This window comes from Lemur catta, chromosome 12, assembly GCF_020740605.2.
Source record: "Lemur catta isolate mLemCat1 chromosome 12, mLemCat1.pri, whole genome shotgun sequence".
Taxonomy (NCBI): Eukaryota; Metazoa; Chordata; class Mammalia; order Primates; family Lemuridae; genus Lemur; species Lemur catta.
The window spans coordinates 58340426-58584218 of NC_059139.1; the positions used below are offsets into that span (position 1 = coordinate 58340426).

Here is a 243793-nt window from a genome sequence, read left to right on the forward strand (position 1 = left end):
TGAAGACCTTTAGAAAATCACTCTAATACTTGCCCAAGCATGCTCAGTGGAAGGTTTGCCTGATTGAATCTATACTTTATCAGAATGACTTTTCAGAAGACACCCTGTTTAGAAAAAAAATCTTTGTTCCTCAGAAAGTAAAGTATATAATGGAAGGAAGAAGAGCCAAAGCTGGTGATTATCCCGTGCCTTTGTCCCTTTCTTTATCCTTTTTCCATTAAAACTCAAGCAAATAACATGGAGAGCGGAATGTGGTGCAGTGGAAAGAACTCTGGACTGGGCCATGGGGCCAGGGTGTGGGTTCAAGGTCTGTTACCTGGAAAAGTCTTTATCTCTCTGAATTTCAACATCTATTCATATGAGGAAGTCATAATATCTACCTTATAGAAGTGTTGTAAAGCTTAAATGAGACCTTTGTGTGTTGCTTTAATAATATTGGGCATTATTATTATTTTATAAACAGTAAATAATTTTGATGTTATGGATCTGAATAATCAAGGTCCCCAAACCTTGTTGTCTATCAAACTACATGGATGATTTCCTTGACTTTTTTTTTTTCCAGAAATTCGTAATCTCAATGTCTTCTGGGCTGCAGTGTGTGAAATGCAAAGAGCTCAAACATTGGAACATAAGAGATCTGAATTCAAACTCTGGCTAAGGCACTCTGGATTCACTTGCTAATTATGCTAGTCAAATCTCTGCCCCCTGGCTTTCCTTTCTGGACTATGGGACTAGCAACACTCACTTTTCAGTTGTGGAAAGGATTAGTGACAATGTATGAAGGTACTTTGCATAGTGAATAGTTCATAGTTAGAGGTCCTCAAGCATTGTGCTTAATGAGTAGTAAATGATGACAAGATTGCACCTTGAAAAGTATGCATTTGGATTGATAAAAATCATTAAAAAATTAAATGGCTCAAAAACTCTTTTCTGTTCACATATCCTATTTGGAAATTCTTTAGAAACTCAAGTTCTGTGAGGAATGTAAACATTTATAGGTCATGCAATGTAAACATTTATAAGTCATGGTTACTGCCTTCAGGAAACTAGTAGGAGGCATTGCTTTCACTAATATCTGCGTCCAACCAAATGATGTTTTTGTATAATGACTCGGCTGTGAAGTAAGAAAAGGAAAAATGCTTTCAGAGATTAGACATAATCTTTAAAGTCATTCTTCTGTCAAAGGGGATGAGTAGTGGGGAGTAAGGGGGTGGGCAGAGGGAATTAAAATCTGTCAACTGTATGTTACTTGTCAAACACAGTACTAGGCAATTCACAATCATTGTTTTAGTTAATTCTAAAAACAGTACTATTTTTAGGAGATGGATTGCAAAATGTTGACTTCATGGTTGAAAAACTATGGTAACTCAGAAATGTGAAACAAACTTGTCTAAGATCACACACTGAATAAACGTTGGAGTTGGGATTTTAATCATCAACAAGGGGAAGTTAGAAAGTGGGTTTTGTTAACCACAATGAGCTATCACTTATCTCCAGTGAGAATGGCCATTATCAAAAAGTCCCAAAACAATAAAGGTTGGCGTGGATGCGGAGAGATAGGAATACTCATACACTGCTGGTGGCACTGCAAACTAGTACAACCTCTATGGAAAGTAATATGGAGATACCTCAAAGAGATACAGGTAGAACTACCATTTGATCCAGCAATCCCATTACTGGGCATCTACCCAAAAGAACAGAAGACATTCTATAAAAAAGATATCTGTGCTCGAATGTTTACAGCAGCACAATTCACAATTGCAAAGTTGTGGAAACAACCCAAGTGCCCATCAATACATGAGTGGATTAATAAAATGTGGTATATGTATACCATGGAGTTCTCCTCAGCCACAAAAAACAATGGTGATCTAGCACCTCTTGGATTATTCTGGATAGAGCTGGAACCCATTCTACTAAGTGAAGTATCCCAAGAATGGAAAAACAAGCACCACATGTACTCACCATCAAATTGGTATTAACTAATCAACACTTAAGTGCACATATAGTAATAACATTCATCAGGTGTCAGGCAGATGGGAGTGGGGAGCACGGGGTGAGTATATTCACACCTAATGGGTGCAGTGTGCACCATCTGGGGGATGGACACCCTTGAAGCTCTGACTCGGGTGGAGCAAAGGCAATAAACATAACCTAAACCTTTGTACTCCTATAATATGCTGAAATAAGAAAATTTTTAAAAAGAAAGTGGGTTTTAGGCCGGGCGTGGTGGCTCAAGCCTGTAATCCTAGCACTCTGGGAGGCCGAGGCGGGTGGATCACTCGAGGTCAGGAGTTCAAGACTAGCCTGAGCAAGAGTGAGACCTCGTCTCTACTAAAAATAGAAAGAAATTATCTGGCCAACTAAAATATATATAAAAAAAATTAGCCGGGCATGGTGGTGCATGCCTGTAGTCCCAGCTACTTGGGAGGCTGAGGCAGTAGGATTGCTTGAACCCAGGAGTTTGAGGTTGCTGTGAGCTAGGCTGACGCCATGGCACTCACTCTAGCCAGGGCAACACAGCGAGACTCTGTCTCAAAAAAAAAAAAAAAAAAAAGAAAGTGGGTTTTGTTCAATTGAATTTAAAAATCTTAAAAATTTTGAGTATCTTACCTTCTCCAAAAATTTATTTTCTTCTTTTTTTCTAAATTCTTTAAACATGCATCTCAAGGAACAGTTGCTAAAAATTTCTTATTTTCTCTGCTGAATTTCCTCCTTCTCTTCTTTGTTGGACCCCTGGTGAGTTCAATTCTAGACTGTGGAACCCTCTGATCAGGGCAAGATATATAGACATTCTTTCTGTGCACATTAATCAGGGATCTTATCTTACGTATCTAACTTTTTCTCCTTTTAGCAAAGAGAAAAACTAATAGCTATTTCAGATGTGCTTGTGTTTAGTCTGGAAGGCAAGAAAATGCAAGAAAACTCATCCAGTATTAATTTAATTGTAAAAATGCTCCACAGAATATATAATTAAGATATGCAATTCAATCATTTATAATTTCATTTAATGATTATTAATGATCATTGCTCCCATCCCCTAATTAGTCACAAAACTTTATAAAGCAGTTTCAGATAATCTGTACAGTCAGCTGCAAGTAGCAGAAAACCAAATTAACATGGCCTGGCAGAAAAGAATTTTTTCATGTATCAAGTATTCTGAGGATGGATAATCCAGGATAGGTAAAGAGGAAGGGTTAAGAGATCATGAGTCTGTCTCTTTTAAAACACATTCTTGGAAGCCCTGATTAAAAACTTCAGCTTGTGTCTTTTGGGGCAGAACCCATCACATGGCCACTCCTAGGAGCAAGGATAGCTGTGTTTTGGTTTGGAAGGTAAATATTATAAGAAAAAGAAAAATATTGTCAGAAAGAAAGAGATATTTCTAGAATATCAAGAATTTTAGTTTTCCAGGCTCTATAAAGGCAACTCAATGCAAGAAAACAAATTACTTAATTTAAAAATGGGCAAATTAAAAAAATAGAAATTTTTCAAAAGAAAACATACAAATGGGCAACAGGTATACGAAAAAAATGCTCAATGTCCCTAATCATCAGGGAAATACAAATCAAAACCACATGAGATATCACCTCACACCTGTTAGGATGGCTATTATCAAAAAGACAAAAGGTAAGTGTTGGTGAGGATGTGGAGAAAAGGGAATGCTTGCACACTGTTGGTGGGAATGTAAATTAGTGCAGCCATTATGGAAATCAGCATGAAGGTTCTTCACAAATTTAAAAATAGATCTACCATATGATCCAGCAATCTCACGACTGAATGTATATCCAAAGGAAAATGAAATCAGTATATCAAAGAGATAGCTGCACTCTCATGTTTTTTACAGCACTGTTCACAATATCCAAGATATAGAATCTATCTTAGAGTCCATCAACAGATGAATGGATATATAAAATGAGGTATATACACACAATGGAATACCATTCAGCCATAAGAAGGAAATCCTGTCATTTCTGACAACATGGGTGAATCTGGAGGACATTAATTTAAGTGAAATAAGCCAAGAATAGGAAGACAAATACTATTATACCTGATTTCACTTATATGTGGAATCTAAAAAAAGTGATCTCATAGAAGCAGAGAGTAAAATGGTAGTTACCAGAGGCTGGGGTGGTTAGGGAGTTGGGAGACGGGTGTTGGGTGAGAAGTTAATTCAAGGATACAGATTTACAGTTAGATCAGAATAATAAGCTTAAGAGGTGCATGGTTCCTATAGTTAATGATGATATATTGTATTCTTGGAAAATGCTAAGAGAGTGGATGTTAGGTGTTCTCACCACCAAAATGATAACTATGTGAGGTAATGCACTTGTTAATTAGCTAGATTTAATCCTTCCACAAAGCATATATACTTCAAAACATCATGTTGTACATGGTAAATACATAAAATTATATGTCAATTAAAAGAAATTTGAAAAAAACAAAGAAGAAAAAGAGGCGAGGCAGAAAAGGTGTATGGATGGCTTTGAGGAAACTAAATTTGCTCATCACAACACTGGGGAAAGGAAGCTACTAGTCTTACCTGGGCTGTGTTTGATGAAACAATGGGTACTCTGCTTCTATCACTTATTCAAGTTTCTCAGCCTCTGGACACAGAAAATTGTGGTACTCATTTTAAAAGATTCTTGTGTCCGTTTTATGAGCTAGTGAATGTAAAGCGCTTAACACAATATTACCTGGCACATAGTAAACTTTAATAAATATAGGCAACTATAAAAATAAAAACAGTAATCATTGGTGTTATTAAGTAATATAACACTCATATTTCTCCTTAGTAGAGTGAGCATTATCTGCATATTGTCTTTGCATTTTAAAAATATTTTTTGTCCTAGGAATACCCACCTTGAGTTCTGGGTATGTTCTCTAAGAAGGTGCCCATGACACTGACTGCCTGGGAGGCCAATGCAGATGCCAGGGGAAGGTTCTATGGCACCTGAGTGTGGACATGCTCATCACTGAAGTGCCTTGATGCAGAGCCGCTAATCTCTTACCTAGAGCTGGCTGGAGGCCCATACTGTCTTGAAACACGGAGAGATGCCATGTCAATTCAAGGCAAGGTCTTTATTGTTAAAACTCTTGCATAATGACATCTTTATTCATGTGAAAATACAGGATGAATTTCAACTGTATGATATTGTTTATGTTCATCAGAAATGTTATTTGTCTTTACAAAGTCTGGTTTCAATAAACTGGCTATGTAATGGATATTAAATAAACATGGAATTTTACACATTCATAATATTTGGTTTCTTGTTGTGATTTTGATGAACTACACTTTCAAGCACTGTCAGTTCATCCTTATTTACAAAGAAACATTTGCTTGTAGCATAGTGATATAGTGACTTGCTTTACTTTAAGATAAGTCAACTTTTCTATTCAATCTTTAATGTGAAATTGACTCAAAATGTTCTTTTAGGCCACATTTACATTTCTCTCTGTATAACATGCATTATACTATTTTAACTTAATACTTTGAGCTATATAAATCAAAGACATTCTAATTTTGTTTTTAATGTATTTTTTGCAAGGTAAATAATTTATAATGCACTAATAAAATTAAGGAGCTCATATTAAAAGACTTATATGACCTATTGAAATTCATCTATGGAAATTGACTCTTGAAAGTAATTTTATAAAATTATCTTATATAAAATTGACTTTCTTGTATGAATTCTTGACTACAAATATAAAACAAAAAAGTTGAAACTCCTCCATCTTTCTACACATTGAAAAGAAGAAATTGAATACTTTCTAACTTTACGATTTTTGTGTTTCTTAGAAAAAGAAACCAGATGAATAGTAAACATTTTAGTTGCACATATCAGCTTTTGGCTACCTATTTAAATAAAAATCCTTTCAAAGTACACCTAGTCTTTTCACATCCTTAAAGTGATATAGTTTTATTTGTGCATATATTAATGAGATATTCATTTTGCCATCCAGGGAAAGATATACCATTGATTTTGGGGGCGGGGTGAAGGCTGAAAATAAGCAATTCTGAGCCCATGTTCCTTCATCCTGTAGCTTCTCGTCATAACACACACCCTGTAAGCACTCATATACATCTTATAAGATAAGAAAAGCTATGAAAGGGCAAATAAATATGCCAAGCATTAAGGTTCCTTTAACCTTAAAAGAGCTTATTTAAAATGGGCGCTCATGTCCAACTAATGTCACCATGTAGGCGTGTGTTTGACATGCTGCCTTTATAGGGAGGCACCAGGAAGATGTCGAGGAGGGGAAAGCCAACCGGCTAGTTCAGAGCAGGTTTTAAATAGCATGGTAGTGGTGTCTTCATACCTAGTGTCTGGTTTTCAGTTTTGAAGTTGTGACAGTGGAAAAAAGAGGAACAGAGAGGAGGAGGGAATTGAGAAACCTAAAAAGCAGAGATAAAGGAATAGAGGAAGTCCACAGGCATTTCAGTGACAAAATGCTGATTCCTGTGGCCACACTTCAGAGCATTCTAGGACTAGTTGGCAAGGGCCAGCAAGGTTATTTAACGGATAAGAACTTTGGATTCCAAAAAAAAAAAAATGCTTTTCTATACCGTCTCTTAGATTGAGGTTACTTTTGTGGGTGTGTAACTTCACCCATTCCTAAGATTCTTTCCTTTTGACTACTTTCATTTTTCAGGCAATGACCCCTCCCTGACCTCAGCCCCAAACTCCAGGTCACCTTGCTGTAGCCCTGGTGTAGCAGTGAATAGAGGGCTTACCAGATTGTTGGCACTGGATAAGTGGGACCGAGCACAATCGTCCTCTTTCATAAGTGGGAGGGAAGTTTCCTTTCCTAGGGTTTAGAGAGCTGGCTGACTTACACCCCCTTTTCATTTTGTTGCCCAGTAATTTTCCCTCTGGCCATATCTGCAAACTGGTTGCCTTGCAGGAAGGTGACATGCACCACTGATGCAAAAAGGAAAGAAAAATAAAAGGACTCTTTATTGACATCAGCACAACTTTCAATGGTACTTCAAAACAGATGCATTTTATAGTGAAATAGGTCAATTATTTGCCCCAAATAATTGAAAAGTTTAATTGCTTAAAACTAAATCTCTGTTATTTTAACATTTCTGTGCTGTTTTTTCAATTACACTCTTCTTCTGAATAAAATCATTATGTATACACCTAGCTAAGCCAGTTTTCCAATCCACCCCCCCAAATTAACCTAGGAAAGAACTCCTTTTACCTTAACATGAAAAAGCCTGTATCTCCCAAGTTTTCAAATAATGAAAGAAAAATTGTTTGATTATACCTCAGGGACCCTAAATAACCTTTATCATTTGGCCTCTGTGTTGCCACATAGTCAAGTGACCAGAGGACGGTCACTTCTGATGTTCTGGGCTGTCCTGCTTCTTTTCAGGGAAGAAACCTGTCTAATGGGTCCTAATGCTGAGATTCCAGGACTACGGTGTCTTAGTCCATTTGGGCTGCTATAAAAAACACCTTAGACTGGGCAATTTATAAACAGCAGGAATTTATTTCTCATGGTTCTGGAGGCTGGGGAGTCCAAGATCAAGGCACCAACACATTTGTGCCTGGTGAGGGCCTGCTTTCTGCTTCACAGTTGGTGCCTTCTAGTTGGGTCCTCACATGACTGGAGGGGCAAATAAGCTTCTTTGGGCTCCTTCTATAAGGACACTAATTCCATTCACTATGTCTCTGCCATCATGACCTAATCACCTCTTAAAGGTCCTAACTCTCAATGCTATTGCATTGGGGCTTAGGTTTCAACATAAGAATTTTGGGGGAATACAAACATTCATACCCCAACATACAATGAATGGCAAACTCTGACATGTCACATTGCAATGCAAGACCAGCATACCACCCTATCTCTTTTGAATAAATCAGTGTGGCAATATTGACAGCGTCCAAGGCCACTACCCTGTATTCCATATTTGCTCCCATTCTAAGGATGTCAGCCCTAAAGAGCAAAAAACAAGAAAAAAGAAAAAGAAGGAGGATCTCAATAGTTAATGGGAAGCATTAAGCTAATCCCTTATCTTGCCATCCAACTTTGTCAGTTTTTGGAAAAATAGTGCTTCAAATTATTTTTCAAATGAATAGACACATGTCTTATGTTTGGGCATTTAATTAGGCCCTAGGGGGAGAAAAAGAAGTGGAAGTTTTTAATACTATTTTTCTATGCAAAATACTCATGAATATTTCCACCGTATTAGGTAATTCTATATCAAACATACTTGTGATTCTAAGTGGCCTGGCTGTGGTTCGGCAGAACGCAACCATCAGTCAGTGTTAGCTCTGCGCAGATGCATTGTTCCCTGTGTGCTCTAAAGCAATCAAATGAGTCTGCAAATGTTCTTCAAAGAATACATCTAGAATGTTACTTCGTTAAACATCTCCTTGGCATTCATTCTATTTTCCACTTTGAATTGCTGCATTTAGTTTTGTAATGACCTTCTATAGCAAGGAGGTTTTATTAACTCTTTGATCTTCCAGCTTTGGGATGAAAACAAAGAAAATATAAATGAGCACTTTGTGCACTGTCTTGGAGAGGAGACCAGAAGAAAAAAGGAAATATGTTTACATCAAAAAGATTGGTTTGTGTGAAGACTCTCAGCCCTTCCCGTTCTTTTCTCCCTTTGAGCAAAATGCTTATCAATGTTGTACATGTGTTTGTTTTAATGTCTTCTGTATAACAAGGTCTTTGTTTCTCTTCTCTCTAACTCTGGTAGCTGAGGTTAGGGTCAGATATCTCTTTGTGGATTTTCTTTTTAAGGCCATTCTCCATCCTTGGTTTCCTGTAACTCTGAGTACAATTCTTGGGAAATCTGTCATCATATTTATGGGCTACTGGAAGCCCTGCTCTGTTTCCAAGTATTCCTTTGTGTGTATCTCATAAGTGGTGAAGGGGAGAGGATCTCTGAGCAGGTAGTCACCTAATACTATGCTGAGAAAAAGATTCAGAACTCTTTGTACCCAAATCCCAGTCCTGTTCTTCATTGTATCTGTGTCTATATATTCTGAGCATTTGGAATACAACCTCACCATTTAGTTATCTTACTTAAGTCCTGAAGTCATAGCATTATTACTCTATGGATGAGACACTGCCTTTCAAATTGACTGTATTTTTGGGTTTGCGTTCCCTTTCTGTTTGCTTCCTTTTACATGCACACTTTATCTTTTTTTGGTCTATCACAACTTTGGGAGCAAAACTTTAGGTAAAAGATTATAAAATATCAGCATTTTATGATAAAAATTAAATACAAAGGGTGGAAATAGTTACTAATCAGCACATACCTCTTCTTTTCTTCAATCTCGTAATCAGCAATTTATTATATCAAATGCACTTTCTTTAACACCTTGAAATCTGAAACTCTTATTTGTTGTTAAATCTAAAGCAATCTGACCTAAGAGCTTGGGGACTTTTTTGGATTCGCTTAATCCAGACTCTAGAACAACAGGTGAACTAGTTGTGTGCTGATAATGTTATCTGGTCATACTGCAGCGCCTTAGGCTTATCAGAAATGGAAAGCCATTATTCATCTCAAAATGGCTTTATTTCATTTTGGCTAAGTTTTCTTTTCGTTTGACTCACTTAACACTGACCACTGTGGTACTGATGTGTCATATAATTCCACCAACCTCACTTTAGAGATAAAAAAAAAAAAAAAAAAGCGAGTGATAGTTTACTTAAGTGCCTTGACCAAGTAAAGCCGACCTAACATTAGAAACCACACCTTTTAATTTCCATCAGCTTTAAATTGCTTTTCTGGATCAGACAAAGAATGAGGAAAAATAATTAACTACCGGTATGGGAGACATTTGGTTTTTCATCTTGAAGAAATTCAAGTGACATTTTCCTATGAAAGAGGAGTGGCAACTGGCTTGGCAAAGCCCTTCTCACATACTCACTTGATGCCTTTCCATTGCTTTCTTCTTCATATTAGCAATTCTTCATACTCTTTCATATTTGCTTGTCATACTTTAAATTATAATTTCCCTAAGCTGAAAAGTTGCTTATGTTCTAGAATATGTTCTAAAAATATTTGTAATGATATTAATACCCATAAATTCCTGAAAACTGTGAGAATGCTCCTTTTGGGAAATTTGAAATTATAGATAAATAACTTACTTTGAAAGCATGTTAGTCTGGCAGTTGTGATCAGAAAACAGTTTAAATGTACAAACACATTAGAAATGTTTCTAAATATTCTATTGAATACCTTTTTACAACAAAACAGGTAATAGAATAATCAATGTTTACATGTGTGCAATACTTTTAGCTTTAAGTACAAAACAAGATGACAAGCAAAGACAATAACTTAGAGTAATTACCAAATGAAAATTTGATATATACATGTGGAAGACATTCTGAAATTTGAGATCTTGAAATATTATTAAATAAGTGTTTTAAATGGCTCCAGAGAGGTTGGAAAATATTGAGAAGGAAAAAAATCAAGTTAATTATGAAATTCCTTTATATTTTTACATTTTGGTGGTCCAAATAGTTTGAAAAAATTATCTTTTACTTTTTTTTTAAGAGACAGTGTCCCACCCTGTCACCCAGGCTGGAGTGCAGGAGCATGATCATAAGTCACCACAGCCTTTAATTCCTAGGCTCAAGCGATTCACCTGCCTCAACCTCCCAAGTAGCTGGGACTACAGGCACGCACCACTATGCTTGGCTAATTTTTTAATTTTTTTGTAGAGACAAGGTCTCTCTAGGTTGCCCAAGCTGGTCTCAAATTCCTGGTTTCAAGTGATCTTCCTGCCTGGGGCTTTCAAAGTGCTGGAATTACAAATATGAGGCACCATGACTAGCCCCCAAATAGTTTTAAATGGTATAACATTTATTCAGAGGCTAACAGCATTTCAAATCTATTTGATAATAATCCACACTTCTTTCAAAAAATCTCAAATACCTAATCAGAAAATAATATAACAGAGCTTATACACAGTGACAGGGATATGTTCTGAGAAATGCATCATTAGGTGATTTCACCATTGTGCAAAAATTATAAATGTACCTACACAAATTTAGATAGCATAGCCTACTACACGCTAGGCTGTGTGGTATAGCCTATTGCTCCTAGGCTATAAACCTATACAGCATGTTACTGTGTTGAATACTGTAGGCAACTGTAACACAATGGTAAGTATTGGAGTATCTAAACACAAGTAAACATAGAAAAAGTACAGTAAAAATATAGTATAACAGATAAAAAATGGTATACCTATATTCATAGTACTTACCATGAATGGAGCTTGCAGGACTGGAAGTTGTTCTTGGTGAGGAAATGACTGAGTGGTGTCAATGTGAAGTCAATGTGAAGACCTAGGACATTGTTATACACTATTACAGACTTCATAGACACTATACATTTAGGCTTCACTAAATTTGTAAAAATATATTTTTCATTCTCCAATGATAAATTAACCTTAGCTTACTGTAACTTTTTACTTTATAAATTTTGAAATTATTAAAAAAATTTGACACTTTTATAACACAGCTTAAAACACATTGTACAGCTATGCAAAATTATTTTTTCTTTATATCCTTATTCTATAAGCTTTTCTATTTAAAAAAATATTCTTTACCTTTTAAACTTTTGTTAAAAACTAAAACACAAACACACACATTAAGCTAGGCCTACACATCATGAGATCATCAATATCACTCACTGTCTTCCACCTCCACATCTTGTCCCACTAGAAGGTCTTCAGGGGCAATAACATGCGTGGAGCTGTCCTCTCCTATGATAACAATGCCTTCTTCCAGAAATCCTCCTGAAGGACCAGTCTGAGGCTGTTTTATGGTAACATTTTTTTAATAAGTATAAGGACTACACTCTTAAATAACAATAAATAATATAGTAAATACATAAACCAGTAACCTAGTCATTTATTATGATTATCAAGTATTATGTACACATAATTGTATGGGCTATACTTCTATATGCCTGGCAGTGTGGTAGGTTTGTTTCCACCAACATCACAACCAACACATGAGTAATGAGTTGCACTAAGATATTACAATGGCTACCATGTCACTAGGTGATTGGAATTATTCAGCTCCATTATAATCTTATGACTTGACTGTTGTATGTGTGGTCCATTGTTGTTGACCAAAGTGTCGTTATGTGGCACATGACTATATTTATTTAGATTTTTCATCCACATTACTAAGTCAAAACAATACATTTGGTTTTTTTACTTTGTAAAATGTTGGAGAAAGAGAATTTAAGGATCAAGGGTTCTTATGAAAAGATCTGAATTTCCTTGATGCTAGTATGAAAAAAGGTAAGGAGCTTTTCATTAAAAATAGTGAATTAATTATGTGTGCTTATCTCTACTCCTTCCACTAAGTCTGCCAAAATGATAGCAAAAAATAAAATAAAATAACAAAGGTATTTTCCTATAAGAAAATAAAATGAGCAAGGAAACTATATTGAACATGGAATTTCAACAACTGTTTGGAAGACAGAAGCAGATGGAGACATGCAGGAAGATCAGAAGGGCATAGCCACTGAGGTGCCAGGAAGCCCTGAGAGATAGAATGAGGAAGGGAGGGTGAGGTGCAGGGCTGAAGACTAGATAAGTGTGGGAAGTTTGAATGCAGATCAGATGGACTACCAGATCAGCTTCCTCTCTCTACACACACACACAATGCACACACACATGCATACACATTGCACACACAAGTATTCACACACATACTACCCATCATCCTCTCCTCAGGGGAAAGAACATTGTTCTTCAAAGAAGTTGAACTACATTGGCTCCAGTTTCAAGCATCCCAGGCATAACAGAGGCTGAGGCGAAAACACAGACTGAGATAAATGAAATACTGAACTGTAAAACCTCCGTCCCTTTCTCTGGCTCAAAATGCTGGCAGCCAGGAACATGGCTTCCCAGGTGGGAGACTTCAAGATATTTCTCTGGAGAAATTGAATGGCTCCCAAGGAAAGACTTATACAAACTGAAATTTGGAGTTCCCCTGGGAAAATACTGCTCATCAGCAAATCCTCCCCTACAGTGATATTTATCCATCAGTAAGCTCTGATACATGCAGATCTTTCACACAGCTTTATAATGTCCTACTCTTAAATGTGGTTGAGTATGTAAAGCTTACCAGACACATAAGGAACATCTCCAATGTGGAAGACAGAGACAAAAATCTAAAGACAGAGGAAAGACAGTGACCCAATGATCAGAGGAAAAAAATCAAAATCATTTATAGTTGGTATCTTCATGTATATAAGAAAAGTAATGTCCAAGAAACAAAAAACAGATTATGTAAAAACAATAAAAGAAATAACTTTTGAATATGAAAAATCCATAGCCTTAATAAAAAACTCAACAAAAGATTTTTGAAAAGATAAAGTTAAGAAAATAATGCAGAAAGCATAGCAAGACAAAGAATTGGAAACCAAGAGAGAAAAAAATACAGCTAAATGTGATCATGTATCTCAATACAATTATTATGCAAAGAAAATACATTCTTCTTATAATCATGTTCATAAGTCAATGATAGATATCTCACATGGCTGGTGTTATGATCATAAATTTTATAATGGAAGAAAATGTCACAACTTATACACAGGACCTTCAAAGAACTGAAAATCTGCCAAACTCAATACGGTCCAGACTTGAATAAACACAATCTTGCAAGGGTGGAAGGTTTCCACACTGGCCCCAGTCAATCCTGGCACAGGTACTGAGTATTCCAAGGAGGGCAACCAGTTAATTAAAGGCTATTAGAGAAACTAAACTTGAGCAGTTAGACTCTGGAGCCCATCTCTTGTTAACCATGAGAAGACAGAATAGGTAGATAGTTATACACAGATAGGTAGATAGTTATACACATACACATCCATCATTTTACCAATACTAAAACTGAAAGCAGATGGAAATAAATCTGCACCTTTCTAATTTTTGAAGATTTAGCCACAGTGGGGAAAAACAAACAGAGCCTCAGATATCAGTAGTAATGTATGCAGCTCATCTCCATTTCAAGGAAAAAATTATAAATATTTTCCAAAAAATACTTTTTGAGGCAGTAGCTCTGGGTAGACAAGGAAAGAAACAAACACACTCTGACAGTGGATTCTGGGCTGGTTGTGGAAACCATAGCATTTTGTTGGAGAGAGCTGAAGGGAGCAACCCTTTCTTCTCTTCTCCCTTCACTGTGGAACCATCTGGTCCCCACAGATCTCACCCTGAACCAGCCCTCAACCAACACTGGAGAGAATGAAAAGAAGGCTTTGGAGTTCTGAGTTTGCCAGGTGGGAAGGTAGCCCAGCATAGGGATATACTTAAGCTTGTATTATTAAGGAGCAAAATAGAGGTTAGGAAGAGAGAAAAACACCAAGTAGCACATATTTGCTTCTGTCTTTTCTGTTCAAAAAAATACTTGAACAAATGTATAAAGTGAAATTTGTAGGTGTACTGTTTTACATGGAATTAAACACTGTGAAAATTCCTAAGTTATTCAATGCTAATGTTACTTCATTGCTGTAATCCATTGCTGATAGCTGGAAATAGAATCAAACATCACGGGCACCTCTTGAGCTAGTTATGAGTGACTTATGAGACTAACCTGTTCTTAGTCCCAGAAATTAGAAATCTGTCTCCAGTGTACATTCTTACATCCTTGCCAGGAAGAAGGATGCATTTTCCCAGTAGGAATTGAACAAGGTCACCTTGGCCCAGGTTGTCAGGAACTAAAACAGTAACAAACACTTGTCTACAGAAAGATGACAATATTCCTATTAAAGATTTCTAGCATTAGAAAGACACAGTAACTTGTAGAGATTTAAGGAATATTTAACAAATATGAAGTCACAATTTGGTTTATTAGTGCAGCTAAGTAATTTTGTTACTTAATGAATGAGTAAATAAATGATTAGTTCAACAAGACAAGTAGTCAGTTGACTTACTCTAGAGAGGCAGAAAAGCAGTAGTTGCAATAGGAAATAAAATCCAGATGGTAGCCATTGGGGAACATATAGGAACTGGGCATGCCTTCATAGAAGGAGGTGCTGACGTTAGCTACTGTGGGAGGAGCTAGACAGTTATGATGAAAGAAAAACTTCTGATACATTGAAAAACATTGTAGTGAGAGTCTGGAATTTGGAGATTCATTACTGATTCTGAAATGAAATGGTTTTGTGACCTTTGGAAAATTATTTTTCTTCTTCGTGTCTTGGTTTCCTCTATAAAATTCGGTAGTTGGAAAAAAATCAACATTCCCAAAGAATATGCTTCGGAACAGCAGCTCTTCGGCAGATAAATACACACAATTAATAAAGGCAGGGATCTCTAGTCAAATTATGTATTAGTCAGGGTTTCTTAAAGTTACCCGTGATAAAATACCTATCTCAAGTTGGTTTAACAAAAAATGGAGTTTAGCTGCTCACATAGCTGAAACATCCAAAGGTAGAGCTGGATAGTTTTCCCATCTCAAGATCCTTAATTGAATAAGATCTGCTAGATCCCTTTTGCCATGTAAGGAAACATAGTCACAGATTCCCAGGATTAGGGCACAGATGTCTATGGGACCCATTATTCTGTATGCCACACCAGACTTATTTGATGACATACAGCAGGGTTCAGTAAACTATGGCCCATGAGCCAGATTCAGACTGTTGTCTGTTTTTAATATAGTCCATGAGCTAACAATGACTTTTATATTTTAAAAGGGTTGTGCGAAAATAACTCAAAGAATATGCAACAAAGACCATATGTGGCTTGCAATGCCTAAAATATTTACTATTTGGCTCTTTACAGAACACATTTGCCTATTCCTGATATAAAGTATCTTATAAGATTAGTACTTTTTGGAACACAGATAAGGAAATAATAGACCAGAAGATTGTTTCTAGTTCTTTTCCCCCTCTATCATTTCTATTTATGTATTAAATGAACATTTACTTATTGAGCACTGTTTGTGTTAGGTGCTGTCCTATGCACTGGAGATATAAAAATTTAAGTCATAGCCTTTGTCTCAAGCTACTTACAGTCCATTAGAAAGACATCTATATCTATATCTACAAAGGTGAGTGCATTAGGTGGTATGATAACAGCCTGGGGAGGGCTCCTGGGAGTGTAGAAGACCCCTTTTGGTGTGAATACTTAGCCATGCCCTTTTCTCTGAGAACTGTCCACTGCAAGTACGGAGTTGTCTGTATGCAATAATTTCTGAAATGTGTGACCCTGCCCTGTGGTCACTGGTGATTGGGCCAGAATTCACACCTGTTCTAAGCCAGGTTTTTTTTCTCCCAGGAATTTAAATTAGCCATCACAGTTGCTAGTCAGTCTCTGCTGGTACTGGGAAGGAATAGGAAGTTGGGGTAGCTACATTTGCCCTCATGTGCTCAGAGATGCAGAAAAATCAGTGGGCAAAGAATAAAAAGTATAAGCAGATGATCAGAAACAAGAAGAGGTCAGAGACCATGTAACCCTGGATGAATGGAGTTTTTGTCATGCTCTAGTTCCTCCTAACCACTCTCCATGGTGCTGGAGTGGGTACTGGGACCCCTGGTATTTAGTTTCTGTTTGCACAGAGGGGTTCAGGGAGAGGAGCTGCAGTGGCTGAGTTGGCTGTTGTAGAAACTCAGGAAGTGGCTATTTACCAACTGTTATGGAAATATTTTAAGATTTTAGGCAATGCTCTGGATGTATCTGAGCATACCTATTTATATCCCTGTAATAAAGGCTCACTTTCACTGAAAATAGTTGAAATGAATTTCTGTTACATGCAAACAATCCCCAAGAAAGGCAAGGATCAGAAAGAAGAAAGCAATACATTATACCTGGGAGGTCAAGAAAAACTTATAGTGCAAGTAACACCTGACCTGAGTCAGGTAGGTTGAGAATATATGTGCCATTGGAAAGGTGTGGGATGCAGTTCAAACAGCAAGGACAGGGGACAGGGGTAGAGGTGTGAAATGGCCTGTGCCTGCCATTGTGTTAGGGGTTGTGGGTGAAGACAAGCAAGACAGATACAGTCTCTGCCTTCACAGAGCTTAAAGCCTAGTACTGGAGATTACAATACTTACAATGACAATACAATGTGATAAGCATCTGTGATAGAACAGTATTAATATCTATGACTGATTTCTGACAAAATACATAGGAAGGGAACTTTACCCAGACTTTGAGGGTCAGGGAAGTCTCTAGGATCAGATTATAACTAGAGTAGATACTTTAAGATTAGTAGCAATTAACTGAGCAAACATAGTAGGGGGGCAGGGGCTGAGGAATGGAGGAAGGACTTCAGGTAGAAAGAACAACATGTGCAGAGGCCCTAAATTATATTCCTTCTGCTTAAGACACTTAGACTGAGATGTCTTTCTCATGCATCAAACCTTAACTTTTACATGGGCCCACTCATCAAACCAGGAACACAACAGGAAGAGTAGCTGGGGAGGGGAAAGATGATGGGTTCAATTTTGAACATGTTGAGTTTAAACTGTCTGTGAACATTCAATTTTCTTTTCAAGAAGACATTTAAATATTTGGTTGTGAAACTCTAAAGAGTAGCCTGGACCGGAGAAAAGATTTGAGAATAAGATTTGAGAAAGATCTGAGATTAAGATTTGAGGATAACCAACATATAGACTGTGAGAATCCTTAGAGTACATGAGATTACTTAGGTGGTGAATGTAAAGTTAAAAAAAAAAAGCCAAGGACACAACCCCAAAGAAAAATTAATGCAGAAAAAAGACTCAGAGGGAATTTTTTTAAATGTGAAGGAAAATCAGGAGAGTAGAGTGTTACAAACACCAATCTAAGCAAACATTTCAGTAAGGAAGGATGGTCAACTGTGTCACATGCTAAGACGGTCCATAAAGAGACAGGGCTGCAAGTGTCTACTAGGTTTAGCAAAAAGGAAGTTGCAGTCATTTTCATAAGAACAGTACAGAGAATTTATGGGAATAAAAGCTAGTTCACAATCGTCAGCTGCATAGAGGTGAAAGCCAAAGCCATGAGCTCCTACATCCCTCAGGGACACCATTGAGGAGAAGTGGACACATTTTTCCACCTCGAACTACATTCAGGAAACAGAGAATTCATAACAGGTTATAATTTTTGATTCAAGGTGAAAGTAACTTAATTGAATTACATAGGAAAAAATATGAATTCCTACCATAGTAATATGGTATAGATTATCTATACCATTTTGATAATCTATTTTACTGAATCAAAAATTATCCATGAGAAAATTGAACTCTTTCTTTTAGTCATCCATTACTATCTAGGCACATTTGTTAAGAAACAAGACAAAGGCAACTTTCTAACCTTTTAACCTTCACATTTGCATAACACTTCAGAGTTCAAAAATATTTGCTCAGCCTCAAAATCACATCTCCAGGAAAGCATTGTTATTATTATTTTCTCCATTTTACAGATGGGGAATCTGAGCTCCACAGAGTTTAAAGTGACTTTTCTTAGGTCACTCGGCACCTCAAAGTGACATGGCTATAATCATTCATTCAATTCAATGAAACATTCCCCCAATACATATTGTGTACCAGGCCTTGTGACAAGTGTTAGTTATGGAGATGAATGAGATGCCCCTTGTCACCACCAGCTTTTCCTATACTATAGCTGTGGGACCTCCTCTAAGAAGTACTGGATGGAGTAGTGCACAGGAGGGTGGGCTGAACTGTGGCAATGGCGGGCACCAATATCTAGCTCCCAGAGCACTCGACCTCTGCTACCAAGGGCTGGGTTTGGGTGGTTCCTCACATCCAGAGATTTTGGTGTGCTATGGATCTTAGCCCAAACTCCATATAGTGTCATCTTATGGGTTGCTCATTATTGGTATGTAGTAAGAAAATGGAGGGTTCAACACAAATAGACCCTAGAAGCAGCTAGAGGAGGAAGAGCCTGTGAAGGGTACTAAGAGAAACTGTCAGAGCTTTAGGAAGAAAATAGGGAGACATTCTTATTAGCTTTACTGAGGAAGTGAGATTGGGTCTATGAGGGAATTTTCAGCATTATCAAATGTCACTAAAAACTTACATAAGATGAAGTTGAAAGTATCCATTGGATTTTGCCAGCAGGAGATCATTGATGATCTTGCCAAAGCAGTGTTCATTGGTCAAATATAGCTGTACAGGTTGTTGACTGAACAAAGACACCAACCTACATTTTACTGAACCATCTTTAGAGGAGGGGAGGCATTTTTCATAATGGGTCAAAGTCTAATTATAGAGAGTTGAGGATGAAACAGAAGGAGAGCAAGAGGGCAAGACTTCATTGGGCAACTTTAGACTGCCAGGAATAAGGATTTTCACTGTGGAGGGAAGATATGAATCTAAGGCGAGGGGTTACAGGAACAAAAGGGAAGCAAGAAAAGGGAAAAGGAACTGTGATAGAATCTGGGGTCTGGCTTTTCTTGCAAATAAAGCCTCACTGTTTATTCTCTTAATGCTTACATTTGTAGAGCTCCACATAGTTTTCAAAGTTGTTTCACATTGCATTTGATTCTTAGAAAACCTTTTCTAAGATAGGCAACAGATCTTTCTTATCTCCCTTCTACACTTGAGGAAACTAATGTGTAACAAGCTCAAGTTTAAGTGATGGAGCCCAAGAACATATGTTGTGATGCAGCAGTCCCCAACCTTTTGACACCAGAGATCGGTTTCATGGAACACAATTTTTCCACAGACCCGTGGCGGGGATGGTTTTGGGATGATTCAAGCACATTACATTTATTGTGCAGTCAAACCTCCCTGCTAATGATAATCTGTATTTGCAGCCATTCCCCGGTACTAGCATCACTGCCTCAGTTCCACCTTAGATCATCAGGCATTAGATTCTCATAAGGAGCGTGCAACCTAGATCCCTCGCGTGCGCCATTTACAGTAGGGTTTGTGCTCCCATGAGAATCTAATACTGCTGCTGATCTGACAGGAGGCGGAGCTTATGCAGTGATGCAAGTCATGAGAAGTGGCTGCAAATACTGATGAAGCTTCCCTCACTTGCCCTCTGCTCACCTCCTGCTGTGTTGCCCAGTTCCTAATAGGGCACAGATGGGTACCCAGTCCACGGCCTAGGGGTTGGGGATGGCAGTTGTACTGAATCAAGGATGGATCTTGCCTGCAAATTCAGGTGCCCATTCTAGCAGTTACTTAGGAGCAAGTTACATCAAACCACTGAGTCCCTGTTTGCACAACTGTTAAATGGAACACATAATACCTACCTCATGGAGATGTGAGGATAAACCATGATAGAGAGGTACAAACACGTAAGACAGGACTGAGCACAGACAATCAACATGTGTAAACTCCCTTTTCCCTCTTCTTCACCTAGAACTCATATGCAGGTTGTCTGACTCTAGGCTGATAGTTATAAACTACATGGCTACTATGGTCATTTACTCATTTATTTATTTTCAAATCTATATAAGTTTGGGTTTATAATGAGAATCCAAGAGAGTTACTTGTAGAAATTATGTTCCTTACTGTTTTTCATATAGAATCTCTCCAATTGTATCATTATAATTTTGGAATACTTCTAAAAATTACCTATCTTGCCTCCTGCAGATGTACTCAGAGGACTAATAGAGTTTTGTGGCTTTCAAGGAATGGAGAAGGAAGAATGCATTATTTTTGTGTTAAACTATGGTATTATTAAGATGTAAGAATTGTTTCAGATTTTATAGCTCATATTTTATTGTGCATTACATGCTATTCTACTTATATGATTAGAGAACATAAAAAGTGGGGGGAAATCACCATGCATATAATCTAAGAAATTGTCATGGTAATTTTAAAATTCTTTGCAAAATCAGTAAGTTTGAGTTTAACTTATACTACCACATACACACATACACACTGATCTGGTGCTTTTGTTCTTAAACACTGGCTGCTTGTGGAAATGTATTCTGTAACAAAGAACGTAGCATCTTAAAATTGATGCTAGCATTGTATCTTCAAATGGAGAGTAAATGTAACTGGAGTATTTTTCATATTTTTAATATTGTAGTGTTGCTGACATTGTTATGTGCTGGTCATGTTAATCTCAAAATGCACAATATATTTGTGTGATCTGTATAATGCAAAAAGTGTTCAAAGATGTGATAATATACAGCTTCATTTTGGCATTTATTATCAGATTATCATAATGTGCATCAGCTTTAAAGAATCTGATCTTGAGAACAATATGTACTTGTTCTCTAATATTGTACCACACAGTGTGCTGGATGTGGCTATGGAGAATTCTCTCGGCATTTCTGGGTCTATGTAAAAACCCACTTGCAGCTAACCAATAAAAAAAAAGAGACTTGTAAACAGCTGGTTTATATAGGTTTTTCAAAAGGCTTGTGTTCTGATCCATAATATGTGTGGAATTTGTATTAGGTTTGGGGAAAGAAAAATGGAAGTTACTACAGCTGTGAGTCAAGAAATTAATTCCAGGGAAAAGAAATAATATTTCATTTCCTAAAAGATAGGAACAAAATGTGTTCTTTGTTTGGATGCATTTCTTGATTTTGTGTTATTGGCTATGAAATATACCTGCCTGGAAGAGCAATAGCATCTAATATGAAATTATTAACCTATTTCATAACTCTAATATGGGAACATCCCTACTCATAATGTTCTAGTTTGTAAAGATAATTGACTACATTGGGACTCTTTAAAGTAGCAAAGAAAGGTTTTATAGATTTGCAGAAATATTGTGTGTGTATGTGTGTGTGTGTGTGTGTGTGTGTGTAGTTCATACGGTTTAATATCCATAGAAAATTGGGTAGTAATGTGACAAATCTTGTTTATCTGGTATAGAAAAATCACAGAACAAGTTTTACCTACAATAAACTCATTTAAAAAAAACCCATTTGCTAATAAATCCAGTTGTTCCCTGCTTAAAAATCAGTTCATCAGTGTTATCTCTGTATCTCAGAAAATGTGTTTACTTGGGTTCTATCCTTATTTGCCAAATCCACGTTTGAACAGTGTCCTACCACATTTTATGTTTAGCCACTGAAATAGCTCTTGTAGTTGGACAGTCTCTATTCCTTTTCCTGTTAACATTTTCTAAACATTTCCTGATAAGTCATGCTTTTTACTAAACATTTTAATACCATGTTTAAATATAAAAGTTGATATAAGAATGGCATCAAAATGTAGTTTCTATTAATTCCTTTTATTATTATGAGATCAAATGGGTCTATAACCCTGCCAATTTCACTTTAATCAAAGCCCAGCCTTAGTGCCTCTGGTATTTAATAGGTTGCTAAAGAAAATTCTGGAACAAACTTTAAAAATATCACTGAGAATAAAAACTTTCACAAAAAGAAATGTGCCACTTTTCTAACATTATGAGTACATGTAAGAATCATAACTCAGATTGTAAAACATAAATATATCAATTTCTTTTAGTAGGTTAGACATAATTTAATGATTAATTCCATATTATATCAAGCCATGCCAAACTGACAAAAGACACTTTTTATAACTTCTATAACCCTTTATTATAGTGAGTGTATGTATTTATAAAATAGAATAGATGCTACTTTCTTAATTATTCTTTCTTTACTTGGCATCCTTATTTGAAAAAAAGTTAGACTATCAAAGAATAAAAATTAATGTGCTGATATTATGAATAAGTGAAAAATAAAATAGTCTAGAGCCCTAATTATTGAAGACTGGTTAAGTAAATTATAGTACATTCCTATAACAGAATAGCATGTGGCCATACAAGGGATGTTGTAGAAGAATAACCATTGAAATGGGAAAAGCAGAATATATGGTAATGATATACCAAATTCTTAGTAGGAATTATATTTAGGTGGTCAGATTAGTGGTGGTTTTTTTCAAAACAATTATCTTTCCTTTGTGCTTCTCTGCATTTTTGAAGTTATCTGTATTGGCTGTTTATCATTTTTAAAATTAGGAGCATCTTATAAAGATACCCTTATTAAAGAGAAGAGGGAAATTATGAGTGCACAGGCACCTCTCACCCTGCTCTTGCCACTGGGCATCATGTCAGGTTCATGCCAATCCACATCCTCTGCCATTAAATTCTCTTGGTGGCAAGATAAGAGCAAGGAGGACTGGTATTAATGGTAACAGGCCCACAAAAAATGGAATGGATGACTTTGTTCTCAATCTCCTGTTCATGAATCTATACCTAAAACACTCTCAGGCTAGATTACCATTGCTTACCCTAGTCGAAGATTCATTATCTGATTATCATTATTTAGTTTTTCCCCAAATGTTGGGCTTAAATATCCCCTTTTACTATTAACCTTATACTGATCAAAATTGCTGTGTGGCTATCAGGTGCATAATAGCGTTTTTACACAACATATATAAAAACCACTATCTTTGTTTTAAAGTCATACTTTGTAAAGTATTTTGCAAAGGCAAAAAACACTTCTAACTTATTTTGCAAACCAAGAAGAAAAGATCGTTTCTGCTAACCTTTATTTTTACTTCATATTAAATCATCTGGCACATTTGTCGTTCACCTTATGTTTGGCATTTTCTGCACATTGTTAATTTTGATTCTATCTGGTCAGCTGCCAAAGGAAAATCAGGTGTCAACAGTCACTTCTGTGTTCTAGAGTTCCTACAGGAAATGAAAGACATATTCTTTTGGTTCAAAAAATTCACACAAAAAAATGGCAAACTTGGAGAGCATATTTAAGACATATTTCTTTAAGGATACTGAACATACAGTATAATTCTTTTACGAATACAAGTTCTTCCACAGTTATGTGAGCCAGAGAATAAAGATAGGTCTGGAACTCTGGAATACTTCCTTCAAATATTAGGGCTTTTATCAAACTATTGTGAATAGAGTGTTGGAAAAAATGGCCCAAACGTCTTGCTTTTTTCCTAACAGGTGATTTTAGAAGACAATGAAAAAGGAATTCAAATGCTACTAAAAATAAAAAACGATACTTAAAATAAAAATCACTTGATAGAAAAATACTCTATTCAAATAGTTCTAACTAACTAAATTGGTTTAAATTATCTAATGATAGAGACGGAGATGTAGTTTTCTTAGGGGACCATTACCCTAAGAGTCAAGAGCCATGTCAATTCTACCCTAAATCAACAGTGTGACCCAGGACCTCTCTGGGATAAGGTTCCTTAGTCACACTTTAACAGCAATTTTGATCAGTACATGTTTAATGTTAAAAGGGGATAGTTAAGCCCATAATAATGAAGGATTAGACTTGATAATCTACCAGGTGCATTCTAGCCTGAAATTCATTTGAATATATATATGCATATATATAACATTTATACATTTTAAAACATAAAGTTATACTAGAGATGAAAGCTTATATAAACTGCCCCACCTTTCTATTTGCAGCCAATTACTGCCCCAATCTAAGGTTTCACTTTATATAAATTCATTTATTCTTTCATTCATTTCAAATATGTGATGATATAACTATAAAATCAACATTTAGTTATTTTGACTAACCTAAAATAGCAAATAATTTAAAAATCACTTCCACTTGACTTTGGAATCTATTACATGCATTGTTTTTCCAGAAAATTTACCTCATAATTATGTTGTATGAGAGTGAAATGAGTTTCAATTCCGAATTCACACATTGAATTCTGACTGTCGGGTGATGAGGACAAACATCCCAGGGTTAACATTTGCCACATTGCCATGGGTAATTAGGATTGATTGCATGTGTCTTTAAATTTGGTATCACCTCTCATGAGTTCAGGTTACCATTTATGTTTCATATCCTTTTTTTTTTTTTTCAATATTGTCAGGATCTCACCTCTCCCTTTGCAATTCTTTCACACTGTGTGTATCCTTCCGGAGGCTTCGCTTTCCACACTCTCTCTGAGCATTATCTTCTCGGTTTCCGGGACAGACAAACTATTGTAATAAAAAGGTAGGAAATCCTTTACAGAGTGAACTCTCACTAAAGCTTACTATATTTATAAAATGTTACATGAGAATAATTCTTATTACCCGCCCCCTCTCCCTCACAAACCTTCATTGTAAACCAAAGTCAACTCAGTTCAGGTCAGCCTAGGTGAAGATTCTCTTAAAGGCTGCTCTTCCCACCTAGTGAATTTCCCGCTTCCCCAGTTATCATTCAGGGAATTTTGAACAATTCTCACTCTATTTGCTCTATATGTTTGTGCCCTTGTCAGCCTATTTTACCCCATCTTTGGATTTTTTTCTATTTTAAAGACTCTGTCTCAACCAACAACCTAAAAAGTTTCACTTTTGTGTACTGTAACATTTCAAAGACCCACTTTCCAGAGCTAATACGATGTATAATATTTTGAACACTAAAATACTATCACCTGGATTTATTGTTAGCTCCTCTGCAGTTGAAACAATAGTTGATTATGCCACAAAGACTCAGCCTAACATTGCATTTAGTATAGTGTTATTAATTGCTAAATTTCTAACTATGTTTATTCACAACACCTGAGGCTTCATTCATTTATGTATTCACTCAACAAATATTGATGATTGCTACAGGCGAACACTGTTCTAGCTGCTATGGATGCTGTGGTTAACACAGACGACTGAATGTTCTCATGGAGGATATTTTCTAGTTGAGAGAGCTGGACAACAAACAGAGAATATATCAGATTGTGTTAAGAGCTATGAAGAAAGAAAACCCAACAGGGTAATGGATAGAAAGTGTTCAGGTTAAGATTTAGATTGGGTGGTCATGGAAGACATCCAAATGATCAAAAATTGCAAAATGAACAAATCTCCAAATGTGAAGATGTGGGGCATTAGAGCAGGTGCAAGGGCTGTAAGGAGGGATGAGCTGGTGTGTTGATGGGCAGGCTGTCTGGTTGGAACGCAGCGAGTGAGGGAAAGAGGGAATTAAATGAGGTTGAGGAGGTGGGCAAGGTCCAAATCAAATAGGGAATTGTAGGCTGTGGAAAGACACAGCGGTGTGAAGCCATTAGGGAGTTTTATTTAGTGAGTGCACACTCTGATTCACATTTTTAAAAGATGAGGCCGGGCGTAGTGGCTCACGCCTATAATCCTAGCACTCTAGGAGGCCGAGGCGAGTGGATCGCCCAAGGTCAGGAGTTCTAGACCAGCCTGAGCAAGAGTGAGACCCCATCTCTACTAAAAAAATAGAAAGAAGTTAGCTGGCCAACTAAAATATATATAGAAAAAATTAGCTGGGCATGGTGGCGCATGCCTGTAGTCCCAGCTACTCGGGAGGCTGAGGCAGTAGGATTGCTTGAGTCCAGGAGTCTGAGGTTGCTGTGAGCTAGGCTGACGCCACGGCACTCACTCTAGCCTGGGCAACAAAGCGAAACTCTGTCTCAAAAAAAAAAAAAAAAAAGATGATTTGCTGGGCAGAGACTATAAAGTGGCAAAAATGGAAGCAGAGAGATCAGTGTTAGGAAGTCTTTGCCATCACTCAGGTGAGAGACAGTGGTGATTTGGGCCGAGGCAGTAACTGTGGAGGTGCTGAGGAATAAACACATCCAGGATGTGTTTTGAAAGTAACACTCATACAACTTGCCACAGGACTGATTAAATGTAAAGGAATTACAAAATTAGGGATGATTCCTAGATTTTTTTGCCTGGGCTGCCAGGCAGAGGATGGTGCAGTTTGCTGCAAGGGAGGTGGCCATGGAAAAGGAAGGTTGTTGGAAGAGACAGGGACCATAGTGGAGTTTGAGTACGTCAACTTTGAGATGACTTCAGTATTCAGTATTTAATACTGAAGTATTAAACTTCAGTAACGATCTCAAGCAGGCAGTTGAACTTAGAGTCTGGAAGTCAGGTGAGGTCAGGGCTAGACATATAAATATAGAACATAAATGAGATCAAATAAAAACAATACATTCAAATCTTCAATTTTTAAAATAGCAGTCAATATGGTCTCTTGTTTTCCCATTCATGGGTGGGGAAATCGGTAAGGGAGTCTAATCATTTCTCTCTGAAGGTGGAGGTGTGTACAGAAAGCCATCCCCTTGAGGTAGTCCTTTTCCAAACTTGCTTATTTTGACGATGGAAAATTCATCATGGCAACTTCATTTTGACGTGTTTTTATGATTGGGGGAAAAGGAAACTTCTCCTTACTCTCAGCTTCTAACTTGCAGTAGCAAATACTATTGACATCACCATATATCATCCAAGAACAAGGGTCAGAAATTCCACAAACAAACCTATTATTGTGAGACTTCCTGGCAGATGTTACAGATAGAAAAGTTCACTCAAAATTCCAATAAGCAGATAAATATTTGCATGGCTTTCTATAGAAGAAAGGCACATTTTATATTTTTTAACTTATTTCTTTGCTTATTATCACTAGAGGAGTGATATCAGGGCCTGGCTCCCAATAGATGTATGATGGCATAATAAATAAATGGATGACCACTGTCATCCCTTGACACTTTTTAGTAAAGTCTCTTAAATATTGCAGGACTGTACAACTTGTGATCCTACATAATCATGACAAAGATCATCATTCCATATTTTAAAATTCCACAAGAATTTTGGGGTGCATATTATCCAGATTTTGTTTTTCAATGTTAACCAAATGAATCTTGTCATATTAAAAGTTTTTAAAATATGGAAATAAGGTTTTATCTTTCCATGCACCGTTATGAATTGTAATTATATAAGAATCACTTTGAAAATTCTCATTGCCCCTTTCATCATCACTGCAAATAAAGTTGGGCAAATAAATAAATGTCCAACTCAGTGAATTTACCTAATGGTAGGTATGTGTGTTGTTCTTTGCTGTGGTTGCTATTTAAATCGTGTTTTGTTATGCTTTGAGTGTAGTAGGAACTCCTTCCTGAGTGGGTCCACTTGTGATTCCTGAGGAGCTAGGATGCTACAAAGACTGTAACTACTGCAACCAGAAAAAACTGTCCTTGTTCTCTCTTGTAAAATGTCAGATAACAATCTTTGAAGTTATGGAGTCTTCTATCAGTAGAACTGCTTCTACCAATTCACTGTTCTCTCTTTTCTTTTAATGCATATAACTATTAATCCATATCAGGCTCCCTTTTAGCCTAAAAAACTTCTAATGCCCTAACAATCTCACTCATTCAAATTCTAGGAAAGGCATTCTTGTTATTACTTGACATATGTGCAACATTTAATGTCTGTTATTTAACTGCTGTTTATTTGCTCTTTGCATTTCAAATGAATTGTGACATTTTCTTTTCCATTGTCTTATTAATAATGTTCCAAATGCATTATGGGAAAAATAGTCATCCTTAACTATAAGACAACAGAAAAATTTCAATACTTACTGCACGAATGGAAATTCAAAATGAGACTAACAGATATATTTGGGTAAATAATTAAAATTCATTCATTCATTCAATGTATTTATTAAGTCCCAGTTATTGTGCTGTTGATGGGGATGAATATGATACAGTTCCTCTCGGAAGAGGCTTCATAGGTGGCAGAGGGAAATGGACACATAAGAAAGCAAGCACACTGAAGTGTTCCCTGAACTACAAGAACAACATGTGGAGGCAGGGAAGGAGGCATTTTCAATTCTGCATTATAGACTTCACAGAAAAAGTGTTTGTTTTAAAGCTTTGTGTTATTAAGGAAAATAAACCACATTATCAACATAATCCTCATTTCTTTTTTTTCGTTTTATTTATTTGTTTTTCTTTTTTGTTTTTAATCCAGGATATTATGGGGGTATAAACATTTTGGTTACATGAAATGCATTTGTCTCGCTCAAGCCAGGGCTATAAGGGTGTCCTTCCCCCATACAGTGTGCCCTGTTTCCATTAGCTGCGGGTTTACACCCCCACCTGCTCCATTCCTACCCTCCACTCCCCCTACCTGACCAGCACCCAGTGAGTATTACTACCATGTGAGCACCTTAGTGTGGATCAATTAGTACCAATTTCATGACATCTGCACTGGAATGTTTACAGCAGCACAATTCACAATTGCAAAGATGTGGAAACAACCCAAATGCCCATCAATACATGAGTGGGTAAATAAAATGTGGGATATGTAGACCGTGGAACACTAATCCTCATTTCTTTTACTGAAGTTTTTTTAAAGTTATCTTTAACAATGTTTTTGCCTTGGTGATGCCAAAGCAATCTTTTGAAAAACAAAAATTTGAACAACTCATTCTTTGGTTACCAGGATGCTCTCCTCAAACCATTTGGTTGATAATTGCAATAAATAGTATGGACATGGTTTAGACGTAGCCCAGACTCTCACCTGGAAGCCTCAAACTCTTCGAAGGTACAGCTATTGTCCAGCCAGGGATTCTCTCAACATAATTGATTTCAATTCAACTCTTGTTTGAGGGCTAACTTGTAGCTATGAATATGTCTGTAAGTTTGTGTTTCAGGACCCAATGTAAATTCTACTGCTTTTGGTTTCTATGTAGGACTAATGATATTTATTTCAGATTTTTTTCTTCTGACTTTTCTTTTAGAGAAGAAACAGAATGTCACTAAATAATAAGAAGAAGTAAGCAGGGTTTCTAAGAAAAATGAAAGGAGAATAGGAACAAGTAAGGTTGAAAGTTGAGTTACCTATTTTGAAAAACACAAAATGTTAATAAATTCTGGTTATTAATCTTGGAATTAGCAAAAGGACAGGATTTTTTTATTTTAAAGTTCAGTGGTCCTCTCTCTCACCTCTCATTTACCCCTCAATGTAAAGATTTCTGTTCCAACCAGTTCATTTTAAATTGCTATTGACAAGGTCACAATAACCACCCAAAGTTAAATTCATTCTCCTCTTATTTTGTGCTTTTGGCAATATTTGACATTGGTGACAGTAGCAATATTTTTAAAACATTGTCACCCCTTGACTTATATGATTCTAGATTTCCTTTCACCTGTTTAGTCACCTATTTAGTCATCATTTGAAATCTCCTTTTAAGGTTACTCCTTAAATATCTACATGCTTCAGTGTTTGGTCCCAGGCCTTCTTCTCTTCTTTCTTTATACCAGTAGTTCTCTACTTTTTAATTTTTTTTTTTTTTGGAGTCATTGATGCCTTTGACACTCTGAAGAAACCTACATGCTCATTCCAGAAAAATGAATATAGATATGTACAAAAAAGTATTGTGCACTATTTAAGCTCATTCACAAGATACCTTTCTTTATTCTATATAATTTCATAATATAATCTTCTCCACTTACTATTGATATGCTAATCCCCAAATTTATACTTCCAGCCAAGATCTGTTTACCCTCTATGCCAAGCTCATATACCCAACTGCCCAGTGGATTTCTCTCATTTGTCCCCCAGATATCTAAAATTCAGCATGTCCAAAATGTAACTTCTCATCTTCTTCCCTAAACCTGTGGCTCCTCCCTTGTCCCCCATCTTAGCACACGGCACAACCATCAGTCCCCTCATGGTCAGACACCTCTCCTTTCATCCCCCTTGCCCAATCCACAACAAGAACTGTGAATACTGTCTTCAGAATGTCTTTTCAATACCTCCATTGATCTCCATCCCAATGTCTGCCAGCCTCACCCACATCCACCCTTCTCTCTCTCTTGTCCCACTGTAACCACCTACTAACTGGTTCTCCTACCTCCAGGTTTTTTTCTCCTACAATGTATTCTCTGTGTCCATGAAAATGAAAATTTGATCATCACTTCCCTCATAGCTTCCCATCATTCTTAGGAAAAAATTCCAATTCCTAGGCATTTATTCACCAGAAACTAGAATAGTCTTTGAAACATAGTAGGCACTCAGTGTGTGAGTTTCCTAGGCCCGCTATAACGAAGTACCACAAACTGGGTGGCATAAAACAACAGCAATTTGTTCTCTCATAGTTCTGGAGGCTAGAAGTCCAAGATCAAGGTGTTTTGCAGGACCGGGCTCCCTCTGCAGTCTCTAGGGGAGGATTTTTCTTTGCTTCGTCCAACCTCTCAGTCTCCGTAGGCATTCTTTAGCTTTGACAATATAACTGCACTCACTGCCTCCACCTTCACACGGCAGTCTTCCCTCTGCGTGTCCAAGTTTCCCTCTTCTTGTATTGGATTAGGGCCCATCCTAATGACCTCATTTTAACTTGAATACACATGTAAAGACTATTTGCAAATAATGTCCCATTCAAGGTACTGGGTTTAAAACTACAGTGTATCTTTTGGGGGATATAATTTAATCCATATCACTTAGTAAATAGGAATAAGAATGTGTTGATTTCTATTTATAAGTCGTATATTGTTCTAGGCACTTTACATGTCTTAACTCATTTAATGTTCACAGTAAATCTGTGAGTTAGATACTATTCATCTCATTTAACTCATGAAAAAACTGAGGTGGAGAGGGGTTCCGTGACTTGCCTAAGGTCACATAGTAAGTGACATAATAGGACTTCCAAGCCAGGGAGTAAATATTTGTTGAACAAATGAATTAAATAATGATGTAATTGCTTACATGGCCTTGTAATAAGTATATGTGGAATGAAAGAACAGATGCTTCACCAGGCCTTCCAGAAGCTACCTCGTGTACCTCCAGGCTTCCTGTTTCAATTACCTCGTCCCCTTCTTGTTCCTATCTTAATGCTATAGTCATATTGACCTTTTGTTTCCTTGACTGTTCTCAATCACTCCCTACCTTTTCCCACTTTCCCCACCTCTGGTGCTTAATAAAATCTGCAGCCCTAATCTCCAATATTCCAGTGGCCTTTTAATTTGTACTGTAAAATCAGTGTCCTTAGTACTTGATCTTGGCTCTCTAATGTGCTCTGCTTTGGCTTCCTGCCGACTCTTCTTCCTTAACTCTAACCTGGTGGCATCAAGCCCTCACCTGGCTCAGCTTCTCCATAAGGTGCTGGTGGAGTGGGGCAGGCCCATACTGAGCCAGACGAGCAGGCATTGGGTTTGGTCTATGATCTGGGAGGAGGCATGAAGAACTGTACAGAGGGATGGGACAGTAATTAGGGTTCTTAATGATGCCCGAAGAGCCATTCTGGGGATGCAAGACTCTGAAGAACAAGAACAAAGCAGAATCCTGAACTGTATACAGAGCCAAGAGCAGGTTACAAGAGAGAGGGTTAAATTACAGAGCAGCTCAGACACAATTCAAGGACTGCCTTTCTCCTCACTCAGCCTTAATTGGGTCACCTCCGTGTGCAAGGTTTTTTTCCTCTGGGCATTTTAAAGGTGCCACTTGGCCTCTGACATTTGTACACGGTAGGCAAAATTCTCCTTACAGCCTTAAAATGCTGATAAAACCAGTAAAATGCATTTTTAAGAGTTTGTGTTCACCAGAGACATATTATTTGAACTGAAATATTTGAGATGAAAAGCTTTGGTGGTGAGAGAGAGGAGGGCTTATGACCATGTATGTTTATGTATATAAATAATTTTTAAGAGGACAAAGGACAAGTTGGAGATAACTTGAAATGTTTCTGATAAATCATGAGAAATATCAAACTCTGAGTTTTGAATTATCAGTAATTTTTATTCAGATGTTCTTAATTGATTCTTTCTTTGCAAATCATTTTGAGTATGTTTGTTTTTATTGGTTCTCATTGCTTAGTAATTCTACACTGCACCAGTCAGTTACAATAAAAATTCTTTATTTTTAAATAAATTATTGTATTAAATTAATACATGCACATACTTTTAAAACGTCCGTTATTACTAGAAGATTTATAATGAAATGTAGTGGTTCCCTGCCTTATCACCTATTCCTTTCAGGCTTCTCTCGTAGACGCAACCACTTCCAACGCTTTTAGCTATTTCATCCAATGTTTGCACACCTACATATTTCTAAATAACATGTGTATACTGCTGTCTTTTCATTCATCATTTTTAGACATTATCTCTTGACTTCCTATTAATGTAGGTCATGATTTACAGCCTACACTGTCATATTCTGTTTCTCCTCCCTATCCCCCAAATAGTGCAATATTCGGTACTCATATTACAATGACTATTCAAATACTTTCACAGTCAAATGTTGGAAAGTATGGTACAATTATTGTGTTTCCTTTCTTATTTTTTATGTGTTCCTGAAGTTATCAATTGCCTTGTTTTTTTCACTTAATTATTTCTTTTTGTCCTTACTGCTAATTTCCCCCACCTTTTAATAACTTCTTAGTACAATTTTCCACAAGTTCGAGCATACCATAACATTTCTAGTAGTATATATTATTTCCTGGAGACATCAGTCTCGGAAACAACATTCTCCTTTCATCTGAGCTGGTTGCTGTTTGTGCCTGTGTCTTAGTGTCTTCCTGGCTGTCCCTTTTCTATCATTCACGGAATCCCCTTTTCCTTCTGGATTGTTTCCTGTTTCCTGTACCTAATGTCTTCTCTTTCTTGGTCTGCTCCTTTATTTCGATGGAAGATATTCTTGAGTAGTTTTTTCAGGTTGAAAAGAGGCAAAGATTATGGGGATGAGAGTCTTCAATGTGCCTATGTTATGAGTCACACTGCCTAACGTGGACCGGCCGGCCTCCCCACCTGGTGTGCAGTGTTTATGTTGGTATGTTAAAGGCAATGGACATCACCTGTGAGATTCTGTTCAAGTCTCTTTTGTGTGGATATCCTGTTTTTTGTAACTCATGTAACTCATATACCTCATATACATATATACATACACACACCCACATGTATAGAAAGAGAGATTTATTTTAAAGAATTGGCTCATTTCAATTGTGGAGACTGGCAGGTCTGAAATCCAGCAGGCTGGAAATTCTGGCAGGCATCAATGTTGCAGTGTCAAGTCCAAATTCTGGAATCTGGAGGCAGAATCTCTTCCTCTTCTAGGAAGCTCAGTCTTTTCTCTCTCTCTCTCTCTCTTTCTCTGTGTCTTTCTTTTAATTTATTTTTTAAATTAATAAGTAAAAATTATACATATTTATGGTGTACAACATGATGTTTTGATATATGTATACATTATGGGATGCTTAAATCAAGCTATTTATAAGTATGTGAGTGAGGTATGCATTACCTCACATACTTACTCTGTTTTATGTGGTGAAAACCTTAAAATTACTCTCAGTAATTTTCAAGTATACGATGCACTGTTATTAACTGTAGTTACTATGATGTACAACATACCTCTTAAACTTATTCCTCCTGCCTAATTGCAATTTTGTGTCCTTCGACCAACATCTCCACAATATCCCCACCTCCTAGCCTTGGGTAACCACCATTTTACTCTCTGTTTTTATGAGCTGACATTTTTAGATTCCACATATAAGTGAGATTATGCAGTATTTATCTTTCGTGCCTGGCTTGTTTCACTTAACATAATGTCCTCCAGGTTCATCCTCATGTTTTTCTATTTCTCAGTTTACTCCTTTCTTTTGGTGGAGAATATCATCCAGTAGCTTCCTGAGTAAAGATGCATAGAAGGTAAAAAGTTTGAGACTTTGTACACTTGCAAATATTTTTATACTGCCTTCACATTTGATTGAAGGTTAGGCTGAATATAGAATTTTAGATTAGAAAGACTGAGTTTTCCTTTAGAATTTTGAATACATTCTTACTGTTTTTTTGCTTCTAGTGTTACTGTTGAAAAGCCCAAACCTATGCTTGATCCTGATCGTTTCAGTGGTTTGTTTTCCTCTTTGGAGGCTATAAAAATCTTTTCTTTGTCCCTAATGTTCTCAAATTTCAGAGGCTTGGTGTTGGTCTGTTGTAATCCAGTTTGAGCACTGGGGCTTTTATCAGTTTAGAAAATCATCTTTTAATTCTTGAAAATTTTCTTAAAATATTCTTTGATGATTTCTTCCCATTCATTTTCTCTCTCTCTCTCTCTCTCTCTCTTATTTTTTTAGGGACTATAGTACTGTATTTTTAGAAGTTGTACCACCTGGACTGATATTCTAATTTTTAATCCTTTTCTTTAACATTTTCCATCTCTCTGTCATTTTAAACTTCTTTCCTGGATACTTCCTCATCATTGACTTTGAACCAACACTTCTACCAAGTTTTACATCGTGAAACAAGAATGGGAGACTTCATAAAAAAGAACATTCAGCATAACAAATATTAAAAACACAATATCTAGAATAGAAAACTCAGTAGAAGTGTTGGTTGAAAATTAGTTTTCATATTTTTCTTCTCTAAGAATATTAATAATAGACTTTCTAAAAAATTCCTTCTCCCTTTATGTACTTTCTTTTCTTAAACTGCTTTGTTGTTTCTCTACTCTCTGTTAGAGGATTTCCTTAGATGTCTGGTCATCCTTGGTTTTGTGTCCATGATTAAGAGTTGAAGACAGGAAAATTATAGCAGACTCTGAGTATGCAGGTGGGGTTTCTTTACTTTGGTCTTCCTTTTAAGGTGATACAGATTGGGTCATTTTGAGAGAATCTTTCAGCATCATTTTTAGGCCTCTGCTCAGGAGCTGGTCAGACTCCCCAAATAGTCCTCTTCCGATATCCTTCCAGGAGGTCCAATTTTTGACTTCCAGAGATTAGGGAATGGAGTGGTAGGAGAAAGCAAGAAGTTCCAGCATTTATTTTGCTTCTTAAAGAATGTAAGTACCATGTTATACCCATGCTTTTGATATGATACCTATGTCCCTAAATGTACCTGACATCTCCCACTCCAGAGACTCACTGCTCCACCTTCTATAGAGACATCTGGTGACATGGTTCTAGGGATATAGTATTTCTCAAACAACTTTCCATATATCTCAAAACACACTATTGTTTTCCCTCTAAGAAAGAAAGAATTCTGCTAGTTTCAGCTGTAAAATATCGTCAGTTGAAATGTACACATCCATTTCAAAGATACTAAAATGTGGGGGAAAAAAATGTACATCTTAGCATTGAATACAATACAGTGTTGGCATCCTACTCTCCTTCACATCCTATTCCATAGGTACTTGGTGCTGCTAATTCCTAAACCCTAGTTCTTAGTTTTTCCCACTAGTAGCTTAGGATTCCATTTTCTTATATCTGCTAAAGCTGTCATATTCATTTCCTGATTCCAAATTTTTCTTCCTATAATATAATCTCCTTTCCTGTTCTTTACCAATTTTTGTAGTTCAAATAAAATATTTTTAAAAATTATTCATAATACTTAGTGATGGTAAGGTTTTGAGAGGGCATAAAATTGTGTTGCAACAATAATTTAACAGGAGGATATATTCATAAATAAATCTAGCATCCAACCTGCTTTATAGTTGGAAGAGAGTTGATACCAAGAATATTTAACTGGTCCTTTAACCCCAAAGTCCTTCACTAAAAAGACAAAGAGCCAATATTTTCTGGTCTTGTCCTGACTTCTTGTGTTAACATTTGCCTTTCCAGGGATTTTATGAGGAAAAAAAAAAAAAGAGAGACCATGACAATCCTAGTAAGTTTCATTTGCATAGTGGTTTACAACTTTCATTTGCTTTCAATTTACCAGATGTTTTCCTCATATATATTTTTTTTTAATAAACTGAGAATACTTTGAAATACTGAAACTACAAGAAAAATAGAATACTTTTTTGCCATATAATATTTCGTATATGAAAGTCATTGAGAATCAAGGTGGTAGGACAAGAAAGAAGACTAATGTTTCTGAAGTTTGACCCTCAATAAGCTCTTTCCAAATGTCAGAGACTGCCCTATGGGCTGCTGGAGGTCTTCCTGGAGAGCCAAGGCTATCTCCCACTTGTAGATGGCTAGGCAATTTTAACATCTAGACTGTCTACACTGGCCCCTGAAAAGTCACATTTAGCAGAAATTTTAAAAAAGCATTCTCTTTGTTCAGAAACTATTCAATCTAGAATATGATCTCTCTGTGACTTCCCACTCCTTGTGGCAGTAATTTTATCTTTTAGTGGAAAGCTAGCAATAATAATGTTATATCGTTGAAGAAAAATGGAAAAAGGAAAACAATTCTATATCACAGTGAGTGATTCAAAATATACAAATAAATTAACACAACAAAACCCTTAGAAAAGGCATATAAATGTATGTACAAAACTAGTCTTTTCCTTTTTTAAAGAATTGTACTTGTCTTTTGTGGAAGATTTTGAAAAGACCGAGGAAAAAGTCTTTCTCTCTGCTTCTCTCTAAGCTACTTCAAGCTGGCTGTTTTGAGTGGGCTGACTTTCAGTGGGAAAATATGGGCCTGGAATAGTTTAATCCTCACCTCTCCCCACAAAGTCTGACCACAGCTTCCTACTTGACCTGACAGCATGAGCAGAGGACGAAGTGATGGGGCAGGAAGGCACAGAAAGTTCTTGAAGACAGTGTGTACCCATGTCTAAATGGAAAGACATTTATATTACCACCAAGAAAATCCACAGGGCGGTTTCACTAGAAACAGCAGTTGCAATTAAAGTCACTGGATGTCATAATACTGCAAGTGCAGGCTCCACTGAGGTCCAACCACTTCCATAAGGCTCATCCGGCCAGTTGTAGAGTCTTCATGGGGAGTCAGTAGAAGGTCCTTTTGACCTTGAACTCACAATAGCAGAGATCTCAGATTCAGACTTTGGACATTATTTCTAAATGAGATCACACATACAGCTGCAGAGCTATACTGACAGGATTGAAAGAGCTCATTGTGTCACTTTAAACTCATGCCATGCCATGAAGGCATCTCTGCTGACAGCCCAAATCAAACTCCCTGAATTTCCCACCTGAATTACTGCAGAAGCCTCTGAAATTGTCTCCCTGCTTCTACTCTTGCACCCTACCACCTATTCTCTAAAAAGTCAATGTCATAACTCTGATCACAACCTTCTGGTTCATTCCCATCAAACTTAGTGCAAATCCCAAGTCCTTAGCACAGCCTGTGCTGCCCTGCCTGATCTGAACTTTAGCTGCCTCCCGCCTTCATTTCAATCCATTTTACTGCATTCCAAGCAGACTGATATCCTTACTGTTTCTTGAGCATAATGAGGATGTTCCCATACCAGGGCCTTTGCACTCGCTGCTCCCTTTGCTTGGAAAGCTCTTCCCCACACCTCCACATATCAACATGACGTGCTTCCTCCTTTTATTTACATCTTTCTTCAAATGTAATTTCCCCAGAAAAGTTGTTCAGAAAATGCCTTATTTAAAAGAACACCTCTGTCACTCTCCCTTCTGGATGCCTTAATCTTCTTTACAGCACACACGTATACACATTTATTTTGCTTGATTTTTGTCTTCTTCATAAGAATATAAACCTCATGAAGGCAAGAACTTTGTTTTGCTCACTGTTGTATCTCTTGTGCCTCTAGTGTTGACTGCCTGGAATATAGTAGGTACTCAATAAATATTTGGTGAGTGAATGAATGGTCATTGGATTATTCCACGTATGGAGCATTAAGGATTTATTTATTTCTTGCTTATGTTTTGTAATACAATTTTAGATTTTAATTTTATTACTAACTTAGAACATGGCAGTTTAGGGAAAGTTGCACCCTTTCCTGTCTTATCTCCAGCTTCCTGTCCCATCCTCCTGCCCTTTAAGGGACCTCGTGCACGTACATGTATGGGACACTCCAGCTACATGTCTAAGCCCTGCTCACACTGCCTCTACCCACCACCCCCTGCAGCAAACCACCATTCCTTGGACACTTGTTTGGTATAGGATGTGCACACCAGCAGTGCAAGATCTGTCTTCAGAAGGATGGACTAGGTAAGAAGATCACATTAGCCTGGAAGTGAGCACAGACTGTTTGGGCAGGGAATTCTGGAGTTCTGGGTATCTGAAGCACGGTTTGTAGGGGGAGCCTGGGCTATAATGGACAGGTCCTCTGGCATGAGGAGGGGTGTGGCTGAAAGAGAATGAGAGAATGAGAGGAGGGCTCTCTAAAGCTATCTAGCTACTAATCACTGTGGCTATTTAATTAACATGTGAATTAATAAAAATTTAGTGAAATTAATAATTCAGTTTCTCAGTTGCACTAGGTACATTTCAAATGTTCAGTAGGCATGATGCAGATATAAAACCTTTTCATCATCACAGAAATTCCTGTTGTACAGCACTGCTCTAAAGCATGGGGCCCTTGACCCTCTGGCCTAGGTTTAAGTGCAGTACTCTCTAAGCTTTTAACAATCTACTTAATTCATTCAGAGAACATTTATTAAGCACCCCTTATGTTCCATGTGCCATAAGAGTCATTGGGAAATCAGAAATGAACAAGGCACGATTTCTGTCTCCAAAGAGCTAGCCACCTCGAGAGGAGTGCCGTGGCTGCACCGCTAGTGACATGAAGTAATGTAAGTGTGAGCGGAACACATTGACAAAATCTTTGCTGCAGTTGTAGTTAAGGAACCTCAAGCGAAATATATGTGTTCCACTCAGATAAATGAGATATGGGAAAAACAGAGATAAAGAAATACAAAAGTAAGCCAGCAATATGGAAGCCAACAAAGCACTTATTAGCTTAGAGATCGAGGACCTCTTATGTAACAGAAACTTTTGCCTCCTGAATTAGATTAGATGTTATTAGAAGAGCACAGAAATGAGGAGAAGTGGCTTATCTTACTTCATGAAGGTTTTTTTGTTTGTTGTTTTATTTTGTTTCAGAATAACTGAAGACAGAAAACATAATGGTTTTTTTAAAGTCACGTCTTTAGAGTTTTACCTCTCTGTAGTTTAACTTTTTTTTTTTTTTGGAAAAAAAGACCTATTTGTAATTCAAAATTTCTCCAAGTATATATTTTGCAAGATTTCTTCCTTCAATTTTTTTGTTCAGGTCAGAACACACAGAAAATTAGAATTCAACTAATCACGTGTTTTTCCGCTCAAACTGAGGAAATCTGTTTTAGAAAATTTACCTTACAAAGTTAAGCCTGGATTTATTTTTCTGAATTGGACTCATTTCATTCTTGTAATTTTGTTCCATTCTCACAAATATGCCAGACAGCTTTGTATAGATGCTGTGTGAGAATAAACACAGGGTTTTTATCAAATTGCTTACCTGAGTTCCAAAATGTTTCAAGTTTTCCCTCTGATTGACCATCATATCTAAAAGCTAAATGGAAAAAAATAAAAAAATAAAAGCTAAATGGCCTTTCCAGAAGCTTCTGAGAAACCGGAACTAAGGAAAAGATAAGTTTCTCAGCACCTTTGGGACTTTGGGACTTAGTCAGGTTTACTAGATCATTAGTTTTGCTTGTGCTTCTAATTAGGGTTAAATTGTTAACTTGATTCTTCATTTCACATAAACTTTTGATAATTGACAGCTGTCAGTCAGGCAAGTTAGAAACATGTTATTCTGAAAGTGTAAGGACACATGTTCAAATACACATTCTCCCTTGGGAATGAATGCCCAGGCCAAGAGAACACCATGCCAGTTGTTGTAAATCTTTCTTCATTATCATAAATGTGATCTTTCATCCAAAGATATTGTCTAAATAAACTAAATTGCCATCTGTAATCTATTAGAAATTCCACATGTGTTTCCCAGAATAGATTTTTATTGTTATTTGGCCTACATTCTGAAATTTCTACGTTTCATCGAGGTACATGTTGTATATTGTAGTGCTATATATCCGTATCACCTTATGTATTTGTACTAGATCAACTTGCACATTTTTCTATTATTGCAGAATATTTACTGAATCTCAAAATGTTTACTTTCATAAATTTTAAGTATATTTAATATGCACAGGCAATTAAATCCTTTAATATCATTTTCTAATGGGCTGACTGTAATGAGTTTATTCTGCAGGAAAACAAATGGAAACATTATAAACCAGTTTAAGTCTATTTATATGACCTATAAGGAAGAATTATTTGAGGTGAAGAGAAATTGCCTTTGGAGAATTGGTGAATGTGTTTCATTTTCAGTAGAATATTAGAAAGATAATAGTAATAGTTCTATGATGAGGTCTTTTTGGGGGGAAGATTGATATAATTCTCCAAGTGGATCCTTCTTCATAAGTGACACATTTTATTGAGTGCATATTTTAATTTCCTTTCAGTATAGCATCAGAAGTTGAATTGACAGCCAAAACTGTCAGTTATCTTGAGTAGCAATCTATGTGGTCAAAAAAAGTAGCTACGCACAAAGAAGAAATACTTTATGGTAACATTACCTCTTATAGAGTAAAAACAAAACTTAAAAGTTTTTTAAAAATAAGAGATTGAAATACCCTATTATCTTAGTCTGTAACTAGACATATTGGCTAGACCAGTTGCAGCATTTTGTTATTGATTGCCCAAATGTCAGCTTCTAAAAATTTAAGACATCTCTCTACATTTTTAAGAGGTGTTCAATATGTTGTTGAAAGAAAGTCCTTATGTCTTAGCAGAAAACATTGTACAATGTTTTTAAGAAATAAATTCTACCTTTGTCTACGTGGTTGAATCAATTGATCAATTTACTTATATTTAGAAGTCAGTTTTGTCATCTACAACTGCAGTCCCCAACCCCTGGGGCCAAGGACTGGTACCAGTCTGTGGCCTGTTAGGAGCCAGGCAGCACAGCAGGAGGTGAGTGGCAGGCAAGCAAGCGAAATTTCATCTGTATTTACAGCCACTCCCCATCGTTCACATAATCGCCTGAGCTCCACCACCTGTCATCAGCAGCAGCATTAGATTCTCTTAGGAGCATGAGCCATACTGTAAGCTGAGCATGTGAGGGATCTAGGTTGTGTGCTCCTTATGAGAATCTAATGTCCAATGATCTGAGATGGAGCTGAGGCAGTGACACTAGCTCTGGGGAGCAGCTGCAAATACAGATTATCATTAACATAAAGATTTGACTGAACAATAAATGTAATGTGCTTGAATCATCCCAAAACCATCCCCCCTGACCCCCTGATCTGTGGAAAAATCGTCTCCCATGAAACCTGTGCCTGGTGCCGAAAAGGTTGGGGACCACTGATCTATAATATTTTCTCTCTCAATGTGTTCACTGGTTCTATAATAGGATTCTAGGATTCTAACATGGCATATCAAGAACTTTGAATATTTAAGAAATCCATGTTCAAAAAGTACAATGCACTTGCTTTCCTATGAACATTACTCTGGTTAACAAGTCTACTAGAATCACCATTGGAAATGAAAGCAACAGGAATAGTTCCAACTGCCACTCTTTTCTCCACATTACAGAAATGATTGCTGAACTTTATCTTTCAGTACTCTAGAATTCCAGATATTACTGCTTGGTTTTGTTTTGGAAAGGTGGCTTGGAGGAAACAAGGTTCCAATAATTCTGGGAAAATATAAATGAAATAAAGGATTCCTTGGATGTTTTGCTCTAGTGGAACAGGGCCTGCCTGATACATAGAATATGCTTATTATAGCTCAAAGAAAGGAAATATAATATGCAGTGTTTCCAAAACTTACTTGACAACAGAACACATCTTTTGCGATGTCCCTATTAACGTCTCTCAGAATCAGTGCTTAGCACATAGTAGATTCTGAAGAAATTTTTGAATGAGTAAATAAATGAATGAAGAAACAAATTGAGTTTGAGAAATGCTGACAAGCATACAATGTTATGGAATTTCTCTAAGATCAGAAAGCATTTCTAGTTTAAGTTTTCAGATACCTGCAGCACCCAATAGTTTCATGTAACCTATGAATACAAAATAAATATTTGCTATTGTTACTGAAAAAAGAAATTAAGAGATTCAGTTTTTTAACAATAATATATTTTAAATTGCACATGAGGAGAGCCCCGTTGCCCTCTAAACCTATTCACACACAAACTAGTTTTCAAGGGAATAAACAGGCATCTTCACAGCACAGTTGGAAGTGAGTTTGGTTAATGGTATCAAAATGAAAGTGGTGATCGCACCTAGAGAGTGCATTATCTATGGCTAATATTTTAACTATCCAAAATATTATAGGAACACACTATCACAAATGGGCTAGGAAGGACAGGATATACTGAAAGATTCTCATTGAGGCCTTCTTTTGTGGGGAATAGGTAGAAAGCCCCTTGACTTCATGTTCACTTTCTCTCTTTGGTGGTAAACGTAAGTGCAAGCTTCAACACCACTGCTCTGAGAAGACCACAGAAAGGACCCAAGTGGATATTTTCTGGCCACCTTTATCTTTCCAGGAAAATGCCCTGGAGTGCACATGCTTCATTACAGCTTTGGCAAAACACCAGCATGCACCAGCTGCGTGTGGACTGCTCAGCCCCTGCCCAGTGGAGAGGAATAGAAGTCATCAGTCTTCCTCCGCAGGTTTTCATTAACTCTCTGCTAATCTAGAGCATTAATTCTTGGACTTCTGGGAAAACAGAGTTGTCTAATCCTAAAATCTTAAAGGCAAACATCTTTCTTTTCAAATCTACTTCTGGAATTTGTGGGCTTTTGAAAGTAACATTCACAGCAGATTTGAAATATCCACTATTTGTACAGGACAAGTCAATAATGGTATGAGTTCCAACTATTACCTGTTATTTGAATGCACCAAATTAGGAGGAAAACTAGGGGAGCCAGGATGGGGGCAGGGTGGGAACCTGCTACTTCAGTTAGATTTACAGGGAGTCCTTGTAAGCAGGGTGCTAAAAAGTGTGTTGGATTTTTTTTAACCTTTTGTGACACACAACAGAGCTGTGAAATCAGTGAATTAAATAGTTCCAGTCCCCTGGGCACACATGAGCAATAGCATAAAAATGGACAGCACCCATTATAACATTACTGTTATGGAGCAGATGGACAGCTTCGGTTTCAGCCTTTTGTCCTTACTTCAGAATGGGGCAGAACTGGGAAACGACTGTAAATTTTCTCAAAAGAGATGAATAGAAAAGCTGTTAACTTTTTTCTTATTAAAAAAAGAAACCTGGAAAAATTCCAAATTACACATTTTGCAGCTCTTTGACTGCAATTCTTTAGCTTTTGATGCAAAACATCTGTAGGTGGTTAAGCATTTCCCACCCTCATTCCCCAAAACGGAATATCTCATTCCTGGCAAGACATCCAATGCCTGCAAAGACATATGTTTACCAAACCAGTTCAGTGCCATATGCGTGCCACAGTTTCTCCAGAGCATGCTGCATATGAGTTGATTGGCTTAGCTTAAGAGACACAGAAAGGAGAAATAAGCAGGAAACAGAGGTTGTGGAAGAAGTAAGGATGGGAAGAGAGCAAGAGAGAAGGAGAAAAGAAAAGGGGAGGGAAAGAGAATTATTTTTCATTGTACTTTTAAAACTTAATCTCTTGTTTTTGCAGTAACTATTGAAAAGACATTTTCCAGTCATATCACAGTATTTTTTCCATCAGTAATTTCCAAAGATATTGAATGCCAAGATAATGAGAGTACCAAATAGCTGAGCCATAAGACTTGAGATATTTTGATATCTAGTTGTCTCCAAGTTTATGTCTATGATAAGTGACAGAATGATCTAATGAAACAAACATTAGTAACTATTTGAATTCAAAGTTTAATTTTCGATGTAGAAAAACTTAGCATATTTTGAAATATTCCAAAATTAGAACCTCAAATGTAATGTAATATTGCTAGACCCAATGAGTAACTCTAGTCATCAAAGAAAAAAAAATACTTATTTACATAATACCTAAATTCATTGACATAATTATACATTTTAAAATAATTCTGCAAAATAATAAAAACATGTTTTTAGCAAATAGAAATAAAAAAGGAAATTTTATATTTTATTTTTCAGACGTTTCTGTTCTATATAGTAATTAAAATATTCTAATTAAAAATATAAAATATTAACAAGGGACAATGTTGGTCATAAATATCTTCTAAATGTTAATTGACAAATATATTAATAATTCCCTGGAGCATATAACAGTTTTATTTAAAAGAGCTCACATAAGAAAAATAATTTGGGGCATTCAAAAAGGACAATAGTTTAAGTATTGCATATGAAACTGATATTGTTAATGATTCAATTTTGACACAAATTACATTATTTGTATCATGAGACAATCTGAGAATTTGCAAAGTTTTATCTATTCTAATTTTTTCTAACATTCAGAACTATTTATAGTCAATTGATAGACCTGGGTAAGGCTTTGAAATAGCAAAAATGTATCACCACATGCAACTTTTATGTGTTCCCATAAAGTTTATTTTTTATCTTTTGAAAAGCTTTTGCTATTTAATAAGATTTAGCTTCTTACTTTTAATCTCATATTACAGTCGCAAAAGAAAAAAAGAAAAAATTCTAGTGCTGCTCTGGCATGTTGTAGTGTTGTCATGGATACACAAGTATGGTACATCACTTCCACCAATAAGTAAACAAGAATCTCAAAGAGCACTTGGTAGGACATACTAACCTTGTAGTATTGTTGTCTGCAGAGAGCTTTAAATAAGCAAATGGTTTGTGGTTTTAACATAACACATATTATTAGAAGAAAAGAAAGTTAAGCTAATAGGCATTTATTTTATGTGTCCATTAAACAATTTTAAAGGAATTTAAAGTTGTATAACCTTTCTTTTCTACTTTGATATGTATATCAATTGTTACATCATCAACAGATATTGTCATTAGGATGATCAGTTCCTGTTTTCTATGGCTATAGTAGTGCTTCACAAGTAGTAATTACTTATAAAGAAAACAATAAAATGTTTTTTATGTTATATGATGGTATTTCAGTAAAGGTATTGGAAGATTACTTTTAACAACTCAGCTCTTAATGGTATTTCATATTTCTTGTACTTTTTGCTTTGTTTTATTTTTTTTTTATTGCCTTCAAAGCAAATTTTATTATGGATTCCAGACAAAAATGTTAGTTTGTTCACAACAATGAAAACAGATTTCTTTATGTATATGAGATGATAATTAAATCTTTTTTATTAATACAAATTACAATTAACAAATGCTATGAAATTGTATTACTGCTTGTACACAAAAGAATATTATGTTGTGATTTCAGTACATATAGATACTCATTTTAAGACATATGAAATAGCTTATAATAATATTAAATGATGATTGCTTGGGACTAGATTTTCTTGACTATAGCAAATAATATGTGTGTCTTATGATGAAGGAATAGTGATTAAAATCTCTTACTTATATTTCAAAAGAGAGGAAAAATATATGGATTATTCAGAACGGGCTACTTACTTCTGTGTATTAAACTTAGCAGAAATGAAAGTATGTCCCATAGTTAATTTTACTAATTCATGTGATGAAGAAAATTCTGATAATGGAGATAGCTTAAACTTTAAACATTTTTATAAGACACAGAGAATAATGTGCAATTATGTCTGTGTGCATCTTGTGAAAAAACATGCACGACATTCTCATTTGGAAACCTTCTCCTCGGCATAGTTACAGGAAGGTCCCAACACAAGTCAGTTTACACATATTGATCTCTGCCGAGTTGGTTGCTTTGCTTGTTTGTTTGAATGAATGTATCAGCAATTAGCAAAATTATCAAAAACTTTATTTAGTGAGTTGCATCAACTTTGTTGAAAATAATGCATAAAGCCCCACAGATTAGGAAAAAGTATTCTATTATGGCCAACTATTGAAATGACATTAAAATAGTATGAATTTTGTGCAACCTTATAAATTATCTTATTCTAAATCTCACAGCATGGGGGAGTAGGGAAAGGAATGACATTAGTACCCTGATGAAGGCAGAAACCTAACTGAAATACAGATTACCAGTGAAAAGATTTTGCAACAAATCTGGATCTACTACCAAAAATTGCATGGGAAAATACAGACTTATTTCCAGTCATTCCAAATGGATCTTTCTAAATTTAATCTATAAAAGGCTGTTTCACCACAGGTTTGCATGAGAACCACTGCAGTTCCTTGTGGGGACTATCTTATTTCCATTTTCCAGACACATATTTTCCCCTTTCTCAACTATTTTAAGAATTGTAAGTAAGCAGGACTCTAAAATTCAAGTTCAGTGTGCAGAGAGTTAATTTAAATTTGATAACAAATGGCTCTGCTTTTGAAATGAATGTAGCCTGGCAACTTCAACTGGGAACCCTTCGGAGGGCCTCAATTATGTATGCAGCTTCTTTGAGAAATAGTTTCACACATCTGACCCAAGGACCACTATGTTGTTGGCATGAAATAAAACTGTACATAGGCATTGTTTCATTTCTACACTCTCTACACACAGCCAGCTTCCAACCCCTTCCCCCGCCCTGCCCTTGCATGTACACACACACACACACACACACACACACCCTCTCTCTCTCTCTCTCTCTCTCTCTCTCTCTCTCTCTCTCTCTATCACACACACACAAACTCCTTTATTGTCATTCTGCTATTTTTCTAGTAGAGTGAATGTATCAATGTAATTATCATAAGCATAATGGCCCCTGATTACTTTTATTTGCTATAGAAATATTCTAATTCTTACTGCCACACTGTTCCGGTCAAAATCAGGAGTGGGAAACCTAAAAGATAAGTAAAGGGTTAAACCACCCACACCATTTCAATTTTTTTCAAAATGGCTGCTTTGTCTGTGTGCATACACCAATAGCAAATGTCCTTCTGTTATTGTACAGCCAATTTGATGTGTCAAGTATTCATATGCTAATAACGGTACAGTTTCTCACTTTTTCACAGATAAATGGTAAAGATTGTTACAGACAGTGAAACACAAGAATAAACAGCTTTTATTTCAGACGCGATAAATTACTTTCCATTCAAATAACATGCGACACACGCTGCTGACCATTTTGTTTCTATTCACTGTTAGTTTGCCTTCTGGGTGTGTTTTTTTAGAATAGTTTGAAAATATTTAACAGATATGGACAGAGTTGTTACTAATGACTTGATTGCATTAATTTGCTTTGTAGTCATTTCATCACTCGAAGTTCATTTTTATGCTCAGTTATTACAGTGGGAGAAAGTTTGATGTAAAATCTGACACTGTTTCCCTAACATGGTACAATCAAGTCTTTTTTAAAGCTTGGTAATGACAGTATTTGAAGAATGGATATCTTCCTTTCCAGGTTAGCTGAAATGTCATTTAGTAAATAAAATCCCTTGCTAAGAGTATCACCTAAAAAGAGACATTTGAATGAAATGTAAGTTGTTCTGTCAGAGCAAAGTGGAATCACTTTGGTTTTTTAAGACATAAATATGTCCTTTTTAAAAGGCTGAGTAGGTTAAATTAAATATATATGACTAAAGCATACACTTATTGTTACGGTAGACAAATAAGTGCAAAGATGAGGGCCAGGGGGAGTGGGATAGAGAGACAATTAACTAGTCCTTAAAGAAATATTTTAAAAAGAATGTACCCATGAACATGCATGCATTGATAACAGAGTTATAAATCAAAGGAAACATTTCTGATTTACTTTTCATCAATTTGACAAAATATGCTTGTATATTCTTGAGTTGTAATACTTTCCTTTAGGGGCAAAAACTAGAATACTAGGACTCTTCCAGCTACTTAGATTCACTTTATTGTGCCTCAATCTTTTATCAGAGCTTTACACATGACCATTTTTAATTTATATTTAGTCTTCTGTGATTTGTTACGTATGCTTGGTTTAATTGCTAGTTTTGATGGGAAAGCATACAAAATAAATAAATAAACATCAAGAAAAGTAACTCAATTCATTGCTAGGCTGAAAGAGTCATAGGAAAGTTTTTTTTTTCCCTAATTGCTCAAAATTAAGTACGAATATACACACAGAGAGATGCAGACAAAATCAAATTAGAGAATTTTTAGAAGCACAACCCTTGATTATGTGAAAGTTTGCCTTGAGACATTAAGGATTCCAAAGGTAACTGTGACATCAGGTCAATGAGGCTGCAGCTCCCTAATAGTGTAATCAGCAGATTGTAAATTTTTACATAATTTTAGTACAAAAGCTAGCTATTTAAAAGCAGTCTTATAATATCAAGCCTTTTCTCCAAACTCCAAAATACCAGAGTAGACTATTATATCAATGAGAAATAATGAATGCAAGTGACCAATTTTATATCAAACATGAACAATCAAGAGATTTTTATACTATAAGGCTACACAAGTAAGATAATAAAACTTGTTACCCCTTTATTCCTCTCTAATGCCATTGTTAAACTTATAAATTAATAGGTTCAACTTCAAATATCTATTTTCAATCCTGCTTTTTATATATGTTCTTTTTTCTTTTTTTTTTCTTTTTCTCTTTTTTTTTTTGCACTACAGGAAGAGTAGTTAATGGCAGATGAAATACCCATTTTTACTTTATGGGACACCCATCAAAAAGTGACTGTAAGCTAATTTATCAAAATTGAAATAAAGTGGGACACCAGTAACTATTTCAAGAATTAATTTAAAATGTGATATATGCCACACATGCTGCATTACTCAGATTGTGTTATTAATTTAAATGTTTCTTAACTAATTATAAAGACTAAATGGAGAAATTTTTACCCATTGTTTCCTTTCTTCCCCCATCTAGTCTCTCTTTATCTGTGTAAATACAATTAGGCCTCACTCAGAGCTCTGGATCTTTGTTTTCTCCCTTTTAATTCTTGTCCTTAGTATAATTAGCACCTTGGGCACAAACACAGCAATACCCACCGGGAGTTTACTTTCACTGCCTATTTTGATATTGCTTCTATCACTTCATTCTCAAACACCATTTTCATTTGCTTTGGGAGCTGCCTTTTTAAGTGCAGAGGTTTAAACCACTGACTCACATTTTATACAGTGGACACTCAGTTTTACAATGGAAATTTCGGATCTGTACAGAATGTGTCAACTGCACATGATATTTGGTCTTTCATCACATGTTGGTACCCATGAACTCCAGGCAAACTTATCTGGGTTAAGATAGTGGCATTCTACCTCCACTCACAATGTTTTAATTATAACTGAGGTTTCAATTAAAAATAAATAGAATGGAATGCCAAAACGCCAAGGGGCTGCTAGTGGGCTGAAGGAAAGGCTTAGAAACAAGGCTTTTTGTCTTCTTGCCTCAAAAGGCACAGATTTTAGGTGTATGTTATAAAACATCCTGCAGTTTACACTGACTGACTAATTTTGAGGTAAGAATTAAGGTTTTCTTTTTCAAGAAGTATAAAAATTTTAAGTTTTGAGTTTTCCAGTTACCTACACACTTTTCTAATTCATTTACATTCTCTGCCAAAAGTTTTCAGCCTGTTATTTAAAGGGAAGTGTCATATAGATGGGGTGAGCAAGAAATTAAGGGCTGGTCAAATATCACACAAAGTCACTGAACTCAGTTGCACAAGTAAAATTAAGTTCAAGAAGTGAATTTGCTCTCTGCCTTGAATTGCCTACGTCTGTTTGTGGCTACCAGCTGAATGAGATGTATGACACACTTACATCTTTTTCTTGTAATCAAATCAACCATGAGGTGTTTCATGATACTTTGGTATAAAGTGACACTCTACAAAAACAAATTATCCATTCTCACATGGTCTAAGATATATATTTCTTGGATCTTTGCAGATGTAGCAATGTTTCTGAGAATGGTGCCAATGTATAGTTTAGGCTATTACTATACATTCAAAGGAAAATGGAGACTCAAGGCAATGATCGACATAAATCATGTGGAAAAACCTTACATCTGGCTTAAAGTATCTGCTTATTTTAAGCAAGAATCTTATTTCACTTTTTTCTAGAAATTGATTTAATTTTGAATTTTATTTCTCTATAGGCTCCATTTACAAAAATATTGTAAAATTGTGGGTGCGCAATTATAAATGTCTCAAATAAATGAAATGCAGTGTGAATTTGAATCCCTGTATATTAGGATGAGAAAACATTACCATTAAGGCTGAATTTACATATGTTATGTGAAACAAAGAATAGAGGCATTATCTAAATTATGACAGCACAAAACGTTTACTCTTGAAATATGTGCTAGCGCCCAAGTGATCTGGATAAGAGCCTTAATTATTCACTTTTTATTTGTATGGATCCAACCTGATTGACTGTATCCAAATTGAATCAATTTGGATCACCAGTGATTTCAGGATCTCTAAACAAGGTGAAATTAACAAACAAGCCTACCCCTCAAGCTTTCAGATTGGTGTTTTCTACATCCATCCTTGAAGGAGAAAAATCCCTACCTCCATAGACATACATGCAAGAGATCAGGTTCCTATGTCTACTGTTCATACATTAAAAACTGACGGTTTTGGTGATTTGGGCCATAAAATGAAAGTCATGTTTTTTCTTCTATTCAGTCGAGGGAATGATGAGTACTGTGAGTCAACAACAAGCAAAGCTACAAAGGAGAGCAGGACTAATGAAAAGCCGGTACAGGACTCCTCTGATTGCGCCCACATTGATGCACCACCCTGGATAGCTCATTAGGGTACTCAGAAGAATACAAAGAGTCTTTTAAATAAAGCTTCCTTGTTCTAAGAGTGTATTCATCACCTCATGCCTATCTAGGATAGGAGGGCTTTCTCCTTGGAGTCTGAATGAAACAACCTGTAATCATTTGTATGGAGATGTCTTGAAACGTATTTGTAACCTCAATGAAGTCTTCATTCACTGGAACAGGGACAACCTCAGCAGAAATGGATTTTCCCAAGGGTACCACGTCTATTTAGCGTGTTAGTACCTTTGTAACCTATTGGACTGAGGACACTGTGGGAATAATCTAGAGAGACTTCCCCCTTTACAAAGAGAAAAGAAATCTAAAGGGGTAGGAGACTTGTGACAAAAAAGAAAAGAACAAAAGTGACTCATGTACATCAAATGGAGCAGGCACCTAACTAAGCAATAATTACAACTTTGCCCACAGTTCTCTCGGAGCAGGCAGTTGCAGGCTGGATTTTGGCATAGAGTGTTGATGTGTGAAAGTACTTCCAAATAGAAGGAAAGCCCAGGAATGTAAGGCAGAGCACTCATGACTATATTATAGTAAAGGCAACAGGGCCCTTTTAGTTAGATGAACTATCTTCATTTGTGTGTTGGTTGTTCTGCTTTCCTTTTTTAAGTTTAAGTTTTTAACAAAGCTTTTGAGTTAAAAAAACTATAGGACTAGCCTTTCCTGCTAGAAAGAAACAATGTGGCTAAAATGATGCAAGCCAAGACAGCTTTCCTGAATGAATGATACTGTGCTCAAATTACAATAGTTTGAAAGCAGTAATTATTAGAGGTGGAAAGGGAGACATTCTGTAGAATTGTGCCAAAAAGTTGTAGACTTTGAGATGTTAGCAAAAATTCCTGCAAAGATTTTCAAGTTAAAGTGAAAGTAAAGGACTAAATCATTAGAGTCGTCTCACACTTTTTCACATGGGTGAAATCTCAATGTAGTTTAAGAAAAGCATCCTATAGATTTAATTGGAGACTAAGTTTAGCAACTGCTTTTGGGGGCTGCCTGGCCCAATATACAGTGATACCCATATCGATTCTGGTTTCTTCACTGTTGATGCCCAGCTAATGAATAGTGGCTAGAGCACACAGCCAGTGAAAATGCTTGATGAGGATATGGAATGCAGGTATAGACTTTATAAACCATTGTTAGATTGAAGACGTCTTACAATATTATTGTTCCAAATAATCCTTTTGGTCAATGTCACTCAGTTGTTTTTATTTTCAGGTGAGCTTCAAAGTATGTCTAAAAGAAGAAAGAAAAATATGTCTATTTACAAGGAGGGTCTCTCTGCTCCCTGGGCTCTGTTGCTGCCCTGCCGCTGCAGAAATTCCATCTTGCCAGCTTAACAGCATGTTTGCTACCTCCAGGAAAGAGAGGTTTGCAACTGAGCAGATGCTTTACAGCAGCAATAGCATTAGTTATTGACTAAGCCTGGGTACTTATTTTATCACCATATACCAACTTATGCCAACTTCACACACACGCTCTCAAGGCAACGTGAAACATGACAGAATCAAATACTCAGTTGTTATTTTGCAACTTGCATTTTACCATAACTCAAAAAGACGCATCAATGTAGACTCTAGATATAACTCTTTCCAAATTTAAATGTCGGTTGAATTTTCAGTTTTCATATTAAGAAAACCATAATTAACTAATTTTTAAAATATGTTGCTGTGTGAACATTGGGAAAACTGGAAAAATAAATTCAATGCTGATAAATTAAACATAATGTACATGTATATATATATATAGTCATGGTTATGGTTATATGTACACACATGTATATGTATATATAGAGATGTAGAAAAATGTATGTAGATAGTAGATATAAATATGGACAGGTGAATATTTATATATGTATGTATGTATACAGATACATACATAAGCAAAGAGAGAAGCCCACACTCTATCTTCCATCCCACAAACATGCGGGCCCCAAGATCTTCACACATAACTTTCTAAAGTTGACATCATGAGAGAGAGACACACACAACAGGATCACAGCAGGGGGGAAAAGCCACAAACCTAGACCTCCGTTCTTGGGGAAAGGAGAAATTCTGATGCCCTACTAAACTGACAAAGCTGCTGGAAATTGCTGAATGTTAATACACAGAAATTGTCTCGTTATGTTTCCATTAAAATCAATTCTAAGGTTGGTGAAATGTATTTTAAATGCCTAAAAATCTCAAATTCTTTTTTGATGTATTCCCTTTTGAGGTGATTTTCCTAACTAATCATAAAGTTTTTAAAACTGAATTTAAAGCCACTGATTAGAATAGTGGAAATGTCTTTCTGAGGATCAATGCACATATAACTTTGGAAGTGACTTCTTATTAATAATACATTCAAATATAAGAAGCTTTATAACACGCAATGTCTTCCAACTAAAAGAGCTTTCCTGTAGGTATCTAATTTAGAGACAGCATTGTTAACAATGTTGACATTTAAGTGGCCATAGCTAAAGCTTTGCAAAGAACATTCTATTACAGTAAATGTGAAAATCTACAACTTTTCTTGGTGTTCAGCCTAACAGGATATAAGTCTGTTGGTTGACAGTGTGAAGGTTGAAATAACCTTCCTAACTAGAAAGTTTACCCAGTAATTTGAAACACAGAGCCTCTTAGAGAAAAGCCTTCAGTACAATGGGAATACAATAGGAATGGAAGAATTATGGCATACTGAGTCCACTTTTCTGACTCTGCATCTGAGACCAGAGTTAGTAATACAAGCCAACACTTTCTCCTTCATAGAACTAGTCCATTCTCAAGATTCCAGCCCTAGTCTGCTATAAGACTAGTCTAACTGGATAACCCATCAGATTAACACATTTCTATACCTGAGTTGGCCTTAACATCCACAATGTCCCTATTCCTATCCTCCTGTCTTTCTGATTTCCCTGTGTTCTGTTTTGATTAGTTGGCAAGTACAATTAGTTTTTAATTTTTCAGAAGAATTCACTTCCTGACCTTTTATGTATTACTGCTATTATACTCAGTCTAGCCCCCTAACAAGTCAGACCCAAACTATTGATATTCTTCTGCAAAGTTTTTCTTTGTCTCCACTCCATTTAGCTCTGAGCTCTACTGACAAGTGAATGTCCCGAAATTTCACTTTTAAGTTGATAACCCTTTTGCTAAAATCACTCAATGTCTGTCCACTCCCTCCTTAGCCTGGAAAACAATGACTTCCACAGCAACATATTTCCTATCTCATCTCATCACCAATGCCTGACTGAAACTCACGATGTCTGTTTTTCTCTGAAAGTGTCTGGTGATTCCCAGCTCTCCATTACTCAGGCTACTGTCCTCTAATTGCCCATCCTCTTGCCTTCAGTGCCTCACTTGAGTACCGATTCCTCCATGGATGTTTTACTGACAGTGTCAGTCTTGTCTGTCTTCAATCTTACTTCATACCTAAGCACCATCAGGGCAGGGACCTTGCAATTCAGAGGTTACCTGGCAGGGGGCTTCTTCCACAGGAATTAATCAATATTTCTAATTCGTTCATTTTAATTACAGGAAAACATTTTACACAGTGAGACTCTAAAAAGCAATGTAAAATGGAATTTTACTAATTTTACTAATCAAATTGCATATTTAACATAGAGTAGATCTTACTAATTAAAAGAAGCTTGTAACAGACCACTTTTAAAATTTCAAAAATTGTGATAATAATCATTACCAGATGTGTCTTGTCTGCCAGAAATTTATTCATAAATTAGTTTCTTAAAATATTGGGTCATGATTTATAATATTCAACAACTTCATGATTTGATTAAGTTTGGGAGTTAAGCAAATACTTTATAGTGTTTTTTTATAGAATAAATATAAAAGCTTACTGATCAGAAATTAATACAATGTTTCTAGAACTTTTAATGATAACAAAAAATAACATTTGCATAATACTTCGCATATTTTTTTAAAAATTTACTTTCAAATGCATTATCTAAATTGACCTTTGTAACATTTTAAGATACATAATGAATAAAAATCTCATGTCACTGATAACAAAACTAAAATTGAAGAACTTCATGTATTCATCAACACATTTGATTCTCAACACTGAAGCATAGTTCCTCTTTTTTTATTTTAGAGAAGAAACAACTGAAGTTGTGAGAGTTTGAATAACATGTCCATAGTTACTAAATTGGGGGTCTTTTCATACTTCTTCAGCGTGTATCATGACATATGACAAATAGCACACACCATGACCAGGAGTAAAAATATTTTTTACTGAGTGTCTACTTTATATGTCAAGCTTTGTCTGTTACCTTAATGACAATTCTTTAAAATAGTTTTTATTTAGAATAAGACTCTTTAATTACACTTAATATATGGCAGGTATTGCTTTAACAGATGGGGATAAAAGTTTGAAATGCTTTACAGATGACAAAACAGAGGACAATTAAATAAATTGTCCAATCATACTATAATAAGTGGAAGATGGCTTTTGAAACCAAGTCTTTAAGTTTCCAAAGAAATAATTCTTACAAAATCCTCCTTATAATTTTAATCACAGCCAAAGAAAATATAAGATTTATATCTATTTTATAACTTTGCTAAAACTTTTTTGTGTAGGATTACGATTTTCACAAGTATAAATTCTATAATTTTTTTTGCATGAAGCTATTATAAATTTTGGGCCTATGAAGCTTTGATTCCCCATTAAATAGTCTGTGGGGAAAGTAATAATTGGATTCTCTTTCCTCCCTTGACTATACAGGACCAGCTAGATATTCTGATGTTGAAATTATTCTTTGTTGGCTAAACTCTTTTACATGTAATTTCAGTTAGGTTATCATCCAAAATTATAATGATTTAACCACACTAGATTGTATATTACTGTATTAAATATGAAAAGGAACATCATCGGGCATGTGTTTTTGTATACAAAGTCTTTGAGTTACAAAGCACAATATATAAAGGAGAAAACACTTCTTTTTGAGCTACGTCAACTTTCTTGTCACACACTTTAAATATGACAAGGTCAGATTCTGTTGGAGTGCCTCTATCTCCAGTAAAATATATTTTATTGTAGCAATCTCAATGACTGGATCACACTGTATACATACATAACTCCTGAATAACTAGAGAATATTTGTGCTTATGTGAAAAGAAGTAACACATATAAGACAGAAAATATGTAGGATTATAAAAAAACTAGATGAGCTCATGATCTTAAACAAGAAAACTCTCTGAGCCTCAGTTTCTTTTTTTTATAAGATATAGTTGGTGTTAACCTCTACCTACATGAAAATGCAGGGTGTCCACCTTCAAAAGAAACCTTAATACTAAGAAATCTACAATGCCTTTTCAGAAAGAGCACTATATAACAATTTGGTTTATGTTTGTCTTCTGTACAAGATAGACACAGTTGAGTAGCTAAAGCAGCATCAAAGAGGCTGAGGCAGGAAATGTTCTTTCCAGATCTTTCTGTATATCTCATTAAATGACCATGGGCAGGTTAGATATTTTCTGTCTATATTTGTCCTTCTGTGGTGTCAGGGAGCTATCTGAATTTTTATTTTATTTTCAGAAATTCTAGGAAAGTGGAAGTCCCTTGAAAAGCTCTAGATAGTCTCATCAGTTATTTTACAACAATTAAAATTAGGTAATACAACATTTCTTTACATTTCAGTGGCCATAAAGCTTTAGGCTTGAGTAAACAAAATCTACTCAACTGATTGAGAAATCTTAAAATCAAATTAATTATTAATCAAATTAATTATTATTAATTGATTAATTTTCTGAATTGTATGGGGGGTTGCATTTATTTGTTTCCTCCTTCTCCCTGCTTTCCTAAAGCCATCCTTCCCACTCATGGCAGATGCCCCTGTGCCCTGTGCCCTTCAGACTTTACCATTTCAATGTATACTGGCCTGACTGACAACTGCCAGCGTCTCTTTACTTGAGGACTTTCTCTGACCAGTGAAGCCATTTGCTTGCAACTGGTTGAAAATGCCTGAGAATTAATCACCTACTCAGTGTAGCTCTCATCCAAAGCTATACACCTGAGCTCCCTCTGAGGCGCAGGTTCTACAGCAGCGTCAGAACTCCCTAGTGGAATTAAACTCATTACCCACACTCTTTATCGGATGTCGTACCTTCCTGGCCCCACTTTCCCACTTTCCTAGGGTGTTTCCTGGGCTCACCTACCAAATAAACTACTTAAACATGAATCTCTATATCAGGGCCTATTTCTAGGGGAACCCAAACTATACAGTGGCAGTTATATAAGGGCCTATGATGGGCTATGTTATGGTTTGATTTCTTTTCCCTTCCCTGCCCCTGAAACATATTGAGGTCCTAACCTCCAATACCTCAGAATGTGACCTTATTTGGAAATAGGGTTGTTGCCACCACCACCAGAAGCTAGAACGAGGCAAGGAAGGATTCTCTCTAGAGTCTCAGAAGAAGCACAGACCTGCTGGCACCTTGATTTCATACTTCTAGCCTCCAAAATTGAGAGAGAATACATTTCTGTTGTTTTGTGCCATCCAGTTTGTGGCATTAATATTTTATTATAGCAGCCCTAGGAAGCTAAAACAAGCTACAATACCTATTCCAGGTGTTTTCCAAAGACGGTATCAACTGCTTATTTTCTCAATTAGGGGCTCCTTTCTCTTACCTCTCCCTGGAACTCCAAATTCCTGGCTTTATGTTTTGGCTTTAATGTTTACTTCTATTTCTCCTCTACTTTGGTGACAGATTCATGACTATTCTCTGATTCACTGACCTTCATCTCCCATTTAATTTTTACCTCTGCACCATACTTTGCACTAGGATAACAGTTAACAAACTTTAGTGTATATCAGAATCTCCTGGAAAGCTAGTAAAAACATATTGTGGGACCTCCACTTCCAGAATTTTTGATTCGTTAGGTCTACGTAGGGCTGAGAATTTGCATTTCCATCAAGTTCAAGTTCCCAGATGCTGCTGGTGCATCCACATTTTGAGAAAACGATTTAGGAAGTTGTCAGAACTTCCCATTCTAAACCACCATCTCTGGCTCGACTCCACTCCTTGACACGGTGATTTCTTCTCCCACTCCCATTTTCCAACATCAGCAGAGGATGATTCCCATCAACAATGATGGATTCATATTCTTTTTAAATTCACATCACATAAAGATCTCATGGCTTTGGTGCCAGAGGTCCCCAGGAGCTCCTGGATACATCCCATTGCCCTAATAAACATCTTAAACACCACTGCCAGACTCATATTTCTAAAGCACAAACATGACTGGGAAATTTCTCTACTTAAATTATTTTTTTCAGATTGAAGTTCAAACTCCTTAGGGTGATGTATGAGATCCATGGTCATTTCACTTGCCTAATCCTCCACCCTCGTTCTCCATTTTTGTCCTATGATGGGAGTAGAGTAGACGCAGGAAAACAATACTGAGCACTGACCGTAGGCCACTGTTGTATTAATTGTAATGTGTGTGTTATCTCATTTGGTCATCACACAAACCTACAAGGAAGAAATTAATAATTTCAAGGAATTAGTTTCAATTTAAAGAAGGAAATTGAGGCATAATCAGCTACATAAATGACTGAACACGGTTACTCTGCCTCTGACCACCCAAGCCTGGATTCAAATTCAAGTTTAAGTGATTCCAAAACTCTTTCCATTCTGCAGCCTCCTAACTTGGGGTGACCAAACATCCTGGTTTACCTGAGACAGTTCCAGTTTATTCTTTTTGTCCCAGAGTAGTTATGAAAAGCACCCATTTTACTCTCAAAAGTATCATCCTGGTCTTATTGGTGAATTGTGCCTGTACTCCAAATCTACCATGCCATCATGTGTTTCTGGAAAGCATTATACTTGTTCATGATTCCATTTATTTCCATGTGCTGTTTCTTCTGCCTAGACTATCCTTTCTGGAAAAAAATTTGTCCATTTCTCAGGACTCTGATCTTCTTCACTGTCTTTGGGAAGTGTCCCCATAACTGTAACTTAAGCCAGGGTTTAGATACACTCCCCTGTACTCTCCATGCCCCATGCTTACTTCCATTTTTTAAGAATTTTTTAAGTACTTGGCTGTCTTCTCTACCAGCCCGTGAATTCCTTATTGTTTGGACTGTACCTTAATTATCTGTATATCCACAGGGCCAATAACTTCACATGGTTCACAGCAAGTGTTTATTAAATACTTGTTGAATGATGGGTTAAATGAAATAGTAAAATGTGAAAGTTCTAGCCATCTGCAACAATTATTACAAAAAGTAGAAGCAGTCTGTTTCAAAAGGAGCAGACTTATACCAGCTAGCTGTGATTTCCTTTACCTAGAGGCTGCTTAAATTCTGAACAATTGTTCCGAGAACCTCTGACCTTGCATCAGCAGTCATACTTAGGCTGTCCTATTTTGTGCAGTGATTCTCCCATTTGGGGTCTGAGATACTGTTCCCAGTTCTCTGCACTGCACTCTGTTTGTATCAGGTGCCCCATGCTGCATTTAAATATTTTTCTGTCCTCACTCAATCCTGTGGCTAGGAGTCAAACTGCCTGGGTTTGGATCTTTGCTCCATTATTTCCTAGCTGGGTGACTATGTGAAAACCTCTTAAGTTTCCTAAGCTTCAGTTTCCTTCATTAGAAAATTAGTAAAATTAACAGTATTAAGTTCAGGGGGTTATTATAATAAGTAAATAAGTTTTGTAAAGTGCTTAACCTAGGCGCTGTAGCATAGTAAGGATCAATAAATGTTAGTTATTATTTTTATTAATAGTATTAGTATCATAGCTTCTTTATGTCTATGCTTTCCTACCACACTGCGAACTTTATTTTCTCCAATGATCTATTTTTGTCATCTTTGTCCTTCAGGACTCATATTAATTTTAGATGTCTCAATATATGTTATATTCCCTAGATAAGCTCAACAGACTGTAAATTACTCTAGATATTCCACCCCTCCTCTGGGCTCCTAGTATCTCCTTGCCTAGCACTAATACTATTCCATAGACACTTTTTAAATAAACCTCTGTTTAACTGACTCATCGGATTAACTGACTGTCTTTGTACAGTTCCTCTAGAAGGCAGAGCCTGAGGCAGGGATTAAAGTGCTGACACAAGGGACATGTAAGCCCAGGGTAATAAAGATGAGGAGAAAGGGAGAAGTGAGGCAATAAAAGATATGGAGAAATGCAAATCATGATCATGGTGGTCACCACTTGACACAGATTTCAGAAGAGGTAACAACAGTTCATGGGGAAGACATGTTTACTCAGCACAAAGGACTTTCTCCTAAAAGGTTGCAAGGAAAGCTTATTGCTGTGCATGGAGGGAAGAAAGGAGAGATTCACCTGCTCGATCCCTCCCATGACCAATTTCCTATTGGTCATGATTTGCTGTACAAGGACACATCTTCCCAGCACTTCCAATTGACTCATAAGCTGCCTGGTAACCACTCAGAAAGCCGGAACCCATGCCTGCAACATGGCATTTCATTCATATCGCAAGTGAAAAGATGACTTGGTGTGAGAGAAGGAAGAATGTTATCTAAGTAATCTAAGAAGATACACAAGATTTGTGTCCAATATACTGATGTTCTAGGCCCTATGGAAAAGGCTCAAAACCCATGACCAGTAGGCTATTCTCTAGAATTCTCTAGTCTTCAGCTCTAACCTGATGAATTAACCTGATGCTTGCAATAATCAGTTATGTTTATTCCTAAATTGTTCCTGCCATTTGTACTTGTTATTTGAATTATATAATTTAATTAATTACCACATAAGCTAATAAAATACGAGTATGAAAAGAATAAGAGGTGTTTCTATGAAAAAGAAGGAGACTGCTTTGGAAAGACTCAATAAAGCTGAGTCTCTTGAAAAAGTGTTGTTAAAGTAGGCTTGGTGAGCAAGACAATGGTAAAACATTTGTGAGGGGCAATGTTAAAAAGGCAAAAGAATCTGCACTCATATAGTTTCACCCATGCCTTTGCATTCTTGCTCCACAGAAAAATCACATGTAAAGCACAATCTGTTTGGACATTTGTGAAAGACAATATGGAAATCCAGTCAACAAATTCATCACTAAAGAAAAGTCTTGGCTAACAACAAAAATATTAGTTATTTTATATTTTTTTCTTATTATAAATTTTAAAAAATTTGAGTTATCTATGTATCATGTTTTAAGATTCTTTGCTTTAACCAACTCTTTTGATTTACCAACTCTGGTAGCATGGTTTCAATTATGTTGTGGTAGCAAACAGCCCCCAGATTTCAACAAATAATACAACAAAGGGTTTTTGCTTCCTCATCCTAAATCTGAAGGCCCTGAAACCTGTCCTCCATGGGTGACCATCTGAAGTACTTACCATATGAAGCATGTGCTTCATAATAAGGTCAATAGGGAGGGAAAGAGAAAACATGAAGAATCCCACGTGGGCTCTATAATGCCACCTGGACTGATGCACTTCTTCTGCACATTACCCAAAGCAAACCATGTGACTACACCTAAATTCAAAGAGGTAGGGAAGCATAATCCTCCCAGGTGCCAGAAAAGGAGGAGAGCTGGACAAACCAGTGAGCAGCAGCAGGGTCCATAGCGCCAACCAACTGAGCCAAACATGTGGAATAAGGAGGGCTTCTGCTCAATCCAGTGAAGGAGGTTGAGGCAGAGAAATATACTGGCTTTCTTTAAATAATTGAAATAAATATTTAAAATTGATAACTTAGTGTCTATATTTTCAAGCTATTCTTTCTTTCTGGGAGCTAGTAGCCAATTAAAGTAATTTCAGAGATGACTTTTAAATGAGCCCTCAAAAGTCTAATGCAACCCACATAATTTATTCTTTCATCAAAATGTAAAATATATTCTCTTAATCATGCATTCTGCTTTTATATATGTGTATATGTGTGTGTATATATATAAAGAACACTAACACATTAAAATCCTCATACCAAAAAAAATTATCAATTAACTGTCAATATGGTATAGCCTTTAAATGACCTAAGGTTCAGAAAGTCCAATTTAAAAATATTTTAGATTTGAAAAATGATTCAAAAACTATCCAGTAATATTCCTTAACATTTTTCTCTTCATATTCTTCCTTTTTTACTAATTCCACAGTTTTCATCGTCCACTGTCAAACTCTTTTAAACTTGGTTTTTGAACACCAAAAGAAGTTTCTATTTAATCTAATTAATTATATTTGCAAGTTGTATTTAAACTTACATGTTACTGTTTTCTATATTGCTCTTCTTTTATTTGCTTATAAACTAGTTCTTTCATAAATGACATATTTACTGTATGTACATCTCATATCTCACCTTGGGGTCCATATATGTTCTGCAAATGAATAGAATTTTTTGTGTGTATCCATTCACCTATCTACTGCATATACCCTATCCCAGGTCCAATTTCATTGATTTGAGGCTATCTAAGATAAACAACAGCTCCAGTCCAAGCACTGGTTCGTGGAGAGGGCCAGGGAGTGAGAAGAGGGAGTGCTTTGTTGCCCAGAGTATTCTCAATATAATGCCTCGCTTACTTCATGGGTGGTTTCTTTATTAGAGGCAGTAATACCTCCAAATTATTATTTTGTCTTCAGAAAGCGTAATAAATTGTGTTTTTATTTAATTTTTAAAAATTTCCATGATGCATTGGTGTTCTTTTCAATCTCTTTATGATATGTTGTGAGTCATTACTGAAAAGTTAAATAAACCAACTATTATTGTATAAAAATGTTAAGTTGGGGAGGTGTAGAGATAAGGTCTATTTAGACTACTAAATATAAACCAACCACCTCTTCTTTTTCCTTTAGTGTAAGCAGCAGCCAAGTTAATATGGAGTTTGGAGGGCAACAGAGACACAATGTGTGGCTGGGAAGAGCTTCTCTAGTGATTCTGATTGGCCCCTCCCCAGCTGGGGGCCCAGCAGTGGAGGAAAAATTCACTGCACTTGGAGGGGACACTGGCCTGACTACTTACTAACCCTATCATGGCCTAGAGCAAACTGCCTAACTCTAAACCTCAGTTTCTTCTTCTGATAAACCACTTATCTCATAAAGTTATTATACGTTAAAGATTAAACATATTAACCATAAAGAGCCTTAATGCTGTGCTTATTCACAAACTGGTTTGAAACATCATAATGAATTCAGTCTAACAAGAATTTAGTTACCATCACAATCTTCAAAAAACAACCAGCCATTAAATTTAGTACTTAAGATAACAAGAACAAAAACACCTATTGTGTGTTTAGAATTTAGACCCACATGTCTGCTACTTAATTTCCATTAAGTCTGAATTTGTTTTTTTACTCTTTGTGCTTATTTTTCTCAGAATTCTAGAAAAGTAGTTTATAAACTGTGTGTCACTACCCATTTGTGGGTAATGAAGTAAGTGTAGTAGGTTATAACCAGCATTTTTTCAATGAAATAAATAGAAGTAATCAGAAAGCATCACGTGGTTTCTCAGCAAAAAAACATTGTAATAAATGGGTCATGAAGTAAAATGCATTTTTTATTGTACGTTTTTTTGAAAGTTTGTAAAATACTCCTCTAGAACAAGCCCAAATGAAATCTGGTATTTTTTTCTACCAAATAAATCTGATTTGATCTCATCACTTCTTTAACAAAGAATAATGTAAAATGTTTTAACCATCTGTACAGCCAAGTTTTTCCTTTAGTAACTCTGATATCATTATATATCTTTTAGAATGACTTTTACACAGCCAGTATCTCAAGAAAAGCAAAGGTACATGATATTGGGCAAGAAGTAATTACATAGTGCACGCAAGTCACCGCGCTTGGAGAAAGTTCGACGGTGTTAGGCAGTGCCCAGGCACTGAGGAGATGGTGGATCCAGCTGGATTTATACTCCTCACAGGAGGGACTTGTCCCACTTAGGCAGCTTTAAAATGTCTTTCTATGTCACCTATAGGACAGAATGCAACACCAGAGGAGAGAAAACAGCTCGTCACAAAGACCAGAGGCACAGAGGCCATGAGCAGCTAAGTGATCCTGAGGCAGCAAAACCTCCCTGGTTGTGCATGACCATCTGGGACAAGGTCACCAACTCAGGGTCCACATATTGGGCCAGTAGAGAGGCATGTCTCTGAAAGACATGAAAGCAGAGACTGATCACAGGATGCATGGTATAAACTTTATAGATCATTGTACATCATTGTTCAGAGTCAATCAACCATAGTTCTCATTCCAGCCGTTAGCCATTCTCAAGAAATCAAAAAATGCCATTCTTGTAATGTTCTGAATTAAAGAATCTCCCCACTTATGGGAAATGGGTTATCCATAGCAATTAAATCAGAATTTTGATGCCCTCTGTGGACTAAACCAGGTAAACAGTCTCCTCTCAAATCCTACTTCAGCGAGGCTCCTGTCTGCATGGTTGTGCTGCCCATTGAGCACAAATATAAAGGTGCCACCAGACAGGGAGTTTTTCTGGTTCATCATTGCACTGCAGGATGCCATGAAGGAAGTCACAGGCTGTGACTTCCACGAAGCCCGTGACAAATTTAATACCCTATTACTTGTGTCATCTGCTCTAGGACTTCATTTGGTGACATCACTGGATACAACTGAAGTTGCAATCTGTGTGACATTTTTTGCAGGTGTTGCTTTCCACCAAAGACCTTATTTTACATAGTTTAGCTACAGTGCGGTGCTTTAGGTTTAGAACTAAACCTCGGGAAATCTAATGAGGTTGAAAAGAAAAGTGAAAGTTAACGGCTGTGGCTTTAACAAAGGCTTATCCTCCCTCAGGCTCTAAAGAGTCAGTAACTGAGTTCAGTAACTGAAAATTAAATTAGAAGAAATGCCACCTCTGCAGCTACAGCTACCTTTAGCATTAACGGTAATATAGGATGGGGGGGAGGCGTTCTGCTCAATAGAGCCATCAAGAAACTTTCAGAGCCTGGAAACGGCATGGAAACCTGCTCTCACACCATTTTATAAGCTTCCCTTGGTTTTATATGCTGCCCTTTCTCTATCCTCCTTTTTCCCTCATAGCCATATCCTTGTCATATTTTTCCTGTTCTCTCCTTTCTTGCTGCTCTTTTCTCCATTATTCAGTCTGAATTTCCATTTTCCTCTCTTCCCCCACTGCCACAAGTCTTTCCTCAACTCTGTTTGTTTTCCTTCTTCTCCCATATTTACATCTTTACAAGAATAATTTAGCTGATGACAAGGATTTTGCAGTTTCTCCTGTTCAGAATCTGAAAGAAACAGCTAAGGATTCTCTGGGGCTAGGAAAGCATAAGGCTTTTGACTTTATCTGGTCATATCAAATATGAACAGGAACCACTTTCTCGGGCTTGTATTATCACAGTAAATGATAAGGATGAGCAGGAACAACTCATGGGCAGTGGCCCATATATTTTTTTTAAAAAAGGCTGGGGGAGGGGTGGCAAGAAAAGAAAACAAATTAGACTTTATCAGGCTCCTCCCCATTCTCCAAATAAGCATCTCTAAAAAACAATCAAGCAAGGTTGTCAATTTAGCCAAAAATCAGTGATGCTTTAATATAATAAGATAGAACTGCCACCCGTTTACTTCTAAACAAATTGCTAAAGAACCTAACTATATTATACAACTATAAAGAAATAAAGGCTATTTTATCATAATTTGATTATGCTACAAAGCACTATGCATAGCAATTCGTGGATCTAATTTTAGTTGTAATAATCTCTTGCCCTGTTATGTAAATGGGAAAAGACTTTCTACAGGCTTCAGATAGAGATAAGCTTAAGATCGAAAGCATGCCAAAGCCATGGTTCAATTACTCTAAAGTGATCTGCATCATATGTTACAGTACATCTTTCTGCCTTTGCACAAAAGCTCGTATCTGCTGCAAATTACCCATCCTTTTCCAAATGCTACAGATGCCCTCTGAGAGTTTACTGATTCAAATTAAAACAAAGTCCCACAACTACAAAATAATCAAGAGCATTTAGAAATTCCTCAAAATACTTTCTCCTTTCAAGACTTTTCCCCAATTTTTCCCCTTTCTTTTCAAAAAAAAAAAAAAAAAAAAGAGACATGTTGAAACTTTACAAGTACACAGTAGCTTTCACTTCCAGTTCTTGTGGCCCCACCTATTTTGCATAAGGATCAACCACCAGGATGGTCCCCTTCCATGTAAGCCTCTGCCCACAGATACGCAAGCTCAGACCAGACACCTCAGGTTCTGGCCTGGCCCCTGAGCAGACATAACTCTGATCCAACTTTGCAGCTTGGAATGCAGGTCTCTAGAAATAGAGCACTTCACCCATTCCTATTCCCCAAGGCTCTTTGGTTGCTCTTTGAAGTATACTTTATAGTAATCCAAAAATTAGCTACCCCCAGGAGGGGCAGAGCCTCAGGGACAGCTGGAGCCACCCACCAGACCTACCAGGCTTCCCTCCAGGCTGGCCCTTTGCCCTCTATACAATTTAGCTTTATTTGCTCCTACTGCAGACGGTCTTTTCCCACACTGTAGAAGACATGGCCGTGGGCCACCATCAGCTCTTCTCACATAGCTTCACCACATGGGAAGGCATGGCCCTCATCCGGATGCAGGTGTACAAGATCCTGGAGGAAGACACTCCTTGGCCCTGCTTAAGTCAGTTGTTCCCTCCACGTGGGCCCTCGTTCCCACACCACCCCTCTAAAGTCTGGGACATTGTTCTGTAATCAATCCGTGGTCCTCATTAGACTGGAGTAGGATTGCAATTCCCCAGCAGAAGAAGTGGGCTTTGCATGGAGGAGAAAGAAGGTTTAAAATAACATATTTCCATTCTACACGGGCTATGGGTTATGCCGATTATGTGAAGGCCAAAAGAGAAGAAAAACAATGAACAGATGTTGATGCTTGAGGCCAAGCACATCTTTTTCAACCTTTTCCCCTTCAATTTAAAAATTACTGTTATTTCCAAAATTGCCCTTTTATCCTATGATTCTATACCCATTGTTGTCCACAGGGGGAAAAATAGATAGATACATAGACAGATAGAGATAGATAAAAAAATCTTTTCAATACTGCCTTTTATTGATCAAGATACTAAACATCTCTAGAGAATGGCAAGGCTGGGCCTATGTCAATTAATTTAAATTAGAACTGTTATATCTAAACCATGCATGACAGAGTATAGAATGGCTATTGCACAGGTATGTTATTCTGTTCTTTGACTTTACATCTCTGTTACTCCTTTAAGATGTCGTCTCACCCAACCTTTCCTACCTACTCTACTCCTACCCCAGGAAGTATAATAATATAAAATATAAAACCCTTTGCTAAATTCTCTGAGTTTTTAAAAATTTCTCTATAAATATTAGAATTAATCACAAGCTTCAATGCCCCCAACATAGAATTCTATATAATTTTTAGGAATATAAAGAGAAGTTATCATTTCAAACCAAATTGCAGTATGTTTTTTCCTATACCACCCAAAAAGTTTTATTGTACTTTTATAAACTTTTTTCTACACAGCACTATGAACACATTAGCACTCCAAGTAATGTTGCATGGTTGAGGAGCTTGAGCTTCAATTCGAGTCTTGATTAGGTCACCTACTGGCTGTGTGGCATTGGTTAGGTCACTTAATGTTTCTGGACCCCTGTTTTTTCATCCATGACATAAAATAATAAAATATGCAGAAGTACTTAGGAAACACTAAAGTGATATACAAAAACGTGATAAAAATAGGTGTTGCAAAGCACTCAAGATTGAACCACAGAAGCAGAACCAGTATGGATATTTTATGTGTATTTTATATTTTTGTACATATTTTTATAAATACCTATACATACATATAAAGATAAATAAATATACATACATATTTATACGTGCATACACACATATCTGTGTATATGTATAAGTGTGTGTGTGTTTATTACAGAAAATTTCGGGCCAAGCAGTCTTTGCAAGGCTATCCCCATAGCACGTGCTAGAGCCCAAAGTGCACAGGCAGGTAACAGTGAACGTGACAAGCAGGCTGGACCCCGCAAAGATGGGCTTGAGTCCCACAAGCACAGACTGAAACACATGTCTATTCTTGCTGCCTCCGACCTTGGTACCAAGGCCATTCTGTAGAATCTGGGGCAACTTTGCCGTGGAACTGAATACACACACCTAGCCCAGGAGGCGGAGAAAAGGATGGAAGGTTGGGGAAAGAGAAAGCAGCTGTGGGCCCAGCTGCCACTTTCTTCCAGTGAGGGGATTGTACAGCTCTTTGACAGTCTTCCTTCCCCTGGGTTACCTGCAGTTTCCACCCCTCAGGGCTGGCCTAGTCCCCATTTGAAAGGCTTCCACCTGATTGAGTCAGGACTACCCAGGTCCTTCTTCCTCTTGATTAATGCAAAGTCAACTGACTTGGGACTTTAATTACATCTAGAAAACCACTTCACTGCAGCACTTAGATTAGTTTTTGACTGAATACCTGGAAGACAGTATGTCTACACTATACAGTTGCTGCTGCCTCCCTTCTGTCTTCTAATTGTTGTGAGAGAAACTCCTTTGAAGTCCACCCTATCAAGAAACATACTTGAAAGGGGATTCTAAGGAAAGTCGCTCAACCTAGCTAAGATGACACATCATAAAGCCATCCTGAATACCAATAAGAATGATTTCCATCCTAGAAGAAAAAGCAAGTAGTCTATTCTACAAATACCAGAGATGGCCCAGGGAGTCACTCTCCGTTCTTGTGCTTCTCTCTTGCCCGCACACATTCTAGCCCCTACACCATCCACTGTCCCAAACAGATGGGGTGCACACTGAGGGAGACTTGCTCGTCCCCTCCTACTCCCAGACCATCCTGACCTCTTCATCGTTAGAAACGCAGTCGCCTCGTTATGACCTAGTTATGAACATAAAACAGCATCACCACATGGCCATGATTTTGCTTTAGTTCTGGACAAAGGATGCTTTTCTGTCTCCTTCAGAAGTCATCCTGGGCCCTCCTCCCACTTTCTTTACAGTGCCTTTCTCCCCTTAGGCTTTGGCTTTGAGGAACAGGTTAAACGTGTATTTTTAAATACATCCTCTCCTCCACCGTTTCTTTCTTCACTCTTCTGAATTATAGGGGGTGTACGGGTCACAGCACAGTAAGGATGGGGCTATTTGAAGAATTTGTTTTCAATGCAGCCACAAAATAAATTCCCTAAATAGACCTTAGGGTATTCTTGGTAATTCACTAGCAAATTCTTACTAGTAGAAGAAATTTTTGACCCTATAGGTACACAGAATCCTGACTAAAATGAATTTTAATTTATTGTCCATTTTCTCTCTAGTACTGAGGGTCACTCTCACAAGTTACGGCTTCAAGCTTTTCCCAGTAGCTCCCAACACTGTATCTGAAGAGACAACAGAGGCCAAATAAAGTGCCTCAAGTCAACTTTCCTGCCAGCCCCACCATGATCTGGCTGCTGCTTTCCATAATCAAAGTCCTGGTCTTGTCCGCAGTGAGCGTGTCTGTGGCACACAGCCCTACCCTAACACCCTGGGTCTCCATCCCACTGTAGCAGTTTTCTGCTTGATTCTCTGCTTCAATCTGGACCCCTGCAATGCTAGAACTTCGACTTGCCCCTCACAGCAGGCCTCCCAAGTCTTGTCAGCTGCCTCTGAACACCAGTTGCTGTGACTGGGTATCCTCTACTTACGGCTGGCTCTCTGGGCAGAAGCTTTCATTCCAGCTGCTCGAATCACTCCTTTGGCACCACCAGTCACAAACCAGCCCTTGTCCTCTCCCTCCTCCAGTCAAAAACCAGCTCTGTTCCACTCACCTGCTGTGGGTCAGCCTCATGCTGATTGCTCAACTGTCCAAATGCCTCTGGGTGTCTACAGCCAGCACTTCCCATGGGAGCTTACACTAAGGATCTGTGTGGGTTCTCAGTTCTAGGCCTTACCAGACAGGTCCATTTTACCACCCATCAAACAGTTGTGTTTGATCATCAGGAACATTTGACTTTTTTCATAGAGATGCAAAAATTATGCAGAAGCTAAAGTATATCAAGAGTAAATTTCACAAACCTTAATATTTCTATGTTGACTAAATAATCAGATACAGAGCTCACGAAGACCTTAATGAAGGAATTATAGATGTTGATTAGAACACAGTTTATAGTTAGTATAGAAAATGATTTCTTTCTCCTTCCTTCCTTCCTTCCTTCCTTCCTTCCTTCCTTCCTTCCTTCCTTCCTTCCTTCCTTTCTTCCTTCCTTCCTACCTACCTTCCTTCTTTATCCTAGAGAGTAGAATGAGGGTTACAAGAGTGTGGGGAGCTTAAACATCCAGTTTTGAGCCAGAAATTGTGCTAAGCAAAAAGAATACATGATAATTTTATATATCTACAACATACATGCACAAACACATGAGTGGCCTTTTGAATTTTCACATGCTAGAGAATGAAACAAATGAAAAACAAATAATTACAGCTCATGATGAGCACCCACAGAAATGAAAGTGCTTGATTTTATCTAGAAATGTGTGTGGGAGTCAGTTCAAGGAAATGAACTTGAGTTGATTCTTGAGGAATGATTGAAATGAATTCAGCAGACATGTAAGGTGAGAGAAGGACTTTCCAGGTAAATAAAACAGTAGAGACACAAGGAAGAATGTGGTACATTTCAGGAACTGTAGGGAGTCCCACATTGCTGACACCTAGGAGTGGTCCACGAGCAATTGTAAGTAATGAGTCTGAAAAGGTAGACAGATCTGAACTCTTAAAGTTCCTTGTAAGTCATTTTATGAAATCAGGATATTATCCTGCAGGTAACGGGGAGTTATTGGAGATTTTAAGCAGAGGAATGACATGAATTTGTTTTAGATTGAAAGGGGTTATACAGAAGAAGGAAACAAGGAAAGGGGAATAGTTAAAAAATTTCTAGAGAAGTTTGACAAAAGGTTTTAAGAAACTTAGAAAAGGTGGCTGCAAAGGAAACAGGAGAGTATAACCCATATGGAGATGCACAGCCCAGACCCCCTCTGAACGCCCTGACATTTATGTCCAATATGGGACCACTCAGAAGCCATTTTAATTCTCAAGATCTTCTTGGGATTAGCTGAGGCTATTGAACCCGCATCACAGCTCAACTTTCCCCTTTTCCAATACTACCTCCTTCTCCTCCCTTCCATATATGTTGATGCAAAGCTGAATCTGTGCCCCAGAGCACCCAACCTGCAACAGAGAAGGAATCAGGAGGGAGGAATTAAGGGAGATTAAGGAAGTTGGGAGGACTCCAAAAGTTCAGGTTGGTGCTGGGGAATATGGTGCAGCCATTGCAATTGAGTCATATTCAAAGAGTATGTTTTGAGAATAAAACAATAGGTTCTGTTCAAAGTCCCTGTGAGACATTTTTATAAAAATATTCAGTATGTATTTGGCTAGAGGAGCACAGATAAGAGTCAGGCTAGAGAGAAAAACTTTGTGTCCATAGACTATAAGCAGTAGCCACAAGTTCAGATGAATATAGGAAGAAGAATCTATAGGGTAAGATAAGAAAATTAAGGAAGACAGATTTCTAAATGGTTCCAAAATCCTTCACTTATTTCAGTTGCATTCTCAGTCTCTAAGTTAGCATGTACTGCAGGCTGCTCATCTTCTTGGTAATATTCTTTTCTATTTGACATGACTGTCTTCACTGGAATATAAAGTCATTAAAAGAAGGACCTTATTTTGTTCATCTTTGTAGTCAAAAATGTCTTGAATTAAGTAGGGGCTCCATATTGAAGAAGACACAGTACAAAATTATTAATAAAATGGATCAAGTCAGTATGGCACATCCCAATCATGGATTGAAGTCTTCAATTCTCTTCCAGGTCTGTGCCACACCCATTTTGCTGCTTACTCTGTTTTAGCATGTCTTATATCAAAATAGCAGGTAATGGCAGAATTTTGTATCCAATTTCTGTTTGGTGGCCAGTGACTGCCTTTATTTTGTGCTGCCTTTTTAGAAAGTCTTTTCATTTTGTATGTGTCTTCCAGTTCAGAGTCATCAGCATACAGCAGTCCCAAATGACTCTCTCAACGACTTTTAAGGATCCTCACAGCCAGAAGAACCTCTCAGAGGATCAGAAGCACAGTCTAATACCAGCTTACGGATTCCTTATTACATCCTCACGCATGAATAAAACAAGCTAGACCTATTATGCAGCTATTTTCTCTTCATTGGTGACTGGGAACTGATCTAAAAATAAAAAAAGTCATGCAAAACCCAACACTCCACCTTATATAACATTCTCTCAGCTGCTGAATTAGTCAAGTCATAGCAATTATGCCATACTCTTGCCCAAAACACCCTTGCAATTCCAGGACTACACAGTGGGCAAAATTAGGATGTAGTCAATCCACAACGTCCCTGACAAGTACTGTGCCAGAGCAATTCAATGTCTAGACTAGCTGTTTCAGTCAGGAGATTAACTGGCTTATCTTAACCCCAAGGGCAACCTTTGGCTCACATCCAGGAGTCAGCAGTTTTCAGGTTAGTCCCTGACAGATCAAGCCATCAGCTGCTTGCCTAATCCCAGCATCATACACAGAATTATAGAACAGGACTTTTTCCACACAATTTGGGATTTTACTGATTTTTTTTAAGGTTTAATATATGATCTTAAAATGCATTTTTTTCAACTAAATATTGGTTAAATTTTTCATTAAAAAAATGATGTAGTCTTTGGTAACATCGTAGTTCTTTAGTCAGAAAGAAAATTTTCACGTATGTATTTATAAAATGTCTTCTGGATATAAACTTAGAAGCACTGCTTTGCAAAAAGTTAACTGATTCTAGAAAACTAAAATATGTTCTTTTTTCTTCATTATTTACAGCATTGTTCCTCAAGGTTCATTTCCTTTCTTAAATGGGCCACACTGATTTCGATGCCCCACACAAAATTTCGCACCTTTGAACTGATTTAGTTCAGGACGCCTGTGAGTTCTGTCTGCTCAGAAATTCTACTTTAATCATTTTGAAGAGTTTCTGTGGAGATGGAAGTTTTACTTTGCCACTGCATGATGGTTATAGGCAAGGCAACTTTAATATATTATATATTCTCAATGAGAAGTTTACTTATAACATTAGAATATAATAATTTTTAGAGTATAGTAATTAATGACACTTTTCAAATGCATACACTAGAGCAGCTGGAATAACTAACTGAGTTGCACTTTTTAAAAAAACTTCCTGAAAATATTTTCCAGAACTGAAGTTGGTGTTGACCTGAATTTGGTGCCATGATCGATACCGTACAAAGCACATGAATTGGCAATAACACATTCTCCATAAAACATACAGTACTCATTTGGTATGTTAGCAAATATCTCCCGAGTGCCTCTGTGCCAGGTACTGTTCCAGGCTCTGGACAACATTTGCATAGATATACGCAAGAATCCACAGATACATTATTTGAATAATAACTGAGTGCCTACTATATATTACGGTTTTGCTCTGTTATAAGTAAAATATTTGTATTATGTGTGTATATTTTACATGTATACCCCACGTTACATATACACAGAAAAAGCTTTAGCTGGCATTTGAAAGAAGATACTTATTGAAAACCTTCACTATGATTATATTTAGCAATTACTTGCCAGAACAGTGTTTCTCCAGTCCATTTTCCTCTGTATAAATGGACTACAATGATAGCTACAGTCTCTTAAACTTCTATAAAGCATATATAAAACATTTTAAAATCTTGTAAAACTAATGTTTGCAATGAAGTCAAAGCTTGTATTGGAACTTTAAGAATGAGCTGGGCATGGTGAGCCACATACGTAACCCTAACATTTTGGGAAACTGAGGCAGGAGGATCACTTGAGGCCAGGAGTTTGAGATCAGACTGGGAAACATAGCGAGACTTCACCTCTACAAAAAATTTAAAAATTATCCAGGCATGGTGGCGCACACCTGTAGTCCCAGCTACTAGGGGTGCTGAGGCAAGAGGATCATTTGAACACAGTTCAAGTTTATAGCGAGCTGTGATGATGCAACTGCACTCTAGCCTGTGCAACAGAAAGAAAAAAAAATCCAGGATCAACTAGAAAACAACTGCAAATCAGGTCCAGAAAATGTAATGGATAGAAATGCTGAGCCCTCAAAGTTTTGAGAACCAGTATGATGCAACGAAATGAGCATGGGAAGCAGAGTTTAAATTCTCTGTCAGTGGAACTTGTACAAACCACTTACCCCTTTTGGGCTTTAGTTTCTCCCTTATAAAAGGCAGAGTTGGTGGAGATGTCCCAGAATTGAGCTCTGAACTCCTCTAATTCTAAATATTTTATCACCTTAGGGAAGAAGAGAACAGAGCTCATCCCAGGGCAGAGTTAGCTAAAGAGGATGTCATATAAATACGAATAAATAAAGGCTAGGATGGACATATTAATACTTTATACTGACATCTTTGTGAATGTTGAAAAATCAAAATTTTCAGTTACAAAGTAAAAATTCTCTTATGTTCATTGTGTCAAACATCTGCATGTTGAAAACGTCAGGAGACACTTTTAAAACACGAATTTAAACTGAGTGTGTGTGTTCTATAAACCAAGCTATTAAATCGAAAGATCAGCGCTGAATAAAGCTACTATGATGATGATCAGTTATAGTTAATATGTTTTGGCCCCTCACTCATTGCCAGATATTGTGCTGAGTACTTACTTAAATTATTTTTTAATGCTTCCACCAGCATTAGTTCATTAATACTATCTATGTTGTATGTATTATTTGTACCCCAATTTTGTAGACTCTGGGACTCAGAGAGGCGAAATACCTTGCCCAAATCATTCAGGAACAGCTGTGAAATTCTATCCCTCATCTGTCCAGCTCCAAAGTACATGCTTTTAACTGTGATATTCAATATTACTGATATTCAATATTACTAAATTCAAAAATTTATAAAATTATATACAATGGTTCTTTTAAAAAATAGAATGAAACCTGTAAAACATTCATCAAATTGTAATGCTATTTTATGGGACTTTTATTGGGGCTAGCTAAGGGGCTTTATGGACTCAAAAATTGGAAACTGACTACTGCAATTAGTTGTTCAGAATAAAAGCCAGCCTTGAAAGTCCTTCTTTGCATTGAATTTCAAATGTTCCACTTTGAATGAAACAGATGTTGAACTTTAGATTAGTTCAATCTGCATTAGATTTATCCTGTGCACACAGTAAGATAGCACTAACATGGGCACTTAGGCTACTTTCTCTTTAGGGACACCTTTCCCCAGACCAGCTTCATCTGCAATTTAAAAGAGGTCTTTTCAAAGAAGTAGAGGATTTTACTTAAAAGCACAAGTATTAGTCTAGTGGGTCTGAGCTATGGTCCATCCAATATTCTGTCTCTACTAGGAGCATAAAGGGGCATGTCACATGAAACTCAAAAGATTAGGGATATACCCTGAGACTTCTTGATATTTTTCTGTCATCTGTGAATTTAGATTAACCTTTATTAAAGCCTATATTTTAGATTTTCATGATAAAAATTTCCACATATAGACTACTCCTTGAGTAAACTAACATAGAAAACATCTTGGATTTGTGGATTCCAGATCTACTATTGCAAATATCTATGGTGTTCTCTGACATGGGTCAACCGCCTCCTTTTTTCCCCATTGATCCTTTACAAACCTACCCAGGTTCATCATAGATTCAGTTGTTCCCTGTTCTTTGTTAAAAGGATTATTAGCACGTATTAGATGTTAAAGACGTATAAAACTAAACTGAGACTTTCTTCTTGACATAATCAGGAGGATTGAATTAGAACTTTAAAAAGATTAGCTTTAGAAGTCAGTAGCTATTAGAAGCATTTTGTGTAGGGTGTGATACCTCCCCAAATGACTAACCACAATGTAGAGAACAGCAACTGAGACTTGTGTGGCCCCAAATTCCTAAAGAAATCATTCTACTTGTCCAAACACATTAAATTCCGTAGGCCACTTGGGAAGTCCAAATCATAATTCTGTTTTTTCTGTGAGTATAAAACAGAGACTTTTATATCAAAATAAAGAATGAGAGCATATCACTATGCCAAAAATCTTGTTCACCTTCTCAAAATATTTTAGTCAAACCACAACCAGGAGAGAATGTGTACTGGTTTTCTCTTTATCAGTCTTAAATTTACCTGGTCCAAGCTTTAAGAGGTTCCACCTTTTTTCTCACATGTTTGAGTTAGTGAACAAATGGTGTTCACTTGGTCTATATCCTTTGTGACTTCTTGAGCTTTGGCTATATCATCTCAGCCTTTGCCTTTCTAGTTTGAGAAGATACACTATTTTAGTCTCTCCTCATTTCTTAATTATTTTCATTATAGAAAGTAACATGAACTGGACAGTTAGTAGTTATTAGATTTTTATGTTGGATAAATTTTCTTAGTAGAATTCTAACTATTACTGAGAATACCAAGAAGTCTAGGTTGAACTGAGTTCCTTCTCTCAACCTACAAACCAATGAGAGCTAATACAGTGGTCCCAACTCTGAGTTCTTTAACATCCCTTTAGAACTTTATTTTTAAAGACCTGTCTCACCTCTATGCTTACCATAGGACCATCTGGGGCTTCGTGCAAATACCAAAAGCAGTCTTATGGATACTAAAGTTACCAGTACTACCTGGTGATGTTGAAGTGCAGTCTGAATTTTTTCTTGTTCAGATACACAACTTTTAGCAGTCATTTTTGAATGGATATCTCAATGCTTCAGATGCCTCCCACCCCCACAGGTGTTTTAAGTAAGAAATTAATCAGGCAATTTGGCACAGCACAAAGACCATTACACTTGGAGGTCACTCTAGTTGTCCCACAAGCCATTATAATGACTGGAAAACTCAGGCTTTGGGATCCAGTTTCTTTTACTGACAAGCAGAGAATTGGGAATTGGTTTCCAAATTCTACCTAAGAGTCACTGGGATTTCTTTGGTGCCTTTCACGTGCTGTTACATAATGAGGAGGAGGAGTGACCGAGTGGGTGGAGTTCTGGGCACCAAGCCTCTTCACTTACCACGACAGCATTCCCAAAACTTTCACCTGTTTTATATCTTTGGCTTTCTCCCAAGACTGTTTGAAATAAGAATTTCTAGGAGGGAAAAGAAGAAGTAAGAATGAAAGAAAGAGAGAAAGGGAGGAGGGAGGGAGGGAGGGGGTGAAAGAAAGAAAAAAAAAAGATACGGAGAAAGAAAAAAGGAAAGAAAGAAAGAAAGAGAAAGAGAAAGAAAGAGTATACAATATCTGATGGCCCTAGGATGTGTAAACCTCTATCACTGCAGACTTTATGAAACAGTAGTAGTTGAAATTTTTATTACATGTAAACCATGCATATTGTATAAAATTAATATTCATTTTTCCTATAATTCACATAAAATTTATAATTCTATTTCCTATCCTTTCTTGGTGACTTGCTGTATGCCAGGTACTTTGCTAAGGCATTAACTCATATTATCACTTTTCATTTAATCTTCACAATAACCCTTAGAAGTGAGTATCATTATCCCCGTTTTGTGAATGAGCAAACTATGACCTAGAGAGGTTAAGCGATTTGCCCAAGTTTTCAAACCTGGCGCCTTAGCCCATTTATTTCTCACAGTTCTGGAAGGTAGGAAGTTCAAGATTAAGGCACTGGCAGATTCAGTGTCTGGTGAGAGCCACATTCTATTTCTTCTCACTGCACCTCACATGGTGGAACAGAAAAGACAGCTCTCTGAGGCCTCTTTTACAAGGGGCCTAATCCCATTCATGCAGGCTGTCCCCTCATGATCTAATCATCTCCCACAGGCTCCACCTCCCAATATCATCACATTGGTGACGAGATTTCATCATATAAATTTTGGGAAGACTATGCAGATATTCAGACTGTAGCACCTGGTAAACAGCTTCACTAAAGTTCTGGTGGACTCCACAGATTATTCTCTTAAGTCTTAATGCCTCTAAAATATTTCTCTGGACAAAGCCATTTCACATGGGCAAATAAATACAACTCCAACAGTCATATTGCAAAAGCACAAAAATCTTATTTAAAAAATTATAATTTAAAAATAAATAAGGAAAGAAAATAAAAGTCAGCTTTACAATAAAATTTCACTTTGCAGGGACTCAGTTTTTCATAACAAGTCGGGGTCCCTGATATATACATTGTCTTAGTCTATTCGGACGGTGTCTAACAAAATGCCACAGACTGGGTGGCTTATAAACAATATAAATTTATTCTTCATAGTTCTAGAGGCTGGGAAGTGCAAGGTCGAGGTGCTGGCAGATTCGGTTTCTGATGAGGACCTGCTACCTCATAGATGGCTGTGTTCTCACTGTAACCTTACATGGCGGAAAGGGCAAGGAATCTCTCCAGAGTGTCTTTTATAAGGGCACTAATCCTATTATGAGGGCTCTGCCCTCATGACCCCATCACCTCCTAACACTATCATCTTGGGCGTTAGAATTCCAACTTATGGATTTGGGGGGGGGGAACATTCAGTCTATGACAAATGATAGGTATAGAATATCTTGCAGAGAAACAACAGATTGAGTTGTCTACCTTGTATAGATGAAATTTCATTTACTTTCTTTATTTTTTCCTTTAAATCACTGTTTCAGGACATAGGAGGGGTTAAAAGAAGTAGTTAACCACAATTCTATAATTGTTTTGTATACATAGTTCAGAGAGCTATAATCCAGTAAAGGATAAAGGCTATAAAGTTCCCTAGTAAAAACTCACTCTGTGTGCATAATTTTGGTGTGGATATATTTTGTATGTGCAATTACTCATGGATATAGAGTAAACACTTGTAATTTCACCAACAATTGAGCAATTGTAGGTCACTCTCATGTGCTTCAAAATGATTACTATGACTTCAAGTGACCAGCTGGAATAAAAGCTAATTGCTGCTTATTTAATCTTTTTCACATCTTCCAACTCTCTGACCCCTCCATTCACATAAATAGTACTGGCCTCTGTCAATTCCAAGGCTATTCCCCAGAGTACAGCATCACCTTCCCATCTACATCTATCTACTTTTTCTGTACTCCCCTTTCTAAAAACCTCATTAAATATCCCATTTTCCATAAAGACTTAGCTATTTTATTTTATTTTATTTTTTGAGGCAGGGTCTCACTCTGTCACCCAGGCTGGATGGAGTGCAGTGTACCAGTCACAGCTCACTGTAATCTTGAACTCCTGGGCTCAAGTAATCCTCCCACCTCAGCCTCCCAAGTACCTAGGACTACATGCATGCACCACTATGCCTAGCTAATTTTTAAATTTTTTGTAGAGATGAAGTTTCGCTATGTTGCCCAGGCTGGTCTTGAACTTCTGGCCTCAAGCAGTGCTCCCACCTCAGCCTCCCAAAGTGCTAGGATTTGTAGGCATGAGCCACCATGCCCAGCCCAATTCAGCTATTTTAAAAATATAGTCATCTATTGTTCTGGCAGTCCAAATGCACAATATGCTGTATTATAAAATTATAAATATAGATTTTAAATGTATTCATCTATTTATAATATAAATTGTTATATTTTATTCATATTAACCTTTTATTTTGCCAAGTTCTTCATGTGGCAGAGACTGGTTGACTGTTTCTCAAACACAACTCTTCTCCTTTCTGGGCGCACAGTTGTATTTCATTCCTGATGTTGACAAGACGTTGGATGTGGTCAGGTAATAGAATTTTAGCCACTGGAATGTGATTAAAAGTGATGTGCTTTTCCAGATATGGCCCAAAGAAAGGTAGATTTATACAGATGAGCATGGCTTCCTTAGAAGTCATGCTTTGAAGACGGTGGAGCCCATAAGATGAAAGGTGACCAGGACTTTGAATCACTCAGCCTATCAATAGGAAAAAACCTACTTTTTTAAATTTACATGAGTGAGAAATAAATGTCAATTGTGTATGAGCCATGATCATTTAATATACACTATATATGTTATGTGCATTATAGATTGAGTGTCTTTTGGTGTGATTTTAAAAAGGTATGTTTGGCTACTGAATAAATATTTAATAAAACAAACATATGATGAAAGAATATAATTAGTATTTGTTGAGGATCTACTGGCAGTGGTTTGCCAATCATTCTGCTAGGTACTTCACATAAGCTAGCATGTTTAATTTCGTCACCACTCTTTTAGCTGGAATAACCAGTGTACCCTCCAGGATGAGAGAACCAGGACTCAGCTAAGTTGAGTTGCCCAAAGTTGCAAAGCTACTGAGTGGCAGAGCTGAGATTCACACCATGTCTGTCCAGCCACCAACCTGTATTCTCCCGTTACACCATTGTAGTTCCTTTCCCCCAAATCCTTTTCCCTACTTAAGATCCCAAACTATGTCATGTCCTTAATGTGAAATGACATCCCCTAAACATATTACTTGAGTCATATCCAAAAAGAAAAAAGGAAAAATATAAAGCAAATTAATTAAATATTTTAAATATATTTTTGCACTTGTGCTTGGTGTCCCACGAGGCAGTGTCCTAGTCTCTCCAGGCTGCTATAATAAATTGCCATAGATTGAGTGGCTTAAACAGCGAACACCTATTTCCCACAGTTCTGGAGGCTGGGAAGCCCAAGATCAAGGTGCCAGCAGATTCAGTGTCCGGTGAGAGCCCACTTCCTGGTGTGCAAATGGCTGTCTTTTCATCGTATCTTTACATGACAGACAGCAAAGTGAGAAAGCAAGCTTTCATGTCTCCTATTATAAGGAACTAATCTCTCTCTTTTTTTTTCCTCTTTCCCTCTTTTTTTTTTTAGACAAGAGATATCTGCTGCCCAGCCTGGAGTGCAGTTGTGCCATCATAGTTCGCTGCAGTCTCGAATTCCTGGGCTCAAGTGATCCTCCTGCCTCAGTCTCCCAAACTTCTAGGATTACAGGTGTGAGCCACTGTGTGGCTCATGAAGAAAGCACTAGGCTTATTCCTGCAGGCTCCACCATCACAACCTAATTATCTCCCAAGGGCCCCACCTCCAAATGTCATAACACTGGGGGTTAGGATTTCAACACATCAATTTGGGTGGGACACAAATATTCAATTCATGACATTCCAACTCTGACCACCCAAAATTCATGTCCTTCCTGCATGTAGAATACATTCATTTCATCCCAACAACTCCAAAGTCTTAACTCATTCCAGCATCAACTCTAAAGACTAAAGTCGAAAGTCTCATTTAACTACAACCTAAGTCATATATATGATTGGGACTCAAGGTAAGATACATTGCTCTCCAGTTGTGGAGTTGTGAAACCAAACAAGTTATATGCTTCCAAAGTACAATGTGGGACAGGCATATGATAGACAGGTAGCCTAACTATTTGAAGAAAACCACAAGCATTCCATGACGGAGTTCTCAGATTTAGTAATTAATTGATATGAGTTGACAATCCAAAAAATATCATATATTATCCTAGAAAAGAATTTACTATGATTTTGTTAAAAATAAATGATAACGTAATAATTGTATTTTTATGTCTTTTTGACATATTCTGATCTCTACAAGAAACCAATAACTTTCTTTTGAAAGAATGTAACACATTTTCTGCTGGGTAGAAAAAATGTGTTTGAAGTATTATTTTAAATTTTGTTACAGATTTGGTGCCACCAGCAGTCAAAATGATTATTTTTTAACTATCTGGAATAATAATTTTACAATGTGAGAGAAATCTAAGTGTTTTCATTTGAGTCTTTCCATTTTCCTCTCTCCATGCTAAACCTATCCACCAGCAATCCACAAACACCCACTACACCCCACCAGAGCTCTTTGTAGCTCAGAAAACAATGCTAAAATTGCACCCTCTTTTTCAAAGGATTCATTTTTAAAGGAGAGCTCTCCTTTAACTGTTTGTCCTTTTATTCTTTCAACTCTCACTAAAAATAGAAATAAGCACAGGAGAAAACCCCCAAAGTTGCCTTCTCTTACTCATAGTAAACATTCTTTATCTCGGTCAATTAAAAGCCTTGCAGTTCTCATCCTGAAAACTGTATAAAACTGAAAAATCTTAATCAGTAGCAATAAGCAGAGGTTTACTGAAATATTTGGCCATTCCAGGCCACCTTGCAGGTAACACCTGTACTTCAGTATTTCTAGACCAAAAGTCACCTATTTTTTAGAATGCCATTCTCTACTTTGTAAGAAACTGACGTAAGTCTTGAGGACCTCTTACTGATGTTTTAAAGGATATAGTCAGTCTTTTTTGTTTTTCTTGAGTAACTTGTATAATGGTTTCCATGGTTTGAAAACCATGAAAAAAAAAACCTGACTATTTCCTTCCTTGTGAGTTTGTGCCAAGAAAGCTCATCTAAATTTATTCTATGGCTATGTCTGTTTGAGGAGCATCCAAAATGCAAAAGAAAGAGAGCCCAATAGTGGAAAAATCTGCACTCCCAGGACTACACATTTGTGGTTTGCCTCTGCAACGTTGATTTCCATTTCCTCCTGCATTCACTTACTTGGATATTCTCCCCACCCCCACTCTCTGGTTCCATGTGGCATGCAAACGGCTTTACCCCTCTTTCACCCACAGCCCAGGTTTGGTCAAGTATTTCCCTGACCACAGTCTTGACTCAGTAATTGGCATTTGAACTGAACCAGACCTGTCAGAACTAGGGTTGTGGGCTTTGAAAGGAAACGGGGTTGAGGCTGCCTGTGATTAGAGCTAAAGGAAGGGAATGTAGAGATAAAATCCTGGGAACAAGAAATTGGATCTTAATAAAATCATTTTGATCCCTATATTCAGTCACATCTGCAGTCAGAATACCTCTGCAATTTTGAGTTATGTGATGCAAGCTTAAGGTAGGTCTCTCCCTACCCAAGGCCAACTCTCAGGCAGAACAGCAGCAGTAATACATCTAGTAGATTTTCCACAATGGCTAAAATGATTTTTGTCACTCTTTCATGCTGTCAATTTTGTGGTCGGTGGCTACACACAGGCTAGAGGCCTTCCTACCAGACCCTGCTGGGTAGGGGACAAGCAGAATATTGTTAAGACTTTATTCACTGAGTTGATAATTAATGTGGTTTGAAATGTGGTGTTACTGACCTCACATGTGCTAAAATACAAGAGTGAAGGTAAGTTTACTTTAGAACCACTATTCTCATCTTGGGCATGAGAATGAAAACAAAAATAAAAACAAAAATGAAAAAAAGTGGCCTAAACACAAGAGATATCATTCAGCTTGTATATAAAAAATGTTCTGATTAAAGAAACTCAATGTGATATACTACTCATAGAAAAAAATGTAAAAGTTGTCATATTTTTCAAATTTTTGATTAAAAGTTATTTTTTCTCTTTGAAAATGAAAATAGGTTTATGCTACCCCACTTGTCAAAGCCATTTAAGTAGATCAGGTTAGAGGTCCTAATTACAAGTTGTTGACAGCCTGTGTTCATACTGATATATAGTCTGACAATCTATTTGTTTGTTTTAATTTAAAGATAATTTATTACCCATAAAAGGTAGGAGATTAATGGTCCTAGAAATCAGTTCCCTATTTACCAACTAGAGAGAGTCTAATCTAGGAAAGTCTATGTTTCCACACCAATTTGTTTCATAGGTGAGAATGTACTTTATACACCACAATAATTCAGTCCTTGGTTTTTCTCTTGAGATTGCCCACAAGGGTGCTAATTGCATTGGTGACTTTTGTTACACTCAATTTATTCTGAGTTCTCAACATCATTTTGCATAATCAAACAGCCAGCAAATACAATGACTTTTTGTCACTGCCAGTACTACCATTTTGAAGCAGAAGACTCTATAACCCATTAGCAATTCCACAACCACTGAAGGCCCATTTCTTCTCTTTCAACACAAAACTTCAATTGTTTTACATTTACTTCTAAAGAGGCATTTGACCTATTCATAGATTGGTGCCTTAAATTTAGTCTTCTATAATAGTATAAGAATATTTATAGAAAATGTTGAGCAATTAACAAAAGTCTCCAAATTGGGTTGAGAATATTATACAGATAGACTTCAAATTTAACGGTTTACAATAATTTTACTTAGCCAAAAGTTTTTGTCAGTTATACACATAGGACCTCCACATATAACCATTGTTGTGATGCACTAAGTGTTTAAATTTTCAAAATAAAATCATAAAAGATAGAAGTCAGACACCTCAGTGAGGAAAAAAAAATGTGCAAAGAACATGAACAGGCAATTCACAAAAGAAGAAATACAAGAGGGTCAATAAGTATGTAAACAAGTAGTTAATGTCACTAGCGATAATAAAACACTGGATACAACAGTGACAAATCATTTCACCTACCATATTACCAAAAATTGAAAATGGCCATGATATCTAATATTATTAAATAACACTAATGTAGTGCAGGTAGAAATATAAAATATCACAATAAGTCTGTAGGAGAATATGATAGCATTTATAAAAATTATTCTTTTAAAAGTGTTTTTCACTTTTAGGAATTTACCCAAAAGAAACAATTGAAAGTGGTATAAAAATATTAATATTTGAAGAAAATTTTTGTAACTACACTAAGCCATATGCAGGAAGCTGCATTGTTCTTGGTTTGTTTTTTTTTCCCCCCCTCATCTTTGTGTCCTTAGTACCAAATATAGTGTCTGGTATAGGGATTCAATATATGCTTAGTTAGTTATTTACATTGTCAAAAAATTATACTCCATCTAAATGTCTAGCATTAAGATATTAAACAAAATAAATTATAGTACAGCTTTACAATAGAATATTATGCACTTTTAGAAAATAATAATGTCAGTAAATATTTCTTGATGTGGAATGATATTTAAAATAAGTTATTATAAATATTAATTTACAGAATAGTATGGTTCTAATGTTGTAAAAGTATATTATAAAATGTTTCCAGAATATAGTTTGCACTATAGTATTGAGAATGATATAGGTAAGTTATGAGATTCAACTTTTTTTATTCATCTGTATTTTCAAAACTTTATACAAAGCTTCTATATTAATGATATGATAAGTGAATTTTTATAAAATCATAAAGTAAGGAAAGTTTTTCTAAGAATAACAGAGGAGAAACCATAAAGGAAAAGATTATAGTTACCAAAAAAATAAATTTTTCTCTGTATTATGCCCATATCTATAATTTTAGGTTTGAGGCTATGTTGAAAAAGGAGAGTCTTTGTCTTTTAGAGATGTGTATTAAAGTATTGACAAGGTAAATGTTACAATGTATGAGACTTTCTTCAACATAATGAAGAACTGGGAAGAGGTAAAATAGGAGAATTGAATGGAGGGAGGTAAAACAATGGTAGATGTGAGTTGATAATTATTGAATTTGGGTGATGAATAAGTAAAGTTTATATGTGTTATCTCTACTTTGTATATGTTTTAAGATTTACTTAATATAAAAATTGTAATACCATAAACAAAACTGATAGATAAACCATGAACTGGGAAAAAATATTTGTGAAATGAATAAAAAGAAATTAAATAGATTCTTAGCATATAATGAACTCATAAATCAATTTAAAAGATTAAATTGGCAAAGAACATAGACAATTCATGAAAGGAAAAGACGAAATGACAATGCTAATAAGCATATAAAAGTAATTATATGCTTATATAATAATATATCATACATAAATGTATCTTAAAATCAAAGAAATTTTATTTAAAATGAAATAAAATTTCTCAACTACCAATACTGTTTTAAAATGACAAAAATCTAATACTGACTTGAGAAAAACGATGGTCTGAAATACTGTTGATGAGAGTATAAATTGTTAGAGTTTCTGGTAATACATATTAAAAATCTTAGAAAGTTTATCTACCCTTAGACCCTGCAATTTTATTTCTAGAAATTTAAACTAAGAAAATAATAATGAATAGGAACAAAAATTTGTCCAGAGAAATATATGTATCAAAGTGATGTTTATAATAATAAAAGAGATATAAACAACCTAAATGTGTAAAAAAGGGGGCATAAAGTCACTGTGGTGAATTTATCAATGGAATTTTCTTCCTCCTTTTATTCATTCCCTTATTCATTTTTTTTCAACATTATTTTACTGAGTTCCTACTAAGTGCCAGGCATCGGTTAGGCACAGGGAACAAAACAATGAATAAAGACACTTTCCTTGCTTCAAGAAGCTTATTGTCTACTACAGCAGTGGTCCCCAACTTTTTTGACACCAGGGACCGGTTTCATGGAAGACAGTTTTTCCACAGAGAGGGAGAGAGGGAGCTGCCACGTCGGCTCCACCACATATCATCAGGCGTTAGAGTCTCACCTGGATCCCTCGCATGCGCAGTTTGCATTGGGGTTCCGGCTCCTATGAGGGTCTGATGCCCCCCGCTGATCTGAGGGGGCCGGGCTCAGGCGGTGATGCCAGCGCTGGGGAGTGGCTATGGGTGCAGGTGGGGCTTCGCTCACCCACTAGCTGCTGGCCTCCTGCTGTGCAGCTGCGTTCCTGACCTGATCCCTGCATTGGGGACCACAGTACTATGGAAAACAGAAAATAAGCCATAGGGTCCTGTGATAGGGAAAAGCTGGAGGTGGGGAGTGGCACTCGGTGCAGAAATCAAGGGAAACTTCACTCAGGAGACAGAAAGAGCAAGACCTGACGAGGAAGAAACTAGTAATGCAATCACCTGGTGAAAGAAGATTTCAGATCACTAAAATAATACGCATTTACAACGTGGGGAAATGTCCATGACAAATTACAAGGAGAATAAGCAAGTTTCAAATCCTATGTGATACACTAATAATATCTATAAATATACACATCACATATATAATTAGAATATAAACCAAAATTGTAAGTCTATTTTGAGTGATGAAAATGTAAGCAATTTTTTTCTTTTTATTTATCACTGATTTGTAAGTTTTTTTCTAAAATAAATATGTATTATTTTGTAATAAGAAAAAAATTAGTTAAAAATAGATTAAGAGTCTTGCACTTACTAAATTATGATTTTCAAACCTAGGTACTGGAGTTGAAAGTGTACCAGGTATTGATGCCATAGGAACATTGCACACCTTTCCTTAATATGGAATACACTGGAATATTTGGGGTTAAGAGGAAAAGATTAAATAAGTAGTAGCAAGAAATTAAAATATCAATTTTATATTAAGGTAATAACAAACCTGTTGTGAAATTTAAAGCAACATTTGCATGCACGTCAAAGAGAAAAAAAGAGAGCTTTTTAAAAGAATCATGTTTCTTAGAGCTACTTTGGGCTAGATTCCTAGAAACTCGGAGTATTTATTCACTTTCTCTACTTGAACGATTACCCTGAGAAACAGTGACAGCGATCCAGATAACTGGCCATGTAAATTGCTAGGGAGCTCACACTAAGATTGGCAGATATGCTTTACTTGGATGATTTCTTGTGGAATATTGAACAAGACTCTAATTTATTACGCACTTGCTATGTCGCGAAAGCACTTTGCTAAGTAGTGAACATCGGTAGACAATATAGACAGGGCTTCTATATCATGAAACTCACGTTCCAGTTTTTATCATCAGAGAATAAGTTTATTAAATTTATTAGCCAATAATTTTGTTAATATTCATTCAACAAACATTTATGGAATGCCTACTATGTCAGACCATGTTCTAGATAGTGAGAATATAACAGGGAACAAATACTCCCACATTTATGAAAATTTAGGCAAGTTCCAAATAACAAAAAAAAAAAAATATAACTAATAAAACTTTCATCTACCTGAATTTTAAAATTTGAACTGTTCATAAAAGTTTGGTATGTAAGGAGAGTATTTTCTTATTTCTTTATATAAATTAAACCTTAGCTAAATATTAGTGAAAATATATTTCATCTTATTGATTTCCAAAATAGTAGTTCTCACCAGTCATATAGGAGGATAAAAATATTCTTTTCCACAAGAGAGATACTGGAAGAACATGCAAGTTGGAATGTTAAAAAAAAAAAAAAATCATCTACTGTGTTTTCCTCCTTGTAATTCCCTGGGTAAGCCTCGTCCTCTGAGGGCTGCCAGAGAAAACAAGCAAAGCTAAGCAACCTGTAGAATGTTACAAATGCAAGAGGGTGATTGACTGGAGAAGTCATGATGTATAATTTATCCAGGTGGCAAGCAGCTTGAGCAAGCTCTGATGTAATTTTGGGCTTAATTATTTGGAAAAAAGGTAAATGGCACATGAATGAAATCCATAAGTGATACAAACTTGGGAGTTGTAAATGGCAGTGAGAAGTGGAAATAGTGCAGAGGTGTCGGGAAGCAGAGTGTATCAGGAGGCAATAGCCCAGAGAAGCTCTGCTTGGAATATACTCAGCCGATAGGAAGGACTGATGTTGTCTGCTGGGTCTGTCAACTGGAAAACTGTTTCTAAAGGTTTGCAAATCACACACTCACTCTTGTACACACATTATTGCATTGTATATACTCTCATGGTCAAGATTTGTAATCTTCTCATATAGTTCCTTTTTTTAAATTCTTTACATGGAATTTTATTATTTTTTTTTATATTATTTATTTCAGCTTATTATGGGGGTGTAAAAGTTCAGGTTATATATATTGCCCAAGTCCCGCCCATCCACCCGAGTCAGAGCTTCAAGCGTGTCCATTCCCCAGACGGTGCGCAACGCACTCATCATGTAGGTATGCACCCATCCCCTCCCGCCATCCCCACCTCAGTCCGAAACCCGATTGGTGTTATTCCCAAATGTGCACTTAGGTGATGATCAGGGAAACCAATTTGCTGGTGAGCGCATGTGGTGCTTATTTTTCCATTCTTGGGATACTTCACTTAATACAATGGGTTCCAACTCTCTCCAGGAGAACAAAAGGGATTCTACATCACCGTTATTTCTTACAGCGGAGTCTAGTTCCTATTTAAAGAGTCGAAAATTTCAATTGTGCAACAGATACATTTATTCCAACAGGACCCTGGAACAGAGATAACAGTTAATGGAGAATCAATTAAAAGGGAGTTGGAGAGCAATACAATGGGTATCATTGGGTTCTACATTTTAGAAATCCAAACATGGTTATTAGTGAGAGGTGTTTCTCTCTGGTCATGGTTCAAACCTGCTTCTAAAATCCTGAATCCCCATCACCCACCTGGAGCCTCATATAGCTCCAGTTCTCCCCAATCCTTCATTTTATTTCAGTCTAATACTCCCACAAAATAGTTTGTTCTCGAATTGCGATATTGAATCTTACAAGCATGTTGATTTAATTCTTTCTCTCCATCATATGTCACCCTGTGTGAGTCTGAGTTTCCTCCTGAGGCCACATACTTCCCAGTAGGCAGCATTAGAACAAGTCACAAGCTGGCAGATGTCACTTCTCCCGTCGTGGCCTAACACAGGGGGATTCGAGGATTCAGAGTAGAACATTTTTTCCCATTATTAGTTTTTCCTATGAAAATAGCCCTTTTTTTCCTAAAATGCTGATATATAAACATCGATATTTATTAAAGTGTGTACTGTATTTTAAAGGGATGTTAAATAAAAGGAAAATGTAAAAATACATTAGCACCTAATTACAATTAACATTCTTTCTGTATCCTTCAACTCATATCATCAGTATTTAGTTTAACACTTACTGGTTCCTATCTTCACACCTAACTACCTGGAACTTTTCCTGGTGTTATGACCTCCCATGACAGGCATTCTCCTCACTTTGGGATCTTGCTTGCCAAACCTCTCATCTGTACAACTCTTCCCATCCAGAAGATTTAGGCTTGCTTCTGATGTGTGCTGGGAGCTAGTGACACTAATTCTCACCACATAATTGGCTATTAGTTCCCTCTTTCCTCTCTGGGAGATGTCAGAAAGTCATCTTTTTGTCCCACGAGGATTGGCAGAAGCTGGAAAAGAAAATATATATATGTAAAATCTGTGATAAATACTGTTTTGGAAAGTAATTATCTGATTCTTTTACTTCCCAGGAATTCACTCTTACCCTTCCCGTGTAGTGCTGGCCTCACCTACAAATACACTTCATTGCGTTTCAAATGACTTCCAACTCAGAGATACCTACTGAAATTGATTTGTATCTAAAAACTTAGAGGTATAGCTAGGGTTGTGTTGGTAAATATTTAACAATTTGTTCAGGGGTGGAAGGGTGGAGACCTCACATGTAGAATTTGCCATTTCTGTGGTTTAAATACTCCTACCATAGCTGGTTTTAAGATTCCAATGGTTTTAAGCTTTCAATGTGTCACTAAATGTGAAATCAAAATGATTTGATAACAAATTGGTTCATGCCACCCGGTACAGGCAGGCTCGAACACACCACTGGACCACTCAGTTTACCAGGCACAATTTTTTTAAATGCATTAAACAGCACATAATAGATTTCAAAGCACCCAGTCTTAAGTTTTGGGGTCCCCACACACATTGTAGGTCTTTGCTTTCTGCAATGCCTGTACCTGAGTACAAAGTCAGATACATTGCCCTTATATAAATTTTGAATGTAAAGATATTGGAAATTGTTTTCAAGACTTAACACAGGTTAATGCTATTATTAATACCTATTATTTATATCAAGTCCATCATCTCTCAACATGATTGCATTAAGCAGCACCCCTGTTCATCCCCACATTAGCTGGATTACAATGGTCCCATTGCTAAGATTATTTCAAATTAAAGCTGCCAAGGTGTTTGAACAATATACATACACTCAGGAATAATCCTGAGTTGGAGAAAGTAGATAAATAGTGGGAGGAAAATTGCCTAATTAGCAAATAATAGTTCTTAGGTTGTATTTCCTGATGTATATTCATAGGACAATCATGCACAAAAAAAATTTCTTTTGAGACAAAATGAAGAAAGCAATTCAAAATCATCCAAATAATTGATATTGACAATTTATCATTTATAGCCCAAATTCTTCCTCTTCCATGAAGACATGCTACAACATCTTGCTGCAAAAATGACTTGTTTCATCACCCAGGTGATAAACCCTTGGAGGACGTGACAGACCAGATGTCTTTTGTATCCTCCACAAGGTCCAACATTCAGTAGTTTGTTGATTGGTTGACTGATTGATTGGCTTCCGCTAAATTTGAAGGCTTTAGATTGATTAGCAATTCCCTTAATCCGTAGATAGAGTTGCTCTGTTTTCCTAAACTTAAAGCTAGGACATATACAATGACAAATAATTTCTTCTGATTGGCAAATTTGTTTATATGGGAAGCTGTAACAATGTATAAAAAACAAATCACATTTAGTCATTTGTTAACACATTGTCTTTCCTGGAAAGAACAAAAGTTATACTATTAACATAGAAAATATAGAATAGGTAGCATTCTAGTCATCTGTTGCTGTATCACAAATCATCCCAAAACTTAATGGTGTAAAACAACATTCTTTTATTGGCTCTCAAGGTTCAGCTAGCTGGTTGAATTTGCAGTCTGTTGATGGCCTCAGACAGCTTGTCAGTGAGAGGCTGTCTGAGCATCTTTATTTATCTGCCCACAGTCTCAGAACTTCTCCATGTGGTCTTGCCACAAGGTCTCTTCAACAAATGAACTCAGGGCAGCCATACTTCTTACATAGTGGCCCAGAGCTCCAAAGGCGAGTGTCCTAAAATAAACTGGGAGAAGCTGCATGGACTTTCCTTACCTACTCTCAGAGATCACAAAGCTTCAAGTCTGCTATATTCTCTTAATTGAGGCAATTTCAAAGGGGAGAGAAATAGAGTCCACCTTGATTATTTTACTTTTTTTTTTAATTTAAAGAATAACTATCAGATAATAAATTGATTTGTTTTAATGAATGTATAAATCCATGAAACAATCATCACAACCAGGATAATGAATTTACCAAACCCTCCAAAAATTTTCTCATAATCCTTTGTAATCCGCCATTCTACTTCCTCCCAACCCTAAGCAACTACTGATCTGTTTTCTGTCACTATTGATTAGTTTGCGTTTTCTAGATTTTATATAAGTTGAATCCTACAAGATGTATACTTTGGCTTCCTTCTTTCAGTAAAATTATTTTGAGATTCATCCATGTTGAATGAACTATCAGTAGTTCATTTTGTATTATAACGGAGTAGTATCCCTTTGTATAGATATTCCACAAGTTCTTATCGATTTTGATGCTATGGCTATTTGGATTGTTTCCAGTTTGGAGCTGCTACAAATAAAGCTGCTATGAATATTCATGAATAAGGCTTGGAATGGCTATATGCTTTCATTTCTCTTAGGCTTCATTTTACCTGTGAGTGAATTGGCTGGATCATACCATGTATATTTAACTTTTTATGAACTTCCAAACTGTTTTCCAAAGTGGCCATAGCATTTTACATTACATCTCATATATTTTACATTAATGCTGATATATTACAGTTCTAGTTTCTCCACATCCTCACCAATACTTGCCATGGTAAGACTTTTAATAAGGGACGATTATTGGTATTCCATTGTCATTTTTATTTGCATTTCTCTCATGACTAATAATGCTGCCATTCTCTTCATGTGCTTTAGTGTTATCAGTATATTGTCTTTGGTGAATTGTCTAAATCTTGCCTATTTTTAAATCAGGTCCTTTTTTTCTTATAGTTGAGTTTTCAGAAATATTTATATATTCTGGGTGCAAGTCCTTTATCAAATATATGCTTTGCAAAGATTTTCTTCCAGTCTGTGGCTTGTGTTTTCAGTCTCTTAGTAGTGTTTTTTTATAAAAAAAACTTTTAATTTTGAAATAATTGTAAGTTCACAGGAAGTGGCAAAAATAGTACAACAGTTCTCATGTAGCCTTTCCACTGTCTCCTCCAATGGTTACATCTTATATAACTATAGTAAAATATCAAAACCAGAAACTTGACATGGTACATAGTTCTATGTCATATTATTAATATTAAATGTGTATATTCATATAACCACCAACACAGTCAAGATATAGAAAAAATCCATCATCACAAATACATTTCTTGTTGTGCTACCCCTTTATAGTCAACCCACTCCCTTTCTCCCACCGTCCCTAACTTCTGACAACCATGAATCTATTCTCCAATTCATGATTTTTTCATTTTGTGAATTTTATATAAAAGGAATCATACAGTATGTGACATTTCGAGGTTGGTTTTTTTCACTCAGCATAATTTATTTGAGCCATCAAAATTGTTATGTGTATTACTTCCTTTTTTATTGCTGATTAGTATTCCATGGCATGGATGTACCACAATTTGTTTAACCACTCATTTATTGAAGGATATTTTTGCTGTTTCCAGTTTGATGCTATTACAACTGTGAACATTGTGTTCAGATTGCGGTGTAAATGTACATTTTAATTTCTCAGGGTTAAATGCCAACGAGTGTGATTGCTGGGTTGCAAGTGGTTGTTTAGTTTTTAAGAAACTGCTACACTATTTTTCAAAGTGGTTGTAGCATTTTACATTCCTACCAGCAATGTATGAGTAATCTAGGGTCTCTGTATCCTAACCAGCTTTGATGCTATTTTTTTTTATTTTAGCCTTTCTTATGTACTTACTGTGGTTTTAATTTGTATTTCCCTAATGGCTAAAGGTGTTAAACATATTTTCATGTGCATATTTGCCTATATCCTCTTCAGTGAAATGTCTATTCCTGTCTTTTGCACATTTTCTAATTGGATTTTCTTTTACTCTTGAATTTTTAGAGTTCTTTATATAGCACATATAAGTTAATTGTCAGATCAATCATCTTTAAAAATGATTTAAATAATAAGAAAAACATATGAAATAGCCATTTCCAGTGCTTTTCAATTCTATCAGGTCTCACTTTCTTTCTTCCTTAAGGAATTTCTTTAACTTTCTTGATGCACAGGTCTGTGGGTGATAAACTCTTTTAGCTATTGCATACATGAAACATCTTTATCTTTGAAAGTTATTTTTGCTGGGTATAGAATTTTAGCTTGACATTTTTTTTCCTTTCTGTAAAGATGTTGCTCCACTGTCTTCTCACTTTCATTGTCCTGAAGAGGACTCTACTGTCATCTTCACCCTTTTCCCCTGTCCGCATCCAAAATGATATTATATACAACATTTTCTAACAACATTGTATTCTATTAAATAACATCATATACAAAAAATAACTCCAAATGGATCAAATACCTAAATGTAAGAGCTAAAACTATAAAACTCTTGGAAAAAAACAGAGGAAAAGCTTCACATTGAATTTAGCAATGCTTTCTTAGATATTGCACCAAAGGTATAGGCAACAAAAGAAACTATAGACAAATCAGACTTCATCAAAACTGCAGTATTCTGAGTCTATCATCCCATCATGTTGACTAAGAGCAGCTAGAAAGATATGTGTAGTAGGAAAGAAATAACTAGGAAAAGAGAAGGCGAGAAATTCAGTTAATGTGCTTTGGGTTGCAAGCAAAGAATTCCTAACTTAGAAGCAGCATAAATAATAGAGGTGTATTATTTCATACAACAAGAAGTCTAGATGTGGCAGTTTCTAAGTTTTTAAATTAACATTTTACAAATGTCACATCTCTGAGTCAGCTATTTAAGAATTTTCTTGGCTCTTCTGTCATTGTTGCACAACTCCAAGCCCCCATCTTCATAAAGCGAGATCTAAAAACAGGGAGGAGTATGGGATTCTCCTAATGAGTCTATCTCTCTTTATACAAAAGGCAAATCTTTCCCAGTAGATTTCTCTTCATGTTCCACTGGCAAATGAGTTACATGTTCATCTCTAAACCAATCCCTGGCAAAAGAGAGTGGAATGATGATGAAAGGTTTAGAGCAATTATGACTCATCTCATGGGGCTATGTCTACCTTCTCTGAGCCTATTTTTGCACAATAACAGGAGAAGAAACCACAGTTTTGTTAGAAAGTAAAAAGAGGAAAGAAACACATGGAAAATCAGAGTAAAAATATGAAAAGTTTGAGTATATCAAAAAACAGTCCAGGAACCAGTTAAGAAATTTTTTTTAAAGAAATCTTATAATTCTAAATGTAGGCACCATGTAATAAAATATAATCACCTTGGGTTTGACATATGTATGTATCTACTTCAGTAGGGGAGAGAGTGGGAAATTCTAAGGTCTTGCTATAGTTATTCTGAAACTAGCACATCAGGAGTCCATTTATTCCATATACTTTCAGGAATAAACAACATCATGAACCTTCTCAGTGGCCCTTGGTAGAGAAGTCTCTGCCTAGAGATGATATTACACATCTCTCAGTTAATGCTGCAATCCACATACAAAACCCAACCCTTGGGACAATTGCCATGTGGATTTGTAACACTCTTTGGGAGTCTCGGGTTCTATAACTCAAAGACTAGATTATACTCACCTGCATGAAATTTTTGAATGAAAAATACAATTACAGATGTATTATGCCACTTTCACACATTGCTTTTTTATGAGAAGATATAAGCACTAGAATAAAAAATGATGAACAGAATTTCTCCTATCAATTGGACATATTCTTCATTTAACCATGTGGAGACACCAAAACATGAGAAAGCCCATTATTCTAAAATATGGCAGAGTATTTTTATCTGACCAGTGAAGTATGTTACTTTGGCTCATAGTGAGAACAGTGACCCAGCTGAAGGAGAGTGTCACACTTAAAATCTGGTTTGTAATGTGTCTTTCATTTCAGCAAATGACCTCTTTTCTGCCACATATCAAAGAAGCTGTATAGGGTCAACTGACCTCTTCAAAGTGGGTGAGACAAAAGTCGGTGCTGCTACATTGGCAGCAGGATTTCCAAGTTTGATTCTTTCCCCTAAACTGGGATAGTATAAATCAATCCACAGCCACCTGGGTAAGAGACAGCCCACCCTTTGGGTTTCTTTAAGTCATCTGGGGCCATTTTAATAGCAAAACGGCATGAGTTTTTCAAATTGTTCAAATCAGGACACTTGTGAGGGTGAAAGACAGTACTATCAATAATTATGTATAGGCATAAATGAGGTTTGTCCCTAGCAAACAGGGGCATACACTCACCCTATTCATACAGAAAAATGAGGACAGGGTTGTAAGAAATGTAAACAAATATGCAAAGTATATCTACTAAAACTCTGCACTTTATGGCCATTATATTTTCATAGAAACACAAATGAATTTGAGTGCAGAAATCCCCTTCCAAGACAGCACTGGTTGATGTCATTTGTGTTGTTATCACAGGAGGTGGAAACTATGGATGGGAGAGAGCACTTCTACAAATGGCACAGGAGCTTCTGCTAATAATTATAATGTAAGATTACTATGGAGTAAAATGATACTTAAGAAGGACAGAATGGGTTTAAGAGTTCTGCATTTGCGGCCTTCCGTTTTGGTCACTTGTTTCTTTTTTGGTAGCTACCAGCACAGAGGAGAAAAAAGAATCTGTCCAGAGCAAAAGATTCTGCCCTTGTTCCAGCTGTGAGTCTGTCATGGGAAGGAGAGCTCCTTAGACTCCCCCAAGGAAACAGGCCATGGTTGTGGGGCTCCCACCAGCATTATTTCAGTAAGCTCATACTTTTTATAACTAAAACCATTTCCAACCATGGAGAAATCCAGGAGTTAATTTTTGTTTGAAATCCTTTTAAATGTAAAGCACAAGCTAATACTAATTGAGAAATCTATTTAGCAAATATTTGGGGAAGAAAAAACCCACCATTTTTTTTACTGTTGTTGTTGTTGTTGAAATGTTTCCCACTCCTTGCCCCCTCAAAAAAAGAGGGGTGCTGGTGTGAGGACAGAGGAGAGAAAAGGAGAAAAGTGGCTTCAGCTCAGTGGAACACTAAAAAATGCACATGAATCAATTATGAAAAAGAGAAGGTCCCTTTGAATGAGGAAAAGCTGATTGGAATTAAGATAGGCTTTGTTCCTATCTGCAAGGTACAAGGAGGGGACTTTTCAGCGGAACAGAAAAGGGGGATTTGGGACTGTTTGGCTGCTTAATGCCATAGTGCTTCAGAGCCCATGTGAAAATTTGCTGCTGGCTATTAATCATCATTGTGCCCCTGCAAAGAAGCTGTTACAATGATGACTATATGTCATTATATTCCCACTGTAAGTAACGAATCAGAGAGCTGGGAAAGTTGGATAAGAGCGGCTGGCAAACTTTTAAGCGGTCGAATCTATTTAAATAAATTTACATCACATTTGCTACTTTCTCTGGTATGGGAATCATACTTTAAAATGAAACAATATGCTGTGTTCATGGGGCCTGGTCTTTTATTCCCCTGTCTCTGAGCCTACTTTCCAGGTCAGCCTTTGCCAGCGCTGACAGCACGCTTTTCTCATAGCCTCTCCTTCTCATAGCCTTTGGTTGCTTTCAAGTTCAATTTAGCACAATAAAGTTGTTATGCATGACAGTTTGGAGAGCAGAATAGGTGGTGTCTGAGCCCGCTGTGTCGCTACAAAGTGGGTCCATTCTCTGTGGGCCGGCTCAGTTACTGGAGCCTTACTGGTGGGATACAGCCATGGACTTCCAGACGTTCCCATCCTGACGAAAACAATTAGCTTCAAACTGCACGAAGCCTCGGGGTCAGCCTCCCTTTGACTGAGACTGCGCCATTTAATATGCTGCAGTGGATTTCAAATTTATGTTGATTTATCCTGTTGTGTTCCTCTTTTATGCACTTTATTTACAGATGTGTAAAGAACAAGGAAAGTTGGAATCCCCCATGCTTCAAGAGTTTTATTAGAAATCTAAACCATTGTTTTACATTTATTTTATAAAGAAATAGACTTGAAACATGTCAGGCTTAATTCCATTAGGCTGAACTGCCCAGAACAGAGCCCTGGGGTTTGGAAGACAGAATCTGAAAGGAAGTGTCTCCTTGGCTAAGCATCATCAACAAGCCAAACAACAAACAACCCTAAAACACCATCGTTGTCAAGATAGTTTTCTATTGTAGGAGGCTACCCCTCCAAAATCCCACTCTGACCTGAAAGTGACAGATCTTTTAATAGCACCAAAATGTAATTTTTCAACCATTACAAGCCACCATGTGCATTTGTGTATCTGCATATGGATGTATCAGATCAATTAGTGTTTAGTATTCATTGACGTCCACCCAAGTGCTTACTGTCTTCAGAAATAAGATACAAAATTCTGCTGCCAGAAAACAAATATTATCCAGTTTTGACACTGCAGAATTGTCCTCATCCAGACAATATAACATCTTCTGTTTCTCTGTAGAGAATCCTGTAACAAAGCAAATTTAGGTGAACTTTGCATTTTACCATCAGAGTCATCCAGGCCAGATGTCTTCAGTCTCTTAGCTCTCCTGGTAAAATAAATCACAGTTGTCTTGATTACTGACCTCACTAATTATAGGGTACAACCATCAAATAAGCCTCCTTCTGGATTATAAATTAACTGAAAGCATATCTTAAAAGCATATTTCACTTTCCTAAAAGAGTTTATTATTTTTCTCAAAGCCATTTGTAACACTTAAAATATTTTTTTCACCAAAAAAGGTGAAATACTAACAGTAACCATGCCATAGAATATTTGCTTCAACTGTGTACTAGTAGAGAATAGAAAAAAAATAAAAATTATACCATGGGAAGAATTTCCCCCAAATAATTTTATTTTCTAAGATGAAATTTAATGTAATTTCAAAAATGGTTTTGACCAAGTCACATCATTAAAAGTAGAAACCTATATCTAGTTTCAGCAAAGTTTCAGAAAAAGACAATCGTTTGCTCTGGTCATCTCTCTCCTTCTGCTATTATTTGAATATTATTTGGTGTCATTTTTAGTAAGGCATTTTTTAAAGTCCCCATTTAGAGTGGTTTTTGAAAATACAGCTGGACCGACAAAGAAAGATTACATTATGAGAGACAGTAAATGTGTCTGTGACAAAAGCTCTATATCCTTTCTAATTTTCAGATGGGATAATTTCTTTGCCATTCAAATGAGTGAATACTCCAAAAATTGACCAAGCTATTTAACTAATAATATGCACTTAAACAGTCTTTTATTTTTCTTGAAGAAATATGTCCAAAGCACATAAAAAATTCCCACATACAAAAGTAGTGTGAACAGAGGATGCTTAGACGTTAGACAGAAGGCTACACCTGGAAGTTTATATACGCATGTACACAGGCAGCACACATGTAGAAGGCCTTTATAGTATAGACTGCAAAACTTAGCATGCATCTCTTTATGTGGACTCTACAGTGGAAAAACATGGTGACTTACCATAAAAGTTTGTTTCCTCATTGCAAAAGAAATGTCCTAGAAAAAAACTGTGAAATTAATAAAAAGTAATAAAAGAGAGTTTTGGAAGGAAGCTTGAAGGATTATAATATGTCATTATGATTTTATATAACATTTACAAAGACCCTGAATTTTGGGCCAACAGATTTATTAATACATTCATATTCTTTACATGAGAAAAAAAATACAGTAGAAACAGTTGTGAATAGGTAGGCCATCTTCACTTGTTAGTAAAGTTACTACTATTAAGCTGAGATGGAAGATGTGTGGTACAGGAGAAGTCTGATGTGGAAGATGATGTATCTTCAATGTTCTGTAGTAGCAAAGGAAAGAAGGGAAGAGAAAGAAAGGCAAAATAAAAAGCTCATTACAGGGAGTGAATTTGAAAAGAAGTGAAGCAATATATTTAATAAAGGAGAAAGAGAGAGAAGGTATTATTCACTGTAAATGGCATCAGCAACTTTAGCTAAATTTTATCAAGGTTTTTAAAATCCTTTGGCTGAAACAAGTATTTGAGACAGTATAAGCTTCAGAAGAATATGGTATTTGGTTTAAATCACAGCTGTACCTCTTGCTTGCTTTGTAGTTTCAGCTAGATTTTTAAATATCCTGAAGCTTCTGTCTTCTCATCCATAAAATGGAACAATAATCCCAAAATATGCAGGGTTATTAAGGAGAGCAAACAATATGGGTAAAGTGCCTAATACAACAATTGGAACGTAGTAGATATCCTATAAATATTGATTCCCTTTGCCTCCTTGGTCTTTTGACATAGCTCTTGCAATTCTCATCCTCAAATTTTTTCTGTGGGTCAACATTAAGTCAAATTTCCTGACATAAAATCTTATAGAAAAAGAGACATTCTTGGTAACTAACCTTATCATAATGGATTCCAAATTGTTTGGACCTGGGACAAACCACCGCCATGTAAGCAGGTTTCATTTGGTTGTGTTTAGCCTTTGCTCATACTAGTTTCATCACTGAAGCAAATTAATAAAGACCTGAAGAAAGATTGCTTATTCTGTGGCAGGGATCTCTTCCCTTATGTGGACGTGGGTTTAAAGAGACAATTTCATGATAACTATAAGATAATCTCCACAGAAAGTCTCCCAGGGCCTTAATTAGAAACCTGAGATGTCAAAAGTAAAGAGACCCTTGACATTATAAAAAAGAATTCTGCTTAGCAGTTCGTCTTATTGCCCCAAAATAGTATGCTTTGGAGGAATAATGCTTATGTGCTCATGAAAAAGAACGAGCAAATTCACTGACATAACTCTCATTTATTTACAAAATAAGTCCTCAGAGGTAGAGAATCTTGCTTCCCAAGTAACAAACTTCATTCTTGTGAAACAGTCATGGAACCACGGATGAGTTTGACGGTGGGGAGTTTATCTCTTTTCATTCTGTATTTGAACTTTGCTTTGCTAATATAACCCTTAAAAGTATTTGGCAAAACTTAATTCAGGGCAAAACTTTCAGAAGAATATGTTCTACCTCTACTTGTTATACAGTATAAGTTTTCCAGCTTCTAGCAATAATCTCAACCAAGTGATTGGCCAAAATTATCTTTTCTAATGTACTGCTGCCTAATTGAATCCTTACATTAATGGTAGCCTTATTTTAGACAGTGCAATGTATTTTGTAGAATTAAATAGGCATATTTAATTATATGTTACATCAGACAACAAAAACGGATTTAATTCTATGTTAGAAATGTCACGTTGGATGGAAGCATGATGAACATTTTTTACTATGTACAGTACATGGGCATATTGGCTTTTTTCCCCCAAGTCTATTACTTTTAATGTCAGTTGATTACATTCCTTAATGAAATGTTTTTTTGCATATTTAAAATATGCAAAACATGAAACAGCCACCCAACTTGACTTTTAAACCCATCTTTCTTTACAAATATTGGTAGACAACCAAGAAGAGATTAGCTCCATTATATTTCTGCCTATTTCCTCATCTTTAAACTATAATAAGACACATTTTCTTAGATTTTGTAATCATTTAGATGATTTTATTTCAAGACCTGTGAATATTAAATTAAACACATGCATGTTAAATAGGTCATTTGTGCAACATACTATCTTTAAACAATTTTTTTGTTTTTATGGGCAAGCTGTTAATAAAGAGACATATGTGCTGTTTTATATACCCACATGCTTTACTACCATTTTTTAGATAAGCACCATAACTTAAGTTGTCTTCCACACAAAGTTCTGGCAAGCTTCAATAGATTCATTAGTGGGTTTTTCTTTACAACCAACGAAGCTCAAAGAGCTCCTAACAATGGAGCTAATCACTGCCTCTTCCCTGACCCAAGCTTAGGTTTTCCCTCCTTTCACTCCAGACTCTTATTTCATTTCTGAGCAATTGGATTTCCGTGGCACTCCCAGAACAAATAAATATCTCCCTTTTCCCCTGCTTACATCTTTTGTGTATATTTTTTCTATACGACTGCCCGTATTTAAACTAGTGTGGTAATGGCAGTGTTCTTCAGGTAATCTTTCATTGGACATAAATGGTGTAGCATTAAAATGCAGATAATGTTACCTCAATTAGAGAATGCTGTGCAAAACTTGAAAAAGACGTAGCTAAATGTTTGGACTAAACAAGTAAGTCTATGTTGTTAAGAGTGGGGCTGGGCAAGTTGCATTTTCAATAGATCCCTTAATGAATAAATGTTAGACTGTATCAACAGTCCTGAACAGGCTTGTGGTTTGTGTGTGCATGAAGTGTAATGGTATCAATTGACTGGCTCTTTGTGGTTGCTATAAAGTACTCTTGAATGTGTCAATGGAGAGAAGGCCTGCAGACAATGAAGCCATGACAGCTGAATGTCAGCAGCGACCTTGAACCTAAACTGGTTTCACCATTCCAGTGACTCCAGCTACAGTGAAGACATGCACTGGAGCCGGACCTTCGGCATTGCCTGTCATTTTCTGTGTTCAGATTCCAAGCACTTAAGTGACAATTTCACCACATTGCTAGACCCTGCTAATATGCATCAGTGAACGTTCACTTATTAGTGATGGGGCTAACGATATGTTCAGCATTTTAATCAGACTTGCATTGGCATTTAAAAATACAAAACACAAAGCAAAACAAAGCATCATTCTAGACTAAATGCTTTATATAAGCAAATTCATCCAGAGAAGATACCCAAAACATGTCTTTTCTGCAGCAGTGGATTCTTTGATATCGATCTTGCATTGCATAGCATTACTGCACATACATTACTACAGTCTTTATTGCTGCAAATAGCACATGATTAGTTAATTAAAATATGGCATCAAGGAATAATTAATATTTGTAATGCAGTGTTTCTTTAATGAAAAACAAGAGAATTCTTCTAAAGGTCACATTTACAGATTAAATGTGTCTTTAACATAAATGGAATGTTATTAAGCTAGGCTCAATATTCAGGAGAGAACTACAAAGCCTTTTGTGGCAAAACACTATTAATGAATTCAAGAAACTGAATCCCTTTGCTAATGCTGGAGTTGAGCAAGGTTAGAAGCCCAACCACAACTGAATGTTCTTAATATGTTCACTACTCCGCAGTGAGGAACTAAGGGCAGGGAAGGTAGGGAACTGGGTGGAGTGGGGAAAGAATGGAGAAAATAGAGGGAGAAAAGGAAGAGAGAGAAAGAGAGATGTAGAAAAAAAGAGGAAAGAATTTGGTTGATGAGAAACATATAGCAATGTGTATGCAGTAAAGAGCAGAAATACTGAATATTGCCATGCAGGTATTGTAGGAAGGATGGCTAATATATTTTTGGTGTTAAAATTTTATTAATATTATAGCACTATAAACTGATTACAATTGATTCTAAGAAAAATGTAGCATTTGCTAAAAATAGACTATATAAAGAAAAATATTAACTTCATAATTATGAAGGTTTATAAATGCAAATTTGTTATGTCTCTGTAGATTGACATGAGATATGATACAAACACTTCATTTAACTAGTATATCTTTTGAGTCCTAATCATCACTAAAAATGGTTGTGTGATACATTATTTTTCGACATAAATAAAAGTTGGGCACAACTATCCTCTTGTTTCTCTATGGTTATCTCAAGTTCTTATATAATAGTGAACTGCATTATTAAATTTGTCCTTAAAAGTCCTTTAAAACATACAGAGGGGAACAATTCTTGAAGGATATATCTGTGCCTTTTACTTGAGAAACTTGAATGCTGGCAAAGATTTTTCTATACGTTTCTAAAAAGATAAGGTCACATATATTTTTAAATATAATAAGAAAGTTTCTCAAAAATAAACATGCTACTCGGAGAAATGTTTATTGTTCAGAAACACTGGACATAAAATTTACTCTCAGTTTATTTATTTTGTATAATAATTACTATGAGTGTATTTTATTCAATTACACAGTATTAGAGAAGGGTAAATACATCATCTTGATGTCATATTTCAGTTAAAATATTCGCTATGTGAAAATTATATTTAAAATATTATTAAACTACCAAAAAATAACCCACTGAGCACTAGAACAGATATTCATACAATAATCTAAAATCATTATCGACTTTCCTAAAAAAAATGGACAAAATTAAATTTACTATATGGAGAGGTTCTTTAAGGACTCAAAATCAAAGTGCAGTGAGGAAAACAAATAGTGATATAAAAATATTTTTCTTGCATTAACTTTTATGTATGTGTTTCCTAGAAAGAAAATCCTTCCATTAATAGATTCAAAGATAATTTTCTTTCTAATCTTTATAGATGCATTTGCAAAGTTGAGCATTTAATTTATAGTTTTTTATATTAGCATCATCACTTATAAGTGGGCTGATACCATCAGATGGCAGGTGTAAAAAAAATTATCTGCTGCATAGGTTTATTTTTAGTTTAAGGTAATTCTGTATTTTTATAATTTTTTAATATACAAGTTTTATATTAGAAAGAAAATATTAGCATCAACCAGTTTTATTTTGAATCATTGAGATTTATGTGAATTATATTTACTAGGAAAATATCATTTAGAAGGTTTTTATATTTATATTGGCACTTAAAATGTATATAGATGTGGTATAATTTTTATGAATGTCAGAAAATAAAGGACCTCTACAGATGCCACCATTCATTATGAAGTGGCATCTCTGCAGACCTCTCCTATTGGTACACTTTAAGTTGCCTCTTCACTCTGCAGTATGGAAGAACTTTCAGGGAGACAAGCTCCAAATCATGAAAAAAATGATGGTTGAAACGAACACCTATTTTTGCTGTTACAGTTATTTTAAAGTACGATGCTAATTCTCAAATGAGAATTAATCCCCTGTGCATATGTAGGTTATGGAATTTAAGTTTAAATACAAAAGTAGTCAAAAATGAAATTCAGGTTAACAGGTCAACACAATGCCTACAGCTGAGCCACTCATTTTTGTTGGCCTACATACGTCAGCAATCTTGATTAAACCTAAATGTAGGTGGTGATATGAAAAAATATATTCCTCATGAAATAGTTAAAGGCTGTATTTAGTAAACATCTGACTATGTTATTTAATAAAACATGCTGAATAAATGCTTGTACTATGAAGACATGATAGACCATTCTATGAATAAATTTGTGATAGAATTAGTGGTGAAAAAAATTGTGCAAGAAGTATGTACTGATATGGGTTTATTCTTGTACTTTAAGGTACATTCTGTAAAGATGTATGCCAAGTAGTTTTTCTTCAACATATATGAACTTAAAGATGTATTATTTTAGAATATGCTTCACTCTCTCAAAATCCCCTGAACTTTCTATTTCCAAAAGAAAAAAAAGAAAGGTTAGGGTGAATTCAGAATTACTTATTTTCAAATTTCAGTGACTTGTGTATTTAAAATTCATCTTGATTTATTTGTGTATTCATTCAGCATATATTTATTTAGTTTATTGTGTGCAAGTTTCCATATTTAAAAACAAGAAAAATAACTCTGGATTTCTGTGTCAACTTTCATTCTTTTTGTTTGCTTTTAAGTACCCAGTTTTTCAAATCTTGCCTGAGTTGTAGCTATGACGAAAGACTCAAACCGGTTTCACGTGGTTTGGTTAAATGCAGAACCCTGATCTGGGAATCATGCAAAAGCCCAATACAAGGCTCTGTAACTTGTAGATGAAGGGGCTTCAATGCACCTCTCAGGATAAAACAACCATTCTTAAGGAACCACTCAGCTCTGAATTTGTCCTAGGTTCTATCTACACATCCAAATTTTAGAGTCAGTCATTAATCTGGGGCATCTCTCTTATGTTCCAGACACAACACTAGTAATTTTGTCATATGATATTTTATGTCATCTTTAGAGTCATTATGTAATGAAATTCCGGAGGCTCAGTAAGACCATGTGATTGGCTCCACGGGAAGAGAAGCTGTAGTTCGAATCCAGATCTCCTCTCGCTAAAGCCAGCCCTCTCAGGGATCCTATATGCCAAAATCACCACCTGATTTATTCAGGCCAAGTAGTACCTATAATGAGAGAAAATATTAGTCAAACGAGAATTTGGCTGAAAGGATTTTTTTAAAAATCCTGGTAAGATAGAAAAGCCTGTGTAAAAGAGAGTGAACGAAGATACACACATCTAGTACATATAAGCATGGGCTCAGAGTAAAAGAATTCTGAGATCTCCCACCTTCAGTCAATTCTCCCTCCAGGAAAACTTTGGTTTTCATCTCTGCGACAGGCATGGAGACCAGAAGCGATTCTTAGTGGGATTGTACCTCTGATTTTAGCAAAGCTTGAGGTTAAGATGCTATAGCGGATACTGGGGTGCTATTCGGCCCAGCCACGATTCCATGCCTACACATGCCCCTTTTCCCTCTATATACTAGTCCCACACTGCTAGAGGTCCAGGGGGAGGCAAGAGCAATGTAGCAAGTTCAAGTTCAGATTTTGATTAAGGATGTCATCTCTCAAAAAAAAAAAAAAAAAAAGAACCATTCAGAACAAGTTTATCCAGTGCCCAAATATTCAATATTATTATATATTTAATTTCTTTAGTTACATTTAAATTGTTCTATTCTTACCTAACAAAATTTTTCTACACTTTAAAAAGAGAAGTTAACTCTTCATATTGCAGCTAATGTTTCACATAAAATCAACTCATTTTAAAGGAAAATTTAATTAAATTCATGGTGGGTGTTTCCTGATCTAAATGAAAGTACATATATTCTTTGGTTTTTGTTCATCGAAGTTACAAATTTGGCCAAATTAACATTAAACTTTATAAAAATATATGCTTCTTTAAGTAATGTTTTATAATCCAAAATGGGGCCAGATCACTGTCAATGAAATGCATGTAATATTAACACTCACAGCACTATGAGTATTCACTTAAACTCTATAAGTTCAAGCTAGCAATACATTTTTGAACAGAAAATTTACTGGCATTCATTTTTGTCAGCAAAAATTTAAATATATGTAACATTACACATGATTGTAGTATGATAAACAAATATTTTTGTCAAATTTTGTTTTTGGAATTTTTCTTCTCAATGTGAACTTATTTTACTCTATTCTATCATGCTGCTGTTTTAAAATAATCCAAATAAACACATAAATTTTATAGTGTTATACTGAAGATACAATTAATTCTCCTGTAAATACTCCAGCTACATGTTTTGTCCTGCTAGTACCTAATTGACTGCATTGGCTAAAATTGTTGGACATTTTTAGAAATGAATGTTATAGTGTAGTCGCATCAGTGCTTAAGTAATTATTAATAAAAGCCTAAAAAGGAGTTCTGTTGTCCAGAAAGAAAAATGCAGGCTCATTTTACTTATCACAAAGTTATATTAATACTACTGTATAACTAAGCACATTTGGAGACACCATACAAATCTACCTGTCATGTTTAATTATAAACTACAGAGGAGACTGCTAATAAAATTAACAAATAAAAATAGCAATATTCAGTATTTAACTGCTCTTGGTCTGAAAACATATGAGAATTGTCACTTATAAATACCAAGTGTCATTTAAATAATCAATGAATTCAGTGTAACAAATTCTCTGAGCAGTATTTGCGATGAGGTCAGCTCCCTACAATATGACCCCACATTTTAAGATGTTGTCAGCTTAAAATGGTGACCTTCATGATTTCAGAGTACTAAGAATGTAGACTAGGAAATATGAGATACTTTTGAGTATTTCAAGGCCCATTGTTGTTTGGATATGTACATACCATGGACCAAATAATGTCACATAAATATAATAACCACAAAAGGTAAAAAGTTCAGTGGAACTCAGGGTATAACACTGATTTGGTAGTATCTTCAGACATCAATGGAATAGAAGGGTTCCACTTTTACCATACTGAAAGCACTGGTTTTCTTCAGGTCATAGAAAGGAAAAAGAAGGACTCATTCATATTAGGCCAATGTAGATTCAAGCAATATGCCTCAAAAATTAAGAAGTAATTTGGCAATAATATCTGAGTAATATCTGACTCTTGCTTCATATGAAATGATAAGCTTTACTTATATAGTATAAAACCTAATTCATAATGTTTTTTTTGTAATCATTATGTGAATATAGGTGTACATTTACCTTGAGTTAACTCAATTTATATAAAATGACTTGGCCTTTCAGTTATTTCTATAGTATACTTTATTTTCAATGCTTTTCTCGTAAAAAAATTTATTTAGTAATCAGGCTGCCTTGTGTTTAGGTATATGTCTTTTCCTATGTCTATAAAAAGTAACTTCCAGAAAGTTACTTTCTGAAATAATACCTAAATGTCCATGTTCCTATGTTTTCTCTCATAGGCAAGGGTCTCTTCATTGGGCTTGCATCAAAAATGTGCGAGAATTTATAAAAATCAAATAGTTCCATCTCAATACAAGCATTGCACATTTCTCTCAGAATCTACAACAAATAGCCCATCTTCTTTCAACATATAGCTAAAGTTTAAGAGCCACAGATACATTATGAACTTTGTTGGGTAGGCCTTACACAGAAAGTGTAGAGTACAAAGTACATTCTTCTATTAAAGTGTTCTTTTTTTCCTTTGGAATAATATCATTTAGAATGCACCTTAGTATATTAAGCAGTTGACAGATAGTATAAACAAAAATAGGTTTTACATTGCAGCTGTACACAATACACCTTTGTACAGTTGACTGATTGCTTACAACAATAAAAAATAATTGTAGCATTCTGCTGTCAAACTTTCTGGATAGTTTATAGTGAACTTCAAAAATATGGTTCCTTTTTCTGAAACGCAATTAATTTGAAGATTAAAGTAATATGGTGCCATGAAACATAAATGTTTCTCCCCAAAGAGGAGACTGTTATCCCATAACAATAGATAAAGTTTCACATCCCGATTTTTTGAAAGAATGCAATGGTACCACTTAAATATACAAGGAAATGCTTTATGTGGCAACAAGTACAATATTATTAATATAAAAAAAGTATTTATTTACCAATTTTGACAGTTGTCATGGACATCACTGCTTCAAATGGCATTTTTGACAAAACAATTTGCTGGCTGGTAGTTACAGGGGAACTGAAAGATTTTTTTTTTCCCTGTGTATTTACAATATAAAAAATGCATCCTCAATGTAACTTTTCTGCTTAAGAGGAAAAAGAATGAGTTCTATAAAACAACCCTTCCAGTGCAGTTTCTATAAGAACAAATGAATGCAAGTGTTAACAAGGCCTAATCTTCCCTTTTGTATTTGTTTCTTCATTAAGCTCTAACTATGCTGTAGCTCTTGTACCCTGAAGATTTGATGTGAAGATGGTATGACAGGCTTGGCTTCTCCCGATGCAGCTGGCACTCCTGATGCCAAAAGCCAGAGCTTGTGGTAGTGGGATCAGGAGAGAGTCGTTCCGAGCACAGTTTGCCTGTCAGTTTCCCATCCGCCTCGCAGTGCAGCACTCCCTCCCCAAGTCCCCTTAATGAGAAGTGGAGGACAATACCAGTATTGTTGTTTCTACTCGCAATCTTGTGGAAAGAACAATCGCTGTTTACCCAAGCATTTGTATTACCCAAACTCTGTCGATAATTACTTCTAGAGTCCCTGATTAACTCTGCTCTCTGCCTCAGCACAAAAAAAGCTATTGAGATACACCCCAGACAACTTTTTTATCTCTTAGAGCCTTTTAACAGTTTACCGAATATAACTCAGTCCTCATATTTATCAGAAAAAAAAATGTACCTACATGATTAGCACTCAACTTATCAGGGGCTTGCCAACCATGTAAGCAGCACAGGTACTTTGGAAGGCTTGAAAATTTACCATCACCCCGCCCTCTCCCCTCTCTTCCCTCAAAAAAGTTAAAAAGCACTCTCTCTTTTCAGTTGATGTAGTCCTGTACCTAGGAGTCGATGACAAATACAAGCAGATTTCAAGTAACAATGATATTTCTAGTCAGTGTATCGCTGTTAACTTTTTATGGTGAAATATGTAGAAGAAAAATTTCTAGTTATTTAATTACTATGCGATCTTATGATTTGCTTTTGTTTTCTAAGACCTAACAAAATGGAACTGTTGCTATGTCTATTTCCATGATACTGGTAATAATTTTAATCTGTCACATCACTCCTACCCCCCTTCACGTCCCACCCCACATGCAGTCTGCTGTTACCACTATGCAAAACACCATCATGAATATGCGTAATTATGGAGATTCATGGTAATTTTTCAGGGTTATCCGATGTGACGTTTATAGGACAGCAGCATACATCAATTTAAACGAGAGTGACAAATATCTTATCCTTTATATTTCTATAGTATTTTTAATATTTCCTTGGCCCCTCTCCAGGGAGTAGTGTGAAATGGTAAGAACTTGAATAATAAAAATGTTAAACAATCAAGGAGTGTTTTTTAAAGGCAAGTTTAAAAAGGATTTTCTACCTGTTGAAGTTGAAAAAGTATAATATACTGAATTTTTTTCTTAGGTGATACTTTTTATCAAGCATCTTACACATTTTCAAACCAACAAAAGCATGGACATTTGCATGTGCCATTTTAAGATGAAGCTGAATTGCTTAATTACTTTTAAACTCTGACTGCTTGCCTGACAGAATTATTTGGCAAACATGGTCCACCAACTTTATTAAGCATAGGCATTTGAAACAATAATCTAATTGTGGCATATTTGAATTTTGTTCTAAGTCTGTTGCACCTCCTAGAGACTTGCATATTATCTTTATCTCAGTGACTAATTAGGGCTAGCTTGACAATTTCATATTTACAATGATTACCAAGTAGGAATCCCTTTCCTTGTTCAGTATGTTTGTCATGAATATTGTATAATACTAATTACATTGAAGATATAAAGCACCCCACAATTTGATTGAGAGACATCTTGAGTCTAAAGTGAGTAAATGTGAATTGTATCGAGAATTTTAAACCGTGAGGCAATTAATACCTATTTCTCATGCAGTCACTAAAAAAGACGAAAAAACTGTGTGTGCTTAAGTCATTATATCAGCCATATTTTTAAGTGTATTAACAATAAAGTCATCAAAAATTGGCTTGATTGAAAATGACCCCCAATTTCAACCAACCAGATTTAGAATTCCTTTTTCTCAAACATATATTTTCAGGATTTCAGGTTGAGGGTCAAACCTTCAAAATTAAATGTTCCTCAGTAGTATACTGGTGACATACCATCGTGAATACTCTCCATACAATTAGCAGGGCCTACTGTGGAAGTATACTGCTAATAGAAATAATAATGAAGGATACTGGGGCATTAGTATGCCAGAGTAGGTTGGAGAAACCTAGTTTGCATGATGCATATATAATTGTATGTTACATCTAAGTCTCACTGTATGTTGCTTTAGAAATAATTACTCAGAAAAATGTGTTTAACCCTTTCTCTCTTTTAAAGTTCCAATTCGATTAACAAAAGTTCATTGGTGAAGTAAGCCTATAAGATAGCAGTGTCGTTATGAATGTGTTCTGTATTTGCATGTTTTTTAAAGTGGCACTTTCTGAAGACACACAATTGCTATGTCTATATACATGTATAAAGCGAAGTGAAGAATTGATGCAATCATCCAGATAATTCAAGGGAAAAACCCTTTTGCCTCAATTATCTATTGCAAGCAAAAGTGAGGGGTTTAGCCTGAATTGTTCTAATAATTGCCTTGATTCTCTTCACTTTGCATGTGTAGACACATTTTACAATAATATTTATGTTCACATTTGCAATTTACATACATATAAAGCAGAAACATTTCTACACACAAGATGACCAAAATCTTTTCACAACAATAATTTCCACTCTTTAGTTTTACCTAATCTTTGGTAGAGTCAGATCATTCATGGGCATGTTATGTACGGTAATTGAATCAAGACAAAACTAGATGGACTCATTATGTTCATTTATTAAATGTTTGGTTAATAAACTGATTGTACATGTTACTGATATCTCACTATAAAAAGTTCATTGGTTTAGTCTGCCTAAAACTTTAATAACATATATTTCTTACTGGGTATAATCATAAATTAATCTGAGGAAGTAAATGTGATTCATATGTATATTTATAATAAAATACAACATTAAAACAAAGAAAAAATTCCAAGAAATATATCTTACATTCTACATATTTAAGATTTGTTATGAATAAGTTAATATTTATAAAGAAATCAAATACCAGGACACATTTTCAAAAGTTCCATTGACACATTAAAAATTCAGATATGTAACAGATTTGACAGTGTTTTCTCCATATGCACTGACAGAAACAATAATATATTTAATTACTGACACTTGTTTTATTTTACCTTATGTTTATTAAGTGTATAAAGTAGATTTTCAATGCATTTGAAAAATCTGTTCTTGTTTATTAATACATGAGGACTCCTAAATTTCTTCTGGGCCTGCTTAATCACTATTTGCAGTCTTTATTCTGGCCCATGTCGAAAATGCATTCCAGAAAATATACAGCAGCTCCACCATGTTTCTTCATATTGGTACTGTGTCAAAATATGTTTTGTTCAAACATTAGAAATTAAATCTTGGTTTATTGAAATATTCCCAAAGTATTGGATTGTAAGTGTTTGTCTGGACAAACAATTAATACCTAAATGTTAAAAGACACCAGAATATTTTATGGACCTATTTGGCAATGAAAATGAACTATCTACGTTATCGATTTGGTAGATAGGGCTTGTGTGTAGCATTCATTTATAATTTTCATGTTTTATATAAAAGCATGTAATTGATGCTTACAGTATAACCAAAATCTTCTCTGCCATAAAAACACATGAAGCAGATGCAAAATTAAGCATTTCAAAGTATTTTACTGCTCCAATATTTTTTTAATTTGTTCTTAAAATCAAGTGTCTGTCTCTAAATTTTATTTATGAAAAATCAACTTCCAGAATTAAATGGACATATTTTATAAATGCTGAGTGGGGCCTTGATAGATATTTTTCTTTAGAATTGCTAAAGAGCAAAATATAATAATTTGGTGGCAAACATCTGTCTGGCAATCATATATGATAAATTCATAAGAAATACAGGAAAGATATTTATTTACTGTTACTGCTAAGCCCGACTTTATTTATCTTAGAAGATTTTTCATCTATGAGTGGAAAACAAACTTTCCTTCAAGAGGTCTGTGAACCGAATAATAAATGTCAGGTCTAAATCCTGTATGAAAATCAGTCCAGTTTAATCCTGGATATTCTTCAGCATGCAAATGAAGACTAGAGGTTTCCCTGGGCCCGCTGTCATACAGGCAGCCAATTTACAGACCCTGGCACAGTGTATGTGTTATGGGCTCGCCGGCTGCCCCTCCCCCCCAGCCTAAGACTTGGTCTCAGCTGCCTGCCTTTCACAGAAAACCACAAACCAAGGAAACATATCAGTAATAGCCCCCCGTAAATTAACTTGACATTTGATGCAGAAAAAAAACCTAAAAGCTTACAAAAGACATTGAAAACAAAAGCCACTCAGGACCCACACTACATATATTGTGGATTTAAGAGATCTGGAAGGTGGTTATTCTATTGTAACCAACACATACAGCCTTCATCTTCTTTGTTAAGACAATTCAGTCATTCTTTGTTACAGGCATAGTATCCGTCAAACAAGAAAACAATACTTTCCACCAAAAGAAAAAAAAAATCCTCAAAGTCCAACTGATATTATAATACTAATTTAATCGATGGGTTTCTTTTACATTAAAAAAATAAAGCTATACATTCCTCATGTAAGAAAAAAGCTAAAAATATGATTTTATGTTTCTTTGGTAAACAAGACATGTTGACATTGCTAAGATGTAAATAATGTAAGATGCTTTGGAGAATGGTGTGAATCTTGCTGAACATGAGGTATTCACAAATATTGTTGTGTCTTAAAATTTTGCCATTCAAGGGATTTAATTTTTTTCATGCTTGGAAACCCCTGAATCCTTTTTATAGGAAAAAACAATTTTTTTGATTCAAAGAAGGACTGTTGATAAAATATTAAATGGTTCTTTGACATCATCTGTGGTGTGGGGCTGGAGTGAGGCACTCAGCATATTTAAGCCATTAGACATGCAGGAATGCTAACATTATTATGCGTTATTGTGTCTGGCTAAGTGCCCCCACCCTTCTTCTCAATCTCTCTCTCTCTCTCTCTCCCTCTCACTCATTTTCCCTCCCTTCCTCCCTCCGCCCCACCTTTCTCAGAGTCTCTCCTGCCTCTCCCTCCCTCAGCAGGGCCTGCTACACCGCATCTTACAAATGTCTGGCCTTATAGTTTACAAGCACAGAACAGTACTGGTAAAAATGCATAATCTTAGCATCTGTGCTTCTTGATATTCATGGATTTATTTACAAGTCCCTATGTTCTACTTTTTTTTTTTTTTTTTGCCTGTTTCTATGGTTTATATTACTGTCATGCCTATATTCTTGTGGGAATTTCAAATAAGAATCAAGATATAACTGGCAAATATTCTGTAATGCAGTCTGCATTTCCATAATTTAGCTGTTTTTTAAAAGAGACAATTTAAAGAGGTTTATGGACTTAAGGATATATGAAGAGTATTTTGATTGGCTTTTTTAGTACTTCAACTGCTTAAGGTTCAGTTTGTGTAAAATGGATGTAATAAAATAAATTTATGTACATATATGTGCTTGTGTATATGTAAATGCATTTAGAATGAAAAAGTTCATAAATCTCGATCAAATTTACTGATTAAGTTCACTATATTCACATTTGGCAACATTAAGATATTTCACAAAGGGTTCAGAGGTAAAAGGCTAGCATTTTACTTCTTTAGATACTAGCCTGCAAAAAGCTTAAATATTTTCAAAGCAAGAATTCAGGCTCCTGTGTTCCCCCAAGCCTCAATATACACACCCCTCCCATACACAGAGCTAGGTTAACAGAAGCCTCTTAGTACATGTTACCAGTGCCGAAGAAATCTTTTTTTCTTTTCTTTTTTTCAAGCTGTAAAGACAGTCTTTTGAATAACTTAATTAACACCAAAACTAGAAATTTAACTTACTTTACAATAATTTTCTAATCATTTCCCACCTATCCACCCTTTTCCCCAGATAGAATTCTACCTTCATATTATCAATGTACTTATTTTGGGGATTAATATTTACTAGTTTAAAGTAACATTGAAATCAAAGAAGTCCATGTATATGTTTGCTGTTTATAACGCCAGCTTAATTACTATGGGTTAAGCTGCCCAGACAGTGAAATGAATTTATGGATATCTTTCAAGACAGCAATATTTGGGAACTGCATATGAGAGAAAATGGAATGATGGGGGACACTGCATTAAATGGTCTTTACGCCAGTATTCTTGAAAATTCACACTCCATGTAGGAAAATGTTAAATATGAGAACATTACGATAAAGGCTTGTTATAGTCCTAAAGTGTGGGATATATAAAATACTCAGATTTTCACATGTACAGTTATAACACATGCTAAGCGGCATAGATTATTAAGCAAGATTCATTCCTTTATTGGAGAGGGAGGGGAGTAATTTACAGACAAGAGCTAAGCAATTCTGTTTAACACAACTCTGTCTAGGTGATTAGAAGGCATGCGTAGTATTTTTCCAAAGCCCGTCATCAATAGTAAAGCAATTTACAACTCAGGGCATTTTTTAGAAGATACTCATTTTATTAAGAGTCAATAAGATAGGTTGTGTGGAAAGATATACATGTATTTGCAATTCATATTGTTGCTGTGTTTCTATTGTGTTCTGAGCTTCCATCATGGCTGGGAGATGGGAAGCTAGTGCACAGTGCAGGAGGGTAAGACAGAAAGCCCCAAATAAATACTTAGAGCAGTTTCTAATTATCTCTTACTATGACCACCTTTCTTTCCCCCTACCCACCCCACGGTGGAGGGGGGGAGTGGGGAGTGGTAGAAAGAAGATGATTATAAGTACAGATCATATCCGTGCTATTAAATAGTATTAATAATTCTTTTGGTCCAGACGATGATGTTTTCATTCTGGACTTTCAAGCTCCTCAGTCTACCCATTCAAAGCGATGACAGAAAAATGAATCTGAATGTGTAGGCATTAAACATTTAAATTCTCTACTCCCTGGTCATTATATCCACTGTCATATTTTATACCTTCCCCTCCCCCACTATGCTTTTGCTGATTTGACTTCATTTACATTGGCTCATTATGCATCCGGTCTTTGTTCTACTGAACAGAATACAGTACAGTGACAAAGCAAAACTTACACATCAGCTGGAATATTTTTCTGTTTTAAAAATTAGTTTTCACTACTTAAATTTACATTTAACTTCCCAATATTGTTTAAATTGGAGGCAAGTCTTTCTTATACAATAACTATAATCTATATGCAATTATTTTAAAAGTGGTTAAAATTACCTCGAAATGTCATTAGGAAATGACATTTAAGACCTTTTATAACAAATATTCTACTGCTACCTAGGCAATATTATCATATTAGAAGTATTAGGTTGTTCTTTCCAAGACTCTGTCTGAATTTCTATGTAGGCCCAAGGAGCAAGCTTTTATCTATTTTATATGAAATTCATTGTTTAGAACTGTCCCTTATGGATCTTATTTTAATGTATCAAGCAACAAAGGTAATGTCAATCCTTTAAAAAACAAAAAAAGATTTCTGCTTTGCATTTCTTGCAATTAAAAAGATTTTCTGATTTACAAACCAAATTTTGGTTAAATTAAAAGGCAGTACTAGCTGACCGATCACATAGAAAAATATGAAAGCTACATTGAGCTTTAAATGTCTATTCCCATGACAGTGCACACTATCTTTTCATTTGTTACAACCAATGGAGACATGGGATTAATCTAATACAGCCTAATTAAACACCCATTCACACATGAGGGTTTTTAATGGTACCAGTGGCACAAATGCTACTTTGTATCACAGTTATATTTGCATTTATTTAAAGTTGGACAATAGATATTTTTGAATACAAAGAAAATGGGAAAAATAAAATATTGGGGAGCATGCTTTTGAAAATGGAAGCAATTTCCTGTTTCCTACCAAGATAATTGCCATGTGTACAATTTAGGTTTCATTCCACGTATTTTGACCAAGACACTTTTCTAATTTTTGTCATTTATCAAAATGTATAATCATGGTGACAGTGGCTACATGTCTGGGGCACCATCTTGGAAGAAAAAAGCATCGTGTCTTCTTGTCTCTGTTAATGACTCATTGTGTGACTTCTGGCTGGCTTCTCCATTAACCTGCTTGTGCCTTGATTTTTTTTTGTCTATGAAAAGGGAATAGTTGTCCATTACCTACCTCTATTGGGTTATTGTCAAGTTTAATTAGAATTAAATATTGCTTCTAGGAAGAAATTATCTTATGAATGCAAGCTTTCATTTTTTTCATTGATGAACTTTTACTGTACTGTGGGAAAACACAGTGTTATATATTTGTCTATACTCAGCCAGTCTCTTTTCCTTAAGTTTGGAACTTTTGATTCTAGAGTTAATAAAACGAAAATACAAATGTTTAATTGGATTTTTTGTAGGTGGGAGCAATTGCTCACAGGTTGGAAATTTATATAATATAACCTTGTTATCATCTGCAGGATATTTCTATGAGCATAATTGGTTTTAGAAAGCGGTTTCTGTGGTAGTAGTCAACTCAGTAGCGTTCAAAATGAGTTCAAGTTTGTAGAGGAGCTAGAAATTAGGCAAAGAATTCTTACCCCAGTGGAACCTCAAGGGAAACAAAGAAATAAAAGTTTTATATCTGTAGTTACTTTGAAATTACCTTAATTTTTCTTTTGAGTCCTAGAAATTTTAGATATTGAACAACATACATTTCTGATGCAGAAACCTATAAGATGGCATCAGTTGAGTATTTGTCTTATCAAGGAGATCTCCCAAATTCAATACCATTTCCAAAATACAAGCTCGAGACAGTTAACTCTATTTCCATATCTAGGATTAAAATGGTGTTATTTAATTTCTTCATACTTCAATGGGATCATCTGTTAAATAATGAGGTTGAGCTATATTATCAATAAGACCTTTCCCAGATCCAAAATTAGCCTGGCCAGTACTTAGACATATCATTCTTGAAATTTTGGGCATATTCATGCCTTAATATAAATATTTTATCTAGTATTCCATTTTTGTCCCTTTATTTGATGAATGTTTATTAAACATTCAATATATACCAGACATTTGTTAGATTCTTGAAACCTGGAAAAGGAGCAGGTTTGGAGGAAAAGAGAAAGATAACTTTGCTAAACTTTGACCAGAATCAAACTTTATAGGCATCTAATGACTTGGCACATGGAGTTTGATGTGCTTAAAAATATTAGTGGATATGGTAGAAAGTAGTAGTGTTAACTAATACCCTGTGTCTCTCCCTACAGGAGGGTTATACCTCCTGCCTTCCTGAAGTCAGTCTAGTATGCGAATTGCTTTGGCTAATGAAATGTGAGCAGAAGTAATCGGTGTCTTGCAGGGGAAAGCTTTAAGAATTAGTCCATATTTTGCCACTCTTTCTTTTCCCTTTGCCGCGATTACTATCAACATTCTAGATTTTGCTCCACTAAACTGGGTCCGAGAGTGAGAGCTACAGTGACATAGAACAAAATATCCAGTTAAGCCACAGTGAATATTGAATTCAAGAAAAGAAGGAAAAAAAACTTTTACTGCTTTAGTCACTAGGATTTGAGGATTATATATTCTCATAGTATAAGTTAGCCCAGTGGTTTTCTGAATGTGTTTTGGGGATCTCTGGGGTTCCTGAAGCCCTTTCAAGGAGTGCAGGAGGTCAAAGTTATTTTCATAATCATATGAAGATATTATTTCCCCTTTTGCTCTCATTCCTTCACTAATGCAAAGTGGAGTTTTCCAAAGGCTACATGGTGTGTGATAGTGCAACAGACTGAAGGTAGAAGGGGATATAAGAATCCAGCAGTAGCATGGACTGAATGTTTGTGTCCTTCCCTCAAGAAAATCCACATGTTGAAGCCCTAATACCCAATGTGATGGTATGTGGAGGTGGGGCTTTTGGAAGGTAATTAGGTTTAGATGAGTTCATGAGGGTAGAGCCCCTATGATGGGATTAGTGCCCTTATAAGAAGATGAAGAAACCAGAGTCCATTCTCCCTCCTCTGTGTGAAGGCACAGATAGAAGGCACCATCTGTAAACCAGGAGGAAGGCCCCTCCCAAGAACCCAACCATCCTGGAACCCAAATCTCAGACTTCCAGCCTCCATAACTGTGATAAATAATTGTTTTTTAAGCCACCTGGTCATAGTAGTTTGTTACAGCAGCTGGAACTAACTAGAACAAGCAAGTTAAAGAGATTTGCAAAAATGTATAATAACACTGCTCTCCTAACTGTTTTATTGGGAAATTTTTGTCATTTACGAAAACAAACGTGTTATGTTAACATATAATGGATTTATTATTGTTATTTTTCAATTAATAAATATTTTTAAAGTTCTTAATTTTAATATCTAATATGACCCTCAAAAATCAATGGATGTAACCCGCAACAATGAAAGCTCTTTAGGAATTCTCAGCAATTTTTAAAGTAAAGAGACCAGAGATCAAAAGTTTGGGAATTATTGACCTATCCTATCCCTACTGATATAGTAGGTTCCACCAGGAATAGCTTATTAGAACTAATTAAGCCCTGTCATTTGTGGTGCTCCCTGGATAGAAAACTATAACTTTAAAAGTATGGTTAGAGTTGATCACATTATTTAGTTGTTTAACAGAATCAAATGAAACTTTTCATGTTGTATAACAAAAGCACAGTTGCTTCCTAATGCAAATACTATAATAATTAGTCTATATCTAATAAACTATCTCTTTGGTAGGATTTGACAGAGCAGATTTCCCCTCTATTCTGTAGAAGAGAGTAAATGTAATTTCTTGCAGTAAATATGAAAATATATAAGGTAAACTATAAATGACCCGACAAATGTACAATTTGTCCAATTTACAGTGCAAGGGTAACAGGAAAGGCAATAGAAGAGAGATGAATTGTGAGATGAGAAAGTTCAAATCACACTTCTGATCATCATTCAGACACATCCTGACTGCCCACAACAGACCATCCCCAAGCAGAAACAATCTGAATTTAAAATGTTTAGGCCCTTCATCTCTCTTTCAGGCCAACAGTATTTATATCAACTTGCTCTTACTGGCATGTTGGTCCGTAAATGGGTTTTCCATTGTTTTAAGTGTTGATGTGCATTCCTTCAACTGGATCATAAGCTCCTTAAGGGTAATGATGATATCTTCTATTGAATGTGCTCCCATCCTCACCCAGTGACCACCTAGTGCTCCCCGTGAGGCTGGGACACCATAAATGCCAGCAGATTAAATGAAACAAGATAACATCTTTAACCTCATAGCTATTGGTAGGCAATAAAATAAATAAATAACCTGGGGGGGAGGTTAACTACTACTTCTTATTATGTTAAATATAACTATCATTATAAAATCAATACTCTATGGAGTATTAAGTCATTATTTTAGATAAGACTAAATAAACAGAACAAATCTACACTCATGTCTCATTGAAGAAATATTCTTGCCATCCAGCATAATTCCTGGATGGGCTCTGCTCTATTCCAACTGCAGTGCAAGGGTATTTCATTTAAATATATTCCCCGTCTTTAAATCATGCAGTCTGTAGAAACTCCTAAAGGTGTTTATTATCTTAAAGAATAAAATATTTCTTCTATAATTATCAACTCACTGGATTTTTCCTATAACTCTAGTTAACCAATCTTAAAAAAAGCTTTATGAGTATGTGTTTGTGTAAATAATTTGTGCAGGATTTCCTAGTTTATATATGTTATCTCCACCATATACATCATTTCATCTGATCTTCTTGACTAACTTGTAAGATAATTATGATGCTTACTCCTATTTTATAAATAAACCCAAAAGTTCTGTTCAGAGATTCCACCAAGAACATATATCTAGTAAGTAATGGAAAAAAAAATTCAAATCCAGAATCAAATCCAGAGTCACATTGCTTTTTTAAACTGTTAAGATATGAACCTGATAGAAAAGTTTATTTTTATTCTTCTAATAAAGGAGACAGTATTATTTCCCTCAACTGATTTCTAAATTGTATTATACAGACAAACTAATTGTTTTTCCACAGTTTGAGCAAATGAGGGAATAGGTGAATATTTCTAGTATAAATATAGGCAATTGGAATTTTTGCATATATTCCTGAAAAAAATTACTTTTTCTGAACTTCAAATGTTTATTTTTCATTCAATTCTCTATCATGTCCCATAATTGAATTTTCCTTTATAAAAAATTTCACTTATATATTTGAACAAAGTGTAAATGTTAAATAACTCAAATAGATTGCCTTGGAAATAACCTCGAAATACTCTTCAAATTAAGAAAAGGAGTGCTATGGTAGCACTTATATTAAGATTTCTAGTAGATTGGCTGATAGTGATTATTAACAATAGTTAATCCATTTGTATTTTCAGCAAATATTACAATAAAAATAATTAATGGAAATTTCATTCAGATTTTCAGGTGAACTATTACAAAGAGTTTGTTTCTCATGAAAATTCTCTTTAAAATTAGTTTAAAACCCCTACTTCAAATCTAGGACATAGACTAATTTAAAGTTAGAAGCAAGCAATAAGCTCTTTACCATATTTAATAGAAACAATGGAATAGAAAATTATTTTTGCCTGGTTTCTAATAGCAGTAATCATAAAAGCATAAGTTTCTATCCTTCTTTATCTTCAGAGTTTGATGTAAAAAATTGTGAACACTCAAACTCTCCAGAAGAGGTAGAGGCCATTTCAGAAGGCTAGAATGGTTTGGAAGACAAAGACAGGTAAATGGAAGCAACATTCCAAAATGAACTATTACTCTCCCTTTCCCTCTGGAAGTTTGCAATAGTATCTCAGGTTACCATACAATTATCCAATGATTGTCAGGGTACTCTAACTCTTTTCTGGCAGGAATATGCAAACCAAACAAACTTAGTAGTCCAGCTGTTATTTTCTTAATATCTCAAAATTCATGGTATAACATCTCCTTGAAATGACTACTTCTTTTCCTTTCCAGTAACATTTTCCCCTGGTGCTTCTACCTGATGAGCCTGCTTGCTCTCAGGCCTTCCCAAACACAAGTCCCTTAGTCTAGCAACCTCCTGTGTTAACCTCTTCTCATGTCCTAAATGATGCCTTATTTGTTTGAGTGGCCTGTACTGCCTCAACCACATTTGCATGTATATGAGAACCACAAAGAAATTTTTTATTCCTGGTCCTTTTCTCCCTAGACTATAGACTCCATGAAGACAAGAATCTTGTCTTATTGATCAGATGCTCAACATTTGTTGAATAAATTTGGCAGATGCCAGCTAATGGATTCAATGATCTATAATGTGCAATCTACAATGTTTTCAGGTATAGATCTGGATTTAGTAGGTGATGAGGTTAGTCTAGGAGAGTCAGCAAACTTTTGAATTAGCTTAGGAAACCACTTGCTGTTTAGAGGGTAAATGGTTTCCTGTGATGGCATTGTGAATCTTAGAATTCTCAAAGTCCTCTTCTACAGGTTTGGTGAAATTTAAGGGCCTATTTTATACAATATTTCTATCTGAAGACAACATAATGCAGTGAAGGCAGGGACTTTACCAGATGGGAGTTAGTCTCAGTCTTGGTACATACTAGCTATATGACCTTGGAAATATAAATATCACTCACTATCCAAAATTGTGAGGCTTAAAGAAGATAGTATTATGTATATAAAGAACTTAAAACAATGCCTCGGATAATTGATGCTCAATACTTATTTATCTTCATGTCATAAAATTTCTAAGTGATCTCTAGGGCTGTGAATTTGGGCCTCTAATATAAGATAAATATGTTAGTTAATGTAAGAATAGAAGAATGTTTGAAGAAGAGTTAATTAGGTTTAGAATTCAGTTTAGAAGAAATGCCTTATGTTATAGGCAGAAATTGGAGCTGTTGGAGATTACAATATAGAAATCTATAATTTAGAGTAAGTTATGTGGAGATTTTAGCACTATTTTTTATTAAGCAATTCTGTGCTGTGAGCCTCAACCCCAGTAAAAGCCATCAGGAATCAGACATGTACCTTTCAGCATGTTGAAAAGAAGTGATATCACTTACCGTCAGTGCCTGAATAGCCAGATAACTTCAAAGCAGAGTCTATTTATTTTTATTTTGAAAGCATTTAAAAACTCCAAAACAATGAATTATCCACTTGCTGCTTAAATGAGAATTTTGTTTGCCTACATTTTAAAACAGGCACAGAGTTTTTCCTAAATCATAGTTCAATTCTTCTCTTCAAGTTCAATTATCACGGGTGAGAGCATCCTCAGTATAAGGCATTTATATTATTTATCTTATCAATGAGTAGCATTTTATTGAAATAAATTACATAATCTTTTCATATTTAAAGGGTCAAATCCTAGAGTATGTCTGAGCATTTGTAAGAAATTTATGTGAGTCTGCCATTCATAGCTATCCTGTGGATAAAATTCAATGCCTACAAAGATAAACTATAGAGAAATGACCTTTCCAAAGTCTTTGTTAACTACTTCTATGAGACAGAGAGAACTATAAAGAAAATAGAAATATCTCTAGGCTTAGTTTCAGGAAGTACCAACAACCAGAAGTAGGAGGTATTCTGAAATGAGAACCATGGTTTTGAGGGAAAGTTCTCCATCTTACCAGTGAACTGGTGATGACCATAGCCAATGGGCACACCTGATCTAATCCATCTTACCTGTTGCATGTCATATTATTGACCTCTTCCTTCAAATCTCTCCTATTCCACAGTAATACTCTTGAAGTTTACTTATTTCTTCAGCCATTTCTTCTCATTTTCATGGATTTTTCTGCCCTAAGCTTTCATCCTCAACCTCGTCTCTATTCTCAAGTTACTCCAAGCAGGGTCAGAGGACCATTGCAACAAAACATCCTTAATTCTTGTTAAGCTTCCTAGACCCATTTCCGCTCTCCTGAGTCAAAATCTCTAGGTATAGGAAAGAGTAAATTGTTTCCTATTGTGGTATTGTGAATCTAAGAATTCTCGAAGGCCTCCTTATATGTTATCTTTGAAATTCAAGGGTCTTTTTTATACAATGCTTGTATCTGAGGCAACATGGTGCAAGAGAAAGAGCAGAGACTTTGTAGCCAGATTGCTGGGTTCAAGTCTCACTTTTGGTACTTAATAGCTATGTGACTTTGGGAATATAAATATCACCCACTTTCTGAGATTGTGAGATTTAAGAGAATTTATGCGAAGGAGGTAATATGTGTAAAGGGCTTCACACAATGCTACACATAGCAGGTGCATTTTTAACAAGTTTCCTGGGTGATTCTAATGCCAAGCAAAGCTAGAAAACCACTGGGAGATATCACCCACTCCCTAGGTTTCAAGTCTACTTCTAGGATGATTGTTTAAAACTCTCAAATGGCTTTCCATTGTGTTAGACCCTACATCACTTCACCCTTGTTTGCCTTCCTAGCCTCCTCTCTTGCCTACCTTCCTACCAGAAACCAATCATACAGAAATTTCTACCAGTATTCTCTCTTGGTTCTCAGCCTTCCTACAGACTCTTCACTCTTCCTAAAATAATTTCCCCCTAGGCTCCTTTGCCAGACTCATCCAATTCATCTCGTAAGCCTCAGCCTACATGTCAGCTGCTTTCCTGGGTTTGGTGCCTCTCCTATGAGTTCCAATAGCACTCTGAATATCCCCCAGCATTACACTTACCACATTTTATTGCACTTGCTCGGTTATTTGTTTCTATTCCCTATAAGATATATCCAGGTCCATGTACTGGCATATATTAAGAAAGTGCTTTCAATATATGTAAATTGATGAATGAATGATGGAATGACTCACAGAGATGTGCGTCTACATCAGACCTCTTCCCTAGGTCTTCATATCAAACTGGACATGTGAAAACTGAAATTCATTATCTTTCTCCAGTAAAAGGGTTTTTTCCTTCCTCTGTTCTTTTTTTTTTTTTTTTTTTTAGTGAAACACATAAAAATCTGCACAATTCCTAAAGCCAGACAGTGGAGGATTATCCAAGACTGCCCTATCTCCCTCAGCCCCATATCCAATCTGTCACATTGCACATTAGCAACAGCCTAGCTCAGGAGATTTTCCAAAGTGTGATTATTGAGGTTTAATTCAAGAGGGTATTTTGAGTGCACATGTTTACCTTCCCTCTCAACTAAAAACCCATTGAAAAAACAGTGAAGTACAAACGGGAATAAATTTATAACATTCCTAAGAATGGGAAGACAGGAGAGTCTGATAACTTTCTGTAACATGGGAAGCAGGTGGAAGGTACCACATTAATAGGCAAACAAAAGGGGAAGACTCCATCCCAAAAAAACATAGGAGAAAGTTCTAACAGAAAGAGCCCCAGAGAGACTCCCAGAGAGCAGGTATAGAGAGTGGGAGTGGGTAAGAAAGGTGATGGATTGAAGGGTTGTCTACAGGCAGTGTTACTAGTGTCAGCTGATCATCAGATTAACTTGGAGTTCTTGTTAAACACAGAGAATTTCAAAACTCTTCCCTTGAACTCTGGTTCAGTGAGCCTGGAAATATGACTAAGGAATTTGGATTTTCAGCAAGGGTACCAGGTGATTTTTATGGTAAACAAGTTTGGGCAATATTGGAATATCGACAGCTCTTTGTTCAAGAACCCCACACCAAGCATCCTCACACAAATGGATATGGGATGCAGGATTACCATTTACCCTCCCAACCCATGCTTTAAATTAGATAATTAATTTCTAAAGAAACTTTAAAATCATCTGGGATAACTAGCAGAGATAGCAGCACCCCCAGAATAAGACTGTCTTCATTCTGGCAATTGGAAATGCCAGACGGTTTCCTGCGTGAGCATCCGAAGGTGAGTCTTGCCAGTCGACAGGCCTAGCCACATACAGAGATCTCTCACTTAGTTTCCCCGTTTAGGGAAGAGCCTTATTAGGGGAGACAGGTAGGGAGCTATTTTTATTAACTGTTTAGACCTTCATGCATACATATAAATAAAAATCTAAACGCACCAAACATTTGAGGGAAAAACAATAGCATCAAACAGAGCAAAAATTGAACAAGTAGAACCTAACAACCAAATATTAAAGAACAAAAAAAACAAAGATGTTGTGGATGCCGAGATGAGCCACACAGATTCCCTTTCAGAAATGAATGACTTATTCTCCAGTTGCTGGGAGAGCCGCCAGCAGAAAGCCCTATGGGAATTGCACTGGCTGGAGAGAGCCACCTCACCTAAGATCGTGCTCCCTCCTGGTGCGGGCCACATCCAATGACTAACCAGCATGGAGATATGTGGTCCTCGCCTCCTTACACCAGCTTGGGGAAACACTGAAGGGTCATCCCTGCAGGATAGTTCTCTGAGTGGCCATGCATTGACCCAGTCCTCCCCTCTTTCTTGCTTGTAGTTCTTAAGAATCACTGTAGAATGTTCTGGGAATGCAACATCCTGAGATGGGGGTTGGAAGGAGCTGGCCAGTTTGGGCACAGTTTCAGTCTCCCATTAGAACAGGACACCCTTTAACACATTAGCCCAGTGATCATGGGACCCTGGGATTATAAAACCCAGGATGGGCTGCTTTCCACGGTCCCTCAGCTGTGGTGCAAGTGGGGCATGCGCAGACAAGACTCCTTCCACCCTGGACAGCATTCTGAGCCTTAGGGAATGGCTCACAATGGACCCTAGCCTTCTGTTGTCTCTGCTATAAGAATAAAGTTGCTTCATGTAACTTGTTGCATATGAGTGTGCTCTGTGTCACCGCACTCAGACAAGTTGGTAACCAGTGCACACTGAGCATGCTTCATAATCCCAGCTTCAGAACTTCCCAAAGTTTGGCTGAAAATTCCACTGGGATTGCATTGCAGCTCAACTTTTCCCTCTGCCCAATCCTGTGTCCTTTCTTTCACTTCCCTTGTCCAAGTGTTCATCCCAAGGACACTTCCTAATAAATCTCCTGCATGCTAATCTGCAAAAAGAAATTATTTAGTAAATAGAAGTTCTCACTCTTTCACCCAGGCTGGAGTACAGTGGCATGGTCACAAACTCTTGGGCTCAACCTCAAGTGGGCTCCTGCCTCAGCCTCCCTACTAGTTGACAGTACAGGTGTGTGCCACCACACTCGGCTAATTTTTTTTATTTTTTATAGAGACAGAATCTCACTGTCTTGCCCAGGATGGTCTCCAACTCCTAGGCTCAAGTGATCCTCCCCACTCAGCCTCCCAAAGTGCTGGGATTATAGGTTTGAGCCACCTTTCAGGCGTGCCCAGCCAGAAAGCCTTTTTAAAAATAGTAATTGATAGCTTCAGGGAGGTTTGAGATAATAATAAATAGATAAAACAAAAACATGCAACTGTGGAAAAGATGAGAAGAAAAAAGAATTATTGAAAGTTAAAAATGTAATATTTGAAATAAATAATTCAATTTAAAAAATGAAAACAAAGTTGAAAATACTTCACAGAAAGTAGAAAAATAAATGAAAAATATAGAAAAAACTTAAGACACAACAGTGTGCTGTCTAGGGGATGGGCACACTTGTAACTTTGACTTGGGTGGTATAAAAGCAATTTATGTGATCAAAGCGTTTGCACTCTGGTAACATTATGAATACAAAAAAGAGAGAGAGAATGGAGGATTATTCTAGTAGGTCTAATATTTACTAAGTCTGAAAATTATTTTTTTTAAAAAGGAGGGAGAAGAAATAATCAAGAAACAAGTAGAATAAAATACCCAGAGCTGGAGAAGGGTGGAGGTACATAGCTAGGATCTCTGGCTCTTCTAGCGTCAAGGGTGCCCTGCTTTGGTGCTGCCTCCACCAATTGCCCCACCTGGGAAGAAGGACAAGGGCAGGCACTCCATTTGGGTGTTGCCCCACCCTTAATCCTATCCCGAGCAACTGCTACACCTGGGGAAGGCGGCAACGCTCTGCCAATCCCAGAATTCCCCAGTTTAGACATAATAAGATTTGGAAAGCAACTTGGAGTAACCTAAGGCTAATTATTATGTCATTAGCTTAAATCTACATAGTGGTTCATCCCCCTCAGATAGAGCTTTTAGAGAAGCAGCTCACATAAGCAGATACAACCTTGAGAACATCTGTTAATCATTTGGTAACATCCCACACCTCCTGAAAGCCCTTCCTCAGAATAGGGTAATAAAAGGAAACAATTTGAGAATTCCCAGAGAGATCGGTCAGTGAGTCAGTCTGTCCCCATTCATGGAGACAGACCTGTTTTGTTTTATAAAAAAAGCTACTTGTGTGAAACTGCTTCCTGCTTGTGGTCACTCCATTGCACCAGCCCTACTTGTGATTTTTTTTTTCCAAGCAAGGAGCCAAAGAACTAGGATAACAACAGTCTGCCAAGAGGCTGGACCTGACTGTGGTGTATCTGGTCATTCTTCAGCCAAGAGCACACCAAGAACCAAGAGTAGACGGCCATCCTGACAACGGATAATAGTGTCTAAATCCAAAGTACCACAACAGGATAAGCAGAATGGATTTTTAAAAGGCCCACGACTGGACATTCCTTACAAAATTTCTATACACCAAGATTTCAAGATAATTTATTAAAAAATTCCAGTATGTGCTGGTGGGACTGTAAACTAGTGCAACCCCTGTGGAAAGCATTATGGAGATACCTTAAACAAATTCAGATAGACCTACCATTCGATCCAGCAATCCCATTATTGGGCATCTACTCAGAAGAACAAAAGTCACTCTACAACAAAGACACCTGTACCCAAATGTTTATAGCAGCACAATTCATAATTGCAAAGATGTGGAAACAACCCAAATGCCCATCAATCCACGAATGGATTAGTAAACTGTGGTATATGTATACCATGGAGTATTACTCAGCTATAAGAAATAACAGTGATACATCTCTTTGGTTCTCCTGGAGACAGTTGGAACCCATTATATTAAGTGATGTATCCAAAGAATGGATAAACAAGCATCACATGTACTCACCAGAAAATTGGTTTCCCTGACCATCACATAAATGCACATCGGGGAAGGGTACCAATTAGATATCAGATTGAGATGGGGGTGGGGGGAGGGGATGGGTGTATGCCTACATGATGAGTGCATTGCGCACGGTCTGGGGAATGGTCACGCTTGAGAGTGCTGACTCGGGGAGGTGGGGAGTGGGGGGAGGGGATGGAGGTATGACTACATGGTGAGTGCCAGGAGAACTGTCTGGTGAATGGACACACTTGAGGCTCTGACTTGGGGGGATGGGCAGGACAGGGACATTGTATATAACCTGAACTTATGTTCCCCCATGATGAGCTGAAATAAAAAAAAAAAAATCCAGTATGAAAGAACAGAAACTTGAAATGTGAATGAGGATGGCATCTCATTACGGATGCTGGAAGAAAATGGCCCAACATCAACAGGGATGTTATCTCTCTGGAGGCTTTAAGGGAGAATCTCTCTTCTTCTCTTTTCCCTTTTTCAGCTTCTGGAAGCCACCCACACTTCCAGCTCATGACCCCTCGCCTCTTGCTTCAGTTGTCACGTCTCCTACCCATGACTCTGATCCTCCTGTTGCTCGTTATTGGGACCCTTGTGATTACACTGGACCCACCCAGATAGTCTAGGATGATCCCCTATCTCAGGCTCATTAATGCACCACACCTGCAAAGTGCCTTTTACCATATAAGGTACCATATTCACAGGCTCCATGGATTGGGACTTGGACATCTTTGGCAGCCATTCTTCAGCCTATCATAGTCCCATTATAACATCTTGTTTTTCACATGTTGATTTTATTTAGAAAATGTTTAATGTGATTAATATTAATCTGTCACTAAATGTTATTGATTCTACTATCCTAAATGGCTTAATCTACTAAATGACTCCTTCTTACTGCCACTGCCTTAGTTCAGTCTTTTATCATTTTTTGCTTAGACTATATGAGTGGTGAATCATTTTGTTCTCTCACCTTCTAGCCCAGCCCCCTTCCTCTCCCATGGTTACTGGACTGAATTTACCAAAAGGCAATTCAATCTGCTACTCCTCCATATAAAATAAAATGTATCCCCATGGCCCTCAGAATAAATTGTAAATCCACCAGTGTTTGGCCCCTGGCTACCTCTTTCCTCCCTCATACGCTACCAGTTCCCAAAATGTACTTTCACATGCAGTTAGGTGTACTCTCTACACTTTCCTGAATGGGCCACCTTCTCTCACTTTTCTTCCAGCACTTCTCTCTTTGCCTGGAAGATCCAGTCCCTTCCTCCACCTGATGTGCTTATATCTTCTTGTAGGCCTTCCCTGACCACATTCCTGTGCCCTTCACTTCTCTCCTACAGATTTCTTCATAATGCTGAATGATCTTCAACTGCAGCATTCATGACTCTGTATTACAAGTGTTGGTTTACTTGTCTGTCATAGTAAATTGCCTATGAATTATTTGAGGGTTTTGACAATATCATCTATTTCTATGTCTTGGCAGATGACCTGGCACATATTTATCTTTCAAAAGAGTATTTTTTGGATGAATGAATAAACTATGATATGTTTTGGCCAATCACCTTTTTATAGCTCTTTCTATCTATTCTTTAAATCTATCAAGAGAGTTTTCCCAGATATCTATGCGGACAAATCTGTGTATAAACACACACACACATTCACCGCTTCTCACTGTTCTAACCATTGAGTTGACAGAAATTAGCAAACATTATACACAAAAGAGTATACAATATATACTCAAGTAAAAGTAGACTGAAATTTTAATAAAAAATCTAATGTGGAAAACCAAGGAAACTGGAGATGGGGTGAAAAATATTTATCCAAGAAGTTTCCTTCAAATCTACTCCTTTACATTGTAAGAAAGCTAACCTGACCATCACAATCATGTCTCACATTTGTACAGAATATCATAGTTTTCACAAGTTTTAAAATCATCTATTTGAGGTTCATGACTGTGTGAGACAAACAAGCTAGATATATGTTGCTCCAATGTCAGAAATGAAAAAATAGAAGCTTAAGGGGGTTTGAGTTTTTAAAAGGAATTCACAAAAATTAGATGTTGTAAAATGGAAAGCAGAACAGTGGACTTACCTGAGGAGTCTGTAAAAACACTACTGCCTGATCCCCACCCTGAAACAATCAAATTATAGTCTTAGGGGAAAGGAGTATCTCTTGCAATTGTATTTTTTGAAAGCTCACCAAATATTTCTAATGAGCAGCCAGAAATGAGAAGCACTGGATTAGAAGCCAGGTGTTCTTACTTTAGTTCAACGGTTTTTATACTAGTTATGACAAATCATGTTAGTGGCCTCCATCATATCACACAGCTGGTGTAGGTATTAAGTTATTCTTATGTTGACTTAGAGAAAGTAGGGGTGAAGGTTTGTATTTGCTTTCACCAATCTAATTAATACTTGCTGATGGTTTTTAAGGAGAGGGTTAAGATTGCCAACATTTAAATAGCATTCAAGACTGAGGTTCTAAGCACATTTTTTCCAGGCACCTTGATAACTAATAACAAGGCTGACTATGGAAAAGAAGGGAGAGAGGTGGAAGGATGGTGAGGCAGGCATGGGACATGGCAACAAGTGTGTTCTGTGTCTCTTCGATCACACAACAAAGTGATTCCTTACAAATCCAGCACAAATGCTGCCATTCAAGTTATTTGAGGAAAGTTCCTAACCCCTGTTAACTCTCAGTTTCCTCATTTGCACAAGGGCATACTGATGGTAGCTTAGTAGATCATTGAAAATATTAGATCCTGAAAACTGAATGATAAATGTATCTCCATGTCACTGTCACATAAGGCTGATTGGTAGGAAATGCACACCTCACAAGGACATTCTAAGGGGTAAACAACAGTTACACAGCTCTTGGACATATAAATAGTACTCATAAAAATGTTACCATGCATAAGCTTTCTGCCAAGGTAAACTGTAATTTACACTTTTACCCTAGGCATAATTGTTAGTTTATCCTTTTTTCTGTTCACACCCATCTATTCCTCCGTTGGGCCTCAAAGCCACAAGAGTTTTCATGAAAATAATCTTTAAACATATATTTACCCTCTTTTTGACCCCTTAAACTAGCTCTTCATTACTCCAGGGCATTTTAAATTGTTCTAAATTTGTTTTGGAGGCTGTGGGTGCATTCTCCCCTCTGTAAGTATTCATAACCCCCATTAACTTCCATGGGAATCGGATACACATATATCAAAGTGGAAACAGGCTCTGATACATTTAAATCATGATTAAAATCTATTTATGATAAAATAAAAAGTAAGAGCTAAAATCTGGGGGAAAGAGCATGAAAAAATGAGGCCATGGTGTGCATAATTAAAGGAGCATATACTTATGGATAACGAAAGTGGCATATCACCCCCTGGCACTATTTCCAATATGTCCTCAGTCTCCGGTTATTTACAGTAAAGCACCCACATTATAAAATGAAATGTGTGTGAGTAACTGTCTCACAAACTATGCTTAGTCCCATGTGTCTTGGCTCTGTGTTATAAATATAGAAGAGCAAAGGCACTGTTTTGACCAATATTAAGTCACCTGTGGGTAGAATTTGATCTTACCTATTTACCGTCAGATTTTAAAATTATGTCATAGACACTTGCAAACTTTGCATATATAAGTCCGCCTACATCTATGCCCATGAAAATTGGGTAATGGAGTTCCAAACAGTCCAATTTTTTCTTATAAAACCAGATCTGTGTAGTGCATACCCTCTCTATGAACATTACTAGGAGGCAAATACAAACTTTACATACATATTTTAGTGATCCTTTGAAATGTTTGCTTTGAAATACAGATATATCATACATGCAAATAAATACACTAATTCACCCATGCATTTAATGATATGAAGTCAACTCTAAACCCCACAGCAGTAAGAAGCGCAATATTAAAATTCATTTCCATTTTACAAATAAACATTGTGCATTTCTCAGATAAAATGTGAGAAAATATGGAACTATGTGATTTTCAAACATAGCTTAAAATAAATATATCTTTACTGAAATACATGGTCATTCTGAAGAAATTTGGTAAGATGTTTCTTCAACTGCACTGTTAGTGTTTAGTCATTAGCTAAGTAAATAATACTCTTTAAGTAATACTCTTATGAAGGGAAAACATCAAATTCAGCTTTCAGGAACCAATTTCAGCACCCAAGGAACATCTAGGAAGTCAATAACTTGGGAGAATATGTTTTTTCCCTTATATAGGAAATTACAATGAAACTAGATTTGAAATAAGCATTTTAAAATTAACAGATATGTGTGATGACATACTTTAAGCACAATATGATTTTCCATTCCCCAAGCATATTTGAATGGAGCAGAATTAGGCTTTTTGAAAATCCTAAAGATCTTCACCTTTCTGCATTCTTTTGGATTTCTGCCTCATTCTTTTTTGCAGCAGCTACAGCCCATCTCCTCGAACGAGCTGAGCTACCCAGACTCAAGTCTAGAGTGTTTAATTGAAGTGGCTACACAATGGCAAGTATTTTGTGGAAATGTAAGATAACTTTTCTTAACACTTTTGCAGTAACTATAATAATTGATGTCATTCGTCCAACCCCTACAACAACTTAAGAACTGTGCTAAATACTTCATGAACAGATTTGCTAATCTTCAAAATGAGTTTACAAGATATTTCATAGATTTAAAAAAATGAAACAAAACAAAAAGCAGAAGTCAGATTGCAGGATGAGTGGTGGGGCTGGATTCACACCCAGGGCATCAGCCTCCAGCTGTGGGCTCCAGTCTACTTCCTGTTGACTCCCCCAGTGTCAGAACCTTGTGAACTTCATGAAGTGGATACCTACATTCAGGGTGTGCCCCTATTTAGGAAAATTCCATGGAACAGGGCCAAGTCAGAGTAAGTTTCTAATCTAGCTCAAGCTAGAGAGCCGATTGAAAGATATCCAACCAGGCTTTGATGAAATGAGATTAAAGAAATGAAGTCATAAGAGATAATACCTGAAACTAGACTCAGATCCTTACAAGTTAAAATTATGTTCATAACTCCTCTCTCTCAAAAATGCTCAAATAAAATAGACATTTGGGCATAAAGAATACACAAAATCTGTAATAAAGACCAGAGAGACATTGAAATCCCTGATACATAGCATGACAATATCCCAGAGGAAAAAATTAATTATGATCTATGAGCCGTCTATAAAAAACATGAAAATTCACACCTTCTCTAAATTAAGACCTATTTATAAACTCTTGTTTATCCTTAAATTATACTTAATAAATGGCTTCTAAAAATCAGATCTTGACAATGAACTTCATAACATGAAGTCAAAAAAACTTTTTTAAGTTAAAGGGACCTTAGAGAGTCAGTTTGTTTAATCCCCTTATTTAAAAAGAGGAAAAAACAATTATTGGTATTTTGTTTAGATATAAGAGTATTACTATGACAGCTAACTGTAAATGTTCCCATTTCATTCCACCATGAGGAGATGGTGTTGGAGATTACTTTTTAAAGAGCCATTACATTAAACGGGTACTTCCTTTGTCTCATGACCTCTTCCTGGTCAGCTGTGTCTGGCGTAAGTGCAATATCATGACTACTCTGAGTCCAATGTAAACTAAGCCAATGTTTTTATCACTAACTTTTTCTATTTGGTTTCATGTACACATTCACAAATTACGAATTGTGCTCATTTCTTTGCAAACTATAAACTCTGAAAGGGTGAGATCCTTTCTGTTCTATTTGCCATCAGCACCAGAACTCAAGACAGTGCTGGACTCATAGTAGACAGTCAATAAATAGTGCTTGAATGAATAAAATGCCAGCTTTTCTACTAAAAACAAGAAATGTGAATCTTAAAACTGACGCCTGCCTCTCTCCTTTACCTGGGCAAATAGTACATCACCAAGTCCTCTCAACTTGACCTTCTCACTAGTTCTTTAATCTATTTCCACTACCATCCCCCTGGTCTAAGCAATTTATGAAGTTCTTGCCTCAGATAAAGTGAAAACCTACTCCCTGGTCCATCCCAGTCCTCTCCGACTTGACATGGATCAGGTCTCTACACTGCAGCTGAGTGTCCATGACAATGTGAGACTGACAAGATCACTACCCCCATGTTAGTTTCCTAGGGCTGCCATTAACCAATTACCACAAATTTGTTGGCTTAATAGAACAAAAATGTATTTTCTCAGAGGTCTGGAGGCCGAGTCTGCAATCAAGGTGTCCCAGGGTTTAGCTTCTTCCAGAGGCTCTAGGAGAAGACCTGATTCTTGCCTCTCCCAACTTCTGCCGGCTGTGGGCATTCGCTGGCTGTGGCTGCTCACTCCAATCTCTGCCTCCGCCTTCACACAGCCCTCTCCTCTTTTGCCTTTTATAAGGACATGTCATTGGATTCAGGGCCCACTGGGATAATCTAGGATGCCCCTGTTTCAAGATCCTTAATTAGCTCTACAATAACACTTTTTCCAAATAAGTTTATATTCACAGGCTCTGGGGGTTAAGACATGGACGTATCTTCATAGGGGCCACCATTAAACTCACTACATTCCCTTTCTCAAAACATTTCTACAACTTCTATTTTCTCATAAGATAAAGACCAAAGTTAATAAATGGCCTAAAAGTTTCTGAGTGGTTTAGCTCCTGATTCATCTTGTGCTTCTCTCCCCATTGTTATCTGAACACCTTCACCTCTGGCCTTCGTCCAGTTTCTCCCCTTCACCACCTTCCTCCCTCCTGGGGCCCATTGCAAGTGTTTTTTCTTCTCTAAGTGGAAAGCTCCCTCATACTTCATCCTACTCTACCCTTCTGCAGAGTCTTCCTTGGTGCCCGGGTCTACCTCAGCCCCAGACAGAGCCTGGTTGCTCTGTTACACTGAGTACCAAGCAGCTGTCCATAAAATAACACATCTGTTTGTAATTACATTTTCATTAGTATGATAATGTGATTAATGCCTGGCTCCTGGAGTTGTCTGAACCTTCACGAGAGCAAGAATCATGCCTGTTTATTTAGTTTTTTATATTTTTTTCATCTACAAATGTGTTTTAGGAACTAGCAAAGACCCTAAGACTTACTAGGAAGGCAACAAATGTTTGTTTATGAATGAATCAATGAATGAGAGAGTAGAGGAGTATGAATGAATATATTTACATACAATTCTCTTCCAACCCCAGGGGTCATACTAGTGAAATGAATTAATTAGTATTGATAGAATATTGTTATAAATCTAATAAAAAGACAATAAGATTACACATACACTGAACTGATATGCTATCTGAAATAGAGAATTGAGTCATTAACTCAGAGTAAAACTGCACTTGGATTGATCAAATCTCCAAATAAGATCCTTGACTTTGTTTTTTAATGAAGGCACAGCTCACAGGTCAAGTCTATTATTAATCGTCAGTCTATCACTAATCACTAAACATGAGCTGATGGGATCTAATAGGTGCTACTCACTAGGAATCCTCTATGAAATAGCAAACTGTTTCCTCTAGAAACGGTAACAGATTTCATATGAAACATAGCCCTCACCTTTTGTGATTCTGTGGGAAACCGGTTCTAACAATGGTGTTAGCTGAGAGAAGACTGGCTCATGTTAAATCCAAAGTCATGCAATATCCATGCTATAGCAGGGGTTCATTTTATTTTATGACTTAAATAAAAACATTTTTAAAATCACATATCCTGTGATAACAAGATTCAAGAAAGAGCCTAGGGTTATTGGAACACATGAAATTCAAGCTTGAAGAGAATTTAGTTGGTTTAAAATTATTTGAAGACCATATGAAAGTAAGGAATCTCCTTCTAGCTTCAGTTTAATACCTACTATCACTATGGGGATACAAGTAGCTAGTGGAAAATCTTTCTGCTTTATGATTCATATTCCTACATAGAATGTTTCCTAAACTCTATGTTCACTGAATGAAAGACTATGACTAAAGTATATTTAGTTATTCATTAGTTCATGTATAACAAAAATCCCAAAGAATTCGCAAGGTTATGATAAATTAAAGCTGTATGCATTATAACTCCTCTTACAATGAGGAAATAAATCTACTAGTATAATATACATAATTACTTTTGCATCCTGAAAATTATTATAATGGTATGTCTAGTCACTATGTATATACTACCAGTTATTCTGTATACTTAATTCTGAATACTTTTTTAATGAAAATAATTTAAAATGAATGCTAAAATCAAAGAATTGGTGAATGGTATTTTCATGTTAAAAATACATTGGAAGTTCCAATTTATTCAAAGACTGGAGGAAATTTTATAATCATAAATAAATATTCTAAGTGATGCCATCACGTTCTACTGTAATTTCAGATCCTATGGATTTAAAAAATATCACAATGATTTTAAGATGAATTTTTACATGTGGATCTCCATTTTGCTGATCGCTAAAATAACAAAAAGATTTCCAAATTTAAATAATATATAAACAGAAAGGAGTAGATCTAATAGTATAGCATAATAAATATGAACTTCATGTTACTTGTTAAGTAGCTCACTTAAAAACCTCATTTCTTTTGCATTTTAACATTAAGGAGAACTCTCGGTATGATAGTAGTTGTGCTCAATCACCAATAAATTCTGTTTGTCACAGGAGGACACGAGGGAAGTCAGAAATTTTGGTATTACTTCTGGTTCCACTGACTAAAATTCCTCTTAAAATGTTGGTATTTACGGTGTCCCATGGAGAGATGCCATTCCCAAGCTTACTCATTCTCTGACTCTGAGCTTCGGGCATTGGCACTTTTGCTGGGTGGACATTATCAACTTAAGAGTCACTCGGACATACTCCACGAGCATTTTCCCCTTTTAACAGTGTCACCATAGCTTTGCGGAGAGAACCTCCTGGTCTAATTTCTAGAATTTTTCCCAACAATCATTTCGATAACTGTTTTTCTGGAATAAAAATAAAAAAAAACTATCTACTCTCTAAAATGCAGTTTTAAATGGTGTTTAAAAAATAATTGACTATATCACATCAATAAGCTCATTTGCGAGCACCAAGGTTTTATTTACAAGGAAAGCTTCTTTTGGTCCTTACAGCAACCTATTAGTGCGGAATGACGTGCGTAGATTAAGGGACACAGATATTTCTATGCTTGTAAAGCAGAGGATACATGGAATATCCTAATTTTAGTATTGTTTTCAAATGAGCTCAGGAGTAGATTTTATTTAAACAATATTTAGGCTAAATTCAAATATTCTTCTGTGCTTATAGCAACTGAAAACTCATGGATCCTTGCCCCAAGTATGAAGTTGATTAAATAAGTAGACCCATGGAGTACTACTCAGCTATAAGAAATAACGATGATACGACATCTCTTTGGTTCTCCTGGAGAGAGCTGGAACCCATTATACTAAGTGAAGTATCCAAAGAATGGAAAAACAAGCATCACATGTACTCACCAGAAAACTGGTTTCCCTGATCATCACCTAAATGTACATCAGGGAAGGATACCAATTGGATATCAGACTGGGATGGGGGGGTGGGGGGAGGGGATGGGTGTATGCCTACATGACGAGTGCGTTGCGCACCCTCTGGGGAATGGTCATGCTTGAGGGTGCAGACCCGGGGAGGTGGGGGGGGAGGGGATCGAGGTATGACTACATGGTGAGTGCCAGGCGCACTGTCTGGAGAGTGGGAGCGGACGCGCTTGGGACTCTGACTCGGGGGGATGGGCGGGACAGGGACAATGTATATGACCTGAACTTATGTACCCCCATGATGAGCTAAAATAAAAAAATAAATAAATAAATAAATAAATAAGTAGACCCCTCCAATAAGTAAAATATCTTCATGAGAAGGGAAGAGAAACCATCAGAGTGTTTAACATAAAGAAAAACTTCATTATTCTAGTCTAAACCGTACCAACTTTTAAAAGAAATTGGGGAGAGAGGGATGAAATACATTTTAGTCTTTATATAGGCTAGACTAATTTTGAATTTCTTGTTACAAAAATTATTATGTAAAGAAGATGTAGCTTTTAAGAAAATAAAACTAAAAAGGCAGTATGTATAGTGGTTAAACACATGGACTCTCGGGTTAGACTGCCTGGATCTGAGCCCTGACTGTGCTATTTAATAGCTGGGCAATCTTGGGCATGTTACTTAACCTCTCTGTATTGTTTCCTCATCTGCAAAAGAGAGATAATAAGAATGCCTATCTCATAAGGGTATTATGAAAATTAAATAAGCTAAAACATGAAATACGCTTCAAACAACAGTACTGACATCTAGCAAGTTCTATCTATTTATTATTACAAAGGACTACTCGATTACAGATGTGGCCCCTTGTGACATAGTGAGAAAACAGCAAGAAAATATTGTGAGTGCCCTTTCTCCATTGGCTGATTTGTCCTCAGTTTCACAAGTCAAGATTTTAAAAGGTAGGAAATAAAGAATTACAACACAGTAAGAGAAAGATCATAAAATATCTAGTGCTGGATGGTAGTTAAGAGTGCTGACTGTAAATTTAGAGAGGTATGTTTGAATCCTGGTCTGCCACTTACTAGCTGTGTTACCTTGGATAGATTACATAACCTCTCTGTGTCTCAGTTTACAATCTGAAAATTAAAGATAACAATAGTAACTAACTCATAAGGCTGTTGTGAGGAACAAATGAAATATACATATAAAGCATTTAGGACATAGTAGGGGCACAATAAATGTTGCCTATTTTTATTAGGTCACACTGTAGCACATTAAGGAAATGTGGCCTTTAACACATATCTATAACATCGTTTATAAAAAGTGGAGGGAACCAAATAATATACTTGATAAAACATTATACAGTACATATAAAATTACAACCACATTTTATATCATTCTTATTATATTCTTGCAAATAAGCAAGTATGTATAGGTGTTTTTCATACAATAGTCCCCAAATGATTTAAAGGTGAAAGAAAAAGGGAAAATCAGTGATGTCAAGGAACAATTCAAGACACAAATATTTAATCTCAGTTTGGACTGATTTCTTAGCCTCCACATTTTTCTCTAAAAGCAGAGTATTGAATAAAAATAATACATTCCATATGGTTTCTTCAGTTTATCCCATCCCTTCTGGCTGAAGTTGAGAGGTCCCCATGGTACAGCTGCCCACAGCTGTTTGGATCTGCATGGCAAATTGAACCGGGCAGGCCATGCAATCTATGAGAGCCACCTAAGGCCTATCTGGGTAGCTTAGTGAAACAAGACAATGTTCACGCAAGTTTTTGAAATACAAAACTTCCTGACACTTCAGGGAATTTCTGAAAGCAGTTCTTCATCAACAGTTCTCATTTATGTGTTCAATGGATTCTTAGAAAACTACTAATTGTCTCTGAAAATTGATTTTACTTTCTTAGTAAATACCAAGAAAATATTTCTGCACCTATCTCCTGTGCTTGTGTTGATCTAGCCTTAACATTGAGTCCATTTCATAAGAAAATTGACTCATTCTTGAAACCAAGCTTTTGTACAGTTTTGTTAATATTTCCAAAAGCAGGACAGCATGTAGAAAGATTAATAAACAAAGTAAGGCTTAATTCTGCCACGTGATATCATTAACTTTAGCTTTCATACAATGATTTCACCCTACTTGAGAACCATGAGTAAGTTGCAAAGATATTAGCTATTATTAATAAATACATATTTTAAAGTCAATAACTTAAAGCACTAGAGCTGCTCCACAGTAAAAGTTGCTAATATAAAATTGAATTATTTCTCAACTAAATTCTACCCACAGATGTATATAAATCAGAAGCCAAATTCAACTAGAAATAGAGAGGTTCTAACATTTCTATTATGATCCACCTTCTGTCTTTTTCAGAACACACTCAGTCACACAGCTTTACCTATTTATTTTCTGCATATGACTCCAGAGTTTAGTACTTCAGCCCTCAGCTCATGTCCCTGACCCCTTTCTCTATCCGTCTAGTGGACATTTCCATCATCTCAAACTTATCACATCTAAAACTAGCTCCCCCATGTAACTTCTTCTCTTCTAATGAATAGTCCTACAAGTTTTCTAATCACTTAAGCCCAAATTCTCCATATTTGATTTCTTTCCTCACATCCCACACGTACTCAGGTCTTCCAATGCCGTGTTTAAATTGGTGGCCCCCAATGGACCACACCCCCCAATCTTCACATCTCCCACACAGACTAGCTTTGGCCACTGGGACAAGAGCAAGTGTAACACAGTAAGGTCCTGATAAGTACTTGCATATTGTGGCTTATGCTCTTGAAATGCTCTCACTTGGAGCCTTGAGCCACCATGCAAAGAGGTCCAGCTACTCTACTGAGGAGACTTTGTGGAGAGACAGAGAGGCCCAGCCAGATGCCATCTGTTCCAGCCATTTAGAGGAGGTGACAGACACATGAGTGAAGAAGCCATCTTGGACATTCCAACACCAGCAGACAACAGGTGAAGCAGAAGAGAGCTGAGCCCAACCCAGATGGTACAATTAAGATAAATAATAAGCTGTTATTGTTTTAAGTCACTACATTTTGAGGTGGTTATTCTCCAGCAATAGATACCTGAAATGTTTTTTATGAAGCCATCCTGAAAATGCCAGTTCTACAGGGATCTCTGTCCCCTTTGAATGCTTATTGCACCTTTTGTGTACTATTTTCTTATTTCTTCATTTCATAATGTATCATCTAAACCATGGGACTTTTGTATATGTTTATGTTTTCTTCTCCAGCATGACTACAAGTGTCTTACTTTCTGAATCTAGAACATCATGAACCCAAGAATTATATGTAGAAAAAAGAGAAAAAGAGAAGAAGAAGAAAGGGAGGGAAGAAAGGAGGTAAACTAAGGAAGGAAGGAAAGAAATGAGTCAAGTCAAACTGAACAAAAGTGAACATAAGGCCATGGGCACAGGTAGGTAGAACTGTACTGACATTTTTGACCCACTGGGAAAAGACAAAAGAAACATTATGCATAGATAACTTTGACTAAGAAATATAGGTCAAGGTAAATGCTTAGAACATTTTCTATTTTGCCTATAGGATGATGGGCAATATAGAAATAACTGTCTTATAGAAATCTTGTTATTATGTGCTGACATCACTTCTTTTTCAACACATGCTTTTATAAGTGAAGAAAATGCCATCAATGTAAGCACTATCAATATATTTCCATATATAGTTCACATACAGATTGGATTAAAGGAGACTGAGTTTGTGTTGAAGAGAAGTTACCAACAAAGTCTCACATTAGGGATATGGTGAGTGATTATAACTGATGACAGTTTTAGCACTGTAGTAATGAGAACAAGGTAGGTTTTTGCCATTTCCTACTCCTATCCTTATCACTAAAATAGATCCAGGGTGTGCCATTTTCTCTTCTTATTAGTCTTTGTCATAGGAATATGGCATCGGAATGCTAATCCCTAAAGGAACCTGAGGAAAATAAAGTTTTGTAGCTTCAAGTCTCCGGTGTGCAGTAGGGTTGCTATCTAAAAAAAATTCAAATACTTCTTCAGAAATTTAAGGGAAAATTCTTTCATGTATAAGACTTTTTTTAAAACTCCTTTTAGAACAAGTGTTTTATTTATAAAAATTAAATGATAAATATTAAAATATTACAAGTTTTCAATGCATACTCCTCAATTTCTCCTTTTGTTTTGCAAGAAAGCTTCTTTAATTGCAGTACAAGCCACATAAACCTCATTTGAAGTGCTATCATACGCCTTAGATTATATTAAACACAAAGGGAAAGTGGTTGGATCATATTTATAACATATTTATATTAGAGTAAAAATGAATTTCAATCAAGTCAACTTGTGTAAGAAACTATCTTGATCACTCAAATTAAGCTGAAATAGAATAGAAAACATAAGTTCCTTTTATTCCCACAAGATTTCTTTATTTATCTGCCAAGTTCATGAAGACTTTGCAATTTATCTATTGGAGCAGTATTTTGAAAAATTTAATACTATATAGAGGCCTCTTAGGGCAGTGCCAAGAGTACTTGATTTGGAGTGAAAAGACTTGAATCCAAGTAGCTTTTCCACTCACTCACCTGTGGTTGTGGGAAAGTCAATTAACTGTTCTGAGCCTCAGTTTCCTCATTTACAAAATGGGCACAATTATTGATTATGGGAATGTGAGTGTTAGTATAGATAATGTGAGAAAATACTTTGTGAACTCTATGGCATTTGTTCTCAAAGGGTGGTTCTTGGATCAGCAGTACCAGCATCCTTTGGGAATTTGTTGGAAATGAAAATTCTTGGGACTCACCCCAGAGTTATAGAAACAGAAACACTGAGGTAGGGGACCAGCATCCTGCATTTTAGCAAGTCCCCCAGGTGACTCTGATGGGTGCTGAAATTTGAGAAGCACTGCTCCGAAACATTGTCACTTATTGGCTTAGGCAAGGGCTTTAATGATCTAACTTGGTGCTTCAGTTTCTTCACCTGTATATGTAGGATTGAATTGTGCCTACCTCATAGAATTGATGTGAAGATTAAATGAGTTAATATCTGTAAGGTGCTGAGAACAGTGCCATGCAAGTAGCAAACATGAGAGTTAGTAATTGTTCTATAATCCAAGCACTATTCTAGGCCCTGGGAATACCAAAGTGAACAAGATAGATATGGTTCCTGGTCTCACCGACAAGATAGATGATATGAGTAAACAAACAAAGAAGCAATATAATTTCAAAAAGTGATAAGAAGTGCTAGAGATTTTGTGGTAATAAAGACTGAATTGTGGGTCCTAGGAGCCATGGGAGAACCTTGGCCAACCAGCAACTCCAGCCTACCTACACAGACCCTGGGTCACTGAGGCAAACCCCAAAAGAACACTAGCAATCTGATAAAACAAAATAGTTCTACACCCAGAAGTGAACATAATGGAGCTACAGTAGTAGATTCCGCCCACAAGAAAATTGCTGAAATGACAGAAATAGAATTCAGAATATGGATGGCAAATACGATGAATGGAATTGAAGAGAAAGTTGAAAACCAACAAAAAGAAGGCAAAAAATATTTCAGGAAATCAATGAAAAAGTCACTATAGAGCTAGACAACATAAGAAAGGAAATAATAGAACTTAAAGAAGTGAAAGAGTCATTTAGGGAATTTCAAAACACAGTAGAAAGCTTTAACAACAGGCTAAACGAAGAAGAAAGAATCTCAGAGTTTGAAGGCAAGGCTCTCAAGGTAACCCCGTCATCCAAAGAGACAGGGAAGAGTATAAAAAAGTCCAAGCAATCACTGAGAGAAACATGGGACTATGTGAAGTGAACTAACATTCAAATTATAGGTATCTCTAAGAGAGAAGAAGAAAGAGTTAAAAGCATGGAAAACCTGTTTGAGGAAATTATTGACGAAAACAGAATTTCAGAAATACATATACAAGGTGGACATTGAACACCAGGAAGATTCACAGCAAATAGGTTTTCTCCAAGACACATAGTAATCAACCTGGCTAAAGTCAAAATAAAGGAGAAAATTCTGCAAGCAGCAAGATGAAAGTATCAAATAACTTACAAAGGAAAACCCATCAGGTTAACAGCAAACTTCTCAGCAGAAACCATATAAGCCAGAAAGGTTTGGGGCCCCATCTTCAATTGGCTTAAACAGAACAACTGCCAGCCTAGAGTTTTGTATCCTTCAAAACTAAGTTTCACAATCAATGGAGAGATTAAGTCTTGTTCAGACGAGCAAACATTGAGAAAATTTGCCATAACCAGACCTGCTCTGCATGAAATACTCAGAACAGCACTATACACAAACCAGCACAACAGATATCCACCAGTGTAAATTCACCTAAAAAAGTCACAACTCCTATAAAACAATATAATAAGAGGTAAAACAAAGCAACAAGGGACTACCCAATGGGATGAACAGACCAACATCCCGCACATCACTGCTATCAATTAATGTGAACAGACTGAATGCTCCTCTCAAAAGACATAGGCTGGCTGAATGGATGAAAGTACACAACCCAAATATCTGCTCTCTCCAGGAAACACTTCTAAACCATAAGGACACACACAGATTCAACATGAAAGGATGGAAAAAAGTATTCCACATAAATAGAAACCAAAAGAGAGCAGGTGTAGCCATACTCATATCAGATAAAATTGACTTTAAGCCAACAAAGGCAAAGGAAGACAAAGAGTGTCACTATATAATGGTAAAGGGAGCTATCCAATAAGAAGACATAATAATCCTAAACATATATGTGCCCAAGAAAGGAGCTCCCAGATACATAAAGCAAATCTTACGAGAGCTAAGCGAAGAAATAAACAGCACCATTGTAATTGCCGGAGACCTTAACACCCCACTGTCAGAGCTTGACAAATCATCAAAGCAGAAAGTAAATAAATAATGGATTTAAACCAAACTCTGAATCAAATGGACCTAATAGACATTTACAGAACATTCTACCCAAAAAGGACATAATACACATTCTTCTCAGCAGCACATGGGACATTCTCCAAGATTGATCATATCTTAGGCCATAAAACAGGTCTCATCAAATTCAAAAAATCAAAATTATACCATGTACCTTCTCAGACCACAGCAGAATAAAACTAGAAATCAATCACAAGAGAAACACTCAAACCTACACAAAGTCATGAAAATTAAACAACCTGCTGCTGAACGACTATGGGGTCAAGAATGAAATTAAGATGGAAATCAAGAAATTCTTTGAGCTGAACAACAAAGGGGACAGAAGTTATCAAAATCTATGAAACACAGAAAAAGCATTCCTCAGGGGAAAATTCATAGCCTTAAATGCCTACATCAAAAAGACAGATCACAAATTAACAACCTAATGTCACAACTCAAGGAACTAGAAAAGAAAGAACAAACCAAACCCAAAGCCAGAAGAAGAAAAGGAATAACGAGCAGAACTAAATGAATTGGAAAACAAAAAAACAATACAAAGGATTAATGAAAGAAAAAGTTGGTTCTTTGGAAAGATACAATTGACAGAACCCTTACTAGATAACAAAGAATAGAAGAGAAAGGACCCAAATAAGCTGAATTGGAAATGAAAAAGTGACATTACAACTGATACCACAGAAATACAAAACATCATCCATGAATACTATGTAAATCTCTGCATGCATAAACTAGAGAACGTAGAGGAAATGGACAAGTTCCTGAAAACACACAACGTCCCAAGACTCAGTCAAGAAGAAATAGAACTCCTGAATAGACCAATAATGAACAGTGAGATCAAATCAGTAATAAAAGACCTCCGCCCACAAAGAAAGCTCGGGACCAGATTGATTCACAGCCAAATTATATCAAACCTATAAAGAAGACCTGCTACCAACAGTACAGTAATTATTCTATAATATTGAGAAGGAGGAAACCCTCCCAAACTCATTCTACAAAACCAGTATCACCCTGATACCAAAGCCATGAAAGGGCACAACAAAAAAAGAAAACTACAGACCAATATCCCTTATGCATATAAGTGCAAAAATCCTCAATAAAATACTAGCAAATGGAATTCAACAGCACATTGAAAAGAAAAAAACCCACCAGGATCAAATGGGCTTGATCCTAGGGATACAAGGATGGCTCAACATATGTAAATCAATAAGTGTGATTCACCACATAAACAAAAGCAAAAACACTATATGATCTTCTCAATAGAGGCAGAAAAAGCATTCCACAAAATTCAGCACCCTTTTATGATAAAAACCCTCAACAAACTAGGCATAGAAGGATGATATCTCAATATACGACAAATGACAAATCTGCAGCCAACATCATACTGAATGGGGAAAAGTTGAAAGCATTCCCCCTAAGAACTGGACCAAGACAAGAATGTCAACTATCACTACTTCTATTCAACATAGTGCCAGAAGTCCTAGCCAGGGCAATCAGGCAAGAGAAGAATATTAAGGGTGTCCATATCAGGAAAGGGGAGGTCAAACTATAGCTCTTCACTGATGATATGATCCTGTATCTGAAAACCCCAAAGATTCCACCAAGAGTTTCCTAGAACTGATAAATAAATTCAGCAAAATCTCAGGATATCAATGTATATAAATCATAACATTTCTATATACTAATAGAAATCAATACAATACCAATCAAGGTGAGAGTCAAATAAAAGACTCAATACCATCACACTAGCCACAAACAAAATAAAATACCTAGGAATATACCTAACCAAGGAGGTGAAAAATCTCTATAAGGAGAACTATGAAACTCTGAGGAAAGAAGTCACAGAGGATGCAAACAAATAGAAAAACATATCATGCTTATGGATAGGTAGAATCAACATTGTTAAAATGTCCATACTACCCAAAGTGATTTACAAATTCAGTGCAATCCCCATCAAATTACCAAAGTCACTTCACATATCTAGAAAAAATAATTGTATGCTTCATTTGGAACCAGAAGAGCCCGAATAGCTCAAGCAATCTTAAGCAAAAAGAACATATCTGAAGGCATCATATTACCAGACTTCAACTATACTCAAGGCTATAGTAACCAAAACAGCATGGTATTTGTACAAAAATAGAGACATAGACCAATGAAATAGAACAGAGAACCTAGATATAAAACCATCTACCTACAATCAACTGATCTTTGACAAAGCAGACAACAATGTACACTGGGGAAAAGAAGACCTATTCAATAAATGGTGCTGGGAGAATTGCCTAGCCACATGCAAAAGAATGAAACAGGACCCCTACCTCTCACCACTCACAAAAATCAATTAAAGTTCGATAAAAGACTTAGATCTAAGGCATGAAACAATAAGAATTCTAGGGGGAAATGTAGGGAAAACTCTTCTAGATATCAGCCTAGGCAAAAAATTTATGACTAAGACCCCAATGGCAATCATGGAATAATGAAAATAAATAAATGGGATTTGATTAAACTACAAAGGTTCTCCACAGCTAAGAAAACAATCAACAGAGCAAATAGACAGCCTACAGAATGGGAGAAAGTATTTGTAAGCTACACATCCAATAAAGGGTTAATAACCAGAATTTACAAAGAACTGCAGCAAATCATCAAGAAAAAAACAAACAACCCTATTAAAAAGTGGGCAAATGATAGGAACCTAAGCTTCTCAAAAGAAGAAAGGCAAATGGCCAATAAACATATGAAAAAATCCTCAACATCACTAATCATCAGGGAAATGCAAATTAAAACCAGAGTGAGATATTGCCTTAACCCAGTTAGAAAGGCTTTTATTAAAAAGTCCAAGAATAATAGATGCTGACATGGATGCAGGGAGAAAGGAACGCTTATACACAATCGATAGGACTGCAAATTAGTACAACCTCTATGGAAAACAGTATGGAGACTCCTTAAAGAATTAAAAGTAGACTTACCATTCAGTCCAGCAATCCCACTATTGAGTATCTGCACAGAGGAAAAGAAGACTTTTCATCAAAAAGACACCTGCACTCAAATGTTTACTGCAGCACAATTCACAATTGCAAAGATGTAGAATCAACTCAAGTACTGTCAATTCATGAGTGGATTAGTGGATTAACAAAATGGGTATATGTATACCGTGGAGTATTACTCAGTCATTAAAAAAAGATGAAATAATATCTTTTGCAACAATTTGGATGGAACTGGAGACCGTTCTCCTAAATGAAGTATCTCAAGAATGGAAAAACAAACACCACATGTACTCACTATTAAATTGGAACTAACCAAAGAGCACACTTCTGCACAGAGGGAAGTAAAACTCAGTGGAAATTAACCAAAGGGGAGGCAGCAGGAGGGGAGGGGAATAAATCAACCTAATGAGCAATATGAAAACTATTTGGGTGACAGGCATACCTATAGCCAGGACTCAAACATTACAAAAACAATCCATGTAACCTAAAACATTTGTAGCCCCTTAATATTTTAAAATGATAAAAAAAAGGTACCCCCATGATGATAAGCTGAAATAAGAAAGAAAGAAAGAAAGAAAGAAAGAAAGAAAGAAAGAAAGAAAGAAAGAAAGAAAGAAAGAAAGAAAGAAAGAAAGAAAGAAAGAAAGAAAGAAAGAAAAGACTGAATGGAAAGGTAGGGAGGCTCCTTTGGTTAGGATGGGAAGGAAGACTTCTCTAAGGAGATAGCATTTAAGCTGAGAAATGGATGAGGAGAAAGGGCCAGCCAAATGAAAATCTGGGGAAACTGCAAACAGGAAGAGGGCACAGAATTGCAAAGGCCATGAGACAGGAATGCACTGCCTCATTTAAGAAACAGAAGGAAAATATCTAGAACAATAGGGAGGCAGAAGGTGGAGGATGGCACAGTCCAAACTGTGAGCAGCAGTTAGAGTACATGAGATCTTCTAAGACATTTAAAGAGATTGGGTTTCATTCTTTGTGTTACAGGAAACTTTTTGGAAAGTTTAAGCAAGATAGTAAAGTAATCTGATTTTCAAAGAGAATTTCTGCTGCTCTGTTGAAGATGGATGATAGTCCGGGCATAGTGGAAGCATCAAGACATGTCAGAAGGCCACTGCTGTAACATGGCAGAGATGATAGCTCAATTGAGTGGTGGTTGTGGAAGTGGAGAGAGCTGACTGATTGGTAAGTGGATCTATTTTGGAGGAAGGGTCAACAGGATTTGCTGATGAATTGGATGTGGTTGAGGAGGGAAAGAAAGGAAAGTCTAGTAAGGATGAGTCCTATTACTAAATCTATTATGCCTGGTTTATGGGGACCTTTCAAATATCAACAAATTTAATCCCAAGGCAAAGAACAAACAGGAATGCAGAGAGCATTTTAGCTCAGTTCTGCCACTAATTAACTGTGTGATCCTGACCAGGTCACTTTGGGTTCCTCTACTCCTTCAAAGAACCGAGGTCATTGAGGTAATATTTAAGGATTTTCATACACTTGGGTAAGTAAGGCAAAGTTCACAAACTACTCCCCTTGAGAGCCCCAAAGAACTCCTACAGGTCAAACCTAGTGGCCACTTTCCAAACTCTTGACCTCCACGCAGAATTTGATATGTTGAGCCCTCAAGCAGTCTCTCCTCTCTGAGCTTTCATGGATCCATTCTCTTGGTTCTCCTTCTTAAGCTTGGATTGTGCTTTCTCTTTTTCTAACCACATTTATCTTTTCTCTTTTTACTTCCAACATGTTGTGATTTTGTAGAGTTCTCTGTTCATTCTGCTTCTCATCCTACATCCATGGCTTCAACTACTCTTACAGGTGAATGACTCCCAAAATCTATAGATTCAGGCCTATGCATCCAATAACTTACTAGGTTTTTGCTTATTAAAGTTTCATAGTTGCTTCAGTTCAATAATATGTCTTCCTCCTGTTTACCTATTTTGATAAATAGAATTCGTGCACTCAATAAAATAATAATAATAAATTTTTAACATAAAATAAAAGCCCAAACTTCCACTTCAAATCCTCTACAGTCTTCTCCATAGTTAATATGTCACTGTCACTTCCTTTGAATTCCCACTGCTTTTGCCTTAGTTCAGGCTGTCATCATCTCCTACCTGGACTATTTCAATAGCTTTTTACTTTCTCTGTCTGTCTCCCCAGCATCCACATCGCAGTCAGGGTGATAGTTCTAAAGTTCAAGGACAATCAATCTGATTCTGTCATTCCCCTATTTAAAATCCTTCAGTGGACTGCACAACACCAGTTAGAACTCCTTGGCGTAGCATTCAGAGCCCTTCATGATTCGGCTCCTTCCCACCTCCCAGCCTCCATATAAGAAACTTTAGCAACACCAAACTGTCTGCAGCTCTAGAAATAAGCCATGTTATTTCTTATTGCCTTTCTTAGTGCATACTGTTCCTTGCCTAGAATTCTCTGCTCCCTTGTCTGCTGGGGTCTCCCGTAATTGGACTTCAAATACCAGCTTAACATCACCTGTCTGGAGGTTTCCCTTAGCATATACCCCTAGTTGCTGAAGGCTCCCAACAGTGCCACGGCTGTACTTCTGCTCTGCTTGACGCACTACTCAAATAATTATATGTTAACATACTGGGGTCAGTCATGAAACTTGGGCAGGGCAGGGATGATGTTCAATTCACCTCTGCATCTCCAACACCCAAAACAGTACATGATGTTAGTGCTTAATATTCATTCGTTCACTCATTCTTTCAAAATATTTATTGAAATCCTTATGTTCACATAATTAAACAAAAGAGACCTGACCATGGAGTTACATTCTAGGGAGGATGAGGGACAGGTGGGGAGATAAAGAAAATAGTTAATAAGCATATGAGTAAATATCTAGTATCTAGTTAAAAAGTGATAAGTATTATGAAAGGTAAAGTAGAGTAAAGGAAAAAAGGAGTGCCCTGGGGTGGGGGTGGAGGCTCGATTCCAGTATTGAACAGTAATAGATAGGTGTAATATTCATGATTGACTAGGTAATTTTGCAGTAACAAACAGCCCCCAAATCTCAGCAGTTGCTTTCAAACAACAAAGGCTAATTTCTGGCTCATGCAACATATTCATTCTAGGTTGGTGGGCACTCTGCCCATGCCCTACTCACTCAGGTACCCAGGCTGACAAAGACCCCCATCATTTGAAGTGCTGCCAGTTGCAGCAACGATCAGGAGGGAGCATGGAAAATTGTACACAAGCTTTATAAACAGCCATTTGGAAGTGATACATGTCACTTCTGCTCATATTTCTTTGGCTAGAGCAAGTAACATGGTCATGCCTAACTTCAAGGGAGATGAGCAGTGTGATCCGCCCGGTGGTAGAGGGGAACTGGGTATTGGTGCATGGTAGTATGTCTATCAATGTTAGGTTGAGAAGATGAGAGAGTTAAGCAAGCAAATATCTATAGGAAGAATGCTCCAGACAGGAGAAACAGCTAGTGAAAAAGTCCTAATGCAAGAGCATACCTGGAGTATTTTAGGAACAGTGAGGAGGCCAGTGTAGCTGGAGTGGAGTGAGCAAGAGGGATGGCAGGAGGATGTGAGATCAGAGAGGTAATGGAGCGCAGGGAGGCTGAGATGGCCACGAGCAGATGTATTTGCCTGCCTCTTTTGGGACTAAACAACAATCTACCCTGGGTTTGATTTGAGTTCATGTTAGTTGAAACTTTTATCTCAGACCAGCATACCCTGGAAGAAACACAAAATTATTTTGACCATTTCAAAAGTGGGTTGATAATCATACATACAGAATGAGGTGAGAAAAACTGATACAAAGTATATAAAATTGCTGTAAAGACATAAAATATTATTTATTCATTTAAAATCCATTTATGGAGCACCTACTATGCATTAAGCAAAATGCCAAGGATAAAAAATGAATAATAAACTGATACATAATTACTGACCCTTCATCATTTGAGAGTTAGAGACTAGAAGCAAAATGATTTAACAAGACAATGAACTGCAATGCAATAAAATTAAAGGCTGATAACATTGAAACAAGGCGAATTTTCCAGATCTTATCTAGAAGGTAGGAAATTTATTAGGTGATTCTTTCTACTTTTCCACTTCCTGTGAATTTCTCCAAACCACATATTTTTAATACTCTTTATAGAGGTATTTTTGAGGAGGGTAAAGCTAAGTAAATGTATGGAAAACATAACGCTCACAACAGTCTTTAATTAGCCAGGAGAACATTTCTAGAAATAAAGTATTTCTTGGCAAAATAGAAAAGACTGAAGATTAGAGTTCCCTGATTCTCTATTTGTATTTTTCAGTCGTATTATCTTGCTATATTTTTACTTCTCTTGAACAGTCTAGTGTACCGAGGTTTAATTTATATTTTTCCATGATATTCTGTAATCTCCCAAAATTAACTGTTTCCAAAATATTTGTTTAAAAATTAACATTATAGATATTATGAATTTTACAGTACATAAATAATTAAGATTATCTGGAAGACCATAAAAGATAAGCTTGAGTACCATAAAATTCCATTCTTTTCCATATCTTTTAACAAGTACATTACATATGAGTGCATGTGTGTGCCATGGGTCTCTTTAATGTCTTTCTTTAAATATATAGTTTCTCCCCTAAAAGTGAAGACAGCACAAGATACACTGTAGTAGGCAACCCACTTAGAATATTAGATTTCACCCTTGGCTTTCCATGAATAGTCTTGAAAGGTAACCTACAGTAACGTCTTCCTTCAGATGTACTGGTTTGGAATACTATTAACAGAGCTGGGTGAGGTTAAAACCACCCTCTGTTAATCTGAGAAGCGTTCCTAATCTAATGGTTTAAACTATTGTTGCTCAGTTTACAACATAAATTTCCATTTTTATCTCTATATATTAATTTTGTTTAAAAGAAAACTGTCTGATTACTGACTTGGTGTTTTGTTTTGGAGACAAGGTCTCACTCTGTTGCCCAGGCTGGAGTGCAGTGGCACAATCATAACTCACTGTAATCTCCAACTAATGGGCTCAAGTCATCCTCTTGCCTTAGCCTGCTGAATAGCTGGAACTACAGGCACGCACCACTACGTCGAACTAATTTTTTAAATTTTTGTAGAGATGAGGTCTCACACTCTTGGCCAGGTTAGTCCTGTGAACTCCTGTGCTCAAGTGATCATCTCACGTTGACCTCCCAAAGTGCTGGGATTACAGGCGTGAGCCAATGCACCCAGGCTGCCTTGGTGCTTTGATCACAGGGCTATCTCCGGGTGCAGGTGTTTTCTCTGGCTTACTACTTGGTCTCCTTGTACCCTCCCTTCCAGTCCTTTTCTGCCCCATGGTCACTCTCATCCCCCTGCCCTCCATGCTACACCTGTGAGCCTGGCTCTGCAGAGTTAGACAACAGAGAAAGAGACATCCTCTTCAAATGGCAATTGCTCAAATGCCCCAAGGGCATGCCCTAAACACATCCCAATTATAACAAAACTGGATTATTGCATTACTTAGTTATCATCATAAAGGGAACAGAAAGACACAAGTAGAAGTACTGAATTCTGGTGTTACAGGTGATGCCTCTAATAAATTTAAAAAAGCAGTCCTTTAGATTTACATAGTTTCTTAGATTTTTTCACAGAGAATTTTCACATGCATTATGTATTTGATCTTCGTAAGCATCTAGATCTATTATCCCTCTTCAGAGATGAAGAAACTTTAACTCAACTGAGGAGACCTCCCTCCTAACCCATACTGTTCACTACACCAAAACAAGACCCTTTGAAGCGGGAAGGAGGGGGAAAGGAGGGCTAGGGAAAGCCTGGCCGGGGCAGCAGGGAAGGAGAGGCAGAGTAGAGATGAGGTTGTCAAAATACAAGTGTCATCATTTGGTTTTGGACATCCCTACAATCAAGTTGGTGGAAAATACTTCCAAATTTATATTACTTATCGGAGGACTATTTTCCCTCTGATTACTAGATGTCTACAAGAGGAAAGAAAATCTACTACAAATGAACTATTTATAGAAATCAAATGCTTATGTTGATGGCAAGCTCTAATAAAGCACACCAAATAATTTGGTCATTCCCTCGACTAACTCGAATTTTTAGCTTCTTGTAGCAATATAGTCAGGATTTTCCAGTATAGGCAAACACAGAATGAAGTTGCCACAGTGCTTTACTAATGCATGGTTGTTCAAGGAAAATTAAGAATTAGGGCTACTTATTTAAACTGAAGACCAAATTTTCACTTAATAAATGTAAAAGACGCATAGGATCCATGAAGACAAGCAAACAAAAAAGGTCATAAGCACAAGCCAGAAATTGTTTGACAGAGAAATAACAAAAGTACACAAGATCAATTTTTTATTTATCTATTCTTTCATTTTTTCAAATGTTTATTGAATATTTACCAAAAGTCAGGAAAAAAGCTAGAGATAAAGATAAATAAGACATGATCTTCATTCCTGAAAAGTTTACATCCAGTGAAATCTACACCACTGAGTGAATAAGTGACTAGAAAATGAAGTAAATGCTGCAATAAAGTTATGGACCAAGTTCAATGACTGTACAAAAGAAGGGAGTAGTTGACTCCATCTGAGGAGTTGGAGGAAGACCCCTCAAAGACAGGAAGATTTTAGCTGCATCTGAATGTTTGCAGACATGAATATTTTAAGGGAATATGCTTGCTGAATGTGTTTGCAGTCAAGGACAACAGAAAGGTAGAGTAGGAGCTTGTCTTTTCGTTTTAGAAGAAGTGTGTCCTGGAAGAAGTTTGCCATAGAATTCTTGTTGAGATAAGAACCCAAATCAGCAAGAACAATAAGGTGAAAGCATAGGCAGCTGCATGCATTAGGGTAAAGAAACGTTCTGGATCAAGTTTCGTCATAATGTGGATTTGATATTGAGGAAGGAGGTGTTGACATCACCCACCTGCAAAGTAAAAAAGTACAGAGCAATGACCTGGAGCCATGGAAGTTGGATCCCAAAGCTACAAACGTAATGCCTCAGAGTTTGTTATGAATTTAAGCTAAAGTGCATTCCTCTGTAAGATGCTGCGGAGTCCTTGAGATATTCTGAGATGGCACCAGGCTTCTAGGAATGAAAAAAGCCCTTAGACAGTCTAGTGAGCACTGGCAGAAATACCAGTGAAATCTTTGCTCTCCCACATTTGGTCCTACATTTTTTTATCCACTAATACAGGTCCTTTAAAGAAAACCATTTCATTCTTTCATTTTAAAATAGCACCACTAATTTTTTATTGAAGTACATCATTGACAACGATAATACTACTTAGTCCCTAAATGTTCCAAAATTGTTCTTGGAAGACTCTGGAACCCCCAGCATACTATAATAGTGGCAGACATAAAATGTGTCTGGAATGCTAATGATGGAGGAAAGAGAAGTTTTTTAGTATTTGGAGAAAATTGACAAAAGGCATTTTTAAACTTCTGAGATTTAAAAAACAGATTTATTTTTCTATTCATTATCTTTATCCATCAGTTCTCAGAATAATGACTGGGTTCCCAAGAGGGACCAGTCAAGTATGTTTTTTAAATATCACTAAGAATTTAACATATTTTATATTTTTTAATCCATTGTAGTATTCCACATATATCTATGTATATGTATATATTTATATATTAGTTATGGTTGACATAGCAACAATATTCAAGAATATTTTGAAAGTAATCACCTATCATCCTCTATGCAGTTTTTCATTTTTTGCTCATTTCCTTTTATAAGCATGGTTGCAAAAAACAGATGTTTTAATGTTTTAATGTTCAAAGTAATTAGACGCTGAAAGAGTCACTTGAAAGAGAAAGTTGGGTAATCACTGATATGAAGTGAAGCAAAAATACTAGGTAGTCTCAAAACTGAAGAACAAGGCCTGAATAATCGGAAATAGCCAAAGGCCATATTGGTGATTGTGCCATTGTAAAGGCTAGCTCTTTATAGTGGTTATATTTTAATACTTTGGAAATGGATCAAAAGCAGAGGTCATAGTTGAAAGATCAGAGGTGAAGTAACAGGGAAAACATAATAATGAGCTTTTACTTTAATCACTTAATGCACAAGTTTAAGTCTGATTTTCTTTAAACAAAGCACTATTATTTGAAGAACACCAAAAGACCTTGACAAAGAGAAGATTATTTGAAGTTTAAGTTCTAATCTCTTTTAAGGGTTTAAAGTATTGTGAAGAGACCCTTTAAAACACACCACCACTGTTGGGGACTCAGTAAAAGTGAAATGAGGAAGAACCCTATTTTTAATATCTTTGAAAAGGAGATTCTGCCCTTAGAAGAGTTCTCCAGAGTTCACAGGTTGGCAAACCAGCCTATTATAACTGGTTTTGCATCTGGCAATGTTAATAATCCTTAGGATGACATGATGAACTAGATGAACCTTATGAGCACTTCCAGACCTGCAAGCCTATGATGTCCTCGCCAAAATAAATCCTTGATGTTCCACAAAGATCAGTTTGAAGTATCTGAGAATAGCTAAAATCTATGCCCTTCTTTAAATATCTTTTGGAAAATTCTTGGCTAAAGTAAATTTCTACTATAGGCCTTATAAATGTGATGATAATCTGTACAATTGAATTCTGGGGGCAGCTGAGAGATAAATATATATTAATCAATCTATTATACAAAATACTTTTTAGGTAATCTCTTAATGTTCCAAAGTTGTATAATATCTAAAAGTTCATTTCCACTTAAATATTTTCAAGCTATTGCTGATATAGAAACTTCTCTCTGGATCATTTAAAATCTCTTGTTTCTTAAGCAGTGTATTAAAATATTTTTAATCTCCCAGGAAAGTTCTCAGATCAGTTCATTTGCAGACATAGGCTAAACTGCATTTCAATTAGTGGTGCAGTAGCTAGCTATACTTTCTCAAAGAGGTATATAAGTCCTGTTTACACAAATATTCCTATAAACTCAAACACTTCACACAAGATTGAATGAAGAAAAGGAAATGTTTTATTTTAATGTGTAGTGTAATCTCACTGAACAATTTTTATTTAACTTTATTGTTGTCACTTAGAGCAACTCTTAAGAGTCACTTTAAGGATCTCTTACACCCACATTGTAGACAGATAAGGCTATAGATTGTAAATGGAAACTGTAACTAGATAAATATGTGGATAAAACGTATTCTTCAGACATAAACATTCTTATAGAAGTATTTATGAGTGAAAAGATATGGTATCTGGATTTGCTTTAAAATCATACAGTAAAAATTAATCTATCATTAAACCCTTTAACATTTAACTGATTCTATTATTTCCTTCTTACCATGAACAACTGTACATTTTAAAATTTTTCCTGGCATTCTGGGTAAAAACCGTGACCTTGATTTGCATAAAGTATAAATCTATTTAAATGTAAATACCGTAAAGAAATATTTGCCAATTCCTTTGTTACATTTCCTAGATCAAAAAATAAAAGCTTCTGATGGGTGTTTTGTCCATAACGGATGTGAAGTTAATTTATTTCAAGTCCTCAAGACTGTTGATTTTTCACATAGCCACACACACAGCAATTCTCAAGTCACACTAAGAACAAATGGCAGTTAACCGTGTTGAAAACCAAACTTCTAGTCTCCACCTCCCCAAACTGCTCCTCCCAGTGCCCCATCTTAACAAATGGCAACTCCAATCTTACAACTGTTCAAGGCAAAAATCTTAGAGCCATTCTGGGCTCTTCTGTTTGTCTCACTTTTCCCATCTAAGCCATGAACAAAACGGGTCAGCTCTACTTAATAGAACACGGGCAAATCTCTGACAGCTTTACACCATCTCCATTGCTACCTGTTGGCTTCAAGCCACTGTCACCTCTGACCTTACTATAGTAGCCTCCCAACTAGTCTCCCATCTCTGCTACAGACCATGACATGATATTCTCAACACAGCAGCCAAGTGTTCTTTTACGTGTATATGTCAGACTGTGTCACTCTCCTGCTCAAACTCACGAATGATTTCTCATCCCAATTAGAGTAAAAGCCAGAGTCCTCAAATAACTTTCAAGGCCCTACATGGTATGACGCTCCATTTTTCCCCTGATGTCATCTCCTGCTACTCTCTCTCCCCTTACTCATTCTGCCCCACCTGCACTGGGCTCTTGAAACACTTGAAGCATATGGCACTCAGGGCCTTTGCACGTGCTGTTTCTTCTGCCAGCAGCGCCCTTCCTCCACACTGCTTGCCTCCTCACCTTCTTTGATTTTCCTTAAATGTCATCTTCTCAGTGAGGACTCCCCTCATCACTATTTAAAATAGCAATCCCTTCCCAAAGCCCTGATTGCCTTAACTCCATGGCACTTGTTACCATCCGACATACTCTATGCTTAACTTCTTTATTTATTTATTGTGTCTTTCACCCCAGCTAGCATATAAGCTTACTGAGGGAAGAGATTTATGTCTGTTTGGTACACTGCTACTGCTGTATTCTTGACCCTAGAAAAGTACATGGCCTAGGCTGGGAGCAATGGCTTACGCCTGTAATCTTAGCACTCTGGGAGGCTGAGGCAGGAAGCTTGCTTGACATCAGAAGTTTGAGACCAGCCTGAGCAACATAACAAGACCCCATCTCTCCAAAAGATAAAAAAGAAATTAGCTGGGCATGGTGGTGCACATCTGTAGTCCCAGCTGCTTGGGAGGCTGAGGCAGGGGGATTGCTTGAACCCAGGAGTATGAGGCTGCAGTGAGCTATGATGATGCCACTGCACTCTAGCCTGGGCAACAGAGCAAAAAAGGAAAAATACCTGTCCTCAATATTCATAAATCGGTTAATGACAAACTTAAATAAATATTTAATTAATATTAAATAATAATAAACAAAAAAAGATTTTCAAAGCATTTAAAATTTTCTCAGGTGGGGCTGCAAATTAGTACAACCTTTACGGAAAGTAATATGGAAATACCTCAAAGAACTAAAGTAGAACTACCATTTGATCCAGCAATCCCACTACTGGGTATTTACCCAAAGGGAAAAAAGACATTCTATAATAAAGACATCTGCACTTGAATGTTTATAGCAGCACAATTAACAATTGCAAAGATGTGGAAACAGCCCAAGTGCCCATTAATACATAAGTGGATTAATAAAATGTGGTATATGTATACCATGGAGTACTACTCATCCATTAAAAAAAAATGGTGAACTAATACCTCTTGTATTATCCTGGATGGAGCTGGAGCCCATTCTCCTAAATGAAGTATCAAAAGAATGGAAAAACAAGTACCACATGTACTCACCATCAAATTAGTACTAACTGATCAAAACTTATGTGCACATATGGAAGTAACATTCACTGGGTGTCAGGCAGGTGGGAGAGGGTAGGAGGGGATGGGTACATTCACAACTAACGGGTGCAGTGTGTACCATCTGGGGGATGAACATGCTTATAGCTCTGACTTGGGTGGTGCAAAGGCAATATGTGTAACCTAAACGTTTGTACCCCCATAATATTCTGAAATTTTAAAAAAATTTTTCTCATATGCAAAAATTTTGAATAAATTACTGACTATTCCCCTCACAAACTGAAGACCTGTTCTCTTTCCTCAGTATATTTTTAGATGATTCCTACTTGCACATTCCCACTTTAAAAATTCACTGACCATGAATCAGCATGAAGATAGCTCCAAGCCATTAAGTCTCTCCAGCAAGAGCCAAGTTGAAAATTTCAGTTTGGGAGACTGGTTTTGGGTGGATTCTGAGTTCCAAAAATCCATAAATAAAGAAAAAAATATTTAAACATTAAAAATTCCAAACATATCAATAAATCTCCAATACTTTTGGGGTAATCCAATTTTATTTCCGTCCACAGTTCAGAAAGAATTAGAGTTTGTAAAGAACACTTATTACATAAAGAGGCTATAGATAATTTCATAACTATCTCACACCTAAGCTTGCCTTTCCCTCAATTTTTGAGGTGCAAATTTCCATGCAGAGATGAATATATATGTTTGTCCTGACAAAGATCAAGTTTGATTTCAGTCTCTTTAAGGACAGGAAAGGTGGCACACACCTTTGCTTTTACATAGTTCACAGTGACAAGCTCTGAGCTTACACTGGATATGTTCTGGTCAGTTTCCTACTCTAAGCTTTACCACAAGCTGAGTGATCTTATATAAGTTGTCTAACGTTCTATAGACCTGTTTTCTCCCTCTCTTCAATTAAAAAACAAACGGAGTTGAACTGGTTGACCTCTCGGGCCATTTCCAGCACTAATAGTTTAAAATGTATAAATGTAAATGCTGCTGTTAAGTTATTGTTATGTTTATTCTATCAGAGTTTATCAAACTTGTAATCCATGCCTAGTTTGATGCTTCTATAGTTTATTTTAATTATAATTTACAAATGCTATTAACTTATAGCCATTTTCTGTTGACACAAAATGGTGTTTGTTGATAGTAATGGGCTGATGGATTTTGCTAGTCCCATTCTAGCAAAATCTTATGCTGAGACTTATTGGTGATGTTTTAGGAAACATCCTTTAAATATTTTCATCTGTCTTGTGGCTATCAGTCTCTGACGGCTAAGGTCCTAACTGGCTTTTTAGATTTATGATATTAATGAACATTGGTGATGCTCCTGACCATGGATTCTGAACAATTAGACATTAGCAATCCCACTTATTTTTTTTTTCATCTTATTATGGGGGTACAAAAGTTCAGGTTATGTATATTGCCCATGCCCTCCCCTCCCCCAAGTCAGAGCATCAAGGGTGTCCATTCCCCAGACAGTGCACATCACTCTCGATATGTAAGTATACACCCATCCCCTTCCCCCCCCCACATCTGCCCAACACCCAGTTGGTGTTATTCTCAAATGTGCACTTAGGTGATGATCAGGGAAACCAATTTGCTGGTGAGTACATGTGGTGCTTATTTTTCCATTCTTGGGATACTTCACTTAGTAGAATGGGTTCCAACTCTTTCCAGGAGAACATAAGAGATTCTATATCACCGTTATTTCTTATAGCTGAATAATACTCCATGGTACACATATACCACATTTTACTAATCCACTCATGTATTGATGGGCATTTGGGTTGTTGTTCCACTTATTTTGATTGCCTTCTTTTTTTTTCTTATGGGTCTCATCCTTGCTTGCATAAAATTCTATTGCTTTCTCATTAAAAATTTCTGATTCACCCTTTCTTCTAATCCAGTAATTTATCTTCACTATTATTATTATGTAGTGCTTACACACATTGTCCACTCAGTCTTGAACAATCTTTTTACAGCAGGAGTTCAATAACTCTTAGTTCTTCAAATGAATATAGGTGCCTACAGAGTAAGTATTGTTACCATTTGTGGAAACATACTTAAGAGGACTTGCTCACAAAGTCATCTCTATTTAAATCGTCTGTTTAAAAACAACATCCAAGAAATTAAGTTAAAGGAAAATAAACAAAAGGTCAATGGTTACTGAGGCAAATAATATCTTCATTAAGACACCGAAGCTCTTGGTTTATAATTATTCCTAAATCAGTTTGCCTAGTCCCACGCAGATGAGCTTAGAACCCCAGTGGAGTGCTGACTGCTGCCGGTCCACAGTTGTGTCCCTCTATGGGGGGTCGCCTTGTGTCAGAGGGAGCTGCCTCTCCAAGGTGGCACCCCCTTCCCATGACAGCTCATACCCTACGACTGTCAACATCATTAAAAACCTTGTCCCTTTGCCTTGATTTGAGACAACTCAACAGGGCAAGCCCAGCTCTGGAACTTCCAGTGTGATTCCTTATTTCCAAGCCTGCTTTCATCACTCCCTTAGAGGCATTCTTAGCAAGATTATCCCCAATAAACTTCCTGCACGCAAATCTTCACTTCAGAGTTTTGTCTTGAGAATTCAACTTGAGGCAACAGGTGATACAAGCCCAATAAATCAAATATCAATACTGATAAGTTCATTTTTTATCTAAAGCAGGCATGACAAATACATTTCAATTTGAGTGCCAGCTTAAATTCATTGGTTGGATCTGCTTGGTATATCATGTGGAAAAGGATTCTAAGGTTAAGTCTGCTCATGTGGAAAAGAGTACGTGATCAATTTAGGATGCCTTCCAAGGATGAGGAAGGAAGCAATAACAGAAAAAATGCCAGGGATCTACCACCCCCTGGGCATAGCAGAATCTGTTGGTTTTGCTTGCCCAGCATCTCCTTTTTCTGATAGCAGGCCCTTGATTTTGTCTTGAGAAACACCACCCCCCACACTGCCTCCCCTCTATTTCAAAGATGAAACACAGTCCAGTCCTGGTCAAGAAACCTAATCCATCCACTGACCCCAGAGAATTTCCGAAGATAGGTATGCGATGCAAGTCAGTCTGCTGAAAGTAAATCATTTCAGTGAACTTTCAGAACTTTTTATTGTAATTTTTTAGGTGTGAGTATGTAAGGCTAAAAGTGCTTTACCATAACTTAGGGAGAATGAACTTGAGCATAAAGTCTATATAGAGGAAACAAGAGTTGAAAGATAGAATGCAACAGTCACACCTGAAGCTAGTCCCTTGGATTTCTGAGTTGCACAAGTAAATACATCATTTCTTTTTAGATTAAGCCATTTTGACTTGCGTTTTGGTTTCTGGCAACCAAGACAGTCCTGACTCATATACTTAAATTCATACCTAAATAACCTAGATACCTCTGAGGCAAGAAACTCAGGAAGATAGAACTATATTAAATATTTTGACTCATAGAAAGAATGATTGTGTGCAAGGAATGTTTTAGCTTTTATTTATTTATAATCATATTGATTTTAGAAATATTGAGGGCAGCTTTCTTTTGTATAATGTGATTTCACACATTTAGTTCTAAAATTCATAGGGAAATTTATGCCAAAATTTATCCTTAGAAATAGATTATTTTTAACTATTTGTAATGCTTTTATATTATTATAACCCAGATCCTCTCCAATATTTCAATTCCAGAAGCACAATTTGGAAAACCATAACTAATGCCTAACATTCATAATGTGAATAGATACCTAATGTGGGTCAAGTTCAAAACTGCTTCTAAATTGGCTGTAACATGGCATGAACAAATAAATGAATTAAACTTGAAATTATTCACATGAGAAATCTAGACATATCCAGACCTCTTACCAAAGGCCAGGAACTATACTAAGCACTTGATAGATATTAACTCATTGAATCTCAACAATAACCTTTTGAGATAGATATTAATATTATATCAATTTTATGGAAGAGGTAACAGGTCCACCAGAGCAGTGCATTTGCCCAGTGTCACACAAACAGTAAGTGATATGGCCCAGATTCAAATCCAGACAGATAGATCTCAGAACTAGGTCTGAGGGCAGAGCCCTCAGAAATGGGACTGTGTTCTCACAAAAGAGACCCAAGAAAGCTCCCTCGCTGCTTCCACCACGTCAGGACACAGTGGGAAGATGGTTTTCTGTAAACCAGGAAGCGGGCTCTCACCAGATATGACTCTGTTGGCCCTTCGATCTGGGATCTCCCAGATTCCAGAACCGTGAGAAATAAACTTCTCTTGTTTATAAGCCACCCATCTATGGCAATTTCTTATAGCAGCTAGAATACAACTAATACAGAGAGGAACAGGTTTAAAAAAATTACCTAAAATTCTATGACCTCATTTAGTTGTAAGACTTCTTTTTATTTCAAGTTACATGTTTTATTCTTAGTCAATGGCTCAATAGTTTTTTAAACTGAAAGAGAAAACAAATAACAACAAAAAACTCCAAAAAATTAGAGGATGTTTAGAAAAAGTGGAGAAAGTGAAAAAGGTAGAGAGAGAAAGAAAGTGGGGTGAGGAGAGAGTTAAGACAGATCTGGTTATATACAGACATTTTATAGTGTTAAGGTCCCCACTACAAACATTTAGAGGTGCATTCCCCACTGCTTTTCTCTAAAATTTCACCATAATCTGATATACTTTCCACCACTCTCACTCCTGGTTGCTCCTCCCAACATAGGACTGAGTTTCTCAGTGGATGAAATCACATAAATAATTTTAACTATTAGCAACTTCATTCATTTGTACAACTAAGATTTACTTGATGCCTACTATGTGTCAGAGCACCTTACTAGCCACTGAAGATTCATTTGTGAACAAATCGGAAATATGTTGCAAGCTACATACATAATTTTAAATTTTCTAAAAGCCACATTTTAAAAAGTAAGACAAATAGGTAAAAATAATTTTACTTATATATTTTATTCATCCCAACATATCCAAATTTTAACATTTCAATATTTAATCAATATTTTAAAACATTGATCAGATATTTTGCCTTTTTTCAAATTAAGCCTTAAAAATCCAGTGTTTATTTTACATTCTTCACACCTGTCAGTTCCACTAGCCAAATTTTTAAATGTTTTATCGCCACATATGGATTCAGGTGTTTTTAGCTTGATCTTTAATTAACCATTTATTATCATTGTCTAAATCCATTAGTTCATTATGGATTGGAAAATGATGACACTCTATTATTCCTTCCACATTTATTAATTGGAATTTTTCTATAAAAAGGAAATTTACCACACCTAATCTTTGAGAATGCTGAGGTACAGCTCTTATAGAAAAGACAGAATAAATACTTAACTCTTCCCTTTATTTCCCAGTTTTTAGAACCAGTTTATTTCCTAACATCCTTGAAAGGTGACCATTTGTGGGGGGACTATCATCAGTACATGAATTTTAATATATGTGATGTGTTTTAATCTATTGTAATTATTATTACTTTTGATGGTCAACTTGTCCCACATCTGACCAAAGAGGGCTCTTTCCAGCTGGATCGTATGTCCTTTTGACATAACTGTAGTGGTCTTCAAGAGCTTCCCTATTCATTAGTATAAAAGATAATCCTGCTTTGTATTTTATATATATGTATATTTCTTACCCCAGCCCTGGAATCAGCCATTTGTCTAAGCCCCAGTGGAAAATGGAATTTACAGACCACAGTCTGCAGGAGGAAAAAAAATTTAAAAGATAGGTCAGGGAGGCAGGGGGAAGACCTGCCAATAAGACTGAGAAGGGATATCCTAAGACAATGGAGAAAAAGCAAGAAAACATGGGCTGTCAATAAAATGAGGGGGAGAGTACATTTTAGGACAAAGGAATAGTGAAGTACATTAAATTCCATTGAGATGTCAATGAAGATACTATGTTAGGGAGCCCTGGGGCTCAGTATTTTAGACCTTTACTCCTTTTTGTGTTTACAATCACTCCGTAAGTGATGTAATCATTTTTGGTTTTAAACATCATCTTCTGACTCTTGGTTTACAAACGCATACATACTCAGCCCTGACCTCTCCCCTAAACTCTTTATTTTATTTTAATTTTTTCTTATTTCAGCATATTATGGGGTTACAAATGTTTAGGTTACACATATTGCCTTTGCCCTACACAAGTCAGAGCTTCAATCATGTCCATCCCCAGATGGTGCCCATTGCACCCATTGGGTGTGTATATACCCATCCCCAAACTCTTGACTTGAACAGCCAACTGCATGCTCCACATCCCCATTTGGGTACCTAGTAGGCATCTTGAGCTGGAAACATCTAAAATTTGTACTCTTGATTTCCATGCCTAATCCCAACCTTACTTCTTTCCTGATATTCCCTACCTCAGTAAATGACACAATCATTCACTCAGTTGCTCAAGCCAAAAAACTTGGAAAAACTCTGATTCCTCTTTCTTTCATCAGCAAATTCTGTAAAAATTCTATTAATCCCTCACATTTCTCTACTTCCACTGTTGCATCTGTAGTCCAATCCACCATCCTATCCACATGGACCAGGCTCCTAACTGGTTTCTTTGATTTTATTGTTGTCTCTCTACACTCTATTCTCTATACAACATCCAGCATAATATTTCTATAATGTAAGTCAGATGATGGCCCACCCTTACGCAAGACCATCCACATGTATCTCATTACTCTAAGAACAGAATCCAAAGTCCTGAGCTTCTGGTCTGGACAAGATGCAATGAACACATTGTAGCCATCCTATTTCTCCCATTATTTACAAAACCAACCAACCCACCAACCTTGGACAAAATTCATAAAACAAGTAGAAGATGAGAAAGCTGGCGAAAAGAAAACAGACTGATTAGTGACCTCAGGACTTGAAGAATGACCTAGCTGTGAGTTTTGTTTTGTTTTGTTTTGTTTGCCTCCTAAGTATCCTAGCCTGGGCTTGCGAAAGGAACACAACCTGAAACACCACAAACACAGACACACATACACAAAGACCCCAAAAAAGACAAAAAGCCTAGCCAAAGGACGGAGAAAAAGGGAAGCTCAGCATGACATAAACGTTTTGACCATACCTGCCCTATTTCAGGTGAACACCATGAGAAAAGTCACACAGCCATCCACCTTCCTCTCCTCACCTGATGCTGCAGCATGGAGACTGTGGGTGGTGCCTTATCTTCTATCTCTGCCCTATAATAATGAGAAAGTATTCCTCCTCCTTCCAACTAGAGGAAGGAGCTAGAGAAGTCCTGAGAAGACCTCTGAGCAGCCCATGCATACAACCCCAGAAACAACACAGCAAAGGTTTGAAAATTGAACACTCTTCTGAAACACTACCCAGAATTTAAGTTGGTGTCTGGGAAGCACACAAGTGGGACAGACCAGAATAACACTGCAAAGGCTTTGAAAACTAAATTGGCATTTGAATCACAGCCCACAAAAGTAGGCTAGGATGTGAATTCTTAACATAAACAGGTTGAATCATTGCTAAAATAGAAGATTTAAATAGGAACCAGAGTCTCATACTTAGTACTCATAATGTTCAGTATAAAATATAAAATTACTCATTATGCCAAAAACCATGAAAATCTCAACTTGAATGAGAAAAAGGCAATCAAAAGACACCTACACTGAGAAAACACAGATGTTGAAATTATCTAACAAGGATTTTGATGTAGCCATCATAAAATGTTTCAACAAGCAATTATGAATTCTCTTGAAACAAATGAAGAAATACAAAGTCTCAGCAAAGAAGTGGAAGATGTCAGGAAGAACCAAATGGAAATTTTAGAACTAAAACATACAATAAATAAATCTAAAACTCACTGGATTGACCCAAGAGCAGAATGGATAATGACTGGGTTAAAAATTAGTGAATTTGAAGATACATCAATAAAAATTATACAATCTGAACAACAGAGAAAAAATAGATTTAAAAAAATGAACAGTGCCTGAGAGACATACAGAACAATAACAAAAGATATAACATTTATGTCATCTGAGTTCCAGAAGGAGAGGAGAAAGAGTGCAGGACTGAAAAAATATTTGTAGAAATAATGGTTAAAAACTTTCCAAATTTAGCAAAAGACATAAGCCTAGAGAGTCAAGAGGCTGAGCAAACTCCTAACACAACAAACTCAAAGATATCAAGGCCCAAACACATTATAACCAAAATTTTTAAAGCTGAACACTAAGAAGAAATCTTGAAAACAGAGAAAAATGATGCATTACCTATAGCAGAAAAATTATTACAATGACAAAGGATTTCTCATCAGAAACCATGAAGATACAAAGGAAGTGGCATGACATTTTTTTATATGAGAAAATAAAAGAATGATCAATCTAGAATTCTATATTCAGTTAAAATTTTCCTCAGAAATGAAGATGAAATAGACACATTCTCAGAGGAGGGAAAATTAAGAATTTGTCACTAGCAGATCTGCTGTAAAAGAATGACTAAAGAAAGTTTTTCAAGTAGAAAGGAAATGACAGAAGGCATATCCAAAGCCTTTACCATGGTGGGTAAAGCTGTAGAGTACCTGGTGCCTTGCTTCACCTCTTCTCACTCTAACCTTGCTCAGTGCACCCAGACATGCTGGCCTTCTTGCTATTCTTCTAGCTCATCAAGTATGTTCCTTCTCAGGGCCTTTGCACTTGCTGTTTTTTCTCCCAGGAAAGCTCTTGTCCATTTTCCGTGACATTAGCTTTCTGCCTTTAGTAAGGTCCCTGCATAAACCTCATCTCCTCAGATGAGACTCCCCTGACCATTCCATCTAAAATAGCACTTTCCATCGCTCTCTATTTGCCAACTCAGTTTTATTTTTGTTTATAGCACTTATTACTTGCATCTATTTATAGCACTTATTACTTATATCCATTTATTTATATTTTGTTTCTATACTAGAATTAAAACTTTGTCACATTTTTTCATCAATATATCTCCAGCACCTGAAACAGGGTTTGGCACATAGTAGGCCCTCAAATATTTTTCAATGAATAAATGAAGGAAGAAAGAATGATATAAAATTCTAATTGGATCTCCCTGTTTGCAGGAAGAAAAGGATGTGGAGAAAAAAAATATGACAAATAAAAATACAGAAACAGAATGGGAAGCAGAATTCAACCTGGGAAGTATTGAGGCTGGAGGAAATGGGGAGATGTTGGTCAAAGGATATAAACAAACCTTCAGTTATAAGTTGAATAATTTCTAGAGATCTAATTTACAAAATGGTGAGTGTAGTTGATAATAATGTACTGTACACTTGAAATTTGCCAAGAGATCAGATATGAAGTATGCTTACCGCATACACAAAACAAGGTAACTACGTGAAGTGACGTGTATGTTAATTGGTTTGACAGTGGCAACCATTTCACAATGTATATGTATATCAAAAAATCATGTTGTACACCTTAAATATAAACAATTTTTACTTATCACTTATACTTCAATAAAGCTGAAAAAGTGTTGATACAATGAGAAATATGAAAAATAAAAAGATGGGAATTAAGAATAGAAAATAAAGATCCAACATAAGAAAAACTAGTGCTTTTGAGAAAGAAAACACAATAATTGAAACAAAAACAAGAATAAAAACTATAATTGAAGGGAAAAAGTGATTTCCTAAATGGAAAAACAAAGTCTAAATATGCAGATAAAGCACGTTTGTGGAATTCCAGAAGGAATCAATTAAAATACTACAAGATATAGAATGATTGTGAAACAAATTTTTTTAAATACAGGCAAAAAGAAAACTTTCTACTCCTTTGGACAGGAAACACATTACTTAAAAAGAAATAATTACTTTTGTTTCAGAGTTCTGATTGTCTGTATACTGTATTTTTTTCTTCATTAAGTACCAAGAGACAATGAAGTAACATCTATATGATTTTCAGATAAAATATCTATGAGCCATGAGTTTTATTATCAGTTGTATTATTTTTCATGTGTGGAACATGAAGATACCCATATGAAAATACTTATATTTCTCTAAAAATTTACTTAAAAACATTCTCTGACTAAAAGTTGTATCAAGACAAAAATTGAAAGAACTACATAAAATATTTATATTTATAGCAGACATTTTCAGTTGTAAAACCAACTGCCATTTTCACTTCTTTCTTTCCAAAAACAATCTCTGATATTGGTTGGGTGTAGTGGCTCATGCCTATAATCTTAGAACTTTGGGAAGCCGAAGCAGGAAGATTGTTTGAGGTCAGGAGTTTGAGACCAACCTGAGCAAGAGCAAGACTCTGTCTCTACAAAAAACAGAAAAATTAGCTGGCATGGATGCACGCTCTTGTAGTCCCAGCTATTGGGGAGGCTGAGGCAGGAGGATAGCTTGAGCCCAGGAGTTTGAGGTTGCAGTGATCTGTGATGACACCAGTGCACTCTAGCCAGGGTGACAGAGTGAGACACTGTCTCAAAAAAAAAAAAAAACTCTGATATTCATTAGAGTAGACTTTTCATTAGTCATAAGGGATAATTGACATGGGTTTGAGCTAACTATTCCCCTTTGCCAGACATGGACTCAAATCTAGACAATAAGATGTAAGAAAAAGACAGTGGGGGCTTCTGAGAAATATTTTCCTTATTGATAAAGACTGATGGATACGACAACTTCTCTCTGCTTCTGATGTACATGGGTGATGGCATAAATGCCTGAAACTATGGCAACCGTAATGCAACAATGAGGGAATAAGCCTGAAACCAAAACCAAGACGCTGAGGATGAAAGAGCTGAAAGAATACAAGGATTCTTGATTACATCATGGAATCAATGGACGAAGCAACTATGAATTCTAACTCTGAGCTCTTTTTATGTGATATAATAAATTTCTTATTGTTTAAGCCTTTTTAGTTGAGGGTTATTGTCACTTACAGCTGAAAATATCCCCCACTGTTACAAGATTTGGGCTTTATTTTTCCTTTAAGAGATCTTTCTGGAGAAAAGTAATTAAAATACATAGAAAAATTTATTTAAAAGATGTTTGTAACCGTATTATCACAATTATTTACAGCAGTGAAATAAAAAAAAAATATGAGCATTGGACAACCTTTTTTGGCACCAGAGACTGGTTTCATGGAAGACAATTTTTCCACTGGGGGAGTGGGATGGGAAGAGGCAGTGTTTAGGCTGTGATGCGAGTGATGGGGAGCCTCTGTAAATACAGATGAAGCTTCCCTCACTTGCCCGCTGTTAACCTCCTGCTGCCTACTGTATGGCTCGCGTAAGTTTCATAAAAGACAATTTATCCACGGGGGGTGGGGGATGGTGGGGAGCCGGGGGAGCTCTGCAGCATGGTGGCTAACAGACTGCTACTGGTTGGCAGCCCGGAGAATTGGAGACCACAGGCATAGGGGATACCCAAATAATTAGTGTTATGCAACCATTAAATTTATACTTGTGAACAGCCTTAAATGACATAGAATATCATAATGTTAAATAAAAAGTGTACAAAAATTGGAAATCCATTTAAAAGTCTGGTAGGAAATATACTAAAAGGTTGCCTTTACAGATGAGTAATGGGATTACAATGTTTTCTCTTTTTTATACTTTTCTGCATTTTCTTAACTATCTATAATGACATGTGTAATTTTTACAAAAATAAAAAATAAACTTAAAACATTTGCAAGATTATAATTATGAAGATTAGATGGAAACATGAAAAATGTTTCAGTAATATTAGTAGGTAAAAAAATAAAATTTTACTAAAAATGTTTCCAAATATTTATGCATCTATACTCCAAAATAAATATAGTTTTTCTGTTGAGATAGTGAGAGTCTGTGTGTGTAAGTTTGCTTGGGTGTCTGTGTGCAATATTGCCTTTACAATGAACACTATTAATATAAAAGGCCCAATTCAAGTTTTTCCTCCTCTTTTGTGAAGTTTTTCCTAACCTCCCTCAACAGAGTGAATTACTTCCATCTACTAGCACTGTGTTTTTTCCTTGCTTCTATTACTACAGTTAGTATATACCAATACCAACATAACTAAAATCATAAATGGTAAATACATCTTAATATCTTATGATTTAAAAGTAATTAATACCATGTAAAGATATGGATGGATCTTTATGCACAACACTAAGTGAAAGAAGCCAGTCTGAAAAATTACATACTATATGACTCCATTTACATGACATTATGGAGAAGGCAAAACTATAGCAATGATAAATAGATCCATGGAGGTCAGGGATTTAGGGCTGGGGAAAGAGTCTATTGGTTGAAGAATAAGGAATTTTTCTAGGGTAGCGATTCTATTGTAATGGTGAATACATGATATTATGCACTTGCCAAAACCCACAGAACTTTAGAGCACAAAGACTGAAACCATAATACATGCAAATCTTAAAATATCATTTAGAAGGAATACAGACTGACAAAATAATCTAACTGTATTATTAGGTCATTAAATATGAAATGTCAGATTTAGAATCAAAAGTGTAGTTTATTATATCTCAAACAAGAAGCAGTACAATTAATCAAAGTATGTGCCTAACCACCGACACAGTTTTGCCATCTTAATGGTAGCTTGTTTAAGCCAGCAGTGAAGAAACCTGGAGAGCAAGTGGCAATGAAATCACCATTTTCCACAGCTTGTTGAGAACTGAATATTTTCCCTTGCAAGAAGTGGTCCAAAGCCTGGAAGAAGTGGTAGTCCGTTGGTGTAGGGTCTGGTGAAAACGGCGAATAACAGAGGGTTTTCAAGTCTAGCCTCTGTAGCTTGAGCAGCGTTGTTTGTATGACATATGCCTGAATGTTGTCTTGCAAGAGGATTGGCCTGTCTCTATTGACCATTCTTGACTGCTTATTTACAAGCATCCTCATCATTTCATCCAATTGGTTGCAGTACACACCTGCTGTAATTGATTGACCAAGTTTCATGAAGCTGTAGTGGATGATACCAGCGCTGGACCACCAGATAGACACCATTAGCTTTTTCTGATGAATATTCAGTTTTGGACTGTGTTTCAGTGCTTCAGTTTTATCCAACCATTGTGCTGAACACTTGCAATTGTCAAAAATAATCCATTTTTCATCACAAATAACAATATGGTGTAGAAATGTTGTAACAGCAAAGAAAGGCAAGCTTCCAGATGGTTTCTCTTCCAATGCTTATCTAATTCATGCGGTACCCATCTACTCAGCTTCTTTACCTTGCCCATTTGTTTCAAATGGTCCAATGTTGTTGGAATAGTAATGTCAAATCTTGCTGCTAATTCATGCATAGGTTGAAATGGATTCGTTTCTACTATATATTTCAACTCATCATCACCTACTTTGGTCTCAGATAACCCACATGGCTCATTTTCAAGATTAAAATCACCAGAATGGAACTCCTCAAACCATTGATGTACTGGGTGTTCATTAGCCACATCCTTCTCAAACACTTAGTTGATATTTTGAGCTGCCTGAGATGCATTGGTTCCACGATGGAACTTATATTCAAAAATAACACGAATTTTTTACTTTTCCATGGTTTCACAAAAATTACTCTAAAAAATTTGACAGATAATAACAAGCTAAAATGTGCGTTTGAAAGAATGAGGATGTACCTTCACAATTAAAAAGAATATAAGTGTCAAAGTGAAATGTCAGAGATATCAACTGTCAAACTTAGTACTTAAGGAAATCGGACATTCCATACTTAATAACCTCATACAAATGTACGAAACAGCTTCATCAAAGTGGATGGAAGACAAACTTGCTGACCTAAGTAACCACAGAGTTTGTAAAAGTAAAGACAAAAGGAACTGTACGTAAGCACTGTACTTTAGTTGATAAACTTGTTTAAACTATTATACACCTATACTGGAATTGAAAAATTAAATAAATGGATGACAAATAGTAGAAGCCAGGTTTCTCACTGTTGGAGTGAGAAATTACACATAAGTAAAGGGAGAAGGCTAAAATAATGCATGTGACAGTGGATTAAAGTTGAAGGCATCAGTATAAATTTCTGTTTACTTAATACAGATACAGATAGATACATATAGAAATATTTATAGATATGTGTACATACAGGGGTTAGTGTACACACATATATTTACTTGCTTTTTCAGCTGAGAGGGCCTAGAAGGAACGACATCCCAGTAGTGACCAGCACACCTAGTACCCAGATCTTTGTTTCTAATACCATTTTCCAGTAAAAGGGACCAGAACTCCTTGGGGCAGTAGCTGATCCTAGAACTCAGGCAGTAAATAAATAAGATGAGCCTGGAGAGTTTTCCAATGCCAGAAAGTAAGAAAATGTTAAACACGTACACACAATAATGAGAGTATGTCAAAGGGACACAGGAGCCAAATGAAAGAGCTCCAGTGGTCAAATCTAGAATAATCTGAGCAACAAAATAAAGTACTACTGCACTATAAGGCCATACTTATATAAATGATTGAAAATTATTAAATAAGTAACTAAACAAGGAAAATAAACAAATCTCCCATGAAGAAAAATTCAAATAATTTATGTAGATACTCCACTGTCAAAGAGGTGGAGCGTAATTCCTCACTCTTTAGGTGTTGAATGCACAGGGTGACTATCTTGCAGATAGTACAACTTTCAAAGGGGAATAAAAGCTTAACTTTGCAATGAGGAAACTTGACAAAGACTACTCTAACCAAGTAAGCAAGGTTAAAGTTAACAGTGATAGGTCTTGTTGAAATTATGCCTCCTTAATACGTGATGAGAAGGGCACTTTACCTCTGTGATTGTCCCCAAAACCCATAACCACAGCCTAATAAGGAGAAAAATATCAGAACAATCCCAATTGAGGAACATGCTACAAAATACCTGACTAGTACTTTTCAAAACTGTCAACGCCTTCAAAACAAGAAAAGTCTAAAAAACTGTCATAGCCCAGGAGAGAGGAAGAAAGCATGATGATTAAAAGCAATGTGTGATCCTAGGTGGGATCCTGGAACAGACAAAGGATATAAGGTAAAAACTAAGGAAATCTAACCAAAGTATAGACTTTAGTCAATGATAACATATCAATATTGCTTCGTTAATTTTGACCAATATACCATACTAATATAAGATATTAATAATAGAGGAAAAACTGTGTGTGGAGTATATGGGGACTTTCTATACCATTATCCCCATTTTCTATAAATCTTTAATTATTCTAAAATCTAAAGTTTATTTTTAAAAAAGTGAAGCCAGGTGCAGTGGCACCCGTCTGTAGTCCCAGCTTTTTGGGAGGCTGAGGCAGGAGAATTGTTTGAGCCCAGGATTTCGAGGCCAGCCTTGGCAACATAAAGAGATCCATCACTTAAAAAAAATAATCAGTAATTTCAGCCAAACACCCTATCCATGAGACCAGCAGGATGATGTAGGTGCAAAACTCCTGAACTCAGAGTCAACACCAAGATTTATGTCAAGAACTCTGGTTGGCATAAAAAAACACTCAGCTATAGATCCTGACTGTTCCTCAAACCAGAAACAGCTTTGGAACCTGGGTCAGTACCCTCAATTTTAAAGTGAAGAGTTAAATAGATGATCTCTAAGATCTAGCCCTAAAATGCCAGCATTTTTACCAGAGCTGAATTCAATATCCATTTGTATCATTACTTATCTACATTTTGGGAAAAGTCTTTTGACCTCCTTTAATCTCAGTTTTGTCAGCTTTAAAATAAGAAGACTAAAATAAATCATCTTTAAAGGTGCTTCCAGCTCTAAAAATCTTCAGCAATCATGTTTCACTAATGTGCCTTTCAGCTTCAAGCTCACTTTAGCAACCTGACTCACCTCATAAAACTACCAATTATTTCAGGCCATGATTTAGACAGAAAGTTTCATGAGGACAAGGAAACAGTTCCATTTTGCTCACAGTGGTGTTTCCAGGGCCTAGGATAGTGCTTCGTATTGCATGGACACTAAATTAGTATTAGTGCAATGAATACTGAATATTTAATTTTCAAAATCACACTTGGACTGAAGAGGAAACAGAATACTACAACTCTCCAAAAAAAGACACCCAGAAGGGAAGAGCCAAGACAGCATGAGCACCAAGCCAGAGAGCTCTTATAATAGTAACAATATCATTCTACTGAAAAATCACAATCATTTTGAAAATTGGCTCTTTACAAAGCAGGGTCGTTAATGGGGTTATTAATTCCTTATCACTTCCTTATGAAGGTAGAAACATTAAGAGAGAAGACATTTGGAAGAAAAACGCAATCTGCAAAGCCCCAGCTCTAGTCATAAAGACTGCTTGTGTCTGCACAAACTTTACTAGAGGATCATAAAATGAAAAAAGTAATATTTTCTATGGGAAAAACACAGCCTGTTAGGAAGATTCTGGATATATGGCTTAATTGTGGATTTGGAGGCAAATAGGTTGACAGGGAAACTAGCACATGAAGTTTGGACTAACAACAAGTAACGAAAAGAGAGCAGGAAAGAAAGGAAACATTTATATTTTGCTACAAATATTTCACTATATCTATTTTAGATTTTGATGTCTAGCAGTGTTCTTAAAGTGCAAGCCCAGGCCCAACTTCTTACAGCAGAACAGCAAGGGAAGACAGAGAAAAATAAAGATTCCTGACCTACTTAATCAGAATCACAGGGGAAGAAGCCCAGCAATCTGAATTCTTAACAAGCTCCCAGGCAATTCTTACGTACAACACTGGAGAACTGCTGCTATGGTGAGTTGTGATCATCTCTCTAGGAAAAGAAATGCTTGTTTATACTAGACATATACCTATCTAAGATAAGCAGGATATAATTCAACACCTTAGAAAAGATACATAGCCAAACACATTCTATAATTTTGTGAGCACAAAAAAATAATTAATAATAGTAAAGGTTAATTTGAGGTTAATTTAAGCTCACAGAAATAAAGAAGGGCATTTTACTTCAAGCTCACAATTGAACTAAGCCTCTTTGATATGGAAAAGTAATTTTTACAAGGTCTGACATATAAGCTTAAAATATTTAGTCCCAATTTCAGTACATTGAAATTAAACCACAAACTTTACTTGAATTCATCCATTTTTTCATTGTGACTAAACAAATATGCTTCCAATGGTTTAATATGAATGGTTTGATTTTAGGGTATAGAGTCAGATTGAGAAGAAAGTATGATTGAGTTGATGTGTGTATGTGCACTTTTATTGAGCATGGCACTCATGGAACCTACCTATGAAGACAAGCTGTTTTCAGAGAACATTCGAGTTACTTTTGGACTTTGTTTCACCTTATTCTTTTGATATGATTTTAGCAAGTAATGATATATCAAAACAGCACTTGGGACTCATGGAAACATATTTAATTCACACAAATTAATTCTCTGAACATGAGATCACTGAGTCTATTTACAATTGGAGTTGTCTAACGACTCAAGTTTCACTAAAGAGCACCAGTTTTGGAGACCTAGTTTTTGTTTTTGTTTGTTTTTATTTTGAAATCAATCCTCACCCAATTTCTGTAAATAGGTGAAGATGAATATACCTGTTTTAACAATGAGAGACTTGAAGTCATAAACCCCAAATATTACAGTAATTCATTCAATCATCTGATAATTCACCAAATATGTATAAGGTTTTTTTTCCATACCTTTTCTCAGCATTATGCCACTCTCATAGTCAGAAGTATTGAAATGCATAAGGGTGTTGCTCAGTGAACAAACCTTCTTAGTCTGGACCTCTGCCCTCCCTGAAGGCAAAGCTTCCTGATTCTTATCATCTTAGTGGAGGGTTTCCACAGTAAACAAAGTCTAAAACATGAGCAATGATAATCATTGGTTCAATCAACTTTACAATTTATTGTCTTAGTTGGAAAAGTGAGAGAATGTATAACTACTACCCACATAGAATAGAGTTCAAAGTCTATCTTTTGACTGAAGTGTAAGCTCCTTGAATTGTGGAGAACCTATCTCCCTTGTTAAATTCCACAATATCTAACACAGCGCTGTGTACATAGCAGAGCTCAATACATATTTCTTGACTTGACATTGTAAATTCATTTTATAAATTCTTAACCTTTCTGTTTTCCTTGAACATATTTCAAGAAGATTTTTAAATTCTCTATAAATAAGGCCCCCTTAATTTTAATACTCCTAGAGTCCTTATATAAAATTTGTGAATAAAGAGTTATTTTTATTTTATGTATTTTCTGTAGTACATACATGGTGCAAGAGTATATACTCAGGGTTCTCCAGAGAAATATAACCAGTAAGATATATATAGATGTATGGAAAGAGATTTTTATAAGAGTTTGGCTCGTTAGATTATGGAGCTTTGAGAAATTCCACAATCCGCTTTCTGTAAACTAGAGGCCCAGGAAAGCTAGTGGCATAGTTCTAGTCCAAAATCAAGGGTCTGAGAACTAGGGGAGCCAATGGTGTAAGTCCCAATCTGAGTCCAAAAGCCTAAGAAGTAGGATCACCAATGTTTGAGGGAAGAAGAAGGTGGATGTCCCAGATTAAGAATAGAGAGTAAATTCACCCTTTCTCTGCCTTTTCGTTCCACCGGGGCCCTCAATGGATTGGATGGTGCCCATCCATATTGGTAAGGAAGGATTTTCTTTACTCAGCCTACTGATTCAAATGCTAATTTCTTTCTAAACACCCTTATAGACACATACAGAAATAATTTCTTATCAGTTTTCTGGGTATCCCTACCCTAGTCAAATCAACACGGAAAATTAACCTCACAAAGAGTGATGTATACTTGATTTTCAGACCATTCCTCAGTAAGCAAAATTTATTTTAAAATTAGTTGAAATTTGATTAGAATTTGTTGTGTTTAAAATATAGGTTTGTAACTTTGATTAAATTCTGTGGGTAATAGTTATACATTTTCTGCACTTTTCAAACTAAAACAGTAAGTTGTAAAGTTGATTGAACCAATGATTATTATTGCTTATGTTTTAGACTTTGTTTACAGTGGAAGCCCTCCACTAAGATGATAAGAATCAGGAAGCTTTGCCTTCAGGGAGGCCAGAGGTCCAGACTAAGAAGGTTTGTTCACTGAGCAACACCCTTATGCATTTCAATACTTCTGACTATGAGGGGAGTGGCATAATGCTGATTGGATAAATTCTGGGAAACACACAGCCTCCCAAACCTGAATCAGGAAGAAATAGGAATCTTGAGCAAACCAATAACAAATAGTAAGACTGAATCAGTATTAAAAAAAATCTCCCAACAACAACAAGAATAAAAAAAAAAGAAAGCCCAGTAACAGATGGATTCACAGCCAAATTCTAACAGACCTACAAAGAACTAACTGGTACCTATCCTACTGAAATTCTTGCATAACATGGAGAAGGAGTCAATCCTCCTCCATAACTCATTCTTTGAAACTAGTATCACCCTGATATCAAAGCCAGGGAAAAAACACAACAAAAAAAGAAAACTATAGACCAATATTCCTCATGAACATAGATGCAAAAATCCTTAAGAAAATACTAGCAAACTGAATCCAACAGCATGTGAAAAAAAAAAAAATTCCCATCATCAAGTGGGTTTCATCCCAGAGATGCAAGGATGGTTCAACATACACAAGTCAATAAATGTGACTCACCACATAAACAGAATTCAAAACAAAAATCATACGATCATCTCAATAGATGCAAAGAAAGCATTTGATAAAATCCAGCACCTCTTCATGATAAAAACTCTTAATCAACTAGGTATAGAAGGAACATACCTAAAAATAATAAAAGCCATATATGACAAACACATAGCCAATACCATACTGCATGAGGAAAAGTTGAAAGCATTCCTCTAAGAATTAGAACAAGACAAGGATGCCCATTTTCATGACTTCTATTAATTATAGTACTTGAAGTCCTAGCCAGAGAAATCAGGCAAGAGAAAGAAATAAAGGGCACCCAAATCAGACAAGAGAAGGTCAAACTATTCCTGTATGCCAATGATATGATATTATATCTAGAAAACCCTAAAGACTCTGCCAAAAGACTCTTAAAATGGGTAAATAAATTCAGTAAAGCCTCAGGTTACAAAATTAATGTACACAAATCAGTAATATTTCTTTTTTTTTTTAAGATCAAGAGATGTGGAAAATTCTTGGTTATTCCACAGATTTATTCACAGAAAACGTACATAGGAAAGGTCAGGGAGGGGTGCAGAGGAGGGTGACCTTTTCTTATTACTTGAGCTGACTTTCAGAGTCATATTTCTCTGCCCTAATCTGGCTGAGGTCTCAGCCCCTGGCCAGCATTTGCTTCATCAATTTTTTTTTCTTTCAGTAACATTTCTATACCCTGATAACAGCCAAGCTGGGAATCAAATCAAGAACTTAATACCATTTACAATAGCAACAAAACAAACAAACAAAAAACCTAGGAATATACTTAACCAAGGAGGTGAAAGATCTCTACAAGGAGAACTACAAAACACTAATGAAAGAAATCATAGATGACATGAACAAATGGAAAAACATCCCATGCTCATGGATTGGAGGAATCAATATTGTTAAAATGTCCATACTGCCCAAAGGTATTTACAGATTCAATGCAATTCCCATCAAATACCAACACCATTTTTCATGGAATTAAAAAAAAAATCCCAAACTTCATATGGAATCAAAAAAGAGCCCAAATAGCCAAAGAAATCCTAAACAAAAAGAACAAATCTTGAAGCATCAGATTACCCAACTTCAGATTATTCTACAAGGCTACAGTAACCAAAACAGCATGGTTTTGGTATAAAAGTAGACCCATAGATCAATGAAACAGAATAGAGAACCCAGAAATAAAACTATATACTTACAACCAACTGATCTTTGACAAAGCAGATGAAAACACACACTTGAAAGGATGTCCTATTCAATAAATGGTCTGGGAAAACTGGATAGCCACATGCAGAAGAATGAAATTGGATCCCTGTCTGTCACCATACACAAAAATTACCTCAAGATGGGTTAAAAACTTAAATGTAAGACCCAAAACCATAAAAATTTTAGGAGAAAACTTAGATAAAACTCTTTTAGACATTGGCCTAGGCAAAGAGTTTATGACTAAGATCCCAAAAGCAAATACAACAAAGACAAAAATAAATAAATGGTACTTAATTAAACTAAAAATCTTCTGCACATCAAAAGGAATAATCAACAGAGCAAATAGACAACCTACAGAATGGGAGAAAGTATTCACAAACTATATACCTGACAAAGGACTAATATCCAAAATCTATAAAGAACTCAAACAAATCATCAAGAAAAAAACAAATAACCCCATTGAAAAGTGGGCAAAAGACACGAACAAACATTTTCCAAAAGAAGATATACAAATGGCCATCAAACTTATGAAAAAATACTCAACATCACTAATCATCAGAGAAATGCAAATCAAAACCACAATTAGATACCACCTTGCCCCTGTCAGCATGGCCATTATTAAAAAGTCAAAAAACAGTAGATGCTGTCACAGATGCAGTGAAAAGGAAACACTTATACACTGTTGGTGGGAATGTAAATTAGTAAAACTTCTATGGAAATCAGTATGGAGATTCTTCAAAGAACTGAAAGTAGACCTGTCATTTGATCCAGCAATCCCACTACTGGGTATCCACCCAAAGGAAATGAAGTCATTATATCAAAAAGACACATGCACTTATATGTTTACAATAGCACAATTCACAATTGCAAAGATATGGAATCAACCTAAGTGCCCATCAACTGATGAGTAGATAAAGAAAACATATACATACCATAGAATAGTACTTAGCCATAAAAAAAAATGAAGTAATGTCTTTTGCAGCAACTTGGATGGAACTGGAAGCCATTATCCTAACTGAAGTAGCTCAAGAACAGATTGTCCACCTGTACTCACCTACAAGTGGAAGCTAAATAATGAGTATACAAGTGACACAGAGCAGTATACTAGACTTTGGAGACCCAGAAGGAGGAAGGAGAAAGGGGCCTGAGGGATCAAAAATTACCTGTCTGGTACAATGTACACTACTCAGGTGATAAGTGCACTAAAAGTCCTGATTTTACCACTATATAATACAATTCATTCCTGTAACAAAAAACACTTGTACCCCTTAGATCTATTGAAATTTTTAAAAATTGAACATTTCTAAGTGATTAAATAATTGTAATAGAAGCTATAATTCCTAGAAAAAGAATTATGACCAAGAAAAAGATTTTTAACCTAGTTCTTGGAGATGAAAAGGCAATATTGGGATTATTCCAATTGTAATAGTTCAAGAAGGGATCTTGATTGATATCTCTTGTATTGGGTGGTACTACCATATAAAAATACTTCAGACAATGGAAATACAATAGTAGATGCAAAAAGTATGCAGATACAAGCTTTAGATAGCAAACTTTTGGAATCAAATTTATTTGCTCTTTGCAGAAGTATTTCTGTATTTTTTAGAAAATCTGAACATATGAGCAGACACCAATTTAAGGTACTCAAAGACAGATAATGAAGTTAATAAAAAGTAAAACAGTTTAGTATTTCTGAGTTTCATAATATAATTTTAGAGGTTTAATTTGATTTTTCTAAAAATTGTGCTTTCACACTAAGGTCCTATTATTTTTCATTCCTCATTATGCAAATGCACCATGGTCAAGTAAGAAGCCTCACATGCATCTATTATTGGTGGTAGTATAAGCACAACCATTTTGGAGGACAATTTTGCAGGACCTCTCAACTTTTCAAATGCATATTCTCTTTGTTCCCACAAATTTTACTTCTATGCATTGATCTTTCATAACTAATTTGCACATGTGCATAGTTAGGTGCTCAAAGATGTTATTCATTGCAACATTGTTTTTTATAATAGCACTGAAGAACTAGTAGTAACACACAATCCAATCAATAGTGCACTTGTTAAATATATGATCAAGCTGCATACTATGGGCAAAGATGTCTGTTATTTTCATTATTTTATTCTCTACTCTTGTCTGGATATTGAATATTTTATAATACAAATAATCTTAAAAAGTAAAAACAAATAATAAATTACAATATATTGATTCTGTGGAATTCCACGTCACTGTAAGAGAATAGTATAAATCTATGTGCATTAACTTGAAAATATATCAATGATAGGCTGCTAAGCAAGTCACAGAACATGTAGAGTATAATCTATTCACATTAAGAGAAAATCAAACAAATCCTGTGTATCAGGGAGGAGAGGGGTAGGTATAAAAAAAGATCTGTAAGTTATACACCAAACTATTTATGATGGCTGCCTCCTAGGTTTGGGGTTGGAGGGAGAAAGGGCAGTGTATTAGGATTTTGACTTTTTATTCTATAAATCTTTGTATTAATTTTTTATTTATAATGAGTATGTATTACTTTTGATTTTTTTAAATAATATAAAGGAGGAAAAACAAAGGGCTCTAATAATTTGTCGAACCATATTTGTCCTATAACAAATTACTTTTAGAAATTCAGATGAAAATTTAGAATAAAACAGTTTCAATCAGATTTAGAAAATAAGATGTACAGTATCATAACTGATAGGACATGTGCAAATAGTTTAAAGAAGTGGATTAAACATCTGCATTTATACCTTATTCTGTTATGCTTACAGCATTGGTGTAGTAATTGTAGATATCAATTACATATATTGAATCTTTCAAATGTTAAAAAAGTAATCAATCATCAATAAGCACCCATTATGTAAAACTTACTTTGGTTAAATTTAAACTTGATTTCAATTAGACACAAGTGGACACTGAATAAGAAATTCCAATCGTAACCGAGAAGGTAATTACGTGCAGTTTCAGACATAAGGATTATTTTTGAAGTTGGTTGACTTTTCATACATCTGATAGGTAATAGTTTTAACCTGCATTTTACCTGTCCAAGATCTTATTAATGGCAGGATCATGTAGGATCACATCTTATTCATACCTCTACCTCCACCTAGCTCAGAGTTTGATACAGAGTAATGCTCAATACTTCATTAAATTGGTTTTATTCCTTCTACTCTAACTCACATTTTATATCTTCTTCTCACATGAATTATTTTTTAATAGACATTTGATCCAAAATCCTATAATAGTCCATTGTAAGTTAACACTAATCTTGATCTAAAAGTTTTAAATTCTGAATCTTGAAGTTACATCCTTATAGCCAAATTACAAATTTGGTTAATCCAGGGTAAAGGACCTCATTTCATACTAATAATGCTGCCTCCTGGCTCCCTCTTTTCTGGCCCCTTTGCTTTTTTCCTGTCACTTGCTAACACCAAGCTCATTACCACCATAGGACCATTTCACTTGATTTCCCCCAGATCTCACCATGGCTAGCACCTTCATACCATTCAGGCCTGAACACAAATGTGGCTTCCTTAGTGAAATATCAACCAATTTAAAGTAGCTCTCAGCACCCCCAGCCCAACTCTGCCCTTTCTAGTCTCTCTTTTTATATAACTCTGTGTTAAGATTTTCAAAGCCTTTATGTATTACCTAAAAATCATCTTGATCATTTATTTGGTTCCTTTTGTATTGACTCTCTCCCCTCCTTCCCTGATTGGACATAAATTCTGTAGCAGGAGGGGCCTTGTCCTGTATGGTTCACTTTTGAATCTTCCATGCCTAGAGTGGTGCTCTACTCATAGACAGCCCTGAAAAACTCCAAGGATACATACAGTAAGTGTGAAACAGCAAGTGCATATCAGCACGGATCCCTTCCTTGGTTCCTTTAGCTATTCCTGTCACAGTAGATACTTGGCATTTCCAAAGGACAACACCCAGCTTCTTCTAGAATCACTGAATTAACAATCAGGTCATAACATGTAATTTCATCAGTTTCCTCACTTGTAAAACTGGTAGACTACTATGCACCTACCTCAGAAGGTTGTCATGAGAATTAAATAAGGACAGCAAATCCATGCTGATATGTGGAGGCAGGGCGCTCAGTGCACTCACTAGCAAATTGCATGATTAAGTGTCTATACAAAAAAAGGTACCAACTAGTACTTCAAACCACATACCTTGTGGGAGGGGGTAGTGGCTGGTAGAATCAAAACTGTGCTGGTTATCAAGAAGAGAAAGATAAAACAAGTGGCAAGTTTCCTTTAATACATGACCTCTTGCATGTACACCTGGCTTGGTGAGCAGTGTAAGTTTGAAGTCTCACTCAGGAAAACACAAGTGGTTCATAAAACATGAGACTGAAAGACACACCAAAATTACTTGAGTAATTCTATTTCCAGCTGTGAAAACTTCATTATGTACATCATGGACTAAGTTTCTACCAACAAATGAAACAATGAATATTGAGTAAAGTCAATATGATTTGCCTTTTAAAATAACTAAATTTCCTGGCTAATTCAAATGAAAGTATGATCAGAGAAGATCCTATTTTATTTGCATTATATAATCTGTAACTGTATAGCTTAAAAAGATAAGCTTTATAGCTTAAAAAGATAAATCAGAAAAACATTCTGATCTTGGCTATGTCAAATGTGTCATCAAACCCAAGTGGCAAATAAGGAATGGTATTCATAGGAAAATGGCAGACCAGTTAAAGAGGTGATTTGGTATCATACGCCCTGGACAAGATGAATGTCAAAATAGTGTACCCTAACAGAGTGTCTAATAGGAAAAAATTAATGCTCATGCTCTGAAGGCTCCACAGCCAAAATGGAGTAGTCCATTTTAATTTTCAGAGGAATTTGGTGAACAAATGACTAGATATCCACCAAACCTTGGTACTAATGAAAAATACAGTGCATTCTGAGAAAATCAATATATAGTTTGCCTGAAGGTATCCCAAAGGAAACATTCAGTTATTGAGGTTTAAAATACGTTAGCCCCAGAATAATAAAATTCTTGAATTGCAGGCGTTTGCAAGAACAGCAAAGGGGTTAAAGACATTTTATATTTTATCAAAGCTCTAAAACTGCTGTGCAGAGTTTTTATGCATTTCATATTTTTTCCTTGCTGCTTCTTCATGCAAAAGCCTTCACCAATTCCTAAGAGCATTGCTTTACTGTTTAGATCTTCTTAATTTGTTCTTCAAATAAAATATCCTTAGTTGCACTCCTACCTGGCTTCCACAGGTTCTCAGGGTCACTGAAGATTGGGTTGGGGGAATTGGGAGCATATCTTAAGAAACAGATATTTGTCACAGTGTCTCAGGATTGTTTGTTGGTTTAGTTTAGTTTTGTTTTTGGAAAGTAAGTACTCTTTTAGCCAAGCCACTTTGGGCTCTAATTTTACGAAAGAATAATTATGAATCTTATATTGTTTAATGACATGAAGACAAAGAGAATTCTCTACTTAAAAAAATAAATACAATAAAAGTGTCAAAATAAAATTATACAGGGTTAAGACATTCTCTGCAGAAAAAAAAAAAACTGAAGTATAGGTTGGAAAATTAGCAGATCAATTTGGACTAAATCATGAGGTTAATTCAGATAGTAATCTAATTTGACCTAGCAGTCTACGTATATGAGTTAATTCTTCAGGATTTGTTCAATAGTCATGAAGTAAAGTCCTTCCTAGGGAGGAAAACAAATGTTTTGGAAATAAATCAGACAAGGTAATTTTAGTACATGCAACATACTACATTTCCCTTCTTTTACCAAACTATCAGTACTAAAAGGGACAATTGAAGATGAGAATTTGTCAAAGATCTAATTTTATAGAACTAAGTTAAGTACAGAAGTATTTAAAAGTAGTATCATTTTAATAAAAGAGTTTTTCTTCTAGTTAAAAAAGTATTTGAGCATACTAACAAATACATTTTTGTCTTCTCCTGAAAATACTATGGCACTTGTTCTAGCATTGGTCATGGGAAAGACATTTTAAAAGGTATTTACAAAGTTAACTTCATAATCATCTTTCAATAATCACTTACAGTCTTATGATACATTGAGTCACAAACAGAGCATTAGGATTGTGACATTCAGAACTGACCAAAAAGAAACAATTCATTATAATTTTGTTGATGTAGCTCTAAGCCATTTTCCTAACTCTTATTTTTGAATGCTCCAGAATGTCCCAAAGTTAGTTGATACTATGAAAATTCCTTACACTTGCAAAACAAAAGTTTCATTTATTTATTTCGAGTAAAAAATATGGCACATTAAGCTGTGTACTGCGACTGCAAAGATAGCATGCTGTAACTCTAAAGAGATTGAGTATCATCAGTATTCCAAGTATTGCTTGCACTAGAGTGAACTGGACAGGTGATGAGTTAGGAATGTTAATCCTTTGTTTTGGCCACTTAGTTCTGACCCAAAAAGTTGAAAATACATCTAGTGATCTGTTCATCAAATTTCACAAAAAATGAAAATGCCTCTTCACTTTGGTCCCATGACGAAGACAGTTAAAGAAGACTGATCTATCCTCCAAGGTCTCCATTGCACAAATTTCCCCAGGGATTAGAGAGGTTGGTTTTAGAGGCCACAAATTCCTAGCAGAGTGTCCTGTAGCTGCGTTGAAATAGTGAATCTCAACAAGTGCTCTAAACCCAAGTACTAGGAAAATATTTGCCATCCTTGGGTAGGTTTGATCAGTAAATCACCCATAGATGATGTAAGGCGTGAACTCCTAAGTCACATATTCCTCATATATGTGCTGCTGAAATTATGTTGAAATTTGTTGCTGAGATTTGTGCTGCTCTTTAGAAATTAAGACAGTAAAAAACAGCACAAGATTCCCAGTCTTAAGAACCATCACAAACCATTTGAAAATAGTACCTAAAGTGAATCCATCCACTATGGCTTAGTTTATTACCATTAGTGGACAAAACGTAAAATATGACCATTTTTTTGGCATTTTCAAGTAGAACTTCACTAAATACTAATGAGAATAAAAAGCAAATTAACAAAAGAGTATAACTCCCATTAACATATGCAAATTCTAATAGATCATTCATCTTTTGAATGATTTCTTTACTGCATAAGAATTTCTTATTTTAATTAGTCATTTGGGCTACATTAATCCATTTTCTCCAAAAAAATCATATGATAAATTGAAGTTCATCAATATTATAAAATATCAGCAATGAAAATTATAGAAGTAAAGCAAAAAATAAACTTTAACACAGAAATGTGAATTTTTAAAAATGTCTAATACTGATGTATTAAGAAACAGTAAGAAATCTACATGTTTTTATAGAATATATATAAGTTAATAATAAAGATATATAGGCTGGGCGAGGTGGCTCACGCCTGTAATCCTAGCACTCTGGGAGGCCGAGGCAGGTGGATCACTCCAGGTCAGGAGTTCGAGACCAGCCTGAGCAAGAGCGAGACCCCGTCTCTACTAAAAATAGAAAGAAATTATCTGGCCAACTAAAAATATATATATATAGAAAAAAATTAGCCGGGCATGGTGGCGCATGCCTGTAATCCCAGCTACTCGGGAGGCTGAGGCAGTAGGATCACTTAACCCCAGGAGTTTGAGGTTGCTGTGAGCTAGGCTGACGCCACGGCACTCACTCTAGCCCGGGCAACAAAGCAAGACTCTGTCTCAAAAAAAAAAAAAAAGATATATAACTTTTCATGGGTATTTATTATATTTCATAGTATTAGATGGAATACTATTTGTATATAAAGTTGTTACTTTCCACCAAATTAATGAATGACTATTACCTGGGTGTGTGTGTGTGTGTGTGTGTGTGTGTATTTTGAGACAAGGTCTCACTCTGTTGCCTGGACTAGAGTGTAGTGGCATCATCATAGCTCACTGCAACCTCAAACTCCTGGGCTCAAGCGATCCTTCCTCCTCAGCCTCCAGAGTAGCTGGGACTACAGGCACGCACCACCACATCCCACTAAGTTTTTTTAATTTTTTGTGGAGATGGGGGTCTTGCTATGTTGCTCAGGCTATTCTCAAACTCCTGACCTCAAATGATCCTCCTGTCTCGGCCTCCTGAAGGATTACAGGTGTGAGCCACTACTCCCAGATTACCTGGTATATATTTAAGAGGTAGCTCTGTGTAGTGGAAAGAACAAGGCTTTGTGAGCAGATACATCAGTGCTAGATGTGACCACTTTCTAGTGTATGATAATGGGTAAATTGCTTTATCCCTATGAGGTTACTGTGAGGATTAAACAAGGTGATATGGTTCAATATCAGCTTCTAGTAATTAATAATGCCTATCCTTTTTATAATTCTCTTTCTTTATGCTGTATAGATATTTGTTCTTCTTTTTAGATATTGACAACTAGCCAACATAGTTGATGGTTTTGGTAGCTACCTATATTTTTAGAACCAGGTCCTGCAGTCCTCAAAGAATATCACAATCTTTGCATGCAACCAGCCATATCTGTTAGAGATAAACATTTTTTTCAGAGCATGTTTGCTCACTACACAAAAAGACATGATGACCAACCTGCCAGCAGTTCTTGGAGTTAATGTTTTGATTTCTGTTATTCTTATTTTTTACAAACTGTTAGCTCATTTATTTCAAAAAATCATGTAAACAAAATTCAATGAGAAAAACAATTAAAATTGTGATTTTAATAATTTCTAGAAAATATTTTCATATAATTTAACAATATTTTCAAGCTGTTATGAAATGATACATAAAATGGATTCAATGATTCAGTTGTTTAAAATCATCTTACAATTCAATACTTGACTTTAAATAATATTATTATAGGAAAGTAGATAAAGTTTCAAGTAAAACAGTCTAAAAGAAAGTAATACTCAGATCCGAAAATACAGTGAACTCTAGGTTAGTCTTATTTATTTACTATAAAAGTCCCTGGATAGAACATTGAATTCAGAATAACTTCGTGGATCAAGTTCTCAGTGTCCGCTTGTTTAAAAAAAAATAATGATAGAGTTCTTCTGATCTTTCAGAGCTCCAATAATTTTTGCCCCAACAATATTTTTCTATTTTTTAAAATACTCTGTAGAATGTAGAATAAATTTAAAAGCAACATTCTGTCTTTGAGATTTTTCTTGGGCAGGAGAAGAAATGTAAAAATGTTAATTTTATATGTTATGGACTGAAGAAAGCCTAACAGCCAAAACATCACCTTTAAAATGGTTTCTATTTTTGAGTAGTTTATTGATCAGCCCCTCCTTTATTCTTTGGTCTAAAAACTGGTACAGGATTTACTCTTAGTATTTTAAATGTATTCTAGCTCTTTCGGGTCTCATTGGAAAGTCTCTCAATACTACTACTGTTTTTCTTCCTCATTGTACAAAAGCAAATGAATGCTTAGTCAAGTTGCAGAAGAAGCAGTCCAATTGGCCATTTTATATATGTTCAAAATTTAAGATTCACTTTTAGGATATGTGTATTTTCAAATCATTAGCTTAAAAAGAATATTCTTTTTCATTTATAGGCTTGGTCATAACTATGAAGATACTCATAAATGCACAACATGTCCTAAAGCTGGGATTCTTGTAAAGGAGAATGCAAAACCTGCAGTTGGCTTAGAAATACAAACTTCATGCTTTATGATCTCCACATTCTGCTTGCAATCAGTAACTAAAACAAGATCTGGTTTCTGGGTCAAGACTCTAATGACAAGAAACTTCAAACCATCAAGAGATTCCATATCGCTATGCCTTCACTTTTATCACTTATTCCATCTATATTATAGCTCGAAAGAAGTTGAAAAGAAAAACAATAAAATGAGTGATTAAGTGACACGAAGGTACAAAACGTTTCATTTTAGACATGCTTTATTTTACTGATTCCACTGTTTTGATTTGGGGGTTGAGAATCAGTTTGTTTATCTGTTGGTTGGTTGGTTTCATCCAACCAAATTACACATCAATGCAGCCCAAATACCCAGAGCTATGTGTAAGAAAAACAAATTTATATTTATTTATTTTCAATACTTAAGTATTATCTTAACACTTAATAAGATACCCACCCTGATTCAAACTTTTAGATGTTCTTAGAGTCAATGTTTAACATGTAGGAGCATCAACTGAGAAAACCACTCATTTTTCCCCTAAAATATTTTATCATCAGGTATTGGATATCCAGAACTTTTAAATTTTTTATAAAAAATGAATATTACTGCCAATGTGCTTGTCCTGAGATTCCATTTGGACAGTGTTTATATATCAGGCTGTGGATATCTGGGAAAAAATATTAAAGTACTTTAGAAATCCAGACCATCAGTCAGAGTCCAGTCAGGAAACAGAATTCCCAGGAGTTATTTGAAAAAAAAATTTGATATGAAGAACTGTTAGCTATCAAGAAATGGTGCTGGAACTATTGGCTATCTGTGTACAAAAAAATAAACTTTGATTCATACCTCATACCACATACAAATACTAAAACAAAATGGATGACAGACCTAAAGTAAAATCTAAAACTATAAAAATTCTAGAAGAAAACATAGGAGAAGATATTTGTTAAATTAGGTTAGTCAAAGATTTCCTAGATACAAAAGCATGGTCCATAAAAGAAAAACTGGCAATCTAGACTTCATCAAAGTTAAAGACTTCTGCTCTTCAAAAGAAATGATTAAAAAAATGAAAATAAAAGCCATAGACTAGAAGAAAATATTTGTAAATCATATATATCTGATAAAGGACTTGTACCCAGAATATATATAAGTCAAAACTTAAAACTCCTTAATAGTAAAATCAATAATCCAATAAAAATGGGCAAAAGAATGAGCAATCACTTTACCAAAGAAGATATATGAATGGCAAACAAGCATATGCAAAAGAAATTTTCTAAAGTGACAGATATATTCATTATCTTGATTGTGATGATGATTTCATCAATCATTATGCTTTACTTTAATTGTCAAAACTGAAATAATCAAAATTTCCATCAATAAGTGAATGTATAAACAAATTATGACACATACATGCACCCTAATACTGCTCAGAAATAAAAAGACTGAATTACTGATGCACTCAACAATATGGATGAATTGCAAGATGATTATGCTGAGGGAAAGAAGCAAGGCCAAAAAAAAGTATATACTGTGTTATCAAATTTATATAAAATTCTAGAAAATATAAACTAATCTATAGTAATAGAAAGAAAATCAGAAGTCATCCAGGTATGTGAGGGTGGGGGAAAACAGGGAGGTCTTGGAGGGAGAAATTATAAAGGGATATAAAAAATTCTTTGGAGTGATGGATATGTTCACTTTCCTGATTGTGGTTGTGTTGAAACTATCCAATAGGGCAAGAAGACCATGTCTTGAACACATAGGATTCTTTAGGCAGTTCTTAGGACTTCCATGTCCAATAGTAAAAGTTAATGAAAAACTATAACTAAAAAGGGCAGGATTCAGACCCATCATAAATAAAAGTTTAGGTCACCCTGCCAAGTAAAGGACTTTGAGCAGATGAGGTCCTGGCTTAGAGAGGGCAAAGGAAACATGGAATGGGTAGTGAGAGAAGGAAGTTACAAATATCAGCTACAGTCTCATGACCAGTCATAGAAATTAAGATAATATCAGTTCTGCACATTTTTTTCCTTGCTTGTTCTACACACACACACACACACACACACACACACACACACACACTCACATATCTCCAAGGGGTAATTGTATTGCTTGGGTATTTTTGGAATTATCACCGCAGCCCATTGGTTCAGTGAATTGAGAAGCCCAAAATAGCCAGGTGAAATTCTCATCTTCTAATGCAATGAAACCATATGAATCCCCCAGTGAAGACATTCCTTCCTTGGGAAATAAGAACTCCAAACAAGCAGAACCCAAAGTTGTGGAATAGAAAGCAAACATTCTGAGAGTGGGTTTTAAGTGTAATAGGAAGAAAAGTCACGACCACTTCCATCTCTGAATTCCCAGACCCATATATTCTGGTTACGAAAGATGAAGCATCATATTTTGATCTCTTATTCAAAGAATATACTGCATTCTCTACAATAAAGCCCATCCTTCTGGGTGTTGTCTCTCACCTGAGGTCTTAATTGAGTCTTCAAGAGGCCATTCCATTGTTCTATTAGGCCAGTTGCTTCCAGATGATGGGATATATGGTAAAACCATTGAATCCCTGGACATGAGTCCAAACTTGCAGTTCTTTTGCTATGAAATTAATTCCTTGATCAGAAGCAATGTTGTACAGAATACCATGACCATGAACACCATGAAGGCATTCTCTATAATCAGGGATGATGGTGCTAGCAGGAAAAGTAAATCTATAGCCACAATTCATTTCTTATTCCAGTGAGAACAAAATCTGAGACAACAGTGAGGTCTTGGAAAGAACCAGCCAGTCTGGTTCTGATTGGTGACTGACTGATTACCCCTATCTGATGTTGGCACATTAAGCAACCAGCAGTAGTGGTAACCAGAGCAGCTTTACAGAGGGGAAGTTTTTGAGCCCATGCTGATCTTCCATTCCTGCCACCATGGCCATTTTGTATATCAACTGAGTAAGTACCAGAGTAGCTAGGGAAAGAAGTTGTCTGACATCTGAACAACTAGGGAGAGAAGTTGTCTGACATCTGAACAATAAATGAATAAATCTATCCACCTGATTATTGAATGTCCTCTGCAGTAGATGATTTTTCATGAGCATTCATGTGGGACTTAATTGTCTTCATACTCTGTGAGTATTCTGGAAGGTACATCCATATATCTTTTCCGCAGACTTCATTATCTAATCTTCCAATCCTATTCTTCCAAGTTTCTGACCATCTGATGAAACCATTGGCAACTGCTCATAAATTACTGTAGATGTGTGTCTTATGGGCTTAATTGTGTCTCCTTAAAATTCATATTTTGAAGCCCCTATCCCCAATATCTCAGAATGTAAATATAAAGAGGTAATTAGAATAAAATGAGATCATATGGGTGGGCCCTAATCCAATATACTGGTGTCCTTATAAGAAGAGGAGATTAGTGAACAGACATACACAGAGGTAAGACCACATGAAGGCAGAGGGAGAAGATGCCAAAGAGAGAGACCTCAGAATAAACCAGCCCTGCTGACACCCTGATTCTGGACTTCTAGTCTCTAGAACTGTGAGAAAATAAATTTCTGTTGTCTAAGCTACCTAGTCTGCAGTACTTTGCTATGGCAGCCTCAATTAACTAATGCAATGTACTTCTACCCATCTCTCAGACAAAATGGACAGCCAATGTACAGCTTGAAATTCTGCCCACTGGAAGGATTGCCTTTCATCAAATATTCCTATAGGTCAAAACATCCTAATTACCACTATGTCTTTCCTGCCCATTATAATAAATGTGCTCAACCTGGTTTTGGAAGTTAAGTGCTGCCATTTGACCTAAGGAAGACAGTCACTAGAGAGCTGTTCAAGGGTGCAGGTGCTCCTCTCACTAATGTATTTCTCTAAGCCTTTGTAAAGTGAGTGTCCTCTGGGCTGTCTCAGGAGATGTACTTAGAGAATGGCTGTGCATGACATGCATGATAAACCCACTTCAATATTCCTATCTCCATAAGCCTTTGACTTCTATTCCAAACAAGTTCTGGCATATTTTCCTCATTATATATAGGCTTCCATTGAGTCTAACTTTCAGTCAACCAAACCAGTAAACTGTTAGAGTCATTTCTAGCAGCACAAACTAATGCATTAAATTCAGAATCTCTAGTAAGTGCACCTATATCAATAAATGTGGCCCAACACAATGTTCTATTACGTCCTTGCTCCAATACCTTTAGAATTCATTCTCTCATGTATTTCCCAGATTTCAATTGATATATATTAGCAAAATTTTGCAGTCCTCTTGGCATATAAGCTATTTCTTCTTGCATGATACTTTGTACTTGCACTTTTACTTTGTACTTGTACCCCTGAGATATGACCCTAGTAAAGGGTCTAGTGACAACAAAGAATGGTTGGGGTAGGTATTGAGAAGAATGGGTATCCCCTTGCAAGGCAACTACTCTGGGCACAGTTATTATAGGGTTTTCAAGTAGGGGAAGGCTAGTCTTCTCAGACATGGAAAGGCAACCTCTTTCCATTGACAATGCCTCCATTCCAAATTTCAAAGACCCACATCTTCTAATCAATGTCATTACTTTCATGGGACAGACTTGGAAAGACTATAAATTCAATTTATGTTAGAATTTTGTATTAATAATTTATACAGTTAAGTTTGATGTTTACTTTTCAGCAATATTGGTGTTATTGCTGTGAGAAATAAGAGATTATTTTAAGACTGGGCGCAGTGGCTCACGCCTATAATCCTAGCACTCTGGGTGGCCAAGGCGGGTGGATCGCTCGAGGTCAGGAGTTTGAGACCAGCCTGAGCAAGAGTGAGACCCCTGTCTCTACTAAAAGATAGAAAGAAATGATCTGGACAGCTAAAAATATACAGAAAAAATTAGCTGGGCATGATGGCGCATGCCTGTAGTCCCAGCTGCTTGGGAGGCTGAGGCAGGAGAATTGCTTAAGCCCAGGAGTTGGAGGTTGCTGTGAGCTAGGCTGATGCTATGGCACTCTAGGCTGGGCAACAGAGCAAGACTCTGTCTCAAAAAAAAAGAAAAAAAAGAGAGATTATTTTAAGGCTACCACAGAAGCTCTCGGGTTCTCTGGCCATGAGAACCCTTCAGCCAAGAGTTAGAAACCTGTGCTTCTCGTTTGCTTTCTGCAAATGTTCTAGTTCACTCAAAAAAATCTATCCCATACCCAGGTCCTTTCAGTAATTAATACAATTGTAATGGCCAAGTGTGGCACTTGCGTAGGTTCCCAAGATGCTTGTTTCAGAAGGCACTACACCACAATCAAATGCAGGTAACAGGCCCAGTGCAGTAGCTCACACCTGTAATCCTAGCACTCCAGGAGCCTGAGGCAGGAAGATCATTTGAGATCAGGAGTTCTAAACCAGGCTGAGCAAGAGCGAGACCCCATCTCTACAAAAAATAGAAAAATTACCTGGGCATGGTGACACACACCTGTAGTTCCAGCTATTCCGGAGGCTGAGGCAAGGGAATCACTTGAGCCCAGGAATTTGAGGTTGCAGTGAGCTATGATCATGCCACTGCACTCTAGCCCAGGTGACAGAGTGAGACTCTATCTCAAAAAAAATGGATGATAATCTGATTAATTTTGATGCTACTGCATGCCATGGATTACTAGCATCTCATATCCTATTGGTACAGTGTTCAGTATTTTATTCAAGCTTCTAGTCAAAAGACATGCCCAAACCAATCCCCAAATCCCATCTTTGTAAAAATATACTGATAATTATTCTACTTTATTTAGTATATATCCAAATTATTTCCTAGTCTGTAAATGTGATTGGTACCAATAATTTCATAGGAAAAGATGACCAATAACAAATTGCATAAATGTTTTGAAATGTGATAAACTCTCATGTGAATTACTGAAAAAACATGTCTTCCTTGCATTGTAGGAAGTTCTAGTGTAGTGATTGGGAACTAACTTTTAGGTAATAGATCTAATGCTTGTTTCAGACCAACGATTGTATGCTGCCTCTCAAGGAATTTGTATGTAGCTAAGCTATAGATTGACTCATTTCTGATTTTAGATGTATTAAAGGCACTTTATAGACACTGAACTAAATTCCCTAAAAAAAGAAAATGTCTTTACTTAAACTTTGGTTTTGCTTGAATTATTTTTAAATGCCTTAAATTTAGTTATTTGGGAGAAAATAATAGTGCCTATAATCTTTTCCCTAGTTATCACATTATAGTGGTAAGTTTTTATTTTTATTTTCCCTCTCCATAATTCCTTATGGTAGGTGGGAAAAAGAAAGAGAATTATCTATTAATAGAATCCAACTTTCATTGAATAGTAAGTTGGTAAGCATCAATACCAGTCTGGAACTAAAACAAAATACAAAAACTGGTTCTAAAATTACATCTGTTAAGCATAAAGTGAGGTTGCAAGACATATGAATGCTTTTCTGAATTTAAACAATGTTCATAACGAAAGCTGAACTCTTACTTATGTGCAGATTTTGTCCTGGAACCTAAACATTGTGTAGATCCTGTTCTCCAAGAGTCATTATCACAGTATCAACAAAATGTTTTATAAAATATGATTCAGCCATTTAAATGAGTAATGATAAATCAAGTTGCACAAACTGTTTTGTTCTACTTACTTCAGCCACCACTAAATAGTAGAAAACAATGGATAATCCCTAATTTCTAAATTGACACTTCTATGATATCAACTTATATTGTAACAGGTTTAGTATAATGCATTTGATTAACCATTTTGATTTAACAATGTTGAAATCAAATCAATACTGACTACAGCAGCAGAATTGAAGCATCATGAAATAATAAAATTTATATATTTAAGGGCAAAACATCCATTTAGAAAACAGAATTATGTGTTAGAAACAATTGTATGAAAATTATATAGTGCAGTGGTTAATTCTCTGGCTGCATATTAGATTCATTTGGGGAGCCGTTTTTTGTTTTGTTTTGTTTGAAATGCCCAGGCCCCATCCAAGTTAGCACCTTTGAGGGGTGAGCTCCAATATTGGCAGTTTTTGAAAGTGTCTCAACGGATTCTAATGTGCAGCCAAGGTTGAGCATTATTGTTACAGGCCTATCTGTAGTGACCTTAATTGAAAAGTTGCACTATTTTCTCAAAGACTTTAACAAATTATCAGTTGAGAAATCAAATGACAATTAGAATTACTGTACAATAATGAGCTTGAGTGAACATATTTCCTATCTGTCAATTTATCATGTGAGATTTGAGAAATTAAACAATTATTGCAATTAGAATTGAAATTGATACTTCTTAATTAAAATCAATCTACTCTTGTTAGTACTTTTTCCTCTTTGTTGCTTTCCTGTTCACATAATTTTTCTTAGAGATTCTTCCATATAATCTAAAAAGTTAGGTAAAAATTCAATTAAAATGGGCACTGTATGAATTAAAACCCTTTAATTCTTTTATATATTTATAAGGGGTTTTTAGAAAATCCTGATAGAGTATTATTCAGTATTTAAAAATACGATGTATTTCACATTTAAATATTGTCATATATTAAAAAGTTAAATAACTGTAAAATAGAAATACTTTATAATATCCTTGGAAAAAATTTATACCACTGTATAGCATGGTATAAAGAATGAAGAAGATGGATTCTTATTCTGATGAAGGGCTTCTCTAAGAAGTGTGTTTTTTAAAACTGAAAGCAACTATTGTTTATTCTATTTTAAAATTAGAATCACACTGTGATATTCCAAAAGTCAAAAAATTAACTTTTAAAAATTAACATATTAAAATATTAGGTATAAAATGTTTGTGACATTACGTATAACAAAAAATATTTCAACTACAACAATGATCAAAAATTCAAGAATTAGCATATCTTGATAAAACATTTTCAACTTAGATGTGAACATCTCTGCGTGTATTAATAGTATGAGACAACAAAACTCCTGTCCTGAGGTTTTCATGGAATCTTGTCATTAGCTCTATCATCACTGCCCCATATCACACTGAGCACAAGATTTTTGTGTTTCATTGGCTTTAGCCCATAATTACTATTAATATGATGGTGTGGCCATACAGAATTTTGCTTTATGATATGATTTTAAAGACAAAAGGATCAATTGCTTCCCAAGCTTTCCCCTACTGATTACCTGAACTTCCACAACTAACAACCTACCTCGAGGCCAGGCGTGGTGGCTCACGCCTGTAATCCTAACACTCTGGGAGGCCAAGGCAGGAGGATCGCTTGAGCTCAGGAGTTTGAGACCAGCCTGAGCAAGAGCGAGACCCCATCTCTACTAAAAATAGAAAGAAATGAGCCAAACAACTAAAAATAGAAAAAATTAGCCGGGCATGGTGGCGTGTGCCTGTACTCCCAGCTACCAGGGAGGCTGAGGCAGAAGGATCACTTGAGCCCAGGAGTTTGAGGTTGCTGTGAGCTAGGCTGATGCCACGGCACTCACTCTAGCCCAGGCAAGCGAGTGAGACTGTCTCAAAAAAAAAAAAAAAACCTACCTCGAAGCCTACATGAGGATTAAATGAGTTAATGTTTATAAAACACACAAAACAGTGAGTGAACGTTTGTTAAACAACACAATTTCCATTCCTTTGACCTACAATATGTTTCAAGAAATAAGACATAACCGTGGTTTGAATGAATGTGTCCCTCCAAAATTCATATACTGGAACTTAATCCCCAAGGCAATAGTATTTGGGAAAGTGATTAAATCTTGAGGGCTGCACCGTGAATGGGATTAATGCCCTTATAACAAGAGGCTTCAAAGAACTGCCCTTCCCTTTCACCCATTTTGTCCTTTTGCCTTATCTGCTGTGTGAGATACCCGAAGAAGAAGCCATCAATGAAAGAGGACCTCACCAGACATGGAATTTGCTGGCACCATGATCTTGGACTTCCCAGCCTCCAGAACTGTGAGAAACAAATTTCTATCTATTGTTTATAAATTATCCAGTCTAAGGTATTTTGTTATAGCAGCAGGAACAGACTAAGATAGACACTAAGCTATAATAGTCATTTTCACCTCAGTTATTAGCTTATTTCAATCTTGTCTCCATAGCAAAGATAAAGAGGTTCAAATCAGTAAAGACAAGAAAAAAGTGGCTATCTTCAAAAAGGAACAAGAGAGTGGGAAGAGAAAACAACTGTGATGGTAAAAAGCTCTGAATGAAGAGGCTCTATTACTAAAATACAAGGTACAATCATCTCTTCCTTCAGAATGTTGCCCAGTTTCAACCTGACATCCGTGTAATTAGGCAGCGTCAAACTGCGGCAACATAGCCTACTCGATTCTTCTGCAGAGCACACGGAGCCATTAATTCAGAGTCTTAAAAAAAAAAAGTTAGTGTGTATTTGGTTGAAGCAATGCTTGAGTGCTAAATGTGAGTTATGCTCATTTTAATTTTCTTTTCATCATCAAAGACACCTCTCCCCACACATTTAGACATAAGGTAAAACAAAATTGTCACTTATGTAACATTAGGGTTACTATGTTAAGATAGTCACCATATTACATATACTGTACATAATTTCAATGCACATTTTCTTTCTATAAAATTAAGGTAAAATTTCACTCATAAAAATGAATATTTTGTTAAGAAATTCAAATATTGAAATAATCATAAATTAATTTCTAAATATGTAAAATTTGAAGCAACAAGTATGTGTTTATAAATTGTACCTACACATACCATAGCAACTGAATGCAAAATAAAATACTCAAATCATTTTGTATACATTAGTTTGGTGTTTTCCCCATCCAAATGTCTCTTATTTTTTACCTTAAATAATCTGCTACTTTGATGATTTATGAAATTAAAGTGCTGAGGTTTTACTGGCTTGAAGCTTCTCTTAATTATTGAGACAGACAAATAAATCATAATGTTCTCTAATTGGAGTTTTTTGTTTGTTTGTTTGTTTGTTTATACATAATATAAGCTTATCCTAACTAACCCTGATTCTACAATAACTAAGCATTTCTCCTTTTGTCCTTACTTTTCTTCTTCTTCTTCTTCATTTTTTTTTTTGAGACAAGGTCTCTCTCTGTTGCCCAGGCTAGAGTACTGTGGTGTCATCATAACATGGGCTCAAGTGATCTTCCTGCCTTGGCCTCCCAAAGTGCTGGGATTACAGGTGTGAGCCACTGCGCCCACCCTCTCTTCTTTCCTTTACACTAAGTAACCTCCCCAAGCCTCAGTTTCTGTCTCTGAAAAATGAGGTTAACATACACTACAAAGTTGTCATGAAGATTAAATGAGATAATGTATGTAAAGCACCTAGCACAGTGATTTCATTTGGCTTCAATAATTAATTTCTTTTCTTCTCACTCCTCTTTTTCTTGTCAGTTCTAGAACAGTCCGAGTAATCATAACGGATGAGAAAATGTTCAATCACATCCTTGTTTCATTCCCCAGTTTAGGCAATTTTTAACAATATATTTCATGTTCAGAGTTTCTTTATAATATGCTATTGAGAAAACCCGAGACTTAACCGCTTACCCAACTGTGTAATGCTGCATCTTTGGTCTACCAGGGGATGCTTCATGGTAGGCCTGCTGTAAAATTTCTCTTTGGCAGCCACAGTTGCTCCAAGATGGATGATCTAAACTGAAGGGCTAGCTTTGGAACTACAGAGAACTTGACAGCTTCATAGAATAACTGACTTAACGTAAACTCTGATGGAGAATAAACAGTACAAATTAAAGGGATTTCTGCAAAATAGACACAGCAGTCACTAATCATTCTGCTAACTGGAGAACTGATTGGGCATTAGGCTACTGATGCTGCTATTCTTGTTGTGGTTGCAGGAGGCCATTGCACAGAGGTTAGGGATGCAGCAGCATCTTCTTCTGATTACAGAAGAACATTCTGTCCTGAATTTTTTTATCTGATTCATAAGTATTTGGAAGTTGACAAGAAGGTTACTGGTGATGGTTCAAGCTAAAGTTTAGAAATTAGCTAATTTGAAGTGAGTAGGGAACCACTAATTATTTTGGCATTTTGAAAGCTCATCAAGTACATGGGCTTGTGAGAGAACGAGTTTACAAACTAAACCATAATTGTCAACTCTCTGTGTTCACAACAATGTTCATGAAATTCCTTGAGGCAAAAATAAATAACTTTTGGAGGAAAATTGTCTATAATTTCCCTTTCAGTCTCTCAAATATAAATTTCACAAAGAATAAACAATATTAATTTACTGACCCTAGTTTTCACCAAAGATAACCTCAGTTCTGAAATATTTAATGATTTATGTTTAAACTCAATCTTTGCATACCTTTGGCATTGTATTTTAAAGAAAGCTGTGAAATGGTAGAAAATGTTCCCAAGTCCAGTGTAATTATAATTTGAAGAACTTTCACAAAAGCAAAATAATTTAAATTTCAATGTTAAAGTAGTTTCCAAACCTCAAGAAACTGCTAGTTACCTCCGAAGAGGGGAACTCAGGAAACTGGGAGGCTTACTTTTTATCATGTTACCTCTGTGAAACTTTGAACTTTTAAAAAAAGAGTCTACATGTGCCTATTTTTAAAAATTGACTAATTAAAATTGTTAAAGTATAATTTCAAGACTTAATATGAGTCTTCAAAACTATATTAAAGACATGTGATTTTAAAATACCAATATTTCTCAAAATTATGATGTAGGCAATTAAGAAAAAATAAAATAAAATAAAAAATAATAAAGCCAGAAACATCTATAAAAAAAAGTCTTGAAAAGAAAATTTTTCTTGATAATTTAAGTTAAAATTTTATAATACAATGAAATAAAAACATTATTAGATATAAAAATGACTATCTTGTCAATCTTTATAAATAAATAGAAATGGTAGTAGTTACTACATAATAAGAAATTAGAATAATGAATTGATGTTTCAAGCCATCACTTTCTTGTGTATTACCTTTCCTAACAATGAACCTAAAATTTAACACCAGTTCTAATCACTACTCTTAAATAACTCTATTTCCCAGTCAATACCTGTGATAGCACTTCAAAAATATAAATTTCTATCCACATGCTTAATATTGGTAGTATTGTTTTATTAAATATTTTATCGTGATATAGCTCATGTCTTCACCAAAATATCATATTTATTTTTAAAAGCCCTTTTTAAAATTGGACTCTGAAGTTCCTAGCCCAAATATGCAGGTAAGAAATTATTTCCTGTACCTTTTTCTTTGAACTTAGATGAATAATTATGGAATTGAAGCATGCAATGAGTCACATTCATGTCACAATGCTCTCTACCCTCCTCTGTCTTTTATGGTCTTGAATAGAGAACCCAAAGAGATCAAGTCAAGGTTTTTGTTCCTATGGAACCCAAATACATTCATTAATCACATGTAAATTGACAAGCAAGTGTATATACTTCTTTATAGATTTAAAAAACGTTAAGTAGTATGCTTTTATGTATTACGATGTCACTTTAAACATTACTTCAAGTAAGCCTTGCTTGACCACTCGAGTTATTTTTATGTTTAATTTATCATAGCATTTATAACTGATATTTTCTTTTATTTACTTGTTTATTTACTATCTTTCTTCCTCAACATGTAGGAATCAAAACTAAAATCTAAAAAAATAGGACCAAAAACAGTGCTAGGCATGTAAGCTCTTAATATATGTTTATTGAATAAATAAGCTTACATTTTTCTAAAAGAAATTTTTATGAACTTGAGCATACATTGGCTAACTTGACAATCATTTTGAATATAATGTCTATGAAGCATTATTTACATTCCAATTATTACTAGAATTATATGAACATTCTCCAACTATTCTCTTCTCCTTTTCTTTCAAGGTAACGTATTCTTAAATGTGGCAAACTACAGACATTTTGGGGAGGACTCTATTTATATCAATAATTGAACACACACTAAACAGCTAAAATTTAAGTTGCCTTCAAAAGAGAATTATTACTAGTGACCGTGTTTCCAGACGTAAGCTAATTCATGGGTGACACCTGCTTATTCCTTCTACGAGTTTCAACATCAGTGCCCTGGCTTGCCATTCTCCACTCTATACTCTTTCCTTGGCAAACTCCACAATTTTATGACTTTAATCCCATCACAAATCTCTATTGCTGCCCTTCCAAATAGAATCGCACCCCTGCATCTAGACTTTCTGATTAGCTAACCTTGCAAACTCAACACTTCTGAAATGAGCTGGTTGTTTCTTCTACCAACCCTACTTAACACATTAACTGCCGTGTGAGTTGTATTTAACTCATGCTAGTTTTGAGCCCAGGGCCTCATGAAGTATATGTAACACATGTCTTGGGAGCCGTGTTGGTGCACAGGCAACTCACGCTCTCATACTGTAGCATACATGTTACATGATGGGGGACCCCCTGGACAAAACTCTGCAGTTGGTTCATGAAAATCTTACTTGTTGATGTTCTTATTGTTACAATTAATACTGACAATTTAATTGCATATGACTCACACACAAAAAACAACAAAAAGTAACAAATTTTTCATTAAATTAGAAAAGATCATTTTGTTTTCAAAGTTTTTATTCTATTTTCATAATAAAACACTGTAGCCTCAAAGAAAAAAAAATTTATTTTCTAGTGTGGCAGTCAATGCGTTAACTTCTCTCCACTTAGGCCACACTAAAGTCACTAAGATAAAACTTTTCAGTCAAAAACTCTATATGTTGTTCTTTTTAGAATATCTCTATCATACATCTTCTCTTCTTCATTCCCTGTTTGAGGTTCCATCACTGTCTCAGATTATTGCAACAATCTCCAGCTAGTTTCCCAAATTCCATACTAGGTTCACTCTGGCTCATCAGAATACTGGTAACAGTGAACTCTTCTTTAAATGCTACTTTCCTCGTCGTGTTTATCTGGTCATATTTTGCTTCATAAACACCACTCAAATCAATCTGCCTCTCTCCATTTTCACTACAACTACCCTAGTCCAAACTATAATCATGTCTTAACTATTACTTCACCCTCATAATTAGTTTTCCCTCACCTACCCTTGCCTTCTTCCAATACATACTGCAGACAGGATGACCTGTTTAAAATGTAAATCCAAACATGCCACTCCCTTGCTTAAAATCATTCAGTGGCTTTCAATCACACTTGGATCAAAGATCAAAATCCTACAAAGCCTGCCTACCTTTCTAACTTCATCTTAGTCCATCCTATCTTGATTTCTATATATTTCTGTACTCTAATCACACAGATCTTGAAGTTCCTCAAACATGGTAGGCTTTCCCCTGTCTAAGGGCCTTGACATGTGCTGTCACCTTGTCTATGAAGTTCTGCCTGACCCCTTCCCTTTGATCAGTTATCTTCTGCTCCTCCTTAGTTCAACTTGGCAAATATTACTTCTTAAGGACAGATCCCCTAACCCAACCCCGCTTTCTGTCCCAGACTAGTTACATCCTCTCATAATATCCTGTACTTCTCCACTGTAGAATGCATCATAGCAATAATTAACTAGTCAATCATGTAATTATTTTAAAATCTAGCATCCCCCCTAGAATACAAGTTTCATGAGATTGGGAATGAATTCAATTTGGTTCACTGCTGTTCTCCCAGTGTTTACTACTATACTTTACACATAGTAGATGCTCAATAAATGTGTTGAATACATCAAAGAAGAAATCTGAAGTACCTATCCATAATTTCCATTATCATGTCTATCTCTACCAGCCAAGTTTCAAGAATATAAATAATCTGGCCTTATCCCACCTATCCACAAATATTAATCACCATTACTGAATACAAAGCACTTCTCCCTTCTCACTCTCAAAAACATGCTCTGCTCATTCATGCATCTAGGTCATCATCAATCATTTTGTTTTTCTGGCCCATAATGCTCTCTTTTATCTGTCTTAATTCTACAACTCTTTCAAAACCCCAATTCAAAGGTGCAAATATTGTATTACTTTCTCTACTATTCCTTCATTGGCTATTCATACTAGTTATCTTTATGGTGGATTTCTATAATATTACTAACAAGTATCCCACAATTTAATATTATATTACATTGTTCACTAATTTTTCATATTTATGACTTTAGTCTCTCCAACCAGATCTTATATTTCTTAAAGTTAGCATCATTTCTTTTACTTTCTCTAAGTTCTCTTCCAAGGCTTTCTGTCTTCCAAACCTTCACTCCCGAACATGTACATAGCCCCTAGCATTGTATATTCTTATAAGGTACTCAACACATACTTGCTGGTTAATAGATTTTTCTATTGGCCTGGAAATTCTAATTGATTTCCTCATATTTAGCTCTACCTTTAATATAGTAAAAGCAATGTGGCCACTTGTATATTGGAGACTTTCTTTGTAATTAAAAGCCAAAAGCATGAAAGTGACCCAGATAAAATATTTAACCTGAATTTTCTGCTTTACTTTATAATAAAGTCTATTGACAGTATCAGTGTGGATCCAAATTTTACCAGAGTCCAGAGTCAGTCATGATGTTCAAGACAGATAACTTGCAAAGCCCATTGTATCACCCAGGGTATCATTTGATGCCTTTTTGCACCAAAACAGAATCCACTGTAGCTTCAAAAAATGCATTTGTAGACTAAAATAGTACCTTAATATTCTTAAAAGAGTTAATGGGGTCAATCAAATGCTTAACCCAACTCCCAAATCAAGGACATTCTTTCTCAATGGTGCATAAATAGGAAAAGACTGTACTTTTTGATGACTCACTTTTCTACCACCTGGTCTGGTGAATATATCTGCTTATTGCTTATTAACTCAACAATCCACTTTTTGGTTATTTTGTAAGAACCTTAGAACCTCATTGGTGGGAACTTAATAAAAGTCCAATAAACATTTCATTAGTCTGTGTTTCCTATCTTATATTTGTTATTTTGAACCCATATTGTGTAAAAACGTGAAAAAGACAAATTTTCACTGTTTATTCCAAATCATATATTCCACTTTCTGCTTGAAAATATAATTAATGATGTAAATTCTCCATGTAACTCTTGGATTGCACGTTAGACATCCAGAGAGATTAATTTTTAAGTCACAGGAGTACTGTTTAGTAACATATGCCATATCCTTATCCATAATTCCTAAGGGATTTATGGAACTAAGGAGCTTTCAAATACAGAAACTAATGGAGCTTTCAAAAATGGTCCTAACTTCAAGAAGGTTGGGCCAGGAAGACTCTAATTTTTTATTTCTTCTTTCATTAGTTAAAATTGTAAGCATTTCAGGCCATTTTCAAGCAGCATGCATCTAAGGGTTAGATATTTTAATCAAAGTGAAATAAAAATATTAAAATTACTTTCAAAATATTTTTGTTTGGAGTATGTTAATAATTCTATGTTCTAGGATTCCGCTATTAGGCATCCAGTTAACTTGGCTCTGTTCCATGGCCACTGACTATTCCCCATATCCTCAATAGGATCTCAAATATGCATCCTACAAACAGTCTTTGAAAGCTAGCTTAGAGGTTACTTGCAGTTACTCAGTCCTTCTCATTCACTCTCAGTGAAACAATGGTCTTACTCTATCTAGGAAAGGTAATCCCAACACAGCTGGGCAGCTTCAAGAGGACTCCCATGTTGGGGGAACCAGTCTATCCACTGCTATCTCAGAAAGATCAATCTCTTATTTAAATATCCATTCTTTCATCAACAAATACTCATTGAGCATCTACTATGTGTCCAACACTGTTCTAGGTACAGGATATTCAGCAGTGAATAAGACAGGTAAGTTCCCTACTCTACAGACATTCTTCTGAGTGTCTATAAATTGGGAAGCAGTATAGAGGAGAATGATAAGCAAATAAAGAATACTAGTTTCAAGTTGGATATAATAAGAAATTGATATCAAAATAATTTGAAACTAAAGAACATGCTATACAAAAGGTACATCAGGAGCACACTTTTCTTACACAGTGGACTATATATATATAATCCATTATTTAGTTAGCTAGCTACATACAGATTCATATCCACATATTTAATCCAAGCAATCTTTCCGAGATCACACATTCCATGGTATTCACTGGCCTACAGTGAACAAAGCAAATACTGTCACATTTTTCAAGATAATAGATTATTCATAAAAGTAAAATTTTATATGTTTAATAAGTAGGGAACTTTTTTATTATAGATGTATTTATAAGCCAATTACTAAAGATAATTAACCATCAGATTCAGTAAAATGTTTAATCAAATTTTTAAAGTATTTATTCATCGATTTCATTTGAGAATGTATGTATATACCACTCATTCATCTGTCCAGCATTTTAACTATGCAAATTACAACTAAATTCCTCATATAAATAAACATACATAAAACGAAACAGTCCAGTAAGTATAAATACTTACAATAAAAGAACAAGTTTTACATAAATCGCTTATTCTTATTTTATATATGGTTTATATATCTTCTAAAATTTACTTAGAATCACTTGGGTTTTTTGGCCAATTGTCTACTCACACAAATGTGGTAAATAACAGAAACTTCTAAAAAAATAACTTATTACCGTTATATTACATATCAATTCACATTCCAAAAAAAATGTTATATTTCAGAATGAATGAGTAAAGCCCAGTTTTATTGCTAATGCATCCATACACATTTGTATACATGCCTTCATAAATACTCCAGTGTATTAGAAAAATATACTCTTTTAAGGCATTTAAATTGGCAGAAACGATTTTTATGAAGCATACAATTAATTTGTGATCATGACAGGTGTGTGTAGACTAGAGAATTAATGAAAAGCACAGCATCTTAAACTAACAGGCTTTTAATGTTATCAATTTGATTTTTCAAGAAATACATGTCATTTATTTTCAAAATGGAATTATAGCAATACTTTCTAGAGTCTATCAATAGTATTTAAAATAAGATACTCATAACTTTCAAATACTGCTTTTACTAGTCATCACTTGTCATTAAATGTAACTGTATATTCAAGAGCTTTCTAATAATAGCCTTTAATTAAACCAAGGACTGTTAGAGGGTTTCCGTTGCCCTTTGAAGTTCTTAATTATTACTTGTATCCAGCCTTTTATGGTACACTTAAGGTTAAATTAAATAATTTAAATATACCTTGAAGAGAAATATAAAGACTTTTGCCTGTTTTAATTAAATCTCTGAATTTCAGGATTTGAAAATAATAACATATGTTTTGATTTTTTTCATGGCCGAATAGTAAAATGCTCGCTATATTAAACAACAACAAAAAAAATGGTAGCTTTTTATGGGACTAATCGCTAAGCAGATGCATGTAAATGAGCTATTTTCTATGCATGGCTTCCAAAAGTGCTAATTAAATAGTTGGTATTCAAGGCTATGCTCGCTCATTGTTTAGTGACACACAAATCCAGCGATGTGTGCCAGCAGACATTTTAAGTTGAATGTTTTCTCCTCTACGGTCTTTGTCATGAAATGGTGGCACCATGATGAGAACACTAGTGTAAGCAAAACATTGAAATATGCTTTAATAATGTTTTAACCATGTAGTGACACTAGTCTAGTTTTCTAATGAATTTTTAATTTCTTTTTTCTTATAAGGGTGGTATGAGTTATCGCTGATGCATATTAAATCATATACATGAGTCATTTTCTCTAAATTTGCATAAAATGGCTAAATGCTAATGCACCAAATGGAGCTTACTATATGTGGTACAGCAAATATTCCCTTGAAGATTTTCTGCAATCAATCTCCTGTATTTCATTAGCAACCAGATAAGGTGTGGTCTACAGAATAAAAAAGAAAAGTGTGTAGCTCATGAACTTATGAGGCTTCAGATGATTTCTACATGGTGATTAGAGTGGATTCTGCAATTAGAATTTATGTAGGTAAAACACACATGCGCTTCCTTTAAAGGCACAGTGCAACAAGAGTTCTGAATACAGCCTTGCAATGTTAAACAATGAAAAGGCACCATTCAATTATTGTGATTTTCTGCATCTATAATTAAATGAAGGAAAGACATACATTTAGTATCATTTCATTGGCATAGCCATCACTGGAATTTTACAATTTCCCTACTATATTTATAAAAAAACTTTAAAAAATAACCATGGGTGATGTTTTGTTTGCTAACTTTTCCCTTTCTCCTTGTCAAATAATGGTGAGGAATTTTCTGCACTAATCTTTCACGTTTAAACATGATTTTTTTTTCTAGCACCAAAACACATTTATTGAACAGGCATTAAGATCATATGCCAGAAAAATTGTATCAGGGCAATAACAGTATTATTGGGCACACCAGAGATGTTTACTTGAAGGATAAACTTGCTGCTTACTCACTCTACTCGTCAACCTTTTTCTCATCCTCCATGTTTTCACCATCTGGAATATTTTTTTAACTTGGCACAGAAAAAATTGGGGAAGGGGATGGCTATTTAAAAATAAATGTATGCTTTGCCCTACAGTTATTTTGAATTAGTCTTGATAAATAATTAAGGAATGCATAATATATTATTTAGATGCCACGGTCTTAAGGATTTGAGTGGTATTTCAAGTACAATTATAGTCATTTATTTATCAGTAGAAAATTTACATAATCACACTTCAAAATCCAGTGGACTGGAGAGATATCAGAAAGACACCCATGAATGTGGTAATGACTCTGAGCATTAGATTAAGTTAATAATGTAGTGATGTACATGATATTCTAATATCTAGCACTACAGTATTTGATCACTTAAAATGATAAAAGCATAAATATTTTTCTCTTTTCAAATTGCATTTTATGCAGAAGGGCTCTTTATAGTATAAAATGCAATTGGAAAAATCAAAATTGAATTAGATGATCTCTAATAAAAGTTAGTTAACTTTTAATAAATAAAGCCAAATTTCAAATTTCCAATGGCTAAGAAAATAATTGTGTCTCAATAATAATTGTGGGCTAACAAAAACACTGTTTACTTCACATATTTGAACTGACAATATAGACCTTAAGGCTGAAGTCCAGAAAAATGACAGAAATTCAAGTCCTCTCTCCTGTCAGTGAGCACAGCATGCAAATGGAGGGATTACCTATTGGAGAGGTAACACACTTTCTGTTAGCTCAATCATGCTATGGATTCTTCCTTAGCAGCTAGTCCATCTGAGACAAATTTGGCAGAAATATATGCAGTATTTGTACTGTGCTGTTTGAATCACTGGAATTCCGTGTCATATCTGCAAACTGAGATTTCAGACTATAATTGAGCATGAGTCTTCAGGGTGAAAATCTAAGCTACTCAGCAATTTCTAACTTTATTTGGGGACAGCTAAACTTTTTATTTTTTACATTAATCTAAGTACCTACAAATTGTCATAAAAGTTACTTTATAAAACAGTGCATATGTAAATTCATCATTTAATTCCTATTTCCTTGCTGTCTAGATATTTTCACTACTAGAAGCACTCAAAAGTCATATACTATAAACCCTAAAGATGAAGACCAATCAAATTATTTTTTTCCATTTTTTCAAACACACTTGCCATGAATAGTCATGGTGATAACTTCATATTTAAAGCTTCTAAACAGTTTGCAAGCTAATCCACAGATCATTAAACATCCTCAACTTCAGATTCCTAATGTCGGCCAGTGCTAATTTAACTCTGTTTGTGGATCATGTATTTCAAGGTTAATTAAAATAACATTAAAATAACAATACATTAAAATAACATATATTGAGCAGCTACTGTGTACAAACTATGTGCTTTCTAAAAATCAGGTCTAAAATTCATTATTTGAGTTCCTCCTAAAGACTGTTACATTCATGTAACAGTTTGAGGTACCTTCATAAGTCTCATTGAATTAAAATCAAGGACTGAGTACACTTCTATTATTACTATACAAGAGATCTAGCCCCAACAGGAAGTCAGTCCATGGAATCTGAATTTTAATGATATTAAGTCTATTATTGTCTTCATGAAGGTATTATCTCCAAATAAATTATATGAAGTTTTTTTTATTAGACCAGGATTGATAAATACATAAATTAATTAAATTTGAGATATTTATTCAGTGAAAATATTTTTTAATCATACTTTAGAAATTTTTCCATTCCAATAAATTTCACCCATGTCTATATGTGTATGTGTATAGAAAGATTTTTTTCCCCTAAAAGACAAAGATTGAAGAGACATTCTGGGTAATATTCTGGAAATTATTTTTTGTGGCCTGATTCAGAGGAGTGTCTATTGTTGTTCTATTTTTGTTTCCCACACACATCCCTTTTCTCAAATGGTTCCTTTACCATCCATTTACAGTTTTTTACCAATTATTAAAGTGATTAGCATCTATAGTTATTTCTAATCTCCCACGAGCTATTAATGATATAAGGCATAAACATTTTAACCTTGTCAAGTTTGAATTCAAAAGAAAAAAAAGCCAAGAGCCAGGCTGCAGTTAAAATTCTCCTGATAGTTTGTTTTCCCAGGGCCAGTGACTATTAAAAGAAACTCAGAGAACACAAGAAATCTGTCAGACAGCTACTAAGTGATAGAATCAAATGAATATTGTTAGGTAAGTGTTTTAATAACGCAGCATTTTCGAAGCATTTTCCCAAGATTATTTCTAATTGGCCCTGTCATAAAGTAGTCGCAAACTGCCTTAAAACAGTAATCAGTTTGAAACTAGTTGGGTAAGCCTATGACAGGAAGTTGTTAATAATATACTTTGAAATTTACCTGTGAAGTACTGAGCTTGACTACTTTTGTAAAAGTAGAATAGAAAGTAAAAGGCCTTTATAATGCGAATAGATCAGTAGCCAAGAAAACCACCGTTTTTGGAATCTTGCGACTTCACCTGAGCTTGCAATAGACCTTGCTCACCCTTTGGCTAATGGAATAAAAAATGTTTGGGCATGTTGGTCAGTGCCCTTCAGTGTCACTGAAGCACAGCCCACGGATCGTGGTGAGTTGGTGTGCACCAGGAAGCCTGGGCCCTAGTCTAGGGGCCAGTGCCCACCCAGGAGCAGGGCCGCCTGCGGCCTCCCAGGACCAGTGACCGTCACCCGAAGCGAGGACCAAGGCAGCTCCTCTGGCCTCCGCCCTTCGTCCGCTCTTTCAAGACCCTCTTTCCCAGCCCCACCCGAGCCGGACCTGCGCCGGGCGAGATGGATTTAGCCCGGTTAGAGTTAAGATGGTATCATTAGCCGCGCACAGCGTGACTTCCCGCTAATCCTCTCTGCAACTTACAACAAGTTTAAATGTCCATGCATGATGTTATTAACTGGCTTTAGTAAGTGCTTAAGACCCAGATCTCTTTTTAAAGTAATCTCTGAACAAGTTCTACTGTATCCACCCAACAAGGAGATTAATATTTCCAGCAAATCTGATGATGGGGGAAGATGCGCCCTGCGCTCCTACTGGGCAATGGGCGTAGAGATGGGAGTTGCCCCTGGGAAGGGCCCGGAGTCTCCCGAACAAAACTGCCCCCCAGGAGCTTCCCCGCGGGGGCACCCTTTTGGTTAGCAGCTTTTCACTAGGTTAAAAGGACGTGTATGCGGGGAGGGGGGCACAGTATCTTTATCAATGATACTGGTCATACCCAGGGAAGAAGCCTGGGCAAAACCAGAGAATCCGAGTGTCAGCAGAAGAAAGCCCCTGGACCACACGTCGCCTGGCAGCCTGAGGACGGGGCCCTGCGCCAGCGGGTGGCTGCTGGAACACGCCCGCCTCTCACGGCCGTCCGGGCGAGACCAACCCTCGACACCACCCCCATTCACAAGCCCAACTCAGGGGTTCCCAAGCAACCGCAGGCCCGAGCCGGCGCCTAGGCAGGGGCATAGGCAGAGGTCGCTGGTGAGGGGTCGAGGAGGAGGCAAATAATAAAAAAAAAAAAAAAAAACAGAGTAGCCTTCGCGGAAGGCAGCACGGCGTGCCAGGCAAGGGACAGGCTGACCGCCGGACCGTGCTTGGTCCCGCTGAGCGGGTCAGCAGCCCCCAAGCCGCGGAGGGCGGGCGCGGGAACTCGGGCTCGCGCGAACTGGGGAGGCGGCCCAGCCCGCTCTCCGGGCCGCAGCGCGCCCCCGGCCTCCCAGCCGCGCGCCAGCCGCGGGAGCGCGCGCGCCGGCGCACCAGCTCCGGCTGCCAGGGCAGCCCGTCTCCCGGGAAACACCAATCAGACGCCCGCTTTCAGACGAGCGCTCCGAGCAGCCGCAGCTGCGGGAGGACTCGGGCAGTTGGCGGTCACCCGGAGGCGTCGTTCTGCCCAGCGGCGGGCCGGCGGCCTTCGCCGCTGCCACTGCCTAGCCCAGCCACTTGTGCAGCCAGTCACAGCGTCGGCTGTCTCCTCTGCGCACCGCCCACGCCAAGCACCTTGCAAGGTGGCTGCTAAGCCTGGCTATTTTTAGATCCCCAGAATGCGTTGTGCCCGCGCTCAGCTAAAACCGAGTCAAACCACCAAGCACAGTGATGTGCTTCTCTTTGAACAAATATGGCTCAAAATTCCATATTTCCCTGAATAAAGTCGATTATCTGCACTTTTTAAAAGCCCTACCCCCTGTGGCCTGGTAGTTGGCTGCAAAGAGGAAAGCCACATGCTCCCACCTCAAAGATGGTCATTACCTTTCTAAGGAAGTGCACTAACTCTCGTGGCCCTGATTGAGGGCAGGCAGATATTCCTTATCATCAGTCACAACTATATGCTTTTCATTTTTATTCACCATCTTGGAATTAATTCCACAAAAATGTTGAACAATTCCCAGAAGGGGTAAAATGGGTTCTCTGGGCAAAAGGGGACTGACTGGAGGTTTCTGCTGATTTCTACACTAGCTTGTTTAACTTGTGTTAAGAAACCAATGAACAGAAAAACAGGATAACAAAGCCATCCATTAAAATCCAGAGACACTGAGGAACTGCCTTACATGTCCCATTGCTGTAGACCTGTTAAACTGTCTCCAAGTACTAATGTTAAAACAATTGACCCAGTACTATAGATATCTTTTTACTCAATAACTTTGATTCCAATTAGTTAGCTCTGAAAGGACACCTTGTCCCATGTCACCCCTTTCAATGCTACTACCCCCAGCACTGATCCAAATACAACACATTATGGTGTGTTTTACTTACTCTAGCAAATTAGAGGGGAAAGTCACAGCAAAATATAGTGGGAAAGGTTATCAATATTCTTAAAACACAATAACATTTCCAGAGGTATAGATGTATAGAAAAATAGATACAGAGATAGTCACACACATACTTTCATTCATTTTCTAGCCACATTGGAAAATAAAACCTTTAGCTTCATCTTTCCATTTTTAAAAAGTCAAAATTCTTAAAATGCTAAAATATCCTGAAGTGTTTATATGTAGTCTAGGAATAGAAGGAATGTTTCTGAACTTGAAATGTACTCATCCTTTTCTCTTATTATTTAAGTGGTTTCTTAATTTTCATCAGACTATACAAAATCAAATTAGAATTTCATATTTTTCCAAACAAGAAAATTATTTTCATTTTTAAAATAAACATAGAGAACACCAGTAGTAAAAAGTGTTCTCTGTGTTTAAGAAGACTTAAAAAAATGCCACTTTGGAAAAATATTCCATTTTGAATGTAAATAATGCATTTATCTCATTACTATGCATATTAATGGTAACTTCATTAGGGGACTAATACTGGTGAATATACCCAATTCACATTCTGTAGAATGCTGCAGAAGTCTTCCTATATATCTTGTGTTTTTTTTTTTTTAACCTCTATCCAATTTCCATTTTTCTTCTTGTTTTGGATTTTTTTTTTTGTATGACTGTGCTTGTTATATCCTTTAGCATTTGATTATTGAGTGACCTTTCATTGTCAATTTTCTAGTATAATAAAGTAGGACAAGGAAAATAAGTTAGTTATGTCTTTATATTTACTTTTACAGGTATCATTTTTATCAGCCTATTTCTAAGTATTTCATGAAAAGATTCTAGATGTCAAAACCTGCAGTTAACGTTCCTGTTTAAAAATACACAAAATAATACCTTTGACGCTGGCAACTCAGATGTATTATTCAGCAAAACAGCAATTACTCATTGTTTTGCACTTACATGTTAAGAACTATGAGACACTTGGTGACACAATAACAAAATTGCAAAGTCAATTACATTTAAAATAGACATCCTAATAAAACATACACAACCAACTCCTTTTACTCCTTTTGAACTGTTTTGTTTCCTTTTTCTGGCTGTTTACAGTCAAATGGATTGTGTGAATGTTAAACCTAAGAGTAACTGATTTACACACATCATGAGAAAAAAAGTTAGAAAATGGGGGAGGGGCGTAACGTAAAGGGGAAGTGTATTTCTGAGGGCACCAGAATCCACGTAAGGAGGTGCCAGAATGCTCTTGTATAATTTTGGAAATGTATGTTTATGGTGTTCTTTTGCAATGTCAATCATAGTGGCAAACTTTGAAAGAGCAGTGTGCCATAATTTAAGGCAAAATTTAAGCTGGATTCATACTAGCAATTCTAAGCGGACCTGTAGCAGTAAAACCCAAGTAGAGTCCATTTATATTTAAGAAGAGAGGGTTTCAGGTGGGACTAGGTGTTTGTTTTATTCTATTTTAATTGCATGAGAAGCATTTTTGTAACTTGAACTTCCCAGTAATGAATTCCACCTCTCAACCCAGCCTGCAGCCTGAATTGAAGTTCCCATCAGAAAATTAAAATGTTTGTCTGGATAAAATAACTTCTAAATGAACTCTCTATTTCTTTTCGTTTCTTTTTGTATTTTCTGCAATGTAGCCCCTCGCAATGATATTAGTTCTAGTGTGGGAAAATATTATAATTGAGATCTGGTAAGTTATTTGCAGACTTTTCTTTACAGTTTTTCTTTACACTGTGCTGACATTTAGTACAGCCCTGGTGAGGAAAACAATACTACCATTCATAGCTCTAGACGTAGATTTCAATCGACTTAAGCGGGCACAATGAAACTTGGTCATTCACTGGTTACCCATATTGTGTTCTCAAATTTTCTCTCAGCAAAAGTATAATGACTCAGTATTGTATGGTTGCATAGACAAGGGCTCGGAACAAGAGACACTAGTTTTGTCTGACGGTGTGAGAAAGTCGTGAAGGGATCTTTTCTTCCAGATGGTGTTAAATTCAGCTGCCTTTTTAACATTGGCCTTGCACAGCAATCTGCTGCTCCCCTTTCACAAAGACTGTGCTTGGTTCCCACTAGTTAACATGCATACTCACGCAACCTGCAACTTCACTCCAACTGTTTTACAATGCAGTGGTATGCTAAATAAACTTGATCCGGTTTCTGCCAATGTTAAAACTAGCTTTCAAAGAACTACTTAACAGATATTTACACTTCTTTTGACTTAAATGTACATGCCTTTGGAATATTTCAGATTTCAAAGAAATATCACCTTATTATAAGGTCATTGTAGAGATTATCTTGGACACCCTTCAGACTCATGCTTAGATACAGTACCTCTCTTCAACACACACAAATAAAACAAAATGTCAGAAGTTTGATGTGTAATAGGAAAAAGAAAAATTGGGACATGTTGCAGCAAGAGGAGTGGAACAGCAAAAAATAAAATGAAAATAATAACATTGAAATGTATTTTTATTGATTGATAAGTTATGTAACATTAGTATGATACAAAGCAAGTTTGATATGACAATGGCGAACACATAATTATAATATTGTTTATTTTCCTTAGATGTTATATTTAACATATTTACATAAAAGACCAAAATGTAGGCAAAAGCTTCAGTAATTTGACTCCATTGAGTGCTTTCAGTAAACAATAGGTTTCCCCAGCAAACATCTTATTGCCTTAATTGAACCTCCTTGAGAAAGAAAACCACACACTTTGTAATGTAAATGTTAATTGTAGTAGACAATGGTTCTAGGTAAATAGCACCCCTGGACATGAAGTAAATGAAAGGAATACAGGCACTTAACAATGAAAGGTTGTTTGCACAAACAGTGCTTCAAATGTAAATAAACAAGGGTCTTCTCAACGCCACTACAGTAGTAAAACTTTGGCACGTGTTCAGCAGCCAAATTGAGAATTTACGTTAATAAAGTCTCTCAGAGTTTCTAACTGAAACTAACAGTGGTTTTACAGGCTTCTCCAGTCTAAAGTCTTATAAAGAGTTGAAGCTACAAAGGAAAATGGACTGCTTTTGAAGAAAAACTGTATATTTGGGATTGTCAATAATCTAGGCCATGTGGAAGATAACAGGCCATTTTGGACATTTTCTTATTGCAGTGGCTATATATATGTATAAATGTCTACACAAATGTTTGTTTGGTGACTTGTGGAAAAACCTAAGGACTTTTAGGAAAAGATTACAATGGGGACCCCCAAAGCTCCAAAGTTTCTGCTAGACATAATTATTTTTAGACTTTAAAAATGGCTGTTTAGAACCATCTAGCTGAGATTATTCCCTACAACTTTTTATCATATTGTTATTGCAATCAATTTTCTAAGTTAATGACTTTATAGTTTTACTTCCACGGTGCATCTATCAGCATAATTAGGCCAAGTTCCTAGATATATCATGTTAAGACGTAAACAACCTGATGAAGTCATAATAATGACTGTAATAGAGAGATAAGTATTTTAAAACATAACCCACTCAAAACAAAAGCCAAAAGGGGGTCACAAGGCCGTAAGTACAGACTGAGAACTTGACGTGAGGGGCAGGCAGTCATGGGATTTTTTGCAGTTGCTTTCTACTAGCTTTCCTTGAACATTGAAAATCTCAACCAAAGAAGAAAGCCAAACTTAATTATAGCCAAATTAAACACGGGTTAAAAAATTAACAGAAGCAGACAGTATGCAGCAGCTACAGACCAGTTGGTGTTGCCATTTGGGAAGCTGCAGATGGCTGTGGGTGGGAAATGCCTTTACTTTCTTAAGCGATGGAGATGAGTATGGTGTGTGCACTTGATGTTTTTTTCATACCCCCACCCCCCAACAGGGCTGTCTGTCATAGGCTGCCGGGCCCCGCTTTACCACTTGCCCCCGAGCGTGGGAATCGGAGCGTCCTGCCGTTCACATCTCCTGCATTCCGTTTAGCGGAATCAATTAGGCAAGACAGACCCTCAGATTCCCCACCCCCTTTCCATTTTTGTCAGGTCTATATACGTCCTAATTATTTCAGTTTGGGATGCCAGAGCTGTTTCCTGGATAGACCTGATCATCCTTAAACAAAAAGAGAGGAGGCGCACACGTGGGTTGTGGCGTAAATGTCACTTTCATTTCCAATGCTAGGCGCAGAGTAAGACAGAACATTTTTTTAACACTTTGACAAGAGGGGAGGCGATCTCGTCTCCATCATGTCTTTCTGCTTCAGTAGCTTCCTCAAGGAAACCCTCTTGGAACAGAGAAGCATCTGTCCTTGTATTTTGAATAGAAGAATAAAAATCAGCCTTTGCTTTTTTTTTTTTTTCATTTTCCCTGCTAGCTCTAAGTCCTCAGAAGATATAAATTATTAACTTTCCAGTATAAACTTTTTTTAAAAGTCTAATTTCATATAATTGACATATAGCCCAAATACATGAAAAGTAATTTCCAAGCACAATCTTCAAATTTTGAGAGGGAGGAGCCTCGGAAAGGAACTGCCCAAGTCTACATATTATGGAATCATTTCTAAACTAGGTACCAGACATCTCTACAACAGCTTTCTAAGAAACAAAAAATCCCTCACATACAAACTTGTATCTTAACAGAGAACAAATTGCACATGCATCTTTACTCATTAGCACTATACAATTCTCCTTTGCAGCTGTAACAACCCCTCTCAAGATATCTGACACCTTTATATTTCAGGGTATGTGTGCACTTAATTTTCTCTCATCCACCTTTAATCATAAGGAAAAAGCAAAACAAAAAGTTAGATTCAATAAGTATTCCTGACCTTTGTTTTTACTGTCTCTTGGCTGTAGTCTTTCTTTCTCACACGCTCCCCGGCGATCTTGAAGGAGTTTTTACTTTCGGTTATCTAGCTTTATGAAGACCAATACACTCATACAGCTAGATAACCAAAGATAACAACTCGCTTCCCTCACATGCCTCTGTCTTCCTCTTGCCAGACTCCAGATCCCGATCCTTTCTGGCAGTACCGAATAGTCGTCGTCCAGGATACTTGCCGCGCTTAAGATTCCTCCTTTTATGCAAATATGACCTGGTTTCTGTTTGTGTGTGTGCAGCTAAAACATCCAAACGAGATCTGTAGCCTTCAGAGTTTATTCCGAACTTTTTTTTTCCCTTTCAGCAAGTAATCTCCGGCAGCGTTAGCCAACGATTCATCTATTAATATCAGAAAATAAAACCAGCTATTAAGGTGCAGCAAGCTGTTACGAGTGAGCAGCAGCATCCGTCCCTTCACAGGCCTCTATTTGCATTGTAAATTGCTTCATTCTCAGGCAAGACTCTTTAGCCTCCCTCTATAGAGATGTATAAAGCCAACGGCAATTTCCAGCGCAGGTTAAGGAGGAAGGAAAAAAAAAATCCCATTCTATAGAAGTGACAGCTGATTCAAGGATCTCCTCCTGATCCTTTTGGGTTAGGCACCATGAGCTTTTTACCAAGCGGTGGCAGCTTGATTGCACATATCTTGTGTATGTGTGTTTTAGGGGGAAGATCCTCGATTTCACAGGGCTTCTAGGCTGGGGAGGAGAAGATGCCGTCTTGCTGGCCTGCTGCTGCCCCCGGTCTGAAAGAAGGAGAAAAGGGCCATCATTGGAGGGGCTTGCACTGCCAAATTGTGGACCAGCCCGGCAAGGTCAAAGGTTCGAGACCGCGGGAGACCAAGGTAATGATGATGTCATGAGAAATCTCAAGTACATGGTTATTGATATGCATCAGTGATCAGCCAACTGCCCCACGCCTGCTGCCGGAGCAGCGGCAGCGACAGCAGCAGTAGCGGCAGCATTGCAACAAGCCCTATTTTCTCAATCAACATCTCTTCCGCTAGCACTACAGACTGCTTCTGGAAAAGCAACCCGCGGCCTTTTACCTCCTCCGTGCTAGTGTAGATCGCTCTAATATCCAAAGACTGGAAGAAATCTCTCTCTAAGGACAGATAAAAGCATTTCAGATCTGGGAAACGTCTTTGCCTGCATTTCTCTTCTGGCAGATTGCATAGGCAGACAGATGGAAGGCACTTTGCTATTGCTTAAAGCAGGGCCTCGCTTTCTGGGGCTGGGAATCAGATCTGTATTACGCAGTGAGTCGATGTGTGATTACATTGACAATTTGCTCTGGTGGTGTGTTTTTAATGGCTTCACAGCTCAGTCATGTTTTGTATCTATGTACCATGGCGATAGGGCATCATATTTTGTCCTGGAAGTTCAAACTGAATACTCTAAGCAAGCGGACTTCATCCTGGTTTTTAAAAAATGACTGCATATATAGGGTGTGTGTGTCAGAATGCAGCATAGGTAAACATTGCAGCAATAGTTTCTAATGTTGTATACAACTCTGCTGTAATAAAAATGCTGAGCCTTTGTCTATTGTTTTAAACATCAGTTTTCATACAGAAAGAAAATGATACTAGCCTTGCTTATGAAACTATGAAAAAAAGCATTGTTACTTCATGAAAAATACAAATAAAACATCTGGATGTTAAAGCCATAACTCTACCCCCACCTCGCCCTTCCCCACCCCCACCTTTATTCTATCTAGAGGGGAATGTTGTTTTATTAATTAATTAGCCTCATTGCTTTTCTTAGAACTTTTCAAAGTGTGAATATGATCACTTCAAAGAGTGCTTTTCTTCATCTTCTCTCCTTCATAATGAGTAATCTGTGTAATGCATCTGTAATATGTATAGTTCTAATATTCAAATGCCCCTCAGCAGACATCTAAGGTAGTCTACATAAAATGCATATTCACCATGCGTAAACCTTAAAAACTGTTTTTTCAGAATTGTGTTACGTTTGGTGGTGTTGCTATTCTTTAAAATATATGCTACAAGAGAATGTAATAAATCTTAATATTCATTGCACTCATCACTAGTTTAACACAATACTCTCATTTCTATAGGTTGATTATTTCCCCAATGACTAAAACACTTTCAGAATTAACATACACTCTTTCATTAATTCAGTGATTTATTCATTTAAGGCGTGAGTGTGAACATGCTTAACGAGTTACATACAGAGCACATATATGTAAACTCTATAGAAAAGACTGACAAGTAAAGAAAAACAGAATTGCTAGGAAAAGCCCCCAACCAAGAATGGAAACAATATCACACCAAGTAAAGACATGATTTAATAGCACAGATGCCAACTTTTCCCTATATTTTTTATTTATTTACTTTTTTTGGTGAGCATTCCAGTACTGATTATTTAGAAAAGACTAAGCTGTGGAAATTGCTCGTCTATTTTTCTTATCAAATTATGGTACAAGAGGTACAATCAGAAATGGCTATGTTGGGTTATACATAAAATGCACATGTAAACTACAAACTAATTCAGAGAAACACACTCCCATGGAGTTACTGTTCCTTCTTGAACTATCCGGTCACAACATAGATTACTGAATAAAAATTTAACAGATCACTAAGGCACATGCCACTTTTGACATTATGTAAAACCTTAATGAGTTTGGCTGCCTTGGAAGACTGAGAATGTTGTGGCCTTGCTTTCCAAGACATAGAAGCAGAATCATTAGTGATTTGGCATGTATTACATAAAGCAAGCATGGAATCAGATGAATTCAATTCCTTAAGTCAAAGCCCAGGTAATTCCAGATATTTTGAGAATATCTTTCTGTTGGTATGTACCTGGGTGAGGGTCGGTGAAAGTAGAGAGCTGTAATGCATTTTATGTCTGTGTATGTTTATCATCCCCATATTTGTGCAACTTTGCAAATTAATGTGGTTATACTTATACAAATGCATTTTTAGAACCAAAGTACCCATCATGAAAGCCAAGACACTGAACATTTGTGATGCTTCTACAATTAGAAACTACAGAAGGTGCTGTCTTAAAATAGCATCTTCTAGGGCAATGCCCAGAGCCATATCAACTGACTCCAGGACTGGCCTCCATGCCTGGCATATATACCATAGACTCATCATGGGAGCCCTAACAAGTGAAAACAGCCAACATTAGGAATATGGGCCATTTGTTCATTAGCCATATAGCCAATTAAATATTTTACCTCTGTATCATCTCTCAGGGTATGGAGAAATAAAAATACAAAGTAAGGCTTAATATTGAGCATCTTATTATTTTGAATATTGCAAAGGTTTATGTCATGGTCTAGCATATATATTTCCAGAACTGTATTATTGTGTAGAATGTGAGACAAGTTGAAACAATTGTACAGCTGTAAAGATTCCTAGCAATGTCTGTCACATGTTAAGAGCAACTATTAACACCTACATGTTTTCATATCAGATACTTTTGCTTTCAAAAAGCTATTTAGCTGAGCTACAGAATACTCATTTTTGAATCTGCATATTGAAAGATATACTGAATTTAAATGGCTTGCCTGCTCATTCGATAATAAATTCCCATTAATGGCCAGTAGATTAGGACGTGATTGTCATGCTTGTTTTCTAATCTTTTCATAGGTCTCCAGATGGCTGAAACATGAATTGAAACATCCTGGCTTACTTGGGAATAAACAATCTCTACTTAAGTTAAAAGTGAAAAGTTATGATTTTACACATATTTCGGTCATAATTATGTTACTCCATAAATTCAAATATATCTGGTTTGTCACCAGTATTTAGAACACCTCTGAATCCTATTCAAACTATTGCAGAGTACATAAAGAATTGGCCTATCATTGAAATCCCCTTTTAATATTTGGTTTGTATGATTCTCATGCATGTAAACCACAGTCCATTACTACAGTCAAGACTACCATTTTCTACATAAAAGCCATTTAATTTACAGCGATTTGTATAGTTCAGGCAAGGTACTTGACTGGCTTACTTTCTAATAAAAGTATTCTATTATTTCTTCTGTATCCCAAATTCCCCTTTTTATAGGCAGTTACAGGTTATATTTGTATTATGCTTGATATACAATATACAAAGGCTCCCTACAGGGAGAAAAAACTGCATACATGGAAACTTAGATTTCTCTGAAATTCTATCTATTGCAGGAATTGGGAGATATACAACACACTCCAGGCCTGCTACCCAGTAAATAATATTCTATTTTAATTTGTATATCACTTCAATTTTATCAAATGTAAATTTTAAAATTACCTTTGGTTGGTTGGATTGTCTATTCATTTTATGCTTCTTTGCAGTCTCATCTGAAAAACAGTCAAAAAAGATCACAGTTTTTATATGTATATAAAAGCATATACAGATATGGTTTTATTTAAAGTATCCCAATTACCATGATTCCTTAAAATGTCAAGAAATTCCATAAAACCCCAGTATACTATATCCTGAGTCTTAGCACCCACAGGGTTAAATATGCTAATTTGCATTTAAATGGAGATATGCATGATAATGGGAATGCAAAATATGCAGAATCTGAAGGGGTGTGGGAAATTAATTTTTCTTTCTTCTTTTATTTTTAGCTTGGAAGGAAGAGCGACTCTTAAGAAACACTAGGAACTTGAGCCTTGCAACCTGCCATACAAAAGAGGAGAGTCCTTCCATGTAAGGATTTTAAGACTGGACAAAGTCTTATTTTCCAAATGTTTAAGAGACTGAATTTTCAGGCCTTTCAAACAATGGGAATCCCTGGATAAATATCTAATGTATTAGAAAGATGCAAATAGTTTACTGTAAGGCCACAGCACGTTGAGATGTGCATTCACATCTATGGCTCCTGATTGGCTCTTTCCTCCAGTAAATCAATGAATAATGTAAAACCTGATTGCTGTAAAGTGGTGGATTTTTTATTCCCTTCCCCCATTCCTCTCCAATCCAAGATTAAAGAAGTCTCACACTCCCCCAAAATAGGTTGCTTTTCTCTTATGATTTTTTATGCTTATTGTTATTTTGGACTGGAAGGGTGGGACTACTGGTTTTGCAAAATGAAAGTACTGCCCTAGTTCGATTATGCTGACTGTGGGAGCTGCTTCCTGAGACAGCGCCCTAATTACTGGTGCCAAGGTGGAGAAGGAGGGTGGCAGGCAGCGGTAGGCACCAGGAGAGGGAGGAAACTGGATCCGGCCCCGCCGTTCTGGGCCCAAGGCAGCCACAGATCCGAGGGGGCCCCCACGGCCGTGGCCGTGACTTGACAGGGCCTCTGGTCTAACTTCTGATCAATTCCACTGCTGCCCTGACCCCTCAAGACAGTCCCCTATTCAAGCACCGCGGGTACATTTGCAAGAGAAAACGCCGCAGACACTAATGCAAATGCACTGCCCGAGTTCCCATCGCCAAGGGTTCCGGCAGATAATTCCAGGCCCCAGAAAGGAGGTCTTCCCTTCCTCAGTCCGGTCTGGGCTCCAAGCAAACCGCAAAGACTGGGCTTCTCCGGTACCAGGAACGTCTGAAGCTCAACCGCTCAAGTCCCAATAACTAACTAACCAAGGCGGTTGCGTCCCGATGAAGCTGAACTTGGAATAACCCTGCAAAGCGGCCGCTCGCTTCCCCAAATCCAAAAGGCAAAGAGAAAAAGGAAGTGGAAACCAACCAGATCTAGTTAGCTACTGTACCTAAGTTTTCCACCAGGACCTAATCAGACCTTCGCTTCATTGCCAGGTAATTGCAACTTTAGGGCGGTTAAAGGGAGGCGAATTATTCAAAATGTGAATTCTGAATCCAGAATACAACTGTATTTTGCTCTAGGTTTAAAAGAGAAAAGTCCTACTACCACCAACACAAAATAACATACAAAATTCCCTTTTCCAGCGCGAAATTTTGCTGGCATCTCTCTGCGATTGGGGGTCAGGCCGCTGGATAATTAACAGTCCTGGCTCAGAAAACTCACGAGATCAACAGGTTTAGCATCCGAGGCACACAATCAATTAGCTGAAGCAAAGCCCTGGACTGGCCCTCTGGAGCGGTCTGCAGCGGGGCTCTGCGGGCACCAGCTCGCGGGCGCGGTGATGAGTGCGTGCGCCAGGCCGCGGCGGGCACTGCTGGCCCAGTGCCGCCGACCGAGCTGCAGCCTGCGGGCCGCCACGATACTCACTTGATCTCCCTGCGCCAGGCAGTGTTGCCACCCAAATCCAGCTGGGCAGGAATCGAAGCGCTGGCCAGAAGACAAGATCCAGAGTCACAGCGCGGCCGCAGCACACAAACAGGCTCCTTTTGGCGTCTCCAAAAAAAAAAAAAAAAAAAAAGAACGAAAGAAAGAAAAGAAAAGAAAAGAAAAAAAGAAAGAAAAAAAAATCAGATCATTCCTCTCCTCAGCACATTTAAAACTGGCGCTCAATTCCACACAGTGAGTCTTGCTTGATTGCGTCTAAAATAGTTTAAACGGGTCTTCCCTTCTGGGGAGAGAGAGAAGGGCGCAAAAGACCAAGGAGGAAAAAAAAAAAAAAACAACTTTTCCCCCCCACGTCAGGCACTTGCTCCCTGAGCCTCGGAGTGGAAAGTGAAGTGGTGTGTGCGAGGCTTGGCAAGTTTTTGGGGGGGCTGTCCAAGGTCTAGTCCAGCCCCCTCTGCCGAGGAGGACGTGCTCTGAAACTCAACCAATTTCCCCACTGCTTTTGTTACTGATGAACTGAAGCCCTATTGTTCATCCATTGCCACGGTCTTTTTCAGTCCCCACACTACGTTCTGCGTTGCCAGAGATAATGAATTTGCACCCAAACCTCTCATAGTCCCCTTCTGACAGACGGAACAAATTAGAAATGTCTCGTCTGAAGGAGGGCAATGGCTACATTTTCCTATTGTAAGATGCAAAGCACACATTTCTTTGGAAACTTCTTTTGCCTTTTTTACCTTTTATTTTTTTCTCTTTTTCTTTTTTCCTCCAGTTTTTCCCTCTGTTGGTTTCTTAAGACTAATTTTTAAAAGAATCGCCCTGTCTTGTTTCTCCAATGCACCATTTTATGTAACTTGTGGGTCTTTTTTGCCTTTCTTCCTTCTTTCCTCTCCTTTATTTTTTAAGGACTCCTTTTGCAATTTTATTTACAAACTTGGAGAATGACCTTTTGACTTGCAGACTTTTTTTTTTTTTAAGAAAGGTCTTTTGGTTCAAGTCCCCCTTCCTCACTCCTCTCTTTTTTGTTGTGGTTGTTAAATGTGTTTGGCTAAAGACAAGCAATACATTATAAAGATTTTTATTCTCTAAACTCCAGAGCTATTCTAAAGGTACCAGGGACGCGCCATAGGGGTTTATCTATTTGAGGGGAAAGAAAAAGGGTGTGTGTGTGTGTGTGTGTGTGTGTGTGTGTGTGTGTGTGTGTGTGTGTGTGTCTCCAAGGAAAGAGAGACAGAGATGTGGGAAGGTGGGGGTAGAAATGTGCAGAGAGGGAAGGGTGGGGGCTTTGAGGAGAAGGTGGGCTTCCTGCTACACGAGCGAGGAGGCTGTCAGGGGTGTGGGCGCACTGGAGGCGGGGAGGCGGTGCAGGAATCCGTCCCGCCGAGGGCCGTCTGCCCCCCTGGGCCTGTTTGCGCGCCCGGGGCGGGCCGCAGCCTGGGCGCGGGTGTCTGCGTGCCCGGGCGGTTGTTCCGAGCCTGCGCGCGTGCGACCGGGGGCGGGAGGCGGAGGGGGGCAGTGCGGGGGGAGCGCAGTAAAAATTCAGACGAGTGGCCCGTATGTAAATACGGCCCGGGGGGAGCGGGGAAGCAGTAATGAGAACCGCGGGCGCGCAGCCCCGCCGGCCGCCCCTGGCATTCCCGCCAAGTGCAGCCGGAGGACAGACAGCCAAGCGTGTCCTTGGCGGGAGGGCCCCCGCCCGCCGCGCGCGCCCGCCCCCCGCGCACACGCACACACTCCCCTCGCAGGCGTGGGGCCCGGTGGCCACGAGCAGATGAGGAAAACAAAGCTGGGGCTGCGAGGTGGAACGAAGAAACGGCAGCCTTGGCGGCCGAGGGCAGGGCAGAGAAGCCCACGCCGCGGCCTCCGGCGCCCCTTTCTTGCCTGCCCGCAGCTCTGCTCCCCGGCCCAGAAGAGGCCGAGGACCATTTCTTAGCTGCCTGGGAGAGGGTGGAGAGCGGAGGCGGGGGCGGCTCCCGCCTGGTGCGCGGGCTCGCACACGCCGGCGCGCGGGGCGGAAGAAGGGGAGCCTGAAGGCCTCCCTGCGGCGTCCCGGAGATTCGCTGCCTCCGCGCCGAGGCTGCCGAGCTCCGAGTGAAACACGCCAGGCCAAATCCGGCAAGGCAGCGGCTGCGGCGTGGCTAGCACCTCGGTCCCCCTTCCCCAGACAATGCATCGGGAAGGGCCTGTTCAGGGGAAGCCTTATCAGGCCTCGTCCTTCAAAGGGGTGAACTCGAACCCCAGCCTAGGAGCTCTGACCTAGATAGCTCCGCAGATAAATCCCAGATGTGGCCATGGAAAGACTGATGTCTCTCATCTGATTCACAGCGCCTGCCTCGGTGTTTGCCAGCCCAAGCACCTCGCAGTACACACACACACACAAACACACACACACACGCACACACGGCACTCCCATCATATTAAAACGCGCGTTCATGACACTGCTGTTAATGAAGCCGACGCGCATAAATGAGTGAACAGGTAAATAGATACCGAAACGAGAAGCTCCCACCAGTCGGCTGGGCGATTTACCTCTCCCTACAGGGAACACGTGTAGTTGTGTTTTAGGAGTGATTTGCTGTTGTCTGTGGTCTCCCCCTCCTCTTCTTGTGGAAAGAAGCCAAAAAAAAAAAATTATGTTCCATTGTCAGAGTCTTCTTTCTGATAAGCTACCCGAGCATTGGCCTAAAATATTTGGGGATTCGATTTGGCTTATCTGTTGTTTTGGGTTTGTTGTTTTGGGGTGTGTTGCTTTTCTGAGGGAAGCAAAAGAACGTGTATTTGGTGGGGCTGGAGGCGCAGGACAAGAGTCCGAGTGTGCAGCTGGAAGGCGGGCAAGGGTGGAAGCCGCGCGGTGCAGAAAGAAGGCAGCGGCTCGTCCTCCCCCGGGGCCAGCACCGGCCCCCTTGGCGCCTCCGCCCTGAGCTCGGCCGCCGCCGCCGCCGCCGCCGCCCGCGCTCTCGTGCTCCGCCGGCTGCCGCTCCGTGTTTTCCCCCATCCCGGCTTCACGTTCAAGGTTTAGCTGCGAGGTCACGTCCATTGACGTCAGCTCCCTGTCTCCCTCTACGTCCGGCTACATTTACATACATCAAGGAAATTAGGGCATTAAAAAAATATGCAAATCCTGCGCTATCTGGAGCGGGTGCATTCCTGGCGCGATCGCCTTTTATTGAAGCTTTTAATTAAAGGGGCCAGTTGGCGAGCCCCTGAAACAACCGCCAAAACCCCCCAAAAGAGAAAAATAAACGCTGTAGCCTTCGGGAACGGTTGTTTCGGCTCCTGTTCTGTGGGCGGCTGAGGACCGCCGGCTGCCCGGCTCGGAGAAGAACAGGTTAGAGGAGGCAGCTCCAGCCCATGCATAATCAGGGCTCCGCGGCGCCTCCATTCTTTCCTCCTCCTCCTCCTCCTCCTCCTCCTCCTCGTCCTCCTCCTCCTCTCCTCCTCCACCTCTCCTCCTCCTCCTCCACCTCCTCCTCCTGCTCCCGCTCCTGTTGGTTCCAGCGTGTATTATTTTTAATACTGATGCATATGTAAAGATATATTTGCATTTTTTAATTCGCGAAAATTTCAGGTTGTATCGTTTTGTTGATTCTCCCCCCCCCCATTTTTTGCTGTTTTATTATGTCTATCAGTCTTTCTTGTCCTTTTCTGTCTGTCTTTATTTTTTGGCGAATGTCTGCTGCTGTCTCTTGCTAGGTAATATACACAGTTGTCTCCCTGCTTCTGTTTGTTTAAGGTTACAAATATGCACATCTGTCATGTATGCATTGCCAGCTGTATAACCTGTTTGGTCATAAAAGAAAAGACACATTTTTTTTTCTTTCCTGACATACCCCTCGATGGGCTGTAATGCCCATCGCTCAAGGCTCAAAGTTTGATGGTCTAATTAACTTCATATTAGCAGAAACACAGTACGGGGCCAGTGCTTTTGAGATAATGTATGTATAAGTGAAGTGATTCCAAAGATTTCTAAAGAATTTTTGTGCTCATTGACTGAGAGGTGCGGCATTCACCGCCCTATTGCTTTCTAGCATTTCTTATTGCAAAAAGAAAAATCTATTTTAAAATGTGTAGACACAGCAATGGACAGCCTTCTGCAAGGAAGACATTTTCAACCATGTTGTATGTTGTACCTTATCTGCTGCATTCAAAATTTAGTGAGTTTCATTTTTATTTTAATATGGCTGGAAACAAGGCACTTTATCTTGATTAAAAAGCATCCTTAATTCCTTACTTTGAAATGAAAACAATTACACAAATAAAACAGTTGAACATATTAAATCAGTTGATGTGCCCTAAAATATACAGGCCTTGAGTTAGATTTCAAGAAATGGCAATCTTGTTTATAGGATTGGATTCTCCTTCCTGGCAATATAGCTATTCAGCAGGATAGCTTTTGAAAAAATGTATATATATTCCACTTTTTAAAATTTCCCCAAAGCTATCATTTTAAAAAAGACTCAGTCCATAATTACATAGCCACAGAAAAACCCAGCAAATATGCACACATGCAGCTTACTCAATTAAACAAGTCCAAGTACATGCACAGGTAATTAGTTTTCTTATGAATGACTTACCTGCACAGATACTCAGGGCAAGACTCAGCCCTCCTCAATGGCTTTCATGTATAAATATTCACATGTATTTCCCCCTATTTCAAACCTACAGCTGTATGCCATCTTTCATGCTGGACTATCCAGCATCCATTTTTAGCACCCTTAATTCTTAAGGCATTTCCAGCCTTACCTATGGCTGTAGTTTTTCCAAGCCTACACCAAAGTGCTCATATGATATGTCACCCAATAAAAAGTGGTCAGATGGCTACACGTAAAACATTAAAAACGGAACCACACTCATCCTTCAGGTTTGCCCTTACCTTGCCATATATAGCAAGATTACGTTTCCTAAAGTACATTTTCAGCACATTTTAAAAATAATTTCAGGATTTCACAACTGGCTGCAGAATTGCCAGTTTCTGGGGGGCACCTGGCTGACTGAAACAATTCGGCAGGCTGTCTCTTTGAGTTTGGCTGCAATTAAATTGTGCGTGGCTGTTCCTGCGTGGACTCTCGCACATACCTGCCTGCCTTTATGCAGGATCAGGACAAACACACCGGCCACGTTGCAGGGCATAGAGTGTCGGTGCATATATTTAGATGGCAGTAGCAAGGAATGTGTGCATGTACGGCTATCTGAGCATGCATGTGTGTACAGATACGTGTGTGTGTGCGCGCGCGCGCACGCTGTGTGACAAGGAACACAGAGAGGTACACCTCTTATATCTGATCTCTCTGTAATCTCCTTTTCTGTTTCTAATCTCCCTTATTGGTGCATGGTAGTAACCCGAAGCCTGTGAACCGTCACCGTCGCTGCCGTGTGCGCGCTGTGGCTTACCCCGAGGGCCCGTGGCTAGGTGGCTCGCTGGCTCGGTGGGTATTGGGGCAGAGGGTGGGTAGCGCCGCTGCCGCTGCCGCCGCGGGTCCGGGTGCTCTGTCCCAGCCCGGCAGCCGAGCGCGCGGTGCCGGAGCCCCCTCCCACCCCGCCCTCACCCCCATCCTCTCCTCCCCTCCCCTCTGCGCCTCCCCTCCCGCCCCGCATTACCATATGGAGGCCGTGTCCCTGCGAATCACAGCAGCAGCGGGCGGTATTTGAATAAGCCCCGCAACCCCGCGCAGACCCCAACTCCTCCGCAACCAGCGTGCCCTGCACTAAGGGCCACTACTCCGGCCGGTAACCTGGCAGCAACCGACATCTCCTTAAAGTGCCCTGCACGCGTCGATGAGAGGGCCTGCTAAGGGTGCTGGGCCTCCCATTTGCTACTTTTATATTAACTTGACTGATAGAATCAGACAATAAATGAGAGGAGAGATAGAGATGAGGAGGAGGAGAAGAAGAGCAAGGAAAGGGGAGAGGCGCTGTAGGAGGGTGAGGGAAGACAGAAGCGAGAAGGGGAGAGAAAAGAGAGACAGGGAACCCAAAAGGTTGAGTGAAAGAGAGTAAAATGAGGACTAGGTGGGGAAACGATGGGAGGGGGAGAAATACCCAAATATCTGAATTTGGACTTTTCAAGCTAAAAATACCACCTCACTGAACTTCACAACCTCCAATTAGACACGTGCTTCTCCCCACCGCCGCCACCACGTCACCGATTGATTAATTTGCCGTCTCAATCAGAAATAATTATTTAGAATTGTATAACAGATATAGGACTTAACAGAAAGGAGCCAGTTTTATGAAACATAGCAAAAGGCGTGACATTTAAAGATGATATTGGCAACCTCACAGTAAAAATTAAGGCTTGCCTTGAATACTCAGCACTTGTCCAGCCATGTCCTCCGAGATAGTGAGACAGTGGCCCAGGGTCAGGAACAAAATGTGTTTCGAAATATTTTGGACTTTAAGTGAGAATTTTTCTTTCATCCTGTCAGGTATCTGATTATGTTTTTTCTCTTCACGAATTTATTACTTTTACAAAAAAAAGATAAAGTGTGGGTCTTTTAAAAAACTTAGTGCAAAATGTCCCCACGTTTTGACTGGAGGTACGATTTTAAACGCTAATCTAAATACACAGCTAGTTCCGTTTTGCATACCAATTCTTTCACTAACACGAGGTTCTGAATTTAGCTTATTCAATGCGGTTTCCTCCTCCCCATCTTCAAATCAGACTAGTGTTTTCCCTATACAAAACAATCAGAATCATAATAAAATCTCCAATTACTTATAGGATGTAGCCATTGTAAATGTCCCTCTCGGTATTCATAAGCCAAACGCCCTCCTTTTGAAACACACACAAAAAGAATACGCCTCTGATTAATAATCTCTTAACTCGGCACACTGAGGCCGAAGGCAGGGAGCCGCAGGACGCCAGAGAAGGGCGCAGAATTCTCAATACCTAGAATTTCAATACAGATTCCGAAGACGTACTAACTGCTAGGCTTCCGAAGGGGAAATAATACTTGGCGAGCAACGCTTTTGGGGAAGACAACCACGTTACAGACACTGACTCCTTCCTGGGCGGGGGCGGGGGCAGAGGCGGCTCTCACGGTCACCGTGCATTTCTGCGTGCATACGTGTGTACAAGGTGGCTCACGCATGTAGCCAGGCCCAGGTTTCTTTATTTTCTTTTTCTTCTTTTTTTGAGGCAAACATATTGAAGCCAATCCACTCTTTCTGTGGCTAGCTCCCACGAAGCTGGGATTTCAACCTCTTGTTTATTTTTAAAGCCAGTTTGGAGCCCGTGGTGAATCCCGGGCTGGGGATCTTACCAGGATGCGCTCAAAGCCCACCGCCGCCCAAGGCACGTGAAGGGAAAGGAGGGAGAGTTGGTAGCCGCGAGAGAAGCCGGCTTTGAGCCGCTTCCGACGGGGCCCCAGGTCTCGCCCCAGTGGAACCGTCCCTCCTTTCTCTCCCCGAAGGCGCTCCCTTAGGCCGGCAGTGTAGCCGCGGTCGTGGCCAGGTGAGCGAGGGCACGGTCCCGGGGTGGGGGCGGGGGAGGACGGCCCTGTCCGCCGAGCTCTGCTGGGCCTGTGAACCCGCCGGGCGCGGAGGGCGGTCTGGCGCTGGGGCCCCGCGCAGGGCTCCTTGCTCCCGCCGGCAGGGGAACAGCGACACCTACTGGCAGAATCAGTACCGCGCCTTGGCCGTCAGGGCGGCCCTGGGCCGCGGGGTGCCCGGCTCTGTGCACTTGGAAGACCAGGGTTCGTGCGCCCAAGGCTCTGCGGACCGTGCTAGGCCTTGCCCTCCCTGGGGAAGGCAAAGCCACAGCTTCTGGAGACCTCTAGAGGGACTGCACGATGGTGCTGTACACACAGGCGCACACACGCCCTTTCTTCTGGAGAACCCGAGGAACCCGCAGTCACAGTTGGCCACCATCTCTTGGTTTTACGAGAGAGATCCTAGTGGAGGTTGGAGCCCTGACCTCCTTGGGTTCATGACCCAGGCCTCTTCACCACCATAGCAGCACTAACTAAAGATTATATCTTTACAAATTAGGAACAGAAAAGAGTTCATTATCTTCCCCTAAACGGTGAAATTTGCGAGTCAAGGACACAGATTCATACACAGTGACTGGCGCCAGGCACGCGAACCGTCCGAGCCCTCCTGCTAGCCAGCTGCGGTACCTTTAGTGCCCCCTCACTGCCGCCAGGGAGTGAGATTTGCTAGCGCCTTTCTTTTTTCTTTAAGAATTATGATCTTCTTAATTACTCCTCGAGTAAAGGCAAATTTGGGGTGTTGGTGATATTTTTGATACCTAAGAGTATACATATATATATAAAGCATACATATATCAAAGTACATATTTTTAAAGTATATCTATTTATATATTGTATATATTATACATATGTATAATATATGTATATATACGTGTGTGTATTTATCTCCTGCTAAATGGCTTCTATTGTTGTCTTCTGTTCGGGAAGGTAGAAGAGGTTGCGAAGGGATGGCGAGGTATGAGGACAACCTAGCAAAGCTGGGGATAGAGAAAAAGCAATTCGTTTATTACAGATTCTCTTACCGAGTCTTTTCTGTAATAGCAAATAGCCATTTCATATGAAAAGGAGACGTGAAGTAGGTGGTCCCAGCAGCGACGGAGGAGGGAGGGACCTCAGCTTCCCTTAGTCCCTAGTTGCCTACTTTTCCCCTTGTCAGATTCTGAGGCTCACTTGGGCCTAAAAAAAAACTGATTGAGTGTGATTCTTATATTAAACTGCTCAAATATTAAAACATATTCCTTCCCTTTGAAAGATTGGGGTATTCCAACTAATTTGAATTCTTGAGATTTCCATTTAAAATATTATTCATTAACAAATCCCAGAATTAAAAAAAATTTTTTTCATTCAAAGTTCAAGAGTTTATCTTGGAAATTATTTTTCTTAGCTTGAGATAATGGTTGGAACTAGGATATAAAGTGTTTTGAGCAGAAAGGTGGGGCGAGGGGGCTTGTTAGGGCTAAATTTTTTTCTTCATTCTCTACAGTTGCAAATGTTTACTAACTCTATTTTATTTAAATAAAATTGGAAGCTCTTATTGTCCTTAAAGCCAAGTGTTTTAGATCAGTTCTCTCCTCGTTCTTTCTCTCTGAAAAAAACAAAAAGTCTCTAAAAGGCTAAAAAAGCCTACTCTTCAACTCAGTTCTGCAAGTATTTTTCTTTTTTATTTTCCTACAAGTGAATTTGACTTTGTTCTGTTAACATGTGAATTCACATCCCAGAAGAGACCCTTAGCAGTTTGTATGATGCATGAATAAGCCCATATTACAAATAATGAATAAAATAGGGCTAATGGCATTTTTCTCAATGAATCTTGTACCCCACTATATACCAAAGTCAACTTTCTCCTTATAAAATGGAAACTTTCATAGGAAAGGAAAATGATTATAGAAAAATTAAATTACTTTGGGCACACAACCAGCACCCATCAACCAAATCCAGTTCAGAGGTGTATTTGGGTATTGAAAGCATCTTGAAAAATTAAAGGGTTGATTTTTTTTCCTTTTCCTTTTGGCTTTTTAGAATGTAGCTTGATCTGTGATACCAAAGTATTAGCTAGAATGGGTTCTCATTGCCATTTGATAGTCTTTGGTTTTAACTAACTAAAAAATGTTGATTTGGCATTTGTCACTAAAGAAGATAGAAAAATGGAATTTGCGTCAAAAATGGTGGCATTTCTTTGCACGCTAACCACCCCCAAGCATTATCATAATTAGAAATTCAATTATAATCAATTATAAGTAATTGAAGGAATGTTTCCTGTTTAGAACAGAAAATTGAGTGAAGTAATTTATTTCTTACTTCATAAGAAATATGAATAAATATATGTAAATGTATGAATATATGGGTGTTATAGTAATGTGTGTGTGTGTGAAGTAAGGGTGGAGATAAGGCTTTTCATTCTGTTTAGGTCTCCCTTGATATTTCTTTCAGTTCTTATTTAGCAAGAAAATTAAAGAATATAAGACAGGCTAAACTGTCATTAGACTGTGTCTGTGTTCTTTGTCACACCTGCCCTCCCTCTGGGCTGCCTGGGAGGGTGTGTGTACTTCCTTTCCTGCTTGTTGAGTAGCATGGAGGAAGGAAGGGATGCAAGGATGGGAATATTGATCAGAAAGACACATCGTTGCATGTGAAAATGAGATGGATACATTTGAAACCTGGCTGTCTGGGCAGGGGGAATGTGTTTAGAAGCTGGCAGCCTTATTGAAAAAAATCTTTTCAGAAGAAGGGAGAGGCTCCCTGCCTCTGGAAATCCTCGGGGGCTTACTGACGTTTGGCCTCAGGGAGTAGAGCTCCAAGGACACCTGTGTACATCTGGTTGGAGATGAGTGTGTATGTGTGTGTGTGTGTGTGTGTGTGTATGTGTGTGTAGGGAAGAGTAGGCAATTCGTCAAAAATACATTTGAAAAAATACTGTTTCTAAAATGCTGCCATGTTATCAGTTGGGGCCAGGTACCAAGGTCACTAACATGTCTAGGTTCACTCATGGAAGGCGGCACCATTATTGCTTTTGATGGTATGAATATGGCTTCTCATTTCTTTGGCTCTTCATGGTACTTCTTTTGAGTGGGGCGAAGCTCTAGCTTCCCCCTCCTCCCTTCTTGATCTGGGCAAACAAAACCATTCTACCACTTGAGCCATCTGCCGCAGGTGTAATGGATGGCAGGGGGCCGACCTAACCACACTTCAGTTTCTTCTAGGTCGTCACCGCTCTGCACCAAACAAATGAGTCCTGTTTCGCCACTAGGGTGCCGAGGTGGATGGTGAATGCTGGCCCCCGCCCCTGGCAGCGCTCAGCGCTTAGAAACCAGAGCCAGCTGACAACACACGAAACACACAGGCACAGAGAAAACGCCGAGCGAACGCGCGCTCCCTCTGCCCCCTCCCTCTGCTCTCTGTACACAAGGAGGACACGTACACAGCCTTATACATTTAGAAGTCCCCGAGACTCCCTCTGAATTTTTGGTTACTTATGAAGGCCTTCCTCACTGCACATAGCCCCTCGTGTGTGTGTGTGTGTGTGTGTGTGTGTGTGTGTGTGTACGCGCGCGCGCGCGTGGATGTGCGTGTGTGTTTAAAACTCTTATTGGTAGGTCATCAGCAGCTGATCAGACATGGTAATCCAATAATCTTTTTGAATACATACAATTTTTCGTTAAAGGTAATTTTTTTAAGGTAAGGGGGGAAACTATTAATTTTCTGCGCAAGTCTAGGGTTCCCAGTTTAGGTTCCAGGGAACGGCAGAGCTACAAAGCCCCCGCCTTACCAAACTTCCCTTTCCGAGGTTTGAGAGAGGCGCGCATTCTCACTTCATAACAGAGCAGGGGCTCATTTGCACGCGGGTGTGTAAAGAAAAGGAGCTGTCGAACACCCAACATAAGGGAGGAGAATCGGATAGCTGGACGTACAAGGTGCTCCGGGACAAGAGCCTGGGGTACAAGCTCCTAGGCGCACCGCATCTTCTTGGCCCCGAGCCCTTGAGCTGGAGCCCTCCTCCACCCGCACCCCACCCCCTTTTTCATCCTTACTTGTGTAGCCCCAGGGAATGGTGCGGGTCTCTCCGCTATGGGCAGGGGCTGAACCCTGACAGGTATGGAGCTCCGCGGGCCCCCAGTGTACTTACCTTGAGCGAGGCCCGGGCAAATGGTGGCCCAGAAGCATCAAGTTTCCTTTCCCAGCCGTTGTGCCAGATTTCCCTTCCTGCCTTCCGCTCCTCTAGGCAGGCTCATCTCTCTCTCTCTCTCTCTCTCCCTCTCTCTCTCTCCCTCTCTCTGTCACACACGAGGATTACTTGTGACTTTTAGAGGCAAAAGCTTGCTTATTCAGAGGAGAGAGGGAGGGGAGAGGGAGAAAGGAGGCGGGAGGGAGGAGAGAGGGGGAGAGAGAAGTAGAAGGGGGATGGAGGATGAAGAGGAGGTGGAGAATCAGGAGGTAGTGCAAGCGTCGGTGGAGAAGGAGGAGGAAGAGGAGGAGGAGGAGGGATGGGAGGGGTAGGGTGGAGTAACCGAAGATGGGCTGGGATGGGACTGCGAGAAATAAATTGCTCCCCACCCAGCTGCGGTGCGACGCCCCCAGCGTCCCGGGGGAGCCGGTGCGTCAGATCCCGGCTGGCCAAGGCGGGGTCGTACAAAAGCTGGCGCCGCGGGACCCCTTCCCGGGCTTCTACCCTAGCAGACCGAGCGCTGGAGGCCGCTCCACTCGCGAGCTCGAACCATGGAGGGCCCTCAGCCTGGGCAAGGGTGCTGTCTAGGGGCTCCAACCTCCATGGAACTTTGATTTCACTCCCGGGAGGCTGGCCATCCTCTCCTGCGTCTCAGACTAGAGCCAGAGGCCCGCACAGCTCCCGCGCGTCCTCACCCTGGCCGCAGGCGCCCACCTTAGTTACAGCCCCTGGGGCCGGCGCTGCTCACGCGGGAGGCCTCCCCACGGCCCAGGCTCAGCCTGAGCCCTGCGTCTCTGTTCACACAGGGGCACCCCCTCACCTCAGCTTGTTTTTACGGAGGGTGTGTGTGTGTGTGTGTGTGTGTGTGTGTGTGTACGCGCACAGCGCGCACGCTCCAGGCTAGAAAGAAGGTAAAATCCCGGCACGAAAAAGTAGCTTCCGTCTCCTGCAGCTTGGAGCCCACGACCATGTCCGACCATATTCAGTATTTGAGATTACAGTTTTGCAGCAAGGACCAAGGGGAGAGCTCACCGGATCATTTCAACTGAGTTTCAATACAGCAGGGATTGTTTATCACTATTGTTGTTAACTATGACGAAAATAGGCTTTAAAAATAAAGAATACTTTCAGAGAAAGAAGGGGAGGCATTTTAGCAATGGTCAGGAACCAAAAGTGGTTGGAACGGTTTTCTTGAACAAGAGCATCCACGATGGATAAAGGTGAAAGCCTCAGACTCGCACGAAACCGCTTCAATACGTGACAGGATTAAAAATAGGAGCATGCTTTTCGATATAGACTACCCATTAGTTCTCTGTTAAATGCATTAAACCAGCCCCATGGAATGATTACATGGAAGCCTTTAATGTACAAACACGAGGATGCTACAGAGTATGCACACAACCTGCTTATAGAACTCTCTCTGCACGCACACACATACACACACATTCATAAAGAGAATTAGGTTTGAACACGGATACGCTAAACTCGTAAATATACATATATATTCTCAAATAACTGTTACTAAATATAGTAATTTTCTTCTGTATTTTCTTGCTGACCTATAGGTGCGACAGTATAATTGTACAGTAGGCTACCAGGATCAAAATAATTCTACTTACATTCATTGTGGATGGCACGTCATAAAATGTTGGGGGGGAGGACTTTGAGGGGCGTGGAGGTTTTTATTAACAATTATATTCTCCTGTAGCAGTTTAATTTAAATAATAACAATGATGTCACGGTAACCATCTCCCTTCTCCCACTCCAGTGAAACCACTAGATGGTTTGGTGAACTACTCATTTGTATATTCAGCTAAGGGATTGTTATTGCTATAGAGCTATACACCTATCCTGTGGCATAAAGAATCTCTGAACATTAAATTGTTGAACATATGACATATTTTAGAACCCATTTACCTGCCAAATCTTATTTCAGAATAAGGATAACAAAATGTTGCTAGCGTATGCCCACCATAGTTTTAAAGGAAAATGGAGCAAACAAAGTTGCTCTTTGAAAATTATGTTAGTTGTAGGCAAATAAAAATATTTCTTCTCAGTGGAACGAACTGGTTATTCTATATATAAAAGGACCATATATTACTAACCCAAATGGAGCTTTAAAAATTCTTTTGGATAGCAGTGATAAGAGTGGAAGTAGGAAGCACACAGACCCCAGCCCAGCCTGCACCCATGGTCTCCGTGCCAGGACTACACTCTGCGCACACCGGGACCCCTCAGGCATCCACACTGTTTGGCGCTAGCTTTCTGAGTATCAGCAGTTCGGTCTGCATGGATCAGACACACGTTTAGAGATGAGTATTTGTACACTATAAGGGCAACGTTCATGCCATAGTTCAATGGCATGGTGGAGATATTTTTCATTGTTTAACAATTGCTTAGTAATTAAACTGCCCTGTTTATTGAATACCATTTTTGAGAATTTGCCTATCTTTCTTTAAAATTATTAGCCAGTGCTGTGTTCTAATGAGACCTCAGGATTGAGTTCTACAGAGGAGGAGGAGGAGTTCAACAAGGGACAGCTTTGATGTACAGAACAATTACGTAAAAGAAAATAACTTATTATCCAATAGGTAAAGGCGGACAAAAGAAGTTTTGGATTGTGTTTAAGTAGAATTTAGCAGTTTGCAAAACTTTTCTTTATATTTTAAACAAACAACTTCACAAATTGCATTCCTTTTTATTTCCTTTTAAATCATCTACAATCTCAGAGATTTCCTCTTCTTTACTAACAAAATGCCCACAGGCTTGCATTAGACACCAAGTAGCCACTGATGCCCCAAGGACTACAATCTGTCCCTGTCCAAGGTGTGGAATCTTTTATGAGGACTCAAGAAAAGCCCCCAAACCCCAACTGGTTCTGTGGTACCCCCACTGAGGAGCGTGCTTTATCAGTCTTTTAAGCACCACGTGATTAGAGAGGAAGGGTAACTTGAAAACACAACCTGATTCTGGGCAAAATCATTTTGTCCTGCTGGCAAGAAAATGTAGTTGCATCTCCAGTTCTGCCCAGGAACAGACGGCTACATGTGGGGGCTGGTCCCTACCCAGATCACTACAGGATCTTCAGCTGGCAGAAGATATCCAGCAAATGGAATTCATGAAGAAACTCATGTGCGTTTCAAAAAAAAAAAATAGGAGGAGGTGGGGGTGTGCTTCTTCCTGATTCTTTTCGCTGAGGGCTCCTATGATCATCAATGGCTTTGGCAGCAGCAGGGAAAGCAAGAATAACTCACCACTGAACAGTTTTGACCATGATATATTTAATGGGGCTAGTTTAAACTTTGTTTTTAAAAATTTCCTGGTAGATGTTAGTCTTCTTCGTGCTTATCTCTTACAAGATTAAAAAAATTTTCATTTATAGGTAGTCGTTGTGTGGGGTTGTGCTACAATTAACACAGAGGTACAGGGGCACTTCAGGGTTATGCAAATGTCGGTATAAAGGAGCCTACAGCTTTCCTGGAAGTACCTCTGCAGATGATAGCTAGTCCAGAAAGAGACGTTTTTTATTTGTGAAGTTGCGACTCACGTCTTTATAGGGGTGAGTTTCTGGCTGAATTCATCAGTACGAATTAAGGAGTTGAGACACATTCCTTTATCTCCTGCAAATAACCACTTGGACATCAGCCTCTGTCTGGTCACTGTCATCATAGTTACTGTCATAACTTTCCGAGTGTTTTTAAACCTTCTCGTCACCTTCAATAGTGCTCCTTTCAGGATTCAACGCAGAAATTCAAATTTAGCCTTCAAGTTGGTAACTTAAAAATTATTCTCTTTTGGCATTTAAAATTAAGCCTACTCCCCCAAATTGAGTTTTTGACTTTTAAGGGTTCAAACGCTTCCTTAGGTCTCTAAGGTTTCAAAACAGCTCTTAGCGTCAAATCCCAGGACGGCAACAAATGGTGTCCACAAGTAAACTGACAGTTTGGAGAGAGAGATGTCAACATACCCAAATTATTTTTTGTACCTGCCTAATAAAATGGAGGCTGATCGTATGAAATCCCCTTATACAGCTTACCAAAATTGGTAAAATGCTTTTAAATTTCTACTTGATGAGAATTCCGTGGTCTTGCATCTTAGAAAGAGTTCTGGACCGGCTCCCTTTCGCTGATTTTTAGACACCTGCCTCGGCCGAGGCTGCACGCAGGTAACGTTACCGAGATGAAGGCGGGGCTCCCTGTCGCCTGCGAGGGTGTTTTACCTAGAATCTCCTGATTTTGCGTCCAGACTCACACTCAACCACACTCGCGGTGGAGGGGGGGCCGGGGGCAGGTCGGTAGGCTAATAAAAGGCAAATAGTCATCAGGATGGAAACCCACAGTTTCTACCTGAGGGGTTTTGGCCAGAAAACAGAACGAGCCGGGCAGCTCGTTCCTCGCTCCTTGTGCCTGAAATTCAGGGCACCTGCGGCTATGGCGAGCCGCTGCAGGTGAGCGGCTGCAGGAGGGAACGCCCGAGGCTGTTCCCGGAGTCCCCAGGCCTGCCTTGGGCCGCACTCTGGGGGCGCTTTGACCTCCGCCGCCATTCCGCTTCAGTCTTTTTCTGCAAATAACACCTGCTGCCGCGGATCGAGTACACCTGACCAGATGTAGTCAAAAGAAAAAGGAAAAGAGAAGAAAAGAGAAAACCCCGCCCTCTTTAATTCAGTTTGGTAAGAGCCGGGGCTGCCAAATCCGTTACATAATACCAGCTCAGGCTCACACCTGTGCTGGCACTGGAGCGGGATCCGGTTGCTGCGGCGGCTCGGGCCTGGCACGCTGGCTCCGCCGCGCCCGAGCCAAAGGCAAGGGGGAAGAGGAACGAAGTTTGGGCTGGAGGACGGCCCCACTTTCGGAGTTTAAGTGGGGCTGGATCCTGGAGGGGACGCTTCAAGGGTGGCTCCCCAATAACTTGAGACCGCGAATAAACAAAGCTGCGGTTCCGATGTCCCAGAGCTCTCTCAGGGGACATCGGACGTCCCTTGCTACCGACTACTCACCTGCTGCGGGGCTTCCGGAAGCCCTCACTCCCTGCTCCCGCCTGCCCCCTGGGTGCTACTGATGGGGACCTTGGAGATGCCCAAGGCGTGGCCTAACGCTTGAACGCAGCCAGTAAGCCGCCTGGGCTGCCCCTTTCCCCAGAAGGCGCACAATGCCTTCATTAATCGGCCATCATTAAACAAACCCAAGAGAAGCCCTATCCCGAAATGAGGGCGCTCCAGGCATCCTTTGCCTCTGGCTAGCAGTTGGGGCAAACGGTGGTTAACAGGCTGGATCTCGCTCTCCCAAAGGCCTGACTGTCCAGATCTTTGGGGACCGCACCAATGACCCAGTGAAAAAAGATCAATCCCCAAACTCCTAGGAAATCCACAATCCTCCTTGCCGAACATCCCGTCCCCCACCTAACGCAAAAGACCGAGAGCCATGTCAATCCCTCTGTCACAACCCGAATTAACATTTCCGAGATTTTTCTCCAAAGAATTAAGAGCTCCTGAAGTGACCCTTCCACCCATTACGACACATGTCAAAGGAACGTGTCATGGCGATTCACCAATATCAGGAACTTGGACAGTGCTTGTTGAAATATGCCCAGACTTCGTTTCATCAATTCTTAAATATTTCATTAAGACCCTGGAGACGTGACTCGGTCTCCCCAGTCCATAGTGGGAAATGCTTATCGGGCTTTGGTTGAAACAAATAACAAGCTACACCCAAAGCTTCGTGTGGATCTTTAAAAAGCCACGCTCACTCAGCAAGAGGCAGGGACCTTCCCTGGGCTCCGCAGGCACCCCTTCGCTCCCGCTTTAAAGTCACTAGGTCAATTCCTGGCGTCCATCTCCACCGTCAACTCCCCCTTTCCCATTCTGCATTAAAAGGCATGAGAAACCTCGTGGTTTATATTTCTTTCCTCTGCCAATTTCAAAGACGTCTGGGTATTTTCTTGTGCTTCAAACCCTAAATAAATATCCTCCCTTTACATTCTTGTGCGCCTAGGACGGTGTGGACCTGCGCCCCTCTTCCCCTTGGCGATCGTGTTGGAGAAATTCGCCCGGAGGACCAGTGTGTTGCAGGGGCCAGAGCGCGCCCCGCCCTCCTGCAAGGGCAGGAGAGCGGAGGCAGGCCCCGCCGAACCTGCGCTCACAGAGAATGTTATCTTCACAGCAACTTAGCAAGCCCCATAGAACAAAAGTTAAAGCGCGATGGCACTATACCTTGCCCCGGGTTACTCAGGCTCCTGTCTCCCATTTTGGACATGCTGGAAGTGTTGGGTTTGGGGAGGTTTGCTTTGGCTGGGTTTGGGTTGTCTATATAAGCTCTGCTGGAGTACTGTACTGAGGAACGCGCCTTGATGGACTCGGGTGTTAATTAACGCGCGGCTAATTTGAGCTCGAGTAGCCAGAGGCGGCCGGTGGCGCGGCGAGCCGCGAGGGGCCAGTGACCTCTAGTGGACATGAGGGGATATGCAGCGCGGGTGAGCAAGTAACTGAGAAAACTCCTGCTTGTGCCATTGCCCAGGACTCTCCTCTGAATCCAAGGACAGGAGGGACACGAGTCCCCAATTTAAGGAGGAAAGAGCCGTAAGCAAGTGATGCCGAGCAAAGGCCTTAGCTCTTCTGATGTATCTGAAATATAAAACCAATGCAGTATAAACACGCGCTCACACATGCAGCCCGTTATGTTTTCAGCGAGGAAGGGGAGCCTAGGAAAAGGGTTTGAGAAGCGAGCGTAAAGAACTTTGGTTTATGAACCTGGAGAAAAGCAGGACTTTCAAAGCTTGGGAGGCACCCGCCAGTTAGGGGAAGGACTCAGAATGTGACACTGCAAACAAAGTTCATCAGTACTCCTAAGTTCAACTTTTGAAGAACAAAACATTTAAAAAGCTTAGTTGGCTGAACAAGAGGAAAGCAAGAGAACAAATGATATGTTGAATAGCCCCGATGCGTCTGAGTTCGCACCCCTCGAGCAAGTAAGATGACAACACCGCAAAAATACGAATATCTATAACACAAAAGAGCTCCTTCACTTAATAAAAATAAAATAAAAAATCAGAAGGATGAAATGATCTGTTTTTTCCCCTCTGATTATTTCATCTGCCAGGCAAGCTAGTGAGGAAGGTATTTTGAAAAGATCGTCCAGGTACTGCAGGCGTCAGAAGCAAACCATGGATCATGGTCATTCAAACCGAATGACTCTTTTTGAATAAATAGAAATCAGCATTTTATCCTTCCCAGTTCCACAGACCGCAGCAGACTGCGGAAGCTGGCGAGGCCCCCATAAAATCCCGCGACCCACAGCCACGGAGCTCAGAGTTCCACTGTCTGGCAGCGGCTAAGCTACCGCGCCGACGGCCGCGCCCGCCTGGGCCCTTGCACCGCAGTCCTGGGCCCTTGCTCCGCAGTCCTCCCTACGGGCGTTCGAGGGTCTCTTAGTCTTCCTTCCTTCCTGGCACTCTTGCCCTGAGGGAGAAAGTCCGAATTACTAGCCACTACCAGCCGCTCGGAGCGGGAACTTGGAGTTGATTCCCTCTCGGGAAGTAGCCTGCTTGTCGCAGCCTCCTGTCGCAGGGCAGTTCAGCGGGTACCCTAATCTGCCCTAAAAGACTGATGGAGGGGGCGGAAGTGCGGGACCCGAGACATTGACTCTTCCCAAATCGTGCGAATAACCCGCTTGGGGCTGGTTTG

At 37.2% G+C, this 243793-nt stretch overlaps 1 long non-coding RNA gene across 5 annotated transcripts; it reads right to left on the reverse strand.

Annotated features, from left to right (window-relative positions):
• Positions 1-95285: 95285 nt before the first annotated feature.
• Positions 95286-242452, reverse strand: LOC123648450. 5 transcript variants are annotated; one of them, XR_006738630.1, is made up of 4 exons: positions 236077-236248; positions 222555-222604; positions 99069-99104; positions 95286-98148 (listed from the first exon to the last, which is right to left on the reverse strand). It is a non-coding gene; the product is annotated as an uncharacterized LOC123648450 (long non-coding RNA). The 5 variants fall into 5 exon arrangements; XR_006738631.1 differs by lacking the exon at positions 236077-236248 and adding an exon at positions 229855-229955; XR_006738629.1 differs by lacking the exons at positions 95286-98148; positions 99069-99104; positions 236077-236248 and adding exons at positions 215917-219038; positions 224446-224571; positions 242324-242452.
• Positions 242453-243793: the final 1341 nt, after the last annotated feature.